Genomic DNA, 288,358 nt, shown 5'->3' on the forward strand with positions numbered 1-288,358 from the left:
TCTAATCTGGCCCTGCTGAGTTGTGCAGAGCAAGTGTAACGCCCAAGTCAGTCCTTCATCATGGAACACAGTATTCGGGTCCTCTCCTGCTCCTGTCCTTCTTTGCTAGTTTCTAGTCTTCTTACCATAAATGATTACAGCATAAATCTTGCCGAGCTGAAGTATTTCTAATGAGTGTATTTCCCACTGTAGTCAATGCAATAGAATTTCAGGAATAACAAAAGACTCATTCAACACGCCTTTATTGAGGCCACACTCTGAGACCCGGCATAGCCCTCCTGTTGGCATGTAAGATATGGAGGTCCCATCCCCAGGAGCTTATCTAGAAGGACTGTGGCCAAACTCCTAAAAAGAAGAGTGTGCAGGGGGCAGAAGTGCCAGGAGCCCTGAGGGTCCTTCCCCAGCAGAATCCAGGGTTGGGTGGGGCTGGGTGACACCCTGAAAGGAAGAGGACCCTGGGGATTACGGTCAAGGCATTTTAATGGAATGTTAGTGTACACCTGTGGGTTTCTAGGTGTTTCCTCCCTTGAGTACACTGAAGCATCAAGGGCATTAAGTAAGCTAAGTGTGTCTTCCTTTCTTGCTCCCTCATCTCTGATATTACCTGAGACAAACACTCAGTACCTTAGACTGTCAGTTGTTGGACACTGAAGAGAGTCAATCCTTCATTCATTCATGCAACATAAATGTGTGTGAAAGTGTTTTCTGAAAAAAATTGTATTGTGGCAAAATACACAAAACATAAAATTTACCATTTAACCATTTACAAATGTACAATTCAGTGACACTGAACACAGTCACAATTTTGTGTGCAACCGCATTCCCCTCCAACTCCAGAGCTTTTTACTCTCCCAAAGGGAAAGTGTCTACAAACCATATATTTAAAGGTGGTTCAATTAAGAGTACACGATCTGAAGTCTTGACTCAGCAACAAATCTACACATCCACACCTAGTGTCTATTAGGTAATAAAAACATTGGATGAGACCAGAACCCTGCCAGTGAGGACCTTGTAGCCTGGATGCTGGGCCCCCGTCCCACCACAAAGCAGAATGGAAAGATACAAAACATTCTTAGAGGTCTATATCTTGAAAGAATGCAAGCTTTCCTTATTCTACTAGCCCAGGGAAGTAGGAGATGCTCTAACCTGAGGTCTCAGCTTCTCCCAGTTACCAAGAAGTGTGGCTTTCTTTCTTATTTTGTTTTGTTTTGTTTTGGACTCTTGCACAGGGAGATAGATGATGATGTAATAACTGACATTTGTCTAGAGCCTTTCAGTTGACTAAACCCTTTTCCCAGAGTTCTCATTTGACCTTCACACTAGCAGACAGTAAGACAGAGAACACTACTTTACAGATGTGGAAGCTGGGGCTCAGAGCACCACGCAGTTCCAGGTTTTGCCTAAGGCCACACAACTTGTGTACAGGTTCTTATTCTGGGCAGGTCTTCAGGGGTTAGAGAAAACATTTGGGAGAGGCACAGCCTGGGTAAAGATGGCCCATTCCATACTAGGAAGGAAGAGAGCCAGGCAGGGAAGCATCTTTTATGCACAGAGGCATGGAGCCCAAGTCAAATTGAGTTGTTGAGCTGCCTGAGGGTAATGGATTGCTACTAGCAACAGCTGGGGAGGCTGCAGGGTGATGAGATGGAATGCTTTGATGGGCATCACACTGTCTGAAATGCAACTGAATCACAGCAGCTGGAATACTTCTCAGCACTGTTTTGAGTGCCAGAAGCAGCAGCTCATTTGAACCAGCAAGGCAACCCCATGGGTTGCAACAGACCACAGGGACCCAGTCACCCAGCTTCTGGGAAATGGGGCTCCAGTGGAGTGGCTCACCAAGTGGTGGGCCTTGTTCTTGAGAAATGATGCTCTGTTCTCAACTGCTCCTATAAGGCAAACACTGTTTGCCAGACACTGTGCCAAGCATGAGGCAGAGATTAATGCTTCTGCCCTCGGGAGCTCAGTCCAGCGCATTTCACTTATCAGAGCCCTGTGGGTAGTGTGTATAAATAAGCACAACACAGTATCATTACAGAATGGCCTGGGGGTGCCTATGGACTGGACGGTAAACCGCACCCTGACACTCTGTCCTTGACCTGGCGCTACACATGCTCAGTGAATTCTAGTTCCACAGTCATGTTACTCAAATTCATTATGAGGTTCCTTGAGCTCTACATGTTTCAATTCCAAGTTAAAAAAAATCCCATTCCTTCTGCCCATGTTCTTTGGGGATTTTTGCTGAGTAATGCAGTGTTTTTACGGGTAGTATTTACTTTTATAGGTCAGATGGATCCAGTCATAATTCATTATGATCGCACAGACCTCCATGGCCTGAAGAGTCCTCATTTGCTGGGAGTCTCCTACTGCTATGTCAACAGAGTGCAAGTACCACTTCTGAATCAGAGCCAAAGTGCTGATGAAGTTCCAGCCCTGAGAGAGGGTCAGTTCTTGGACTTGACTCAGTCCTACTCCAGGATGATAAATGACACAGCCTCACCAATGCTTCTCAGCTTCTACATTGATTTCAGGTCCTCTGCCAAGCACCATATGGTTTCCCAACCCCCATCATTTCCAGGAAGGTTCTTCCTAAGTAGGCCACTTCACTGAAACTGGCTCCACTGAATTGTGTGAAAGTTGGAGCTATGATGTTTGCTACTGTGGATAATTAACATAGTTATTAATAGAAACATTAATAAAGTTAGGAAGTGGGGAAGGTTTAGAAAGATCCTACATCCTGGCAACCCTACCCCTACCCCTCATCATCCCTACCCCTCACCCTGACACACACACACACACACACACACACACACACACACACCAGATAAGAAGGGAAGAAATAACTAATAAAGTAAAATCCTATAGATTTTTGACTAAACTTGGCTGGGCTTTGTGTAGCAAATTTCTTTTCCCCAAATAATGGGAGGAGAGGTGACAGTGCTCCTAAGCTCAGTCACCAAGAAGTTGCTTAAATCTTTGTTTCTTTATGCTTATGTACTGTGATTTCATTATTTTGAAGTAATTAAACACTTCTGATCTGTAGTTCCTCCCTTCCCACCCCCCATCCCTTCTGAGTGAAGCTTTATGGAATGTCTGGATTCCTGGCAGGAAAGAAAACACTGCCTGAGGATTTCTGGCCTCCCGTCACTTCCTCCAGGAGCTGGACACTTCCTTGGGCAGTACATCTCCAGCAGGACATGAAGGAGCTCAAGGTGGAGGGGACAGTTCTCAGATCTGAAAGACTTTTGAGTTTCATATCCCTCCTCCAATCCTGAAGTCAGGTAAGGCTGTAGGTAGGAGGTTTGAGGTTGGGTTAAGGAATGAGACAAGTTCTGGCTATGTTGTGTGAAGTATGAGGAAGGAAGCAACGACTGCCAAGCAGAACTTGATTTGTACACAGTGCAGGTGGCTACTAATGTGAGGTCTCTGAAATTTTAAGTGAGTTACTTAAATATGTTCAAAGACCTAAAGGAAACCATGTCTAAAGAACTAAAGGAAATCATGAGAACAAAATCCCACCAAATAGAGAGAATCAATAAAGATATACAAATTATAAAAAGGACCAAATAGAAAATCTGAAGTTGAAAAGTACAATGGAAAAAAAAATTCACTAGAGGGTCCCAATAGCATATTTCAGCAGGCAGAAGAAAGAACAGTGAACTTGAATATAGGGCAAGTGAGATTATGCAGTCTGAAGAACACAAAAAACAATGAAGAAAAGAAGGAACAAAACCTCTGAAACCTGTGGGACACCATCGAGAATGCCAACATATGCATTACAGGAGAAGGAAAGGAGAGGGAGAAAAGGGTATAAAGAATACTTAAGGAAATAATGACCCAAAACTCCCCAAATTTGATGGAAACCAACCAAGATGCTACACAAACTCCAAGTAGGATAAACTCAAAAAGACCTACAGCTAGACACATCAAAATCAAATTGTTGAAAGCCAAAAAAATAAGAATTTTGAAAGCAGCAAAACAAAAGCAATTCAACATACACAAAAGACCTTCAATAAGATTAACAGGAAATTTCTCATTAGAAACCATGGGGGCCAGAAACTAGGAATGGTATATTCAAAGTAGCAAAGGGGCAAAAACGCTGTCAACCAGAAGTTCAAAATCGGACAAAACTATCCTTCAAAACTGAAGGATAAATCAACATTTTCATGTAAACAAAACTGAGAGGGGTTTTTCCTATAAGAAATATTGGTGAAGTGAAAAGGCTCTACATAGTAACTTGAATCAACGTGAAGAAAAAAAGAGCACTAGTAAAAATAATTATGTAATTAAATACAGAAAATGGTATGAATGCATTTTCTGTTTATAACTCCTTTTAAAATCTGATTTAAAAGAGAACTGCATAAATCAATAGCAATAAATCTACGTTGATGGGAACAAAATGTATAAAGATATAATTTGTGACAATAACAACATATGAGAGGGGGGCATGGAACTATAGAGGAGCAAAGTTTTGTGTAATATTGAAATTAAGTTGGTATTAATCCAAACTAGATTGCTATAAATTGAGATATTAATGGTTACTTACAGGGCAGTCACCAAGAAAATAAGTTAAAATATATATAGTGAATGGAATGGTAATTAAAATAGTGCACTAGAAATTAATTATTTAACACAAGAGAAAGTAGTAATGGAGAAACAGAAGAACAAAGAATATAAAATATAGAAAAGAACTAGCAAAATGGTAGACACTAAATCTTACTTTACCCATTATATTAAATGTAAACATAGCAAACTCTCCAATTAAAGGGCAGAGATTGGAAGAATAGATTTAAAACATGATCAAGGGGCATCTGGGTGGCTCAGTTGGTTGAGCATCTCACTCTTCATTTTGGCCCAGGTCATGATCCCAGGATCATGGGATTGAGCCCTGTGTCTTTCTCTTTCCCTCTGCTTCTCTCTCTCACTCATGTGCTCTCTCTCTCTCTTTCTAAAATAAAAAACAAAAACAAAAAGCAATCCCCCCCAAAAAAACCACAATCCAACTACATGCTGTCTACAAGAGACTTAGTTTAGATTTAAAAGCATAAATAGGCAGAAAGTGAGAGCTGGTGTGGCTATACTGATATCAGACAAAATAGACTTTAAGACAAAAATTGTTACTAAAGGCAAGAAAGACACCTTATAATGATAAAGGGTCAATTCATAAAGAAGATGTAACAATTATAAACCTATATGAACCTAGAAATAGGTTGAAGCAAACTGTGTTAGGGGAAGGCAGTTCTGTCTTAAATCTTTGACCCCCATGACCATTATGAATTTATTTCCTTGAGATAAAGTTTTGCCTCCTTTAATTTTTTGTTAAAGTATATACATAGCCCTTAAACCACCAATTGCATTAATATCTTAGCTGAAATTGGTTCAAGCTCCTTTAGAGCATTGACTGCTAGTGACAGAGACAAAAGGTTGAGCTATTTTTGATTGAACATACAGTTATGGCCTGGAGTGGGCCCAGGGTGTGGAGAGTAGGGAAAAGGGGAGTCCAAGATTGGGTGGAAATGTTAAGAACAGAGGAAAAGTACAGGATGGGGAGAGGTGCAAGAAAGCTAGTGTATCACGGAGGATCAGAAAAGACTTCAGGGACTGTCAAGAAAGACAAATGCTAGACAAGCAGCAAAATAACTAGGGCTTTGGTTTGGTGCTGAAGTTCTTGGGGACAACTTGGGGCTGAGGGCAGCAGCAGATACCAGAAGGAGCACAAGGAGTCAGAACAGGGGAGAAAAATGTGGGGCCAAGGATTGTGATGAGCACAGGTCATTCTTAGGTAAACACCCTGGCACCAGGTCTGAGCTGCTGTCTGAGTCCTGGAGAACCACAGGGAGGGAAGCAGAATGGACTGTGGGCTGAAACCAGACCACAGACACTGGTAAGATATGGGTGTTTGGAAAGCCAGGAAACCCACAGGAACAAAAAAGATCAGGGCCAAGAGGCAATACTGAAAACAAGCTCATAAGCCAGGCAAATGAGCAGGGCAATTGGGTACTCAAATGAGGTAGTATTTGTGAAAGCCCTCACTTATGGGTACATGATTAGTGTTAGCTGGTTCTAAATCTGAAATTAGGGCAAGGCTAATGATGGCCTGGGCAGTGACTCAATGTTGACAACAATAATAGCCCGTACTTGTTAGTACCTATTATGTGCTGGGCACTGCGTTAAGTATTTCACATTCATTGCCTCGTTTAATACTTAAAATATCCATGGAAAGTAGACATTGAAACCTCCAACCTACAGCTAAACATGAAACCTGTTCAGGTGACTTGCTCAAGGCCATTTTAGCAATGAAAATAGGATGGAACCAGAGGTTTCCCCGACAGCACTCTGCCAGGCCCTGGGACAGGCTCACAGCCACCGGGGTGTCTTTGATCACCATGACAGCTTAAAAGGAATGGGGAAAGGGGGGATGCTCTGATCTGGGGACACAGAATTTCTCAGAGTCTCTCTGAGGTGCCATCATGCATAGTTGTCTCAAGTGGAGTTGGAAAAAGAAGCAGCAGGGGCCTAAAGACCTTTCCTACTCTCTTCTTTCTGCCTGGACCTTTGAGGATTTGTGGGGGTTTACCTGGTGGGTCAGCACTAGGATCACTCCACCCTGCTGTAACCCCTAGATGCACTTTTCTGAAGTGGACAAATGCAGCCCCAAACCAGGGACTAGGTATAGGGGATAAGAGCATGTGTGGGCTGGGCAACTCCAGGTATAGCCTGCCTGACCCATAAATTCCAGTTGCCATCTCTGCTTTTTTGTTTTCAGAAGCAGGAGAGTTGGTTTGCTTTCTTTATGGCTATCCCTACCCTCTTTCTGCACCCTCCCCATAACATATAATCACACAGCAACACACACCCACACAGATATCGGAGGGCTACTTCTGGGTGATCCCCTGCATCCCACTAATGAGACCATCACCAGTGCCCTCTCTTAGAGAAAGGAATTTCCTGTGAGTTCCCTTCAAATTTGGACTAGGGGCCAGAGCCCCTACTGTCATCATAAGCATTCTGAGCAGGAAGAGCCAGAAGTGTCGAATAGCCCACGCTTCATTTTACTGATGGGAAGGGGGCCCCGGCAGGGAGCTGACTTGCCCAAGACCATGGGGCACCTCCTGGTACTTAGTGCTGGCTTTTGTTCTATACCCTCCGTGGGCTCCCTGGTGCCTCCAAGCACTAAATGGGGGAAAGAAAAGCCTACGAAAAGGAGGCAGGCACTTGCCTGGTGACCCACAGGGCACTGATGCTTTTAGGAATCTGGGGTGGAGGCTACAGGGAACTCTGACCAGAGGATTCTCTTCTGCCTGGCTGGCTGTGCACAGTTGTCTTGAATCTTCTTGGGGGCCTGTGGACACTTTCTGCTCCTCTCTATTCTTACATGTTCTGATTGGGTGTGGGTACCACTCACTTCCCTGTGGGGCTGGGCCTGCAGCCCTAGAGCAGTAATATGCAGTGATCTTTATGATCTTTTCACCCAAGCTCCCCACCCAGGGCGAGAATGCCTTTACCAGCACCCTCCACCCCAGTGATGCTGGAGCACTGCTGGGGCTGGAAACTCACCACTACCCAGACAAAGGAACAATACATGGGCCCAGATCATTCCCCTCAATGTGAGTGCCCTGTGCTGGTAGAGTCACAGGGATACTGAAGCCTATAGCTATACTCTGCTTACTTCTTAAACACCAGCTATATGTCAACACCACGGCCTCACTTTCTTTTTTGTAATACAGTCCTCTGGAAAAATAAAATAAAATAAAATGAAGTCAGTAACTGTGGACCTGGTGCTGGGTCTCACTGCCTGCATGTCAATCTATCCCATTAATCATCATGTACAATTTTCCGAAGAGCTATTTTGAGAAACATTGGAAAATGGCTTTCACAGAGCTATGTATACCTTATTTATACTCCAGAAATGGTCGCTCTGTTTAGCAGCAGATGGGTTTTTCCCCCTAATTTTCTTTTCATCTCTTAGTGAAAGTTAAGTAGGAAGGAAGCCCTCTCCCTAATCATGGGCACACACTTAATACTTAAATCACCCGCAGTCCACCCTGGAGTCAGGGTCATGGGTGGGTGGTTGAGAGAAAAGGCTGTGGGTTTCTTGTAAGGCACTCTTCCCGAGACCCCAAGGGAACAAATACAGTAGACATGCTGGCTGCTTAGAGGCTGGTTTCTGCAGCCTGGCAAGAAGCAGGGCCCCTGGAGGTGGGGTGTGGAATAGAATGTGGGTGCCCTGGCTTGCTTTTCTCAACCTGTGTGGGCATCTCAAGGTCCACGAAGCATATGCCAAGAGCATCCCATTGATGTCCCAAGGAGCCAAGGGAAGACCAACCACCCTGGCCCTGCCCAAGTGCTTTATCTTTGGCCTACAGGAAGCAGCAAGTCTGCCCTGCACAGTTGCCATGGCAACCACAGTGCTGCAGCTCCAAAGGGCAAGGGGAGCAGAAGGGAGGTGGAGAAGGCATGTGGTGATTTTTCGGGAAAATCCCATCTGCTTCTTTTCCCCACAAATCCAAGCTGGGGGGAAAATGGGCATCTGGGGTCTAGAGAGAGAAGAGAGAGAAGATTTCAAAATGCTCCAAGAGCAGCTTTCCTGACTAGATGTGCTTCCCCTCCTGTTGGTGGAGGCAAGTCACTGACACAGACAAAGGTTTGGGCGGGTTATGGTGGAGGCATCCAAGTGGGAGCCTATGTGCAGGATTCAGGGTAGGTCCTAGGACCCCAGGCCTGGGTGGAACAGTCCTAGGAGGACTCCTATCAGCCACAGCACGATTTCTTTTTGGCAGAGCGGTCAACCTGTATGGTGTCCTCTCTTGCTGTATCTTCTTGTTTCTTGAGGATCCTGGGAGAGGGGAAGGTATAGTGTCAGTAGAGAAGAGCTGCTAGGCCATTGGGTTATATATAGGCCATCTGGATGATAAGGAGGGAACCCAACATCACCAGAGCATCAGAGTTTTCAAAGTCTCCCCCTGGGAAGTGCAGGTACATAACCATAATTTGTAAAGACAAAGTTTAACCAATATGGATCCTTCATGACACCTCCTCAAAGAAGCCTCCCCAGATTTTCCAGGTGATGTAAGTGCCCCTGACAGCATTTTGACCATTCCTCTGTAAAAACCCCATCACCCCATATCATAATGCACTGCTTCCTTCGTTGGCTCCCTGAGGTGAGAAAGCTGCTTGAAGGCAGAGACTATATACTTTGTCTCTGTGTCTCTGTAGCCTATCGTAGTACCTGGCACACAGTAGAGACTCAAAGAAGATACTTTTTGGTTATTAACTCTATAGAAGGTCTGTCCCATGTTGCCACAGTTGCAGATTAAATGTAGGAGGTGAAGAATTAAAAATAGTGGTAAGTATCTTATCCCTGCTTTATACTCTCAATGTGCTTTCACCTTAAGCATCCCTTTTGATTTTACAACAGTCTGAGTAGGCAGGGAGGGTATGATTGATGTTCCTATGCTGGGGGCAAATCTCAGAGAGGTAGACTTACTTTACCCCAGAATCAGTGGCAGAAAAAAGCCTAGAACTTTCCTTATGGTCTTCCGTAACTCCACAGTCTCTCCAATGCGTAGAAAATGTTATTCTGGGTTCTTAATTAATCAAATGAAAATATTTACAAAATTCCCCAGAATGAGCACTGGACCCAAAATGGGCACTATTAAGTATTTGTTGGATGGATGGATGGATGGATGGATGGATGCATTGGTGAATTAATGGATACATGTAGGGATGCATAAATGGATGTGTGAATGGGTGGATGGATGGGTGGATAGACTGGAGGAATAGGTGGATAGATGGATAGATGGATGGGTGGATGGATGAATAGGTAGATGGGTGGATAGGTGACTGGGTGTATGGATGGTTAGGTCGGTGGACAGATAGAATGAAATGAATGCCAAGATGGGTAAATGAGTGAATTTCCAAGTATTGAAAATGGGGCCCTGTATGGTTTTTTTTTTTTTTTTTTTTTTTTTTAATTTTGGTATAGGCGGAGGCTTATGAAACCAGTCTTTTGATGGAACTAACCCTTTGAGAGCTGTCACCTTAGATGCCTCTCGTTCCCCCAAATAGCCCCTCCTCTCCCTGGCTTCTCCTCACCCTCCCCCGTGCCCATATTATAACTGTTCTTGTTCCCTGCCGGCTGCCAGCTAATCCCTGCTAAGATATTAGCCAGTGTTCAGGGACCTATGATAAGACCTTTCCTGGAAGCATTTGCATTTAAAAAGAGGATCCCTGGGAAAAGGGCAGCTTTTAAGACCCAGAAGAAGAAGACTATGGGGGGTGGGGCAAGAGGCAAGGGGGCTTTCTTTTTTGTCCCTATTGTGTTTCAGAGGGCTGTCCCTGAATCCCATACAAAGCCCTAGGCCTCCAACCCCTTTACCCAGAAGGCTCGGCAGACAGAGGAATGGCCTCTCAGGGGTGAGTGCAGTGCTTCCCACCAGACTCTGTTTGCTGGGATATGCCTCCTTCCTTACCTGGCTAGATGAAGTAGGGACTCTTTGGTGTTGTGACCGGAATAGGCACTGCATTCATAGAAGATCAGATTGTTCTCCTAGAACCATAAAGCAGAGGGGACAAAAAGAGAGTACTGGGGGAGCTCGAGGGACCCATGGGAGGAGAACACCCCATCTGCATCGGCCCGCCTGCCTCACTTCCTCTCACAGTCCCCTTTAATTCCTCTCCCCATCCCTGCTCTCTTCAAGGTTGATTTCAGTCTCCTCAGGCTCCCTGCCTAATGCAAGTTCTGTAAGCATCTCCCAGGTGAGCTATAACAATTGTAAAACACCAAACAGTATGCTGCCTTAGTGCTTCACGCTTTCACAAATTGCTCTGAGGTATGTAGATGCCCATTTCCTTTTCACACCAGCCTGTGGTGCAGGCAGAGGAACAAAGGCCAGGATGCACCACATTCTCCACAATGCTCAGGCAGGGAAACCAAGGGCATAGTATAAAGGGCGGGTCAGTTCATTCAGTGACTTATTGAGTTAATGGCAGGCCTCCCAGCAGCTTGTTTTGCCCAGGACACCGGCATTCCGTGAACTTTGGGGCAGATGTCACTGAGGTACACCAGTAGGAATTCTCCTTCACACCAGTTAATTACTATTCCAGCTGCCTAGGCTGTCAGCATTCGTGTCACAGGACAGTTGTCGATCACTTCAGGATGCAGAGGCTGTGCTGCCTGCGTGGTGGGGGCTCTTGGCTAAGCCTCTTCATTATATCCATTTATCACTCCTGTTAATAGATTTCCTGCTTCCTTAGGACATTGCTATTGGCATGAAACTCTGGAGGCTGATGCCCTGTGGGGATGCAGGCACTGAATGAGGACACTTCTGTGGCTTGCAGATCAGGAGGCTCTAGACACTGGCCCCCAGTTCAGCTTTCCTGGTTCACACCCCAGAGGCCCAGATCCTACCCCTGTCCACACTTGTGCCACAGCCAGACTCTGGGTCAGTCTTTGGAAGAATGAAGACTTCCCAGTGGGAGGAGGGAGAGTACATAGGATCTAGAATTGGAAGGCATGATCCACCTTCCAGCTTCAAGTCTTGACTCCACCCCTGAGGACCTGTATGATCACTCGAATTAATCACTTAACTGCTCTGAGCCTCATTTGCTTGTATGTTCGTTTTTTAACTGACCAAAAAAAAAAAAAAAAAAAAAAAGAATAAAAAGGGAAAAAAAATGGGATGATAAAAATACAGGCCTGCAGTTCATTAATCAAACTCCTTGGATATAGATGTACTTTGGAATCCAGAGACTCTGAGTTTCACAAAAATAACAGATGTATATACTATATATTACCCTCAGTTGGTCTGGGATAGCACCCTATGATCAAATGTATTAATATTTCTTGAAACATAGGAAAATTCATCCAAGTGAGGTAAACAAAAAGACCATAAATGGCTTCATGTCAGTCCTGGTCATATTTTTCTGCCAGACAAAACACTAGAAACCTTTCTGTTTCAGTATTGTGAGCATTGTGGGTAAGGGACTGCAGACATGTGGCTACCCTCTGACCCTTCGCAGGAACACCTGCCAAACCCTTCCTGCTCCTTTTTTACTTGACTCTTACCATCTGTGCCCATTTTCCTGACCTCTGGGGTCACAAGTCCCTGTTTGTTTATTTATTTATTAGTATTTTTCAATGTTTATTTCTTTATTTTGAGAGAGAGTGAGAAAGCATGCGAGCAGGGGAGGGGCAGAGAGAGAGAGAGGGAGAGAGAGAACTCCAAGCAGGTTTCCCACTGTCAGTGCGGAGCCCAATGTGGGGCTCGAACTCACAACTGTGAGATAGATCATGACCTGAGCCGGAAACAAGAGTTGGATATTTAACTGACTGAGCCACCCAGGCACCCCTATTATTATTATTTTTTTTAGTTTGAGAGAAAGAGAGAGAAAGAGAAGGGGTGGAGGGAGAAAGAGAAAGAACCTCAAGCCAACTCCACGCTTAGCACAGAGCCCAACGTGGGGATTGATCCCATGACCTTGGGATAATGACCTGGCTGAAATCAAAAGTCAGATGCTTAACCAACTGAGCCACCCAGGTGTCCCATGAGTGCCTGTTTAGAGCAAGCACACTAAGAGATATGGAATCCTAGGGCTGGAAAGCACCCCCACCTTCTCAGACATACAGGTTCCTGAAAAGCACTCGGAGGCAGTAGAAACAGCCAAGGAGTGCCACTGTTTGTGCCTGATTTCCAACAAGCCTTATTGGCCCCCAGCGTGGGTAAGAGGGCTGATGCTTATTTTAATGGTAAAGTTTTGAGGGCATGCTCTGAGTTTATCTTGGGTTCACCGCTTTTGGACTCAATATTGATCAGAATGGATAAACTCGTGAACACAGCTGTTCAAAGAACAGTCTGTCTTACAGAGAGTGTTTCATCCCTGAAGGTGATCAAGTGGAAACACAGAGGAAGGCATTCAAAGATCAGATAGGGGATTTAAAGAAGTAACCTCCTACTATCTAAGAATCTATCATTCTGAGTTCCAGGGAAAAGTGTTTGGGAAAATTCCCCATAAGCTAGTCATTCCTAGCCAGCTCTATCTTGCACTGTGTGACTTTCTACAGAAAGTTCCACATGCACGGGCATCCACATGCCATTCCCACGATGCCAGGACACCCATCTTGCCCACTTGCTTCCTTCCCAGGGGGCTTCCAGGGAAGGCTCCCACCAAGGCTCTTGGGCACTTGCCTGACTGTCCTCGGGCCCGTACCCTGTCCAGAGAGATGGAAAGTTTGCTCTTTACCTTGGCAAGCTTCTCTCCAAGGCCTCGGGGAACTTCCCGCTCTTTCTCATTGTCAATTTTATTGCCCAGCAGAAGAACAGGAATGCGGTCTCCCACAGCTTCCTGCAAAACAGATAATCCCCCAACTGAGAGAAGCATCCAGAAGGAAAACCCAGAAGGGCAGGCTTAAAATGCTGGCAGTAAAGATACAATCTGGCTTGCGAATCCCCTGCTGCCACAGCAGGCCAGGCGATAAGAGTCATCCCAAAAGCTGAGAGCCTCAGTTTCTGAGGCTTCTGTGAGGTGTCTGAGGCCTCCCTTCCTCCCCACTCACCCTTGCCTGATGGGCCATGCAGGCTCCTCAGGTGTGCTGTGGGTAGCAGCATGAGGGGACAGAAGACATTCATGAACTATGTGTCCGTTTCTAGCACTTACGGTATCCCCGAAAACATTCCTAAGTGACCAGACTTCGTCTAAATGAACCAGAACGAACGAAAGGAATTAATGCAATGTGGTTTGGAGCATTTCTAGGGACTGTTTTGATTAGGCGTGGCATCTCCAGGGGCCTCATATTGGGCACATAAGCTCCCTGAGGCGTGGGGCCACAGTGCCTATAAAAGGATTGTTGTGCACCTACCTGGAGGTCACCACGGGGGGCAGTACAGATAGATCACTATTATTGGGTGCTCTAGCTCTGACCAAAGGCCCACATGGGGAAGAAGCATATGGCCACAGAAGCTGCACTTCTTGGGCCAGAAGTAACAGGTTTGTTCAAGGGGTCAACCTTCTTTACTCCTCCAGTGACTGTGGCATATCAGCCAAAGGCCTGCACCCTAGAGCCTCTGCACCCCAGGGCTTCCTCCCTTGTGAAATGCGTGTACCTTTTGTGCCCCTGAGGAGGGCAAGCCAAGGGCCCAGGACACACAGCTATTAAGTGAGTAAATATGGTAATATTCACATTTAAGCAGGCTGTGATTTTTACTTCATGAGATATTTAATTAGGGGCTTTTAATAATAATTTGGTAGGGGCGCCTGGGTGGCGCAGTCGGTTAAGCGTCCGACTTCAGCCAGGTCACGATCTCGCGGTCCATGAGTTCGAGCCCCGCGTCAGGCTCTGGGCTGATGGCTCAGAGCCTGGAGCCTGTTTCCGATTCTGTGTCTCCCTCTCTCTCTGCCCCTCCCCCGTTCATGCTCTGTCTCTCTCTGTCCCAAAAATAAATAAACGTTGAAAAAAAATTAAAAAAAAAATAATAATAATTTGGTAAACAATAGTTATTCATCACAGAGAAATGTTTTACGAAATAGAGAGGGTTAGGGGATAACACAAGCTAGTAATCACTTACAGTGTTGTCAATGACTCAGCTGCTTTATCTCACCATTTCAAAAAAATGTCCAAAGTCCACCCAATAGGTACATGTATTTTAAGTTTGAATGCAATTAAATTTGAAATTAAGCCTCAACGGTTCCTTAATCTACACATTCATTTTTATCACAGTTTGGTAGTGAAAAAAAATTCTCATTTCCTAAATGAGAACGTTAAGGCTCAGAGAATCCCAAAGAACATTCAGTAACAAAGTCACTGAGTTATGAGGACCCTTTAGTATATGGGTCCACAATTCTCTAATGTTTTTCTCTAAATTCTGATTTCCAATGAACTCTCTGCTATTTAGTGTCTTATTAACTAGAACTCTCCAAAAGTGGTATTTCCACTTATCCATGGTAAGATGGTAATTAATGTTGATAATGATGAGTCAAAGGCACTACATGATCTTTACAGTGTCTTCTGATCCATCAGAAATAGATTAAATTACGTGCACTGTAGTTGACGTGCTAAGTGGATTGCACCACATTTCAATTGTTTGCACATGAGAAACCACTAATGGCATGCAGACAATGCTGTGGCTCCCTATTACCAGAGTGCTGGGTAATGGGAATACCCCCATTTTCTGACTCTGTTGTGCCACAGAAACTTGTGTGAAGACTTTTTCACAGAAAAGGGAAAAAAGAGAAGGAAGCAGGGAAATGGGCCAAAAGGCTTGCTGTTTGGAGCACATGAGAGATATTTGTAGATTTATGTGTGAGGAATGACTAAGGCTTGTGGGATTTCTTGACATGGAAATGCTGAAAATATGAGCATCAGACTTGAAGTCCCAGGCAGAATTCGAACCCGGATTCTGGTATGCTGGAATGGGTGACGGCTTCAGTTTCATCACTTGCAAAGGGGATAGTGGGTACTGAATGACCAAGCATCAGGTAAGGGATAGTCACAAGCCCAACATTGGAGCCCCATGTACCACAAAGAGCAGGGCTGCCTCTGGGTGGGGAAGGGAAGCAGTCTTCTTTTTTAAAGCAATTCTTGGGTATAAAAATAAAACATCTTAGAAGGAGCTGATAAAAGCCAAGCCCCCAGCTGGAGCTGTGGCTTCTGTTCTTTGCATTGTTCCTCTCTTACACAAATACTCTGGACACCTCACTTCCCCTCTGTGGACCCTGGCCTGCCACTGATAAAGAATCAGGCCTATCTCCAAAGTCAAGGCAAAAACAAGTGAGAACACATGGAAGGCTGGAAGGTGTGCTATTCACCATGGGCAGCCAGCCATCATCACCCTGGCCCAAGACTAGTCTCTGACACAGGGCCATGGGGAGGGTGGGGCTTAGGGTGGGTGTCTCAGGGTCCTCTCTGACTTTAACGTCAAGTCTTGAGCTATCTGCCCAAACCTGACACCTTTCACATACCCAACCCGTTGTTCAGCCTGGATACTGCTTTGCACAAAGAGGCTCATCATTACCTATCAGATGAAGCAACACTTCCTTTTAAAAGTCGAAAGCACACCTCCTTTGGCAAACAAGTCTAAGCCCCACCTGATTTCTGTTGAAATTTCTATAGATGCTTGGTAGAACTCCATAGGCATGGCAGGTCAGAGGGAAGGAATTGAACATACTTAGTTGGGCATACAGTCTCTGTCTGTGTGGGACCTGTCAGAATCACCACTTTTCACAGAGTCTATTCTGTGAGCTATGAGATGGCCCCAAAAAGCTGGTTCCTATCCTCTGACACTGACACAGAAGCCTCTCCATACCTTCAACCATTTTAGTTGCCTTTCTTTGAACTTGAGCTTGTTGGAAGACAGACGTGCTAAAATTCAAAAGATTACCCACCTCTGACTTTAAATAACATGAGCTGTCAGCTTGGAGCAGAGGACTGGCATTCAGCTCAGAACGTGCAGCTGCTGGGTTTGGTTGGTTGGTTGTAGTGTGTGTGTGTGTGTGTGTGTGTGTGTGTGTGTGTTAATATCCATTTGCTGGGAGGCAAGAAAAAGCACTTAGCCAGGATAGTGCTGCTACTTCTCTGGAGCCAGAACAAAAAATTTCTCAGCACATTAAAGCATGTAGTTATGCTAAGAAAAAAATGACTGCAAAATTATATCTTGGGGGTTTCCATATTTATCCACCCCCTGGACTATGAGTCAAAACAAGATTTATTTGTGTAGTTCGTTTTAAACTGCCAGCACTTCAAGCTCAACTTGGAACAGGGGGAAAAAATCAAACTGCTATTTTTTGCTCTGTGCTGTACATTGTCACCAATGACCAAGATCACAGAACGAGAATTAGCTGGTGGTCCACAAAGTGAGAGGAGAGTGAGCCTGGCCCCTTTGAGCTAAAGGACTGTTCTGCTTTGGGGAGGAAGTGGGAAGGACTGAAAAAAGAAACGAACACCTATTTTTCAGAAGCAGATTTCAACCATGGGCCATGTGACGCTCTTGTCACATAATGCATAATGCAGCATAATGCAGTGGCAGAGCCCTAGATTCCAGTTCTGGCTGGGCGTCTGGCAAGCTGTGGGTACTTTTGGACAAGTCACTTCCTCTCTCTGGATCGCAGGACTTTTCATCTATAAAACAAGAAGCTGCATTAGATTAATCTCCAAGTTTTGTTTTGTTTTGTTTTGTTTTCGGAGACACTGATCGTGTTGGCTTAATGACTTCAGTCATTTTCCACTTCCTTGACTTATAGGCCTAACAACACAGGGCTATCAGAATGACAAAAGATCGAGACAAGAAATTCAACATACCCGGGGTGCAGACATTGGGGACCAACAAACTGGAATTGGACCAACGAACGGCCCGTTCAGGCTTGTACCAAATCCCATTTTCCCTATCTGATACAGGCCCCAAAGTCTCCAGATGTCCAGTCTGTTCCATGGTCTAACCATGGGACCCTTAGAGCCCAACCAGTTTCTTCTCTAGATTAGACTGGTTGAACCGGTCCCCCCAAGCAGAGATGAGAAGGAGGTAGGGGAGGGTTTGGAATACTATATTGGCAAGAATGGCTACCTGCTTTGGTTCGCTATCAGGTACATAGGAAATGTAAAATGGCACAACAACGGGCACAGTGTTAGGCCCCTTCTGCGGAAGGCCTGCAGGCAAGGTAAAGCTGCCTGGACTTGGGGGGTAAAAACTAGGGTCGGTGGGGTGGGAGAACAGCCATGGGGACAGGGCTCTCCCACCTCATAAAGCAGGGCATGCTTTCATTCTCTTTCAATCTCAAAGGATTTGGGTTCCCTCGGGGCTGGAAGGATCCTCTAGGGTCCTCTCATCTGCGCACACTCCTCCATCCTGGATCCCCCCTCCCTCCCCCAGAGGACCAAAATGCTGTAGCCTGTCAGTATGTGGGGCCCAGGAGGAGCCCTTCAGAGCCTCTGGTCCATTCTGTCATTAGGTGATTGGCCAGTTTCGTGGCCAGGAAGTGCCAAGCTGGGGTGGTGAGAACTTCCTTTTCAGGGAAGTCCATACCTCCCCCAAGCATCTGTTCCCACCCCACACAACCTCTTCCAACAGCGAGTCTTTGCCACGTGTAATCTGTGGCAATTTAAGTCCTCTCTTTTTACACTGCTTTTCAGGTTGCGGGAGGAAGGGGCACTGAGAACAGCTGGCCAGCATTCACTTAATAATAAGGCTTCGGAACCCAAAGCCTGTTATTAAAGCTCCCCCTCCACCCTCCCTTCTCTAGGCGAGGGAGTTGGCAAAGTGCTTGGAGCTCTGTGGAAAAATAAGGTACTCCACAAATATAAAGTTCTTATTATTTTCAGTTCCCTCTGATCAAATTAGGTGTCAGGTTTTAATCTGTCACCTGACACCCCTGATTGCTGGTTGCCAAGGCAGAGTGACTTAGCTTTTCAAGACTCTTGAGAATAATTGCATTCATGATCCCACTGTTCCACACCTTCAACACAGACTCCACCATCTGACACTTGTTCAGATGTTCACACCACGGCCCCCTGCACTTGTTCTCGAAATCCTGGGCCATCAGACTGGGTCCCCACACCGAGTCAGTCCCCCAGAGAGCCTCACGAGTGCAAGACATGTGGATGATGCTCAGCAAATTCTTGTTGAAGAAGCACGGACATCTTTGAAACTGATTTAGAACCTTGCTTCTCAGAGTGTGGTCCCTGGACTGGCAGCATTGGCTTCACCTGAGAACTCGTCAGAAATGCAGAATCTCAGGGGCTACCTAAGATTCTGAACCTGCTGAGTCAAATTCTGTATTTCCACAAGGTCCCCAGGAGATTCCTATGCATATAAGACTTTGAGAAGCACTTCCCAGGTTGGGGGAACCATGGAAGCTGAGAATCAGAATCACCTGGGGGAACTGTTGCTTTTTTTTTTTTTTTTTTTTCCTTTGTATTTCCAGGCTCTGAATCATTCTATTTGGGAGAGAAGGCTTGTGGCATCTGTTTTGCTTGAAAGCACTGACGGTGATCCTGATTATCCAGGTTTGGAATCATCATTTAGAGTTTACCTATACCTTCTGCTAAAATTTTTAAGAAGGAAAACTCAAGCTCTGAACTATACAGAAAAGCCCCATCCACACATAGATAATTCTGAGTTAACTGCATATGGAATTGCCCCTTTGGCGTGGCTTTCTGGGCCTACAGATGCACGAGGGCTTCCCTGGGTGCATGCTGATGCTTTTCAGCCCTACCCCACTCGGGAACATGCCTGGTTTTCCAGAGAATGATGGAACATTCTGGTGCTTGGCCTGGTTTTCCAGAGAATGACAGAACATTCTGGTGCTTGGCCTGGTTTTCTAGAGAATGATGGAACTTGTTCTTCTACCTGCCATGATGGCCCTCTGATATTCCTTCACCCCACCACCACCACCAAATTCAGCGTGACATGCCACCTCTCTGGCTAGATCCTGGGCTCTTGGTCCAAAACAAGGGCCTCAGAAACTACAGCCCCTGCTGACGGCAGACAGCATGTTTCTATAAGTTTGCTTCTATCCATCCCTATTGATCCCAGGCTATTTGAACAGCCTCTGCCTGCTTTAGTATATATCAAGATTTAGGGATGTCTGGGTGGCTCAGCCGTTGAGCATCTGACTCATGATTTTGGCTTAGGTCACGATCTCACTGTTCGTGGGATCGAGCCCCACATTGGGCTCTGTGCTGACCTCATGGAGTCTGCTTGGGGTTCTCTCTCTCTCTCTCTCTCTCTCTCTGCCCCTCCCCTGCTCATGTTGTCTCTCTCTTTCAAAATAAATAAACATTAAAAAAAAAACTTTTAAAAAGATTTAGATATTAGGAGACAAATTAGGGATTAAATGTCTGTGGCTGGGAAAAGAACGGGTGATGCAAAAGAAGGCATGGCCTCTATTTCTCCATTTGATAATGAGATGGCTATATTAGATCAGTGATTTTCAAAGGGAAATCCTCTTGTCTAACAAAATTGTACCTGGGCCTCCAATGTAGAAAACTGAATGAAGAGTGGCTCTGACCAACATGGGGGGTGAAGGACCCAGAACTGTGACCATGGCCCCTTTTCCTGCACTCCCCAGTTCCTGGGGTACATCATTATCTTCCCAGGGCTCCAAGGAAGAAAGGTGGAGAACCACTGGGTTAGGTAATCCCTAATGTTTCTCCTGGTGCTTAATTTCTGCAAGGAAGATAAATCTGTAGCTGTATCAAAAAAAAATCATGTCATAAATTCTAAAGTTTTAACAGGAATCACTTCCAGATTACCCATACAATTTATTTCCCTTATTAGCTTGGTGTAGAGCCATTCACTAAATTTCAAAACTTACATTTTTTCTACTGTAAGTTTTTTAAGCCCAATACTTTGAGAAATAATTTGTATTAAGCAAACCTCAGAGAAACCTTTGAATTTAGTTTCCATTCTTGTTCCTTATTTTTCCTGGAAATGAGAGGGATGTGGATTAACAGCAGAGAAAGGAATGGCCCAGCCAACCTAAACTAGAAGAGAAACAGATTTTGGTGGGAGGAATCACAGATCTTAGGGCCAAAAGGATGAAGAAATGAACAACTCCAGTATTCTGCCCGCGTAAGGATTCCGTATCCATTCATGCCTCCCACATGTGCTGAGCACTAGTTCTGGGGGGGCCCCATGCCAAGCACCAGTTACACAGTGACAAACATAGTGTCAGTTCTTAGGAGTGACCTTCACAGCAGTGTTACAGTGTGGTCAGGAGGTAAGGGCTATGGCAGGTTCTAGGGGCTTGACCAGGGATAAACCCCATGAGGACAGAAAACTTGTCTCTTATCTGCTGTTAGAATTCCCAGTGCCTGGCAGTGGTTTCAACAAATAAATGAACAAAGCATGGATCCCGCCAGTGGAAGGAGTTGGGACATCCTCTCTGACTGTTTGGTTAAATACTCAGCTGAGGCCCTGTAAAACACATATGTGGCTTGTCCACACTGACTTTGGCCTTGTGAAGGCTACATGTGAGGGGTAGAGGAAGAACATGCAGATGGTCAGAAAGTAAAAAGCACTTATAAGCGACTTATTGTTGGGGTGCCTGGGTGGCTCAGTTGGTTAAGTGTCTGACTTCAGCTCAGGTCATGATCTCATGGCTTGTGAGTTAGAGCCCCGATGGCCCCGCGTCGGGCTCTGTGCTGACAGCTCAGAGCCTGGAGTCTGCTTCAGATTCTGTGTCCCTCTCTCGCTCTGCCCCTCCCCTGCTCATGCTCTCTCTCTCTCTCTCTCAAGAATAAATAAACATTAAATTTTTTTTTTTTTAAAGTGACTTATTGCAAGTATAAATCAAGAGAGTAGAGTCCCACAGATAACCCAGAATTCACAGAAGAGTACTGTTGCCTGTGTGCCCTGCCCAGGGTAACTTTGGGGTGAGCCAGGGGCCCTCACATTGTGAAGGGATGTGACAGAGGCCCCAAAATACTGCATGGTGCTTCTCCTAGGCTAGGCACAGCTGGGCTCCCTGCAGCTGGTACAGTGCGGGGATGAAAAGGGGGAAGAACACGGTGGGACTCAGTTTAAATGTGGGTTTCTCAGGGAAACCTTCCTTGATGCGCCACTCTAAGCCCCTCCCCCAATCCTATGCCACTCGCTCATGGCGCTTACGGCAATTGCAGTGACACAGTTATTGATATAATTTGTATTTTTCAAGTCCCCGCCTCCATGAGGGCAGGGACTGTGTCTGTCTTGTTCATTTCTGAATCCCCAGTACCCAGTACTGGGCTGGATGAATGGCCATATGAACGCCAGAATTGTTTTGTTTCTGGAGAAGGTGTGTTCTGAATTGGGTTTTGGAAGAGCAGAGGGCCAGGCAGGAGATGGGCAGGGACAAAGGGGAGACAGGAGTCAGCATAAGCGCTCCTAGGAAGGTCACCAGCTCACCTCCACGCTGCTCAGCCACTGCCGGACCGACAGGAATGACTGTCTGGCTGTGAGATCATACATGACGATGACGCCATCGGCCTTCCTGAAGAACTGCTGGGTGATACAGCAATACCTGCCATCAAGGGGTCACAGGTCATGGGCTGCATGGCTCCCCCCCCTCCCCCCCCACTGCCTGGACCTTCAGCCCTTGTGATGGGCAATGCAGGAGGCAGGGTTTGATCGGGGACGCTCCTCACCTCTCCTGCCCGGCCGTGTCCCACAGCTGCAGGGCCACGTACGAGCCATCCACATGCACCATCTTCACCTGGTAATCGATGCCTGCAAGGTGGAATGAGCCTATCACTTCCAAATCAGAAAAAGATGCCCCCCCCCCCCACATAGCTGGAAGCACATGAGGCCAAGGGTGACAATCCTCCCCATGCAGTTCCTGGGAGGAGACGTGGGGGACTAGACAGGGAGGCATGGAACCTGAGATCTGGTCCTGTGTCTGCCACTGCAGGGTGGCTGTGGGGTACTGATCAAATCACTTAACTTCTCTGACTGTAGGTTCCTCACTGTAGTGTAATCCACATGCTCTTTGGGTATACTATAATAAGTATCAGATCACATATGTATAAAAGCAATACACCAAGGCAAAGACAATCATTATTTTTCATGAATTTACTATTGCAAAGATGGAAAAGGAGGAGAGTGTCCTCATATATCTTTCTTCTCCTCCTCCCTAAAATATTTCTCAAAGTTCCCCTAATAAAATCCAAATATCCCTGCAGGAATGGATCATACCTTCAGACTTCCATCACCCAGTCAAAGCTTTGTGGAGGAGTGGGGCAGGGGAAGAGGTGGTAGGCAGATTGGGGGTCAGAAGAGAAGAAAAGGGGTAAGGTAGGGAATCAAAAGCAGCTTTCACCCTTAAGATGGGTTTAGAGCTCCTAATTCCGTCCACTGGGCCACTCAAAATCATCTCTCTGAGGCCGGGACCCTACCCAAAGTCTTAGACCAGAGAGACAAGGTCAGAGACATGCATTCTGTACCCCTACAGTGGCCCTCAGAAATAAGGACCTTGATGCAGCTTCTTTGAGAACATACTCTTCTTTCCTACATCGTGTAAGAATGTTCCCAAATCAGGGCGCCTGGGTGGCTCAGGCTGTTGAGGGTCTGGCTCATGATTGAGCCCAATGTCAGGCTCCTTGCTGAGCATGAAGCCTGTTTATGATTCCCTCTATCTCCCCCTACCCCTCACCCTTTCTTGCTCTCTCTCTAAAAAAAAAGGGGGGTGCCTAGGTGGCTCAGTCGGTTGAGCGTCAGACTTTGGCTCAGGTCATGATCTCATGGTTTGTGGGTTTGAGCCCCACATCGGGCTCTGTGCTGACAGCTCAGAGACTAGAGCTTGCTTCAGATTCTTTGTCTCCCTCTCTCTCTGCCCCTCCCCCACTCTCACTTTGTCTCATTCTGTCTCTCAAAAATAAATAAATGTAAAAACAAATTAAATAAAAAAAAAGAATGTTCACAAATGCTTAACATTTTTAAAAACGTCTTTCCCCCTCATGGTATCAGATCAGGGAACCAGAGGGCATTCCCTGCCTCTTTGAAAAGGCCCAGCCTCTGAGGCCTTTAACATGGAGGGCTCAGCAAGGGACAGCAACAGAATCTTGGACGGAATGGGACAAAAAAGACAACAGAGAAGCAGTAAATAGAAAAGGTCATTCCAGCCAACGTCTACAGGCACAGGCTAGTGCTCTGGGGAGGGGCCCAGGAGTGGCGGGAAGGCGGGAGAGTCATCCACTCCTAGAATGGCAGACCTACAGGGACTCTACAGTCCCTGTGCTTCACAGGTGAGGGCCTGAGAAGGGAGTGCATTTGTGCATTTGAGAGAGAAAAAGAGTGGTTTGTCCCATGGGTAGAATGCTTGATATTTCTAGTTTTCTCATGCCATCTCTCAATCTTCACCACGCTCCTGTGTCTTCCACGTGAGGGTTATTATCCACACAATGCACGAGCACACGCCTGCATGCACATCTGTACACACATGCACATGCATACACACTCATGCACGGGCACACGCCTGCATGCAAATGCTCACGGGTAAGTGCATGTGTACTCCCCACCCCCACACCATTGAGGGATGAAGAAGCAGGTGTCCAGCAACGGTGTGCCTTGTCCAAGCTGGGTAGCAGCTACCGCCGAGTTGCAAGCCCAGTTCTGAGGCTCATTCTTCTTTTTGGAGCAGTGCCCTGTGCACAGGGACACCTGGCAGCCTCATTTCACCTAGAAAGTCCAGGGCCAAATGCTCTCATCAAAACGGATTATGACTAGCTGGGCTGAATTTGAAAGGGTGAGTTTTCTTCTTAGCTAAAAGTGGAAGGGCTTCCCCAGTCTGTGTTCCAGGGGATTGAAGGAGCTTCCTGCTTCCTGATAACTGCTCAAGAGAAAGCCAGCCATGGTCAACACACCTTCAGGGACTGATCTTAAAGTAGCCAGAGGGTCCGAAGCCCCCGAAGACAGATCCTTCTCCTGAATGGAAAGGCATGCAGGCGTTGGTGTGTGTGGGGGGGGAACAGGTGGTGCTGCTTGGGGCAGCTAGGTCTTGGCTGCTGTCATGGTTCTGCTTTACCATAATGGCTAAATTCTTTGCCAGAGGACAGGGAGCTTGTCTTGCAGGGAGCAAAGTGGACCACGGAGTGCTGGACAAAATGGGCTCTGTGCTATGCTGAGCTTGCTGAGGGTCCCTGCTGGGTACACAATGTACTTCTCTCTGCAACCTCAGACAAAGAGGCCAAGGAAACAGATAAACCCATGGGGAAGGCTGGGGGTGATGGCAGGAGACACAAGGTGTCACAGTCCAATAGTAGAAGAGGCAACGTACAATGATATGGGACCAGAAGGCCTGGAATAAACTGGTTTCTAAGACCACAACCAGTTCTAATATTTCAGGAGCAGAGGTAACCCTCTGTTCTATGTTCTAGTCTCAGTTCTGCCTCTGACGAGCTGTGTGACCTTGGTGGCATTACGTCATTTTGTGGGGTTTCACTCCTCATCTGCAAATGAGGTGTGATGGAGGGTATGGAGGGGTAGGTCAGACGTTCATAATATTTTTTTAAATGTTTATTAATTTTTGAGAGAGAGAGAGAGAGTGTGTGTGAGCAGGGGAAGGACAGAGAGAGAGGGAGACACAGAACCCAAAGCAGGTTCCAGGCTCTGAGCTGTCAGCACGGAGACCGACGCGGGGCTTAAACCCACGAACTGTGAGATCATGACCTGAGCCAAAGTTGGATGGTTAACCAACTGAGTCACCCAGGTGCCCCCAGATGTTCATAATCTTTAAATTCAGCTGTGACATTCAATGAACACATGGAAGTGACCCCCAACTTGCAACCTAACTGGTTTCTGAATGACAGCTGGACCTTAGGAATCCCTGTTCATTGTGAATTATGTCCAGTCTTGTCGTGGGATAGTATGGATTACAGCTGGGCTGATGGAGTCCAGGGAGGGTGACGTTAGCCCTTCTGGACAAGACAGGCCCCAGACATCATTTAGAGTAGGAGGGATATGGGAGTGGGGAGGGTCTTCAAGGTGTCATGGAGAAAAACTCTGGGGATTTCTCTGTAGAAATGCTGAGTAGGAAGGAAACCAGACTCTGGTGGCCAAGAAAAGGCAGAGTGCATTCTGTTGGGGAAAACTTCTAGAAGAAACACGCTGGGTTGTGGCCTGTGACTTAAAGCAGGGGTCTGTGAACCAATGTGGGGCAGTGGAAGGAGCACAGGACTCAGAGTCCTGGTTTCCATGGAGCTTTATCTTCTATTCATCAGTCTTGTCATTGACAAAGTGAGCTCCAACGTTCTACACAAGCCATCATTTGACATCTCCGGGACACCCACAGGGCTCAAGCACCTTCCCATGAAGAAAGCTGGTCCTAAGGTGGGGTGGGCAGGGTGCTCCCGGGCAGGGTGCTCCCAGTCACATTGCTGTGGTGTAGCACTTACATGGTGCACAAGCCACAAGTCGAGCACAGATCACGTTCGTATGATGTGGTAGGAGACCTGAAGTCCCCTTTGATGGTGGTGGTAAGACTGAAGGACCTGTAGAGCCCCTGTTAGTACTGTGCTGACTGTGATGGTGCTGCTGCCCTTAACAGGTGGCAGCCAGAGCCCCAGTCTAGGCTCCCTGCTTTGGCCATAGGCAGGACTCTGGGGCTTTCTGTCTCTTTAAAGGGAGCATCTTTCTGGTGGTTGGCATGACATCTGTTACTGACATGTGTACCAGAACAAGGCACATTATGTGGCAGGGAGACTAATTTCAGCTGCTGTTCCAGCATGTTCTGCGCAGTGTGATGAAGGGCATTCCTGATTTGGAATCTTTGATATTTTTCCCTTCCTAAATTGCAGGTGTTTCCATAATTGGCCTCCTGGGAAGTGCAGATTAGTCTGGTTTTTCCTTTTTTCAGAGGCTTCCAGCTCAGGGGCACAAGTTGGAAATGTAAACGGACCCTGATTCCCTGATTTCATCAACAGGAGAGGCAGACTGTGTGCATTGCCTAGGGGGATGCCTTTGAGGCCCAAGAGGCTGGCATCTGCCTCTTGCCTCCCATGAGTCTGTGCTGGAGCCCTGACCTGGGGTTCCTATCCCATGGAATGCTCCTGGAAAAGTGAGTCTTCCCTCCCACAGCCATTGCCTTCTGCAGCACACTGGGCTCACTCCCAGACTTGCCTCTCAAGGCCAGACTCTTCCAGGCTTGAGTCACAGGCTCTGCCCCTCTTCCTGTCAGGGTCCTGATTCTTCATCTGGGGACTCTCTCAGTCTTTGGGTGGAATGAGGCAGAAGGGAGGGGACAGGAGAATGTTCCAGATGTGATAACAGCATAGGAAAAGACCCAACCGTAAGAACAGGATGCCTGAAGTGTGTGGGAAGGGATCCACATGCAGGAAAAAGTTTGGAAGGAAAGGGAAGAACATGGAGTCTCCCCAGGCAGGGCCCTGGAGCAGGGAAAGTCTGTCTTATAGAGCCAGCTTGTCAGATAGCCAAAGGTCAAACATGGTCTGCACTGAGAACCAGGCTTGGAAGCCTTCCTGGATGACCTGGTTCAAATCCTCCAGGAGGAAAAACTTGAAGCCCCAAGGTGGGGCATGTCCTCCAGAGGTCACACGGCTGATCAGCCAGCGGCAGAGTTTGGATGAAGATCCAGGTCCTCTGGTGTCCCACTGAACTTTAACAGCCTCCCCTGCCTGTATCAATGTGTGCCCAACTCTCGTGGCAGGGAAGTGTCCTCACCACCCACTGGGTGCTGGGCACACACAACTCAATACTGTTAGGAGATACTGTGGGATGGACTAGAAGGGATATGCAGGGGGCCAATATCAGCACTAAACCAGCTGAGGGGATGTGGACAAGCGTCCTTAACCTCTCTGGGCCTCAGTTTCCTGATCTCTCCATTGGGCTGATAACAGGGGTTGTGTGAACACAGATTTGAAGAGATGAACATAAAAGCCCATGCTAACTATGCAGTTCACATCAATGTATTTTCAAATCCAGCTGACCGATCACTACAGTTAAATGGTACATAGTAGGTGCTTAAGGGATTTATGTTTTGCTTGAGTGATTCAAACAAAAGCTAAAAGGTCAGTACACCCTTGAGTCTTGTCACATATTCCAATGCAGTGAGCAAAGGCCTCCATGTGAATAAAATATTACTCAGGAGTGGGAACACATTAAGCCATGATCATCCATTAGTGGCTGAGCCTAATGATGAAACCCAGCTGTCACCCAGCAGGCCTGGGATGCAGAATGGGTAAAATGTGATGGTAAATGAAGCCACCCAATGCACTGTCCTCCACTCCACCCATCTACACACACACACACACACACACCACACACACACGCAGGAGGGCAGGGCAGGAAGCTGCTGGCCCCTGGGGGAGGTGGGGATACACACACACACACACACACACACACACACACCAGAGGGCAGGGCAGGAAGCTGCTGGCCCCTGGGGGATGGGGTGGGGATTGTGGTGTCAGGTGTGCACCTGAGGAAAAGCATGAACACTCAGGGCCCTGCTGAAAATGGAGAAAAAAAGATAAGAAATAGATGGGCTCAGAAATGAGGGAGCATGAGGCAAACTTCAGTTCCCCTGAGGCTGGACAGAGGAAGCCTTCTGTGGTTCCACTCCATGTGGAACAAGCTCAGCAGCTAGCACCGTGCAGGGTGAGGGAGGTGGACTTCACCTTGCCCCTTTAGCCTCACTGGGGAACAAGCGGACACGGGCCCCCCTACCCGCCAGGCCCCCATGGTCACTCCTGCTGGGCCCCCAGTCCCTTCCTGGGCCCCCTTCTCACACCGTCCCCTTCCCAGAGTGGGACCCGAGAACTCACCTACAGTGGCTGCCAGGCCTGGGGCAAACCGGTCCTCACAGAACCTCCTCAGGAAAGATGTCTTCCCCACGGCCGAGTTGCCCACTAACACAATTTTGAAGAGCCGGTCTGGGATGGAGGGAGAGACTTCCTCCTGTGGATGGCAGACAGTCTGGCCAACCGCCAGGATGGTCACCAGCCCCTCCTCCTGCTACGACCTGTCCCTACAGCGTCCAGGCGAAGGTGGGGACCTGCCCCTGGACCAGCATGAGGGAGGGCACTCCAGCTTTGGATGCACGTAGCTTTGGGCTCTGGGCACAGAGGCTCCTTCTAGCTTCAGTGGGAGGGAAGAGAGATACTCATTCAACCATGTGTTGTCTGCCTCCTGTGTTGCAGACCCCTGCGTTGTCCCTGAAGACACAGGGACAAGGAGGCAGGCCTGGTTTGCCGTGGAGGGAAGGAGACAGGCGTGTAAACAAAAAATTATAAAACAAGCTGCTGAGTGCTCTAGGAGCACAGAGGAAGAGTCAAGGATCCACAGGGGAGGACACTTTCAGCTGGGGTTTAAAGAGGAGGCAGAGATGCTCCATGCAGGGGAAGGACAGGTGGGATGTTTGCTGGGGGTGGGGGGAGATAGAAAAAAGGAAGCATGTCTATATCACAGGGGCAGAGACTGCCTGGGATGGGCTAGGGAGCCTTGATTTCTGCCCTATCATTGCAAGCCTGGACTGAATGGAGAACGCTCTTGCCTCCCTGCATATCACTCTTCTGTCCATCTCATCAGCTTCTGTTTAGGACCCCGTCTGCCCTGGGGAACAGTCTCCACTCAGTAGGTTGGGAAATCCACAATGCCAGGCCACTGGACAGAGCTTTCGAGAGCCAAACAGTCACTGTACTCCTTCTCCTGTGCCCAGCAGCAGTAGGGAGATAGACTGGGAGCCAGCCTGCTCTTTAGTCTGGGATGCTAGAGCCCAGTGGGGAATGGACTTGCTCCAGGACTGCCAGGAGCAGCAGAGTAAGGAGCCGCCTTCTGGCACAAAGTCCTCTCGGCTGCATGATCCTCCCTTCCGTTGAGCTGCTTGTGTGCTCGCCCAAATCCTGCCTCTGGGCCCAGCACCGCCTGCCCAAGCCAGGAGGCTCTTTTGAATCTATTTAGAAGCGGATTTGGGGGAATTAGCTCCTCTCATTGAGCAAATACTATAATGGAGTGACAGCAGATATTAGCAGAACTTGAGTCTCAGAGAAAAGCCATTAACAGCCTTTTGGGGAGAAATCAATTCCATGTAGTACTTAGGAGGGAATTCAAGGTCAATTACAGGAGTTTAAACTAAACCTTTAAAAAACCGCACACTCATAAACTATGCTCTCTGCCCTGTTTTCTTTATTCTTGTAATGCAGAAGGGCATCCAACCTGATGGTCTCTGCTCAGTCTCTCTGCCTCCAACTGTCATCTATTTGAGACTACAGCTCAGTGCAGCAGTCTGTGTATCCCTAGGCACAGCGACAGGTGGGGAATGTGAGGCCTAGGGCAAGAGAAGGAGGTTCTGGCTGCAGATGCTGTGCTGGCCCTGCTCCAAGAAGAGCACATTTTTTTGTAGGCCAAAGAAGGTCAACATACTGATGGTCCAGCTCTAGGCAGGACCCAGTTGACGGGTGCAGGGAACTCCTAGTCATGTTTACTCATGTAATCTGTGTCCCCTCTGGGGGGCAGTCTGCAGTGAGGCAACCAGACTGGGGTGCCAGGGCTAGAGAAAGACCTGTTCTCATTCTCCTTCCTAGCACTTTTTTTTTTTAAATAAGCTTTAGGAAACTAAAGGTAATACATGCTAATTTTTAAAATTAGGAAAAACAAGGGCACCTGGTGGCTCGGTTGGTTAAGCGGCCAACTTCGGCTCAGGTCATGATCTCATGGTTTGTGAGTTCGAGGCCTGCGTCGGGCTCTGTGCTGACAGCTCAGAGCCTGGAGCCTGCTTCAGATTCTGTGTCTCCCCCTCTCTCTGCCATTCCCCAACTTGTGCTCTGTCTCTCTCTCTCTCTCTCTTAAAAATAAACATTAAAAAAATAATAAAATAATAAAATTAAGAAAAACAGAAAAGTAGAGAAGAAAATAATTACTCATAATCTACCTTACCACCCAGAAGTGGTCACTATTTGTATTTGGATGCATTTCTTCCAGGCTTTTTTCCATATAGATGAATGAATATATGTTTTACTTAAAGAGATTTGAGATATTGGGGCGCCTGGGTGGCTCAGTCAGATAGGTGTCCGACTCTTGATTTTGGCTCAGGTCACAATCTCATAGTTTGTGGGTTTGAGCCCTGCATCGGGCTCTGCACTGACAGTGTGGAGCTTGCTTGGGATTCTCTCTCTCCCTCTCTCTCTCTCTCTCTGCCCCTCCCCCACTCGTTCTCTCCTGCTCTCTCAAAATAAACAAACTTAATAAAATAAAATAAAAAGATTTGAGATATTATATGCAATTTTATTCTACTTTCTCATATATTTTTAATTATAAATATTTTTCTGCATCACTAAAGTTTCTTGAAAATGTTATTTTTAGCAGTGCTACGTAATCTATTGAGTTAATACACTTGAATTTATGTTTCTCTCATTGGACATTTTTTCAAGTGTTTACAAATATACATAACCATTGTTGAGTTAAGTCTTTTTCTGAATCTGGTTATTTCCTTAGGAAAGATTGCTAGGACTAGAAGTGCCAGTTTGTAGGATGTGGAATTTTTAAGTTCTTGATTCCTGTTATCAAACCGCTTTCCAGAAAGGCTGTACCAATTTATTCCTTAGCAGCCTTGCATGGGACGGCCTGCCTCACAGCGCTCTTCTAAAGACCAGAGCCTCCACTGAAGCTGCTATTGCCTCCTCGTACAGCGTATTTCCCCATTGCTGTAGTTTCTGTCCTGGGCTAACTATTGGCACACCTGGGGCAGCCAGCACTGACAGGAGAGCACATGGTGAGAAGTCTGGGCGCATGTCCCCGTGGGGCTAGACCAGGCCCCACTCTTCTGGGCTTCTGTGTCCCTCTCTGCCACATGGGAGAAGCCATTTCTGATGCACCCCATCAGACAACTGTGGGGATCACATGGCCCAGCACACATGGATGCTTAGTTTTTCCCTTTATCTGGTCTCCTACTGACCTCTTAACACTTTTATATTGGGGGGTATATCTTGGGATATTTAAAAGCCCCTATGTGCCCCCTGCCTGCAAGTGTAGGTCTGTGATGAAGGGTACATGGAAGGGTGTGTAGGAAGGAGGAGCTCCTACCCACCACTGGTGCCATCCAGTTCTCAGTTTCCCCTGGCTTAGGGCCCTTCAGGGAAAGGGTATGTAGGCATGAGTGTTAAGCCAGGCGCAAGAATGACAATGATGCCGACAGGTCCCTGCAGTGGTCAGAAAGGTTTCCTGTCATACATGCTAACACAGCCATTTGAAAATGCTCCAGTGGTAAGGGCTCAGGTCTAAAGGGCTGCCCCAGTAGACAGGGGGGAGCCTCTTTCACATTGTCGCGGACATTTCTATAGCCTTTTAGAGGGTCAAGTGGGAGGTGAAAGGGCTTGAGGAGTCTATTCATGGGCCTGGATCACCAACAAGGTGAGGAACATCATCACCGTGAACCAGAGGAAGATGGTTAATATGGCCTACTTCCCCCACAGGATTTAGCAGGAATACCTGGTAGGGAGTGCAGGAGGGATGTGGGAACAGAGGGTCACCCCAAAGGGAGGCATGGGCAGGGCATTTGGGAATGAAAACATGATTAGCTGATCAGGAACTGAGAGAAAAATGATGGTACACAAACTTTGCAGAGCAATGATTGGCCCTGTTGGGAACAGTCACAGAATGTGAGAGAGGATGTGTAATTTCAAAAGTATGTGATAATTTTATACTAAGAGCCAAGCAGATTGTTTGTCTAAAGTAGCTACTCAGTAAATGCTTCTGAATCTGAATCAGAAATGAGAACATAGGGAGTGGGGAAAATAACAGAAGTTATAGAGTATTTACCAGGACTCCTGAGTCTCCCCAGTGACACTCAGTTCAGCAGGGCAAGCTGGTATCAGAAGGACACAAATATGATGATTCATAAAACTAGCTGCACCTGACTTCCCAAGCTGAACCTGACTTCTCACGCTGCTTTTGCGGCTCTTGGGCTCAAATGCAAATGACAGGTATAGAGGTGACAAGTGACATCTATGGACCAATACAGGATGTGCCCTTACCTTAGACAGGTCTTCTTTTCCAATAGGTTGCCCTCGAGGAGATGTAGGCATGCGTTCCAAAGGTCTGGCCTGTTGGCTTTGTCCTTCCACCCTCTGTTGGGAGACCTTTTCCTCTTCTGGGCATTTGCTCAGTGGCTGCTCAAAGCCACCATCCAGGAGCTGGGGCAAGGGGTCTTCTTCAATAGAGATGATTCTGCGGAATGCCCGGGTGAGCGGACCCCCAGGTCCTGGCTCCTCTTCTTGAAGGGGATATCCACTCAGGCCCAGGGAGCTTCTCCTTCTCGAGAAGCCAAATACATCTTCTTCCTCCTCTGACTGGCTATTTTCGGATAGGGAAGGAAGAGAAATGGGGAGAATAGCACAAAATATATCAATATGGAAACCAGAGAGATGTCTCATAGCTCTTTGACAAACAAGATGTCTTGAAAGCTCTGTGACAAACAAGTAACTGAAGAGCATCACGCCTTGGGGGCAGAGAGCTCCAGGAAAGGAAAAAACAAGACCCTGCATTCTTTGGCTCATTCACCCAACACACTTATGGAAGTGCTTAGTGAATATAAAAATGACAAAATGGTGGTGATGATGATGAAGGTGATGGTGATGATGAAGGTGGTAGTGATGATGATGATGAAGGTGGTGGTGAGGATGGTGGTGTTGAAGATGATGAAGGTGGTGTGATGATGATGAAGGTAGTGGTGATAATGATGAAAGTGGTGGTGATGATGGTGGTGATGAAGATGATGAAGGCATTGGTGATGATTATGATGATGTTGATGGTGTGATGATGAAGGTTGTGGTGATGATGATGATAAAGATGGTGGTGATGTTGATGATGATGGCAATCATGAAGGTGGTGGTGATGGTAGTGGTGATGAAGATGATGAAGGTGGTGGTGATGATGATTACCACCAGATATTTAGCTAATGACATAGTCACACACAGGTGGACATGTCCTCCTGGAATGCTCAGCGTAGTGGGGAGTGGAAGCAGTAATGGCACAACTAAATATACTTCGACAAGCTGTGGGAAGTGCTTAAAAGGTGGAGTGAGGGTGTGAGGAAAGGAGACAGGGGCACCTGGATGGCTTAGTCGGTGGAGCGTTTGACTTCGGCTCAGGTCATGATCTCATGGTTTGTGAGTTCAAGCCCCACATTGGGGTTCACTGCTATCCGTGGAAAGCCCACTTCAGATCCTCTGTCTCCCTCTCTTTGCCCTTCCCCAACTTGTGCTCTCTCAAAAATAAATAAAACATTTAAAAAAAGATCTGGAAATAAAGTATCCACAATTAACAATCAGGTGGCCTTGGCTGTGGTCCCATACCAGCCCTTACTGACTATGCCACTAGGTAAGACACTTCCACCCTTCCAAATCTCAGTTTCCTCAGCATAAAATGTGGCTCATCTCCCCTGCCTATCTCACAAATAAGACAATGCATAAAAGTAGACATGTTCACAAAACAGCCCTTGGCAATGTGAGTGAGGGGTACTGCTGCTCTGGGAGAAGCCCCCACCACAGGATGGACGTCCACTGGCTCCAAAGAAGCTGCTCACTTGGGGATGGGCTTGGGGTTGGAAGCAAGCCAGACAGGGCACCTCTACCTGCTTTTTCTACCTTTCTTTTTCTCTTTCAGTGTCCCTGGAAGTCAGAGTGAAGAGTAAGTGGCCTCAGAGGTCTACGTGCATATTTGCTCCCAGAAGCATCTGAACATCAAGAATAAGGAAAAGCAGCAGGAAGTGAAAGGAGGGAACTGGTCAACCAGATGTAGAATGAAAGCACAGGCTGTATTTTCAGAAGGTTTTGACAGCAAAGGCCTCACAGACCCTTCCTGGCACAGGAGCTCGGGTCTCTGTGAACAATTAAAGCTGGGAAGTGTTTTAAATGGAAGTTTGACAGGGAGAATTTTGAGTCCAAAACTGAAACACACATGCATGTCCACACACATGCACACAAATATGCAATGATTAGAAAAGAAAACAGAATATGAATGAGATAAGGAAGTGACAGGGCCAATGGAGAAAGAAGGCAGGGGGGAAGGTCACAGAGTATGCAGAACAGTGAAGCTCCCTTCATTTCCCCCCTGTCTTCAGCTTATAATATTTATTATTCCTAAGGACCAGTAATAGGAAGGAAAAAGGAAAAACTGCATGTATCATTGTCCCAAAGTTAAGTACAACTCCAAAAGATAAATTAAGAGAGAAGGCTTGCTCACAAAAATGATGACTTAATTTGGTTCCCTTGATATAAAATAAAGAACTTTATAGCAATTCAGGGACTTTTCCAGTTATTTATAAAATCATAGTTTTTAATAGAAGCTGACTGTCCTCTCTCCAACAAATTTCTTCTCTAGTCTATCAACCCTACTGACTGCTTACCCACTTTAAAACACAATTAGTATTCCCATTCACTTTCACTCTGCTTCCACCCAAGTATGTACCTGTGTGCACATGTGAGCAAGTGTGCGAATACACATGCAGCATATTTTTTAAAGGCCTTGCAGCCAGGAAAAAAAAATGGCCACCACAACAGCCTTAAAATGAAGCATTTTTTTGAAAAAAGCTTTTGATTTGGAAAATTCTCGAGCACTATTGACACTCTGTAATACCCTTGGCTTAGCACGACTGTGTTCATTTTTGGTTTTGTCACCAAAAGCTATGTACCAGCAGCAGAGAGCAGTGGCCTCTGCCAAAGTCTGTATTGGAACTGATGGCGCACAATTTGTTATTTACTTGATTGCCTGTTTCCTTTACTCAACCATAAGCTCCATGAGAGCAAAGATAGGGTCTATTTTGCTCACCACTGTATACTTCGCACATAGCATAATATCTTGCACATAGGAGGCACTCAATAATGGATTTTACGGCAGGACTCATGTTTAGCTTATTTTTGGATCTTCACAGAACTCAAAACAATGTCTGGTACAAAGTAAGCCATCGGTGAATGTTTGTTGAATGAATATATTCAATGCTGAGTTGGTGAAAGGCCAACTATTATTGCAGAAACTTGGATCGCCAACTGTATCCCTCTCTGAGCTATTTAGAAAAGGAATTCAGGATGACTGGGTCCAAGCCTTGACTGATGAGCTCATCAACATCTCCAGAGTCACTTCCCCTTTTTGTATTGTGTATTTCATACTTGCTGTCCTCAGGGTCTCCTGGATAAGCAAATCTATTCACTTTTTCCCTGGCTTTCATACTTAGGGGTCTGGTTGCCTCTACCTTTATGTGGCCTTTATGTGGATGGAGCAACATGTCAAAAAAGAAGAGAGGGCAGAGGACTGGCTTGCCTCTTTCAATGGGCAATGAGCCACCCCTTTGGGGACTCCAACTCAATAATGTGCTGTCTAACAACCACAAAAAATGTTATCTTTGAGGTAATTAAATATGAGTCATTGAAAGGAATCTGTCAAGCGCAGGCCCTATTCCTGCTTATAAAGGAGTTCAACTATTGGAGACTCCATACCACACTTTAATTTCCCTTCAGAGCCCAAATAGTCATGTCCTTGAAAAACCAAGTGCATTCAGCCTACTCAACAGAGAGCACAGTACCTACAGCCACGCTTCATCTCTCCTGCTCGACCCCTCTCGTCCTCTCTCTCTTTCCTCCACTGATCTATAGCGTCTCTTCAGTTCCTTTCTGTAGACACACACCAGGGTAGGGGAGCCCCAGAAGATGATGTCCTGTCCTAGGGACCTGCTCTGCATAGTCCTCCTCCCACTTGGATGTAGGGTAAGGAAGGAACATGTCCTCCAAGATTCAAGGGGAATGAGTGAAACTGATTCCAGGCTTCCTCACCCAGGGCCACTCCTTGAGAAACAACGGGCTCAGAGCCAGCTCTGGAGGAGTGCAAGACAAATGAACACATAATGAATGAAGAAATACAGGATAACTTACCTCCTAAGAATCCCTCTGCCATCCATGTATTTGCCTATCACAGAGCCAGATCTCTGTTTCCAGTTTGCCTTGGAAGCAGCTGTGTTTGCCTTGGCTGCCTTATCTTTCTGCAGAAACACAGAATGCCCTCAGATCCATGCCTGCTGATATGTCTCAATATTTGAGCAGAAAGGGCTCAACTTTCCCACCTCACAGGTCAGGCTCTAAACAAATTTCTGAAGGAAGACGCAATGTTCACATGCTCCCTGTTAACATTCACCCACTCTTTCCTTTTGTTATTGTCTCTTGCCAGGATCCCTCCATCTCCCACCCCAAAATCTAAGGGAATGAATCTATACACAGTTTAGAGCCTGGGGTCCACCTTGTTACCCTTCACAGGAGTACTAACAGTTTGCAAGATGACAATAAGAAGAGATAATGTGGAATGCATAGGAAAATATTTACGCGTGGAAATGTCTGTGCATCTTTAAATCACACTCATCTGTGTGCCTCTAACTCTTTACTTCCAAAGCCCCAGGAATGAGAAAGGGACTGGCCCAGAGGATCGATTAGCCCAGCGCCCTCGTGGGGGAGGGGAGGAGTCAGGGCTTGCAACCCTGTTGGCAATTCTCCCCAGCAAATGTCTTCCAGAACATGAGGGGGAGTTAGATCACAAGGAAGAATCACTCATCAACCATCCCCACGATTTCCAGTGATTCTTAATGAGAGAAGGAGGGGCTGCAGTGCTCCCAGGGTCCCTGAAGGTATGGCTATAATGATTCCAAATTAATCTTTAATTATTATTCAGCATGAACGTGATTTTATCCCTCTTTTTTCTATTCCCCGCTAGGGGTTGTTAATTCCATTCCCTTTTCAAAGCAAAATGAGTTTGGCAGGTGGAGGGACGTGAGGTCAAAGGATTAGGGGGACATTTGGTTGGAAGTTTCATAATAAATTCAGTGTTACTTCTAAAACAATTATAACCATTATCATCCTCAAACAAACATGTGTAGGCTTAAGCCTTGCTCGAATAGTACACAGAGGTAGGCGGTAGAGAAGTTTGCTGCCAGTCAGTGACAGAAAAGATACAGTGGTGTAACCAGGTTCCCCAGGGATTTGCAGTTATAAACCAGGTCGGACCTAATTCACTGCAAACCGGCTGCCTTGTGCTGACCACATTTAGGCCACTGTCCAGCTAAGGGCCCACAGCATATGACCCTCCTCTTTCCAAGAGGTTTTTTTTTTTTCCCTCAAAAGTATCTATAATATGGAAAAAAGGATAGGCATTCCCTTTCCTCATGTGATAGTTGGGGTCATGGTTCAAGGAAATTAATGACTTGCCCAGGGACATACGAGAAATTCATGGTGTGATAAATCCTGATCATTAGAACATTGCATCAATGAATTCTTCCCTCTTTTTCCTTCCCTTCAGAGCATCCAATGACTCCTATCTAAAGGGGAAGATGAGTAGGAGAACACGGAATCCTGGATTTTGTTTAATGTGGCTCAAAATGATGACCTGTAAATAAATATAGGATTCTGTGCTATTAGGGAAAGTGTGTACTGTAGAGCTCAGGTCTGGAGGGGCAGGGTCCCCACAGGATAAAAAATGGGTACTTAAAATCAGCTATGTTAATAGTCAAATGTACATTTTTAATTTGTTCCATGATTGTGGAAAAATGCAAATTTCATCAAATGATAAAAATTTTAATGAAGGAAAAAAAAAAAACTTGTGAGTGTTTTGGTTAAAAGTGATCATGACATTTCAACTGCACCGCCTCCTGGATGGAGCTACCATGTCCATGTCCAAGAAATCTGTGACCCTCCCAAGCATCGTAGTCTCTTCATGCCAAGAAGAAAGTGTGTTACTTCACGGAAAACTAACACACTGCTACTCAGAAGGCCCCCTCGAATTTTTTATTATTTTCAAAAAATCCATGCCATTTTCTGCTTCTACAGAAAGGGTGAGCCAGACTGCAAGGACATTCTTGGGCCTGTCCCAGCATGGTCTCTGGCGGCCAGGGGACCCAAACCCCGTCGGGAAAGGGAACACAGGGCAATTACCTGAAAACAGATGTCCCGTTCATCCCGAAGGTGCTTGTTCCTTTCCCTGCGAACAGAAAAGGGGAATCTATTCAGACATGGTATTTGCAGTCGAGAAATCCAAGAGCAGCCACTTTGCCAGTGAGAGGAGTGCAGAGAAAGGCTTTATGTGGAAGGCCCAGGGAGCGCGTGGAATCTCTTTCCTAAGGGGGGGGGGGTGATGGAGGGTAGTTTGTGTGTAAATCAGTTGGAGGCAGGGGTGGGGGGACATAGAATGACTGTGACACCCACCGCCCTTCAGGATCATGCACTGGTCTGTCCTGCCACTAGGGGGAGCCTCCCCCAGAGGGTGACCAGCAGTCCCAGCTGCACCTGTGAGCTTGCTATTGGGCGCGCTCTCTCTCTCAACCATTCATTTCATGCATGCATGCAGTACTCCCACAAATGTCCCCTGAGCACCCACTACATGCTAAGTGAAGTCCTAGCTCTCAAGGTTCACACAAATAGATAAAAGAAAAAGTTTCTGTCCTTGGGGAATTGGTGTTTTAGTGCAGGGTTCATTGCTCTCAAGAAAGATAAAGCAGGGACGTGGAATAAAGAGTACCAGGGGTGCAGTGGTATTTCAGGAGGCCGGTCAGGGAGGGGCATCTGTGCAGAGGCTTGCAGGAGCGGAGGGGCACTATGCCAGCAGTTGAGGGAAGAGCAGCACAGGCAGTGGAGACAGCAAAGGCTAAGCCTGGAGTCAGGCTCAAACAGGGGTGTGCAAGGAACACAGAGGAGGGCATCAGAGTGCTCAGAGGAGAGCCGCTAGGAAATGAAGTCAGAGGGGCACTCGGGTGGCTCAGTCTGTTGAGCGTCTGACTCTTAATCTCGGCTCAGGTCATGATCTCACAGTTTGTGGGTTCGAGCCCCACGTCAGGCTCTGTGCTGACAGTATGGAGCCTGCTTGAAATTCTCTCTCTCCCTCTCTCTCTCTGCCACTCCCCCCATGAAGATAAATAAATAAACATTTTTTTAAAAAAGCAAATGAGGTCAGAGAAAGGTGAGGGGACAAATGGAGACCTGCTCATTCATAGTCTCGTGGGCCATTGTAGGAACTTGGGATTTTACTCCAGATGAGATATGAAGCCGTGGGGGTTGGGGGAGCAGCAGAGGAGTGTCCTGATCTGACTCAAGTTTTCAAAGGAGCCCTATAGATGCTGTGCTAAGAATACATTGCTGGAGACAAGGGTGGCACCCTGAGAACTGGCCACTCTTTCAAGCAACATGGAGGTCCCTGGTTCCCCTTTCAGTGCAATTGAGGCAGAAGGAGCCTGACTGGAGGGTCAAGAATGTGAGGAAAGGAAGTGGAGATGGAATGCAAGTGTAAACAATTCTTTTGAAAGGTTTTGAAAGCCATTAAAGAAATGCAAAGTAGCTGGATGCGTAAGTGGTGACAGGAGCTACTGGGTAAGAAATGCTATAGGACATTGGTTGGTCTCCCCAAAAGAGAAACAACCAGCCATGGAGGAGAGACAATACCCGCTGGACCAGCCCTTGAGGAAGGTCTCATTCTAGTGCACATTTGGGAGAGCCAGGCACATGGGGCGTTCAGCCACCACGACAGAGAAGGCAGGAGGTAGGCATGGATGGGCACAGGGGACATGCTCATGTGATGGTTCTGCCTGTCTCCATGATAGTAGCAAAGCCTGAGAATGACAAAGGGAGAGTTTCCTTCCAGAAGGCCCCTCGCTCTATGCTGGCAGAGAGGTTAGCAGCCCTGCACCTGGGTGAGGACATGGGGGCCCCGGGAAGCCCCATCTCCATCAGGGAGTTCACTGTGGTGTTTCCTGCTTTGTGCAGTCATCTCCAGGCAGAAGCTTCGGCAGTCAAAGAGATGCTACACCCTCTAAATAAATGTCCACCTTAATTCACACTAATGCCCTGTCGTGATGGTCACTCATATATATATCATCTCACTCTCAAGAGAAGCCTGTGAGGCAGGCATGAGAAAACTAACATTCCATCTGGTTAAGTCAATTGCCCAAGGTCACACAAAGTAATAAGGGTAGTGCTGGGTCTTGACCCAGATCCGGCCCCAAAGTCCATGTTCCCAACTGAGTCCCCTGAAATTGTTTCCTTTTGCTGCTACTTGCCCCTAGGAGGGCAGTCCCTTCCTCACACTGTCATATCCCAGCCATTGCCATGATGGGGGCAGACCCCCATCCTCCCCCCCAACTTCCAACTTGATATCCCTTGCCTCGGCATTATCTCTGTCCTTAATTCCCATTTCCCCACTGCTGTCTGTCACTACCCGATGATTTCACTGTGGAGGAAAAATCTGTCATGGGGGCCTTCCTCGCTACGGATGGACTTTGACCTGCTGCAGAATCTAAGCTTGTATGCATGTGATAGCACAGAAAGACTTTGGGCATGTAATTCTGCACAAATGCCAGTCTCCATCAAAAAGACCCATGCGTTTGTAGAGATCTGCCTTGTCATTCTCCTCTGCTCATTCGCTTTGAATCTGTCCTTTTCTTCTAAGTACAACAGAAAAAAAAGGGGAAAAATCAAAATTTGTCCTTGTACACCCTGTTCTCTTCTTTTCACTAAAGCCTTCTAAGATTCAAGACCTGCTCTCAAATGGATTAGAACTTGGTCATGTCAGAACCCCCTTCCATCTCCCCAGCCTTTGCAGTCCTGTTTGAATCATGTATTGAGGGAAGTAAATCTGAAATGCATTCAGTTCTGAGCACTTTTCAATTTGGTAGCATCACAGATGCCAGACACGGTGACCTCACCTTGCTTTCAAATAAAACAAAACAAGTCAGAGTGTACCTGATTTAAGACAACTGGACTCTAAAAACCAGAACCTGGGGAGTCTGGGTGGCTCAGTCGGTTAAGCGGACGACTCTTGATTTTGGCTCAGGTCATGATCTCATGGTTTGTGAGTTCGAGCTCCACATTGGGCTCTGTGCGGACAGCGTGGAGCCTGCTTGGGATTCCTCTCTCTCTCTCTCTCTCTCTCTCTCTCTCCCTCCAGCACTCTATCTCTCTCAAAATAAATGAATAAGCTTAAACAAAAATAAAAAGCAGAACCCAAAGTGCTCGTGCCCCATCACCATTCCCAAGAGGTGTTTGGCAGACAGAAGGTACTGTAACTTGGAAACCTCACATGCAAAAGTGAAAATCCCATCTTTCCACACACAGGTTTTGTTTTGGGTTTGGTTTTGGCACATTCCAGACCAATGGGCTTTGAATTTACAGTAAGGTTTAGCAAGTGGAGGAAACTCCAAACTCCTTTGCTCTGTTTATGCTCTGTTTGTGACTCATTTGCTCATTCAACAGACATTAGGAGACTATGGCAGAATCAAGAGAATCAGCCAGATACAGATCTCAATTCTGACTCCCGAAGTGAGTGGCTGTGTCTCCTTTGGTAAATTGCTTCATTTCTCTGCTATCATTTTCCTTCTCTGTTAATTCCCCTATCAGGAACTGCCCTCCTTTCTTTAATTTTGTTGAAGATGAAAGGCATACCAGGGGCACCTTGGTGGCTCAGCTGGTTGAGCTACACCCTCGGCTTAGATCATGATCTCAAGTTCGTGGGTTTGAGCCCCACATGTGGAGCCTACTTGATTCTCTGTCTCCCTTTCTCTCTGCCTCTCCCGAGCTTGCGCTCTCTCTCCCTCAAAAATAAACATCAATTTTTTTTTAAAGAGAAAGGGATACTATATATCTTCCACTGGGTAGATGCTCAAGAAATTCAGTTCCGCTCCTACCTGAGCAAGTACCACATAAGGTGCTGTGGGAGATGCCACAAAGAATGAGGCAGAGCCTACCTGCACATGTACAAACTGGAGAGGGATGTGGGCGTGTGTGTGAATGGATCAAACATAATATGCTGGGGATCAGGGGAATGAGGGCACTCTCTCAGCAGCTGTGATCATCCAGAACGTAGGCAGGGAAGACTTTCAGCCTAGCTCTTCCAACCCAAGGAATGTGGGATATGCTCTCAGAACACATCTGGTGCTGACACACCTCAGGAGATCCAGCTGTTTCAGAAGCCCCGACTTCTCACGCTGCAGACTCTCCGTCACACGGTACACTTCCCTGAAGAAGAGGCCAACACAGACTTATGAGCTTCTATAGCAGGGATTTAAGCCACCACGGTGTGAGGGGCTGTGTTGTAGTTGGATGTCCAGGGCACCCAGGACCAGCAGGTAGCACCCCACCCTGGGGTCAGAGGGATATGCCTCCCCTGATGAGCACCTGCTGTGTACAGGTGGTTACAGCTATGATCTCACTTCATCATCACAGACTCCCGGTTTGGAAGGTGAGATTACCCCTCTTTTATAGACACAGACAGAGAACCAGTAACTCTCCCCATGTCCCATAGACAATCCACGGCTGAGTAGATTAGGACCCCCTACTCCCAAACCCATGAACAGGGCTTCATAATAATCACTTGCCCTTCCCAGGCTCCAGGTGACCCTGTCCTACCCAGAACCAATACTCTCCAGCCCAATCCTGCAAGTGAGAGCAGAACTTGTATTTTTCCTGTAGCTGGTTTCGTTTGTTTCCAGGAGCTACAGAAGAATCCTTTCCCCTTCCCCATCCTCCCCTATAAGTCTCCAATCTGTTCTTAGATCTCTGTAATTTCCTCTGTTGGTCATTCATTTCTTTAACTTAGGAGTTCTCATCTCTAGCCATAAAGCAGAGATCAAATGTATCAATTATAATCAGATACTTAGATCACAGTGTGAACACGTCAATCATGTCAATCACCCTTTGAGTAAGGGGAGGGAGGAGCTGAGAGGTAGTGGAGGTGTCTGGAGACCAACTCAGATGGTGAGGTAGGAACTGCCTGGTTTGTCTGCATCTCTAAATGCAACCCAGTGCCCAGCATGAAGGTGTCGTCAACAAAAAGCAGTAAGAAACAGGGGGCCCTGGGTGGCTCAGTTGGTTAAGCGTCCAACTCTTCGTTTCAGCTCAGGTCATGATCTCACAGTTCGTGGGTTCAAGCCCTACATCAGGCTCCATACTGACAGCTTGGAGCCTGGAGCCTGCTTGGGATTCTCTGTCTCCCTCTCTCTCTGCCCCTCCCTCGCTTGTGCACTCTTCATGCTCTCTTTCTTTCAAAATAAATACATAAAGAACAACAACAACAACAACAAACGAATAGCAGTAAGAAACAAAAGGAGAGAGGGCAGAGAGATGGGGGAGGAAAGAAGGAGGCAGGGATAGAGGAAGGAAGAGAGGAAGGGAGGGGTGAGTCGGGGAGGTATTCAACACCACCCGGGGAAGAAAGAAAAAAAAGGAAAGCAGAATTGGGTGACACTGGAAAATAAGCCTTGCTGAACTTCGCAACTTTGCCTCCATCCTTCCCTCTGGGCTCTGCACTGTGCTTTTAGAAATGTTTAAATCACCCCTAAGTTTACTGCAAAAGGCCCAAAGTTCCACATTTCCAAACCACAGCATAGTTGCTAGTGTAGGGAGCATCTTATAGTCTCACAAAATGCGTCCATTTCCATAAGCTGTCCAGACTACCCCGACTGTGCACACACCGGGCTGGGCGGGGACAGTCACCCCTCTGCCGCACCCTCAATGTCATTACTGAGCCGGCGAAAACAGCACCTGCTTGCTCGGTCCATAAGGCTTGAGCCCACCTCACAATAGATTCCTTAAAAGGTATCTGTGTGGTTCTTCCCCCTTTATGGAATAATTATAAAGTCAATTTACAACAATAACAGACCGAATCAAATTCTAAGTTCACCTCGGACAATCCTAATTAAGCAATAAAACTTCTCTAGCTCCTGCAGAGATGCCAATCCCTAACACTTTATTACCAATTATATTTAATTTCAACTTGAGGGAAAACAATGTATTTCCCATTATCCAAACCGGGTCCCCAAATCCCTGTCTAGGATTCTGCTGTGATGAGCAGTATGTGAGCACAGCTGTTTGCTGCTGCGGTGCCCTGTGAGCCACGATGGCTTTGTGGATCCTCTGTCCCAGCCCTGGGTTCTGATTCTCAACCAGGAGCAGACAACTCTACCCCTGCTAAGGGAAATCACTCCCTGGACACCTGACATCTGTGTTCTCACAGAACATTTGATTTAGGAGCGATTCCTAAGAAATAAGGCATTCCAGGTCTTTGCACTGTAGACACAACAGAGTTGACTGCTGGAGACACACACACACACACACACACACACACACACACACACATTACATATTGATGAAATATGTCTACCTATTTGTCTAATAAACATGCATCTATTTAGATACACACACATTGTCAGACTTTTTCTGTGTTCACAAAAAGGAAGGCATCTAACCTAGACATTCTAAAGGTCTGTACTTGGTACTATGTGGACTGAAAGAGAAAGAAATTACCATTTTTCATAGGAGTGACTGGTGACAGGTTTATGGCTGTCTTTAGGGAACTGCTGTTGGCTTTATTTTCTGGAGAGGGATGAGAGAGGGAGCATCTCCAAAATATATCGCCAAGTGAAAACACAGGCAAATGCAGAACAGTGTGTAAATGAAAAGTGTGTGTGTGTGCTTGTATATGCATAGAACACTCTGGAAGGATCCACAAGAAACCCTGAGGGGTGGCCTCTGGGTCTTTGCAGACCTCTTGCTGAGTATAGATCCTTTTGTGTCTCGTCATAAACTACCCACCCCAAATAAAAATTCATTAACAAAATAAACAGGTGCTACTTTCCAGCTGACCTTCATCTTTATGTTATCTCTCCTGCTTGATTGTTCTTTCTTTATCTTATTTTAAAATCAAGTTCTCCCTCCTTGAGCATCTTTGGAGAACAGAAAAATTAATTTTGCCCATTTAGAATTCTAGCTGATAAGTGACTAAGTCTTTTTATCTCCCAGTACCGTCCTCTCCTTTCCCAGCTGCTCTGGTGCAGCATCAGACAGCAAGACACTGTGAGTTGGGGGGGAAGCACATGATATGGGGAGAACTCGGCTCTGTCCCTGTTTTCTGGCACTAGCTAGCTGTGTGGCTTTGTGTCACTGCATCTCTCTGAGCCTCAAGTTCTTCATTTATAAAATGAAGAGGTGGATTAGAGCACTCATCTGCTATCAGTACTGCAGATCTGGGACTCTGTTCTACAGGGAACCAGCTAAGGCTCTCACTGCCCTCTCTCCTGACCTCCCCAGACAGGACACACTCTCCTGGGCTCCAGCATGCTTTCCAGCTGCATAAGGCATTGTGCGCTTTTCGAAAACAAGTCATGAAGTTCCTGAAATCATTTATCTCTTCCTCCTGACCCTCTTTTTCAGTTCCCAGCCTCCAGAGATTGTCTCTGGCTTGGTTAATTAAGATAAGACTTCAGAAAGATTTTAATCCTCATGCTGTGATTTGATACCCTGGCACTGGGTGCTTATTTCCATTTGCTGTTCTAATGCTGGTGCCTTCAGATGTTTGTTGTTTTAAAACTTGATTCAATTTTAAGAGCCTGAGTCCTTAATTCTGTTTGTAAAGTTAAATGCCTGTGCCTTGTTGGCCTGCTCTCAATGAGGAGGAACTGATTTTGCTCATTTACAATGAAATACACTGTCCTCCCCTGGTCACCCAAGAATTGGAGTGAAGGGGTTTGTCTTAAGTCAGCTGCTCAGAATACATTTTCTTTTTAACTGGAGAAATCTTGGGGCACCTGGGTGGCTCAGTCCATTAAGCATCTGACTTCGGCTCAGGTCATGATCTCACAGTTTGTGGGTTCGAGTCCCACGTTGGGCTCTGTGCTGACAGCTCAGAGCCTGGAGCCTGTTTCAGATTCTGTGTCTCCTCTCTCTGCCCCTACCCTGCTCATTCTCTGTCTCTGTCTCTGTCTCTCAAAAATAAATAAACATTAAAAAAAAATAAAATCAATCAATAAATAAAAAAACTAGAGAAGTTTTTTTAGGGTAAAACTCCACATGTAAACACATTTCCTTTCTTTCACCCTGGCAAATCAGTCCAAAACAGTACAGGACAGCACACACAGGACAGACAGCAGAACAATTTGATTTAGGCCAACGGACCCAAATTTTGCCATCATTCAGACGAAGTGAGGGCTTTCCCTTTTGAACAAGGACAGTTAACGTATGTAACACTCAGGCACTGGTAAGTAATACTGCCCTTTCCTCTGAAATCACGCTGTTTAAATACCTGGCACAGGACCAGGCACACGTTACCTTCTGCAGAATGAATGAAGGGGATGAAAAAATGCATGAATGAGTGATGAGTGAATGATGGCCAGTCCCATTCCTGAGTACATATTTTCTGGCCGGTTCATGATTCACTGTGTGGAGTCAGCAAGATGTGTCTAGCACGGAGTGTTGCGCTAGAGAGTTACTGAAAACCTCTGACTCTTAGCTTCCTCGTCCATAACTTAGAGTTGATAATAACAGTACCTGCCACATCAGGATGCTGTAAAGTTCATATGAAACAATGTCAAATTGTTGACATAGGTGAGATACGTTGAATGTACAACATGGTACCTGGGGCAGAGCCGTCTGCAATAAATTTTTGACAAATGAGTAAGTAAACAAATATAAATGTGTGAACAAATAAGTGGGATTCCTGTCCCTGGGCACGTCAAAGAGTGCATTTGTTCTCAGAACCTAACACTCCCAAGACGACTGCTGGCAGCTCCTCAGCCCCAGCCTGCAGACCCAGCTCTTGATTCTTCCTTACGTGTGCCTTCTGCCTAGCAGGCTGAGTCCACTGGCCGCACACCAACAGCAGGTCACTGGCAAACCAGGCCCTGGGAGATGTGGGGCTCACCACACTGTGTCCACACAGAGGGACACTGGTAGGAGAGAGTAGGCAGACTGCAGTGAAGATTCCAGGGTACTGTCATATACTCCATCAGATTAAATCTCAGAAGCCTACCTGCTTCACTCTCGTCCTGGGTCTCTAACCTATGACAGTCACGTGTGGTCTGTCCACACACTCAGCCTTTTCTCAGTGACCGCCCTGTTGTTGGGTGGATAACACATCTTTTGAATCACATGATACATTTCCCAAGAACAGGGTTGTAGATTTCCTGTCAATCCTAGATTCTGCTTGCTACAGTGCTGGTCTGCTTGATGGCCTCGGGATCCTAGAAGAGATTTCAGGGACCAAGGAGCCCCTGAGCCCCACGTTCTAGGCAAGGCGACAGGGTCTCCAAGTGAGGAGACGATGTCATGCTCACAGCAGAGGCAGGCAGGCAGCTGGACAGCAGGGACAGGAACCCACGAGGGCCAGACTCACATCTCCTTCTCCTGGTGGAGTTGGTGGGCCTCTTGCTGGAGGCTCTCCAGCTGTTTCCGGGCATCCTGCAGCTCCCGGGAGGTCCGCTCCAGCTCCCGGGCCAGCTCCTGGTTTGTGACTCTCAGCTTGGTGTTCTCAGCCTTGGTTTCATGCTCATCATTTTGCAGGGTGGTGCACTGGCCTTCCAGCTGGAAAGGAAGGTGGGGGAGCAGGAGGGAATGATGAACAACCCCCATCCCATCTGGCTCCGCCCCAGTCTCCCCTCACTTTCTCCACCTGTGGGCAGGAGCCCTCACTGCCAGCCCTCGCTGCCCTTGGGACTGGACAGGCTTTGTCCTGCTCCTTAAGTCACACAGATGCACTTTTGGAGGCAGTGAGGAATGGCCAGAGCACATCTCATCTCTCCCCTGTCTCCACAGGGCTACTGAACAGTCCAGAGGGAACAGCACCATTCACAAAGACTGCTGGGAAAGGGAGGTCAACAATCCATCTGTGTCCCCAATCCCGGTGACAATAATGATGCCATTAGCATCTCATCCATAGTCTTGAGAGCCAACCTAAATCCCTCTTGTCCTTTCAGCCAATTGTCCCCCTCGGCCCTGATGGACCTGGGAAGCAGCTAAGTGGCATTCTTCATAAAACTGTCCTTCCTAATTTTGAATTCTGACAGCAAATCTGTGTATCTCCTTTTCTTTGCTCCGCTAAATAAATCCATTCCTTTAATCTAGAGAAATGTTGTATGGTGGCCAGAAACCCTGGAAATTCTTAGGAAACAGCTAAAACAGGTCAGACCAAACACATACCTTTTTTTTTTCATGTCCCAAAAGGAACTAAAAAAACCTGCATTTGTATAACTACAGCGTTTCTTGGCTGGTGATTCTGCTTTGCAAAGCTTCTAACCCTCTCACCAGAGGAGGAATCAAACCAAGGCAAATATATCATAATAAATTTAGTTTTATAAATGTGGCCAGTGAGGGGAAGAGGAGGCAGCAACAAGGAATTTTGTGTGATTCTCAAGAGGCTCCTGTGTAATCAGGCAAGCATGCAGTAATTAAATCGAGTGGTAATCATTCGTTTGAGGGATAAGTCTAATTGGTAAGAACTTAATGCATAATATTGAGGGGGAGAAAGAGTAGAAGCAAGGGATAGCTGTGGAAGGGTAATGGGAAGGCAGCTGGCAGTTCCTCCAGTGGAAATTATCGTGTTGCAAGAGAAAGAAACCAAGGGGCGCATGGGTGACTCTTAGTTTCGGCTCAGGTCATGATCTCATGGTTTCATGAGTTCGAGCCCCACACTGGGCTCTGTGCTGACAGCTCAGAGCCTGCTTGGGATTCTCTCGATCCCTCTCTCTCTCTCTGCCCCTCCCCTGCTCAGACTGTCTCTGTCTCTCTCAAAAATAAACTTAAAAAAAAAAAAGAATTTATTAAAAAAAGAAAGAAAGAAACCAGAATGCATACATAGGTCAGGGAGCAGCAGGAGAGGGACAGTCTCTAGCCTCAGCATGGGGTAGCTTCAAGCATATTTTACTGTGTTGCTGAAAATAGCCCTCTCTATACAAATGGATGCGGTGTGTCTGGGTCTGTCCAGGGCTGGATTACTTCCAGAGCCAGACAAAACAAAACGGGAGGCCAAGTGACATCCTGGCCTTCTCTCCCCAACGAGCCCTCACCTTGGAGAGGAGTCTATGATTGTGAAGTTTGCCTAGGTAATCAATCTTTCTGAGGTCATTAGGCAGCCATGGTGGCTGGACACCACCCTACACGGTGTACTGCCCAGACCGCCTCGTGGGGGCTCAAGTGCATCAGAGGAACATCTGGTGTCTGCATCCATCCTGTGGGGTGATGGGCATAGCCACAAAAAAAAAAAAAGGCTAAGGAACCTCTTCCGGGCGCACAGGAAAACAGGGGATGGGCAAATTGATCTTTGAAGAGTCTCTTCCAGCTGGAGGCATCCATGGCCATCCCAGTGGGAAGACATCACTGCAGCCTCCCACAAAGCATTAGTGACTCCGTCCTTTGTACCTCAGCACCCCCCTCTCCTCTTACCCAGGACGCAGGAAACAAATTAATGTTTGGCATTCTGGCGGCTCCTGGGTGTAATTAGGTTGACAATGTCTTCAGATGCCTCGAGGGAGAATTCTTGGCAACTTTTCCCAACTAAACACCTGGCGCTGGAGAGGTAAAGGCTTTATCCTGAGATCACCTGTGGTTTCAAAATGCTATCTTTTGTACAGCTAAATGGTTCTCCTCCGATTAAAAACAGACAAACAAACAAACCAAAATCCTTGAGTGAATAGCAGGGAAAGTGGGCAAGAGCGGGGGGGGGGGGGGGGGGGGGGGGGGGGATGGAGAGAGGAACCAGGTGCTCCAAGGCCGTGGCAAAGGCGCACCTGCTGCTGCTTCTGGATGAGCTGCTCCAGCTCCTGCTCCTTGGATAACAGCTTGTGCTCCAGCTCCTGACTGCGGGCCTGAAACCTCTCCATATCCTGCCGAGCCGGAGAGAAGGACGCGTGAGGCCCCAGGGCACTTGGGATGGAGATTTGTCCCCCACCTTGCACCTGCTCAACAGCAGGGCCTCCCCATCCTTTTGGATTGTAGGGCCCTTCCCACAACATTCCAGGGCTTCGATGCCCTGCCTGGCTGGTCAGGGAGGCCCACTGGGACGGAGACAGAGCAAGTGCTCATAAGGGGTCATGCCAACTCCCCAACTCCCACCATGTGTGACCATGACCAATGACTGTGCACCGCTCCCCCAGAGAGAGACAGTGTTGGTTAGTGGTGGAGTACTGAACATAGAGAATCTCACACCTCCATCTCTTTATCTCTAAATTGGGGGGGGGGGTATCCTTCTAATGTGGATATTCTGTTCCACGTTGGGTACAGTCATTTGTTCCCTCACACTACCCCTTGCTCGGGAAACACGGGGCATTACTTCTTCCCCTTGAGGGTCTAGGTCCTCACCGTGTCCCACCATGATTGAGGTGTCCCAGCCTTGCTCTTGTGATAGCTCTGCCTCTGTGATCCACAGCCCCTCCCCTCCCGCCCTAGAACTGGTCTTCCCCACTCAGGAAGCTGCTGACGCAGTGAGAAAGGGCTTGGGGTGGGGTAAAGAGAAAACTGTATGGGCTGTCTGGACGCCTGACACTCTCACAGAGCCTGGTCTGGTACAAGGTCCCTCATCTGGGCGTCAGGAGACTGGGGCTCCAGCCCTGGTCTTACCTAGCTGACTTGACTTCATTCATCTATCATTGTTTCTTTGTTCACAGGACGGAAACAAAAATATGCAGGCCACCTACAGCTCTTCACTCCCCTGAAGGCAGAAATGAGGTGTGAAACTTGCAGGGAGAGAAGAAACCATTATAATGTGCACAGAGCTCATGACAGGAGCCCCTGGGGTTCCACCTGCCTTGGAGGACAGCCTGGAATGCTGGACACTAGAGGGGCTATGAGGCTGGGTGTGATGGTGGCACCAGGGGGTTGGGAGCACACAACCACTCTCAGGACACAGGCCTTTGGACACCTCCGTTCCAAGGCTCAGAATTATTTCCTGGACTCATCTTTTGTAGACACTACCTGGTCCTCAGCCTGTTCTCAGGTAGGTACATGGAGCTCAGGGACAGCCTGTGATCGCCCTCACATCAACCACAGGCAATGATAGGGGGAAGATCTGACCGGGAAGCTCCTGCTGTCAACACCTTCACCGGGGAACCTGCTTCGTTCAGCTTGGCTGTCACTCACAGAGTAGGTGCCCCATGAACAGTGCCGGGGAGGCGGGTAGCTCCACAAGTCCAGCACGGATGCTGCCATCCCCATGGTGGGCCTGCAGAGTGCCTTATAGCCCCGGCCAGCACAGAGCATCGAGGGGGGGCGTCTATTTTCCTTGAGCCGGAGTGTGCCAGTCATTAAGTATTTCCCTCGTGGTCAAACAGACTGCTACATGTAGAGCCAGAAGGCCCAGCCCTTCTCATGCTGTCATAAACTGTCACACCACTGTCCTCACGTTGTGACAAGGCAAAAGCCTGTGTCTGCAAAGCCAAGCACATTTTAACAGTTTCTGTGTTTGTGCAAAAGTGGAAAACCTAGGCACTGGGCCTGAAAGGCCTGGGGTACTAGAAGGGGAAGGAGGGAGTGGAATGGGGGGTGAAGGGTACAGTGGTGTGGTCATATACCCTTACATGATCCTAATGTGTCCTTGAAATTTTTCCTCCCACCTCTTCCCATTCCCAGTTCCCACACCTTGGCCCACCTTTTGCTTCTGGAAGCAGGCCTCTTTTTTTAGCTAGGACCTCTGACCTGTAGTCATGGCCCAGCAGTAGATCATTTGGGGTAAAGGGAGTGACTCTCCTACTGCAGGAAAAAAAAGGCTACTGTTCTCAGAAAACTATTTTAGGGTATGCTGGGTGACAAGTGTGTGAGTTCTGTCTGCCTTATACTCATCCAACTATGCTGAAGGGCAGGGGACAGGCAGACTGTTTTAAAGCTCTAAGAAGGAATGGGTACAGGGGGAGTCTGGAAATACAGACAAGCCTTCAGAGGGCTCTAGTTGGAGAATATGATGGGCTTTTTCTGGAAAGCATTCAGACTTCATCTCCTTTTGAATGGTATCTGTGATAATAAATAGATCCTCGGTGTAGATAATCCAAATCAGCATATAAATAAAAACTGGTTCAAACCAACCTGCATTAAGGAGGAAGGAAGGGTTGTGGCAATAGCCCAGGTTCTGTTCTGAGAGGCAGCACAAGACGTGGTCCCTCTGCTATATTCCCAGAAGTCCTATGTTGAAACTTAACCCCCAAGGTGATGATCCCATGGACGCACTTGCCCCCCCGCCCCGTGAGGATGCAGCGAGAGGGCCACAGCCAGAACCAGGGAGTGGGCTCTCACCAGAGCCTGACCACACTGGCCCCCTGATTTTGGATGTCCAGCCACCAGGACTGTGAGAAATAAATGTCTGTTGTTTATAAGCCACCCAGTTCATGGGATTGTTGTAACGGCAGCCTAAAGCTACCATTCAAGATCAATGACTTTTCTGTTGAGAACTCACCAAGTGGATAATGAAAAAATGGGTAAGAGAGAGTTTCCTGTAGCTTTGTTTTATAAATATGCTCCCAAAAGGACCCTGCTTAGTTTGGAAGAGGAGAGAATTTCACCAATTCTGACCTCCCAAGACAAACAGCAGGCTAGAGGCTGCTAGGAGGCTAGATGCCAGAGTTGGAACGAGGTATGTGAGCTCTACATTTTCTCCCATGGGGTCCGAGAAGGGTGGGATTTGACTTGTCTTGGTTATTAAGTTTTCTAGGTGTTTAAGGGAAAGGATGGGAAGCATAGGCTCTAATGATGGTCCCCCTAGAGGAGCTGCTGGGCATGGAGTAGAATGGACTGCATTTGGGTGGGCCTGCCTTCCAGGTCTGGGACCAGCCAGTATCAGACCTGGTCTCCAAGCTGCTGTAACTGGTAAGCACATGCACCTTCATCCTTTTGTCATTAGTTCATTCATTCATTGATTCAATAAGTATTTATTGAGTACCAACCGTGTTCCAAGCATGGCTGAGGGGCTGTGGATACAGTAACAAGTAAAGATAAAGATCCCTGCTCTCAGGGAGACTGGGTGGCTCAGTCAGTTAAGTATCTGACTCTTGGTTTCAGCTCAGGTCATGATCTCACGTTTGTGGGTTCGAGTTCCATGACGAGCTCTGCGGTAACGGTGCAAAGCCTGCCTGGGATTCTCTGTCTCCCTCTCTCTCTGCCCCTCCCCTGCTCATACACTCTCTCTCTCTCAAAATAAATAAATAAACTTTTTTTTTAAAGATCCCTGCTCTTGCAGTGCTTACATGATAGTAGGAGGAGACAGACCATAATCAACAAAAATAAACAAGGAAATTAAATGTCATGTCTGAAGGTGACAAATGTCTTGAAAAATATAAATAAAGCAGCAGAGAGACAGGGAATCCACAGTGCCACAGGTGGGGGCACTGCAATCTTAAACTGGGGGAGGTAGTCAGAGTAGGCGATATTTCCACCTGGTGCTCAGAGCCAAGCCATGGTGTGGACTCTTACTTTCAGGAGAAACTGCTCCTTCTCATGCTTGATTTGTTGTTCCATCTCCTCGTAGAGATGCTGGATTTCTTCATCATAAGCAGCAATTTTCCTGCAGAGGTGGCAGAAAGAGAGTCTGCGAAGGTCTACACCAAAATTCATTTATCCCCCAGAGTATTTATCCTCTGGAGCTTGGGCACCAGAATCCCAACAGGAGCTTGGGGCTGTGGGGACGACTGCGTAGGTCAGGTGGGACCAGTTCCTCAGGATTAGCTGACCATAGAGGCCCAGCAGGACCTCGTCCTCCTCCTAGATGAGGAAGCCATCAGTCCCAGATGACCCACACGTTCCTCAGTGAAGCTTCCTTGGCTCTATCTTCCTTAATTCTGCTTTATTTCAACAACAAGCCCCTTGGCCTCTGCTGAACGCACCTCCTTATTGTCCGCTGGTCCCTACACCTATAGACAGTATAAAGTTGTGTTGTGTGGGCTTCTTTCCTATTTGGGCTCCTGGTTTATCTCCTTCCCACTGTGGATGCTTTCTCTCTACCTGGCTCCATCAGCCCTGTCTAAAGTATACTGTCATAGGGTTCTCCTGAAATTGTGTGCTTAAGTCTATGTGATCCACATTTCTCATCAGATGACAAAAGATTCCATGACAATGACAATCATGGAAACCATGCCCCCTACAAAGGAAGTGGGGGCCACACTTGGCCAGTGCTCATGCCATCTCAGGCCCACGGCCCCAGGCAGACAGTATGAGAAGGGGCAGGCTGGTTAAAGGTGGGCAGTGATAATGAGACATCCCTCCTCCTCCCTGCCAGCATCTTCTCCCTACACTTGAAGAGCCCCACAGGACAGGAAGGAAAAACCTGGGTACTCTGCTCCTATATAGAGACCAAGACAAATATGGCTGTGGGAACAAATATGGCTATGGCTATAGGTCATCTCTGGTGTTGTTCCTCCTTCTCTCCCCAAATAGATCCTTCTTTGAATGCCTCCCCACCCCCAGCCCTCACCTCCAAATTCAAACAGGAAGGATCAGGTATTAGCATTTGAACTGAGATGGAAGTTATCACTCCAATGTATTCCCATTTCCAGGGCATTGAACAGTTACCCCTCTTCCCTGACCTGCAGCTAAGGGCTCTCTCTCTCTCTGAGTCCCTCCCATTCTTCTTCCTCACCTGTTAAGGGAAATCCAGGTTCAGGAGCAGGCTGATGTCTTGGCTCCCAAGGCTGTTTGAACACACACATACTGCAGATTTTGGCACTTGCCATTTTATTTTATTTTATTTTATTTTCAATATATGAAGTTTATTGTCAAATTGGTTTCCATACAACACCCAGTGCTCATCTCAAAAGGTGCCCTCCTCAATACCCATCACCCACCCTCTCCTCCCTCCCACCCCCATCAACCCTCAGTTTTAGACTTTAAATATCTTTTATATATATATATATATATATATATATATGAGATTTATTGACAAATTGGTTTCCATACAACACCCAGTGCTCATCCCAAAAGGTGCCCTCCTCAATACCCATCACCCACCCTCCCCTCCCCTCCCTCCCACCCCCCATCAACCCTCAGTTTGTTCTCAGTTTTTTTTTTTTTTTAATTTTTTTTTTCAACGTTTATTTATTTTTGGGACAGAGAGAGACAGAGCATGAACGGGGGAGGGGCACAGAGAGAGGGAGACACAGAATCGGAAACAGGCTCCAGGCTCTGAGCCATCAGCCCAGAGCCCGACGCGGGGCTCGAACTCACGGAACGCGAGATCGTGACCTGGCTGAAGTCGGACGCTTAACCGACTGCGCCACCCAGGCGCCCCTGTTCTCAGTTTTTAACAGTCTCTTATGCTTTGGCTCTCTCCCACTCTAACCTCTTTTTTTTTTTTTTTCCTTCCCCTCCCCCATGGGTTCCTGTTAAGTTTCTCAGGATCCACATAAGAGTGAAACCATACGGTATCTGTCTTTCTCAACCAACAAAACTAAAAGGCAACCAACGGAATGGGAAAAGATATTTGCAAATGACATATCGGACAAAGGGCTAGTATCTAAAATCTATAAAGAGCTCACCAAACTCCACACCCGAAAAACAAATAACCCAGTGAAGAAATGGGCAGAAAACATGAATAGACACTTCTCTAAAGAAGACATCCAGATGGCCAACAGGCACATGAAAAGATGTTCAGCATCGCTCCTTATCAGGGAAATACAAATCAAAAGGCACTTGCCATTTTAAACTGAAATGGTGATAAGCACTTTCTGTCCTTTACGCAAGTAAGGAGACTTTAATAATTGAGGAAATAGCTCCAGTTTTCAATTCTGAGAGGTACTAGGGAGATTTCTGAACAAAAGATTAAGGATGGGAATGTATATATTACACTGAGACCTTCGTTTCAACCCCTACCGTCTTATATCCACTTGGGACTCCAATCCAGTGCCAGCCTTCCCTGCTGCACCAAAAGATGTCCCTTCCTCACTTGCTACCTGCTGGGGTACCTTTAAACCACATGACTATGACTCAAAGGAGCCATTTTGACTGACATCCTTCTAGATCTGTAGAAACCATTAAACTGATCCAGACAAGGAACTGGTGTAAGTCTCCATGGCCAACGTCACTCATATCAGGCCAGAAGCCTCTAGGTTCCCTCTCCCGGCCATACCCCTAAGACCAGAAATCCTTTGAGTGAGTATGGCAATGGCCATACTTTTGCTGAGCACAAAAGGTGACAGCTCTCCAAGACTTCCATGAGCTGGAGCCTGTGTTTACCATCCTGGGTGTAGGAAATATCTTGCTGGCTAACAGTAAGAAATCCCTTCTTGGTAAATGACAGATGTTTTGGTTATGAGCTGGTTATGAGCTAACCCATAATAAATACAAAGAAATATAGAGGGGAATGAGGAGCAAAGGCACTGGCTGTTGAATAGGAACAGTTCAAGGACAGAAATGAATATTGGTTCAAGGGACTTTCAGAAAGAAAGTCTTCACTTGGTCCCTGCAATCATCTTCCTATGCTTGAAGAAATTCAGGTGCTAGATAACTTTAGACAGTGACTCCAACTACATAAATACTGAAGACCTAATAAAGTGAGATGGGAGAAATTTAAAAACTGATTTTCTCTGATAAAGTAATACTAATTACAGTCATCCATAGAAGCTGTTTACCATTGTGCTTAATAACCAATTCTACACTATCATTAGCTGCGTTACATTAACTTTGCTCTAAGTTTTATTTGATTAAATTAATAAACTGTTTTTCATGCCCACATGTCAGTTCACTCGTCATGAAGTAAGTAATTTTGCAGACTGCTAAAAAACAAATGGGGGGAAGGCAGAGGTAGCTGCTGAATGGTGCCTACTTCTAGCCCTCGTTGACAAAGGCTGGGTCCACTGCAGAGAAGCCCAGGGGTTCCAGGTGGGCCTCAATGCATCTAGGTCCAGCTCAACCAGACTTATCTGTGAAACCAACCCTCTGGAAATGCTTTAGAATACAGTTGGCATCCTAGGGGACCCGGGCCAGGCCCAAAGGCTTTCAGAAGATGAATCCCACAAAGACTGACTCATTTTTTTTTAATGTTTATTTATTTTGAGAGACAGAGAAAGAGAATGGGGGAGAGGCAGAAAGAGAGGGAGACAGAGGATCCAAAGTAGGCTCCGTGCTGATAGCAGAGAGCCCGATGCGGGGCTCGAACTCACAAACCGTGAGATCTCGACCTGACCTGAAGTTGGACGCTTTACAGACTGAGCCACCCAGGTGCCCCAAGAACTGACTGATTCATGACCAGCCTGGGTCAGACACACGAGCCCTAGGAATGGGGAGCATCATGGTGCTGTTCACATCATTCATAGCATTAAACCAGCTCAGGGCTCAGAAGACCTGCTCATATTCTCAGTGTGACCTTGAGCATTCTGACCTCGTTATGTCCCAGAGGAGCACCCGCCCGGAGTGCCTCATAGCACCGGCATGACAAACAAACAAGAGAGCTGGCGTGAAAAGCATTTGGAACTGCAAAGCCCTAAATAAATATAAGGGATTATTTATTATTGTAATTACTGTCATGGCTGTGGAGGGCAAGGGCCATTGCTCCCCAAGGGGGAGGAAGGTCTTAGTTTCAAGGATAAAAGTGCTGCTGGGTTTGGTAAAGGTGAGAAGCAATCAGGAAGATGAAGAGCGGAAAGCTTCGTCCATAAAAGCGCCTGTCAGATCAATCCATTAGAGACGCAGGCTGTGTGTGAGCAGGAGCCACTGAGCCCGAAGCCTGTGTCTGCGGAGAGCTCTGCAGTGGCCGTGAGAACAGTAACAGGGAGAGACACTCTAAAAAGGTCTGCACATGTGGCATGTGCTGTTCCAGCGGGCACACCATATTCCTCCACCAAAGGAAAGAGGCAACCAATTACGTCTGCTTATTATATACATCTATATTGCCACAATTTCTAAAACCACTCATATTGCCTGATGCACACCTACACTTTTTAGTCTTCTCTATGAGGATTTCCTCACCTATTCTAATCCTCACTGTCTCTTCTCTGAACTCTTAGAATATCAAATGTCTTTCAATGAACATTTGCTTTTAAAATCCTGAAAAACTGGGGTGCCTGTGTGGCTCAGTTGGTTAAGCATTTGACTTCAGCTCAGGTCATGATCTCACGGTTCGTGGGATTAAGCTCCACATCAGGCTCTGTGCTGACAGTGTGGAACCTGCTTGGGATTCTCTCTCTTCCTCTCTCTCTGCCCCTCCCCTGCTCATGCATGTTCTCTCTCTCTCAAAATAAATAAACATTAAAAAAAATAAATAAAATCCTCAAAAACTGTTTCACCTGGGTTTATGCTGTCTCAACTAGGTTAGGAACACTCAGACATTTTTCTCACCCACAGGGTCTGTGCTCAAAATGTGAATGCTGAAAATGTGTATAAAATCAAATTTAAGACTTGGGATACCTAACTCAGTAGCCCATGGAAGGACCATACTGGAGGAATACCAGATTCCAGAAGAACTGAAGAATTTCAGAATTGAAAGTTTCATCTGATCCAATCACCTATTTTCCCAGTGCTAAAATCCTTGCCACAATGTCCCCGCCATGTATTTACCCAAAGTAGGTTAAAACACCTCCAGCAATAGGGAACTTGGCTGGATCTCTAAACAGCTCTTTCATCTTTGGAATATTCTGACTCACAGAAATATATCTTTCTATGACCTTATCTCTCCTCTGCATAAAAACCCTTTATATATTTGAAAACAGCATTAAGACTTCAAGGGGTTGCTTGGGTTCATGCCATGCCTCTCCACTTTCTCCAACCACGTCTCACATGGACTTTCTTCTTCTTTTTTGTAAGTCCCTTCACCTTTCTCTTTACTTTTCTCTGAATGTGCCCTGATTTAGCTTCCTCAAGCCATGGAGCCCCAGACTGAATGCCCAGTGTATCAAGTCTGATTAGCAGAGTTTAGAGCTGGACTATACCTCTCTTGTTCTCGACACTGCATATCTATTCATGCAGCCTGAGATCACATTAACTTTTCTTGGCAGCCACATCACAGTTGACGAATGCTGAACCCATTCGTCAACTAAAACCTCTAAATCTTAAGTCTGTGTGATTGTTTTTCTTTTAAAGATGGTGCTACTGAATCATATCTCTTCCACCTTGTGTTTCTGTCACTGGCTTTTTAGACACCAGAACAAGAGCTCGGATGTAATTCTGTTAGATTCAGTCCATCTTTCCAGGCTGACATTATCTTAATAGATCCCAACTGGTCATCTAGTGTACTCAATGACCTTCCAAGCTTTGTTGATATTTAAAAATTTCAGTCATAATGTAAGCTAAATAATATGTTGGTTTTGACAATTTAATTCATCTGAGAGTTATTCAGAAGAGTGTTTCTAATATAAAAACTGCTGTTTTTATATTATAGTATTATAGTATTACAGTAAAATAATTGTATTATAGTAAAAATAATATACTAGTAAGGTATCTACTTTTTGGAACCTATTAACCTTTGCTTTGTAGCCAAAAACATGATCAATGTTTGCATAACTTCCATGAGGAGAATGTGTATTCTACTGTGAGGTGTACAGCTCTACATTTATCTCTTAAATTAAGCTTGCTGGTTGACAGTTTTAAATATTTGGGGCGCCTGGGTGGCGCAGTCGGTTGAGCGTCCGACTTCAGCCAGGTCATGATCTCGCGGTCCATGAGTTCGAGCCCCGCGTCAGGCTCTGGGCTGATGGCTCAGAGCCTGGAGCCTGTTTCCGATTCTGTGTCTCCCTCTCTCTCTGCCCCTCCCCCGTTCATGCTCTGTCTCTCTCTGTCCCAAAAATAAATAAACGCTGAAAAAAAAATTTAAATAAATATTTTACATACATATTGTACTTTTTGCCTAATGTATCAAATCCTAGATAAGTTTGTTAAAGTCCTCTAAAGTCTGTTTTTATCAAATTTTCTGTTTTTCTAAAAGTTTTTGCCTTATCTATTTTGCTGCTATGTTGTTTGATGCATAAAAGTTTATATCTGTTGTATCTTCTTTGTGGATGGAACTTTTTTTATTACTACAAAATATTCTTCCTTATCTCCCTTTGTTTTTGCCATTGGTAAAAATATTGAAAGAGACAAGGGCAGCAATCTGGAATAGAGCTCTCTGAGCTATTAATAACTTGTGGGCATAAATATCCAGTTTATCTTCTATTAGTCATCCTTAAAACACTCCCCAACAACCCAGTGTTTATTTAATTATCCCCTGTCTGCTATCTGTGCCTAGTCATTTTGAGCTATAGGGGGAGGAGGGACAGAGAATAGGGAGATGAAAGGAAAGGAAGAGAAAGAGACATGAAGTCTCAGTGAGACAGAGAAACAAATGTAGAAAGAAGGCAGCAAAGGAGTTATGAGCACCAGTATTTATTCTTGCTTTCTTGCTCTTTCTGTATAATGGCTGGATAGTGCCTCTAGCATATTCCAGTGTAGTCTAGGTTATAATCCCCCTGCTGACAGCTATGGTTGTCTCAGAATTCATTAGACCCAGAGTAAAAAGGCTGTGGTTCAAATCCTGATTTTGATATCTACAAGCTTTCTGGCCTTGGATAAGTCACATATCCTCAGTGGGCCTGAGGTTTTCTGTATCTGGAAAATCAGATGGTTAATACCTACTTTATAGAGAAGTTGTGAGGTTTAAATAAGATAATGCATGTGGAATTATTTAGCACAATAGGGAGCAGATAGTATGCATTTAATACATTCTAAGTAAATGAGTTCTCTGATTCTCCAGGGGTTTTTGACACCCTTTTGAGAGCTGCTGCTTTCTAATTCCTTCAAATTTCAGCCAAGGGGCAAGTAGAGACTGAAGGGGAATGATGCAGCAACAGGGGTGTGAGAGAATAGGGCAACATCAGGGAACAGAAGACTTGGGGAAGGACAAGACCTGAGGTGGCTCAGGAGAGAAGACAAAGCATGGAAGGAGGGAGACATCAACATTAAGTACTCGATAAGCCCTTTGTAAAGTAACACTCTAGGTAAAATAATTTAGACTTATGGAATGGGCTCTGTACACCAGGACTTTAGCATCTAAGAACACCAAGTCCAACGCTAACGTGGCATAGAGGAAAGGAACAGAAGAAAAAGCCACATACTGTGGAGTAGACCCCACCCTGCTATGCCTTCCTGGGCTCTGGCTGATAATAACTCTGTGACAAGAGAGCCCTTCCTGGAAGGAAGTGGAAAAAGCCCCTTACTCTAGTAGTGTGGAGGATGACAGAGTTCTCTGGGAATAAGTTAAGAGGGGCTGAGTCCAGAAAAGGGAGATTTTCAACTGTGAAGGGAAGAAGCAACAATTATATACTGAGGATACCATAGGGCATGATGGATATGAAAGAATGAGTCCTAGTGAAAGCCAGGATGAAAAGCCCAGGTCCAGCATAGTGGGCAGAATGCCACCCAGGGTGTCTAACTGTAGAAGATGCCCCTTGTCTAAAGGAGGCCCTTAAGCGTGTGTGTGCATATACACATGTGCGTGATATTGAAGATTCAGGGTGGGATGTGGGGGAAGGAAGTAGGGGTGGGGATTATAGTGATTCTCATGTAAGTACAAGGCTTAGGTTCAGAGAGACCTTTACAGATTATTTGCAGGGAATTGGAAGGCGAGATGTAGTTAGCAATTAACTTACCCTGCCAGGTTCCCACAGGGACTGTGAAAATTAATTAACCTTCACAAAGTGATTTGCACACTGAGAGTTAAGGTACCACACTGGAGGAAAGCATTAATACTCAGTACCACTGGGGTTCCAGCTAATGACACACGGGCCAAGGCCTTCCTACTATAGAATACTGCTGGTCAAAATATCTCTTTCCCGTTCCCTCGTTCCTTTTTGCCTGCACTTAGGAACAGAATCCCTTCAGATTTCAGAGGGTCTCAGAAAGTCATCTGGTTAACCTTCTAGATTCTAGGCAGGAGGTGCTGAAATCATTTCGGGAAAAAGGTAGCTTCTTCTTTCCCTAAAGGTGTAGTCTTGACCTTGGACAAATGGCATTTTTCTACACTTTCAATAAATTTCAGAAGCTTGAACTCAAGGCAGAACCTAGAAATGCCTTTGGCCTTGGAGACTAACCATTCTGATTTGACGTGTCTCCATGTGGGCGGGGCAGTGGTCTGATCAGTATGTCTCTTAGTTTGCACAATCTGGTGAAAGGCAGATGTGAAGAGAGGAAGAATCCCCCTCCTCATCATAGACTGAGTTTAACATGAAGAAAACGAGGGTCAAAGCAAGGAAGTAACCTGTCTGTGGGCATCTGGATAGTCCAGGTCTGAGTACAGGGGAGAAGCCAGGCCTTGAGTCCCAGTCTCCTGTTCCGTCCATGACACCACAGTGTCTTCCCAAGCATCCTGAGTGTCTACACTGGTAACTCCATACATTTGTGCTCAGGATCATCAACAATCCAAATCCCATCTGGAGTCTTTCGATTGTAGAGTGAGTGTGAACCAGAGTAGGTGCCCCACCAGGACTGGAGAAGGCCAAGATTACCAGAAGGGCCTGACCCTTTTTCCCATGTCTCCCACCCATCTCCCCCATGTGTACTGAGCACAGAGTGAAGATCCTGGGCCAGAAAATTCTCAAGGAGTCTGCTATTTGCCAGAGAAGAAAATGGAAGCACGTTCAGGCTCAGCCTACTTAGTGGCTGGGATGAGAAAGGTACATGAGGGATTCAGGCTCACCGCTGCCCCCTGCCACCTGCTTCAGGCAGCTGCAGTCTCCAGACAGCAAAGAGAATTCTTACTAGAAAAATCTTCAGAGTCTCTCTCAGTCTCTCTAACAGCCTCCCTCTCTCTGTCTCTGTGTCTGTCTCTGTGTCTGTTTGTCTGTCTCTGTCACGCACACGCACACACACACACACACACACACACACACACACGACTGGAGTGGAGCTGAATGACGGGAAAACATCAGAATTTGTACAAAATTCTGCAGGCTCTATAATCGCCAATTGGATTTTCAAGATGGATGGTTTCTCCCTAATTAGATTCTCCTGCCTTGTATAAACCAACTTTGCTGCTTTATCCCATCCTATAAAGCAACCCATTCTTGATTAGTCAGGTTTACAAATCATGCCCAGGGTGTACACAGAGCACAAACAGTCCTCACCTTTCAATCTGCTCTCAGATAAAAATGTGCTTCTGCCTCAGATAATAATATACCGATAAAAAACATGTGCCTGACTAAGCCATAGCATCATTACCTAGAGCCCTCACCAAAAACTTATCTTCACCTTAAGAAAGAGACTAAAATCCCAGACTGGAAGGACACCCTGGATCGTGCTTTTTGCAGACTGATACATTTTGGAAAAATGTAGAGGCTAGAGCAGCATTTTTTCAAAGTGCTGGGGCACCTGAGTGGCTCAGTCGGTTAAGTGTCTGACTCAGGCTTAGGTCATGATCTCACGGTTCGTGGGTTCAAGCCCCATGTCGGGCTCTGTGCTGAGAGCTCAGAGCCTGAAGCCTGTTTCAGATTCTATGTCTCCCTCTCTCTCTCTCTGCCCCTCCCTTGCTTGCACACGTGCTCTCTCTCTCTCTCTCTCTCTCTCAAAAATAAAATAAACACTAAAAAAAAAAAAAAATTTAAAGTGTGGTGTGTAGCCTGCGTGCATCAGAACCACTGGGATGTATGCTAAGATGAACATTCTTGGGCTCCCTCCCCAAGACATACTGATCTAAACCCTCTGGGGGAGAGACCTAAGAATCTACCTTTAACCAAGATCCTCTTGTAATTCTGAAGGAAGCTAACATTGGAGAACCATGCAGATAAAGTCCTTCACAGATGGAATGTAAGGGCCACACGCCATATATATGCTGCAGTATTTGCTGCCATATCTGGAGGCAAGGCCAAGGAAACAATGACCCCCTCTTCCCCCAGAGACTCTCATGTCCCTGAAGCTTCATATCATAGAATCCCAGTTCTCAGGCTTATGTCAGAGCAGCAGGTATCATAGCTGAGACTGTCAGGCTATGAGACACATTCCCTCCTGGTCTGAACACTGTCCCAGAACCCAGGGAAATCACTCTGGACAGAAAGTGCCTAGAGAATGGCTGGGCAGGGGATGCAACTTAAGGGCCCCCATGCCCTCAAGAAGCTGCATGAGGCCTGACTCAGTTGGATGAGAAAGACTGTACAGATGAGGAACTGATTCCAATGTGGCCCTGATGGGTGCTGATATGTTTGTCAAAGCCAAGTGTGGTCCACCAGTGATGTGAAATAGGCAGCCTGGGTGGCCTTCCAGGCTACTGAGCTGCAGACGACTGAGTACGCAGAGCACAGCCACAACCTGCCTTTGATCTAGAAAGCACTTTTCTACCAAGAGTTCAAAGCACTCTCCAGACACCACCTAATTCATCCTTACCCTCAGCCTCAGGATTAGATCCTGGTAAGGGGCCAATCAAGTCCATGCATCCAGCAGATTCCAACCCTGGTCAAAAGTCAGAATTCCTAAGGATACTTTTTAAATGCAGACTTTGAGCCCCCAACCCAGCCCAAATAAATCAGACTTTCCTGGGTGGGGCCCTAACTTCCACTAGTGATTCTGGCAAAAGGTCTGAATCTATTGCTGCCTCTAGACAGTATCGCTCTCCATCCCCTGGAAAGCTGAAGCTTCCCCCCCCCCCCCACCCAGGAAAAGGTGATTGGGAAGATGTTTTCCATGGCAAAGCACTTCATAATTCTGATAGTCAGAAGTTCTTCCGAAGCCTAAGCCATATTAATCACGCTAAATGTGAAGTTCTCTGAACTTCTGCGCAGTGGACCAAGGAGCGTGGCTCCATTCGTCTGGCCTCCACTTCCTAAGAGAGATGTGGAGGCTCCTGTAGGTTCTGAAGTTCAACAGGAGAACTGGGCTTTGGCCCCAGGTTTGTGCATTTGACCATGTCCCCACCTTGCCCCATGGGCCGTGGCTTCTTCCCAGTGAACACGCAACAGAGTCGAACATTGTATCAAAGATCTGACTCAAGCTCCACTCCAAGGGACAAGGGGTGAGAGACTGAGTGCTCCCAGACTTGCCTTTTCCCCCTATTCCCAATATACAGATTGTAAAAACAATCCAGGGCAGTGAGGTAAGGAGGGCCCCTGGTCTCCTGACACCAGCTCTCAGGAGCTTTCCCTAGGTGCTCAGGCCAGCTGCACAGCCCTCCCTCCCAGAAGCCAGAGCAGACCTGGTTCACTCACTGCAGCAGAACTGAATCCCTGAGGGACATGACTCAGCCTGGGGAGCTGGGACAGGACCCTCCCCCCGCCCCCACCAGTCAGTCCCATGTTCTCTGGGCTCCACAGGAGGGATAAACAAGGTGTGTGGTTTGGAAAAGGAGGAGGAAGCAAAAGCCTCTGCTGCCTATGTCAGCGCTGTCTAGCGTTTCAACGGTACGAATTCTCTGGTTGGCTTTGTTGCAGAATTTTTATGAGCATGAGCTCGACCTTATCAGTGCGATCACAAACTCCTCAAGATGAGGACTCTGTGTTCTATTTGCCTAACTCAGAGACTGGCACAGAGTAAGTGCTTGTTAAGGCGAGCTACGAGGACACCCTGTGTCCTGGGTGCCTAGCCTGGGGGGGGAGGGGACACACAGTGGCAATGACTTGAGCCATGTCTGGGACAGGCGTTCGTTGGCCTTGTGGAGTCAACATGTTATACCCCACACTGAAAAACCAGTTGCGGAGGAGACTGGGAGGGGTTCAGACCGTCCTCAGGATCCCCCCGACTCCAGCCTGAATCGGGCCATTCCGAGAGCTTCCATTCTCCCCCCTCACTGATGCCTGGACATGCCCCTCCCGCACACATCCCCAAACCTCCAAATTCATCTCCTCGATGATGTCTCAGAATCACTTAACCTCACCCTGGGCTATTCGTCAAGCCTCCCATTGAAATAGTCTATACGTTATCAGGATTTCCTGTTTGCTTCTTTGACAGCTGAGCTGCAAGAGCCCCTGTAGATCAGCTGCTTCAGTCACAACCCAGAAGCCCTGATGTGATCAACCTTTCTGGTTTCTTTAACAGAAGACAAGAGAATAAAAGAGGCTCTAATAGAGAATATCAGAGTACATCACATGCAGGAAGCATGAGCTCCATTTCAGGAAATGTTCAGTTACCCACACACAGAAGTGTATGCGAGTTGCAAAGTCAAATGCATTTCTTCTGGTGACTCACAATCACAAAAAGTGTAAAAAACACCACACCTATTTTCTCAGGTCACCAGGGAGGACACCGACACACAGAGAGATAAAGCAAGCTGCCCAAGGTCACACGTCTGGTCAGTGGCAGTGCCTGGGCAAGAGCTTGGGTTTCTCCTGAGCGATTTTAGTGCTCTGCTCACTACAGCCTGCGGTCTCTGGTTCTGCACCCAGAGAACACCCCTGAGGTGGGCTAGGGAGCTCCGGGGACCCCTAATCCTACCACAGCTCTCCAGCCAGGAGGGGGCTTCCATCGGCTGACCCAGGGCAGATGCACCTGGCAAGGATAATCCACTGGAACCTTTGGCTGAGCTAGTTTTGCACATGCAGCCAAGAGTGACCTTGGCTTTCATCTCAAGAACTCTTTAATAGTCATTAAATGAGGGCAAAAGCACTAAACGAGGTCACTTTAAGATGAATGTGAGGGCTAACCAGCTCTGAAACAAGTCAAGAGCGCTGGCCTCTCCCTGTGGGAGTGCAGGCCAGCAGAGAAGCATCCTACAGTGAAGATTCCAGGCCATGAGCTGGGTCGCTGCCTGCCCATTCAGGCTGTGACTCCTCTCACCTTCCTTAGAGAGAAGAGCACCCTCTTCTCTGGGAGGCACCACCTGACTTTTTCTGTGGCTCCTCAGGGTGAGCAACGCTGGGGTCAGAGGAAAGTGGGGTTGCAGGGAGAGTCAGAAACTAAAACAGCCCCTTATTTTACTGGTGAGAAAACCATAGCTCAGAGAGACCAAAAGATTTGAGCAAGGTCACAGAGCTAGCTGGTTGGAGAGCCACACATAACTTCAATCCAGAGCTCCTGATTCCCAGCTCCCCACTTCTCAGACCCACACACAAAGCATCTGGGTATCTTGTTACAATGCAGAATCAGTAGGGTTGGGGTGAGACCTGAGGTTCTGCATCCCAAAGAAAGTTCTAGGTGATGCCAATGCTACTGGCTGTATACCATGTTGTCTGGAAGGGTAAAGGGATCTTTAAACCTCACCACTGGTCATATCCAGGCTCAAACTCTTCACTTTAACCAGGCAAATCCTCTAATACTGACAAACATACTTATTTAAAATGGTAAGTATTATTATTTTAGCATCCTTTGACTACTTATTATGTGCCAGTATTTTATTATCATCCCTATCTTACACATAAGGAAGCTGAGACTCAGAGAGGTTAAGTAACTTAGCCTGAGTCACACAGCTATTAAGGAGCAAAGCCAAGATGCAAACTCAGATCTGCCTGAGTCACAACTTAATCAGCTAAAAACTATATAGAAGTATACTCTCAATCCTTCTTTTCTCTGAGCCTTGGGGCCTCTGCCCAGAATATTCATAACACTCCTCCAGCCAAACTGTGCTTTCCCCGGTATTATTTGGCCACAATTTTTTCATAACTCAGGCTCTTAAAGGTCCTTTTTTCCAGACCTGTGTATACCCGGTGGACCCCAACAAGTAATTTTTAGAGTTGATCTGGGGGTGACACAAGATGCGAAGGAGTTCAGGGCAATGTGTGGACAACTGATCTACACAGTAAGACACAGACATGTGGTGGTCTCTTTCTAAATCAGGGGCTTGCGTGCTTTCCCCAGGGCCATGTCAGTATAGACTCTGAAGCCCCAGCCCCAGGGCGTGGTGCTGGGCACCAGGAGCTTCGCAAGGAGGGGCCTGTGGTCTGCATTAGGACTGTTGAGGCTGCCCATGCCATAGGAGCGATTTTTGGGCAGGGACAAGAGCATGTGCAGTCACCCGGAGGACCACTTCAGTGCTGCCCAAACCCAGCCTGGTACTTCGGCCACACCTTCAGGATTAGGAACCATTCTTGGTTACACCAGGCTTCACAAAATGTGAGCTCACTGCTGTAACGTACACTTGATGAGTAGGGACAAGTGTGGTACCCCAATGGCATACCATTCTCACAGGTGGACGAGCATTTATGTGGCCCCACGGCTGTGGCACAAGGCTGACTCAGGTTGGCTTCAGGTTCATGCTGGGATGCTTTCTCCAAGCAAAGGGGGAGCACTAGAAACCACTAGTTACTGCAGAGGCCCTGGTGGCCAGGAGATGGCAGGAGAGATGTGAGGGTGTGATGCTCCCGACAGTGGTCAGGATGGTACTCAGTGGGACCAAGGGCAGGTCTAGAGCCGGGGGGGGGGGGGGGCAGGCTATGGAACCCTCCCTGTGCAGTCTCAGGGGCCAGGCTATCTCACCCTGAATGCTGGCCCTGCCACTTACAAGCTGCATGTCCTGGGGCCTGTCATTCACCTTTCAGTACCTCGATTTCCATATCTATAAAGTGTGAGTAACAGTGAATAGTCCAGGGGGCACCTGGGTGGCTCAGTCAGTTAAGCATCTGACTCTTGATTTCGGCTCAGGCCATGATGTCACAGTTTGTGGGATCGAGCCCTGCGTGGGGCTCTGTGCTGACAGCGAGGAGCCTGCTTAGAATTCTCTCTCTCCCTGTCTCTCTGCCCCTCCCCTGCTCTCTCAGTCTCCACCCCTCCCCCAGTCACTTATGCTCTCTCTCTCTCAAAATAAATAAATGCACTTGAAAAAAAATACAGTGAATGGTCCAAATGAGGTGGTGTGCATATTTAGAATAGTGCCTAGCATATGTTGAGGGCCTGATAAAAGTGAGCAAGGGCTTGACAGTATCTATATATCACGGCCGCCATAGGGCCCGGGCCCCACTCTGGCAGACAGTGACAAGGAGGCTTCATGGAATATGAGAAAGCGCACCTTCTGCTTCTGTTTGCCACACATAGGAACAGAGAATGGCTGAGGCTGGGTACTCACTTTTTCAGGGCGCACTCCAGTTCATTCTTCTCTTCATGAGCTTCCTGGAGCTGAGAGAAGGTCCTGGTCAGGAAGTCCTCGAAGTTGGACAGTAAGTGAGGCTCGTCCTTCTTCAGCTGCAGCCAGACTTGCTTGATATCACTTTCACTGCGACAGAAAGGGGGACACTGATGTCAGAGCATGCAAACACTGAGCTTCCCAGATGTGAAAGGGACAGCCAGAACACCGTTGTCATGATCATGACAGGAGTGGCTAGCATGTATTGAGTGCCTCCTGTATGCTAGGTACTCTATGTACATCGGCCTATTTGACCCTCACAGTAACCTACCAGGATGGTGCTCTACTACCCCCAGAAGAGGGTGAGGTGAGCTGTCTCAGATCACTCAGCTGCTGAATGACAGGGTCAAGAGTCAAACTCAGGCTGTCTGGCTTCTGTCCTCGCCTCCTTAACCGCACCCTTCACTGCTTCCACGCTCTGGTTTTCCCCAGGGGCTGGTGGTGCTGACTGTGCAAGGCCACGTGCTGGGAGCATCTCAGAATGTCAGGAAGAGGAGAGAGGACAGGAGCCTGGTGCATGTGAGGACAAACGCCATGGAGCTAAAGGAGAGAGCCTGTCGCCCCAGGAAGGATGGTCCTCACAGCTGAGAGGTAAAGACATGCCATCTGATGGATGGCAGAAAGCAATTGTCACTGCGGGGAATGGAGGAGAATATGCAGCACCCCACTGGGGCCTGGTGGCACCAGGAATGAGTGACAGGAGAAAGGAAGGGAAGGTGCAAATCTGCAGGATGTGTGTGCACACAGGGCAAGACAAGTAGAAAGTTGGCAGGGACACGGGCAGGCAGACAGACAAAGACACAGAGTGACATGTCCAGAGCCACTGCCACCCCCACTGCCCCTGGCTAAGAGGCACACAGGGCAGGTGTGCACTGGAGAGCAGGAGAGACTCACAGGGCCACACTGATCAGTGATGGGAGGACGGAGGCAGTGGCGCACCCCGCGGACCATGCTCTCCCTCTCTGGAGAAACAGCCGACCATCAAACTGAGCCAGAACAGCGGTCCGACCTGTAACCCATGAAATTCTAAAACCACCATGATCTGAGGGGAGCTACAACCAGGAACCCTCAGGATAAAGAATAAGATCCTTTGTTCTTGTGTAACAAGTGCTATATTTGAGAAGCTTGCCTGAGAAGTGACATTTGAAGGGTGCCTGGGTGGCTCAGTTAGTGAAGAATCTGACTTTGGCTCAGGTCATGATCTCGTGGCTCATGGGTTCAAGCCCTGCGTCAGGCTCTGTGCTGACAGCTTAGAGCCTGGAGCCGGCTATGGATTCTGTCTCCCTCTCTCTCTGCCCCTCCCCTGCTCACACTCTCTCTCTCAAAAATAAATAAACATTAAATTTTTTTAATGTTTAAAAAACAAGTGACATTTGACAGTACATGTTAGCCATGTGCCTGGGGCACAGATATGGCACAGCCAATCGGCTAGAGCCTCCAGTAAGATTTGCAGACCCACACGACCCTCTTCCAAAGCTCTTTGAACCACTTACTCATGGCCACATCACTCCCTTCCAGATTTCTGGAGAAGGGACAAATCTGTCAATTCTTGATGAAAAATAAGCCAAGGCCCTTAAACTGCCAAATCACTCAGCCAACTGGACAACTGCGAAAAGCTGGGAGTCCAGACGTCCAGCCTACTGCTTCTGCTCCTGGTGGAAGGGGCTAGGGGTGCAGGGCTACAAGAGACCCTGGGAGGTCAGCTGACCCATCTGCCTGCTTCCAGAACAACACACAAGCTATTCTGGAGCGTGAAATCTTGGAAGACCTCTGAAGTCTTCACAGCCTCCTCTGTTTCCTCATCTGGGGCCCCGTGGTCTTGACATCCCCCTCATGCAGCAACACGAGCCTTCTGCCTTTTGTTTAGCTTCCACGGGGATGGAAGGTGCTGGCCACCGTCTTCTACATATCAATGTCTGCGACCACTGTGGAAACCCTCCCTTGAGCCTTCCCAGGATGCCTCATGCTGGCTCAGTTCTGCATTGGCCTCTGACACGAGCCCTCGGGGTAACATTGGGTAGACTGGTTTGAGAGCCTGGCCAGGAAGGGGGCTTCCCCAGAAGGAATGGGTGGATGGAGAAGTGCCTCTCTTTCATGACGGTTCCTCAGCTCACGCACACCACCCTCCCCCCACCGCCAGGAAGAGGCTTCACAGGGTCACTGGCAGTCGTCGCTGTGCCTCTTACCCCTAGATGATCTGAGTCTGGTCTCTGTCTCATGCACTTCCCACCCACCTGCACACCCACGTGCCCCAGCCGACGCCCAGAAGATCTGCCCCTGATGCTGCCCCTGCTGCTGGGGTCAAACATACTTCCCCCCACCCCCCAAGCCTCTCACCAGGATCCCTCCTAGGCTTTTGCCAACCTTTCTCAACTCTGACACAGTCTATCAAATCATTTGCTCAAAGTTCCACAGAGCTGCAGATCTTTTTTCTGGCCTGTGTGTTGTGTGCAGACCCCTCCTTTCCTGCTTCCTCTTTATCATTCTCAATCCCAGTTCCTTCTCCTCCCAAGCCTGGGACACATCAGCTCCAATCATTAGGCCATTTTTACTCCTGGAACACATAGCCAACCCAGGACCGAGGGGACCCAGAAACGGAAAGGCAAAATGCAATGGGAAAAGGGAGAAGAAGGTTATTCCACGTTTTTCAGGCCACTGGTTTCCACCAGCTACATCACATTGTATTGTATTGTATTGTATTGTATTGTATTGTATTGTATTGTATTTTGTTTTATTTTATTTTATTTTAATTATTTTATCCTATTTTTATCTCATTTCATTTTTTTTTTTTTTTTAGGTTTATTTATTTGAGACAGAGCATGAGCAGGGGAGGGGCAGAGAGAGAGGGAGACAGAATCTGAAGCAGGCTCCAGGCTCTGAGCTGTCAGCACAGAGCCCAACATGGGGCTCATGAGATCATGACCTGAGCTGAAGTTGGCCGCCCAATCAACTGAGCTACCCAGGCGGGCCCACTGCATTTCATTTTAAATGTCAGGGCTTAGATAAATTTTGGGGGGAAAATGGGGGATTATGTTTTATTTGAAGTTCCAGCCATCTGAAATTTTCAGCCGAGCTATTGATTATCCAAGTAGTGGGCTGGTACAAATGGGTTCACTTCCTGCCTCAGTTTCCTGATGGTTAGGTTCGGCTCAGGGATACAGTGTGCAAATGCTTGCACGTAAGGTACCTTTGGCAGGAGCACAGCACCGTGGGGCTGGCTTCGATGCCCTGCAGCCCTTGAGACCCAGGGCTGGCTTTGGGGGAGGTGGAAATACTGGCAGGCTGGTGGTGCCCGGAAGCCTCAGCAAAACACACTGAGAAACCCTCCAGGCCCGGCACACCCCGTGCTGCACAGCACTCCTCATGGAACCAAGGACCATGCTGACGACGTAGGGTAGAAGTGAGGAGAGTGGGAGAAGAGGGGCCTAGGAGTGTTTCCCATGAGACAGTGTAAAAAAGCAGACACAGAGCCCCTGGTCCATGGCGCACAGACAGGGGTCTGCCAAGGGCAGGCGGTACGGAACAAGCCTCCTCGCTGGCAGCCCGGCACCTGGGGCCTGGCTGAGCGCTTAACAAACTTTAATGGTGCACAGGGCAGACGAAGGGGCTGCTCCTAGGCTGGGCTCCATTCCCCAAATCACTGTCGTCACTTACTCCTCGGAAACCTTCTGGGCTCCAAGTTTGTCCATCAGTGTTTGGAACTGAGTCTCCTCATCTTCATCCATGCCGCCCGCATGTTCTTCCCCTCTGGACTGATGATATACCTTCTCTTCCTGGAGCCGTTCAACCTGCTCGCCTGCATCTTCCTGACCTGGCTTATTCTGGCTGAAGAAGAAGTGGCCTATAGGATGCACAGCACAAGGATCTGAATTAGGCAATATGCACCCGGGAAGACCTTATCATTCTTAGTTGCCAGGAATCGTTTGGGGCTCCTCTGAGGGAAGAAAAAGGGAAACCCCCTCCAGCAAACATTCCTGGACACCAGCTCCTGGATTTGGGGTCTTCCTGTCTTCCATGAGATTCTGAGTGAGCTGCTACAACCTGGGAAAGGCAGAATGGATGACAGGACTGTGGCACCTTTGTGGCTCTCCGGCTTAGAGCTCATCTCTTCATTGGGTTCTTCTCTAAACAACAAGAGCCTCCCCTCCATCCACCTCCAGCAGGCTGACTGTGCTCCATATTACCATCTAGTCACTTCTCCCAGTGGCATCACTGAACTTCACATTTACAAGCAACATAACAGTTTTGGTGCACGTTCTCCATACTCATACTGCCTGTAATATACAGCAATCTGTTTTATGCTCCCAAGGCAGTTAGAAGCTCCTAGAGGTCAGGAAAGGCCTCAGATACTTCTAAACAAACTATATGGCACCTTATATGAGGCAGATGTGTGGTAAGACCTGCCTGCTGACCAGTACCTGCTCTGATAAGTATCTGACCAGTATCTTATCTGACGGTATTTCTGGTTTCTTTATCTTGTTCATGAATCTCTGTCCTCCTTCATCCTGGGTACTTTGAGAATGACTGGTCTATTCAAACCCTCTAGAAATTCCTCTGATAGCTGGTTCCCCTCACCCAGGAAGACTCAGCCAGACCCAGGCTGAAATGAGCCATGCAGCCATCCCACTTTATTGTGAACTGGTGTCACAGAAAGGAAAAGAGACAAGGAGAGGCTGGAAATCTCATCTCGGCTCCCGTCTTACGTCAAGCCTTCTGCCCAAGCTCCCTTGCATTCCCCTTGCCATTCTCAGGTGGGAGGGGACCTGGCAGAGACAGTGCAGTGGGCACTGAGAGAACAGTGGTGTGGACAGCTGGTGCGGACAACCAGAAAACAGGCCCAAATAATCTGGAGCCTGGAAACTTCAAGAGGACAGGGAAGCTTGTGCTACACAGACCCATGGGTGTGGTGTGGGAGGAGGCATGCACCTTACATAGCTTTATGTAGCTGGGGCCCCGGCATCCATCAGAACTTACTAAATCCAGTGGTGAATTCCTCTGGCGTCAGAAAGCCATTGCCATCAGCATCCAGGGCGTCAAACACATGCTCCAGTTCCTCCAGGCTGAGTGGTAACTCCTCATGGAGCCTCTGAAAACAATCCAGACGGCACTGGTTAACACTCGGATCGTCACAGAGGGCTGCCCTGGGAAGGCAGAGCTTTCTGCCAGAAATGTCCAGAGTGGGCCCTGGCCTACAAAAGACCCCATTACCATCCATCCTTCTCCTCCTTTGAATGTTACAACATTGACTATTTATTGGGTGCCTCCTAATGTGCTAGGCAATTTGCTAGGCGATCCATAAATAATAAATAATAAATAAATAAAATATTTATCAATATTTTTATAAACATGCATATTTGTACTGAATTCTCGTGGCAGCCCTCTAGGTGGGCATTATTATCTCCATTTTACAGGTTAAAGTTACCTGCCCAAAGGTCACCTAGCCAGTAAATAACAATGAGTAGTCAAATCTGGGGTCTGACTCCAAAACTGGCCCTCTTCACAGCCACAAAGGACCAGAACTGTACTGGACTGAATCCTGTGGGAGGATCACAGCCATGGCACATGGTGTTGTCAAGTTGAATGAGACTGTGAACATAAAGAACATGGCACAGTGCCTGGTCCAGAGAAAGCATCTGGTAAAAGGTAGTAGGAAGGGGGGGAGAGAGAGAGAGAGAGAGAGAGAATGAGAGTGATGGATCCACTGACCCACCAAGGCCCAGCAAGTGAATGGCAGAGCCAGGTTTCATGTCTAGTCCTTCCTGGTCTCCTCAGACCCCTGTCCTCTGCCCTGGTACCTCCTCTACTGAGATGCAGGTATGGGTCACACCCTCAGGAGCCTTCCTGATGGAGGCCACCCACGTCCCAGGGCCCCGGCACCACATTTGTAAGTTTTGGCGGACACACATTTTGGTCCTTCAGCTCTGCGGGGGAAGCTGGATAAGCCCCCTTCTTCTGAGTGACCCCCACCCATCACACCAGGCTGTGCCCCACTTCTGCCCCCTACTGGCTGCCAACCAAAAAGATGTTAACTGCCACTGGCTTAAGGTGTCATTCCCCCAGGAGCATTTGTGTTCTTTTTTTTAAAAAAAATTTTTTTTTTTCAACGTTTATTTATTTTTGGGACAGAGAGAGACAGAGCATGAACGGGGGAGGGGCAGAGAGAGAGGGAGACACAGAATCGGAAACAGGCTCCAGGCTCCGAGCCATCAGCCCAGAGCCTGACGCGGGGCTCGAACTCACGGACCGCGAGATCGTGACCTGGCTGAAGTCGGACGCTTAACCGACTGCGCCACCCAGGCGCCCCAAGGAGCATTTGTGTTCTAAGGGAGAATTGGACAAGATGGTATGCAAGGAAGTTACATATAAGCACTAAACCTGAGCCCTGGCCTGGCTAGGGTCACAGAGGATGGGAGGGCAGGGACCAGCCCAAGGGATGAGGAGCAAGTGGCTGAGCTCCTGATGCTTCCCTCTGGCCTTCTGCCTGATGTGCAGTGGCCCCAGGCCAAGGCTAATTTGCATAGTTGAAGCAAGCGTAGTCTTATACCCTAATAATCTAAGTCTCCAAACGAGGACTCCCCAAGGGAGTTCATTATAGCCCAGCTGCCCCTCCCCTTCCTCCCCGTTACCCAAGGGACAGGTGCACAAAATCGCCAGTATGCAAGTGACTGACAGCTGAAGACAATGAACACAGGGCTGTAGGAAGGAAGGTATATACCCCTCTGAACAATGAAAACGAGCCGGCAGGTGTGAAAGCCCATGACACAACTTTCGAGAACATTTGGCTTGATCCTATGGCAATCTTCTAGCTGATAAGCCATAAAGTTTAATTTGGCAGGTACTGCATTAAGGCAGACTGTGATGCATTACAAAGTGGAAAGACAGGATGATGTGGAAGCCATTTAGGAGAACTGAATTAAATATGAATGAGTTTTTTAGAAAGCAAGGGGAGTGAGCGTTTGTGCAGAGTCTAGAAGCGCATCTGCTCAGCACAGAGCAGAATCTCTGGCTTATCAACATCCATAAACCAGCTGTCTCAAAAGCCACAGTAAGAGTATGCGGGATGAGAAGTGAGTCAATTTTGCAAGCAGGAAGTTTTATTAGCCCCATTTGAAACCAAAGGCATCACACGGGAGGTAGGGTGAAAACCCTTGCAAGTCTGGCCCTCTCCTTGGGGTAATCCTTCCTCCTTCCCACCGTCACCATCAGCCTAGGATTGCTGGATCTGATCAGTGACGTGCCTCACATAGGACTGGAACTACAAATGGGCTGCAAGAGGTCTGCCGACATTGGTGGGACCCTCAATTTGCCTTTCACTGAAGCCACCCCCACACGTGGGTACCTTTTCTCTCGAGGACGTGAACTGGGAAAAGCTGTTGAATATACACCACCTTAGGCTCTATTCCTGAATCTAACACAAATTCCTCCATCACCTAATCTCAGCCTCTCTTGTCTACAACTCAGGCTGGTTTCCTCTTTCTGCTGTCCGTGAACCTGGAGAAAGTGATATTAGATCTTCCAAGTAGTTCTTGCTCCTCCTGTCCTGGCAAATTAGTACTGAGTGCTTCTTCAGCCTTCTCTGCACGCTGCACCATGCCAGATTCTTGACCCTCTCTTTGTTGGCCCTACTGGAAAAATTCTTTAGTCTCAATCACCATAATCACCTCTTATGTATCTTTGTTCTCAGGGCCTGCAGAGACATGTGAAACCAACTCATTCTGGTCTTGTTTCCTGGGCACCTGGTGCTGTCTACATTTTCAGCCAAGTGAGGTAAGCAGAGCAAAGAGGGACAGGATTATTCATTCCACTGATCAGAGAGCCTGCAAGGCTCTAGATTTGCTAAAGTCACAGCGGAGACCAGCGCTGGGATTAAAGAGCTGATATCTCATTTGGGGCTTCAGCTATAGTCAAAGCGTCCTCTGCTGTGTTCTTTCTAGAATTCCGTACTCAGCATTACCATGCCCTGCCTACCCACCTACCACCAAAAGTCTCTCTTGCCAGCAGCACCACATACTAGCCTTCCAGAGATCCTGTTTTTCACTTGTACTTCCATCTGGGAGGGCAGACGGGGGAGGGAGGAGGAATGGGGAGGAAGTCAGCTCACCCAATTCATGCTGCTGCTCTGTAAAACTCTGCAGCTCCTTCAAAGCCAGCCTCCCTCCACTGCCTTAAGTTAGCTCTGAACTCCTGTTTCATTCAGGCTCTGCAGCCCCTGGGGCAGGGCCAGGCTGTGCCTTCCCCTGAACACATTGCCTTCTTTTATCAGCTTGTAGTTATATACTGATAGACGCAATCAGTTGATGAATGTCTGCTCCTTCAGTGGACTAGGAGATCTGAGCCAGGGATTCTGTTTGTTTTTACTCACTATCGTGTTCTCAGGTAGCCCCACGCTGACCAACATGGAGTATTCAGATACTTGTTGAATGAATGAATGAATGAACAGCTAAGGGTGATGGCAGGAGATGCTGAACTCCTATCTAGGGAGCACTGGTCTGGACCTCTCATACTCCCAGTCCTGGCCAGCACTACTGCAGATTCTCAGCAAGGTCTTACAAACTGGACATTTTCCAAGACCAGGAATAGGAAGCAATTCTGCAGCAGCAGTGTAAAGGCCTGGGGCTCCCAAAACCATGGAAAAATGCCATCTTCTTCTACACTCTAGCCAGACCCCTCTACCTTCCTGGTCACCAGTCCAGTAACATGCCTCACACAGCTTAAAATGAATGGGTGCACAGCTTCAAACATGTCTGAGGAAAACTTATTAAAGAGAAAACCAGAAGAGATCCATCTTTATGGCCAGAATTAAAGTCTCCCTTCTTCTGGGGCTTCTACAGCATTCTGTTCAGACCTCTCTATTCCAGCACCAAAAACTCTCTTCCCTGTATCATAACTCAGCTACTCCAAACATCTTTATAAGGAGAATTCAAGGTCTGAGATGTGAGATTACCTTTATTCTGCTTTATGTTTTCACGTGCTTGTTTTAGGCTGAGTGTTTGGTATAGCCTAGGGTTTCTCAACCTTGGCACTACTGAAATCTTGGCATGGTTGATTCTTTGTTGGGTGACGAAGAGGGCACCATCCTGTGCCTTATAGGGTATGTAGCAGCATCCCCGACAATACCTAGTAGGTGCCAGTAACATCCCCCTGTCTAGTTTCCATCGAAAATGTTTCCAGACATCACCGAACGTCCTCTAAGAAGCAAAATTGCCCCACTCATGTAGACTGGACACACACAACAATAGCACCAGCTGGATATGAGTGGAAGGCCCCCTCTTTAGCAGGCATGCCTTTTCTTTGTCCCCGAGGAGGGACAGATGAGCACTTAAAGTCATAGTATGATGGTTTGGCTGGAAAATAGTACTGTGGCTCCTCAGAAAATTCAGAAACAGAACTACTATATGGTCTAGCAATTTTCCTTCTGCACATATACCCCGAAGAATTGAAGCAGGGACTCAGAGTATTTGCGCCCCCCTGTTCACAACAGCATCAGTCTCACACGAGGGTGTGAAGCAACCCAGGTGTCCGTCGATGAGCGAATGGATAAACAACCTGTAGTGCACAGGTACGATGAAATATTATCCAACCTTAAAAAGGCAGAAAATTCTGACACCTGTGACAACACGGATGAACCCTGAAGGCATTATGCCAAGTGAAACAAACCAGTCATAAAAGGATAGACACCTGTGATCCGCTGATAGGAGGAACTTAGAGTAGTGAAATTCAAGAAGACAGAAAGCAGAATGGTGGTTGCCAGGGACTGTGGGGAGGAGGAGTCCATGGAAGTTAGTGTTTAATGGGTACAGCGTTTCCATTTTGGAAGATGCAAACAGTTCTAAAGATGGCAGTGGGGATGGTTGCACAACGTGAAGGTACTCAATGCTGTTGAGCTGTACACGTACAAATGGTTAAGACAGTAAACTGTATGTTATGTGTATTTTGCCACAATTTTTAAAAATCACACTGTGGAGGACATATAGGGTACAAGCCCCCAACCCCTGCTCCCAACACACACACACACACACACACACACACACACACACACACACACAAAGTGTATTTATGGAGGGATTTCCAGGTCCCAGTCTCAGGGCCAAGAGCTCTACATGCATACGCACATTTAATTCTTCTCTAACCCTGGGAGGTACTATAAATAATTCACAGATGAGGAACTATCGCCTAGAGGGTTTAAGAGGCTCACACAAACTCACATGCTATTAAGTTGCAGATTCGGGGCTAAAACTCAGTGCAATTTGCTATAAAAATCTTAGAGAGTCCAAAGTTAACCTAAACCAGGAATCAGCTAACTTTTTCTGTAGAAGACTAGGAAATACATATTTCAGGCTGGGCAGGCCTTTTGGTCTTTGTCACAGCTACTCACTCCTGCCACAAACATGAAGGCTGCCATGGGCAAGTTGTAAATGAATGAGCACAGCTGTGTTCCAACAAAACTTTACTCACACAAATAGGCAATATTTGGTTTGCCAACTCTTAGATGATTCTTAACAGTGTGGCTAGTCTAGGAACTCTAGGCAGTGTTGGGAGGTAGGTACTTGGCATTGGTAGGTAATCATTTCACTTTGAAAAGTCAAGGAAGCAGGGGTTTTGAGGCTCTAGGTGTCTTCAGAGAGATCTTCTGCCCATACTGGCCCCCTCTCCCTCTCTGGGCTGAAGAAGTCCCTTCACACCCTTCCAGCCTGGCCTTCTCATGTCCCTCTGTCCCTATGAGGCAGGACTGACTTTCACTCGGGGTCCTCAGCCCCATGACTCTGCTTCTCTAGGGGCTGCACCAGACTCTGCCCTGCAAAGCAGTCTTCACCCCAATTCTGCCTGGAGCGATCCCCATGGAACCCAGAGAGTTTCCTCATAGAGGAGGGGGTGGGGTCTGAGGGGCCATGGGTGGAGCTGAGGTTTCTCAAACTGCTGCCTACAATATGTTCACACAGGTTGATTCCAACACCGGCTGTCCCCGCAGTAGAACGTCCACATATGGAGCCCCAGCATAGGACAGCTTGCACCCTTGCCCTCAGTGCAGCCTGCCTCTGGTTCCTCCAGGTTTCTCCAGGGACCCCAAAGGAAAAAACTCCTCCTGGACCCTGCTCCTTTCCTTCTGTGGTCCCTGCTCTCTCAGAGTGGGCTGGCTCCATACTGCTGGGGCTCAGACCCTGCAGCAGTCTCCTTCCCCACCCGTACCCCCCCACCCCTACCTCTTGGATGGACACAAAGTCTTTCTCACCCACTGAAAATAGTTTTTTGTCCATCAGGACCAAGAAGAATAAGAGCACCAAGGGAGGAGCTTAACTCTCTCTTTTTCCTAAAGGACAGTAAGCCCTGCATGGTCTTGTTCTGACTCTGCTTCTTTACCCACCTCTTCCAGCCCCTGGATCTGCTCTCCCTCGGGTCCATGGCCTCACCTTCCTTGACAATCAGTTCCTGTTGTTGTTATTGTTTTTTAAATATTTATTTGTTTATTTATTTTGAGAGAGCATGAGAGCACGTGGGGGAGGGGCAGAGAGAGAGAATTCCAAGCAGGCTCTGCACTGTCAGTACTGAGTCAGACACAGGGCCCGATCCCACAAACCGTGAGATCATGACCTGAGCAGAAATCAAGAGTTGGAGGCTTAACCGACTGAGCTGCCCGGGCACCCCTCAGTCCCTGCTTTAAAGGGCCTCTCCCGGTGGCTGAATTTTCGTGTGCATGCATAATCTGAGCTCTTCTTTCAGTTCCCATGAGGCCGGGCTGAGAACCAAAGGTGAGCAAGGTGGTAGTGGTCAGGTTCAAGGAGGTGACCACCAACCAAAGGGGTCACCTGGCAAAGCAGCTCCGTGAGGGAGTGACAAGGAACAGACAGATGTCTGTAGGTTCTGCCCAGGAGAGCCAAGGGGTACGTGGGGCTTCCACAGAGCATCCAGTGTTGATGATGTGTGGGTTGCTGTTCTCCACGTATCTCTTTTCCAGCCCATCTTCCCCCAGATAGGACCCGAGAAAGCAGCAAAGAGATAGCGCTTAAGTGGTGGGCCTTGTTCTTCCTTGATAGCACTTTCACAGCCTACAGAACTGAAAATTTCAAATGCTTCACTGTCCACAGGTACACAGAAGCTTTGGAAAACAAAGCAGAAATAAAGGCCATGATGTGTAAGTATCCACTAGGTAGGATGTCTGTTCCCTTTTCCTCTTGCCTCAGTCACAATCAAGGACTGAGCAGGAATGTAGCTGAGTTGGTACCTCTGCAACTTGATGGTTATGACTTCATTCCGGGTCAGATACAAATGATTTCTTACAACTTACACTTTGCAGCTTAAATTCACCATGACTCTTCCTCCCTTCAGTAAAGTGTGGGCCTCAGTGAAGGTTAATTGGGACACACACACAGAGAGAAAGTGCTGAATTGCACCACGCATATGGTCCAGAGCTGACCATCAGTACATGTCAAATTCCCTTTTCTTTCCTTCCAGAAGGGACGATCAAAAGTTAAGTATGCCATTAAAACCACCACCACCAACCACCACAGACCTGTGAAGAACAATAATGAAGTTCACAGACAGGGTTTCCTCAAAGCACACAGAGTCTGGCCTTCCATGGAGAGTAAGACTTGGGTTGAGTTTCAGTGACAGAAATGTACTGGGGAGCCAACTACTGACAACATAGATGGTCTGAGCTCTCTCGTGGGCTAAGCCTGTCCTGTCCTCCGGGTCTCTTCCCTCCATTCGTGCATCTATGGCATGGTGGAAGAGCTCTGGGAAAAGCCTGAAAACACCATCCTGTGGGGCCAGGGAAAGACCCACAGCCTTCACCTGGGTCACATGGCTCATCTCTTTGCAGCTCCCACATGTGAGCCCAGAAGGGGACTGAGCCCCATGAGGGTCTACATTCCACTGCCCAACTTCACTGTATTCTGAAAAGCCAAATTTAAAAAAGAAAGCTTAGGGGCGCCTGGGTGGCTCAGTTGGTTGACCGTCCAACTCTTGATTTTGGCTCAGGTCATGATCTCACAGTTCATGGGATTGAGCCCCGTGTTAGGCTCCATGCTGTCAGTGAGGATTCTCTCTCTCTCTCTCTCTCTCTCTCTCTGCCCCTCCCACATTCGTGCTCTCTCTCAAAAAATAAATAAATAAAATTAAAAAATAAAAAGAAGAAAACTTGACCATTGCAGGATTTTCTTGCAACAGCACGGCCATGCATCCCTCCCCAAGATGCTCTTGGCTGGAAAGAGCTGGAGAAGGGCTAAGTCCAGCTTGCTCTGGTGGAGCCTGCATCTTGTTTATGTCAGAGGACATCACGACTGCAACATAACGGACTTAAGACACTCAGAAGAAGCTTTTGACACGAATGCTGGAAAGGCACTAGACCAGGGGTGGGAAAACTATGCCCCAGGGTTATAAATCGGACCCCATCATCTGTTTTTTATGGCTAGTGAACTAAGAGTGGCTTTTACACTTTTATTATTTTTTATTCAAGGATAATTAGCATACCATGTTATATTAGTTTCGGGGGTGAGATATAATGTTAAATGGTTGAAAAAAATCAAAAGAAGACTATTTGGGGACACACAAAAATCATATAAAATTCAAATTTCAGTGTCCATAGAAGTTTCATTTGATCAGAGCCAAGCTCACCTGTGTACATATTGCCTATGTCAGCTCGTGCAGCAGCATGGCATTGAGTGGTTGTGATTGTGTACATGGCCCACAGAGCCTAAAATCCTTATGGTCTGGCCCTTTAAAGAAAGTTTGCTGAGCCCTGCACCAGGCAATGGGGTACACCGGGGTTCTGCAGTATGTCTCTTGGGACCCAGTTATGAGGGGTTGAGTGTGGTTGGGTTTCTGAAGGAGCTCCAGAAATGCCTTCCTCCCTGGTTGTTGCACTTGTCAATGTGTTCCTAAGGCACACACAGTACCTCGGCATAGCTCAAAGCTTTATTGTGAAGTAGCAAGCTGGTGCCTTCCCACTCTGTTTCAGAAGGTTCTCCACCATGTCTTACTCAAGTCCTGTATGTTGCTATCACCATTTTCCAAACCTGACAGTTACTGAGTCAGAGAGGGGAAACAATCTGTGAGTTTGACGGCAAGCAAAGTCCAGGAAAGGAATGAACCTAGGAGGTCTGGCTCCCAGTAGAGTTGAGGCTGACACCTCCTTCCAGGGCAGAGTAGATGGCACCTTTACTGCCCCCAGTGGGGCAGGCCCTAACCCAAGATGGAGAGAGCCATGCCATTTGGCATTCCAGGTGGGCTGGCCTCTTACCTGCATATCCCTCCTGGCGATGAACCCCTTGCCTTCTGTGTCACAGGTCTGAAAGAATTCCTGTGCCTTGCTCAGCATGGCCAGCTCTACCGGTGCCAGCTCCTGGGTCTCCTTACACTCCAGGTTGTCCAGGGGACTCGGGCAGGCCCCGCTTTCCTTTGGACCCTTTCCAGGTCTCTGGGGTCTAGAGACCATTCTCCTGTCAGGGGTAGCCATCCGGGTTTGTCAATTTCTTCAAGTCTTTGCAGAACCTGAACACAGAAGATGAGAGAGACAAGTGGGTGTGGTGTGGATGGAGTGAGGCTGAGAAAGAATGAGAGGGCATTAGAGGGCAGCCATAACTGCTCACCAGTGTGCCTGGCCTCTCTTACCAACCACCTCCTCATTAGCAGAACGGCAAGGGGAAATGTGCTGTGATTGCTAATAGATCAGCCAGCCCATTGAAAAAAGAAGAAGGGGGAAAAGAAAACAGACATTTCTAGAGTGAAAGAAGGTGGGTAGTGGAAGCCTGAAAATAATTTCTCCCCATTTAAACTAACAGCAACAAAACAGATCCTGATAGACAGACCAGCTACCATTTATTGAGTGTTCACTTGGAGGCAGGCACCATGTCTTGGTCTCTGTATACATTTTCTCATTTATTTCTCACATCCCTCTGAAATAGATATTAGCATCTTCATTTTATCAATGCTCAGAGAGGCTGAGTGACTTGACCAAGGCCACACAGCAAGTTAATGCAAAAACAGATATAAATCCAAGCTCATCAAACTTGTATTTGACCTTAATCCTACATTGTCCTGACTCTTCAGCATTTCGAAGGGTGGAGAACTCTCTTCTCTCAGATTCACTGTTTCCTATGCCCTTCACAATCAACAAGTTCTTGGTGAGCTCTTAGCTCATACTGCAGGCCTCTACGGGGCCTGAGAGCATGCAGCGGAAAGCTGATGGAGGAAAGTGTACTGTGTCCTCAAGGAGCTTCCTGCTCTACTGGATTTGCCAGGCCTAGTTTGGTCTCTGGCCAACATAAAATCACAAATTATATGTCCTGATCAGACATTTAAAGCCCCTTATGGATTTTTTTTTCAGAGGGTGCACTGTAATGTGATGCTATGGGAGAAGTTATGCAGAAACCAACTTCTAGTCTGGACTCTGTTGCTCCTTAAGTGACCTTGAATAAGTCAGTACCTGTCTGGGTCTCAGTTTCCTCATCTGTGTATTGAGAAGACCGGTCCTATTTTCTTTAAGGCCCCTTCTACCTCTGACAGTCTGTAAGTGTATGATATTTCAACATAATAAATTGTTACTAATAAAAAAAATGGGTCAATGTGATGAAAGGAAATAGTCATATCCTTGGAGTTTTCTACCTGAAAACTTTTTGGAAGTAAGCTAGGTCTAAATTTTTAAATATTTAAATGTTAAAATACAGATACACACTGTAATGCATTTTGGGGAAATGCAAAAAGTGAAGAAGGAAATATAGATCATATCTCCTACACCATTGTCAGAAAAAAAGGAGGAAAATCACACTATCACCAGGTGGGTTTGTCTGATTATCAGAGCCCAGGGGTCTGGCTCAGCTACACCATAACTCCAAAGTAATCTGTGATTTGGGTCAACATTTTCCACCTACCAGATGTGTCAAAAGCTGTGGACCCAGAGCTGGAAGACTACCTCTGGCCTCAGGAATGCACCATGTGGAACAGAGCCTGGACAAAGTAGAGGAGACTTGACATTCTTGCTCCACTTGGACTGGACAATGGGCTCCCACCTGATCCCTTTGACTAGCCCTTCACTCAGGAATCGGGTCTTTCTCTCCATTCCTACACAGTGTGAACTGGCTGTCACCTAATCATAGACAGACTTAACATTTCTATTCTGTCTTCCCCGGAGGGAACTAAAGGCCTTGGTTATAAGTCCCAAAAGAGTAGGGCTGTTTTTGCATGGCTTACGTGTATTGCCCAAAATATCTATCGCAACACTGAGCTTAGGAAGGGCTTTTGGATAATAGAAGTGGTAACATCTGAGCTTCTGTAAATGTACAGCATTAGCAGAGCAGTCTGTGTCTTCCTGTTGCCCAGCCAGGACTGTCTCGAGGTCTCTGCCATCCAGTAGCCCCTACCTTATTCCCACCTGCTGTTCCCAGAAGACTGGATGAATAATATCTGTTCTTCCTTGAGGCTTTTCTCTTGCCAGCCCCATAACATACTTCATCCTAATGGAACCCAATCCCTCTATTAGGTAAATTAGGATTCCCATCACACAGATGAGGTAACTAAGTTAGGGAAAGGTTAAACAACTTGGATCAAGGTCTAGTATAGTTAGAGACCAGATGTACTATACTATATTACCTTCCTAGCATGGCTCCAAGCTATGGACTTGCTCTTGATGGTCTACTTATCCCCAACAGATAATAACCTAAGTCACTTCCCAGAGGCATGTTCATCCTTTTAACATTTATCATTCATTCATTCATTCATTCATTCATTCTTATTTATCAACTACCCAATTAGCAGGCTCTGAGCTAACACTGAAAAATGCAAACATGAATAAGACATGGTCCCTGCTGTTAATGAATGAGTCTCAAATAGTGGGAATTCAGTCATGGTAACTGCTGGTAAGGAAAGGTATTTCAGGTTGGGTCCCTCCTCCATATCCCTCAAAACGGACGACATAGCAATCAACTACTTCTAACCACCTATGTGAGCTAAGTAAGCCCTTGAGCCACTCTGGCCTGGAAATTAGTAGAGATGCTCTCTCAGTTCTAGGCCTGACTTTCTCCGGCTCTCTGCCTTCCCTGACCCATGTCCCAGGTAATGCATGGCATGAGAGAACCAGTCCAATAGTTCTAAAGCAGCCAGCTATGAGCAACTAGCAGATAGGCACCATGTCTTATTTGATTTTAACCATAGTTCCTATCCCAGAATATGGTACACAGTAGGTGCATATTGATTGATTCTTAAATGAAGGAAGAACAATTTTTTTGCTGCATCCTTTGCAGGGAGGCCTAAAAACATTTGTGTTTCAATCAGATAGCTCTCTGTGTGGGATTTTTATCTCATAAAGAACAAATTCAGATTTCCGTTTCCAGAAAAGATGGAGTAACAGGGACTGGGTTTGCTTTCCCAGCTAAAATAATTTTTAAAAAATCCAAACAAAATATATTTTTGAAAATTCTTGGGGCACCTGGGTGGCTCAGTCGGTTGAGCGTCTGACTTCGGCTCAGGTCATGATCTCGCAGTCCGTGAGTTCGAGCCCCGCGTCGGGCTCTGTGCTGACAGCTCAGAGCCTGGAGCCTGTTTCGGATTCTGTGTCTCCCTTTCTCTCTGACCCTCCCCCGTTCATGCTCTGTCTCTCTCTGTCTCAAAAATAAATAAACATTTAAAAAAATTAAAAAAAAAAAAGAAAACTCTTTCTAAGACACTAGACATCAGTCAATGAAGGACAGTGATCCTTCAGCATGGCCAGGTTAGGGTGAGCTGAATGAGGCCCCTAAAGTGCAAAATTAAAGGAGGAATTTACTTTCAGGTACTAGCCCTGTAGTTGCACAACTCTGAAAGTGAGTGCCTGCTTTTTTGAAAAAAATTTTTAATGCTTATTTATTTTTGAGAGACAGAGAGACAGAGAGACAGAGTGCGAGCAGGGGAAGGGCAGAGAGAGGGAGGGAGACACAGAATCTGAAGCAGGCTCCAGACTCTGAGCTGTCAGTACAGAACCCGACGCGGGGCTCAAATCCACAGACTGTGAGATCATGACCTAAGACGAAGTCAGACGCTTAACCGACAGAGCCAGAGCCACCCAGGCGCCCCAAAAGTGAGTGTCTTCTTAAGGAAGAGGCGCCTAAGGTACAATATTCAAAGAGAAATCCATTCTGAAAACTGTGCATTAGAGAGTAATTACTTTCTAAATTTTGCACCCTAGGGACCTTACTCACCTCACTCTAGCCCACAGCCTGTTCCTGACAGAAACAAACAAAACGAGCCCTATTATTGCATAAAGAGTTTTTAGGCCATGACACAGGAAGGGGGAAATCCAGGCAGGGACTGGCAGAGTCTCCAAGTTGAGGAAACCCAACTGTATGCTGCCTATAAGAAGTATAAACTTTATGACACAAATAGGTTAAAAGTAAAAGGTTAGCAAAATATATACCATGTTAACACTACTCAAGAAAAAGCTGCATATTAATATTAGGCAAAGTTGATTCTACAAGGAAGAATATTAATGAGAATAAAGAAAGTAATTCATAGTGATAAAGAAGGAAATTCATCAATAAGATAGTAATAATCCTAAATACTTCTGTACCTAATAACAAGGCTTTAAAATGCATGAAGCAAAAACTGATACAACTGTAAGGAGAAATAGACAAATCCACAATCATATTCAAAGATTTTCATATCCCTCTATCAATAGTTAATAAAACAAGTAGACTGAAATCAGTAAAGATACAGAAAACACGAACAACACTGTCAACTATCTCGACCTAACTGACATTTATAGAATACTCAACAAAGGGTTAATATACTTTCTTTTCAAGTGCACATGGAATATGTGGTCCAAGATGGTCCATATCCTGGTCCATAAAATGAGTTTCAATAAATTTTAAAGGACTGAAGTCATAGAAAGTATGTACCCTAACCACAATGGAATTATACCAGAACCAATAACAGAAAGACCCCTGGAATACCCTTAAATATGTGAAAACTATATAACACACTTCTAAATAACTCATGGGTCAAAGAAGAAATGGAAAGGGAAATGAAAAAGTACTTTTAACTAAATGAAAATAAAAGCACAATATATCAAATTTGGTTGGATATTGCTAAAGTAGTACTCAGGGAAAAAATTATAACACTAGACACATATAATAGAAAAGAAGAAAGGTCTCAAATCAATGATATCAGCTTCTACCTTAAGAAACTAGAAAGAGAAGAGCAAATGAAACCCAAAGTAAGGAGAAAAACTAATAAGGGTCTGAGCAGAAATCAATTAACTAGAAAACAGAAAAACACTAGAAAAAATTTATAAAAATGAAGGCCGGTTCTTTAAGAAGATGAATAAAGAGAGAAGACACAAATGATAATATCAGAACTTTGAGAGGTGGCACATTACAAATTCTACAGACATTAAATGGCTAATAGGAGAATGCTATGAACAGTTTTATGCCAATAAATTTGACAATTTAGAGGGGATGGACAAACTCCTTGAAAATCACTAAATAACAAAGTTCACTCAAGAGGAAATAGATAAAATGAGTAACACTATTGAAGAAATTGAACTAATAGTGAAAACCTTTCCTGCAAGAAAACTCAAGGCCCAGGTGGCTGTATTGATGAATGCTACAAATATTTAAAGAAAAATTAATACCAATTCTATGCAAACTTTTCAGAACTCTGAAGAATGTGAAATACTCCCTAACATATTCTATGAGGCCGGGATTACCTTATGCCCAAACTAGACCAAGAAATTATAAGAAAATAAAAATACAGGCCAATATCCCCCAGGAACATAAATGCAAAAAAGTTTTTTTTTTTTTTCTGAGAGAGTGCATGGGGGAGGGACAGAGAGAAAGGGGGACAGACGATCCAAAGCAGGCTCCGCACTGACAGCAGCGAGCCTAATGTAGGTCTCGAACTCATGAACCAAACTGCAAGACCATGACTTGAGCTGAAGTCGGATGCTCAACCGACTGGGCCACCCAGGTGCCCCAGATGCAAAAATTCTTCAGGAAATTTTAGCAGATTCAATCCAATGCCATATATAAAAAGAATAAATACATCCTGACCAAGTGGAGTTCTAACTCAGGAATGAGAGAATGGCTTAACATTTGAAATGAACAATATATTCACCATGTTAACAAATTAAAAATGACAAACCATTATGATCATCTCAGTAGATGCAGAAAAAGCACTTGACAAAACCCAAAATCCACTCCTGATGAGAACTCTCAGAAAACCAGCAGTAGGGAGAAATTTGCCCAACCTGAAAAAGGGTATCCACAAAAGAACCAACAGGTAACATCATACTTAAATGGTAAAAAGCCAAATGTTTTCCCCTATGATCAAGAAACAAAAATGTCTATTTGTCTTGATGAGGTCCCAATAGTTCATTTTAGCTTTTATTTCCCTTGCCTTCAGAGACATGTCGAGCAAGAAATTGCTGCTTCTGCACTGCAAAGGAAACAGTCAACAAAACTAAAAGGCAACTGATGGAACAGGAGAAGATATTTGCAAATGACGTATCGGATAAAGGGTTAGTATCCAATCCAAGATCTATAAAGAACTTACCAAACTCAACACCTGAAAAACAAATAACCCAGTGAAGAAATGGGCAGAAGACATGAATAGACACTTTTCCAAAGAAGAAAGACATCCAGATGGCCAACAGACACATGAAAAGACGCTCAATAGCATTCATCATAAGGGAAATACAAATCAAAACCACATTGAGATACCACCTCACACCAGAGTGGCTAAAATTAACAACTCAGGAAACAGATGTTGACGAGGATGTGGAGAAATGGGAACCCTCTTGCACTGTTGGTGGGAATGCAAACTGGTGCAGCCACTCTGGAAAACAATGTGGAGGCTCCTCAAAAAATTAAAAATAGATCTACCCTATGACCCAGCAATAGCACTACTAGGAATTTATCCAGAGTTCAGGAGTGTTGATTCATAGGGGCACATGTACCCCAATGTTTATAGCAGGGCTATAAAGAATAGCCATATTATGGAAAGAGCCCAAATGTCCATCAACTGATGAATGGATAAAGAAGATGTGGCTTATATATACAATGAAATACTACTTGGCAATGAGAAAGAATGAAATCCTGCCATTTGCAACAACGATGAAATCTTGCCATTTGCAACAATGTGGATGGAACTGGAGGGTATTATGCTAAGTGAAATAAGTCAGTCAGAGAAAGATAGATATCATATTTTTCACTTATATGTGGAACTTGAGAAACTTAACAGAAGACCATGGGAGAAGGCAAGGGGAAAAACAGTTTCAAACAGAGAGGGAAGCAAACCATAAGAGACTCTTAAATTTTTTTTAATGTTTATTTATTTTTGAGAGAGAGAGAGAGTGAGCAGGGGAGGGGCAAAGAGAGAGGGAGACACAGAATTTGAAACAGGCTCTAGGCTCTCAGCTGTCAGTACAGAGCCTGATGCGGGGCTCAAACTCATAAACCATGAGATCATGACCTGAGCTGAAGTCAGACGCTTAACTGACTGAGCCACCCAGGTGCCCCCATAAGACACTCTTAAATACAGAGAACAAACTGAGGGTTGATGGTGGGGGTGGGGAGGAGGGGAATGGGTGATGGGCATTGAGAAGGGCACTTGTTGGGACGGCTGTTGTATGTGAGCGATGAATCATGGGAATCTATTCCCAAAACCAAGAGCACACTGTATACACTGTATGCTAACTAACTTGACAATAAATCACATATATAAAAAAGTGTTTAGTCAATTTAACATTGTGTTGGAGATTCTAGCCAGTTCAATGAAGCAAGAAAAGAAATAAAAAACATCCGGATCAGACATGAAAAGGTAAAATCATCTTTATTCCCAGGCAACATGATTATCTATGTAGAAAATCTGGTGAAATTCACAAAAAGCTACTAGAACAATAAGTGAGTTTGACAAGGTTAAAAGATATAAGTTTTCTCTAAAAAATCAATTGTATTTCTGTACAGCAGCAACAAAAACTTAAAATTGAAATAAAAATATAATTTACAATAGCATCAAAAATATGAAATAGGGAGATAGCTGGCAAAAATGTGTAAGACCTGTACACAGAAAGCTTCAAAATATTGATGAGAGAAATTAAAGAAGGCCAGAATAAATGGGTAGATATTCATGTTCATGGTTTGGAAGACTCAGTACTACTAGGATGTCATTTCTCCCTAAATTCATCAAAAGATTCATCTCAATCTCAATCAAACTCCCAGCAGGCTTTTTTTTTTTTTTTGTAGAAATTGACAAGCCAATCTAAAATTCATATTGAAATGCAAAGGACCTAGAATAGCCAAAACAACTTTGAAAAAGACAAACCACATTGGAAGACTAACACTATCTGATTTCAAAACATTATAAATTTATAGTAAAAAAGGCAGTATGCTATTGGCATGAAGATCAAAAATTAAAAATAAAAAAATAAAAAGATAAATGGAACAAAATAAAGAATAGAGAATCCAGAAATAGACCATATATATAACTGATTTTTTTACAAGAATGCAAAGGCAATGCAGTGAAGAAAGGATAATCTTTTCAGCAAATGGGACTGGAATAATTGGATAACCATTTGCAAAAAAAAGAATGTCAATGCATACCTTATACCACATACAAAAATTGACTCAAAATGGATCATAGACCTAACTGTAACGTCTAAAAATATAAAACTACAAGAAGAAAATGTCCTTGTGACTGTGGCTTAGTCAAAGATTCCTTAGGCACAATAGCAAAAGCATATTTTAAAAACTGATCCGTTGGACTCTATAAAAATTTAAAATTCCTGTTCTTTGAAAGACACCATTTAAGTACACATTGGGAAAAATATTTGCAAAGCCTGTATCTGATAGAGGGTTTTGATCCAGAATATATACAAAGTTCTCAGAACTCATGAATAAGAAAACAAACAACTCAATTTTTAAATGGGCAAAACATTTGAACAGCCACTTCATCAAATAAGATATATGGATATCACATAACTACATGAAAATGTTCAACATCATTAGTCATAAGGGAAATGCAATCTAAAGCCACACTGAAACACCACCAAACACCTATTAGAATGGCTAAAATAAAAAAAGATCGGCATACCAAGTATTGGCAAAGATGTGGACAATTGGATGGACCTCTCACACACTGCCGGTGGGAATGTAAAATGCTACAACCCCTTAGGAAAACATTTGGAGGTTTCTTTAAAAAGTCAAACAAACTTCTACCATACGGTCCTGACATCCCACTCCTAAATATTTACCCAAGGAAATAAAAGCATTCTTTCCACACAAAGACTTATACATGAACATTCATAGAAGCTTTATTTGTAGTAGCCCCAAACAGCACAAATATTCCTCAACAGGTACATGGGTGAGCAAACTGTCATATATGCATGCAATGGAATGCCACTCTGCATTAAAAGGAATCAACTATTGATTTAAGCAACGAAACAGATGAATCTTGAAATAATCATGTGAGCAAAAAAAAAAAAAAAAAAAAAAAAAAAGCCAGACAAAAGAGCACATAGTATTTGATGTCATTTATATAAAATTAGAAAAATGAAGACTAATCTATAGTGACAGAAAAGAGATAAGGGAGGGTGAAGAAGGGTGAGAAGGAGAGATTACAAATGGGCAAGAGGAGAGTTTTTGGGGGTGTGGATATGTCCACAGTCTTAATTGTGATCATTTCATGGATATATATAAATTATATATATAGATAGATAGATACAGATATGTATGTATGTATGTATATATGTATGAGTATATATGTGTATACATAGTTATATATGCATACACATATATACACATATAGTTACATACACATACATATGTATGTAGAAATATATATTAGAACTTACCAAATTGTACACTTTAAATATGTACAGTTTATTATATGTCAATAGCTAAATAGATCTATTAAAAAAGAGAGAGAGTGAGAGAGAGAGAGAGAGAGAGAATAGGCCCAGGCCAGAACCTTCTCCTATCTCCCGACTTGCAAATCTGACCCCACCTACTGTATTTATCCCCAGGAGCCTGATTCTTCCTTCTAAATTCAACTCTGGAAAGCAGGATACGGCATAAAATCAAGTAATTTCTCTGTGAAAATCCTCAGTCCCTTACCATAGAGAGCTCAGTGAACTCTGGCAGTAAGGAAATGCGGCAGACCGTTCCCCTACTGTGATGCCAGCCCCCTCTGGTTTGGCCTGTGATCTTCGAACAGCATCTGTGGGTTTTCCAAGGGAAATAGCAGACAAAACAACAGAAGTGTTTCTACTTTTCTTTCAGAAATAAAACAAAGCCCTGTGGCTGGCTGGGCTGTTTCACATTTGGGTGAAGCCCATGGTTGCTGTGGGCTCAGGGCCGAACACAACTTTCTGCCTCAAATATTTTTTAGATTAACACACAGCCATAAAAGGGAAAATTGTGGGGTATATTCCAGAGGGAAAGGGAAAATGCCACCACCATCACAAGGGGAGCCATGACACCACTTTTCGTCTTCCTTTCTCTATCAGGACCTGCAGACCACTCTTCTCCCTCCAGAGTGCTTCCTGAAAAGCCTTTACACACAGATGGAAATTATCTAGCCCTCAAACATTTCCAGGAACACTTCCCAGAATTCCACAGTAATTCCAGTAGCTTAGTAACTGCTATAATCAGAAAGGTCATAGATCAAACCTAAATCCCTCCTAGGGGCTCTAAGCTGAATACCCCCTTACTCAGGGCTCAGTGGAGATAGAGAGCAGCTGGTCCCCCACTCCCCAACACATACCACACCCGCTGTGCACTTGAAAGCAGCCACTAAATCACCCTGATCTCGCTTGAATCTCTCCTGCAGGCCGGGAAGTTGGGAAATCAAAAGCACAAAGGCATCTTCAGGATCTGTTCGCATCTCTTTAATTACCCAGGCTTCCCCAGAGGCATTGTCCGTATGCAGCAGCAGCTCAAAGTCTCAGACATTCACTGTGAGTGGGCAGTGTCAAAAGGAGGCAGAGGTAGGCAGGTCTTGTCAAACTGCAGAGGGCACAGGAGGGGTGCTGAGCAAAGGCTTTCAAACACAACTGCAATATGAGTGGATGGGATGTCATGAGGGAATGACACTGGTGGGCCCCCCGGGGAAGGAGCAAGTTAAGGAGGAATCAAGGCCTCAGATGGGAAGTGTTTTCTAGGACTTGACAAAGGCAAGTTTTCCAGTTCCTTCTTCATCCTATAAAAACAGTCTATATAGGTCTGTTCCGACTCTCAGTGTTGGGTATGCCTTCAGGGCCCAGGTATAAGTCCACCTCCTCCGAGAAGTCTTTCTGGCTGCCCAGTCTGGACTGCTTTGGCTGCTGTCCCTCTGAATTCTTACTGACTCTATCATGCTTTCAGCATTAGAATATACAGCTTGGTCTAGTTGCCTAGAGTTTCAAGCGTACATGATATGACTTACTTCGTCCTTGAAGGCAGAAGTGCCATCCCAATAAATCTTAGTGAGTATGAAATTAATATTTGAATATTTAAATAAACAAATGCCCTGCCAATTCCAAGTCTGGTACTTAGCATATGGCAGGTGCCTAAGAAATATGTGTTGGCTTCTTAACTGACCATCGACAGTGAGGGCTGAGAGTGGTAAATATTTGTGATTAATGAAAAAATAGATATTTGGTTTTTGCCCCTGGTTCCTGGCACAGAGCTCCTAAAATCCTTGGAATTTCTTAAATGAAAGGGGTGTCTCTTGCTATTCATGATGAACCCCTTTTGAGCACACCTGAGTTTATGGGGAAGAGCTGATTCTTGGTGGGCTTCTAGAAAGCTTCAGAATGGGGGCCTGTTGCCAGAGGAAACAACCAGGAGATTTGACGGTTGACCTTCAGGAAGGAGAGAGGGACTGATGCTTAGGTTTAATCACCAATGGCCAATGACTGAATCAATCATGTCTTGATAATGACACCTCCATGAAAAGCCCTAACCTACGGGGTTTGGGAGCTTCCAAACCTTGGTGAGTGCATGGAGGAGGTGAGAGGGCATGCAAGCACCATGCCACTCCCCTACACACACCTTTCCTTGCCCTTCACATCTCTTCCACTGACTGTTCCTGAGTTGTATCCTTTATAATAAACCAGTAAATATAAGTGAAGCACTTGCTTGAGTTCCGTGAGTCCTAGTGAATTATTGAATGTGAGGAGGGGTTGTGAGAAGCCCGGAATTTCCTGCGGGTCGGTCGGACATATGGGTGGCAACTGGGGACTTGAGACCGGGATCTGAAGGGGGGCAGTCTTACAGGAAGGAGCCCTCAACCACGGGTCTACGCTAACTCTGGGGAGTTAGCATCAGAATTGAATTGAATCATTTGTGTCGGAAATGGTGCTGAAAAAAAAAAAAAAGACACCACAATATCCGGCAACCAGTTCTCCAGGGTGAGGAGGGGGGATTTGTAGCATCTGCCTGTTCCTATAACGTCAGTATTCCTATCACGGCCCATTTCAAGCTTCCAACAATCAGCCCTCACTGAGAAAGGAATCATGAGGCTAATGTTTCTGCCCAGGGTGTCCTGATCTCTGCATCCCCAGGACTGTCTGCACAGGCGATGGTAGCTGATGCCTCCTATCGCTGTCCCCACATTATGACTTAAGGGGCACAGCCCATCTCAAATGCACCTTGGTACTTGGGGAAGACGTTCTGTAACCAAACCTCAGGGTTTCACGGGTGGCTGCCTGTTATTCATGCCCGCTCTCCTCCCCTCCTCTCCACGGCCTTGGGGCAGACCCTCTGGTGTGTTCAGGACGGTGAGACAGGTACATGCCTCCTTGCAGTGAGGAACAAAGATGCTGAGCTGCTTTGCAGGGCCCCTTTCACCACTCACTGCTCAGGATTAAAGTATTTAGCACAGGAACCAGACCAGTCTGGAAATGAGACTTTGCGTATGGAAAACGCAATTGTTACCTACTTTTTTGACACACGGTGCAGGGGGCTTTGGACCAATCCCTCCCCTCCTCTGACAGGCCTCTTACTGTGGTGGATAAGAACACACATTCCAACGCTGGCCCGCCCAAGTTACTAGCTCTATGGCCACAGACAGGTGTCCTAAGCTCTCCGTGCCCCACTTTCTCATCTGTAAAATATTAGCTACGGTTATTCTTACTATTATGGAATTCAAGTGGGCTTCATCCACCCAAGATAAAATTCTAACAGGGCAAACTAAGAAGCAAAAAAGCAACGAAACAAAGAAAATATTACATGAATAGATACAATCAAGAAACTCCTAAATCTACCCCTGGCTGCCACAGCTGGGTGGGACTTTGTGGTGTGATGTCACCCACCCCGGGCCACCAAGAAGGCCACATGCCTCCTCAGCCTAAATAAAGGGGCAGGTGTACGGGAGAGCGTTTGGGAGAGCAATCTTACCACTCTGCTGCCTGCTGTCGCTTATGCAACTGCTACATCCTGCCTCCTCTTCCCTCAAATTAGGTCCAATTTCCTTGTTCTCGCCTCAAGGGAGACAGGGAACAGCTGTCTCCTACCTCCATAAAATAACTCTTCCAGGTCTGGACAACTATTATTAAACATCCCCCTTCACACTTCTCTTGCTCTATTATAAGATACATTAAAGGTCCTGATAATGGTTTGAGGTCTCCGTGAGATGGTTGCTGTTCACCCCAATTCCTCTAATAATTAGTGGTTGTAAACCACTTTGAAGATAAAAGGCATTTTATAAGAGCTAAGTCCTATTATGATTAGCTTTCCAATATTTTCTTGCTGATGCTGATGAGCACATCAAAGCCAAACATTGCCACAGCGTGATATCTGGTGGTTAATTAGATGTAGTTCAAGGCGGCTGGTATATATTAAAGAAACTGCTGCAAAATTTAACAACATTAAAAAAGTGCCTGCTTTTCCCAACACAAACAAGCTCTTTTCAAAGGCTGTCAGCATCGATGCCTGCAAGACAAGTGCCCAGTGAGGACCAGGAGTTAATATATCCTCTGGGCCTGGAAAAGAAAGATACGGTAATGACATCTGGCTTTGTATAATGGCTTATTGATGTCAACATGATTCTAGGTACCCTGTCTCATTTCATTTTGTTTTGACAATCGTTCTGTGATATGAGCAAAAGCAAAATAAGACTGTCCCGCTTTGTAGGTGAGGAAGCTGCAAAGTGGGCTTCAGAGGCAGACATCAGTATGTACAGCTGGACACAGTTAAGACAGGAATTATCAAGGTGACACTACTGATGCCCCACCCACATCCCCTCGGATATTTGTGCACCCTCCCCCGCCCCCCACCAGCATCTACATGCCTTTGCTTCTAACTCCCTGCACCTGTGCCTCTTCGAAGGCCGGCCCTTGGGCTGCCGCAGTGGCTTTGTCCTTATAGACAGAGACAGAAGTGCCTGGGGCTTCCCAGTCACCGCTAAACAGCTGATAGCCAATGACTGGCTGGGGTGGAAGTGTGAAAGCCCAAGCGAGGACAAACTCTGAGTTGTACTTTACAGTTTGGAACACTTTTGTAGGACAAGGCTGAGGCTGGAGCTCCACCTGACACTCTGGCTATTTCCCCTACACCTGTCCTCCTTCCCTCTCCTTTACTGGGTTCTCCCAAGAGCATTTCCTTAATTCCATCCACTTGCACATGGATCCTCTCCCCTCAAGATCTCCTTCTGGGGAACCCATACTAAGACAACTCTCTCGACTCAGCATTAATGAGAACATTTTGCATGTTTCCTGTTAAATACATTCTCCCAGATCCCCTAATTCCAAACCTTCCTTTCCAGGTCTCTCCCCCAAAATATCTTCTTTTTTTTCTGTGTCCTTCCCTATGCCATCAAGTCTCTTTACTCTCAGAGCCCCTATTTTTCCTTGAATCATTATGTTCTAATTACTTCTAGAAAGGCTAATCTTGGGGTGCCTGCGTGGCTCAGTCAGTTAAGCATCCAACTCATGGTTTTGGCTCAGGTCATAGTCTCATGGTTCATGGGTTTAAGCCCCGCATTGGGCTGACAGTGTGAAGCCTGCTGGGGATTCTCTCTCTCTCTTTCTCTCTCTCTCTCTGTCTCTCTCTCTCTCTTTCTCTCTGCCCCTCCCCTGCTTCTGCTCTCACACTCTCTTTCTCTCTCTCTCTCTCAAAATAAATAAATAAACTAAAAAAAAAAAAAAGCTAAACTTTGAGCTCTCTTGGGCACATGGAAAGCACTGAACCAGGCAGATGGTGTGAGAGATACAAAGATGTACTTAAGACCATCCCTTTCTTCAATGAATTTACAATCTTGCAGGGGGACAAGATAAAATAAAGGAGGTAGAAGATAAGAGCTGCATGGGTGCACACAAGGAAAACTGCAGGAGCAAGCCACTGTCAGAATGGTCCCCCCAAAACCAGGCCACTGTCCACACCACTCCACGCCACTCAATTCTGGCTCTTCTATTTAATCGTAAATATTTAAGAAAATGGAGGTCAGCTCTGGCAGAAATAACCCAAATAAATGGATAACCAAAAAAAAAAGAACACCTTGCATTTAATTCTGGTTGCATTATTTTTTTAAATAGTACTTCTTCAGGAAACAGCTCCAGAGGGGTAAGTAGTTTGTCTTAGGAAAGCAGGTAATTAATGACACAGTGTGAATTCAATCCTAAACCAGACTCTTTGAAACCTCAGTTTCTCTAGCGGTAAAATGGGACCAATGGTTTGCACTTTACAGAATTGTTGTAAGAATTTTAAAAATAACATACACAATATATCAAAAATATCTGGTATGGTAAGCACTATGCAGTAGGTGGTAAGTATTATTATTCCCAGAGGTAATGTTATTGAGCCAAAGGGCATTTTGTACGCATATTTTAATGGCTTTTAATAGATACTACCCAAACAGACCAGTTAGCCAAGCCATGGCAGCATTGCCCGGGAACCTGACCATGCCTCCTTACTGCTTTCAGGATAACTCTTAAATACGCAGGACTGCCACCACCTCTTTACAGTTATCTTCTCCACATTATCTTCCCTCCAAATGATTTTCTATTCTCACATCTCTTTAATGCCTCAGCATCTCAAACATACCACTTACTTGCCTGGAATGCCCTTCTCCTTGTCTATGCTAAGTCCTACGAACACTTAAGAATTCCATTTAAGGGGCACTTTATTTGAGAAATCATCTTGACCTCAGCACAGTCTGACTTCTTCCTCTGGGCTTTCACAGTCTCCAGGACTTAACGTCTGCTGCAGGAATTATTCCTGGTAGAGATTGACTTGTCTGTGCTCCCCCATCCTTCTCTTATACTCTCTCTCTCTCTCTCTCCCTCCCCCCAACATATACACACACATACATACCACCTGCACATGCCTTGAGAGAATGGATCATATCCTATTTCCTGCACTTAGCAAAATGTCTGGCTCACTATCAAAGCCAAGTGAATGAACATATATAAATAACAACAACAAAAAAATTCCAAGCCCATGTTCTCTTTTCTGATTTAATCTGAAGCAGAAAAGAAAACCAAGAACCACTGTTTAATGCACCTTCTACAACAGCCACTCAAAGAGCTAAAGTCACACATTTTCTCCCAGGTCACAGTCCTGCAGGAATCACGATGAGTTTGGACAGCATAGTCCTATCATGAACTTTAGTGGCTGGTAGAAAATGAAAGGGGAGTAAGGACAACAATGAATCCACACTGCAGAGAGAAGCCTAATTGGCAACTTAGCTAACAGTTCCTAACCTTCCCTCATCAAACATCTAGTCTGACTTCCTTCTCAATGGAGAAGTCTTGTTCTGTCTCAAGCTCCTCCATCAAGAGGCTGGCAGGAACCACAGTGTCCTAAAAGGTTTTGTTTTTTTTTTTATTTTTTTTAACGTTTATTTATTTTTGAGACAGAGAGACACAGAGCATGAACGGGGGAGGGGCAGAGAGAGAGAGACACACAGAATCGGAAGCAGGCTCCAGGCTCTGAGCCATCAGCCCAGAGCCCGATGCGGGGCTCGAACTCACGAACCGCGAGATCGTGACCTGAGCTGAAGTCGGACACCCAACCAACTGAGCCACCCAGGTGCCCCTTGTGTCCTAAAAGGTTTTGACCAGGCATCAAAAAATCTGGTTCAGGGGGTGCCTGGGTGGCTCAGTCAGTTGAGCGTCCGACTTCAGCTCAGGTCACGATCTCACGGTCCGTGAGTTCGAGCCCCACATCGGGCTCTGGGCTGATGGCTCAGAGCCTGGAGCCTGCTTCCGATTCTGTGTCTCCCTCTCTCTCTGCCCCTCCCCCGTTCATGCTCTGTCTCTCTCTGTTTCAAAAATAAATAAACGTTAAAAAAAAAATCTGGTTCAGGTGCTGGCTTCACCACCTGTGACCTTGGGAAAATTGGTTCATTTCTCTGAAAAGGTAGGAATAACTGTTTCTCACCTGTCCCATCAGAGGAGTGTCAGATGAAACACTGGATGTGAAAGTGAATAGCAATGCTACATACAAACACAAATATATCCTTATCATTGCTATGGGAGAGGTCAGAGAGCAGAGAGAGGAAAGCAAAAGACTGTGGTCATGCTCTGCCAGGGAATTGGCTCTGTAAGTGACAAGTGACTGTGGAACAACAAATCACAGCAGCCAGCAAAGGTTCTAGGCTTTCTCGTTCCCATGTAAAAGAGCTATGTTAAAATGGCATGTAATGTCACCATGTAAAAGTGACAAACTTTCTCCTGCCGACACATTGTTGAAACAATGTTTACATTTGTAGTGGAACTACCACTAATGTAACTACCCTAATATAGTAGAACTGACCTCTGTCATCTAGTTTTTAAGAAACTGTGTACCCTATTCCTGATGAATATAGACACAAGCCAAATTTAACAGCACCATTAAAAGGATCATACACCATGATCAATTGGGATTCATCCTTAGGTTGCATGGATGGGTCAACATATGCAAATCAATGAATATGACACATCACATTAATAAAATGAATTATAAAATTATATGATCATCTCAATAGGTGTAGAAAAAGCATTTGACAAAATTCAACATCCATTCATGATAAAAACTCTAAAAAAAACTGGGCATAAAAAATGTACCTCAACTTAATAAAGACCATATATGAAAAATCCACAGCTAAAATCATACTGGTGAAGGGTTAAAAGCTTTTCCTCTAAAATCAGGAACAAGACAAGGATGCCCATTCTCACCATTCCTATTCAACACAGCACTAGAAGTTCTAGCCACAGCAATCAGGCAAGAAAAATAATTGGAAAGGAAGAAGTAAAATGATCTGTGTGTTGATAACATGGTTTTATATATAGAAAATTCTAAGGGGTTCACCAAAAAACTATTAGATCTGACCAATAAATTTAGTAAAGTTGCACAATATAAAATCAACATACAAAAATCAGTAGCATTTCTATACAATAACAACAAATTATCTTAAAAAGAAATAAAGAAAACAATCCCATTTACAATAGCATCAAAAAACAATAAAATACTTAGGAATAAATTTAACCAAAGGGGTGAAACATCTGTACACTAAAAACTATAAGACATTAATGAAAGAAACTAAAGAAGATACAAATAAATGGAAAGATATTCCATGTTCATGGATTAGAAGAATTAATATTGTTAAAATGTCCATACTACCCAAAGCAACTTAGAGATTCAATGCAATCGCTCTTAAGACTTCAAAGGCATTTTTTTTTAGCAGAAATAGAAAAAATAATCCTAAAATTAGTTTGGAACCACAAAAGACTCCAAATAGCCAAAGCATATCTGCAAAAGAGGAACAAAACAAGGTATCATGCTTCCTGCTTTCAAACCATACTACAAAGCTATAGTAATCAAAACAGTATGGTACTGTCATAAAAACAGAGGTAGAGACTAAACCCCCAACTAAACCCATACATATACAATTTGATAAGGGATTCAGGAATACTCAATGGAGAAAAGATAGTCTTTAATAAATGATGCTTTAAAAAACTGAATACTCATATGCAAAAAAAATGAAACTAGACCATATCTTATATCACTAACAAAAATTAACTCAAAATGGGGGCACCTGGGTGGCTCAGTCGGCTGAGTGACCGACTTCAGCTCAGGCCGTGATCTTGTGGTTCATGAGTTTGGGCCCCATGTCAGGCTCTGTGCTGACAGCTCAGAGCCTGGAGCCTGCTTCAGATTCTGTGTCTCTCTCTCTTTTTCCTCGCTCCTCTTCTCCCCTTCTCCTTCCCCACTCACATTTTGTCTGTTTCTCTCAAAAATAAATAAAGATTAAAAAATAATAAAAAATTTTAAAAAATAACTCAAAATGGTTAAAGACTTAAATGTAAGACCTGACACCATAAAACTCATAGAAAGAAATCATAGGGAAAAAGTTCTTTGATACTGGTCTTGACAATGATTTTTTAGAAATGACATCAAAAACATAAGCAATAAAAGCAAAAATAAACAAATGGAACTAGATCAAACTAAAAAGCTTTTGCACAGGAAAAGAAACCAACAACAAAATAAAAAGGCAACCTACAAAATGGAAGAAAATATTTGCAGACCACATATCTGATAAAGTGGTAATATTCAAAATATATAAGGGAATCATACAACTCAATAGCAAAATAGAAACAAAAACAAAAACAAAAAAAGCAAATAATCCAATTAAAAATGACCCAAGGATCTAAAAAAACATTTTTCCAAAGAAGACACTCATTTAAACAGACAGCAAGTACATGAAAATGTGCTCAATATCACTAATCATCAGGGAAATGCAAATCAAAACCACAATGAGATATCACCTCACACCTGTCAGAATTACTATTCTCAAAAAGATACTGGCTAACAAGCATTGGTGAGGGATGTAGAGAAAAAGGAACCCCGTGCACTGTTGGCGGGAATGTAAATTGGTGCAGCCACTGTGGGACACAGTATGGAGGTTTCTCAAAAAATTAAAAGGAGAGGGGCACCTAGGTGTCTCAGTTGGTTGAGCATCTGACTTCAACTCAGGTCATGATATCACAGTTCTTATGAGTTTGAGTCCTGCATCAGGCTCTGTGCTGATAGCTCGGAGCCTGGAGCCTACTTTGGATTCTGTGTCTCCCTCTCTCTCTACCCCTTCCCTAGTCTCTTTCTCTCTCTTTCTCTCTCTCTCTCTCTCTCTCTCTCTCTCTCTCTCTCAAAAATAAATAAACATTTAAAAAATTAAAAGTAGAACCACCATACAATCCAAGAATTCAATTTCTAGGTATATATCCAAAGGAAATAAAATCATTATCTCAAAGAGATACCTACATCCCCATGTTCATTGTAGCATTGTTTACAAAGCCAAAGCATGGAAACAACCTCAAGTATCTATCAATGGATGAATTAATGAAGAAAGTGTGTTACATTATATATATATGTATATATACATAAAATATTATATTATTCAGCCATGAAATGTAATATTACTCAGCCATAAAAAAGAAGAAATTCTGTCATTTGTGAACAACACAAATCTTGAGGACATTATGCTGAGTGAAATACATCAGACAGAAAAAGACAAATACTATACAATTTCATCTATAGGTGGAATCTAAAAAACCAGAATTCATAGACACAGAGAACAGACTGGTGATTTCCAGAAGTGGGGAACAGGACATGGAGGAAATGGGTGAAGGTGGTCATAAATCACAAACTTCTAGTTATAAGATAAATAAGTCTTAAGGATGTAACATACAGAGTGGTGACTATAGTGAGGAAGCAGATATGAAAGTTCTTATTACAAGAGAAAAATTATAACTATGTGCTGTGACAGATGTTAACAAAATGGTGCTAACCATTTGTCAATTATATATATGAAATCATTCTGTTATACACCTTAAACTTACACAATGTTATATGTTAATTAACCAGTTATATGTAAATTATGTTAATTATATGTTAATATGTTAATGTCATATGTTAATTAACCTATGTATCTCAATAAAGCTGGAAAAAAAGAAGAAAGAAACTGTCCTCAAGAAGGCTTGGGAGAGGGGCACCTGGGCGGCTCAGTCAGTTATGTCTGACTCTTGGTTTCAGCTCAGGTCATGATCTCACAGTTGGTGGAATCGAGTCCCACATAGGGTTCTGCGCTGACAGTGTGAAGCTTGCTTGGGATTCTCTGTCTCCCTTTCTCTCTACCCCTCTCCAGCTCATGTTCGCTTGCTCTGTCTCTCTCTCAAAATAAATAAAAATAAACTTAAAAAGGGGTGCCTGGGTGGCTCAGTCGGTTGAGCATCTGACTTTGGATCAGGTCATGATCTCGCCATCTGTGAGTTCGAGCCCCACGTCAGGCTCTGTGCTGACAGCTCAGAGCCTGGAGCTTGCTTTGGATTCTGTGTCTCCCTCTCTCTCTGCCTCTCCCCTGCTCATGCTCTGTCTCTCTCTCTCTGTCAAAAATAAATAAACATTAAAAAAATAATAATAAACTTAAAAAAATAAAAAAGAAGGCTTGGGAGAAAAGAAGTCTTGGGAGAAGACTCAGGTTCTGAAATCTAAGCACTTGCTAATGATCCTCATGAATACTAAAAACATCAGTGGCCCCAACACAGGCTGAAGACAGGGGTGAGGGAGGAATAGGTAACTCTTCCTGTCTGGCAGGCACTTATGCTACTTGTGATTTGAATCCCACCTAGGAAACACACACAGACAAATCACAATCACAACTCACTTTCCACTGGGGACCACAGTGGAAGGGGTTTTATGGTAATTTGGGGAAAAACAGAGGATCCATTCCTCACTTCCTCCCTCCCGGCAGGGCTGCAATGACCCAGGTGTAGTCCCATCCTCTTCCAGATTCTGGAGAGGAGGAGATGAAGTGGAAGTGCTTAGTGGCCTGAGTGCTTAGTGGCCTGAGTCTGGAGACTGTGTCCAGCCCAGTGAGGGCAGACCCTTGTGCCTGAGAAGGGCATAGCCTCAAGGCTAACTGGACGGCCCTCTCAAAGCCCCAGTTCCCAGCAGTGCTCTTGAAGCTCTTTGTGTCCAATCTGCAGAATGCATTGGCCACATGCTAAGTAGCACGGTCTGAGAGCAGGCTTGCAATCACTGGAGGTAGCAGTGGTGACTCAGAGGGGGTTGGGGTTATCCATCACACTGCTGCTAAGCCCAGTCCCCAACTATAGTTTGATCTGGCAGACCAGATGTGTCTTACCGGTGAACATGGCCTTCCATACAGCTCATATGCACAATTCAGCCAAAGCAAATGCTTCCTATTCCATATGAATACAGCACGGGGGTGTTCATGCCTTCATTTAATAAATATTTACTACATGCAGGCACTGTTTTAAGTGCCAAAAGGCAGCAATAAGCCAAATCTAGCAGGCTTTTGACCTTGTGGAATTTATATTCCAGTAGAGAGAGACGAACAATAGATACATAAATCCAGTAAGTACTTTGAGAGAGTAAAAAGTGCTGGAAGAAGACACCCTCCTCCCTAAGTCACCTTTCGGTACCCCTCACTGGCATCACTGCTGAGGACGCTAGAAGCAACCAGAGTGGGGAGGCTCCACTCTAGTGGAGAGGGAAACACAGAATCTGAAGCAGGCTCCAGGCTCCAAGATGTCAGCACAGAGCCCAACTCGGGGCTCGAACTCGGGAATGGCGAGATCATGACCTAGGCCGACATCGGCCGACTCAGCTTAACCGACTGAGCCACCCAGGCGCCCCTGGTCATACCTATTTTTTTTAAAAAAAATTACATAGGCTATACACGGAGACATCAACAGTGTTATTTCTAGACAGTAATCTTCTTTTTAAGTTTATGTAAAATTTTATTTATTTTGAGAGAGAGCACATGCATGAACACACAAGAGCATGCAGGGGAGGGGCAGAGAGAGAGGGAGAGAGAATCCCAAGCAGGCTCCTCACTGTCACTGCAGAGTCTGACTCACGGCTGCTTCTCATGAACCATGAGGTCATAACCTGAGCCGAAATCAAGAGTCAGATGCTTAACCAGCTGAGTCACCCAGGCGCCTCTCTGGATGGTAATCTTAAGAGGTGATTTTTTTTTCTCTCCTTGTGTATTTTCTAATATTTTTGCTATTACAATGTATTATTTGTGCAATAGTGGGGAAAAAAACAGTTTTTTAAATGAGAAGAAAAACTTAGCTAAATAAAATTAATAGAAGTATATTTGGATAAGTCGGCAGGGACCAGATCTCAGGATGGTGAATAGCATCTAACCCCACCACTTTGTGGTTTAGAAAGCAATTGTGCAAAATTATCACCCTCAATCCTCACAAGACTTTCTCAAGGTTACATAGGAAGTAAACCCCAGTGCAGGAAAATACCTGACCCTTAGGTCCCTGGCTTCTTGGCCAATATGTTTTTCATTATTCCACATGCCCTTCTGTAGCTGACCTCACTTCTCTTTATAGCTGAAGCCTTCAGAAAGCCTCTGAGCACCCCAGGTCCTAACTCCCCATCTCTCTGCCTTCATCACTCCCGCCCCCCACAGGGGCCACGCTGATTCATTCATATGTGAGTTTACTGAACTAACTAGTCCGAGTCCCTACCAGGTTCTGAGCATTGTACTAGGTGCTCAGGATAGAGCGGAGAACTAACCGCCCCCACCCCCACCGCCAGTGCAGGGGAGAGGCTTTAACTAATACATGAAAATATAATACATATATAACTGCACCAAAGTAAAAGTAAAGAGTGTTATGCAAATAATTAGCATCAGAGGGAGCTGTATGGAACTGAGGTACTACTTACTAGCCCTTTGCTCAGTATTGAGCAACACATTGTTGCTGAGTCTCCAAGGTAAGTCAGGCAGATACAGTTGGAGGTCAAAATTACAAGAGCCCAAATCTCAGAGAATGCATGTTCTGGATGGAGAGGTGGCAGGCAAAGCCAAATGAAAAGTTAATTAAGGACATTGTGCACACTTACAGTAATGAACCAACCCACTAAACCTTCTCTGCAGCAAGGTGGAGTTTACCAACCACATCACCAGAAATGTCACAAGTCAACATCAGACATGTCACAGGATGATTGTGGCCGGGAGAGGTCACTCACAGAAGTCTGGGAATGGGAAAGAAAGGAAAATGTGCAGCTAACCATACAGGAAAGGAGCTTCCATGTCTGAGTGACACAAGACTGCAGGACATTACCGGTTGGAGGGGGCGCACATGCAGGAAAGTCTTCTGTACATAAAGCAGGACTTAAATGGCCTTGGAGAGGGCATGGGATTTGGATGGTCTTCAAGGTAATCTCATTTAGCAAGACCACCAGGATGCCCCGGAACCTGAGGCACATTCGGGGACACTTTCTCTTCCAGATGCTGGTGGCTGGCTTCCTGGCCTCTCACCGGCCCAGGGACTGGAGCAGGGAGGCCTGGGGCCCTCGATCATGTCTGAAGGCTTCTAAGTGTCTCTCTAGCTGTGCTCTGAAGAGCCAGGAGTGCTGCTGGCCACCCAAGGCTGAACATAAAGACTGATTTCAGCACCAGGAAAGCCGGCAAATGAGAACACCTGGCTAATTAGCTCACCTGGGCATGGGGTTTACTGCAATATATCTGTAAGTGAAGTTCAAAAACTTCCAGGTGCTAGGAGCCAATGGGGACAGAATATGCAAGCCAGGTTCTGTTCTCCATTGCCATTTGCTATTACATCACGGCACCAGGGATCAAGGCTGTGGTGAGCCCCCTGGACACACTGGTGACTGCATGGTAACAGTATAGCAATAAATATTTAGTAATGGCAGCAAACTTTCACATGAAACTTAAGAGTTAGGAGACACTTTTTTTTACAAGTTAATATCTTATTTGTGGGGCACATGGGTGACTCAGTGGGTTGAGCATCCAACTCTTGATCTCAGCTCAAGAGGTCATGATCTCACAGTTCATGGGTTCAAGCCCTGCCTCGGGCTCTGCGCTGGCAGTGCAGAGCCTGCTTGAGATACTCTCTCTAAAATAAATAAATAAATAAATAAATAAATAAATAAATAAACAAACAAATAAATAACTTTTAAAAAAGCTAATATCTTATTTGTAACACACACGCGTGTGCGCATGTACACACACACTGCTACATGGTTTTCAAAGGTTGTGCTATCTTATTTGTAGTAAGAACATGCCTAGGCCCGGGAACGCCCACACATCTCACAGATGTCACCTCTCCATGTGACCCTGAGTCATCCTCAATGACACCTGCATCCCCAAGGCACTTTGACTTGGCAGTGTGGCCTGTGAGTGGAGCAGGAGAGCCTTAGACAAAGACTCCGGGGACCTGTGTTCATCCTGGATCTCATTCTCTGCTTTCTCTGAGTAACACAAGTCTGTGGCTTTAGGCAGCCCTGGGTTCAAGTCCCAGCTCTGTCCCTTACTACTCATGTGACCCTCAGCAAGGTATGTAACTTCTCTGAGCCGCTTTCCTCCTTTGTTAAACACGGGTGATAGGAGTACCTCTTGCAAAGTTGTCCAGAAGATACAAGACACAGAGCATGTGAAGTGGGTAGCACAGGGCTGGCCCATACTTAGTACTCATTAAGTACTGATTATGTTACTGTTGTTATCACAGAGACAGCACTGTGTCATTCTCTCGCCTGAATGCATGAACTAGGACAGAACTCCTGGGTAGACATTGTCCCTCTTGCTTCGTGAAATCAGCGTGCTGCAGCAGGGTGGACCCAGGTGCCCAGGGAGGCACCTTGGTTTGGGTAGGCACCTTCTCCCGCAGGCAGGCAGGCAACTGTGGTCACCGGGGCGGCTGGCGGAGTCTTGCTCCTGACCCCTACCACTACCCTGTCCAATAGAGTAGCTGCAAACCACGCGAGGCCATCAAGTGCTTGAAATGTGGCCAAATCTGACATGTGTTGTAAGAATAACGTAGTTCAGAAAAAAAGGAATGTCAAATATCTGATTAGCACATTTGTAGATTGCACTTGAAATGATATTTGGTGTGTATCAGGTTCAACAAAAAATTGGAATAAAACCAATTTCCCCTGTTTACTTTTTCTGAAGTGGCTACTAGAATATTGAAAAGCATTATGTATGGCTCCTGTTATGTGTCTACCGCATAGCACTGGCCTGGCAAGTAAGCTCCATGGAGGCCAAGGCTTTGTGGCTTTGGTCCACAGCTGGGTCCCCAGCACATGGAACGGGCCCTAAATGAATGAGTGAACCCATAAGTGTGTGAGGCCTGGGGGAGAGCTTTCAAGAGCTGGAGGCCATGCTTGAGAAGGTGGGGACAGTCCTGAGGCAGTCTGGGGGGGCAGTGTGGGCTTCATACAAGTGAGTAAACAGAGTCTGAAAACAGTATTAAAAACTTGTCCCCAAACAGCCAGATTCAACCCAAGGGCGTCTCAGACCTATGCTCTTTCTACTAAATCCCTTTACCTCCCACAGCAATATAGAGTTGCAGAAAGAAAAGTCGATTTTGGATTTTTTTAAAAAAAGCATACTCCCTCACGTTAGCGCTGATGCCCCAGCATTGGAAAAGTCACTTGGCCTCCTTGGGTGCTGGGCTCATGTCTTTTCTACTCTATAAACCACGAAATGGCATCGATTTCATTTCTTTTTCCCGGTGGGCATAGAGGAGAAATCCCAGCCCAGAAGGTAGCCTCCAAGGCTGAGCCCTAAATATTTTCCCACTCTCCTCTCCACTGTTTGACTCCCAAAAAGGCTCTCCCGCTGAGGTTTCCTCACATCGTCCAAATCAATAATTTGTTTGTTTAAGGGTTTGCTTTGATTTTGCTTAGTTTTAGATGCTTTTCATCAGAAGCCAAAACCTTGCAGACTTTTTCCTTGATCTTGTAATGAAATTCCCTTAGAGATATTTAATTCTAGATAGAGCTTCGGCTATGCCACAAATCTAAGACATCTAAATAATAAACATCCTGCCATCTTCAAATAAAAATCTCAGAAGGCAAAGGGGCTTGTCTCCCTTACATCTGCCTTTACTCTTCCGTTGCCAACTATACCAATGAATTCCCTACATTTTGTTTCGAAAAACGGAAGGTACTCAACCCACTAGCAGCCTCTCATGTTCACTCGGGATCCTGATGCTGTGTGAACATTTTCCGCTGCTTTTATGCCGGTGAAACCCTCTTATGTCTCTGCCTTGCTTGCTCTCCCCTGTGGCGCACTGAGCGAATTCCCCTCCTGACTTGGTCCCTGCCTCCCTATCCTCCCTACATGGAGCTTTCCGGAAAAGACCCTGTCTTATTTCCATTTCCAACCCTGGCTCCAAGGGCCTCTCGAATTTTAACCTAAGATAAGAGTTGCTAAGAGCCCAAACGGATTTCTTGGAGATTCCACCCACCTCTCCCCAGCCCGGGGTGAGACGCCAACACTATTTTTGATCAGAAAGGATAAAAAAAGATTTACCAGGCTCAACCGTGTCATTCTACAGCAAGAAAAGGGCCTCTGCCAGGCACCAGGGGCAGAACTGCCTTTTCAGTGCAACCTGACGCACGATGCTGGGCAAACTGAGTTACCCACCCATGTCTCAGCTACCTGTTGAACCGTTATGGATCTCTGTCCCCTTTCCCGCCACCCAGCAGACCAGGGCTTGAGGAATGCACACTAGTTTTAAACAAGCAGCAAGCACCAGGGCAGTAAATCTGTTTTTTCAAAAATAACAGTGTGCTGCATTCCAAAGCCCAACAAATTCACCTGGTGGATATCTTCAGCGGACATTTATGGAGGAAGCCCTTAGTGCAAGATGTTGTGTTCCGTAACAGGGATAAAAAGTGAGGAGCACATTATTCGTGCCCTCAAAAGCTCACAGTCTAATGGAGATGGATGTACGTGACAAACTTAAATGTAGGGCAGAATGAGGAAAAGTAGTAAGAAAAGTATGTTTGTGTGTGCACTAAAAAAGGGTGGGAAGAAATACACCCCAATGTTAATGGTGACTATCTCTGTTTATTGGATTTATGGGCCATTTTTTTTCTCTTCTTATACTATCTGCTATATTCTCAGATAGTTCTTTTTATGACAAACACACAGTGCTTCAGGACGCCTGGCTGGCTTAGTTGGTAGAGCATGTGACTCTTGATATCAGGGTCGTGAGTTCAAGCCTCACGTTGGTTGTGAAGCCTACTTAAAAATAATATGCTGCTTATGAATAAACAAATAAAGTATGTTTTTCAAGAAAAAAAACCAACACATTATGAAGGATAGCTATTTGGATGATAAATGAAGGCTTTGTGGAGACTAGGGTAAGGACATTGGCCCCGCAGGATAGGTAGAATTGGGTGGTGAGGTTGGGGGAGATGATCTCAGGCTGAGGAGAAGCATGAAATGGCCCCCAGGGCTGAAGCGATGGGGAGGACAATTTGGGAAAATGTGAGTAAGAGGACAGTAGTACAGGCACTCACCTAGAGTGGGAAGTGTAGCAGGGGGTCTGGAGGCCTCAAATGCTGTGCCAAGTAGACTCAGTTGCTTATTCTCTGTGTTTCTTTGGCCCTTTGTGTTTGTTGCTAATATACCACTCGTCATACCACATTACACATGGCTGTATTCCTGTCTATACCTTACTCAATTTTCAGGTCTCAGAGGTCAGGGATCGTGGCTCATTCATTCTGTAACCATAGCACTTAGCATAACAACTAGCCCATAACAGGAGTCTACAGATGCTCCTTGGATGAACTGAATTCTAAGAGGGTTATTCTTTATTTTGTCGGTAGTAAGGAGTCATCATGAGATTCAGAACCTAACATACTTCAGGCAGTTATTATGTACCAAGCACTATGCTAAGTGCAAAACTATATTGTCTTCATTGGTCCCACCTATAATCCTGTGTGCTACGTCCACCCTTGTTCACATACAAGGCTCAGAAAGGTTGAGTAACCTGCCTAAGGTCTTACAGCCAGTGGTCAGAGAAGCCAGGAGAGTCTGAAGACCGTGTGAAGGACAGGGTCAAACGGCAACATCACAGAAACAAGGAGACGACACCCGTTCGAGGCTGAAGGGACCTGAGGTAGCCCCGCTGCTCGGAAAAGGGAAGTGAGGAAAATAGAAGGCGGGGTGGGGGAGTCTGGAGGCAGTGCTGAGAACGGAGGGCTGACTGCTCCTGAGCTGCTAAGTGTCCCAAGCACATTTATTATTTCTGATGTCAACAGAGGGACAGACAGCACCCAATGGGACTTGCCCTGTCCTTGGAAGAGCTCCCACCCATCAGAACAGGGCTTGTGGAAAGAGCTCCTCCCCAGGCAGCCTTCTGACATTTTCCTGTCCACTGTATTTCTCTAAAAGTTCCCAGACTGGGGGGGTAGGGGCCCTTGTTGAGCGTCCAACTTCGGCTCAGGTCATGATCTCACGGACCGTGGGTTCAAGCCCCGCGTTGGGCTCTGCACTGGCAGTGTGGAGCCTGCTTGGGATTCTCTTTCCCCGACTCTCTCTCTCTCTGCCCCTTCCCCATTTGCTGTCTCTCTCTCTCTCTCTCTCTCTCTCTCTCTCTATTGAAATAAATAAATACACTTTAAAAAATGATAAAAAATAAAAAAATAAAAGTTCCCAGCCTGGGACATCTTCATGAACATATCAATAAGGCTGGCCTTGACATAGGTAAATCAATTTCCTCCGCCCAGATGAAAGCCAAGTGGGGAGTCAGGAACGGTGTCCAGTCCCACCTCCATCACTGACCCCCAGACCAGGATTCCTATTGTATATTCTCACAGACTTCAAGCATCTCTCCCCACTGTAATGGATCTCCTAGCATCTCTCCCCACTGTAATGGATAACTACGTGTCATCAGTTACCATCTCTTTCCCCTGCTGGACTGTGAGCCCCCCTGAGGCCAGGGCCTGTCCGTCTCAGCCCCAGCGGTCTGCCCAGCACTTCTCTAGAGTACTGAGCACGAGGCAGCTGCAGTGTCTGGTAGGTGGACCAATGGCTGGTTTCTGGGATGCCCTCTCTCTGGGTTGGGACTGTGTGAGAGAAGGCAGCCATGCCCCAGACTTCTCCTCACGGCAGGGATCCTCCAGCAGTGCTGGCCCTCTGGGGGCCACTGTTTCTCCTCACAGTTCACGTGGTCAGTTAGTGTAAGATTTATGCACCCCTCCGCCCACCCTGGGAAAATTCCTCAGATTCCCTTGCAAACAGGAGATGGTGAGCAAGGGAGCGTTCCTCTTTCAAACAGTGATGAAACTGTATGTTTGCACTCTGCACACCTCACTGCTCAACTTGGAAACATTTTTCCTGGTCCTCTGCCTCAGGAAGGGGCAGCTGAGTGCCCCTGTGAGACTTGACACCAGCAATGGTCCTTCATCCCTGCCCCCTAACTTTGGCCCCACATCTCACTTGAGGATGGCCCTTCTCCTTCACAATCCATAATGGGCAAGGATGGCCGCTCAGGTTCCTGGAGGCAGGGGGAGGCCGGGGAGGCCCTCTGGCAGGACATCCTGTCCAGAAGATCCCCAAATAACTCCTGAGGCTAACAGCTCCAATCCAACCTGCACCCAGCAGTTTGCAGCCTGTCCCTCAACATGAAAACAGTAGCCACTGACTTCACAGTGCCATAGGGTGGTGTCCACAGAAGGAAGTGACCTCCTTCCTTTTAAGACATTCATTCCCAGAAAACGAAATGAAGTTCTTCTGTCCTTCGCTTGTTTCTGGGACAGTGCGTAACGTTAACTCCCCAACACAGCTGACAGTTGAAGACTAAGAATAACCGTGGGCTGGTTGCTCCACTCTGATTCTTCTCTCTGCTTCCAGTCCGGTATCCTCCCCCTCCCTTCCCCTCTAGCTTGGCACTGCAGTCCCTGGATGGTCCTTGCCAGACAGTGTATGATTGCCTCTCCACCCTGAAGACAATTGTACTCAGGTGACCTCTCTGCCCCCACACTACTGGTCCTTCCTGAGTCGGCTGCTGAGAATGCATGAGAGATGCACACACAAGATCCAGCAATGTGATTAGCGAGGCTTGGTCCAGGGCACTCTCGCCCCCGCTCAGCTCCTATGTGCCAGCCACAAAAGTCCGGGAGGACACGGAGTTCACGAGCATTGTCAATGAATGATTTCCCTTGCTTACGCTTGCAGAAAGTAGGGCACGGATCTGTGTTCCATCGTGCGGTGCCCGTGAGATGCCTCTGCAAGACAACAGGCTGGTTAAGGAAGCACGGCTAGCATTACAAGTGGCTTGAGGTTGGCTGCTTTCCTCCCAGCGCAGTTGACTGAGGATGGTCCCTCTGGAGATCATCAGAAGTGATGTGACTGCACTTAGGGATCTGAGGTGGGATCAACGTCTAAGACCTAGGCAGATCCAGGCAATGATGGTAGTAATACTACCCACACTTCCAGGGCTGGGAAACAATGGCTTTGTAAGGGAAGCCCCCACTGTAGGGGGCACTTCTGGGGTGGGAAGAGCTGGAGAGTGGAATGGATTCAGTGAAAAATTACACGAATTCACAATAGACACTAGTGTTTAGGCATGTGATCTCAGGCCATACAGGCCTGTACCCTTAAAACATCACCCTGTCACTTCCTCCTCTGAACCCCTCAGTGGTTTCCACATTTGCCAAAGGAGGAGTGAACTCGCTTCCTGAGCTTCTGGGGCTCTTTGTGGTCCTAAGAGGTGCTGCATAGACAGTTCCCTGAAGTAGGACAACCAGCCTGGAGGGGAGGGTGTTTTTCTTAGGAAAAGGAATCATCTACATCCAAGGATTCTCTGGTGGGTTCTCTGAAGAATCCTTTCTGCTCTTCCTGCCACCCACCCTCCCTCCAGCCACTCCTTCTCACTCATGTTGCTGCCATATCTAAAACTCTCCTATGTCCCTTCCCTCCTACCAAACGTCATCCACCATTTAGGCAGGGGCTTTGTCTTCTAGGGCTGCCATAACAAATCATCAAAAGTTAGGTGTCTTGGGGCACCTGGGTGGTTCAGTCAGTTAAGCGTCTGACTCTTGATTTCGGCTCAGGGCATGATCTCACAGTTTCATGAGTTCAAGCCCCGCATCAGGTTCGTGCTCATAGTGCAGAGCCTGCTTGGGATTCTCCCTCTTTCTCTGCCCCTCCCCCACTCACACTCTGTCTGTCTCTCTCAAAATAAATAAACTTAAAAAAAATTAGGTGTCTAAAAACAATAGAAATGTATTCCCTCATGGTTCTGGAGGCCAAAGGTCTTTTTATTTTTTTTATTTTTTTTAATGTTTATTTATTTCTGAGAGAGACACAGACAGAATGTGAGTGGGTTGGGGCAGAGAGACACACAGAATCCGAAGCAGGCTCCAGGCTCTGAACTGTCAGCACAGAGCCCAACGTGGGGCTTGAACTCAGGAACTGTGAGATCATGACCTGAGCTGAAGTTGGAAGCTCAACCGACTGAGCCACCCAGGCGCCCCTGGAGGCCAGAGGTCTTAATCCTAGGTGTCCACAGGGCTGTGCCCCCTCTGAAGGTTCTAGGGGAGAAATCAGTCCTTCCTTCTTCCAGCTTCAATCTGTGCCTCTGTCCTCACATGGCTGTCCCTTCTCAGTGTCTGTTCTCTGCGTCTTCTATAAGGACACTTGTCGTCGAATGGAGGGCCCACGTGTACAACCCAACACCATCTTGTCGGGAGATCTGTGTCTTTTTTACATCTTCAAAGACCCTTCTTCTGATAGAGTCACATTCGTAGGTCTGGACGTGGACCTATATTTTCACCATTCATCTTACTGCAGGCAGTGATTCTCAGTCTTCATCTGGGAAGACTTAGATTCCAGATGCCAGGGCAGGGGGGCGGGGGGGTCTCAGTCCAGAGATTCAGTTTCAAATGACCCTGGGTGGGGTCAATGTGTGAAGTATGTGTGTGGGTTTTTGCTTTTCGTTTGTTTGGGTTTCCCAGTTTCTCAGGAACAACCTGGGAATAACGACCATTTCAAGTGTGGAGGACTCACGCATCTCATCCAAGCAGACACTACGAGGGATACTGACTTTCCTGACTGCTTTCTCCTCCAAGATCATTTCAATGTAGCCTCAGATCAGACTGCCATCTGCTGGTTTTTCAATGTTGCACAGGGGCGCCTGGGTGGCTCAGCCAGTTGAACGTCCAACTCTTGATTTTGGCTCAGGTCATGATCTCGTGGTTTGTGAGATCGAGCCCCAAGTTGGGCCCGTGCTGACAGCACGGAGCCTGCTTGGGATCCTCTCTCTCTCTCCCTCTCTCTGCTCCATCCCCCACTCGTGCTCTCTCTCTCTCTCTCTCAAAGTAAATAAACTTAAAAAAAATAATAAATGCTGGACAAATGTCAGAGACCTAGTGCTCCACCTTCTCCAATCCACGCCCCATTTTTATAACAAATATTTGCAACCACTCTCTTTACTCCCTGAAACGATACTCCCAGACAAGTGAGTCAACACACATGCATAATTTAGCTCTAATTGCAATATGCAGGAGAAAAAAAAGGAAAGCAATTTATATTAAAATAATAAATATTTCATTATGTAGGTGTTCATGCATGACTGCATGGGAACGCACTAATGAAGCAGTCAATGCTTACACCTGCTTACAATGAATACATCTACATGAGGAGTACGAGGGAATAAAAGACTAGGGGACGACAGAATTTTTAAAATGTTAGGATAAGGGGCGCCTGGGTGGCTCAGTCGGTTAAGCGGCCGACTTTGGCTCAGGTCATGATCTCGCGGTCCGTGAGTTTGAGCCCCGCGTCGGGCTCTGTGCTCACAGCTCAGAGCCTGGAGCCTGTTTCAGATTCTGTGTCTCCCTCTCTCTGCCCCTCCCCAGTTCATGCTCTGTCTCTCTCTGTCTCAAAAATAAATAAACGTTAAAAAAAAATTAAAAAAAAAATGTTAGGATAAGAAATAACAAACCCACTTACTGGTTTGGATCCGACAAGAGGAAGAAGGAAATAGTCTTAACAGAGGTAGGGATAACAAGTCAGGTGAAATTACTAATGTGAAAGCAGATACAACCAGGAAGGATGCTATTCTTGAGAATGAGTTAAACTTTATCTAGTGTCCTAATAATTTATTATGCTGACATGGCACAGGGCAGTGACAGAGTCATGGAAAACACTGTCTCCCATCTGGAAATCCCACCCACAGAGTGGAGGCATACATTCAGTCTTCAGCATTAAAAAAGCTGTGGAAGCAATAGCCTTTTCATTCAGGCAGTGGGAAGAGGAGGGCAGATTGGAAAATGTTGTTTGATAGATCTCAAAGGGAAATATCAAAGTAAGAGTGAAAAAGAAAGGCAACCCCAAAGTAAATCACCGTAATGTGATCCTATCGTTGTCCTACGATTATATAGACATATATTAGAATGGAAACTATTTTAAGCTTATTTATTTTGAGGGGGGAAGGGGCAGAGAGAGAGAATCCCAAGCAGGGCTTGAACTCACAAACTGTGAGTCAAATCAAGAGTCAATCAACCCAACCGACTGAGCCATCTGAGTGCCCCGAGAATAGAAACTATTTTAAAAGCAGGTTTTACAAAGGAGTTTATTGACATGGCAATATTTCATGTGCCTCCGCTAATTTAATGATATGTTGCCCTACATCTTCCTGTGTTAGGTGAAGTCCCAAATCTTCTGTTACAAATCTGTAAGTGGTTTCCTTGCTTTTGCAGTAACTACACATTGCACTAAAACCCTTTTCAGTTAAATATATGTTTGGAAATGCTCTAATCTAGACAGAATGCATAGAGTGGGGAAATTATCCAGTCATTTCAAGATTTTGTCTTTATTCCAGTCAGGCTTCTCTTCCCCAGAAACCATCTCCTAAATTACTGGGCTTTTGGCATAACGTCTCTGAAAACTTCTCAGTATTACATGTAGAAAAGTATGACTGCTTTGTATTTGTTTGGGGTTGAGTTTGACAGGGCAGGTGACGATTCTTCACTGATGGGGTAGCACCCTCAGCCCCCACACGGTAAATTGCAGGGCCCTCGTCAGGGGATGTAGCAACTCAAAGCCATCCTTACAGATTTACTAAATGCCTTCTGGGGCTTCCATCCTCAAAGCACTGTGGTCCCTGGGCTAGAAGCAGCATCTGGGAGTCTGTTGGAAATGCAGAATCTGAAGCCTTGAACTAGACCTATGGGTGGGAATGTGTGTTTTAACAAGTTCCCCAGGTGATTCAAAGGCACACTGAACGCCTGGGAAGCACTCCTCTGGGGGGCAGTGCTGACCCCATTAGAAATACTGACCAAACCCAACCTCACCGGTGTCTCCAATGAGCCCACCAAGGTCAAAGGTCGGTCACCTGTATTTTTTGCTCCTCTTCCTGTCACTGAGTTACTTGAGGACAAGACGGGTTTGGGATTCTTCTCTCGGATCTGCACGCAGCCACCAGCACAGAGACGCATACACAGCTGTGGCCCTAAAAAATCCCGTTGTCTGTATTCCCTCAGGGCTGAATCCTCCTTTTAACCAGAAAAAAACAAGTTCCATTACTCCTCCGTAGAAGCACAAGCAATAGATCCCCAGCACTCACTGGGACTGAGTTTCAACACCGGTGTTTTGTAAATTTCACTGCCAGCCTGCCTAAGACCAGTTTTTGAATGAAGAGCAACTGTCTCCCTCCCCACTCCCTCTGCCAGTAAGCTGCTGTGGTGGGCTTCACTCTCAGAGAAAGAAGAAATAAAAGCAACCCCCCCACCCCAGTTGTTCTATGATAACTACAGAGATGACAGATGCTGTTGCATGCAGACTCAGGCAGAAGATACATAAATAGCAACGTGAAAAAGCAGGGAAAGGAGCTTCCCTGTGACAAGAGGCTCCAGTGGGAGATCCTTTTGCTGAGGTGTGATTTAAAAGGTCAGATTCAGGGGTGCCTGGGTGGCTCAGTCAGTTAAGTATCCTAAGAGTCCAACTCTTGATTTCAGCTCAGGTCATGATCTCAGGGTTCGTGAGTTCGAGCCCCACACTGGGCTTTGTGCTGACATCACAGAGCCTGCTTGGGATTCTGTCTCCCTCTCTCTGCCCCTCCCCTGCTTGTGTTCTCTTTCTCTCTCAAAAATGGATAAACAAACTTTAAAAGGTCAGATTCATATGTGGAACTTGAGAAACTTAACAGATGAGCAGGGGGAAAGGGAAGGGGAAAAAATAGTTTCAAACAAAGAGGGAGGCAAACCATAAGAGACTCTTAAATACAGAGAACAAACTGAGGGTTGATGGGGGAGGAGGGGAAAATGGGTGATGGGCATGGAGGAGGGCACTTTTTGGGATGAGCACTGGGTGTTGTATGTAATCAATGAGTCACAGGAATCTACCCCCAAAGCCAAGAGCACACTGTATACACTGTTATGTTAGCTGAGTTGACAATAAATTATATTTTTTTAAAAAAAGTGTGTTAAAAAAAAAAAGGTCAGATTCAGTGACCTACGAACTCCTGGCCCATCCCCCCTATCCTATCTAGTGGAATGCTAACCCCCTGAGTGAGTGTCCCAGCTGGGGGTGAGGGGAGGCCAGCTGAGCCACCAGCAGAATGGCCAAGCATGAGAAAAGCTGAGCTGGGAGCAGCAAAGGGGAGAGGAGACTTCCTTCAACCCACCTTTCAACCCGAGCCCACAGCCTACAGAGCTGCAGTCACCATCAGCTTCATCCCCCACCTCCTGCTGTGGGCAGAAGGATGGCTCAATACCTTAGCCCACAGTCTCCACTTCCGGACCCTCACTTCCTTCCTTCATCAAGTAATGATAAAGACCCAAGGAACTGGAAACCACCCACCCTGTTCCCCCACTGCAGTGAATTCATTTCTTTGATCACATTCAGGCCCCAGCCCGACACATCATGGCATTCCAATACCACATTTCCCAGGTGGCACAGCAGCTTCCTGTTGACATGTCCTAACTGGGCTCCAAGGACCAGAGTGTGGCTCACCCCTCTTATCTCTCACATCTAGCACCATACCTCACATTCAGAAGTTGTATTGTAAATATTTGGGGACTGAAAGAGTAAAGGGGGCAATAGGGCCAATTACAGTGCGAAAGACCAAAAAGGCTGAGCCATCACCTTTGTTAGGAGAACAAAAACGCATTCTCATTATAAGCCTTCTTTGGGGCATGTCACCAACTGGCCCATTTTCAGAGCTGCTCTCTTACCTCTGTCATGACCATCATCACCATGCCACCACTAACAGCAAACTTAAAAGGTAAAAGGTATAACTGTAAATCACACTTTTTTTTAAGACCCTGGAGGCAGTGTAATATATTAGGTAAAGCATCAGGTTCTAGAGGCAGAGAAATTTGTAGGTTCAAATACTCCTTCTACAAAGCACAAGTCATGAATCTTTGTCAAATGATTTCACTCTGATACTGTTTCCTTGTCTATAAAATGCGAATGGGAATCCCACATCCTCATGGGGTTCTGGTGAGACAGTACATGTGACAGAATGAGCCTTTTGACTGTCATTTGACATTTTTATCCTTGGTCCTCAAGCAGCCACCCAGGCTGTGCTAAAACAAATAGTGAGTAGGGTTTCTTCCCCTCCACTCTGGGATAAAATGGCATGGACATAACAAGGCAAGGCTGCACACCCAGGTGCCTGGACAAGTAACACAGGAAAGCGCACTTGTCATGTGCAAATGAAACAGAATCACATCCACACAGAAATCTACCCTCTTCTTCTCTTCTTGAAAAAGACTCCCTTTGAGGGGGGTGCCTGGAGGGGTCAGTTTGTTGAGCCTCTGACTCTTGATTTTGGCTCAGGTCATGATCTCACGGTTCATGTGATCAAGCCCCACGTCAGGCTTCATGCTTAAGATTCTCTCTCTCCCTCTGCCCCTCCCTACCCTCCAAAAAAGAAAAAAAAGAAGAAGAAAAAGAAAAAGAAGATGACAAATTGGGGGGTGGGGATAAGGGTTGGGAAAATGTCCAAACCAGTGGTCAGCATATGGTTATTAGAACCCAGTGTTTCCAGTCCTCTTGACAATTCATAGACATTTCAGAATTTTTAAGGTACATTTAGGTACAATACAAAATGGCAATCTTACCCATTGCAGCATTACTTGTAATAAATGCCAAATGACTGAAAACAACCTGTGTCCATCAGCAGGGGATTGGTTGAATAAATTAGGGTACATCCCTACAATGAAGTACTATGCCCCTTTTAAAAAAATGATGGGAAAGCTCTAAACATACTAATAGAAAAAGAGCGCCAAGATAAGTGAAGGGAAAAAAAAACAAGGTTAAAAAGAAGTGTGTATAGTGAGAAAAAACAAGATGGAGACATAAGATATATTTGTAATGACTTTTTTTGCAAAATGAAACTCTAGAAGGATGTATAAAACTAATAAAAGGGGGGGCACCTGGATGGCTCACTCGGTTAGGAGTCTGACTCTTGATTTCAGCTCAGATCATGATCTCATGGTTTTGTGAGATCAAGTCCCACACCTGCTTGGGATTCTCTCTCTGTTAATATTCACCCCTAGCCTTTTGTGTGTTTCTATCTTGTCACCCTGAAAGAGCTCACTTAGTGTTCCAGGGTAAATTCCAATAAAGACATGGTGAAGCCCTAACCCCCAGGACCTCCAGTGGGAGCTGATTTCGAAACAGGGTCATTGCAGATGTCACTAGCTAAGATGAGGTCGTACTGGAATAGGGTAGGCCCCTAATCCAGTATGACTGGTGTATTTATAAGACAGTCACATGAAGATAGACACACAGGGAGAAAGCCATGTGACAACGAAGGTGGAGCGTGAATTATGTGGCTACGAGCCACAAAATGCTAATGATTGCAAACAAACGACCAGAAGCTGGGTAGAGGCATGGAAGGATTCCCTTACAGGTTAGGGAGGGAGCATGGCCTTGCCACACCTTGACACTGGGTTTCAATCCCCCAGAACTCTGATATAATAAGTTTCTGCTGTTTTAAGTCACCCTGTTGGTGGTACTTTGTTATGGCTGCCATAGGAAATAAATACACTCTGGCCAGCTCAAGTGACAGAGCCACCTGACACTGTTCCATCTCAGTAGGGGCTTGGTAGACACAAAGGGCAACTCTGTCCCAATGAATGAAAACTTTAGGACCTTGGCTGATCAAGTTTTATTGCATAGGTATGCAACAAAAACTCAGTTGGTCAATAATCACTGAGTACTGACCTTGTGAAGAACATAGGAAAAAGAAAATGTTCTCTATCTGCCCTCAGGGAGTTGACAATGTGATTGAAGATGTCAGACAGACACAAAAAATATAATACATATATATATATATAGAGAGAGAGAGAGACAGAGACAGAGAGAGAGAGACAGAGAGAGACAGAGACAGAGAGACAGAGAGAGAGAGGGAGACACACACACATGCACATTATATACATATATATACACACATACACATTATATACATATATAATACATATATGTAATATAACACAATACATTTCCTATCGGCCAAATAAGCATGATCTCACCCCCCAGTGGATGCCACAGAAGTCACTCTCAACTAAATCCCACTGGACTGCTGTCTGGCCTCAATCTTCCACTGTATTTCATTTTAGCTGCTCCTGACATGTGTGTCCGGAAGACCTGGGAAAGTGTTGGAATGTCAGGCTAGTAGACAATTTCTAGAAGCTGTCACCACTGCTCCTGGCCTAAAGCCCAAACCTCTTGCCCACTGCAGATGCCCACTGCTGTCCATGATCACTGTCTGCTACCCCTCAGTTTCTTATCAGCTCCCTTTTCCTGTTCAAAGAGGAAGACCATGAACAATAAGCCTATTCTACACTTATCTACAAATCTGATATGCAAGAAACACAAAATCCAGGTAGTCTGGGGGTCTGCTTCGGCAGGTCACCTAGAAGAGGTTTTAAGAGGGGCTATAGAAAATCAGAGACCCTTAGCAAAGATACTGTCGTCTGCATCATCACTCAGAACCTTTGCTTATTTGTCCCAACCCCCTGGCAGGTTCCCACTATACCTGCCTCTAGGAACCTCCGGTCCTTACCAGAAGGAAGCCTTGCATCCGCTTCCACGCCTGGGGTCGGGGAGGCAGCACACGGGACTGAGCTCTCCTGGAGCTCTCTCTGAAGCCCAGGCCTCCGGGTTGGGCTGCTCTGAGACGAACAGACGTGGCCGTGGGAGTGCCAGGTGGACACCCAGGCAGGGCTCATGAGGAAAAGTGGCAAGTAGCTGAGGCTCCACCCTTGACAAACAGCCTGATGACCTGACTTTGGCTCCAGGCCAGTCCCCTGAGGGGCAGCTGTGGTCAGGGTATGACCTGCAGGTCGAACAGACAGAGGAAAGGTCTCTTCACTTTGACTTTATGTAATTCATTATAGATTCTCAGAGTAGAAAAGGCCTTTGAAGTCACTTAATTTTTAGCCTGTTGCTTACCAAATGAACTTCCAGATGGGCTTTGAGTCTGGCTTTGAAGCAGACACCACTGCTTGCCTCAGCAAGATCCATCTCTCCCTTGCTCCTTTCCAACAGAACTCCAATTGTGCTACCACTCAGCATAGGCGACCTATGCCCAGCTCAGGGGCCCTATCCAGTCAGAACACATGCAGGCCCCTTGCCTGTGGGCAAGTTTGGGATGGGTATGTCACTCCCTCTGGTCACAGAAACATGAGAGGGGCCTCCTGAGGATGTTTCTGGAAATGTTTTCCTGGCTCTTAAAAAGAGAGATGCATCAACCTCTTCCTCTGCTGGATGTTGTCTTGTCCAGCCACACGGTGACCTTCTGCAACTACGTTGTGACCATAATGCATAAGCATAAGGGAAGAATGGAGAAAGAAAGAACCCAGGTCATTGATGATATCATTGAACCAAGCACAGGACTAATCAGCCCTGATGTCACTCCCCCACCCCCAGACTTCTCATTATACAAGTAATAAATACTCCTGTTGTTTATGTTCACTGAAATGGGTTTTGGAGTTTTGTTTTTACTGCCTACACCTAAGATGATCCTAAGTGATGTGCGTTCAGACATTCCTGGAACCACAGGACCATATTTCTGAAGCACAATCTCACCATACTGACTATAGCTTCCCAAACTTCCACATCATTCTCTTCCCACCTTTTCTTTTTTATTTATTTTTGAGAGAGAGAGAGAGTGCAAGCAGAGGAGGGGCAGAGAGAGAGGGAGACACAGAATCTGAAGCAGGCTCCAGGCTCTGAGCTGTCAGCACAGAGCCCGGCAGAGGGCTCAAACTCATGGACTACGAGATGAGGACCTGAGCTGAGGTCTACACTTAACCGACTGAGCCACCCAAGTACCCCATCTTCCCACCTTTTCTTGGTAGTCCATCATCTCCCCAGACTTGACACATTTGACCATCTTTTCAATACAGTAATCAATTCTACAGTATATGCCAATTGGGTCATTTAATTAATTAGACATTTTGAGTTCCCTATGATGTTTCAGACAGGGACTCAAAAATGAAGCCTTGAGGGGTACCTGGTGGGTGAGACCCACCCCTGGCAAGGAGGTTAAGTGCCATGTGGCAAGCACATGGTAGGATGTGCACACTGGGCATGGAAGACCTCGGGGTAGGCAGTGCTAGCAAAAGCACCGCGGAAAAGAAACTAATTCCTGAAGGAAGAGTAGAAGATGGTGAGCAGAAAGACCTTCACAACCAAGGACACGAATAATGATGAAAATATAATAAACAATGATGGCGGCGAACATTTCCTGAGCACTTACAGCAAACCAGGCACTGACTGTTTTTAGTGCTTTCTGAGTATTAACTCAGTTAGTCCTCCACCAAAGCCTATCAGGTAGCTCATATTATTAGCCTCATTTTATGGAAAAACAAAGTAAGGCGTGGAGAGGCTGATATAGGAAGTGAGTGGCAGAGGCAGGATTTCATTGCTGGCGCCAGTGCTCCCAGGCTCATACTCTTGACTCGTCTACATCAGTGATTCTCACGATGGTCACCAGAACAACAGCACCAGAAGCCCCTGGGAACCTGTTACAAATTCAGATCTTGGGCCTCATTTCAGACTTACGGAATCAGAACCTCTGGAGGTGAGATCCAGCATGCTGTGTTTAATAAGCCTTCTGTGTCATTCTAGAAGCCGCATAATGTCTGAGAACCCCTGATTGACACCATAAACACATGATGAGAAAGGATGGCATGTTCAGAATGTTCAGAGGAAGAGGGATGTTGGGAAGAGAAGCAAAGTCAGCAGGGAAAATGGGGTAAATCTGAAGAACCCTGCATATTAGCCTAAGGAGAATGGGCGTTATGGTATAGGCATTTTGAATGAAGGTGGGAGGTGAGGCAGAGAAGTGGCATGATTGAGCTTTGTTCTTTGGGGCAAGATCTCTGCACTGGTGTTAGGAATGAACCGTAGGGGAAACGGCCAGAAGGTGGAAGCCCAGGTAAGAGCAGGGGTTGCACTAAGCTGGTGGTAGTGCACAGAAACAGGGATGCAAGAGGAGAATGTAAGAGACAGGTTGTGATAATGGCTGGACATGGGATACAGTGTTGGCAGTTATCCAGGATGCCTCCACAGCTTCTAGCTTCAGAAGTTAGGTCGGTGGAGAAAGTGTTTAGCTAGACTGGAAATGCTGGAAGAGGAACAAGTTTGGCAGGGAAGATAATTAAGTACATTTAGGAAACATGAATACTGAGGTATCTGTGGCATATCGGGATGAAGGTATTTCAAAATACAATGAGAAAGAAGGATCTGGTACTCAGGGGTGGGGTCCAGGCTGGACACATAGGTTTGGGGTTCACCTGAATAAACGTGATACCTGAGGCCATGATAAAGTTAAGGCTGATCACAGATTGTGTAGGAAGGAAAAGAGTGAAGTTTGGATTCATGCAGGATGCTAACATTTAAGGGACTCTGGAGTAAGTGAGCAAAGGAGACTCAGAAGAAGAACTTAGAGAGGCAGAAGAAAACAAAGGAAAGAATGTTGTCTCAGAATCCAAGGACGAGAAAAGTTGGAGAATGTCTAAAGAAGCAGAGGGTTGACAATGGCTTCCAATAAGGAAGTGTCAAGTGTCAAGACTGAGAAGAAAGACTGGATTTAGCAATGGGGAGGTCACAGGTGAACTCAGAAAGAGCAGTCCCAGTGGAGGGATAGAGGCAGAAGCCAGATTCGTTCATAGACTTATTCTCTAGAGAAGCAATATCTACCATACTCCAGCCAGGCGTTGTACTTTATGTTGGAGATATAGTGACAAGCAGGACACACATGAATCCAACCCCCAGCAGGTGGTGAGGGAAGACACACAATGAACAGACATGACAAAAATAATGATGGAATCACAAGTGAGGGAAGTGGCTCTGATGAAGACATGAAGACATACAGAATGCTTGCTCTAGGGAGTGGAAAGCAACAGCACTAGCAGAGACAGAAGATGAGGGAAAGGAAGGGACGTTTAAGGTGAGTTTCCCAAGACGAACAGGAGTGAGCCAGGGAAGAGGATGGAAAGCGGGGACAAGGAGCAGCCCCTGCAAACACCCTCAAGGAGAAAGAGCTCTCATGTGTTCAGGAAATGGAAGGAAATGGAAGTGAAGAGAACAATTTTAACATGGCAGGGAGTGGCCAGGGATGTGGGATGAAGGGGCTCTGGGGGCCAGGTTAGGGATCTGGGACTTCATCCAAGCAGTTCTGGGAAATCACTGATATTGTAGTCTAAAAGTTTGGGACAGTCACAATCTGATTTGTTTTTTAAAAGATAACTTTGGCCAACTTGTGGGGAATGCAATGGGTAAGGGAAAGATGGAATGGGGAGTGGATGTACCGAAAGCAGGTGGGGGAATATTATAGTCCAGGTGAGAGATGGTAGTGTCCTGGACCAAGGTGGGAGATTCTAGAACTTCTTAGAAGGTGGGATCAGGAGGACTGAGGGATTGGATATGGTAAATAGGGAGAGGGGTTGAGGCCAGCTTGTGCTCTATGGTCCTCTCTACGTCCATTTTGGATACTCCCAGAGGATCACTAAGCTGGAGTAACATGTGTCCCTGAATTCCAAACAGAGACAAGACCAAGCCCCAGTGGCTCTCCATGACTCATAGCAGCAATTGGGAGACAAGTCTTACCCAGCCTCCTCTCCTCAGGGTGCCTCTAACCCCTCAGAGATAAAATGATCCCTCAGATAGGAGGTCTCTTGAAAACCTCCTCACCTTGTTTGCTTGTACTACTTCTGGGGTCATGTCCTTGGGGGGTGGGGCACAGAGCAGAACAAGCCTCCATCACTCTACCACTTGGGCTGGAAAGCCATGCTGGCTGGCTTCTCATTAAGGCACACACGCACTGTTCAGGGTGTTCATAAACTACATTCAGTACAGTGTGGACAATTCTAGGTCCCAGAGGCCAATCTCCATTGGGTTACTCTTCCCACTCATAATATGCCATTTTTTTTTTTTTTTTAGGTAGGCTTTGCACCCAGTGTGGAGCCCAACACAACACTTAAACTCACAACACTGAGATCAAGACCTGAGCTGAGATCATGAATTGGACGCTTAACTGGCTGAGCCACTCAGGTGCCCCAATTTTGTCAATTCTTTTTAACAGAATTTCTTTCTTCATATATACATAATTTATTGCCAGGTTAGCTAACATACAGAGTACACAGTGTGCTCTTGGCTTCAGGAGTAGATTCCCATGATTCATCACTTACATACAACACTCAGTACTCATCCCAACAAGTGCCCTCCTCAAATAAATATTCTAAACTTCTTTTTCTGGCATTATAGTAGGCTAAGTACTTTGACCACCCCCCCCCACCCCTGCACTAAAAACAACTGAAAAATCTTGTACAAAATACATTTTTTAAAAAAATATCTCTAAGAGCACGATGAGCTGGCAAGAGAAGAAGGAATTCACTGGTCAGGGACTTCTGCAGATAATGGAATATCTAGGTTCTGATTATAATAATGGCTATAATGTAATCAAAGAAATTAAAGACAAGCTTAAAATTATGTACAAGGAACAACAGCAACAAATTGCGAGAAATAATGAAGAATATATGGGGAAAATGGACCAAAGGGAATTTTTAGAAGTAAAAATAAATAACTAAAATCACAATCTGTGGACAGACTTAATAGCATATTAGATACAGTCTGAGAAAGAAGTAGTGAGCTAGAAGCTAGGTCAAAATAAACTAACCAAAATGCAACACAGAAAGACAAAGACTCAGAAAAATACGGAGAGAGCTTAAGAGACATGAAAACTAGAAACTAGCATGTGTCTTTGTGAAGCCCTAGCAAGGGAAGAGAGAGAGAAAGTATTTGGACAGATAATGGCTATAAAAGTGAAGAAAGATACCAATACACATATTCAAGAATGCCAATGAATCTCAAGAAGAATGAATAAAAGGAAACCCACAACTAGTTATATCTTAGTGAGACTACAGAACGTTAAAGACAAAAAGAGTATCTTAAAAGCAGCCAACGAGAAGAGACAAGTTACCTTTAAATGATTTTAAGTCAAAAGGTGGTGGTCAAATGCCCTCAACATGGTAGAAGAGAGTAACTGTCATCTGAGAATTCTATACCTAAAAAAACATTCTTTAAGAATAAGAGAAATTGGGGCACCTGGCTGGCTCAGTCAGTAGAGCATGTGACTCTTAATCTCAGGGTTGTGAGTTCGAGCCCCACATTGGGTGTAGAGATTACTTAAAGAATAAATAAATAAAGGGGCACCTGGGTGGCTCAGCCAGTTGAGCGTCCGACTTCAGCTTAGGTCATGATCTCATGGTTCATGGGTTCAAGCCCCGCATCCAGCTCTGTGCTGACTGCTCAGAGCCTGGAGCCTGCTTTGGATTCTGTGTCTCCCTCTCTCTCTCTGCCCCTCATCAGCTTGCTCCCTGTCTCTCTCTGTTTCTCTCAAAAATAAATAAACATTAAAAAAATAATAAAATAAACTAATAAAATAATTTTTTAAAAAAAGAATAAGAGAAATGAAGGCATTATCCAATAAACAAAATTCTAGTTTGCCACAAGCAGACCCTCATTAAAGAGTATTTTTTTTTTTTTTTGAGAGAGAGAGAGACAGAGCAAATGGGGGAGGGACAGAGAAAGAGGCAGACCGAGGATCTAAAGCAGGCTCTGCACTGACAACAAAGAACCTGATTTGGGGCTCAAACTCATGAACTTCGAGATCATGACCTGAGCCGAAGTTAGATGCCTAACCGACTGAGCCAGCCAGGTGCCCCTTAAAGGAAATTTTTAAAAGGTATATTTCTGACAGGAGGAAAGATTCTGATGGAAGATCTGAGATTAAAGAAGGAATGAGGAAGAAGGAAAACAAAAATGGATTTTCTCAGTCCACTGACAAAAGAGCGTAGATCTGGAGTCAGACATGTTGACACTAATCTCTTGCTGTCATTTCTTACTACCTGCGAGACTTGAATCTTCATCTTAAAAATTCATATAATAGGGGGGTGCCTGGGTAGCTCAGTCGGTTAAGCTTCTGACTTCACCTCAGGTCATTATCTCGCGGTTTTTGAGTTCGAGGCCCACGTTGGGCTCTGTGCTGACAGCTCAGACCCTGGAGCCTGCTTCCGATTCTGTGTCTCCCTTTCTCTCTGTTCCTCCCTTGCTCATGTCTGTCTCTCTCTCTCAAAAATAAATAAAGATTTAAAAAAATTAAATTCATATAATAGGGATACCTGGCTGGCTCAGTTGGTAGAGCATGCGACTCTTGATCTCAGGGTTGTAAGGTCAAGTCCTATGTTGGGTGTAAAGATTACTTAAAATAAAATGTTTTTTAAAAATTCATATGGGGCGCCTATGTGGCTTAGTCAGTTAAGCATCTGACTCTTGGTTTCAGCTCAAGTCATGATCTTGTGGGAACTGGAGCCTTGCATCGGGCTTCTTGCTGACCCTGCAGAGCCTGCTGAGATTCATATTCTCTCTGTCTCTCTCTGTCCCTCTCTCTCTCTCAAAATAAATAAATAAAATTTAAAAATTCACATAATAATACCACTTATTCAAGGCTGTTGTAAGGAATAAATGAGCAGACACATACAAATGCTCTCAACATAGCTTCTGCCTCCAGAAGATGTAAAATAAATCCTAATTTCCTATCTCTTCAAAATGTAATAAATAAACAAGGAAGGAAGACACTGTTAGCAACAGAGAATTACTGCCTCTGCTTCAGGTGGAAGATACAATTCTGGCACTTTGTCACAGCATATGAATCTGCACTACAGAGCTGATGCTTAGCAGCTGTTTCCTTGTTATCTTTTCAGTATCAAGCCCAAGATCTTCCAAACAAAATATGATATCTCTATTTTTAAAATACTGCATGTGCGCGCACACACGTTCCAGGGATATGTACACTTTGGATTTCCATTTAACTCACAATTGTAAGATAACCTACGTTCACAGTTTTAAGAGATCATAAAAAATGTGTTCGTCCATCCATAGGGCAAAATGGTTCAGTCCACCTGCTTCCCTGTCCCAGGGCTCTTCTGACAACCAGGAGACAGCAGGAGGCACACAGATGACCTCTCTGCTGCAGCTTCTGCACCCCTGTCCCCATGCTGAGACACTCTCCCTGACTCCATCCTGGACCTCACTCTGTTTCATAAGGACTACGAAAGAAGAGAAAAGGCAGCTAAGAAAAGTTAGCTTAGACCCTTTGAAGTTCTCTGCCTAATTTTCATTTGGCAACAATCTAGAAGGCAGCGGGGGGGGGGGGGGGGGGGATGGGGGGGGGGGGGGGAAAAAACCAGGGAGGGGATAGGGACACCTGGGTGGCTCAGCCAGTTGAGCATCTGACTTTGGCTCAGGTCAAGATCTTGTGGTTCTTGAGTTCGAGCCCTGTGCTGGGCTTGCTGCTGTAAATGCAGAACCTGCTCTAGATCCTCTGTCCCCCTCTCTCTCTGCCCTTCCCCTGTGCACATGCGCTCTATCTCAAAAATAAACATTAAGGAAAAAAAACAAACAAACAGGGAAGGGAAGGACAAATCCAGAACCAATCTTCCCTTGATTGTGTCAAGGAAACAACTAACACCAGTCCTGAAGTTCTAAGACCTGGGCTGGCATCCTTACTCTTCCATTTGTTCCCATGTGTCCTTAGTCAAGCCACTGAACCTCTCTGATTCTATTCTCCTCACCTGTAAATTGGAGGCAGTAATTATATCATATTTGGAGAGCATCTTACAATTTACTAAGTGTTTCCATAGGCATCATTTCATTTAACATGCACAGTGGAGCATACAACACCCAGCATTATAATCACCTCACTGCTCTGCTGTGAAGATTTAAAAGCGGATCATGGGACCGCTGTGCAAAGAGCAAAGAGCTTGGTCCGCAGGAAGGATCATCGTCAGCGTACTGGTCTTAGCCTGTTGGGAGTCGGGGATCTGTAGTCCAAACATGTGCATTTGAATTCTGATTCTACACTTATTACCCGGATGACCTTGAGCAGGTGGCTTGGCTTCCACCTTCCTCACCTCTAAGCTAAGGATGAGAGTAATAGTCCTGTCTCGTAACTCAGGTACATGGGAGGCACTCAGTGAATGAGTGAACTTGCATCTACACCAAGTGAAGTTGACAGGTGTCTGACCACACACACCTGCACTCGCGGCCAGGCACCATGCTCCATCCTTTCTTCTCCACAGCTACCTCTACTCTCTATACCCCTGGGCAAATATCTGTGAAGGAAGGGCAGGAGCTCCGGATATCAGGACGTACTGTGGATCGTTTCTTACAGACGACAAAGCCTCAGATTAACACCTCTATTTGTGGGGCATCTCCATGCTGTTGGGGATGAAATGGAACCCGGGCTCCCCGAGGCGCCAGTCAGCCTGGACCCTTCCCATTTCTGCCTGAGAGTCTTGCAAGCTAGGAGCTCTGGACTCTGGTCACTGGCCAAGCTCACCCTATTGGTAAATGGCACTGAGGCCTGAGCCGACTCCCCACGGACCTATTTTAAAGACCTACAAAGCAAATGGTCAATTTAGCCCAGCCTGGTGAATGGATGGGGACTACTTGGCTGCAAAAAAATATAAGCAGCCTCCATTTAAAAGGTTTTATCCTTATAAAGTGGTTTCCCATTGTTACTGCTTCATTCTACTGTTCACAACATGCCTAAGAGATGTGATGGGCATGGGGCCATCAGTGGGGTGGGTGGCTGAGGCCAATTACAGTGAGCAAGTGCCACAAACTTGCTGCCAAGTATAACTGCTCCACTTGAGCTTTCTGGTCTTACCCGACCGCCTGCTTCCACTCCTGGGGACCAGGTCCTAAGAGAACTGCATCCTAAGAGAACCCCATTAGGACTTCCATCAGACTGGCATTTGCATTCAGGGGGACATGAGGCATGACTCTGTCACTGAGCTTGTGTCTTAAGCTACAGAAGAAAACACGCTCAGGAGCATTAATTAGGCCCAATCAGCCTGGAGTTTATAGGCTAACGGCCCTGAGCAGTGCCGTGAACACATGTGTTCCCTGGGTGAGGACAAGACAGTCAGCCATGACCGTCACCGTGCTAGTTAACATCTCTTTCTAAAGTCCTCTGGGACAGCCCGGCCCTGACTTTGCAGCTGCAGACAGCACGGCATGGCTGTGTGGTGCGTGAACTAGTAAAGGACCCAGGCAGGTAGGGGCAGAAAGGATGGTTAAGGCTGTTGCCAGGCCTCGGGTGTGCCCCACAACTAGGCTGAAAAGAAATCAGGCAGCAGACATGGAAGAAGCCAATGGTGGGCTATTGTTAAAGGAGTTATCACCTGGGCTTCTCCTCTCTGTCTGTTTTGGGTAGCTTTCCTGGTGGATAACTTTGTACAAAGAGTGTGAGTCTCTGTGAGTGGCCCTGCCTGCTTCCACTCTACAGCCCTATAGAACCTTCTGCGTGGTTCTGAACACATCTCCATCCTAATGAAGCATGGTCCATATAACACAGGTTTGCACCCATGCAGAATCTAGAACCCTCCGAGTGTAGACACACATGTGCCCAGGCAGGACAGGCTGTGCTGAATTCTATACAACATCTCTGTCCACGTGAGAGAGGAAGGATCAGAGAGTTCTGGCTCCTAACATTTTTTAGAGGGTAAACTGGGTCAGTGATGGCCAGTAGGAGGAGGAGGTAACCCTTGAAAATATTGGTAGGGTTGGGGCGCCTGGGTGGTTCAGTCGGTTAAGCATCCGACTTCGGGTCAGATCATAATCTCATGGTTAATGAGCTCAAGGACCACATCAGGCTCTCTGCTGTCAGCACAGAGCCCGCTTCGGATCCTCTGTCCCCGTCTCTCTCTGCCCCTCCTCCACTCATGCTCAATCTTTCTTCTCTCTTTCTCTCTCTCTCAAAAATAAATTTAAAAACATTAAAAAATTATTGGCAGGGTTAAAGCATGTCTTGTGGGTTTAATTTCCATTCAGAAGGGCCCTTAGACACTGTCTATTAAAATGAACTGAAGGATTCTCATGGAACACTCCTCCCAGGACTTGATGTGGCCACCCATCTGCTGAATTCCACTATCACTGCAAGCCCAGCTCAGTTCTCACCTACACTGTTACGCCTTCTCTAAAGCCCATTTCCTTCCAGAGTACACACTCTGTCTTGCCCTCTTTGTAACAGTCACCTATGCTGTCAACACAAGTATTAGGGCCTTTGTTCTTTCTGCCAGCGCAACGTACTGCACACAGTAGGTGCTTAATCACTACCTGTTGATCCATTTTGTTTAAATTTTGGGGTTTTGTGGGGGGGGTGGGGGAGGCTGGCATTAATAATCACTAAAATCACATTCACTTAGCCCCTGAAGTATCCGAAAATTCAGATGTGGTAAGTGGTGTAATGTGATTGTTATTCAGAACAAATTAGAGCTCTTCATTCTATTTCTAACTCCAGCAAATAGGGCTTGCATGTTTAAAAAAATATTTTTAGTTTGCAATGTGTGATTGCATAATGGAGGCCTAGTAATTTTTTTTTTCATTAACATTCATTTCACTTAGCAGTTCCTTTTTGTGTCTTTGTTTCTGATTCAAGCAGCGGTCCAGTGTATTAAAATCACATTCCTTAAAAAATGCTAGAGCAGACTTTTCAATCGGTCTTCCCCATCCCTATATTTCTGACTGGCCTGTGCCTGGAGCACGTTACCTAGTGCCAAGTCAGAGGAATCTGCTCCCATGTTACAGGTGTGTTAACAGAGCTCTGTTATTCAGCAGACCTCACTCCCCAAGGGATTAGCCTTTGCAGGGAGCCTTTCTGATACAGAAGGATCGGCAGCAATGGGGGAGATGTCCTTGATGTAAGTATCTAATCTAGAATTAGATTTGCGAACTCAGACAAGTTATTTAACCACTCTGAGCCTCAGTCCCCTCATCTGTAAAATGGGGATGCTAAGTCCTAGATTAGAGACAGTGCCTGGCACATGGTAGGTACTCAATAAATTATCCTATGCAGGGAGCCCATGTCAAAGTCTGCTGGATACCTTGCTGTTTCTCCAGCTGACTTCATTCCTGGACTTAAGCCACATCTCCCAAAAACGAAACCCTGAGCCCCAAGCAAAGATGAACCCTAGAAATCTGAGTGTGGGGCAACACAGCAGGGGCCAGCAGAGTCCACAGAGAGGGTGATGAAAAGCAAGAAGAAAGGTGCCAGACAAAAACAGACACATAGACCAATGGAATAGATAGAGACCCCATAATTGGACCCACAAATGTACAGCCAACTAATGTTTGACAAAGCAGGAAAGAGTATCCAATGGAAAAAAGAGTCTCTTCAGCAAATTGTGCTGGGGGAACTGGACAGCAACATGCAGAAAGATGAAACTAGACCACTTTCTTACACCATACACAAAAATAAACTCAAAATGGATGAAGGACCTGAATGTGAGACAGGAAACCATCAAAACCCTAGAGGAGAAAGCAGGAAAAGACCTCTCTGACCTGAGTTGTAGCAATTTCTTACTTGACACATCCCCAAAGGCAAGGGAATTAAAAGCAAAAATGAACTATTGAATGGACTTCATCAAGATAAAAAGCTTCTGCACTGAAAAGGAAACAATCAACAAAACTAAAAGGCAACCGACGGAATGGGAAAAGATATTTGCAAATGACATAACAGATAAAGGGCTAGTATCCAAAATCCATAAAGAACTCACCAAACTCTACACCCAAAAAACAAATAATTCTATGAAGAAATGGGCAGAAGACATGAATAGATACTTTTCTAAAGAAGACATCCAGATGGCCAAAAGGCTCATGAAAAGATGCTCAACATCACTCCTCATCAAGGAAATACAAATCAAAACCACACTGAGATACCACCTCATGCCGGTCAGAGTGGCTAAAATGAACAAATCAGGAGACTATAGATGCTGGCAAGGATATGGAGAAATGGGAACCCTCTAGCACTGTTGGTGGGAATGCAAACTGGTGCAGCCACTCTGGAAAACTGTGGAGGTTCCTCAAAAAATTAAAAATAGATCTACCCTATGACCCAGCAATAGCACTGCTAGGAATTTACCCAAGGGATACAGGAGTGCTGATGCATAGGGGCACTTGTACCCCAATGTTTATAGCAGCACTTTGAACAATAGCCAAATTATGGAAAGAGCCTAAATGTCCATCAACTGATGAACAAAGAAGATGTGGTTTATAGATACAATGGAATACTACTTGGCAATGAGAAAGAATAAAATCATGCCATTTGCAGCAATGTGGATGGAACTGGAGGGTTTTATGCTAAATGGAAGAAGTCAGTCAGGGAAAGACAGATACATGTTTTCACTCATATGTGGATCTTGAGAAACTTACCAGAAGACCATGGCGGGGAGGGGAAAAAACTAGTTACAAACAGAGAGAAAAGAAGGCAAACCATAAGAGGCTCTTAAATACAGAGAACAAACTGAGGGTTGATGGGGGGTGGGGGAGAGGGGAAAGTGGGTGATGGCCATTGAGGAGGGCACTTGTTAGGATGAGCACTGAGTGTTGCATGTAAGCCAATTTGACAATCAATTATTTTTTACAAAATAATAAGTCATTTAGTACAGCAAAAAAAAAAAAAAAAAAAAAAAAAGGAGGAGGAGGAGAGGAGGAGGAGGAGGTGGAGGAGTGGGAGGAGGAGGAGAAAGGTGCCAAAGAGACACACACTGCAAAAGATAAAAATGCTGGAAAGAATGTCTGCTGAAGAAACAGGAAATACATTCTGGCACATTTGTAGTCAGGACAAACATGTTGTAGGGATAAATTACATGGCCTGAGTAAATGCAGAGTCAGGCTTCATCAGAACACCAAGAGGGGACAGAAAAGCACAACTGCTCGTGATTAAGAATAAGAACTGACATGGTGACCAAATCCCTATGGCCAAAGAGAATTCGCCATCTATCTCGCCGTGGGAGGGACCCATGCACGGTCAAAGCTAAACTCGCACTTTATAGTACGTGTGTAATTAGTTGAGAAGCTTAATTTAGCAGTTTGGTAAATTCCATTAGCAGTTTATCTATGGTGTGTAATTAAGCTATTTACAAGCAAACCCTTTTTGGCTAAAGCCTCCCGTGAGGAATCCTAATGGAAGATGGTTCATGGGACATATACCCAAAGTTTTGCAGATTCTAGAAACCTTCTGGAGTAGACGCTGTGCTTGATTCTATACAATGACATTCCCATCCAGACGAAGGAGGAAGGTCAGAGAGTCCAGAGTCAATCCCGGCCTCTGGCATTACCATGGCCTCAGGATGTTGCATCTCTGATGCAAGGAGTATTCCATTGTATCTATAAACCACGTCTTTTTTGTTCATCCTCATCTCGAAGGATGAATGATAGTAAATACCATAGCGGACCATTGGGAGAAATATATGAGGTGCTGTATAAAGTGCTCAGCACAGAACCCAGCCCAAAGGAGGGTAGTGTCACAGAAGCTCGTGTGGCAGAAGCAAAGAGTAAAAAAAAACAACACCCCAGCAAGTATCAAGGAACAGCAGCAAAAAGATTGCCCAAGTGGAGGGGGCATCTGATAGCTAGGCCACTGCGAGAAAGGAAGCTGAGACACAGCAAGACTGGGGAACTCTCTGGGGTCAGGGTTAATACCTCACCGTGTTAGTTGGGAAGATGAAGACACGTCTGGTGGTGGTCGTGGTGGCTACACAGCACAGTGAATGCTGTTTTTTTTTTTAAGTTTATTTACTTATTTTTAGTGAGACAGAGAGAGTGTGAGCAGGGGAGGGGCAGAGAGAGAGAGAGAGAGAGAGAGAGAGAATCCCAAGCAGGCTTCCCACAGAGCCCAATACGGGGCTCCAACTCACCAAACCGTGAGATCATGACCTGAGTGGAAATCAAGAGTTGGACGCTTAACTGACTGAGCCACCCAGGCGCCCCAACACTGTGAATGTTCTTAATGCCACTGAACTACACACTTAAAAATGGTTAAAATTGTAAATTTTATGTTCTGTATATTTTACTCCAATTAAAAAAAAGACCAAGTTACCAAAAAACAAAAAACAAAAAAAAAAAAAACAAAAAAACTCTAAAATAAAACAATATCCTAAAACTGAACTCTTAGCCCACTGAAGACATTAAAACAAAAGTAACAGAAAGGAGAATTAGGGTCACCTTCTCTCTGTGGGACTCAGGGAAGGCACTGTCCATGCACCCAGACACCACACTGAAGGCTACCACCTCTTTCGCATGAAGCTGATCCTTACCCAGGACATCTGTTTATTACTTTCGTAAAGGTTTATTTACTTTTGAGAGAGAGCAAAAGCAGGGGAGGGACAGAGAGAGAGGGGTCTGAAGTGGGTTCTGCTCTGACAGCAGAGAGCCCGATGTGGGGCTCGAACTCACAAATCGGGAGATCACGACCAGAGCCAAAGTCGAGCACTCAGCCCACTGAGCCACCCAGGTGCCCCCAGGACGTCTGTTTCATACAAGCTGCCAGAAGACTTGAAAACCCACAGCCACCACGGATCATGGCATCAGAGAAAGAGCTAAGATTCTTATGCAGAACAATTCGTCTTTTCTGACGGTATCTCCCCGATAGGAATTTCTGACCATAATTCAGATGAAATAGAAGGAAGCTTCCAAGGACCTCCACCCCTTCCCTTCCATGTTCTCTGGGGACAGTGGTGCTGCTGTCTTGTTCAGGTTATAAACAGAGTGGCTTTCACCCCCCCCCCCCCTCCTTCCCCACAGAAATATAAACCCTAGCTGGAGGCACATGTAGCCTCTCTGGCCAGGGTCTCTAACCCCCTTGGCCATGACCTCACTGGTGTCCGCAGCAAGGCATGCCAGCCTGGTGCCACCATTCCAGAGAGTAAAGGGCTGTCCTGTGCCTCAGGGCACTCCTGCTATAAATGCCCTGTGGCCTGGGCCTGGCCTCACTGGGGCCCAACAGCATTTCCCAGCTGTCATTACAAGCACAAGGGCAGCAATGTGGTGCGGAGTTCTGCTGGAAGCCGGACACAGTGACTCGGTGACACAGGCCTCTGTGGGGACCCTTCAGTCGGGAAGGCCCTCCTGCTGCTCACCAGCATGCCTTTGCCCACTGTGCTTCGTACCCTGTCACAGGCTCTACCTCCAACGCCTCCACTTTCCTCTGTGTCTTTCCAAGGTTGACCCGCTCTTCTGGGTTCAGCTCAAATCCCACTTGCTCTGTGAGGCCACAAGATATATACTTGACTCTGCTTGCTCTGAACCCCAACAGGACTGGCCATTTTTTTAGACTAACCCTCCAAGGGGACTGTGAATGCTGGCTGAAGGGACATGGCCTCTCTTCTTAAATCAGGTCGCCTGGGGGCCCTTAGCTGGCCAAGAGGAGCTCAGGAAGCACAGATGCTGATTAGGTGAGAGAAGTTGTCCCTGTCCTCTGGGGAAGCGGGGGCTAAGATGGGCATGCTGGCAAGGAGTGACAAGCCCTGGACGGTGGAGCTCAACAGCAAAAGACACCACGACCAAAGGGCTCCTGAAAGCCTTCACTGCGGTGCCCTTTCATATCCATTTGCTCACCCAAGGCAGACTGGCAGGTAATTATTCCCATTTCACTGAAGAGGGAAGAAACTCAGGCTGAGGACACATGGCTGGTCAGAGTCAGAGCCAGTCTGGTTCTGGTTCTGGGTTCAGCATTCAGAGGTGCAAGCTGAGGGATGGTTGAGGCATGGCCCTGGGGCCAGGTTGCAAGTTCAAATCCCAGATTGGCCTCTTTTTTTTTTTTTTTTTTTTTTTTAAGGTTAACTCTTATTTGAAAGATAGAGAACAAGTCGGGAAGGGGCAGAGAGAGAGAGGGAGACAGAATGCCAAACAGGTTCTGTGTTGTTAGCTCGGAGTCGGATGCGAGCTCGAACTGGGGAACTGTGAGATCATGACCTGAGCCGAAACTGGGAGTTGGACGCTTAACCAACTGAGCCACCCAGGTGCCCCCCAGATTGGCCTCTTATTGGCTATATGACTTCAGGCAAATTACTCTACTTCTCAGAGCCTTGGCTTCCTCGTCTGTAAAATGGGGGTTCAGTTCTGTGTTTACTCAGGGTGGGGCTGCTGGAAGTCCATCTTTCTCCCCTCCCACCCCATCGAGTACAGGTGTGGGGTTATGTGGATTCAATGTGGCAAAGCTCCATCCAAATACCTGGGCCAGCTGCATATCCTGGAGCTCAACACTGAGCAATCTCTAAAGTAAATAAAGTGAAAATAAACCCATCGCCCAGCTAATGGGAGATTGTCTTCTTGTCTGCACTGGCAACTGAGCCATTGTAGCCAGGCTCATACTTCCCTGGTGCTGCTGTGAGTTAGAAGGGGAGCTAAGCAAGTTGCCTGGCCAGAAAGGCAAATGCAGGCCCTGCGGGGGGGAGGCCACCCACACCATGGCCCCAGAGGATCTTGGCACACTCCAGCCTGGGTGCTAAGTTGTACCTTCTCACCTTCTCACCTTTCCTCCAAGCCCAGGAGGGCAGAGGATTGCACAGACCCAGGAGAGTGCTAGGAGCAAGGGCTGGGTGCTGAGCCAATCCAGCCACACTGCTGGAGCTCCCTTATAGAAGGAAGGTTCCTGGGGGCGCCTGGGTGGCTCAGTGGGTTAAGCGTCTGACTTCGGCTCAGGTCATGATCTCACGGTTCATGGGTTTGAGCCCCGCGTCAGGCTCTGTGCTGATAGCTCAGAGCCTGGAGCCTGCTTTGGATTCTGTGTCTCCCTCTCTCTCTGCTCCTTCCCCATTCATGCTCTGTCTTTGTCTCTCTCAAAAATGAATAAATTAAAAAAAAAGCAGAAGAAGAAGGAAGGTTCCTTCCCTCCCACAATTTCTCAGGCCCAGCCCCCAGGGCAGGGTAGCTCTGTTATGTGAATAAGGGGTCTTTAGCACAAGGTCAGTGGGGACAGAGGTTCTTGGAACCTGAACCACATGGGAAGCCTGTCTGCTCCCACCTTCCTGCATCTCCTAGAAATGCCCAGAGCATCACCCAGGGCCAGACTCTGCTCACTGCTAAGATGCTGCCCCCAGCAATGCCTCCCCGGACAGGCCCATCCAGGGTGTGTCAATAAGCAGGTCAGGGAAGAAAGAGCCCCACTGACATTTTGAGAAAGCCAGGGCTGGGAGCCAAAACAAACTGACAAAGGGAATGCCTGTCAGCATAAGAATCTGTCACAAAAGAAAATCCTATATTCCTCAAGTTGGGAGGGACCCCTGAATGTAACTTTGTCCATCAGACGGTGGCCCCCTTGAGTCACTCCTGGCAGTAGAGGGCCTTTAGGAACCCACTCCCAACACAGGCCCTCCAGAGGATCTTGTTACATCTAACCCAGACCAAACATCCTCAGGGACCCAGTCTGAAAGGCCAGAGTGGCTACAAACCAAGAATGAATCAGAACCTAGAGACCCGAGGCCAAGGCTGTCTAAACAAGGTGCAGCCTGTAAGGACAAGGCCCACAGCGTGCTTTCTCCTCTGTCACTACAGCTTTGACCACAGCTCGGCTTCCTATCCAGCTGATGTCATGCTAAGCTGACGGTTGAGAGCAGATATAAGAGGAAACAACTACCTAAAAGCTCACATGCTGAGTTCTGGAAGGGGACAGGGGAGTCCTCTCTATCTTAATGCTGGTGGTGGAGGGCCAGGGTCATGTGATGCTGCAGATCTAGGCTCTGGAACAGCCCAAATGCCTGCACTCAAATTCTGCCTCTACCATTTACTGGCTGCGTGACCGTGGGCACGATACTTTGCCTCTCTGTTCCTCAGTTACTTTTTCTATAAAAAAAAGTATGACAGCAGAGTGATGGGGTTGTTAGTGAAGCGTCAACCAGGAAGCATATGTGTTCCAGTTAATGTGTACTGGCTGTCATAAGGAAGACCAATTTGTCCAGGGTGTCCTGCATCATTATTAACACTCTCCTTTTCACTCTCATAAGTGAATGGATTGCACGATAAATTCTAAGGCTGACTAGCTCTTGTCTTTTCTTTTATGTCCATCTGGTTATCTCCCAGCTTTGTGCCGTCTCTAAGTACTGGGGAGCATGTTCCTGAAGTGTAGATCCCCAAACACAGCTCTGCCCATGCCACTGACTTGTCTGTGCCATGGACTTAGCTCTTCCTTCCTCCCTTTATCTCTTCACTGTGTCCCTCCCTCTCCTTCCTCTTCTCCCACAACCACCCTCTCCTTTCTGCTTCCCCCCATCAGTGCCTACGGGGGCTGGCAGTGGGCACAGGTACCTTCTGACTTGACTGACAGCTCTCACTGACCATGCACACTTGGATGGGACACCCTCTGGCTCTGACTAAGCTAAGCCTTAACCAAATGTCTCTTAAAGGAAAGGAAACAATTTGAGATGTCAAGGAAATTACTTGACCACTTGATGGATGAGTGGAAATAATGGGCCATTCTGTGTATGCGTGTGTTGTTTAAAGGAAATAAAGGCAATACGGGCTTAAAATGGTCCATTCAATGCCAGAACCTGTCTATAAAAACCTTCTCAGAGTCAAACACAGGGCAGTCCCCAACAAGTTCACTGTGTATAAGTGGATGGACATATGGACTCAGCAGGCTTTTCCAAATGCTTGGCGAGATTCACTACATCTTGGTGCTAATATACACATACACACGTGTGCACACACACATATACACATGTGCCTACACACACAGACACACATGCACACACACACATGCACGCACACGCACACACACCTAGTCCACAGCTGCAGCGCCAGCTGAGTCATGTGGCCAGACCACAGCAGGAACAGGCCCAGGGAGGAAGTGCAGCCCCAGTAATAAGCCCATTTCCTGACCTTCTTCCTTTGCTCTGGAAGGTTCTCTTTCTGTCTCTTTGTCTTTTGATTCTCTCTCTCAGTGCTTTGTGTTTACTCAAGGTAACAGCCATGCTTTTGTCCTGGTCCACGTGGCAAGAGCTCATAACAGCACTGACATGCAAGTAAGGAGTTTTCCTTTCTAGACCTGTGACCTTGGGCAAGTCACTTCACTCTGAACCTCAGTTTCCTCTTCTGTAAAACGAAGAGGCTGGGTGTGGCAAAAGGGTCCCTGAGGGCCTTCTGGATCTCAACCCTAGTGCTTCTCCACCCTCCTCCAGTCCCTCTCAGGGATCTTCCCGACCAGGGAGCAAGGGCCGGACACAGTGTGGGGGCAGGAGTGAGGGAGCCCCGCTGTTCCCCTCCGGGGCACACAGCCTCCCCTGCCCCCCAACTCCATGTGCTGCGCACACATTCGCGCACACCTGGCTGCCCCCGGGGGTACAGAGAGGAAACGCCGACTCCCGGGCTGCACCGCGCACAGCGGGGAAGGGGGAGCGCGCACCCCTCGACCCTTCAACCCTCCTCCACCGTACCTTGGGCTTCGCTGCCTTCCCTCTGACCCGCCCTTGCCGCGGGTTCAGTTCACAGCTGTCAGGTGGCCTCTTGCCAGGCGGGGCTGCTCCACTTTCTCCGCCCCGACCCGTACCGGCAGCACCAGCCCACGGCGCCAGAGAAGCGGCGGTGGCGTGCCTGGAGCCCCCCACCCCCACCCCCGCTGCCGGCGCCGCCGCCCCCTGGGCGCCCTCCAGGATCCGCCCTCGCCGCGCGGTGGGGTCTGGGCCGGCGGGAGGCGACCTCAGCCAGCCCGGGAGCCTGGGTGGTGAGGGCGGGGCTGCTGCTGACTTAGCCTGCCTGACTGGTCAGACTTCCCGGGCCCCTCTGCTCCAGTGCCCCTAGGCCCCTCGCCCAGGTTTCAGAATGTTTACAGACAGCCTGGTAGGGCGCTGCTTTTCTCTCATTTTGGATATGCACCCCTGAAAAACTCCAGGTCCACCCCAGGCCCACCCCTGCTGTTCAACCTGCCTGGATTTTGTCCTTCATGCTCTCCTGCCTCTTCTATACGGTGAACTGTGGGCATAGATGCCCACATAATAACATCCAATACATATGTATTAATAAAGCATTAAATAAATCTCCAGAGGCCTCCCAAGGTTCAGGCTGACGGATGACCCTCAGCCTGGATATAAAACCTTCCTGGGCAAACTGGCCACACGCTCATTTTCCAGCCTCAACCGGTCTGCCCAAGACACACACATGAACCCCGGCTCTAGGCACCCAGGCTGTTGCCAAACAGCAGCCTCTGGGAGTTCTTGCTTTGCCTGGAACACCCTTCCCCTTTCTTGTCTGAGTTTGGAACTCTTATTCATGCATCCAGGCCCCGCTGAAATGTCCCCTTCTCCTGGAATCCTTCCCCAGACACTGACCCTAGTAGAACACCCCTGAATCTTCTCTTTGGGTGCACCATTCTGGTGCTGCTCATACCAGCACCCCCTTTCTCCCTTTCCTCTGGTCCTACAACAGGGGTTTTGTTGTGTTGTGTTGCGTTTTGTTTTTATTTGGGAGGAGTGTTGAATGCCTCAACACTATGGTTTGGGAGTGAATGGGAAGTGAGGAAATAGAGGAGTGAAGAGGGGCCCCTCTCAGGGAGGCTGGCAGCAGAGGGAAGGAGATAGTGCACAGGGAGGGGGAGAGAAATGTAAAGGAGACAAAGTGTTTCTAGATCGAGGTCAAGAATCTGATGAAGAAAGAAGGAATGGGGAGAGCAGAAGGGTCAAAGGCCCTGGTTCCAGAAGAGACAGGAGGGCCTGGAGAGCACGGGTGGGGGTGGGGAAGCTCCTAAGAAGATAGCAGTGGGTAAGGGTGGGGAGTGAGGCCCAAGAGGAAGGTGGAGGGATGTCCTGGGTGACTCCCCAAGTTCTCTAGAACACAGGAAAATAGGTGATGGTTGGAGGGTCTGGGGTAAGCCAATGGGGTGGGTAGCATTTAGACACTTATGCTGTGAGTTGCTGCCTCCTTCGCTGGGGGAGTGGTGGGGGGACACCCAATAAGGGAGAGTAGCAAGTAGGCTTAGAGGGCACGGGACACTTCCAGGAGGTGTGCTTCCTGAGTCACCGTTAAGCTTCATGGCACCCTCCTCCTGTCATCTCTGTGTCTTCTTGCCTACACGCTGTTCTCAACTATAACTGAAGGCAGGTTGGTCTCTCTTGGTCCCCCCAGGAGAACAGTGGAAACATTCACTGTTCCAGTACAGGAATTCCCCTGCTGTCCCTTCTTCCTGATTATGAGTGGCTGTAATTATGGAGTTTCCAACAGGTGGAGGCTAGAAAAACAAACAGACCTTTCAATATTGACTCTCCAGGGCGGCGCCATGCAGAATGGCAGCATCTGCCCCACCTCCCAGGCCTATCCAGCAAAGTCCAACGCAAACAGTTGCTGAGGGGGCAGAGGGTTAGTGAGCTCGACTGGAGTAAGTGGACTCCAGGGAAGGTTGCCCAGTATCCACATCTGCCATCTTTCTCCTCTTTGAAAATGCTGGGCTTTGCAGAGGAAAGACATTTTCCATGAGGCTGCAGGGGCCAAGTCAGGCTCATGGCTGTTATTGAAGCATAAAGCCAGAAGTTAGGAAAAATGAGGTCTCCTTGAGGAAATTTATGAAAGGCATGTACTTCCCCTGCGGGGTTCACCAATCTGGAATCCTTCAGAAGCAGGTCAAGCAAGACATGAGCAATGGCTTTCTGCCCTCCCTCCTGCAGCAAGATGGGCTTCATCATTCAGATGGGGTTGTAGTTAGGGAACTGGAAGAAAACTAGAGTCACAGAGCCAATCCCATCTATCATAAAGAGGGTAAATGTGGTTCAGGGTGACTTGACCAATGGCAGTGGTGACATGACCACTCCTGGCTGTGAATGCAGGATGTCATCCCACCTCTACCCTCTTTAAGTGTGGCCTCTGATGCCACCCTGGGTAGGAGGTTGTACTTTTCTATCAGGCATTTCTGAATTTCACATTTATGGGGCAAGGAAAGAAAAGGCACCATATAGTCAAGCGTATTTCCTAAAGGACAGTAGAAACCGTATCATTACTTCTGAAAAAAAAAAAAAAAAAAAAAAAAAAAAAATTAGAGTCTACCATGAGTAATATGTTACCCAAAAAAGTACAGGAAAATTCAGGTAGAATTAGCTCCGTGGGGATGATTAAATTAATGTTTTATATCTACTATTTTGCTATTTATAAAATGTTTGAAAAAGGAAAGGATAGCTCTTCTGTCCTCGCGAGTTTGCTTTCTCGCGCATGCGCACACATTCATGCAAAACCACCTTACCCTGGGTACTAACGTCGTAAATAGGGCGATGAGAAACACAGGAAAGTTAAGCAGGGTTCTGGAAGCCAGGAAATGTTTGTAAGACGAGTTTGGTGGATGGAGCGCCCTTCTAAAAGCAGGGACAACAAAAGGAAGCTGCTGCCTCGTGCACGGTGGGAGGCTCCGGATTACCTCATTCGTCCACCATCTACAGCTTGTTAGGAACGTCGCCATTTTGGGAAGATGTTTTGTTTTGGTAAAGGAAAAAAAAATTGTTGGTGCTGTCAACCAATGCTAGATTTTAGATATCAAAAGTTATACTAGCTGACAATCTGGAATTTGAGAAAATAAAAGTCAAAGGACCTATTGAATAAATAGCAAGAAGAACAAAGCAGCAGAAACATTTGTGGATGCACATTGCAGGGGAGGCAGACTTCACCGATTTAGTCAAGGCAAGTTATTAAACACACACACAAAACAGCACTCAGGGGGGAGACTATAATATGTAGTTACTACAATATACTGTAGCTGGGGTGCAGGGGTACAAGAGCACCTGGTTCTAGGGGTTCAAAACAGATGAGGTTTGGCCACTTGCCATTGGAAAAAATTCAAAGAAATGGAAATGATGGGGCATCTGAGTGGTTCAGTTGGTTGAGCATCTGACTCTAGATTTCTAGATTTCGACTCAGATCATGATCCCAGGATTGTGGGATTGAGCCCCACATAAGGCTCCTTCTGAGCATGAAGCCTGCTTGAGATTCTCTCCCTCTCTCTCTCCCCCTCTGATGGGAGAAAGAGAAAAGACAAATAAGTGGAGGTGAGACAGGAAAATGATTTATTTCAGTGATACTAACCACAGGAAGACAGTGGACTAGTATCTCATAGATACTTTTGGGTTTATATAAGGAAAATGTGGGACAACGGTGGGTGGGTACATGCAGGCCGGCAATGAAGGTCAATCTGATTGTTGTCTTGGGGTCTTGCTGGCTCAGGGAAGTCCTTACTGCTTGAGGGGATAGTTTTGGTTCCCATCAGGGGATGGTTTGCTTGTACAGTCTTTTTGCCTGGGATAAGAAATAAGCTGAAAAGAACTTAATCAATTAGAAAGCTTGAGGTCAAAATGAGAGTAGTTGAAGTCCTTTTTTAATGCTATGTAAAATATGCAGTTTTCAACAAAGAAACTGTAACACAGGCAAAGCAACAAGAAAGTGTGACCCTATTCAGAAAAAAAAAAGTCAGTAGGGACCATGTGTCCCTAAGGTGTCAGCTCTGTCAGACTAAATCTTTAAAGCAACTGTTATAAATATGTTTTAGGAACTAAAAAACAAAACAAAACAAAACAAAAAACAAAAAACAAAACAAAATTACTCAAAAATTTAAAGAAAGTAGGACAACAGTTCAATGAATAGAAACAATCTTAATAAAAAGATAGAATTTATACAAATGAATCAATCCTGAAACAATGGATACCACAAAGCAGTGGAATGACATATTCCAAAGTGCTGGAAAATATCTGTCAACTGAAAATTCTATATCCAGCAAAACCATCCTTCATAAATGTAGGTGAGATAAAGATTGTCCCAGATAATGAAAGACGGAGACAGTGCTGTGCTAGCAGACACACCTTGTAATAATATGAAAGGAAACCCTTTAATCTGAGAGAAGGTGATAACAGATGATGCTTGAATCCACAGTAAGAATGAAGAGCTTCAGAAATGATAAACATGTGGGTAAATATAAAAGACCCTATAAGTATAATTTCTTAGTTCTCCTCCTAACTTGTTTAAAAAACATAAATTTTTTGGGGCGCCTGGGTGGCGCAGTCGGTTAAGCGTCCGACTTCAGCCAGGTCACGATCTCGCGGTCCGTGAGTTCGAGCCCCGCGTCGGGCTCTGGGCTGATGGCTCAGAGCCTGGAGCCTGTTTCCGATTCTGTGTCTCCCTCTCTCTCTGCCCCTCCCCCGTTCATGCTCTGTCTCTCTCTGTCCCAAAAATAAAATAAAACGTTGAAAAAAAAATTAAAAAAAAAATAATAATAAAAAACATAAATTTTACAAAGCAAAAATTTTTATGACGCTGTATTAACTATATAACATATGTAGAAATAGGTATGATAATAATGGAACAAAGGAGGGGAGAAAAGAAAATATACTGAAACTTCAGGGGAGCAAAATTTGTCACCCCAAAAATATGCCTCTCCAGCATAAGGATTATTTTAGGCTGATTATTTTTAAGAAACTGTAGATTCAGGAAAAGCTCTTTACCTCCCCCTCAACTGCCTAAATTTACATTGGAAAGGAGGCCTGTACTAGAAGAGAGCTATTATCAAAGATACATACCTTTTTACCTAAGAAGCTCATGTGTGTAACCGGACAACCTGTTTTCCAAACGTCTCCTCCCGCCTTGTGAATGATCTGCCTCTCCTTTGTATTTCCAGACCCCTAACGCCTTTCCTTAACTTAGGATGTTCTATAACTTAGCTGCCCATTGGGGCTCATATTTCTATGGGGCCACCATACGTGGAATAAAATGTGCTTCTTTTTCTTGTGTTAATCTGTCTTACATCAATGTAATAATTATACCAGCCAAAGAACCTGGAAGAGAAGAATGGAAATTTTTTCCACCCCTACATCTGGCAACTGTGAAAGGGATCTTCACTGGCTGGACACCACTGGTTCTGGGGCTGCTGCTGCTGCTGAGAGATCCTGGGGCCTCTGACAAAAGCTGGCAGAAGGTAAGAATTCTTACCATGTCAGTCTCCTGGATCCCTGTCTACAGGGTCTGATGGAGGGGAGAGTGGTGAGAGTCCTCTTCTTTTTGTAAAGTTAGATTGGTAGGAAAGAATATTTGTGTGAACTAGCTCCTTGGGGACAGTAACTCTGCTAACGATTTGTTATGGGGGCATCTGGGTGGCTCAGTTGGTTGAGCATCTGACTCTGGTTTTGGCTCAGGTCATGATTTTATGGTTCATGGGTTCAAGTCCCACATTGGACTCCACACTGATAGTGCAGAGCCTGCTTGGGATTCTCTCCCTCTCTCTCTGCACCTCCCCTGCTTTCTCTCTCTCTCTCTCTCAAAATAAATAAACTTTTCAAAAAGATTTGTTATGAGTACTTTATTTTGTATTGATCCCTTTTGTCCCAGAGATGGTCATTTTTTTCCTTTGTCTCTGTCTTTTGTGTCATTTGTCATAAGGAGGAAAACCATAGGTAGAAGACAGGCATAGGTCCTATAGCCTATTGTCCAGACCAGCCTTACAGACTGGTGAATTCATGGTTCTTCCAGACTGATGTCTGTTTAGACAAACTTTGCTGTGAGTGAACATGCAAATGAGGTAAAGGCTATTGCTAAGGCAATCTTGGAAGTGAAAGCGTGTGGTGGTCAAATCAGCACCTCAAAGCTGATAGAGCTCTGGCCACCTAACGCTATGTCTCTGAGCTAAGATAAGTTGGTCACAAAATGGGTTAGACTGACACTGGGTCGCCTGTCAACCTCAAGAAAATTTCTATGCAGCAAAGTAGACTGTAAAACAACACACAATCCCAGACCCAGCAGCACATCGCTCTCAGATATTAATTTGGTGCTAAGAAACCCAAGGCTTAACTAAAGCTGTTAATGTGAACAGTTTCCTCCGTGTGTGTGTGTGTGTGTGTGTGTGTGTGTGTGTGTGTGTGTGTTAAGTAGGCTTCACACCTAGCACAGAGCCCAACTCAGGGCTTGAACTCACAACCCTGAGATAAGACCTGAGCTGAGATCAAGAATCAGATGCTTAACTGATTCTTCCTCTCTCATCTTGCTCTATGTCTTGTGAGCTTGGTTTTATGACCAGTGAGTATATTCTCTCTTGTCTCCATCAACCAGAGGATGCACATACTGACGTGCACTTGCTGTCTTGTCTGACTCCCAACTCTTGGACAGTGGGGGATTTGTTATAATGGGTCCAGGCACATACAGGACTTTTGTTGTCTCAACCTCATTTCCACATTAGTCTCATGGGAAAAGGGAAACAGCACTTCACTAATTTGGTAAGACAGAAATGTGGGTTGCATCCCATTTGTGGCTAGATCTTTCTTACACTAACCCTGAGAGTGAAATTTGTGGAACTTTGTGGAAATGGGGAGGGCTGTATCTTTTGCACTCTCCTTGAAGGATGCCTCTTATGTTCATGGTAAAGCCATAGAAAAGCTTTTTGGTTTGAGTCCCTGTAAGATCCTACTCACTCACTGCCAGATGATGGATCCTTTGAATTGCCTATATTTCAAAGAAAAACAAATTTTTCAAGAGAACACTCATCCTAAACAATTGTCTCACTAGTACTGTTACAGAACCAGGCTGGACCGCTGGTGAAAAAACCAAGCAACACTTGGAGATCTTGGTGGATCAGAGATTTGTTTAACACCAGTGAGCTCAGAGGAGACCATTTCTCCAAAGACCCGAGCGTTGAATGCAAGTGGGAATTTATAGTTGTCAGCTTCCATATCTGTGGGGGTTTTCTCACGCTCAGCAAAGGAAGAAGAACTGGAGGAGGGGTCTCTAAGCTAGAGACCAGAGTTTGTTTTAGCCCCATCGGCCATCTTTGGCATATTTTATTCACTTCTCCAACAGTACCTGTGGAAAGATCAAGTTAAAACTGGACACAAAAGAGTATGAGGGCTAACCCTAGGAGCTTCCTTAATAAGACAGAAGAATAGAAACTGTACTTAAAATGAAAATTAAAATCCACATCTAACATGAATTTCCCTTCTCCTCATCCCCAGCTCCCTGTCCCTGATGCTCCAGAAGATATTTTGGGTCACTGGACCCTTTCTCTCAAATCTAGCCTATGACCTCATCAAATTCCCTTAGATCCCCCCCAATTCCTCCAGTTTTCCCAGAAAATCCTTTCAACACCCAGCTGCTTGGTTTGACTTCCCTTTCTTTGCAAGATTTATGAACAGCATAACTCCAGGCCTGGGGTATGCAGGTTACCCATATAAATATGAAAATCAAGAAAGTGATTTGGCAGAAGCACCTGAGATGGGCAGTAAGGCTCACTGTTCTGTCCCTTCTAACTCCTACTTTCTAGGACTCTGTAATCTGGTTCTGCAAGATCAGCCCTTCCTATGCAATGTCTTTGCAGATGTATATTGGACACCCCCCTATCTTGCAAAGAATTCATGTCCCCTAGACAGCAGCAGGTATTCTAAATTATAAAACCCTTTTACCTCCACTTTCGGAATAGCCTAACAAATTTAGACAAGGGTTGAAAAGATTAGTGGCCATTCACAATCCCACTCACTGAGACCCCAATTCGCTGTTAAGGGATGTTCTCTTAATGCATGATTACACTATAGTTATCAGACAAGCCAGATAGCCCCCTGGGGAATGCCCTCTCCCCAAAGGGTAACTAGAATTTCTCCCAGGCCTTCCTATAGATGATCAGGAAATGGATCAGCTGGAGGCTGATATTCAGGGACTGATAAAAGCAAATTAAATTCTTCCCCCCTACCCAAGGTGAATTGACCCAAGGTTGAATTGTGTACCCAGAAAGAATGAGAGCACTCGAAGTCCTTTGTTGAATGATTTACACAGATTTTTTCTAAAAATTTTTTTTTCAACGTTTATTTATTTTTGGGACAGAGAGAGACAGAGCATGAACGGGAGAGGGGCAGAGAGAGAGGGAGACACAGAATCAGAAACAGGCTCCAGGCTCTGAGCCATCAGCCCAGAGCCTGACACGGGGCTCGAACTCACGGACCGCGAGATCGTGACCTGGCTGAAGTCGGACGCTTAACCGACTGCGCCACCCAGGCGCCCCTTTTCTAAAAATTTTTAATGCTTATTTATTTTTGAGAGAGAGTGAGAGAGACAGAGAGTGCAAGCGGGGGAAGGACAGAAAGAGAGGGAGACACAAAATCTGAAGCAGGCTCCAAGCTCTGAGCTGTCAGCAGAGAGCCCGATGTGGGGCTTGAACTCATGAGCCATGAGATCATGACCTGAGCCCCTCATGGTTTAACCAACTGAGCCACCCAGGCACCCCTGATTTACGCAGATTTTTAGAAAGGCATTGTGGGGGCACCTGGGTGGCAGTCATTGAACGTCCAACTTCAGTTCAGGTCATGATCTCTTGGTTCCTGAGTTCTAGCGTGGACTCTGTGCTGACAGTGCAGAGCCTGGAGATTCAGATTCTGTGTCTCCTCCTCTCTCTGCCCTTCCTCGGCTTGCACCCTGTCACCATCTCTAAAAATGAATAAACATTAAAAAAATTAAAAAGGCATTCTGCATTAAAGAAGTTAATCCTGAAGTTTTAAAACACAGAAGTCTCTGATTTCCATCTTAGTTGGAAATCTCCCTGATATAAAGAAGCAAGTCTGGTTGGATAGGTGGGTTGTTCTGTTGATATTCAAGCTGCAGTTCAATTCTTTGAGGAGTTAGAAACAATTTACTGTCTTACAAATCTCTACAAAACCATAAATGTAACTCTAGAAGCAATGCAAACCTCACTTATCCTTACCAATCCCCAAGCCTCTCCTATTCATCTCAAAATGCTTGTTAGGTATTGTAGAAGATCATGTCACTACAAACAGAATTGTCCTGCCCTTAAGAAAAAGAAGGAAAATTTTTAAAAGTAATTACTCTAGACCCCTGATAATGGGCAAATATACCCCAAAATTCCTTAAAGAAAATGTGCCTTTGTGATGTAAATTTTCTACCTCCATCTTCTCTAAGTCTAAGAGCCATTCTTTGAAGTGAAAGCTTTAAGGGAGAAGTTTCTCAAGAGAAGGAGGGGAGAAAAGAAGGACTGATTTGAAAACTGGGCTAATGAAAAAATCTTAAATGTCTTCTCTACAAATATGAGTTAAAGGCTTTAGCTATCTGAGCAGGTGAATTTAATTTATTCCAACTGGCAAAACAAAATTTGGATTCAACTATTATTTTATAAACCAGTTAGTTTTGGATTATTGTACCGGACTCATGGCTAAAAATTTAAAACAATAGCTATAAGGTCTCTCTGTCTGTCTGTATGTAAGTTTACTGTAAGAAATAAGCCCACCAACCCAATCAAAGGAGGGACACAGAGACTCAGAACACAGTGAAGTGAGGCTTTCTTTAATCAACATTCTTGCAAGAGGGGGTGTCTGATTGAAAGGCATATTAAGGGGCAGTCACGGCCGACCATTTATCTCCTAGTGTGCAAGTCCCTCCCCTGGTTCCTCATTGGCTGAGTACTATAGAGGTTACAGCCTTACCGGAAGTTGCCTGTGCCAATGTAAGGCAAAAAGTTGTCTGATCGGAACAAATGTGCATCATTCCCTGAGGTGATGCAGAAACTTTCAGTCCCTCCTCCCTTTGTTTTTTGGCACATGCTCATTGCAAAGCCAGAGAAAATAAGCCCAAGAAACAAGAGAGGGGAAGAAGAACCAGGAAATGAAGTGTCTAAAGTTTTGGGACTCCATTGTGGTAGGGGGTTCACGCATATTTCCAATAGGTTGTAAACCTACTGTTAACTAGACAGCACATTTTATTTGGTATTTCTGAAACTGAATCATCTCCCTTACTTCTCACATTTCCATGTCTCTGGATGTACATATAGTAGACGAGTGACATTTTCCACCTCATTTCCACCTTGGATGGTATTGCCAAGTTAATTTATGAAAAAGCTCTATGTAATTGGCTTAAAATTAAGTGCTTATAAGTAGAGCAATCCTAAAGGTCTCAGAAATATAACAGAAACTGACCCAAAATTTTTTCAGGTTTGCATGATCTGGAAAAATATTCACTATTAAAGCCAGTTTAAATTCATTGGTTTAATTGAAACATACATGTCTTTAGATTTATCAACATTAACTATAACACAAGTAACTTTTATTCGACTTGGGTTTACTAGTCAAATTCATGTTATCTCTTATAAAATTTGTCAGCAAGAAAAATCATTTTGGATGACGGCTGACTTTGTCCAATGTGTCATGAAGTTTTTATAATTAGCATACACATAATTGTTGGGAGCAGTTATTTAGATGCAAACAGGATAAGAATTTATAGGTGAAATTTTTAGCAATAGTTACATTTTATGGTATGTGTACTTAAAAATAGCTTCCCAAATCTTTTTGGTAGCTTGAAACTTTAGAGTTATGTGAAGTTAAGTTAAATAATACAAAATTATTGAATATCTAGACCATTTTCAAATAAGGTAAAATAATAAAATATTAGTTACTGAGCATAGATTTATATACTTTTGGCTTCCTATTTCAAAGAAACTAAAGATATTTGGGACTATTTGTAAACATGCCCTGTGCCAGAGATTGTGTTATTATAAATGACACATGCAAAGAAAAAAAAGGGCACAGCCTTCTAAAAATTATGATATGAATTCATAAATCTGCCAACATAGAGAATGCCAGTGTAACAGTTGAGAAATAGAGATACAGGGAAAAGAAACTAATTTGGCTCAAAAGTGAAATATCAAATGGGAAAGGAGAGAATCAAGGACAAATCATATAGAAAGCTGGGAAGAGAGGAAGAGAGAGAGAATATGACCTTGTATGGTCAAGTTGGCTTAGATCGAATAAATGTATTATGATGGTTATAAAATTCAGTTTTAAAATCAGTGGTGTTCTTATATAAAACTAAAACTTGATTTTCTCTCATCTGCTAAAAGGACAAAGTTTCCTTGGACTATTGGTCTGCTCCTGATAAGAGATTATGAAAAGTTCCTCTTTACCTTTTAAGTATCTGCCTAGGAAGAAAAGAGTTTATGTTTTATCAAAATAATTTCTTGTGCTTCATGTTGTCTTAATCAGGTCTTTAGTACTCAAGAAAACAAAAACTTCTCAATATTAGAAGATCTAAGTTTTGCTCACAACTGTGTGACCTTCTGTGTTTGCCTTTGAAATTTTGTATTGTCGCTTTGGTTAAATAGATAACTAAGTATTGTTTCATAGTGATCTGTGATCCTTATTAATCAAAGATCTAAACCTTTTGATATTTGTGATAAACTTTATCAAATCAAATTCCAAATGAAGTTTTTTTGACCTTGAACCAACTGTGGAATTTCCCAGAGGATCCCTAGAACATCTTAAAAAGGTTTGTTCTCTCTCTTTATAAATAGGAAAATATTGCACTAATTAGGCTTCTTTAATATATTAAATTACATGAGAAACATTGTCAAATAAGAAGTAACAGTAAGTCTTCTTTATGTTGTATTTGTCTAGATATAAAACCATTCCAGAATTGTATGAAATGCCTAAAATTCTAGTATGTCCTAGTGTAATAGTACCACTTGTAATTCCAGTTATTATCTTACAATATGTATGTCACAGAAATAACCAAATTTCTTTATCAATAGTATTATAATGAACTCTCCTCAGATTTTTAGCTTTGGCCATTTGTAAGTCTTTTGTCATTTACAGTGATTGTTTTACTATGGTGCATTTGCAAAACCATACCCACAAAAGTGCTTCATCTTCAAGCGAATTCATGGAAAGGACTCTGACAAGCGCAGGTTTCTGATCATAAAACGGAATGGGTAAGAATTTTCCAGAACTAGTAGGAAAACTGGGTTCAAGCAGAACAAGAATTAATAACATGAGCTGAATAAACTGATGAAGATGATTATAATTTTTATGACTTTTTGTTTGAAACTGTCTTGTTTTTCCAGATTTAAGCAAAATTTTCTCTCTCTCTCTCTTTTTAAAGTTTGTTCATTTTGAGAGAGGGGGAAAGAGGAGAGAAAGAGAATCCCAAGCAGGTTCCATGCTGTCAGCACAGAGCCTCATGGGGGGCTTGATCCCATGAACTGCAAGTTCATGACCTGAGCCAAAACCAAGAGTCAGATGCTCAACCAACTGAGCCACCCAGATGCCCCAAGGAAAATTTTCTCTTAAGCTACCTATGTCTTAGAGCAACTTTGGTAAAGTGTAGTTTTGCAATCAAAGATGAAACAATCACATTTTCTCCCTACCTGATCCCTCCAGGATTTGGAAACTCTCAGTGAGTGAGTATTCTTATTTTCATGGCAATAGAGTTATGTGCAAAAGTTCAATAAGAATTGCTCTCCTTGGGGCGCCTGGGTGGCTCAGTCGGTTAAGCGTCTGACTTCGGCTCAGGTCATGATCTTGCGGTGCGTGAGTTCGAGCCCCACGTCGGGCTCTGTGCTGGCAGCTCAGAGCCTGGAGCCTGTTTTGGATTCTGTGTCTCCCTCTCTCTCTCTGACCCTCCCCCGTTCATCCTCTGTCTCTCTCTGTCTCAAAAGTAAATAAACGTTAAAAAAAATTAAAAAAAAAAAGAATCTGCTCTCCTTGTAACAGGACAAAATTGGAAACATCTGTTAGATTACCAAGGCTTTGACTGGAATGACATATTTGAGAGAGATGTGCATAGAATCAGATATGCCTGACAGCTTCAAGGAACACAGGCTGCCTTTTATGCAGCCAATAATGCCCCTTGGAAAAACAGGCTTGTACCTTGCTTACAGGATTCCTGACAGTCTAAATAGGTGAGTAAGGTAGGTCACTTCTTGGCAGATGAAGGAACCTCAGGATATCTTTGGGACCTCAAAGACAGGAATTTACCCAAATCTATGGTATTGTAGGCAAAGTCTGATGGTAAGCCTTTGGCTTGGCTTCCTAGCCTGGAGAGGCTTTTAAAAGTTCAGTCTGAGATTCCTTATGATAGTTCCAGTAAAGCAGATTTAAAAGAGTCTATGTGGTCAACTGCTATTCTTGCCACGCTTGTGTAAATAATCAGGCCAAGTTTTTTGAAAGTAGACCCCTGAAACCAATATTGCACTGTATGTTAACCAACTAAAATTCGTATATACGTAATTACACACACACACACACACACACACACACACACACATCTATATCTGTATCTCTCTATCTCTATCTCTATCTCTATCTCTATCTCTATATCTATATATCTGTAAAATGAAAGTGATTTTAGAGAGAAAAATTATGTTTCAGTAGCTCACCTTTGTGGCTATTAGATTTCATGATTGCCCATTGCCTTTGAGGTTTTATTTATCTGTAAACTGGACTAGATCCTGAATTCTTCTACTCTCCTCAAATATCGGGCTACAGATCTTTAAACTAATGTTTCCAATTTTTTCCCATCCTTTGACTTGGTCATTGAGAACTTTTCCCTGAAGCCCTGCAAACTGAAGCTAGACGAGTTGATATAAACTTCAGAAAAATTTCCACAATAGCTCATGTTGAGACAACCTTCATGCCCATTGCTGAATGGGCCACACAGAAAGCTGACCAGTACTATAGCAGGATTCTCTCTCAGATTCGTGACACCGAGGCTTTTTAATTTCCAGGAAGCAACTTTATTCGTGCCAGCACCGCTCAGTTGGGTTCATACCCGAAGAACTGAGAACCGAACATCATGTAGCAGGTTTTTTTAATACCTTTTCTATTTCTTTGTCTCCCATATATGGTAACACACACAAACATGTAGTCTGATTAAGTGGTCTCAGTTTACAAGGTCATGAGGGCTGTTGTCACATAGGTGCATAATCACGTTACCTTGAAGGTTGTTGGTTTTTTTCCTTTTCTCTATCTCTTTTTTTTTTTCTCTCCTTAGGGTGGTGACCCTACCACAGTATACCTGATGACATCATCAGAGACATTCAAACTGCAAACCAGGAAAATCAGTCAAATTGTCCCTGTCTGCCTTCATTCCATCTGAAGATGCTTCAAGCCTGGCATTTAGAAATATTCTTGACTGGCAACTTTCAAGACTCAGGCACTAGGTTTATAATTTGCTGCAACCATTAATCTTTGTTTTTCTTCTGTTTACCTGATTGCTTGCACAACAGAGGCCTAATTTGGGAGCCCACCTGCAGGACTGCTTCCCAAAATGAGACAACTCTTAAACTGAACTGATCTATTCCCAAGACTGAGTCTGGTTCAAAGAGATTTGGAGCAATCTGTCAACTTAATTTCTGGACTGTGAAACTTCTTATTTGAAGTTTCAAAGACAGTATTGCAGGGGAGCAGAATATGTCTCTTTGTCATCAGGATTATTTTAGGTTGATTACTTTCAAGAAACTTCAAATTAAGGAAAAGCTCTTTACCTCTCCCCACCCCTCAGTGGCCTAAATTTACATTATTTGCTCCTTATATGCTAGGAAAAGAGCTATTGCTAGAGATACCTTTTATACCTAAGAAATTTATCTTCACAACAGGACAATATTTACTTTTCAAACATCTCTCACTTTCCTGTGAATGGCCATCCTTCTCTTTCTATCCCCAGACTCCGGTACCTTTCCTTAGCTCAGGATGTTCTATAAGCCTTAATTACCTGGCTGCCCTTTGGGGCTCATATTTTTATGGGACTCCTATACATTCTGCTACTAATCCATCTTATATCACTTTAATTATTGGATCAGCTAAAGAACCTAGAAGGGAAAAAGAAAACATTTTTCTGCCCCTACGAAACAGTTTCTAGAATTAATTATTATTATTAATTAGAATTCTGAATTAGATTGTCATAAGTTGAAATGCATATTGTAATATTTAGAGCAAGCACTAAGAAAGTAACTTAAAAAGTACAGCAAAAAGGAAAAAAACCAGAAGAATTGAAATGACATACTAAAACTATTTATTCAACACAAACGAAAGAAAGGAGGAGAATAAGAATAAAAAGACAAAATAGAAAGCAAATAGCAAAATAGCAGGTGGAAGTCCAACCCTATCAGTAATTCACTAGATATAAATATGGTCTAGGGGCGCCTGGGTGGCTCGGTCGGTTGAGCGTCCGACTTCAGCTCAGGTCATGATCTCATGATTCGTGAGTTCAAGCCCTGCATTGGGCTCTGTGCTGACAGCTCAGAGCCTGGAGCCTGCTCACAATTCTGTGTCTCCCTCTCTCTGTCCCTCTCCCCCTCACGCTCTGTCTCTTTCTCTCAAAAATAAGTAAACGTTAAAAAAAATTTTAAATATATATAAATACGGTCTACTGTGATAGTGTGAGTTATAATAAGAAGTATAGACTTGGTCTCTGTCCATAGCTTTCAGCTCACAGGTCCCCAAACTCTTGGAATTTCCTAAGTGAGGAGAGCAATGGTGGTATCTTTCATTATAATATGTGGTCTTTTGTCCTCAGTTCCTGAAATTGTTTCCAAGCCACAAAAGTGAATTGGATGTCTTGTTATTCATAACAATCCCCTTTCCACCACCACTGAGTTTCTGTTAATGAGGTGACTTTTAGAAATCCCCTAAAGATGGAAAGGAGGAGCTGGTTGCCAGGGCAACCAACCATGATCAGAAAGTTAGAACTTTCAGTCCCAACCCATGATTGTCAGGATGGGGAGAGGGGCTGAAGGTTGAATCAATTATCAATGGCTCATGATTTAATCAACCATGCCTATGTAATGAAGCCTCCATAAAACCCAAAAAGGATGGGGTTTGGAGACCTTCCAGGTTGCTGAGCCAGAATGCTTCCACATGTCACCATGTCAGGCCCCAACCATGAGGACAGAAGCTCTTTTATGTGGGACCTCATTCTATGTATCACTTTATCTGGCTATTGATGCATATCCTTTAATATTCTTTGCAATAAACTGGAATCTAGTGAGTAAACTGGTTTCCTGAGTTCTGTCAGCCACTCTAGTAATCAAACCCAAGAAGGGGGTCAGGGGAACTTCTAATTGCCATCCAGCAAGTGGGAAGCACCAGACAACAACTTAGGCTTGCAGTTGAAGTCTGAAGCAGGAGGCAGGTTATAGGACTGAACCCTGGACCTGCGGAATCTGAAGTTGCTTGTCTCCAGATAATAGGTGTCAGAATTGAGTTGACTTGTAGAACATGCAGCTGGTATCCAAGAATTGCTTGGTGGTGTGAGGAAAAAAAAAAACACTCCACTCAAAAGACACAGATTGTCAGACTGAGTAGAAAAGAGCAAGACCAAATTCAATGCTGTCTCCAAGAAAAGCAGCTTAGATTCAGAGAAACAAGGAAGAAAAAAGAAAGAAAGAAAGAAACAAGGAGATTGAAAGTCAACTATGACATGTAAAAAGCTTGAATTCATCACTTCCATCCTTTCAACAAGATAAAAGCTCAACAAACCAAAGATAAATGACTTAGTTCTAAGACCCATCAGAAAACTGATGTCACAAGGCAAAGTGTCAGCCTAACATCTGGAGACACGGGTAAATACACTCACAGCCTCAATCACCTTACCTAAAGGAAAAGCCACTACAGCCATAAAATGGTAGGAATACTTAAATATTTTGATGAATTGCTGGAGGGTGAGTGTGGATTTGCTGGAAAGTGAGAAGCTCCTGGAGGTGCGGGCAGTTAGGAAAGCCCCCACACCTACATTGGCTTTACCTTTAGGAACCCCACCAAAGTCTCAAGGTGAGGATCCGACAAAAACTCCCTCATGTTTCCAGCAGAAGTGAGGGGGAAAGTAACCATTTTAATATATGCTTCACAACAAAAATCTGCTCTCCAAAGGGCCAACTTTATCAGAGCTTCATCTACCTGGGGGAAGCCAGCTCTAGCTCTGTATTGACTTCCTGTTTCACCTTAAGGAAATTTTTAAAAAGACAAAGAAAAACTTCCAAAGGTCATAGCCCAGAGACTCAGGCACACTAAAAGACTGAGATTTAACCATAAGATTACAGAAATCATCCCTCCTCAACACCTTACCAGCACATCAACAGGGCTCTGGTATAATAAAAGCAGAGTGCAATGGAAAGGGCTGAAAAACACAAGGACACAGGAGGTAACTGAAGCCTCTGGTAGCTGCAGCTACAGTAAACATTAAATACAGCCCAGCAACTAGCCAGATTGACATCAAATCTCACACTAGGGGTCCCTGGGTGTCTCAGTCAGTTAAGAGTGGGACTTCAGCTCAAGTCATGATCTCACGGTTCACAGGTTTGTACCTTGCATTGGGCTCTGTGCTGACAGCTGGGAGCCTGGAGCCTGCTTCTGATTCTGTGCCTCTGATTCTCTCTCTGCCCCTCGCCAGCTCAGGCTCTGTCTCTCTGTCTCTCTGTCTCTTTCTCAAATATAAATAAACATTTTTTTTATTAAAAAATAAAAAACCTCACACTAAAGGTTTATTTGCCTCAGTTGCTATTGCCTAATACATTATGTCCGCTTTCAACCAAAAACTTATAAGTCATGGTAAAAGGCAAGTGAAAACAATCTGAAGAGACAAAGCAAGCATCAAAACCAGACTGAAATATGGCACAGACTTTGAAATTCTGAGATATGGAATTTAAAATAACTATGATTAGGGGCGCCTGGGTGGCTCAGTCAGTTAAGCATCCTACTTCAGCTCAGGTCATGATCTCTCAGTTCATGAGTTCCAGCCCCATATTGGGCTCTGTGCTGACAGTTCAGAGCCTGGAGCCTGCTTGGGATTCTATGTCTCTCTCTCTCTGCTCCTCCCCCACTCACACTCTGTCTCTCTGTCTCTCTCTTTCTCTAAAAAATAAATAAACATTAAAATAACTATGATTAATATGTTAAGGGCTCTAATAAAAAAGTGGCAATGGGCAAGAACAGATAGAGAACATGAGCAGAGAAATAGAAATTCTAAGAAAGGATCACAAAGAATGTTAGAAATCAAATATACTGTACCACAAATGAGGACTGCCCTTGATGGGCTCACCAGTACACTGGACACAGCTGAAGAAAGAATCAATGAAAATGAAGATACATCAATAGAAACTGCCCAAACTGAAATGCAGAGAGAAAAAATGAAAACAACTGAAGAGAATACCTAATAACTGTGGGACAATTACAAAAGGTGTAACATATGTGTAGTGGGCATACAGAAGGAGAAGAAAGAAGGAAAGACGCAAAAGAAATTGCATAATAATGGGTGAGAACTTTCCAATATTAATGACGGACACCAAACTACAGGAAACTCAGAGAACACCAAACAGGATAAATACCAAAATATCTATATGTAGGCATCTAATATTTAAATTTCAGAAAACCAAAGGCAAGGGAGGTCTTCAAAGAAGTTAAGGGCAGGAGAGGGGAGGGACACTTTACCTACAGAGGAACAAGGATGGAAATTACATTGGACTTCTCCTCAGACACCATGCAAGCAAGAAAGTAGAGTAAAATATTTTAACCACTGAAAGAAAAAACCCACCAACATAGAATTCTATGTCCAACAAAATTTTCCTTCAAAAGTGAAGGAGAAATAAAGACTTTCTCAAGTGAGGGAATTTATCACCAGTAGGCCTTCCCTGCAGGAAATGTTTTAAAAGAAGCTCTTCAGATAGAAGGAAAATGATATAATTTAGAAACTTGGATCTATATAATCAAAAGAAGAACCTCAGAGAAGGAATCAGTGAAATACCAAATAAAATTTTAAAAAGTAATAAATAAAATTAAATCTTTTACTTCTCTTATTCTTAATTGATTTAATAGACAGCTAAAATAATAATAATAATAATAATAATAATAATAATAAAACAATATACAGGGTGAGTATAGCATTTGGCCAAGTGAATAACTACAATATTGTAAGGAACATGAGGGAGGAATTGAAAATTAAAAATATAGACCCATTTGAAAGTAGAGTTAGATTATTTGTGAATATATATTGTTAACTCTGGGGTAACCACTAAAATGTTTCAAAAAGAAGTGTAATTGATATTAAGATAGGAGAGAAATGGAATATTATAAAATTCTCTATAAGGGGCACCTAGGTGGCTCAGTCTGTGGAGTATGCAACTCTTGATCTCAGGATTGTGAGTTTGAGCCTCACGTTAGGTATAGAGATTTCTTAAAAATAAAATATTAAAAAAGATAAAATAATAAAAATTAAATTCTCAATAAAAACCAAGAGAAGGCATTAAAAGAGGAGAGGTTTTAAAAAAGAAAGAAAAAAGCAAGTGCAACAAATATAAGACAGTTATAAATGTGGTAAATATTAATCTAACTATACCAAAATCACTTAAAATATGAATGACATATACAGAAATTAAAAGACAAGAGATTATCACAACAGATAAAAACATAAGATCCAACTATATGTTCTCTATTAAGAAACTTATTTTAGGGGCGCCTGGGTGGCTCAGTCTGTTAAGAGTCTTGATCTCGGCTCAGGTTATGATTTCACTCTTTATTAGTTCGAGCCCTGTGTCGCGCTCTGGGCTGATAGTGCAGAGTCTGCTTGGAATTCTCTCTCCCTCTCTCTCTGCTTCTACCCCACTTGTGCTCTCTCTTACAATGAATAAACTGTAAAAAAGCTTAAACCCATTTTAAATGTGAAGGCACCGATAAGTTGAAGAAGTGAAATAACACTAATCAAAAGAAAGTTGTATTAGTCATGTTAATTTCATACAAAACACATTGTGGAACAAGATAAATGATCAGTGATAAAATAAAAAAGGGCATTACCTAGTGATAAAAGGGTTAATTTCCTAAGAGAACACAATGCTTAATATATATGCACCTAACAACAGGGTGTCAAAATACATGAAGCAAAAACTGATAGAACTGCAAAGACAAATAGACAAATATACTATTATAGTTGGAAACTTGAAACCTCTCTATCAGTAAATAATGGATTTAGTCAGCATAAAATCAATAAGGATATTGCTGAACTGAATAGCACAATTAGCACACAAATAGCACAACAATCAGCTGGATCTAATTGACATTTATATAATACTTCATCCAACAAGTGCAGAATACACATTCTTCTCAAACTCACATACAATATTCAGTAAGACAGACCACATTCTGAACCTTTAAACAAACCTTAACAAATTTAAAGTAGAAGTCATACAAAGTATGTTCCCACCACAATGAGATTAAACTAGAAATCAATACCAGAAAGACTGCTGGAAAAACCCAAAATATTTGGAGATTAACTAACACATTTCTAAATAATACATGGGTGAAATAAATCTCAAGAGAAATTTAAAAATATTTGGAACTAAATGAAAATGAAATACAACTTATCCAAATGTGTGGAATGCAGTAAAAGCAGTACTTATAGGGAAATTATAGCACTGAATGCATATAGTGGAAAAGAAGAAAGATGGAAAATCAGTAATCTAAGTTTCCACCTCAGGAAACTAGAAGAATAAGAAGAAATTAAATCTGAAGTAAAATCTTAATAAATGAAGATGAAATGTTCATGGATTGGAAGAGTTGATATTGTTAAGTTCTACCTAAATTGATTTATAGAAGCAACTTATTAAAATCTAGGGGCTCCCAGCTGGGTCAGTTGGTGGAGCATGTAACTCTTGATCTCAGGGTTGTGAGTTCAAGCCCCATGTTGGATATAGAGATTATTTAAAAGATAAATAAACAAATAAATAAATAAATAAAATTTTAAAAAGTTTAAGTCTTATCAGGCTTTTTGGCAAAAATGACAAGCTGATTCTCAATTTATAGAGAAATGCAAAAGACCTAGAGTACCAAGACAATTTTGTAAAAGAAGGAAAAAGTGAAAGAATTTACACTACGTGATTACAAAATTTACTAGAAATTTCAGTAATTGATGAAATGATGTATTGGCATCAAGATGGACATATAGATTATTGGACCAAAATTTGGAGTCCAGAAATAAAATGTTACTATGGTCAATTGATTTTCAACTAAAGTAACAAGGCAATTCACTGTAGATATGATAATCTTTGCAACAATAGGCTGGGATAGGGGATATCCATTTGCAATAACATGAATTTGGATCCTTCTCTCACATAATACAGAAATATTAATTCAAAATGTATCATAGCTCCAAGTGCAAGGGCTAAAACTATGAAACTTTTCAAAGAAAATGTAGAAGAAAAATCTTTAATAAACTTTATGAAAGTCTTCATGGCTCCAAAATAGAAGCCGTAAAAAAAAGGATGCATTGAACTTTATTACAATTAAAATATTTGTTCTTCAAGAAACCTCAACAAAGTAGAAAGACCAGCCACAGGCTGGGCTAAAATATTTATAAAACATATATCTGAGAGAGGACTTATAGCCAGAATATGAAAAAAAAAATTTATAACTCAACAAGAAGAAGACAAACAACCTGATTTAAAAACAGATAAAAGATTTGAATAAGCAAGGAAAATATACATGAGTAATAAACACGTGACAAGGTGATCTACATCATTAGTTATCTGTAAATGCAAATTAAAATCCAAATGTGAATCCACTACACACTCAGTGGACTGCTTTATTCAAGAGGACGGTATTGATAAGGGTATAAAAAAGTGGGAACCCTCATACATTCCTGGCAGAAATAAAAACAGTCCATCTGGTTTGAAAAACTGTTTGGTTATTTGGTTATTTCATTAAATTAAACATAAACTGGGGTGCCTGGCTGGCTCAGTCTGTGGAGCATGAAACTTTGATCTTGAGGTCAGAAGTTTGAGCCCCACATTGGGTATAGAGATTACTTAAAAATAAAATCTTTAAAAAAATAAATTAAACATAAACTTACCCAGCAATTTCACTCTAAGGAATCTATCCAAGGGAAATGAAGACATGTCCACACAAAGACTTATAAGTGGGTGTTCATGGCAGCATTGTTCACAATGGTCGCAAATTGGAAATAATTCAAATGTCTACCCACTGGTGAATGGTTAAACCCAATGTGGTATAGCCATACAATGGAACACTGTTCAGCAATAAAAAGGTATGAAATACTAGTACATGTAACAACATGGATGAACCTGAAAAAATATACTTAAACAACCCAGACTATATCTATTATATAATTTTATTTATATTAAATGCCCTGAAAGGGCAAATTATAGAGACAGAAAGCAGATTAGTGAATACTTGAGGCTGGATGTTGGAGTTAGTATTGACTGCATATAAACTTAATAGAATTTTAGGATAATAGCCATGTTTTAAAACTGGATTGTGATGATGGTTGCAAAACTCTATAAATTTATTAAAAATAATTAAATTGTGGGGCGCCTGGGTGGCTCAGTCGGTTAAGCGTCCGACTTCAGCTCAGGTCATGATCTCGCGGTCCGTGGGTTGGAGCCCCGCGTCGGGTTCTGGGTTGATGGCTCAGACGTGGAGCCCTGCTCTGATTCTGTGTCTCCCTCTCTCTCTGCCCCTCCCCCGTTCATGCTCTGTCTCTCTCTGTCTCAAAAATAAATAAACGTTACAAAAAGTTAAAAAAAATAATTAAATTGTATATTCACAATGAATGACTTAAGGTCTGTAATTTATACATCTACAACAAAAGGAAACCTGATGCTCAGTACCAATTTAGCAATAGACACACGACTTCTGGAAGATCGAAGCCCAGAGTGACAAGCCTCTTATGTGTGTAGATAATACCATCCTGCTGTGACACAAAATCTCTCTCCTCACCTGCCTCCCCTCCTGAAGGCACCATGACCCTAGCCAGAGCTGTTCCTGTTCAGGTCATGTCCTTCCCAGCTGTCCATTGTCCCCATGGATTCATATTCCACTGCCAGGATCTCTGGAACAGCGTGCCAAGTTTCCAGCCACCTGCTCAATATTTCGCAGCATCACAATATGTAGACACTTCTGATACCAGTAGGAGTCCCTGGGTATTACAAATCTAACAAAAATCAATTCTTGACCACTATCTTGGCCTTTGCAAAAAAGGAAAAAGTGAAATATATGTAATATACACATATTCTGGGTGATACCTTCTGCCCTACCAAGAATACAAGGTTCTAAAACATAGGTGATGTTTGTCCACCTGAAATGAGTGTGTGTGTGTGTTCCAGAAAACCTAGGTGAAAGATGTGGAGATGTCATACTTTAGTGTCTGAGCTGTGGAGTTTTACTTGAGTGATACATCTGTGAAGGAATAGAAGGTTGACATCATCACTTCCTCTGCCAACTTTGTTTGCTGGTTTTGTTTTCATTTTTTTGTTTTTGTTTCTTAAGGAAAGTATTTCATTGGGGCTGCAGCTGGCTGCCTCCAAAGAGAGATCAAACCAGCACATTTCCTGCTCTTGCCTTTCTCTTTTACTCTGGACCTAGCCACCAGCTGAGTTTTTCAGGGCCCCAAAATGTCTTAACTACTCATTTTATGTTTCTTGAACTACTCGTTTCTTGATTCTCATTCATGTCCCAAAAGATGTTTATTGAGCTCCTATTAGGTGCAAAGGACTATCTTAGATGTTAGGGGGGATACAGAGATAGCAGAGAATGACCTGCCATTGAGTAGTTTACAGTCTAATTAAAGCAGGAGGTAGATAAGCTATGTGCTCAAATAACTAAACTATTAGGTAACATGAGATAAAAACTGAGCTATTGGAGTTTTGAAGAAGGGGAGAGCATTTTAGCTGGAACAAATGGGGAAGTCTTTATGGAGAGAGTTATTGAAATCAGACATTAAGGCTGGATACAACTTTGAGCCGCAGAGCTGAAGGAATGGGGGAAATACAGGCTAGGGAGAAGGATATGTGCCTGGAAGAAGAGGTTTGTATAAATGGGAAAGTGCCATGTGTATTTGGGAAATTCACACAACGTGTAAATGGGAAAGCACACAATATCATTTGGTTAAAATGCAGAATATGCGCTGGGGAGCAGTGGGAAATTGAAACTCAGTGAAGATTTTGATTCATCTCCAGACAGGTAATGTTAGCTTTCTCATGACTCAAAGGCATTTAAACAATCACTCAGGCTGTACCTGGATAAGATCCGTAAGTTACTAGAGGAAAATATGGATGGTTGTACTGGATAACCGTTCTGTCCCATCCACGCTGAGACTGGAGAGTTTGGTGGTTTCTGGGAGGTCATGAGCAGAAAACGAATTGTTGCCTTTTGGTGCCCTATGTGGCTGGAACTGTGTCTGGCTCCTGAAGGAAAGATCTGGCCTCCCCAAGAGGTGCCAAGGGCATGATTTGCTCAGAAGTCAGTCTGCTCTGGAACTCAGAAAATGAGGATGGCCTTTGCACAGCGCATGGTCCCTGCGGGTGGGCACTCCCACCTAGTGTCTCAAATACCAGGCGGGCTGTCTCCACTGCTAGCACCACAGTAGACACACATGTGGTGTGCGCCATGCTGTTTTCAGGTCTGTCTGATCACTGTTTATTTCACTGTACACACAGAGTCTTGAGTAATACCCCGTGGAGGAACATGCCGCCCCAGGCGGAATGTCAGAAGACTTTGGGAAGTCTGACAACGCGGAAGACGTGATTCAGCTCTCACTCCGAGGGTTCTTCCGAGACTACATGGGTGGCTGGTGCAGTGGGTACAAAACACCCGCTGAGGCCAGGCATCCTGCATTGGAAGCAGAAGGGAAAAGGAGAGAAGGGGTTCATCTATCAGAAGGAATAGAGAGATGGAATAATAACTTGGACGGCCGACTTGTTAGGCTATTAGGCGGGAAGAAGGTGGGAGGCTAGTGTTGTCATTTAAAACAACAGAACACACATTTGCTAAAGGCAGTGACTTCTCCACAACTCCCACAGCAGCAGCTGGAACAACGCTGAAATGGAAAGTGATGAGGTTTGGTGCCGTCTATGAAGGTGGAAAATCAAACTGAGCTGATGTGGGGACAAGGGACAGCAGCACCAAACATGCGACCAGTATTCTGAAGATTTCTGCTGCTGCCATAGAAAACTGAGTTCAAATTCAGGGCGTTCAGTGGATTTAATTACCTACACTTTCCTGGGTTCTCTTCCTGATTCACGCATTTGATGAGCCATATTTAACTTGGACACCTTTTTCCTTAGCCAAACTAAATGACCTCTGAAGTCCTATCCACCTTTAAAACTGTCCATTTCTGGGGCGCCTGGGTGGCTCAGTCAGTTAAGTGACCTCTTGATTTCAGCTCAGGTCATGATCTCATGGTGCGTGGGATGCACCCCCCGTCAGGCTCTGTGCTGAGAGCACAGGGCCTGCCTGGGATTCTCTCTCTCCCTCATTCTCTATCCCTCCCCCACTCGTGCATGCATGTGTGCATGTGCTCTGTCTTGAAAATAAAGAAAGAAATAAACTTTAAAAAGATAAGTAAATAAAACTGTCCATTTCTTTTAGTAAATTTTGCTACCTGGGCTCAAAGTACATTAAGGATCTGAAAAAGTTAAGTTGTTCAGGAGATTTTAAATGTTTTGAACTCAAAACACTTTATATTTTTTAAATGGGAAAAAATAGCAGAATCTTGATCAGACAGTTAAGTGGGGATATTCACTTGCTGGCATTTTCTTTGATTGTATCACACACACACACACACACACACACACACACACACGATGCATTTTTAAAAGTAGAATAGGAGACACGGAATTGGGAAGTAGAAAAAAATCAGCCAATTCAAAAATATCTTAATACATGCCTAAATTGCACAAGTCTGGATTTCAAATGAAAATATGTATCTACAATCTAATTCTACTTGTAAAATTGTCTTGGAACCCTAGCCAATTTTACAGATCAAGTCATTGTTTTTCTTAATCCTCTCCAGCCTCGCAGCTCCTACACATGCCTGGTTCATTCTTGCTCCTCCTTCTGAATTTTGCATTACATCAATGGCATTATTATCCACCCAGAGCAGAAATATCTTTTACCCTTGGTCCCCACACCCACCCTTCTCTCAGTCACCAGGTCTCACTGATGCAATCTTCATGTACACTGACTGTAACCTCCTCTGGTTCCCATCCTGTCACTGATTTAGTTCAAGCCTTCATAATTGCTCATCTGAACTGTTGCCATGTCCCCCTACATCACCCATTGTCATTTATTCAAGACACACATTTTGCACCAGGCTCTTTTTTAGGTCCTGAGGACACAGTGATGAGTAAGAGAGAAGTCCCTAGTCTCGTGGAGCTTCTATTGTAGTGGGAGAGCCAGACAAGAAAGGCACTAAATAAGATCCACATATATATATATTGCTGAGAGAATAAGCAGAGCAATGTGAGTGTGAGAAGGAGACTGAGGGCAGAGGGGGGCTGACTCCAGAAGAGGAAATGGGGAGCTGAGGAGAAGAAGCCAGCCTTGCCCGGGGCATTCCAGAGTAAGTGCAAAGTGTTGGAGGGACTAAGGAACAGGGAGGCTGGAGTATAGTGAGCACAAGCTCATGACTCAGAGCAAGGCTGATCAGACCAAATAACAGAAAGCCCTTTGTCCTCAGACTGGAGCTGGGAAATTTTTTTTTCTAAGTGCATTAGGTACTGATGGATAGATTTTAAGCAGCGGTGGGGGGGGGGGGCGGGTAACATAATCTGACTTGTGTCTTTTGGAAATCCCTCTGATTAGTGTCCAGTCAATGGACTGGGTGGGGGTGGGGTGAAAGGAAGGTAGAGCAGGTAAGAAGCTGGTGTAACAGTACAGGGGTCACGGTGGCTTGGGTCAGAGTGATGGTGGGGAAAATGGAGAGAAGTGGATGAATCCCGATATACTTTGGCAATGGTGCAGACTTAATGGATCAGCATAGGACATTATGGAAAAAGAGTGTGTCTGATGGGATGTCCTCGGTAGCTAACCGGATGGGTGGTGGTGACATTTACCATGGTGGGAAAGATGATGGAAAGATTAGGTTCCAGACAACCAAGTGGAGGTGGAAGAGGCTTTTAGGTATTAGCTACTGTAGGTTGGAGACATGTCTGGGCTGTGACACAAAATTGACAGTCATCGCTCAGTAGGTCTTGTTTAAAGCAGCCGGATTAAGTGTAATCATCTGACACAGCAGTGGAACAGGGTATGACTAGAGAAGGAAAGGGGAGAAGAGAGAAAGCCCAGGACTGAGCCTTGACACCCTCCAGTGGCAGAGGCCAGGAAAAGAAGGGAGAGCCAGCAAAGGAGGCTCTAATCTTCACAGCCTAAATCTGTCCTACATGTTGAGGCCAGAGTAATCTCTCCAACAGTCAGATCTGATCCCGACTCCTCCCCTGCTTAAAACACATAAGGGGAACAATCCACCACCTTCTTCTATGGCACACAAGTCCCTTCACAATCTATTTTACTTATTTATTTATTTATTTATTTAGTGTGAGCATAGGGGAGAGTGGCAGAGGGAGTGAGAGAATCTTAGGCAGGCTCCATGCCCAGCACAGACCCAGAGACAGTGCTCTATCCCACAACCCTGGGATCATGACCTGAGACGAAATCAAGTGTCAGACGCTTAACCAACTGAACCTCCCAGGCGCCCCAGGTCATGACCTAACTTTCCAGGTTTATCTTCTCGCATCTAGCACTTGAAAATTGTGTTATGATTATCTGGATACATATCTATCTCCATTCTTGGATGTAACTTATGGGGAAGGACTTGCCATTATTAACTCTGCATTTTCAATGCCTGGCACATAGTAAGTGCTCAGTAACATTCGTTGAACAAAAGGAAGGGAGAGAGGGAGGGAGGGAGGGAGGGAGGATTATTCTCTGTGTGAGAACCTTCACAAAAAGAAGAGTGCAGGCCAATTAATGTCTGTGCCATCATCTTCCCTGGCATTTTTTGGAAACTATGAAATCTGAAACGGAATGAGAAGAGCGCCATCTAGAGGTAGAAAGATGCAGGAATTGACTCATTTCGAAGCTTTGCCACAGACATAAACCACTGACCAGGCAAAGCTGGAACTTAAGCCAAAGGCGCCTTTTTAAGACACCAATTGGGGAGCCTGGGTGGCACAGTCGGTTGAGCGTCCGACTTCAGCCAGGTCACGATTTCGCCGTCCGTGAGTTCGAGCCCCGCGTCAGGCTCTGGGCTGATGGCTCAGAGCCTGGAGCCTGTTTCCGATTCTGTGTCTCCCTCTCTCTCTGCCCCTCCCCCGTTCATGCTCTGTCTCTCTCTGTCCCAAAAATAAATAAACGTTGAAAAAAAATTTATAAAAAAAAAAAGACACCAATTAATAACAATATCTAAGAATCAGTTAACAATAAAAAGTGTATCTCAAATTCTTTATGGGAAAATCAGAATAAAACACCATCGAGCCTCCTGATCTCTGATCTTACAAGGTGTAAGTTGCTGTTCCTCTTTTACAACAGAGCTGCAAATATTTGTGACTTTGTACAATCGGACATTGAGAATTTAGTAGGAGATTCTAGATCCTTTCATACATCATATCATACCCTATCAGATCAGTGAGGAGATGATACCTCTCTGCCTGAGGAAATCAACTGCTCCCACGATGAGCCCACCTCGGGAGAAACATTCATGAGGAAGGACTGAGGCCCAAGTGGTGTTCACTAAAACACCTGCAGTAATGAGTGACTGGTGTCTCATCACACGTCTCTGAAGTTCCTAACAAACCCGCTGGGTAACAGCAGCAATCAGCAACTCTGCTGATCGACTGGAAGTTGTCAACCAGCAATTGCTATCTGTTATCATTTGAGTGGTTTTGCTTTACAATTTAACAATGGGTGGAGAGAACCCTGGCATGTGGACTGCAATTTACACACTGTGCCGTGTCCACGTGAATTATCGCCGCAGAGGATGTCTTGATGCTTCCGTTTTTATTTGAGTCCTATTGTTTTGGAAAACATACAGGTTTGGTTTGGATCCGCAGAATCGTATTTCATATGCTTATTTATAAAGGACCGATTTACACTGTGTTCCATGGCTCAGTTAAAACCACTCAATAGCACATGTAATAGAAAGAAAAGGAGTGGAAAGGCAGAATTCTTATCCTAGCTGTGTAAGCTCAGGCAAGTCCTATATTTTTTCATTTGAACACTGGATTTTTGAAATGTGAAATATGTGTGTGTTGGGAGGGGGTCACTGCATTCCCCTCTTAGATTGTTGGGAAGAACAAATGAAATAATGCATACAAAAGTGCTTTTTTTTTAATTATTTAGTTTTTCAAATATTTACTTTAGAGAGAGAGAGAAAGAGAGAGAACATGAGTAGGGGAAAGGCAGAGAGAGAAGACAGGATCCGAAGCAGGGTCCAGGACCCTGTCAGCACAGAGCCTGCAGAACACAGGGCTGGAATCCACGAACCACAAGATCATGACCTGAGCTGAAGTCAGATGCTTAACCAACTGAGCCACCCAGGTGCCCCTAATTTTTTTTTGTTTACTTATTTTTTTTAACGTTTATTTATTTGTGAGACAGAGAGAGACAGAGCATGAACGGGGGAGGGTCAGAGAGAGGGAGACACAGAATCTGAAACAGGCTCCAGGCTCTGAGCTGTCAGCACAGAGCCCGAAGCGGGGCTCGAACTCACGGACTGCGAGATCATGACCTGAGCCGAAGTCGGCCGCTTAACCGACTGAGCCACCCAGGCTCCCCTTGTTTACTTATTTTGAGGGGAGAGGGGCAGAAAAAGAGAATCCCAAACAGGCTCCACAGTGATAGCACAGAGCCCCACACAGAGCTCAAACTCACAAGCCATGATAATCGTGACCTGAGCCGAAACCAAGAGTCAGATGCTTAACCAACTGAGCCTCCCAGATGCCCTGGTGTTTTTCTAATTTTTGAGAACATTTTCCTGAGCTATAGTTTATACACAATGAAATGCACAGAACTTAAGTGTACAGTTCAATAAGTTTTGACAAATGTATACACCTGTGTAACTCACACTTCAATCAAAATACAGAACATTACCGCCACCCACACCCAAAAAAATTACATCAGGCCACTCCCCAGCCCCTGCTTCATATGCAACCACATCTCTGATTTTTTTCAGCATAGATGATTTTTCTTGCCTATTCTAGAACTTCAGATAATTCCAATAATACCTTATGCATTCTTGTGTACCTGGGTTCTTCCATTTGTCATGATATCTGTGAGATTTATCCATGTTGTTACATGTACCTGTAGTTTGTATCTTTTTATTCCTGAGTAATACTCCACTATTTATCCATTTTTCATTTTAAGAGTGCTGTTTGATGAATCTTGACAAATGTATATACCCTGTAACCACCTCCACAGGCAAGATAGAACATTTCCATTACCTCCCAAAGTTCCCTCATGCCCCTTTACCATCAATCTCTTCTCACATCCATGCCCCTAGGCACCACTGTTCTGTTTTTTATCACACTAGCCCTGCTTTTTCTAGAATTTCATATAAATGGTATCATACACTGTAGTCTTTAGTGTCTGCTTTTACTAACATAATGTTTCTGAATTCATTCACACAGTTGCGTGTATCAGTCAGTAGTCTTCCGATGAATGAATATTTCACCATTTGTTTATCTATTAACTAATTGTTTGGGATGTTTCCAGTGTAGGAGTATTACAAATAAAGCTGCTGGGAAAATTCACGTCCAAGTAAGTCTTTGTTGTCGACATGTATGTTCATTTCTGTTGGATACATGTGTCAGAGTGGGGGTGCCAAGGTTTTACAGAAATGTGAGAAACTACCAAACTGTTTTCCAAAGTGGTTGTATTGTTTCTGTATTCCCACCAGCAATGGATGAAAGCTCCAGTGGCCCCACATCCTTGTCCACACTTCATATTGCCAGGGTCTTTCATTTTGGCCATACCAGAGGTGTAATGGGTAACTGCATCTCACTGTGGCTTTAATCTACATTTCCCTAATGGCTAAGTGATGTTGAGAATTTTTTCATGTGCTTATTTTCTATTTACGTATTTTCTTTATATATCCTATTTTCTATGTATTTAAGTCTTTTGCATATTTAATTGAGTCATTTGGCTTCTTACCATTTAATTGTGAGAGGTTTTTTATTATTATTATTCTGGATACAAGTCCTTTCTCAGATACACGTTTTGCAAATATTTTTACCTAGACTGTGATTTACCTTTTTGTTTTCTTGACACTATTTTTTCAAGAGCAAATGTTTTACATTTTGATAAAGTTCAGTTCATAAGTATTTTTGGTTTGTATTTTGTGTCCTACTTATACCTACCTACTCAAGGGGACAATGTTTTTCTCTTATGGTTTCTTCTAAACTTTTAAAATTGTAGCTCTATGTTTAAGTTTATGATGTTGTGAGTTGTTTTTTTGTTTTCCTTTTTTTTTTTTTAAGGAACAGGAAGTTTGGCAAGAAAGTATTTTTTTTTTTCAGTGAGAATGAGAGAGGGCACAAGTGAGCAAGGGGCAGAGAAAGAGAGAGAGAGAGAGAGAATCCCAGAAGGAGAAGAGAGAGAGAAGGGGGGGGAGAGAGAGAGAGAGAGAGAGAGAGGCGGGGTTCACCCGATACAGGACTCCAACTCACAAACTGTGAGATCATGACGTGAGCTGAAGTCAGATGCTTAATGACTGAGCCACCCAAGCGCCCCATGAATTTTTTTTTATGTATGATGTGACATGAGTCAAATTTAATTTTTTCCCTTATGCTTAATTGTTCCAATACTATTGGATAGTCTTGTTCCAAAGACTATCACTGAATTGGCAACTTTGACAAAAAAAAATCATATATATATGTCTATTTCTAGATTTTCTTTTCTATATTTATTCTAAGATCATACTTGATTACTGTAGTTTTTAAAAAAAATTTAACTTTTATTTATTTCTGAGAGAGAGAGAGAGAGAGAGAGCATGAGCAGGGGAGGGGCAGAGAGAGAAGGAACACAGAATCCAAAGCAAGCTCCAGGCTCTGAGATGTCAGCAGAGAGCCTGATGCAGGGCTCGAACCCATAAGCTGTGAGATCATGACCTGAGCCGAAGTTGGATGCTTAACTGACCAATCCACCCAGGCACCCTTTCTGTAGTTTTTAATATGTCTTGAAATCAGGTAGTGCAAGCCCGTGCAAATTTTCTTCTTTTTCAAAATTGTCTTGACTCTTCTAAGACCTTTGAGTTTCCATATAAATTTAACAATCAGCTTGATATTGTGTTGAATCTATAGAACAATTTGAGGTCAACTGTCACCTTAATATTGAGTGAGTCTTCTGTCGATAAACATACCATTCTTAGTGTGAAGGTTTTGTACATACTTTTTAAATTTATTGTTAAGTATTTCTTGTTGTTTGACATTATTGTAAATAAGGCAATTATTCATTGCTAGTACATAGATATACAACTGATATGTTGTGTATCGTATTGTCTGTATTGTGCAATCTTGCTAAACTAACTAGTTCTATTCACCTTTTTCACTTTTTCGTAGATTTACCTTTTTTTTTTGTATATACAAGGTCATACCAACTGTAAATAAAGATTGTTTTATTTCTTCCTTTCCAATTTACTTCCCCCAATTCCTTTTCTTACTTTACTATAATGCCAAAGACTATATCTGTTGAGCAGAAGTGAAAAAAGCAGAGATCCCTATCTTCTTTCTAGTCTTAAGGAGGAAGCACACAGTTGTTCACTGATAAATATGAAGTTAGCTCTTGGCTTCTCATAGATTCCATTTATTAGTTTGAGGAAGTTCCAAGGTACTCCCAGTGTTCTGAGAGGTTTTTTGTTGTTTTTTTTTTTTTAACCATGAATGAGTTGTGAGTTTTCTCAAATACTTTCTCTGCCTCTGTTGAGTTGATTGTATGATTTTCCTTTTTGTCTATTAATATGATGAATCACATTGCTTGATTATTAATTTAGTATTTCATTCTTGAAACAAACTCCACTTTGCCATGTTGTTTATTCTTTCTTATATGTTGCTGGATTCAATTTGTCAACATTTTGTTAAGGATTTTTGCGTTTATGTTCATGAAGTCTATTGGTTTATAGTTGTCTATTAATAACATCTGGCTTCTTAATAATACTGAACCAATGAGTTAGGAAGCATTCCTTCTCTTCTGCTTTATGAAAGCATTTTTGTAGGACTGGTATTATTTCTTCTTTAATTATTTGATAGAATTCACCAGTGAGAGCATTTGTACCTGAAGTTGGTGGGAAGGTTTGAAATTACAGATTCAAAATTTTAGATAGATATATGACTTTCCCATTTATTTATTTCTTCTTCAGTGGGCTTTCTTAGTTTGTGTTTTTCAAGTTTTTAATTTCATTTAAGTTGTTGAATATATTGACATGCACATTTTCATAATATTTCCTGATTTTTCTTTTAATGTCTATAGAATCGGTAGTGATTCTGCCTTTTTCATTCCTGATACTGGTAATTTTTGTCCTTTCCTTTTATTATCAGGCTGGCTAGAAGTTTATCAATTTTGGTTTCTTTAAATAAAGCTGCTTTTGGTCTCATTGATTTCCTCTGTTGCTTTTCTGTATCATTTTTATCCTTCTGTCCTTATTATTTCCTTCCTTCTGATTACTTCAGGTTTAACCTGCTCTGCTTTTCATAGTTTTGTAAGGTGAAAGATAAGATTATTTTTTTATGTTAAAGAAGTTTTTATTTATTTATTTTTGAGAGAGAGAGAGAGAGAGCACGCGCATAAGCGGGGGAGGGGGAAAAAGAAAAAGGGAGACACAGAATCTGAAGCAGGCTCCAGGCTCCAAGCTGTCAGTGGGGCTCAAACCCACCAACTGTGAGATCATGACCTGAGCCAATATCAGATGCTTAACCAACTGAGCCACCCAGGTGCCACTGAAATATAAAATTATTAATTTTATGCTCAGTTGTTGCAGCATCCAACTCTTGATTTTATCTCAGGTCATGATCCCAGGGTTATAGGATCGAGCCCAGCATCAGGCTCCCCAGTGACCATGGAGCCTGCTTAAGATTCTCTCTCCCTCTGCTCTTCTCCCCAACTCATGTGCCCTCTCTCTCTAAAAAAAAAAAAAAAAGAAAGAAAAGAAAAAAAAAGATATCGTATGTTTTCACTTATATGTGGATCTTGAGAAACTTAACAGAAGACCATGGGGGAAGGGAGGGGGGAAAATAGTTACAAACAGATAGGGAGGGAGGCAAACCATAAGAGACTCTTAAATACAGAGAACAAACTGAGGGTTAATGGGGGGGTGTGGGGGGAGAGGGGAAAGTGGGTTGATGGGCATCGAGGAGGGCACTTGTTGGGATGAGCACTCAGTGTTGTATGTAAGCCAATTTGACAATAAATCACATTTAAAAAAATAATAAATGAAAAAATAAATAAATTCTGGTATTAACAACAACAAAAAAAGTAGAAATTGCTCCAGGATATACAATATCTATCTTCATATCACAATCTACCTTCACATAATATTTTACTTCCTCATCCACAGTGTAAAAAACATACACTATATTTCCACTTCCTCTTTTTTTTGTTTTTGTTGTCATGCATTTTACTAGTACATATTTTATTAATTCTACAATACAGTATTTTTATTTTTGCTTTAATTAGTCAATTATTTTTAGAGACTTAAAAATATGAGAAAAGATACCTTTTATATTTATCTACATATCCATCATCTTCAGCATTCTCCACTTCTTTCTATTGTTAGAAAATTTCATTTGCTATCCCTTGCCTTTTGCCTGAAGAATTTTATTTAAGACTTCTTTAAATGTAGGTCACTGATGATGGGTTCCCTTGGCTTATGATCAGATGAAAAAAGGGTTTATTTTGCCTTCATTTTTGAAAGATCTTTTCCCTGGCTATATAAATCAAGTTTGGCTTTTTCTTTTCTTTTCTTTCTTTCTTCCTTTCTTTCTTTCTTTCTTTTTTTTTAATCCTTTTGTCATTTTAAAGATGGTGTTGCACTGTCTTCTGACTTGAGCAATTTATAAGTGGTCTGCTGTCCACTGAGGCTTTTTACTTCTTGTTTTCCTGTTTTTTCTTTGTGTGTTTCAGTGCAGTTTCTCTTAGTATGCCTTCAATTTCACTCCTTTTTTTTTTTTTTTTTTTTTTTTTGCTTTTGTGATTTCTCAATCTCATTTACATCTCTCGAGGTTCTACTTGGGTCTTTTTTTTTTTTTAATTTTTTTTTTCAACGTTTATTTATTTTTGGGACAGAGAGAGACAGAGCATGAACGGGGGAGGGGCAGAGAGAGAGGGAGACACAGAATTGGAAACAGGCTCCAGGCTCTGAGCCATCAGTCCAGAGCCCGACGCGGGGCTCGAACTCCCGGACCGCGAGATCGTGACCTGGCTGAAGTCGGACGCTCAACCGACTGCGCCACCCAGGCGCCCCTACTTGGGTCTTTATTATATATTCCATTTTACTCTTCATTATGTTCATGTTTATCTTTACATATGTCAGCATATTTATAATAGTTTTTCAAGGTCCTAATCTTCTAATCCCATTATCTTTCTCATTTTTAAAATCTGTTTCTATTGATCTATTTTTCTTCTGGCTATGGGTCATATTGTCCTATCTCTATGGATGTCTGGTAATTTCTTATGGTATGACAAACATTGTGAATCTTACAATGTTGAGATCTGGATATTGTTGTAATCCTTTAAAGAATGCTGGATTTTTGTCCTAGAATATGATTAAATTACTAGAAGATATGTTTATTCCTTTAGAAGCTTGCTTTTAAGTTTGATGAAGTGGGTCCAGAGCAAACTTTAAAGGATTGCCCTTCTAAGAACTCTGCCCAAAGTCTTGTGTATTATAATCTCTCTCTGTTCTGGTTGCTGGAATGGGCACTATCTCCAGCTTTGTATGAACTCTAATTGCTTTGCCTATTCTTTCTGGTGATAATTTCCTCTGACTCATGAGGTTTTGGTCCGCCCAAAAGCAGATCATAAGCCGAAGACTTGAGGGGACCCTTCTGTAGTTGTCTGGAGCTTCTCTGCACCACAAATTCTAGCTGCCTTGGCTTCCCCAAACTCTGAGTTCTGATCAACTTAGTGAGACCACAGGACATCCTTTGGATTTCTTTGACCTACACTGCAGCTCATAAATGGCCTCCAGTTGGGAAACTGGGCAATCATAGGACTCAGCTAGTTTTGTTTTTCTTCTTCCAGATATCATGGTCCTGTATTCCTTGTTGTGCCAATGCCTTCTAATTCTTTCGGGCAGGAGGGCTGTTCCCAAAGCCATTGATCCTAAGTCTATTATATGGACATAAATTCTCATGATAGCTCTCTGAAATAGATACAATTATCCTTGCACTCATTTTACAGATGAAGAGACAAGGCATAAAGGAATTTTTAAATCTCATCCAAATTCATATATCTGGTAGAGGTTAGAGGTAGGATTTGAACCTAGGAAGACTGGCCCATGCTTTTAGGAGCTATACTATATTGCCCCTCAAGGAAGAATTAGGAATATAAAAATGTTTGAAGCATGCTTAGATATTTGAAAAAGGAGTAGGATGTAGCCCTGATTTCCAGTTTAAAGAAGAGAGTGAATGCAGAGCATTGGCTCTACATAGGAGGTATTTTCATACAGAATGGCTTGGGTCTTGACTCAATCAATGTGGACCAGGTGCAGCTGTAGGGGTAGATGTTCCATAAATACTAAGAGACACCACTGCTAGGCTAGGCAAGAGAGTGAAGTATACTTTCAATATAGAAGAATGCCCCTTGGACTGACCTTGGCAACATCGGCATTTCAAAGAGTGATGTGTTCAATTTGCCCAGCAAGGCTGAGAGTCAGCACTTTACAGGACAGACATGATTGTCTAGAGAGCAAATCAGAGAGGACACTTTGCAATTAGAGAAGATGCTATGGAAGCAGGAAAGTCAGGGTTCTATACAAAAAGAAGTAACTGCTGACAATATAGAATGGTTACTACCTCACGACTAAAGTAACAGACCTGATGCCTGACTTCCTCTCCTTCACATACAAAGACTGTCTCTATTCATCATCCCCAGACCCATTCCCTTCTGGCAGTGAATGGGGTCTTCACAGTTCATCAAGTGTGTGCCCCTGACTCTGCAAACATCAGTCTTACCCTCTCCAGAAATGCCAGGAGTCCAGGAGGTAAATGATATGCTGCATAGAAAATGTTTATCACCATTCATTTGAAAGTAATAACTAAGGAGGCTCCTTAAAAAGTGATCTATCCTGTAATGATTGATTTTTGGCTTTACTCGGTTTCTTACAAAATGAATTTCCTGGCTCTATTAACTCTGTACCAGGCATTTGTTCAGTTAAAAACCTCTCCGTGTTCTGCATCCTTTTTCCACAACAGGCTTCATAACACCTTGTCTTGCTTATCCAATACCTTGGCAGCAGACTGCATTTTACAGCTCTACTCCAAGAGATGCTTTCATGAAAACCTTCAGTTTTTTAAGAGCAAATGCATATCTGAGTCAATCTATCTTCCTTTTGCATGATGATGTTTTGGGCTTCTTTCCATCGTCAGGATAAGATGCACCTGTTATTAATTTAGTATCTTTCAGCTCCAAACTTCAGTTTCACCCCCTGTATCCTGCTTTGTACTACAGGAGCTGGTCTCTATGGGCTATATTCTCTTTGCCAGCTGGCTTAATGTTAGGCGTTGACAATAGTAGTGTGGGAGGGACAATGCAAGGCTGGATGAGAAAGGAAGGTCTTTTTCTTCTCCTTCTGGTCTTCTGTTTCTCGGTGTGGCAGGTCACAGATCAGACGCAGTATCCCAGTGGCATTCTGTTGCAGTGGCAGGCTGCCCTTTGCAGCTCAAGAGTGGGCATCCTCCACCCCTTCCCTCTCCCCATGCTGCAGGTGGCATGTTCCTGTCACAACGGAAACTCTTCCCGAGGTCAGGACCCAGCCTTGCAGGGCCCTTTTCTCAGAGTTTCTAAGTTTCTTCCTTGTTTTCTTTTCCCTGAGTCCTGGGTGAAATTCCTGCTTCCTCTAGTTACTGCCTCTCCAGCCCTGAGCCTTTGCTTGTACCTCTTAAAAGTTAACAACCTTCATAGAGTTAACAAGTCTTTATACTAAAATGTTTCCTGTTGGGATTTCTGCTGTGATTTCTGTCTTCTGCCTGGATCCTGATTAATACACCTGCTAAGGACTCATTGGTGTTTGACTTTTATTTTTGAAAGCTGACAAGAACAAAAACCCTCATTAGGGTGTGTGGGTGTGTGGGTCTGTGGGTCTGTGTGTGTGTGCGCGCATGTGCGTACGTGTGCACACGAGTGTTTGCATGTGGCGGTTTAGCACAGTGGTTGAAAGCACAGGACCTGTGGGGTGCCTGGGTGGTTCAGTCGGTTGAGCGTCCGACTTCAGCTCAGGTCACGATCTCACGGTCTGTGAGTTCAAGCCCCACGTCGGGCTCTGTGCCAACAGCTCAGAGCCTGGAGCCTGTTTTGGATTCTGTGTCTCCGTCTCTCTGACCCTCCCCCGTTCATGCTCTATCTCTCTTTGTCTCAAAAAAAATAAATAAATAAAGGTTAAAAAAAAAAAAAGCACAGGACCTGAAGCCAAATTGGCTTTGCCAATTCCTAGATGTGTGTTCTTGGGCAAATTGTCTTCTCATGCTTGTGTTCTCATCTGTACAATGGGGGATACACAGGGTTGCCAGATGAAATACAATATTCCCAGTTAAATTTGAATTTCAGATGAACAACAAATAATTTCTTAGTATAAGTATGTCCCAAATAGTGCATGGACATCCGTTCTGTATTTTTATTGGCGAAATCTGACAACCCTAATACCACATCATCAAAGGTCAAGTGAGGGATTATGTGTGAAGGATCTGGAACAAAGTTGGCAGATAACAATCACGCAGTTGTCATCCATTTGCTTGTTTGTTACAGTCCCAGCACCCCTTTTCAGGGATACTCTGCATGAATTGTAATGTTCTTGCTGCATTTATTATTCCCTTTAACTATTGTCCTCTTTAACCGTGTTGTCCACAGCCCGTCACCTCCCATCCTTCAAAGTGGCAAGGCCAGGCAGTATTTTGGGAAGGTGTAGCTACTGACTAGATCAGAGTGTGCCTGTGACCTCAGACAGCCCAGTCACAGGGTGGGCATCAGTCCACAAGGCAGCCTGTGGAAATGGTGCTGTCCACTAGTGTAGTAGGAATGAGCTAAGTCTGTCAGAATTTACACCGAAGAATGTAGAGGAGACGGATCAGTGAAGACCAAAGGGAAGAAGGACTGATATGCAAAGATGAGAAAATTTGTCACAAGGGAGACTTTGAAGCAGCGAGAAAGAGGATGGGTGTCTTGAAACTGCTGAAATCCTGATGTGTTTTCCAGTTCTAGTGTTCTCAGAAATTCTTACCATCAAACCCTGACCTTTTTTCTCTTGAGCTAGAAGTGAGTTTCTGTTCTTTGCAGACAACCCCCCCACACACACACGCTGTCTCTCTCTCTCTCACATACACAAGTACATGAACATCACTACTTCATTTATATATATATATATATATATATATATATATATATAAAATGTGTGTGTGTGAGAGAGAGAGAAAGAGAGAGAGAGAGAGAAAGAGAGAGAGAGAGAGAGAGAGACTATGTGTGAACAGGGAGAGGGGCAGTAAGAGAGAGAGTCTTAAGCAGGCTCCACGTTCAGCTTGGAGCCCAACATGGGGCTTGATCCCACGATGGTGAGATCATGACCTGAGTGGAAGTCAAGAGTCAGACACTCATCTGACTGAGCCACCCAGGCGCCTCTAACAAATTACATTTTGGGTGCTGTTAGGGAAGGTTGAGAAGCACCCATCTCCTTTCTTGAATACTAGAGTCTGGAGGATAGGGAGCCCAAGGTGGAGATAGGCGATGATATACTGCTCAGCAAATGTCAAAACTGAGATATGCATAAAATACAGTCAGCTGGGGCACCTGGGTGGCTCAGTTGGTTAAGCGTCTGACTTTGGCACAGGTCATGATCTCACTGTTTCCGAGTTCGAGCCCCACGTCGGGCTCTGTGATGACAGCTCAGTGCCTGGAGCCTGCTTCAGATTCTGTGTCTTCCTCTCATTCTCTGCCCCTCCACCACTCATGCTCTGTCTCTTTCTCTGTCTCTCTCAAAAATGAACATTAAAAAAAAAAACTATGGTCAACTAATATACTTGGTAGGAATATCAAGTTCATCAGCTGGTAAAGTTAATCCTTTCTGAAAAGATATAAAGCATTCTCATGCTAGAAAAATATGAGATGGGACAGATTTTTCTTTCTCTTCTAGGCATTGAACTACATTCAGCATTTGATGTAATGGGAGTATTCTGGGGATTTCAGTCATGGAAAGGTAGAGGAACACAAAACCAAAAGCTTCAGGCAGCAGAAGCAGCAAGGCATTTTAAGGGGCACCTGGGTAGCTCAGTTGATAGAACATCCGACTCTTGATCTCAGGGCTGAGTTCAAGTCCCCACGTTGGGTGGGGAGCCTACTTTTAAAAAAGAAGCAAGGCATTTTATACTTTAGGGCAGTATGAATACAGACATCATAGTCTTTAAAGTGTATATATGTATAATTACTTACAAAGTTTATGCATGAGTGCATATGTGCATGTATATACATGCATAAAAACTCATATATTGAAGACATACTGAAGCAAAGTGGATCTGTTACAGACATAATGCTTACATCACAGCTTTTCCCCAGTGGATCACAGAATCATGTTTTCTATGACATCTAAATGTTGGCAATTGATTTGCACAGTTCTTGGTCAGAGGCTTGGGATCACAAGACAGAGGGCGAAGGAGGACAGGGATGGGGGTCCTCGAAGTACCAGGAAGAGAAATACAGCAGAGACCAAAGTCGTACATGAGAAGTGTAGGGGGGTGCTCTGCACACACCTGCCAGGAAGGCCTAGGCCGTTCTAGGCTCCCCAGCCAGCACTCTCAGCACAGCGCCCTCTAGTGGAGCTCAGTGGCTTGTTTACAATATGGAGGAGAGCATTGCACGGTGAGCAGAGGCTGCTTCTCTTGTTTGAAGAACATGCAGGGCCTTTTTCCTCCCCAGGCCTCTAGCTCCTTCTTCATATGCAGGACTCCACGCGGGAATCCCTGACTCCGGAAAGTCAGTATTGTTATAAGAACCTCAAAGAAAGATATTTCATTCTCTGCTTGGTCCGTCATTCCAACTTCTCACAATTTGTCATTCTGATCTAGGGGTAGGGGTCCCCTGCCGGGATGATCACAGCTGAGCGGAGGGATGTGCTGCCGATCATTCCCAAGCATTCATTGAGCCACTGGGCACCAGGTGCTGTATTAGCTGTAGGGCACTTACTATATGCCAGGTGTGTCCCAAGCACTTAATATCAACTCATGTAACTGTCAGTCATGACAGCCCCGGGAAAAAGGGCCATTTTGCCAGTGACTCCTCAGAAGTGCGGAGGAGTCGCGAAGCCTGCTGGTGCCCCGGCAAGTCTGGAACCCAGGCTGCGTGGCTTCGTAGTCTATATTCCTAGTCACTATACCACGCCACCTTGCATACGAATGTATAACATAGAGAATTTGAAAGTTTACTGGGTGTGTCCCCAGAGTTACTTATTCTTCCACAATGGGGGCTCCAAGTTCCAGCTCAGGGCGCTCTGTTGCAAACCTGGACCAGTGCCATCGCAAGTAAACCTGTAGAATAGGCCAGTCTCCAGTCTACAATAACTGGACCATCTTCTTTGCATATGTAATAACAAAACTTCAATAGACAATTGCTTTATGGTGATTTATTCGATCCAAGAAAATTACGTGCAAATTAAACCACACTTTCCCAGGAAATTACACCATAGTTGCAGGCGTAGGGTGGGGAGAATTTATAACTTTCTTTAAAAGGAGTCTGGGAAGATCAATATGTGGCCGAACAGTAAGAACTTCACTGGGAGAACTTAGTGCACAAGGCCTTGTGGGCCGTGTGTGCTACTGGTTTCTGTATTTCTTACTTCTGATATGGCAGCTAAATACATCACAGTCTCGGAGCTCTGTGATGCAGTCTGATCAAAAGTTCCCCCTTGGATTAATGGTCCAAGATCAGAACAAAAGGCAACTGAAGGAGTGGAAAATAAACCAAACTGCCCTGTTGACAGAGATCCGACTTCCGGTGGTTCCCATGACAGAAGGGGAGGGTTGACAGGTAACTCTGCCAGTGGATGAAATGCTAGAGTCCTAAGGTTGCAAGGCAGTGACATACACTCAAATATTAGGGCCCTAAGCAACTCCATAGCTTCTGGTACCTGGAGACCCCTATCCCAGGAGACAACTGGGGCCTGCCTGCATTTTGCAGGTGCTAAGCAATAGCTGGTGTAAGGTCAGATAGGCTTATGGGGCAGGATTCCAGGATTGCTCTGGAATGTTGCAGGCATTTATAAGGTTCAATTTATATCTCCTTCACCCCAGAGAATGGGAGTTGCTATCCCATCACTGAAGACTAATGTCTTCGAGTGCTGTCTGTCTCTCTGTTTCTCTCTGTTTTTCCCTCTCTGCACCCACCTCTCTCTTTCTCAATGAAAGAGCTCATATGACCTTGTTTGAATACTGGGCTTTGGAGTCAGATGTGAGTCTACGTTCTTGTTAGCTATTTGACCTTGAACATGTCACAGTCTCTCTAAGCTTTAGCTTATTTGTAAATTAGGATGATTATGCCTAATCCACAGAGTTGTGAGATTGAATTGAAATAATGTGTACAATTGGAAGCAATTACTCTGTTATTAAGGAATTCAGATTCAGGTATGACTATTAGATCTGTGCTTCCAAAGAAAGGCAAAATGGTATAGTACCAACACAAGGAAACCCAGACTACTAAAATTTCTGACCTAGAAGAGATTTGGGAGATCGCTTGAGCTGAGAAGGGCACTGAAAGGAGGAAGAGGTAGAAAGGAAGGTAAAGAATTGAGGAATTGCAAAGGTAAATTTCATCTGAATTTAATTAATTACTCCAGAAATCCATCTTGAATATCTACTATGTTTGAGGTACCAGGCCAGACCTTCTTCTTGCCCTAAACATTGTTAGCATCTGGTAGAGGGGATAAGGAATAGACCCACCTCGGGATCAGTCTTATGAGACAAGTTCTAAGGACAAGTGCACATCTCCCTAGGGGGAAATCGATGAAGAGTGGCCTCTGTGTACACCTGCCCTAGTCCACCTGCCTGTCTTTCTTGTTAAAGATCCTCAAGGCAGATGATTTCACAGCTGCCCTTGGTTACCAATTCTGTGTCTTAAAACAGTAACAGGCAATTCTTCCTGGTGTCTAACTAAAACATCTTGCGCTGTAGTTTAAATCTGGTCTCTCTGGTCTGCTCTTGGAGACAATGGACAGCAGCTGGTCACCATCTTCTGCATAATAACCCTTCAGGGGATTGAGACTGTTGGTAAGTCCCTCTTGGGATCTAGATACGATTACCCATCATGGGTAGGCTGAGGAAACAGAATGCAGACATCATACTCCATTTTCATGGCATATGGGTTTCTGTGGGAATTTAGCAACCCTGAGGCCAGTGCAGTTGCCTTTGTGCACAGACAAGGTGTTGGGGTAGGCAGGTTTAAGATGGCCATGATCTTCTCCCAAGGGCAATAACCAGACTATGATGCATCCCGAAAAACACTTCATCACTGTTAAAACCTGTTTTAGAAGATAAGGGGAGTTTGCTCCCATTCAGAGTCAGTCACCTTCTTAGGGAGAAGCAGGTGGTAAAAGGAGGAGTAAAGAGAGAAACCTATATTATATTTTAACTTGATCTTAATTAAATTGATGTCATTAGGTTGTGTAAAAAAGACATGCATTTATTACTTGTGAAGTCCTCAGGAAATATGCCTTAAATGGTAGTAATTTTAAACTACAAAGTACTGAATATTGTTAGGGTAATAATGTCCATTGCTCAGGTAATACCTTCTGATCCAAGAAATCCTTTTCTACTTGCAAATATTAATGAATGGTAGCAGAATATGCTGCCCCAGAATATGCCACCTCAGAATATGCTGCCTAGGTGTTATTTTGAACTATAAGCACTCAAAAACAAAAACAAAAAAACCCAGCAAACACAAGGAGAGGAGTTTTCTGAACAACGCTATCTGCCTAAAGACAGATCCTCCAAAAGGAACTCAATTGTCACAAATCTCCTCCCTGGGAGTTTCGTCAACCACAGAAGACTGACTCTCATCACAGGAGAGGAGACTAGAAGTCAACACCACACCCAGACAAACTGTGTCACAAACTATTATACCTCCCATCTGTTCTTCCAAGGGCCCATTCATCTCCCCTAAAACCCATTTACTCTTCCCTAAGATGCCTACATCCCACCCCCTTTCCCCATTAAGATGGTATTTAAGCCTGAATTCCAAGCCGCCTCAGGGAGTCATTCTTTTTTCCCTGAGTTTCTCCCCTTTATACATGGGGTACACATGTTAATAAGCTGCTGTTTGTTTTCCTCTTGTTAGTCTGTCTTTCCTTACATGGGTCTCAGACAAGAATTCAGAAGGTAAGGGGAGAACTAATTTTCCTGCCCTACATTGACCATGAAGCTTCTTTGTATTTTATTCAGCTTCTCTCCCAGTAGTTCAACTATTTTACAGATATCAGATTTGAAGAGGTATTCAGAAGGTGGCACATCAAGCATTTCCCTGTCTACTGCTGTTCAGAAAAATGGTTCTGTCCTGTCCTTCAAGAACTCTATGAAAGGAAACTGGACTTTTGTTAAGCACACACAGTATTTACATGGTATGCAAATATATCATTCTTTTGCTATCATCAAAACGAAAATATCCATGAATGTGCATCTTGATTTGTCAGATTTCCACCTTCTTCTGTCTTGATTTTCTCTCCTAATTTCCATATTGTGCTGTCAGGGCTCCTCAATTCCCATCCAAGTTTCTTTGAGATGAAAATGTCTTTGTTCTAATCTACCTTCCTTCTGCTACAGCTGAATGTAATAGTTCCTTGTTTCAACTACATCTTGTCCTGACATTAGACTAACATGAGGAACTTCACATAAAGCAAATCCCATTTTGCAGACAGGGGAAGCAAGAGTCTTGGTTAAGTGTTTTGGTCAAAATCCTATATTGAGGCACAAACCGAATTCAGGGCTTTTGACTTACAAGCCATTGATGGGAATGCTGGATTATGAGGTTCTTTCTAAAAGGTGTAACACCAAATTTGGCTAGAGGGGTAAAGATCGAAGAAATGGATCTTTTAAGAAGCCCTTTGGTCTGCATGTATTTTCTACTAATGCATTGTTAGAGATTAATACACTGCTTAATGGGCTCTGTGCTGTCAGTGCAGAGCCCAAGGTGGGACTCAATCCCACAAGCCATGACCATGACCCAAGCTGAAATCAAGAGTCAGCTGCTTAACCGACTGAGCCACCCAGGTGCCCCATAATTCCCATTTCTATCACAGAGTAGCATATAGTGACTTGACCTTCCCTAATTCCTAGAATTAGATAATTTTCCTAAGGGCATATTTGGCAGGCACTCCCAAAATGTAACCCATCACTCACACACACACACACACACACACACACACACACACAGGGACACAGTTACTAATATTTCTCTTTTGTACAAATCATAGTCTGCCTTTTAAAATTATCTTCTTGCTTCACTATACATACCTCCTCAGAGATTTAGAATCTAGGGTTTTAAACATCAATGGGATATGGTACCTTCCATTTTAGTTCCATTTGTGGTAACTTTCTATCTTTATGATAAAGATATACAAAGAAATACAACATAAGGGATATAAATGCACCACAAGAGAGATATAAGCAATGTTTTAGAGAATTTAAAGAAAGAAAGAATCACTTCCAGTTGGGGTGGTCAAGAAAAGGCTTTATGGAGAAGGTACAATTTGAAAGATGGATTTTTAAGATGGGCAGGGAAAGGAAAGATGTTCTAGGTATAGGAACTGGGATTGAGAAACTATTTCACAACTACTAGGATGACTGTAATAAACAAAATGGACAATAACAAGTGTTGGTGAGAATGTGAAGAATTGGAACTTTTCATACATTGCTAGTGGGAATGCAAAATGGTGCAGCAACTTTGTAAAACAGTTTGGTAGCTTTTAAAAATGTTAAACACAGAGTTACCAAAAGACCTAGCAATCCCACTCTTAGGTATTAAGATAAGTTAAAGCATGTGTCCACACAAAAATGTGTATACAAATGTTCAAACAGCATTATTCATAATAGCTGAGACAACCTGAATGTCTATCAACAGACAAAAGAACTGTGATATCATCCAAAAAACAAAATATTGTACAGCAATAAAAAATGCAGTATATGTCAAAAAAATACACTGCTTAATCAAAAATCCCAGTAGTTCTGGGTTACTATGTCTCAAAACTTCAGTGCATTCCTGGATATTGACTGCAGGTCTCTATTCTTGCCCAATAGTATAATCACTTATACCTCCTTTGTGACAGATCAAGTTTTGGATGACAAAATTGTTGGGCAATGCAATTAGGACCAAACGTATTTCTTGAAGATGATAAAGTAGATTTATACCAATAAGATTAAGTTGAGCAGGGACACTCCCTTCCATCCTCTAGAGTGCCAGTGGAAGGACTTTTAAGAATTTGTTACACAGGGTTTAAGTCCAGAATTTCCCTTAACATATGCCATACACACTTTCCTATGCCATTAAATGTACTTCAGGAAGATCATTTTCACAGACATGATGTTATATCTTGTATATATCCTGTAATATATTTAACATTCCCCTATATTTGACCAGGTATATTGTTTCCAATTATTTAACCTTATAGATAATGTTACAATGATCATCCTTTCATATTCAAAATAATTTAACAGGGACAAATGCCAAGGCATTTATTTAGGCTCAAAGGCAATCATAAAATTAGAGTTTTTATTTGTCTGGTTTCCCAGCAATTTCTAGGGGAAAAAAAAGACCTAGGATGTTTTGGTTGCTCACAAGTGCAATATTTCCTAACAGCGTGACTAGTATGCTGTTCAGTATGGCAAACTCTGGCATCCTGTTCCACTGTAGTCTGTGCTAGGCACATGATATTTGAAACACTATGTCTGTTCCAGATACCACCCTTCATAAGCAGTGTGGACTGACATTTAGAGGAGTTCAGTAAAATCTGGTAGTATCAGATGAGTAAGGGCTGGAGGAAGTGAGAGGTTTAACCCTGAGGAAGAGAAGACCCAAGGTTATGAGATCACAGATTTCAAATACAGGCCAGAACATTCTAAAGGAGAATTAGTTGCCCCCATGACTGAAAGCTACAGGAGGCAGATTTCAGAAGATGTGGCCTAAAGCAGTTTAAAAAATAATAAATTAAAAGGAAAGCTAGTGACACCCTATGGGCTTTCCTAGATTGCCCCCTCCCCACTGAGGACAGTGAGGTTGGAAGCTCTGGGTAAAATCAGAGATGGCCCAAGTGTGAAACAGCTGGTTCCTCCTCTTGATACTCTCAGATGCTGGCATTCTCCAAGGTTCCGTCCTCGCCTCTGGCCATCTTCTACACTTACCTGAGATGAGGTTGTCCACTTCCAAGGCAAAACAACCACCTTATCCAAACGTGACTTTCCAACCTAGGTCTCCAGTCCTTGCCTTTCTCTTGAGCTCTATTACTATCTGGAGAAGAGCCTTTTATTTTTTATTTTAAAATTCATAAAACCATTTTATTTAACTTCATATGTTAATCAAATTTCTTTCAGTAAAACTAAATTACCTCCAGTGACAACCATAATTACTGAGAAAGAATAACTGCAGTTGCAATTGCTTAAATAAAGATCCTTAATTTTGGGGTAACTGAACATGTAATATGCCCTTTAAAAAAAAGTTTTTCCAACATAATTCCACTAACATTTTGTCCATGGTTCAAATTAGAAAATTAACTTATTTTACCTTAATATTCATATATTAAGTAAACAAAGCATGGCATATTTGTATAATGGACATTAAAATGTAAACATAAAAGCTGTATGTTCAAAGAATATTTGATGACTTGATAAAACGTCCATGAAATATTTCCAAATGGCAAAAACAGGGGCTATGAAATAGTATATGTACAGTGTATCATGTCGCTTTTGTGATATATACATATGTTTTCACAGCCTTAGAATACAATTTTGAAAAGACAGCTATTCAGATGTTCAGAAGAGGTAGCTTTGAACAGCAAGATGGCAGGAGATACGTGTTTATTTCTTTAAACTTTTGCCTTTCAAACTTTATACCATAAATGTCTATATTGCTTTTATTTCTTTATTTTTTAATATAATTTATTGTCAAGTTAGCTAACATACAGTGTATACACTGTGCTCTTAGCTTCAAGAGTAGATTTCCGTGATTCATTGCTTACATACAACCCCCAGTGCTCATCCCAACAAGTGCCCTCTTCAATGCCCATCACTCATTTTCCCCTCTCCCCTGCCCCCCCCAACATCCCTGTTTGTTCTCTGTATTTAAGAGTCTCTTATGGTTTGCCTCCCTCTCTGCTTTTAACTATTTCTTTTCCCTTCCCTTCTCTCATGGTTTTCTGTTAAGTTTCTCACATTCCACATATGAGTGAAAACATATATCTGTCTTTCTCTGAGTGACTTATTTCACTTAGCATAATACCCTCCAGTTCCATCCACATTGTTGCAAATGGCAGGATTTCATTCTTTTTCATTTCTGAGTAGTATTCCATTGTATAGATATACCACATCTTCTTTATCCATTCATCAGTTGATGGACATTGGGCTTGAAGAAGAGCCTTTTAAACTGTAATGTATCAAGATCAAGATGTATTTTCCTGTTTTCATTAATTAGTACTCTTGGTTGCAAATGTCAGAAATCCAACAGTAATGACCTTAGGCAAAAAGGGTAATTGATTGGCTCATGTTGACCAAACTGCAGGATAGGCAGGAATTAAACTAGCTTCATGGATGCCTGGAGCTAGAGACTGAAAGACCACCAGAACTCACTTCCCTTCTGGCTTTCATACCTGCTTCTCTCCATGTGTTAGTTTCCATTTTGCTCTACTAAACACCAATTTCTTCCACATATGATACATAACCACTGGCATGTCTACATTTGCAACTTCACAGATTCATCATCAGAAAAGAAAGATTCTTTCCCTTACTGCCAATTCAAAATGCAGAATTATCAAGGAAGGTCTCTGGGTCACATGCCCACACATTGACCAAACACTTGGAAAAGGGTGAACAGAACAAGACGGTATGATTGGACCAGCTTGCATGTGGCATCCACCCCCTAGAACAATCATTATAGCTAAGGAAATGGGGTTCTTAAGGAACCTAAAGCTCTCATTAGGTTCACGTATTCACACGGGCTAGGGGAGAGCAAGCAGGTCTGTTCTTCCCAGGAAATCAGCACAGTGTCAGGCAGACAAAACATTGATGCAATCACACAGTCTCCAGCAATGCTTCCCCCCCCTACCCATGACATCTCTACTCAGCCAGTCTTGCAAACTGTCCCTCAGCTTCTTAAAACCTTTGGTCAATTCCTCAAACAAAGCCCACACCCCTCAGCTGGGAAAGCAAATCCCTCCCCAACCTGTATTTTCAGCCCAATCTCCTTCCACTCCTGCCCTCTGCTTTCACCACAGCAACCACACAGCGCCACCACCCCCGCTTACTCTTCCTCAGACACACTCATTTGCCTGTGCTCATCTCTTTGCCTGCACTGGATTGGCCTTTCTCACTTTTGTCACCTGGTATTTCCCTCTGAGATTTAGGTATTGTATTGCCCCGCCCTTAGGTTAAGCCTTATTCTACTCTCCAGGCACATCTTGTATTTCCCATGACACATTAATTCATATCTCTGACAAGCACTTATTACATGGAATCATCATTTATTTGTTTACATATTTGTCTCCTCACTAGGCCAAGAGCCCTTGGAAAGCAAGTACTATACATTGTTCATCTTTGTTTTTTTAATGTTTATTTATTTTTGAGAGAGAGACAGAGCATCAGCAGGGGAGGGGCAGAGAGAGAGACACACACAGAATCTGAAGTAGGCTCCAGGCTCTGAGCTGTCAGCACAGAGACTGACACGGGCTCAAACTCACGAACTGTGAGACGATGACCTGAGCTGAAGTTGGACACTTAACCGACTAAGCCACCCAGGTGCCTCTACATTGCTCATCTTTGAAGTCAGTCCTAGCAAAGGACCTGGTATGTGGATGGCTATCAAATGGCACACAGTAGATGGTCAATAAATGTGGAATGACTAAAGCAACAATTAGCATTTTCTAATTTATAGAATTCATTTGGTAGTTTTATTAACTGAAACCACATATTACCAAAACTAAGAACCAGTTTTGGTAATGAGATGTAACTAAAGGATTATGAGTAGGTTCATTTGGTTTCATTATTTCCACCCAAAATACCGCATTCAAATTTGCCAAATGTTATTGCAATACCCACCACCCAGGCATACACTGAGTGTAGGTCATACATTTTTGAAGCCTTTTGACTGTCCTATTAGCCCAAACTGTATATAGATTTTACCTTCCCTGGGTTCCAGAGTATATACCGCACCACCGGCAGGTAAATGAACATTGTACCTGTGGAGGTACATGCTGAATAGTTCACATACCTGTTGTTTGGTTATGAATTCTCTCCCTAGATGAATAGATTTCAACGGCAAAGATCCCAAGCCCGTTGTGAGGTTTGTAACAAGTGAATTGTATTACTAAAACAGAGCCTTTATTTTTGAATGGTATCATTTTGGCTATGTCCTTAGAGTTTATTCAAGATCATTCTCATCCCATCCCTTTGCAATGTGCTTTCCCACAGAGGAGGTGAAGACATGAAGTTCAGCTAGCTGCTGTTGGTAACCATTTAGCACCCAGAGTTGTGTAGTTACAACTTATGCCTCATTGCCCCCAGACACATGGGGGCATTCTTCAAAATCTAGATTACCTGTGAGGGTGTTTCATGCCTGTGAATGTCATCTAACCTGTGTGACAGCAGGGGGAACAGCTGAAATAAACTAGATCTCATGGCCTCCCGTGGTATCATTCCTCTTATTAGAATACAATGGACTCTCCAAGGTCATCTGGCAAGAGGGTCAACTTTCTGTAAAACACCTCTGGCTATGCTACAGGGGCACCTGGGTGGCTCAGTCAGTTAAGCATCTGACTCTTGATTTTGGCTCAGGTCGGGAGCTCATGGTTCTGGAAATCGGGCCCCACATTGGGCTCTACACTGACAGTGTGGAGCCTGCTTGGGATTCTCTCTCTCCCTCTCTCTCCCCTTCCCCACTTGTGCATTCTCTTTCTCTAAATAAATAAATATATTAAAAAATTAAAGTACCCTCAGTCTTTGCTACTTTACCTTTATTTTAGTATATTTTGCTTATTGCTTAGTTTTCTTTCTACCTTCCATTTTCTGGTCCAATTCTGACTCCAAGCGGGAGAACAGTGAACATAAATTGCTTTGCAGAATTGATGTTTTTGTTGTTGGCAGCTTTGAGAGAGTGAAAGCTGTGTATCACAGAAGACAGGAGCTAGAAGGGGACTTCAGACCACTTCCTCATTTTATAGATGTGGGACCGAGGCCTAGGAGGAGGAAGTGACTAGCCAAGTTGATGGAAGAGCCAAGACTGGATTCAAGTCAATGATGGTAGGTTACTTAACTGCAGTCTATGATAATCTAAAATGAAGCCAAAGCATTAGGTTCTATTGTTGCTATTGTTGGGTATGAAGATGTACACAGCATTCTCAACAGCAGGTTCTCAGGCTGGCAGGGATATCCAAAGTCCTACTATCCTTACCCACAACGCTGCTTTGTTCCCAGCCCACTAGAGTTGTCTGGAATGGACAAGATACAGATCTGTCTGGAAGCCAGGGGACAGAAGCAGGGGAAGGAATCTAAATCATAGATATATTCTTATTTACATCGCTTGGACTTTCTGTGCCTTGCCTTTTCTTTCCTGCATTCCATGTTTCTTATGGTTTTGAGAGGTGAAGGACTGTGTTGAGCTCTGCAGCACTACAGAATGACTTCTCCCACACCTTTTGGCCCTTCCACCATTGCCTTACAGATACCCTCCTCTTGGAACAACTCAACTTGTAATAAAATTATATCTCACTGTTGAGCAACTAGCACATGCCAGTGCTAAGTGCTTTTCATACTCACAGTCTCAGGTAATTCTCCCAACATCACAGAAAGACAAAGAGGAAAGACAAGGAAACAGTAACTCTGAGTAACTCAGTAACTCTGAGACAGTTGCTCAAAGGAGACCAGCAACTTCTCCAAGGCTACAATGGCTATAAAGTAGCAAAGCTGGGTCTCTAACGTAGGATGATCTGACTCTAAAACCTATGTTTTTTCATTATAGCACATTGTTTTCCAAATACAAAATGCTAAACATATGACATATATTTTCAAAATGTTCATCTTAAAATAGACCTTTTTTTTAAAAGAAGGATATCAGTCAGTGCTAAGATCAGGCAAATATAGTCTCATTAAACAAAGTTATGCTAAAGGATCCCTGGACTGGTAAGCACAATGCCTGTGATTGGGGTCTATGCTGGCTCTGGCACTGAAACATGACCTCAGGGAATCCCTTTGTTCTGTCCTCCACAGTGGTGAATTATTATTACCTGACCCCCCACCCACCCAAGCACACTTGAATTGTATGCAATTATACCTTTAAAAAAATTGTAGTGCACCAAGTTCAACTCCTCAGAGTTTGAGAGAGGTATTTCAGAAATGTGTATTGGTGTGTCATAGATTCCAATTTTAAGCCAAGTTTATGGCCTCTCTTTTCTGGCACACATGAAGAGTAAAGAATATATGTATTGTTTTCTGAGGAGTTAGCTTTACAATTGTAAGAAACAGTATCTTGTCTGTTTGAAGGAGAATGGTGAAACTTTGGGGCTCCATAACTTGCAAATGATATAGAGCATACATACCCAGGAGATAGAGCCACAGGTACATAAAGAGCTGCAGGGTGAGGCCAGAAAGAAGTTAGAGAACAAGAGACTTTATTTTATTATTTCACTTTATTTTATTTTTATTTTATCATTTCATTTCATTTCATTTTATGCCTAAAGAGGTAAGGTTTGAAGAGTAACTATCTTTGTGTTTATGGACTCAGAAAGTACCCAATAATTATTTTCTGGACTATATAAAATTTCATATGAAAAAAGGAAATAAAATAAGATGAAACGATAGCATGTGAATGGTTGGAAGAACTTTCAAATAGGCAAGACTCTAAAATATTAGAAGAGGTCACTATTGAGAAAGGGCCCCCCTTTTCCTAGCAATTTCTACAAATGGGACAAAGGCATAACCAGGTGGACCTGAGCAGGGGCTGTCCCACCTGGTGGCAGAGGAAAGGAAGAGATGGTTTCTGGAGGGTTTCTTCACCCTGCTCTGTAAAACAGGGATAGGAACTCGTTGCCCAGATCTTGCTGCCAGTTCTGAAGGAAGGTGCTGCCATCTAGTGTATGTAGCTCTCATCGCAATGTCATCCACCTGCCTAGGAACCCTCAGTGACATAGTCTCTGTTCTCCAGCCACACAGTACAGGCCTGTGTTAATAGCAAAGCCATTCAGAAAACACAACCGCATTAAATTATTTGTTGAATGAGAATATTCTTTTGAGAAAAATATGAGTAGTCTTTCAGTACAGCACTGAGATTAAGAATCCAGAGTTTGCTTACGCCCTTCATGTGTTGTTGACTCTGTAGATGGGCTACAGGGAACATGCAGAAAACTTGTTCCGTGTGCCTTTAATGGGAGACGTGGATCCAAGTGGTGGAAGACACAGGGAGGGGGTTACAGGTCAAGGTAAGATTTTCTCATGCTTGGCCTTAAACTTTTAATATTGTCTCATGGGAGCGGGTGCTTACTGGTACTGTATCCGGACACAGGCCAGAGAACTTCTTTAATAGGAAAGCTGAAGGAGGCGTTTATACCATCAAAACCATCCAAATGACTGACTGAAGCAGACAGTCTTTAAATATTCTCTCATGTAGACTTGGAGCTCCTTGAAAGCAGGGTTTTTACCATGGTGCCCTATGCTTGTTGAATGAATGAATATATAACTTCCCCCAAAGGAATAAAACTAACCCAAACAAAACAGTTATTTAACAAGTTGAAAAGGAAAAAAAAGATCAGCCGCTGACATTTGGAAACTGGCCTGGTACTCGTGCTAAGTCATGTTATTTTCCTTTACAGCCTAAACTATCTTCCAGAATTCAAACCCCAGACAAGGTTATTGGAGTTGATGACAAAATGAGACAAAGCAAGGCTACTTCATAATTCTGTCCAAGCACATGCAAAAATTAGGTCACTGTGCCACCTGCAGAATACCAAACATCCTGTCTTTCAGCCAAAATGAGAAATTGCTACTGCTTTACAGATTATAGTTTATTCCCTGCCTAGTCTACCCAGCCAGACAGGTATGGTTTAGTGAGATACCCAATCAAAGATTCACCCTGCTGTCTGACAGGGTCCAATCTAGGGCAAAACCCCACTTCCTTAGATGCTTCCCCAAATTAACTAACCAAAGTTCAAATCCTATAATAAGTTCTAACACCCTCTCACTGGGACACTCCATGTTTCCTCATGGTCTGTGTTCCCCCTCACTACAACCCAACTTGTTTAACTACAGGACTGCTTCTGGTGGTCTTTGGGTGAAGGCCATTGACCAAGTAAATGCTAAGAAAGAAAAAAAAAGTATGCCCGTAACTCCAAGTGTAATGTGAAACCTGCAAGAATCCCAGATCTGGGAGGGTTGAATTAGCTACAGAACACTTCCTAAAAGAGGAAGGGTCTTATAGACCAATACCCACAAACATTTGCTGAAGCTGCCACGCATTATCAAAGCATTCCACAGGCATTATTATTATTATTGTTATTATTATTATCATCATCATCACATAAGGCAGGCATTACTGTTATCTCAATTTATAGATGAGGAAATTGAAACACAGAGAGATTGAGAAACCTCTCCAGGGTCAGATAGCTGGTAAGTGGTGGAGCCAGTGTTCAACCTGGTCACCTGACTCCTGGGCCCATGCGTCAGAGACATGGGACTCTGGAGGGAGAAGGGAGGTATGCAAGTGTGGGTTCTGGGGGGGAAGCAGCAAAGCATGAGCAAAGGCATGGGGGCAAGAATAAGCAAGCCTACCTAACAAGCATCTTGACTGTGCTAGCATGTTATATAAAGATCTACACCATCCCTGCTCTTGTCTCCACTGACCCTCAGTGGGGGTTCTGATTCCCCTGAGGCTACCCCCAGGGCCAGCTGCAGCTGGGCAATAATTCTGGCTCTTAAAGTGGCTTTGATTCTGTCACCTTAATGTTAATGATAAAAACGCTACAACCCGCCTTCTACCCATACCTTGCTCTTCTCATCTCCCGAAAGCCTGATGTGGCACCCACCACTGGGTGTTGCCGGAGGGACTAAAATCAATCCTTCACCTAATTAACACCCACTCATCTCTCAGGTCTCCACATTCAAATGTCACTTCTTAGGGAAGCCTTCTCTAATTCTCTAGGAGAGGTTAGGTCCCTTTGTGGCAGGCTTTCACAGTGGCCTGAAGCTCCCCTTCAGTTAAGCCCATCGCTCTTGTTACAGTTCAGCAAGCTCCCCTTCAGTTAAGCCCATCGCTCTTGTTACAGATCAGCGTATGCCCCCCCCCCCCGCTAGGCGTGGAGTTCCCCCAGAACAGAGGCAGGTGCACAACTTGTCAACCGCCTGGCACACCGCAGGACCTCTGAGTCGAAGAGGGGCTGACTGGCAGTAGAGGGTCAGGGAGAAGCTTCCCTTCCTACTCCATACTCTTTCTTCATAATGCATCACGATCCCTGCTGCTGGACTTTCTTGACCCAAACTCAAAAACCATCTTCAGTCAGGTCAGATGCTGCCTAGAGAAATCTAGCCACGCTCTGTCAGGCCCTTTTACTTTTAACAAGAGTCTTTCAGAAACTTCACCTTCTGAAAAGTGAACCTTCCCCTCTGCTGATTTATCCAAGGTCACGCTGAGTGAAACATCAAAGCTAGAAATAAAACTTGGATCAGCAACTCCCAAGATGGTGCTTGATCTCCTTCTTAAAGGAATAAAGAGGAGGAGCTGGGCTTGAACACTGATTCTCTAAGAGTGTTAATCAAAGGTGAACTTGTAATGCCTGCAGCTTCCACCTGTTATCCAGGAGACATTAAAGCAAAATGAGCCCTTCAGGAAAAGGCATTTTTTTAAAAAAGGAACACGGAAACACAAGAATTACAATCTGGACTTAGAATTAATATTGCAAAACTGATTTGAATAAAATCCTGGATTGTGATTCTCCTAAACTGGCTTGTCCACAGTGGAGTCAGCATACGCTGGAGTCGGTCAGAATCAGTTTCCTGTATAACCTCTTGGTAGAGGATACAGCAAGGCTAAAAAGCTGCAGGAAACATAAGTGTCCCTAGCATTGTTCTATGTTCCAATCTCATGAGAAGCCACTTGAAAATGAGTAAGATCAATGTTAAATTCGTAACTACATCGCCACACAGTGAGAAAGTTCACATAAAAGCCAAGTTCTCAGCCTGCAGTGCTGAAGAATGAAAGCCAAGCAATTAGAGCTGAGAAAATGGATTACATAATTTTACAGCAGGAGACTTAATTCCGTAACAGCAGGGAATTTACTGTCTCAGGGTTCGGAATAACCAAGACACCTTTTTACCTGGGATGGGTCAGGCGCGAGGCGCGGTTCAGCCTGGGAAGCGGGCAGAGGAAAGAGACTGCAAATGCTCTCTGCCACCTTCTAGCCTGCAGTCTCTGGAATGGGATAAGTGAGCCAGTCTGCAAAAAAGTAAAGCTGAATGGATGAACTCAGAACATCTTCCTGGATATGTAGGGCTCACTTCTGCACGTATTACTCACAAAACCCAGGCAGCCCCCAAATAATGGTGCTCTTCATGCTTCTTGGAAATGTTGATTTCTTCCACCAGTGCTGCCCCAAGCGATGTTATAAAATTATTCCTAGGAAACGAGGCAGGGCGGCTCGTTTCACCAAACCTCTTCCTGCATATAGTGCAAAGGGGTAAAAATAAGTACAATCCTTTTGCTCAAGTTCCTAATGAAAACTAATATTTGACAAGGCTTTGTTTGCTTTTCCTTTCCTGGCTATTTTCCATTCCCTTTTATTTTTCCTCTTTACAAGTACAGAATGTGTAATTTCATCTAGAAATAGACTCTTGGTTTTAAACAAAATACGTTTATCTAAAAGCAAACAGAATATCCTTCTCCAAGGAGAACGGACGGCGTGAGGCTATGGTGTAACCAGGGCCGCTGACAGACTGTTCCCAGTGTTATTCCTGGTGACCTGGGAGGTGACCCCACATCCCGGATGGCCTAGGAACAAAACTTGGAAAGATGTCACATTTCTACATCATCGAAGTTGCATTTTTATCACACTGAGCCTTGACAGTAGGCCAACATGTACACAGACTGCGACATGATTTTAGTGAACAGAAAACCTGATTTGTTTGCACAAGTAGCGTTGATCATTCCTCTAACATTAAGGCAGCTTTGGATAGCTCCCCCCTTTTTCTTTTTTCTTTTCCTTTCTTTTTTCTTTTTTCTCCTTTTCTTTTTTTTTTTTTTTTTTTTTTTTTTTTTTTTTGCCAACATAAGCTTGAAATGAAATGTCTAACTTGCTTCACAACTTACTGTGGACACACACACACTTCACAACTTACTGTGGTTGGAGATTAGGTGAATTGCAGGAGGCATGTGCCTCAGGTGAATGTAGACTCACCCTCCAGAATGGCTCCTCTGAGGCAGGGGAGCACCCTGAGAGTAAAGGACGCTGTCTGTAGGCACTTGGCCTTGACTGCTTTTGGAATTTTCAAAAGTAGAGTAAATGATTTTCCCAGATTATTTGATTAGCTATTGCTCATGATGACTTAAACCAAGAACAAGAGACTTGTCCCATCTGTAAGTGCGGTACATAAGGGTTAGAGGTAACAAACTTCTTGAGGGTCGAGTTTGAGCTACAAATGTAGGCTTAAATAATGCAAGGTGGAGATGAGACGCAGAAATCATAGAAACAAATATATGGCATACACAGACAACCGAGCCCTGCTACGGAAAGCTTTAATCACCACATGTAAAAACAATACATTCACATATCAAAAATGGCTCCAAATGCTTTATCATCACCGTAAAAGTCTAGAAATGAAAGTTGCACTAATTAAAAAAAAAAAGCCTTCCTGTTCATAACCACAAGATTTTGAAACTGTTTCTCATAAACACATTTTTTTTTTTTTTACCCTGAGACTGATGTCACCAAAGAGAAAAAGAAAAGTCGCGATCAGCTGGAATTTACTCAACATAGACTTTTAAAAGTCATTTATTCATTAATCTGGAATAGGTTCTCTTTACTCTCCCACACATACTACGTGAGGACAAGAGGAAAAGGTGGCAGATGGTTGTGTCCAGTCTGTTTATATACTAATTACGATTTCTCAACTCAATCTATCGATCAAAACAAACAGAATTTTAACATCAATTAATGCTACACTATCACACTGAAAAAATTTATCAAAATCAGCTCTTTCTTATAAAAGGAGAGTTGGACTACATTGTCAGACAAGAGGAAAAGAATCCTCTCTTACAATGTTGCAATGCACTTTACTTACTACATGTGAGCCAGCTAGGGAAGTTCAGAGTTCAGACAGACTGCCTTGCAAACCTCAAGTTAGGGCTCTCGGTCACACCTTCAGATAAGGTCTGCACAAGAAGAACCCCCAAATGCTACAACACTTATTCCTTTTGAGTGATGGGAAGGGCAATCGTGTTAAACTGAAAACAAGACATCCATGTTGAAGTGGGGGTCACCGTAGCATTTTGTGTGTGTGTAAATAACAAATACATGGAACAAAAAGATTTTCAAAATCGAATTCCTGATGTCTCTAGTTGTTTTCTGGTGAATGAGTCTAGAGCCTCTCACAAGGTTGTCTAGGGACTTTTCCTCCAATTATTTCCATAATAACCTCTGTGTGTTTCTAAAATGGGCTCTTCCTAAATACAGCATTTCATGGGAGCTGGCTGCTAGGGTGTGCAGCTGGGTCAGGAAGTCTTTGTTGCTGCTTGGTTTCAGAGTGTCGTACGTAACAGTTTCCTGTGTACTACTTACTCTGAATTGCCCAGTTACATGTACTCTGGGCTACAATAAATCTGGGGATTTATGGCAGTTAAAGAATTACCATGCCTAATCTTGCTCCATTCTCTTTATTTTTATTATTTCTAGGTATCTTCCCAATTCAAATGATTGAAACGAGGCACACAGGCCTGGGCACTTACTGGCTTTTTCCTGAGAAGTTAAGTTATGTTCACAACCTCTCAGCCAAAACTGAATGAGGATAATGGGAAGAGAATTCACTATTATACTGAGTTAGGAAACGGTTTTCTGGCCAGGCTTGATACAAGTGTATTCTTTTTTTCAGGAAGAACCATGGACAATCAAGGTTGGGAAACAGCAATCATCTGGCCGATTCCCCCATCTGATACCTGAACTCTGGCATGACATTTCTGCCAAGGTGTTGTCTAGTCTCTGTCAGAATATCTATAGGGGCGGGAAGCTGTTCCAACATTGCCTATTCTTCTTCAGAATAGAATAATAGCAAAATAGATGAAACAGGTACACAAAGTTGTATTAGGCATGATTATAAATTGTATCTAACTGTTCAAGAGCTCGCAGATTGTCATTCTGCTACTCAAAACAAAGGGATTTCACTTTGAAGGTGCAATAAACACTGTGTGCAGCAAGTCCTGCAACCAGAGTTCAAGAGCCCTGGTGGATGAATTGTGGGCTAACTGCCCTCTGCAGTTGTCAACGTGGGGACAAGAGAATGAGACGGCAGCCTGCCCTCCAGACGCAATCAGAAGCAGGACACTCTACCTTGACTTTCTCCCTCTGGCTGGTCTGGCAGCACTGTAAATAATGGCTTTATTTCTGAGTTCTCTCAAAGTACTCAGACTGCTTCAGGGTTTAAAATTCCCACTTCAGGGGGCGCCTGGGTGGCTCAGTCCGTTAAGTGTCCAACTTTGGCTCAGGTCATAACCTTGTGGTTCATGAGTTCAAGCCCCACGTCGGGCTCTGTGATGACAGCTCAGAGCCTGGAGCCTGCTTCAGATTCTGTGTCTCCCTCTATCTGCCCCTCCCCTGCTCATGCCCTCTTTCTTTCTTTCTTTCTCTCTCTCTCTCTCTCTCTCTCTCTCTCTCCCCCTTTCTCTCTCTCAAAGAATAAATAAACATTAAAAAAAATTAAAATTCCCACTTCAGAAGACCAACAAAGGCAACATATTGATTGGTGGGCAATACTCTCAGAATTCAACTTACAAAGGATCAATTCTTCTGAAGGGACACAGTTATGTCTGTTTTTTTTTTATTTTTTTCAACATATATATGAATAAATAGAACACACATGTAAACTTTACAGACTCTGAATGATCATGTTAATTGAGACCCAGCTGATTCAGTTTTGAGTGCTATCTTTTACCTCTGTGTTAAAATGGCAATGGTTATCAATCTTAACAGACAAGACTACAAGCAACGGACAAAAACAGAACAACAAAAAAACCAACCTTCAAGTCAGTATGCCTTTTTATATGGACGCCACTTTTTTCCATATCTGTTTCAAAAGTATCAGATAGTGAACATTTAGTGGCTAGATGACAGGAGAGCAAATCTTCCTGCAAAACAGACTAGAACTTCCTTGACCACTGAGATTTGGAAGTGAAATCAATAAAAATCTATCAAGTACTCAGGGTAGATCTGGTTGGCGTCAAACACCACAAAGATCTTTGGGTTCCAGGTATCATCCACACAGCTGTCGTATAAATTCACATAGCTCCCGTCTTTGGAAGGAGGCCGCATGTATTTGGAGTCTCCGTTTATGTAATCCCCAATTAGCACTCGAGCAAGAAACATAGATTTATACGTTCTGAACAGATGCCGCTGTTGCAGGCTGACGCCATGAATTTGGAATGTGTTTCCGTGCTTTATGTCATCTTTGCAGAAGCGACTGGAGTAAGCAGCATCTCTAGCAAAATAGGTTCCTTAAACAAAAAGGACCAGAAGAAGCCAAGATTACTCTGAAGAATATAGGAAACACAAGCAAAAACACTCTAATTGTTAGGGGAGCAGACACGTGGAATCGTATAACAAAAGGAGATGTGGAATGTCCTTGTCTGCAGATCTTTAAGGAAAGAACAGAAAGCACATGCTGTGGACCACCCCACAGATAGATTTGTTACACAGACCATTCCCCACCACCGACACCCTCACCCGCTCCCACCAAAACAGAGCTATCAGTCTTCTATATTCAAAAGAAAGCTTCTAGAGAAATCCAGTACGTAAGACACAGTCTGTTTCCGTGACTAAAAGTAAGGCAAGGCCTGAGTTTTACCTGCTTGAATCTCCCTCCCATTTCTATTTCCCTCTAGCACTTTCCTCAGCCCACTGCCCTTGGCCAGCATTCACCGAGCTCTGCAGAGCGCAGTGGGAACTACTGGTCTATGGAGATTATTTCAAAACCCAAGAAACCACATTTCTATGATATGGGGTAACAAATCAATAATATTTCTGGAGATAGTAACCACCCCACAACCACAAAGAGATCTCTGAAGAGTGCAACACTATTCACATCTGAGCACTCCCGAAGTACAATTTCACAGAGGTTCATCGCCTACATGTGAAAAGTCAATGAAGCATCAAATCTTCCCAAACGGCAGGCCTAGGAGACTGACATCACGAAGGGAATATTTACTCTAAAATATTTGGGAAACGAATCACAAAGTCTCAGGTTACCCAGTGCTGACAGGATTTATGGTAACGCTTTTCTAATCCTCTTACAGTCAGATCAATGGGATGACCTTTTCAGGAGTTACTTTAAAAATTAATTTACTCTTTAAAAATGTAGCATATCTTGATCCTAAGTGGTAGCCAGCTCTCTCACTGGAGATAAGGTACAAAGTAAGGGCCAGAAAAATAAACATTCACCCCTACTTTTTCTCCTCATTTCTCACCTTAATTTGCTTGAGTAGTAGGTATAAATTTGAGAGCCTGGACTTTCACAGTATTAGAAAAAAAGGTGAGGAGTTCCCCCATTACTCCTTATTGTTCATTAATATCCTTACCTATCATTTTCTAAAAAACAAAATGAACAGAAAATACTAGTACCTAGACCTGGGTACAGTGTGATCAATTTATTTTATAGTTCTTTATACATTGGACATAAAACGGTTTGGTATACAGTCATACCTGTATAGGATTTATACATGGAAATTAAATGTAATGCAAAAATCAGCCAATACAGACATGCTGTCCCATCTGAATGACTGGGACTTGGGGAGCTACTTAATCTGGTAGAGGTGTCAAAGTCTTACTTCTACCTTGTACATGCAGGAGGTGGCTTTTCCGTGGCTCAGAAACTCTGAGGGTGTGCCAGGAACCTAGTACAGTTTAACTTTTAACTTAATGACTATCAAACTCCTGAATTATAAAACAATCAATTATCTCTAAAGAGACGAGATTGTCTCCTAGGACACAAACTGGGCCTGGAATTCTGATAATTACCTTTCCCAAAGACAGCACCATGTATACCATTTATTCTCCAATCGAAGTTATGAATGCAAATTGCTTCCACAAATTCACTGCTGGTACCATGAAAGAGCATCTGTTCATTAATCTGAGGCACGCCTCGTTTTTTCTTGAGCTGAGCCTTTTTCCTAAGCACACAATACACATAGGCATAAAACACACAGAGAGATAGACCATAAGTGGCATTTATTAATTTTCAGAAGAGCCAAGTTCAATAACGAAGGGTAAAAAGAAAAGACTTCTTTAACATAAATCATAGGTGGTGAAAACAGCTCTGGAAAAGAAATAACCTCAAATGCTCTTGGACACATAATCATCTTACCAAAAATTATTAGTTAAAATTGAGACTTAAGGTTGAAAATTATACTCGAAACTATAGAGATATCCCAGATGATGCCCCATCATAGTCAAGGTAACTGAATGCCTAAGCCAGCCACGCTTTATAGATGCCTAAAAATGACACGATAAACAACAAAATAATATAAACTTCAGAGAGTCTTTAAACAGTGCATTCCTTGAGCAGGGACCATGCCTTAATGTTTTTATCTCCAGAGACTAGAAAATGTTGGTTGGATTGAACTGAATTTTGAATCGTAGGGCTGGAAGGAACATTAACCCATCCAGTTCAACACACTTCCCAGTGAACAAATCTCTTCCAACATATAAAAAGATATTCAGTGCAAGACTGATTGTAACAGTAAAAAACAAACAAACTAAAAACAGCCTAAAATTCTTTCATAGAAAAATGAATAATTATATATCCATACATTAAAGTTAAAATAAACCAGATCTACATGTACTAAATAGACAACTCTTGAAAAATAATGTTGAATGTAAAAGGAATGTTGCAGAAAGAGACAAATGACTCAATACTGTATATTGTATATGAACACATATAGGTAGTAAAAAATATAAAAACAAGGGCAAGAAGGTAGAACACCAGCCTCAGGAGGAAAGCAGAACAGGAAGGGGATGGGATAAACACTTCCACTGTATTTGTAATGTTTGTATCTTTAAAAAAGCCCAAACAATACATATGCACTCCTATGTTTATCGCAGCATTATTTATAATAACTAAGATATGGAAGCAGCCCAAGTGTCCATTGATAGGCAAATGGATAAAGAAGATGTGGTGTGTACACACACACACACACACACACACACACACACACACACACAGAGTGTAATATTAAGCAGCCATAAAAAAGAATGAGATCTTGCCATCTGCAACAACATGGATAGACCTAGAGGGTATTATGCTAAGTGAAATAAGTCAGACTGAGAAAGACAAATATCATATGATCTCACTCACATGTGGAATCTAAAACAAATGTATAAACAAAAAAAAACCCATAATCAGACCTATAAATACAGAGAACAAACTGATGGTTGCCAGAGGGCAGGGGGTTAGGGGGCCGGGCAAAACGGGTGAAGGGGAGAGGGAGACACAGGCCTCCAGTCATGGAATGAATAAGTCACAGGAATAAAAGACACAGAATAGGGAATATGGCCAATGATATTGTAATAGCCTTGTATGGTGACAGGTGGTAGCTATACTTGTGGTGAGCAGGGCATTGTGTACAGAGAAGTTGAATCGTCATGCTGTATGCCTAAAACTACTGTAACACCGTACATCAACTATACTCAAATAAAAATAAATAAATAAGAACAAATAAACATAAAACTAAACAGTCATGGAGATGAAAAGCACAGCACAGGGAGTAGAGTCAATGATATTGTGATAACACTACGGTGACCGATGGGAATACATGTATTTTGATGAGCAGCGAGTCACGTGTAGAATTGTTGAATCGCTATGTTGTACACCCGAAACTAATACAACACTGTGTGTCAACTAAACTTCAGTAATAAAAATAAATTTTAAAAATACACTAAAAAATGAAAAAGCCCATATACAAAAATGAAGAAAATATTTAAAAATGTAACAAATATCAAAATGTTAAATCTCATTGTCAGGTACAAGGGTGTCTGTGAACTAACTGCAGCGTTTCCATATTTCTATGAAATACTTCATAGAAAAGAGATCTTAAAAATTTAAAAATCCCCTCCCCTCATTATATCTCTGATAAATAGCTACTTAACATCTGCTTCAATTCATTCCAGTACACGCTTTGCACGACAGCACAACTCTCTGTGATCAGCTAGAATGGTTAGGAAGTACGTTGCCCGCAATACTAAACCAAAATCTGACTTCTTGTTAATGTCCACTGATTGGTCCCAGTAATTCTCTCCTGAACACAGAACAACTCCAATCACTTATATGTAACAACTCTGTGATTCTCCAAAATATAACCAATGAACACCAACCCAGGCTTTCTTCTAGAGGTTACACATCCATTCCCTCAACTATTCTCAGAGGGCACGGCTTCCAGGCCTTTTTCTATCCTGGACAGCCTTTAGTTGACAAGAGTCTGCTGGATACCTTCTAATTTATAAATGTTGGTAAGAAATAGAAAAAATCCAGATACCATCAGCCAGCACGGCTCTCCTGGTGTACCACCGAGTTCATTTTGCAGCAGAGGCGTGAATTTGTAGTCACTCAAAACACAATTCTGTACTCACTCAGAACCTCCAAGACTTTCTCAAACCGATCTCTTTTTGGCTTCCTATATTTGTACAACTGATTTATAAACCTAATGTAGTAGGTTCATTTCGATTAAACTTGATATAGTAATTTTTTTAAATACATAATTGATAAACAACATGCAGGTTAGTAACTATGTGGGGGAATGGTACTTGCATTTAAATGAGAGAAATGGTGGGGCACCTGGGTGGCTCAGTTGGCTGAGGGTCCAACTCTTGATTTTGGCTCAGGTCATGATCTCACAGTGAGTTCGAGCCCCACACAGTGCAGAGCCTACTTGGGATTCTCTCTGCCCCTCACCCTCTCATTCTCCCTCTCTCTCAAATTAAATAAACTTTTTAAAAGCAACAGAAATGGAAATGGTCTTTCTCAAGAGTCATTTGACAATATGTATCAAAACTTCAAGGGTGCCTGGGTGGCTCAGTCGGTTAAGTGTCCAACTCTTGATTTTGGCTCAGGTCATGATCTCATGGTTTCGTGAATTCAAGCCCAGCATTGGGCTCTGCACTGGCAGCATGGAGTCTGCTTGGGATTCTCTCCCTCTCTCTTTCTGCCCCTCCCCTATTCTTGCTGTCTCTGTCGTTCTCCAAATAAATAAGCAAAATTAAAAAAAAAAAAAACTTCAGGGGCGCCTGGGTGGCGCAGTCGGTTAAGCGTCCGACTTCAGCCAGGTCACGATCTCGCGGTCCGCGAGTTCGAGCCCCGCGTCGGGCTCTGGGCTGATGGCTCAGAGCCTGGAGCCTATTTCCGATTCTGTGTCTCCCTCTCTCTCTGCCCCTCCCCTGTTCATGCTCTGTCTCTCTCTGTCCCGAAAATAAATAAACGTTGAAAAAAAAAAAAATTTAAAAAAAAAAAAAAAAAACTTCAATGTATATGCTTTGATCTACTGGTGATGGTCTTTCAGATCATTAAGCATGGTGTTAGAAGGATGTGCATGAAACAAATATTTACTTCAGAAAAACCCAGCACGTTTTCACTACGAACAAATTTGCTGACTTTCTTTTTTAGACCTTTAGGTACTGACTTTTGTCTTTTTTCTTATGATACACATTTGTTGCTGTTCTAAGGAAAAAAATCTTAAAAAAAAAAAGATAATATAATTTGTTTTGACAAATTTGTTTCAATCTTCCAAAGTCTTTCTACTCATGATTCATTTACACAACAAATAAGCTACCTTTCTAGTTTTAAAGCTTTCACAAGCGTGATAAGCAAGCCTTCTACATTTCTATCCAAATTAACAATTGAAATGTTGAGGGTCTCAAGAAGAAAGCATGCATGCCACTCAAGTTACTCTCTGCCCAATACTTACAACTGGGTATTAGTTTTTCTCTTCGAACTACCACTGGCATACATCTATCTTGCCTCCAGCATAAGCACCTTTGTCAACCATATTGTAGAAATCAAGTTGTATTGTCTAAGGGGCTCAGCTGTCTACCACTATGGTAATCCTCTTAGCTGGGCATGGCACTAGTGAATTCGTACTCTTTTTCCCCAAGTAAATATTTGTTTAGTATACATCTTTCTAAGGTCAAGCTTTACCATCTGTAATGACTAGAATGCACTTCAAAATCAGGATATTCACTCATTAATTTCTTTTAGAAATTAAAATAATTTCTAATTTGAAAATTCACTTGAGTCTCTCTTAGTGTGAGCATTGAAAATCTGCTGAGTCACTGGATTGGATGTGGCAAATACCAGTTGAAGGCAGAGTGGGGGGGGGCAAAGCTTTGCATCCCCACAGCATAATTTATTCTAGTGCCAACTACTAAGGCACCCATGAAATGTGCAGCCTCACATACTATGGTCTTGAGGTTCCAGAAAGGTTCACATTGAACTCTAGGACCTCTTGGGCTGCAGCTAAACCTTTGGGAAACATCATAGGACTCAAGCTACACTAAGTTCTTCACAACCCTGCCCACCTATGCCCAACCCCACAGTCATTTCTGAACTTACAGAAAATACTGCAGCACCTACTTCTTGAAGGTATCTTACAATTACCCACCGTCTCAGGGACTAGGGTGCCAAAAGGGCTAAGTTGCCATGCGTCCTGAATCGCAACAGGAATATCTTCATGCTCCAGACTGAAGGAAGTTCGCCTAGGTTCAGACCAGTGGTTCTCCATCCTGGCTGCTGATTCTCCATCAGAATCACTTGCAGAACTTTTGAAAGGTAAAAGTGTCAGAACACAGAGGCTCTAATTTAGTAGACCCAGGATGGGTGATAGACATTGCCGCATGTTAAAGAGCTCTGCAGGTGATTTGGAGCACCGTTCCCCTAAATCCATATTCTTAGTGAGGTAGCAGCTTTCACTGCTCTCGTTTCCTTGATGCCGTATCCTGACCAACCATGGGTCAACCCAACCACCTTCACTCTCTGCTTTTACATATGGACTGCTGAAATAGATCACACAACATCCCCGTGGTCCCTACTCTAAATTCACATATTCCAACATCAGCTAAACTCTCAGCACTGATGGAAATGCTATGGTCCCCAAGTTAGTTCTTTCTCTCCCATTTTCCATAGTGGCCATTCCAAATCTCCCCTCTTCCCCTATCGCTCTCTCTTATCCACATTCCCTAACCCTTCATTCTCTGTAGGTGACCTCGTTTACTTCACCAAGGACACTCAAAGTTTCAGGAATTCCATAACCTAACCCCTCTCCTCATCCTCTACCTCCACTCATCTATAAACATGACTGGCCCACCCTTGTCTGGCTCCTTCTGTACATTCTAGTAAATTCTCTGAATTCCATGCCATCACACCTCTTTAGGAGCCTAAACGCATCAATTACTCTCCCCTTTCTCTTGTCCTTTAAACTCCCCCTCCCTGGGTTCTTTCCTATTGTAATTTATACATGCTCAGGTCCCTCCCATCTTTAAATTCAAAAATCTTAGCAGAACAAAACAAAGACACCTTTCTTAACTCCATGGTACCCATCTTCTCACATCCCTCCTCCTCTTCACTGCTAAGCTTCTTGGAAGAGCTGTCACATTTGGTGTATACACAATATAGCATCTACCAACATTGCTCTCATCAAGGGTACCAATGACCTTGTTGCAAAATTCCAAAGGACAAATTCAATATCATCTTGTTTGGCATCTCTTTTGTATGTGACCCTGAGGATGAGACCTACTTGCTTAAACCGCTCTCTCCCTTTGGTTTCTGTGACTCCACCGTATATTGTTTTTCTTCCACTTTCTGTGGTTGTTACTTCTCAGTTTCTTTCTTGAGTTTTCCTCTGTCCATCCCTTGCAGAGTTCAGCCCTTGGTCCTCTCCTTTTCTTAATCTACATACACTTCCTGGTCATCTTATCAATTCTACAGCTTCTACGACCTCACATTTCCTAACAACTCCAAAACTTTTATTTCTAGTCTACACCACTCTCCTGAGCTATGACACATGTACCAACTACTGCTTCCTGCCCATCCTCCCTGAAGACAAAGACCAAAATCTGTTTCTGCCCATATTCCGTTAGTCAACCAAAATGAGTCAGAAACTCTGGAGTTCTCATTCCCATCTCCTTACCCACACCACCAATATATTAAATCATGATTCTACATCCTTGATATCTCAAAACCGTCCTCTTCCTCCCAACACAGCACATACCACTTCGGTTCAAGCCACCCAATGTGGCTCAGTTTAATTACCGAAACAATTTCCTAAACTGGTCTCCCTGCTTCTGATTGTGACCCCTTTAAACCAGGGTTTCTCAACCTTGGCACTATTGCCATTTTGGGCTAAATAATTGTTGTGGGAGGCTGTCTTGTGCACTTTAGGATGTTTTGCACCCATGCCTTCTCCCCAGTAGATACCAGTATTAATTCCTCACCCCACCACATGACCATTAAAAGTCATCTTCAGTCATTGACAAATATCCCCTGATGGGCAAAATCACTCCTAACTGAGACCATTGCTTTAGACCCCTTCTCCACAGTACAGCCTGCTAAATTATTTTTCTAAAATGCAAATCATATTGATCATTCTCTTGCTTAAAATTCTATAATGGCTTTCCACAGTCCCGGGAAAAAAAATCCAAACCCCTCAGTTTGATTTATAAGGCCCTGCATGGCCTACTCCTTCAGACTCTCTGACCTCAACTCTGGGTCAGTTCAACTCTGGTAAGGCTACTGAAGAAAATCACACAACTATTCCAATGGCTCTACTGCAAACTCCTCCATGCTCAACCTCCTGACTACCTTTCTACCTTCTTCTCTAACCACTCATCTTAATTTTCATTTTTATTTTGTGATACAATTGTCTGGCTCCTTGTCTAAATTATGGTCCTGTATACTACTATATCCCATGTGTGCCTAGGAAAGTGCATGTCACAAAGTAGGTACTCTGATATATTTATTAGAAGAAAGGAGAGGGGCGCCTGGGTGGCTCAGTCAGTTGGGCGTTCAACTTCAGCTCAGGTCATGATCTCACAGCTCCTGAGTTCGAGTCCCGCATTGTGCTCTGTGCTGACAGCTCAGAGCCTGGAGCCTGCTTCAGATTCTGTGTCTCCCTCTCCCTCTGCTCCTCCCCTGCTCACCCTCTGTATCTCTCTCTCTCTCTCTCTCTCTCTCTCTCTCAAAAATAAGTAAACAACAACAAAAAAGGTTTTTTTGAAGAAGAAAGGAGAAAAGTAAAAAAAAAAAAGGACTGAGAGACATGGAAATGGATGTCTGACCGCCCATACGGTGAGTCAGAGGTTATGTGACAACAAGATTGACCAGGATTTTAGTTCTTAATGGAGATGTCAAAATAACAGGTTGTCCTTACTACGAGACCCAGTATTTTCTAATGTCATAGCAGGTGACAGGTTCATTTACCATCACAGATTTCTATAGGCCAACATTACATAAAATCATGAAGGGCGTGAACAGAGTGATACTTTTTCAGTGAAATTCCTAGTGTACAATGTTTAAACATGTGGATTCACTGGTACATTTTTACCACTATGATTAAATTGAGACAACTCTAGTTATGAGTTTAGTTATAACTGAACTCCACTTCAGAGGCCTGATTAAGAATAATGAATTAAGTTTTCATCAGACCATTTTAGAAAAACTCACTTTATTCACTGAGAGGATAAAATTTAAGGGGAGAGAGGCCTCCATCTTCCACAACAAAAGAATCATGTCAACAAGAACCCAATAAAAGTGAGAATAAACTGAGGGTAGATGGGGGGGGGGGCGGAAGGTGAGGGTGGGTGATGGGCATTGAGGAGGGCACCTGTTGGGATGAGCACTGGGTGTTGCATGGAAACAATTTGACAATAAATTTCACATTAAAAAAGAAAAAAAAGAACCCAACAAAACCTTCTACACTCAGTTAAACTCATTACTGTCATAAATAAAAGTTAGCTTGGTCCAAAGACTCAGGACTATAAAGAATACAAGCTGAGGGGCGCCTGAGTGGCGCAGTCGGTTAAGCGTCCGACTTCAGCCAGGTCACGATCTCGCGGTCCGTGAGTTCGAGCCCCGCGTCGGGCTCTGGGCTGATGGCTCAGAGCCTGGAGCCTGTTTCCGATTCTGTGTCTCCCTCTCTCTCTGCCCCTCCCCCGTTCATGCTCTGTCTCTCTCTGTCCCAAAAATAAATAAATGTTGAAAAAAAAAATTTTTTTTTTTAAATTAAAAAAAAAAAAAAAAGAATACAAGCTGAAACCCCTTATTTTACCATAAACTATTATGACAATAAAACCAGGAATATATTCAGGCCATATTAACTACTTATCAGGAGCATGAAAGAATTCCATGTATCATTACCAAACAAAAGTCAGCCTAATTTTCAAGTATATACGAATGAAATGAGTTAAGGTCTGTGATTTTCTTTGAAATACTTCAGCAACAACAATAGAAAACAAAAAAGGAAATGGATTATGTGTGGTTAAATATGTTAAGTCAGGATGATGGATACATTATATGATTCATTATATTCATTATATTAGATTCTATTATTTGAAATTTTCCTGAGCAAATATTAAATGCCTCCTTATATTTAAAACATTAAAAATCAACTATCATCATAAATTTAATTTAAATATTTAATAAAAACAAATAAAAATTTAATAAAAATATTTCCACTTATAAAGCACTTATTTTAAGTAGCATGTGCTATTAAAAAATACAGCACAACAGGGGCGCCTGGGTGGCGCAGTCGGTTAAGCGTCCGACTTCAGCCAGGTCACGATCTCGCGGTCCGTGAGTTCGAGCCCCATGTCAGGCTCTGGGCTGATGGCTCAGAGCCTGGAGCCTGTTTCCGATTCTGTGTCTCCCTCTCTCTCTGCCCCTCCCCCGTTCATGCTCTGTCTCTGTCCCAAAAATAAATAAACGTTGAAAAAATAAATAAAAAAAAATACAGCACAACAGGTTAATTTGGACAATACATTTAAGTTTTCTGTAATGGACTTTATTTTTAGATGAAGTGCATACTGAGCAATCCAATGGCTCATTTATACCCGAAATTAAGCAGTAGATCTACTACCTAAACTTTGGGCCTAACAAGACATTTGAAAGTATGTTCCACAATGTCCTTCAAAACAAAATAAGCAAATGACTAGAGGCAAGATAGTGTAATTGCTTTTTAAAAAAATTTCAGCAATGTTGGGGTGCCTGGGTGGCTCAGGTGGTTAAGCGTATGAATCTTGATTTAGGCTCAGGTCATCATGTAACGTTGGTGGGATCGAGCCCCGAGTCAGGCTGTATGCTGGGTGTGGAACCTGCTTGGGATTTTCTCTCCCTTTCCCTCAGCCTCTTCCCGACTGGCACACGCACCCTCCCTCTCTCTAAAAAATAAAAAATAAATAAATGAGTTCAACAATGTTTCCAGAGACTTCTAATTCCACAGACAGGTCTGTACCACCAAAGTAATGTCAACAAAACTAAAGAGCTCCCTAGATTCCCTTCTAATGCAGATTTCAGCCAAGACCGCACAGTTCTGCACCTGGCAAGGAGAGGGGGTCTTTGCCCTTGGGGGTAGTGTCACAGGGCTGGAAGTGAGCCTGACCTTCACCTCTAGGGCAGCTCTGTGTCACTCCCCGAGAGTGCTGAGGAGGAGCACTGACAGACAGGGTTGAGATACCACAAGAGAAACACACAGCGCATCTCCACAGGTGGTACAACACCTGAGGGGCAGTCCGGTTAGACATCTATGCTTTGCTATCTCTAAGACTACAAAGGTCTTAGAGGCCAAAGAGAGGGTTCAGATTGGACACCGTCTCACCTGCAGAAGAACTCCCACAAGTCCAGATTTTGAATTCTCTGAATTCTTTTAATTCTGTGGCGATCCATTGTTTTCCCAAAGAGACTAGCAACTTCATTATACTCATGTGTTTGATTGTGCAAAGGAATAAGCTGGAAAAAGAAGTTTGCATAGTTTTACTGGGGCCCTTTCCGCTCTTCCACAGTGGGGTTCATCAGCTCTGCTCTTACCTGATAGGGCACGTCAGTGTTCACGTTCTCCCAGTGCGGGGGCATGGGGATAGCCTCGTTTTCACATATATAACTTTACATAGCAAAAGACAAGACAAAATATTAGAAGCTATTAATAATCATTGTCAGTGCTTTAATTTCACCTTTTCTCCAAAGCTGAATTTTCACGTCTAGGGCATTGTGACAAACACAATGAACTGAAGCTCTCAGCTCTTTATTTTCAAATATTTACTGCATGTCTTCTGTGTGCTACTTTTTTAGGTGCGGAATTGAAAACTCTAGTGGAAAACATCCAGTCTTAAATAACATCAAAATTTCACAAACAGTTGTTTAATGCTGTCCTGTTTTTTTTTAATTGTCACAATTCCCTTAAAATATAAGGAAGATTTTAGATAAAGAAAAGGAATTTCCAAGAAGAAATGAAACTCTTGATTTAAAATCAAAACAGAACAAAACCCTCTAAAAGACTGATACTGCCTATCAAATAAAATCCAAACCTCTTGGCAATACATGCAATGTGCTTCAAGCTCTAACTCACACCTAAGCCATTCTCTGTTTACTGCCCTCTCTTCCCCATACACAGCCTGCATTAATTCACCCAGCGAAGCCAGCAAAACTTTGAAAAACCTGCCCACCAAGTTGAAGCCACTGGATGTAAACACAGAAAAAAAGTAAGTTGGAGGGCTTAATGGCAAAAGGTTGAAAAGGACATATTAATCCTCCTTGGGGACTGGAGGTTACTGGAAGAAAGTCATAAATTTCAAGCCTATCTTTAGCTTAATTTCTAAAGCTCATTTTAATTTTTGAAAAGATCCTACAATCATATGATTTGAAAATTAACACATATAAAGAAACAACAAATATAAAGAAACAGTGAAAATTAATCTGTCCAATTTTCTCTTGCCCCAACTCCAAGTAATCAGTTTTGGGTTTTTTTTTTTTTTTTTTTTAGTCTTTGGGGGTATTCTTCCAGACTTCTTTAGGTTCACACAAGCCAAATTTTTCCCCCACACATAAAATTTACGGGGTTTTTCTGCAGCCATCCCCCCCCCAACTTAATATGTTCTTAGAGATCTTTCTGCATCAATAGATAGAGAGTAACCTCATTCCCAGCCCCTACCACAGAACCTGGCTCATGCAATACCTACTGGTTGAACAAATGAGTGCAATCTATTTTACAGATGCAGAAAATTCCATGGTACCAACATACCATAATTTATGTAACAAGTCCCTTGTTGATGGTATTTAGCATGTCTCTGACTTTTTGCTACTGTTAAGAATGCTGCAAAACCACAAATTGTTTCTTCTGCCATCTTACCTGTCTACTTGTATATCTATAGGAGGACATCTGTGAGATGGAATTTCCGGGTCAAAGACTATTATTTAGATTCTGGCAGATACTGTCCAAATGCCCTCTCTGAAGGTTATGCTCATTAACATTACCACCAGAAATGTAGATAATCCCTACTTCCAACAACCTCTCCAAAAAGGCACATTATCAAACTTTTGAATTTTTGACAATCTGATAGTAAAAAAATGTCTGGTGTAATTTGTACTTCCCTGATTCTGAGTGAGGCCAGATGTTTCTAATGATTTGCTGGTCTTCTACCATTCAGAGATTCCTAGGAGTACTTTATATATTACAGAGATGAGCCCTTTATGATCATGAGTAACAATACTTCTCCCAGTTGTTGCTTGTTTTTTGTTTTTGTTGGTTTTTTTTTTTCTACTTTGCCTGGAGTACCTTTTAGCTATGTAAAAGGGTTTTTTTGTTTGTGTTGTTTTAATTTTTATGTAGACCATAGCCTTAATTAATTGTAATTTCCTGGCCAGTAGGAAATGTGAACTATTCACCTTGTGTAATACACACTTGATATATTCCTGCGTAAATAATTTCTGTATCAACACCCACTTACCAGCATCGCTCTACTGTGGCATACCTAACTGTTCTCCTCTGCTATTATCCTGCTTATTCTCATCCATTCTGGTTAATTCTCTCCCTCTCCTGTCTTTGCTCTATGATTTGTATCGTCTGTGACAGAACAAAGTGTTCGGCCCCATAGTGTTGTTGCTTCTCTCCTCCAAAGTATACCAGAAATAATAACGTACAATTACAATAACATTTTGTTATTATGTCCCATTTTTTCCCTAGATTACATACCCTTGGGAAGCTAAGAAATTCGTTTATTATATTCCTTGTGCCTAAGAATAAAGATATGATGTGGTGGGTAAGAAAATAATATCCTCCACATTCCACAGCAGTACCAGGGCATTTGTTATAGAAGTGCTTGAATAACTTTTAAATCGGGATGCTAAAATATAAGCCAAAAGCCTTAAGAAACAGACTGATAGAAACTTAAAGCATTTCTTTCCTTATTTGAATCCTTGTTTCAAAATATCTCCTTGGAAAGAGCAAAGGGGTATCCCTTCCAATTCACATGCTACCATTTTTTTTTCTGTTTTATTTTATGTTCTTTGAACAGCAATATTTACTTGAGGGACCATGACAGAAAGTAGGAGGTATGCTCTCGAAGATTTTCCCCTTCAATTTCATTCACAGGAATAACAAATACTTACTCTTTTCTGGCATCTACAGCTCTCTTTTAGGGCTGTGTACCGCCAGAGAAACCAAACAGGACAATGTGCGACCCAGAGCCAGGAGCAGAGGGCTGTGCTGCCGTCCCACTGAGCTCACACCTTCTTTAGGTCTCCTTTAGGTCACTCCCAGGAGTTGCCCAATGGGGCTCAGTGGAGGTAGAGAAAAAGGGGGCAAGTGCCTAGGAGTTATAAGTAGCCCATATAACTGGATGACTCTAGAGTATTTACAAGTTACTTCAAACCTACTTCAGCAAACTATTTTAAGGATTTATAGCAGAGACCATATGGCATTCTGTGACCATCCTAAAGACATGAAAAATGTAAATACAGAAGGGGAAATGAAGAGCATAACAGGAAAGGAAACAAGGGCAGACAACCATCATACTGTACTTCATCAACTAATGCAAAATTCAGCCATGAAAAGACCAACATGAAGATCGTTAAATAAGCTACCCAAACATTTTCAGTCTATTTGTGCCTCTGTCAAATACTCAAAAAGAGGAGGAAAGCCCACTCTCTCTATCCCTGTTCTCTTTACAATACCTGAAAGCACTGATAGAAAAGGGGGCTCTTTTTATTAAGCGCTGTTTTCCAGTGATGAGATTCATTTGCTTCATTTCTGTAGGCAAAGACAAAGATATTAGATAGGCGGTAGGGACAGATTGTGCTACAAATAGTCACGAAGATGTGTAGCCACAGCACATGGCGATCCAGAACCATGGCACTTGGGGAGGCGCTGGTGAGCACAGTGTATCAAGGACCCCTTGCCACACATCTATTCATGACATCCTAGGAGTGCTATTCAGGGAACATGGCTTCATCATTTCGGTCACACAAAGGATGCTAGGCTCAGACTGCTAAGTACACAGGGTCCGTACCTTTCTGTAGCACACTTAAGCTTAAGCTGATGCTACGGTGCAAGACTTAGGAAAATGAAGAGTATTAGAAAGAGAATAAAATTATAGTACCGAATCTTCTGGTCAGTTTATGAAATGGGAAATGTACTTTGATTGCTCCAAAAATTTTGGGAATGATAAAAAGATACACTACCACTATAAAACTGAAAGAATTCACAGAATTTCAAAAATTGGTACATTTCTGGCCTTCTCTACACCATATACCAAAACCAACAATAGAAAATCTAGCTAGACTAAATACGTGCTTCTTCAAGAGGTTCTGGTGAGGTAAGACTAATAACTAACTGGAAGTGTCATCTTCTTCTCTCTTCTGTGCCTTAGCTGTGGCACTGTTACCAGATCCATGTCTTCGTTCCCACAAAGTTTAGTGCTGAGGCTTACTTTGAGATCCCAGTCAGTGTATCTTATCTAATTGGCATCTTTCCATTCCAAAATAAAGAGCTTCGCCCATCCAGGCAAATGCTGTAAAATATAAAGTGTGCCCTGCCCTTTTCAGATTCCCCTAGGTTCTGCACACACACTGGCATCACCGCTGTGCAGGAAAAAGCAAGATCACCTCAGCACAGGAGGCAAAGGCTGCAGGGTCTTCTACTACCTCACTCTGAGTTTCCTCTTCACCATTTTTACCAAGAGCACCTGAGTCAGCTTATGGCAAAACAGTTGGAGCTAATTTTGCAAATAGTACATTCGAAATGCTGATGATACCTTTGATGGAGTATCATCATATAGAGGGGCTGGTGGAATTAAATTATTGAATGTGACTCCTATTCTTTGATAAAGACATTTTTTAACAAACTGTATGGTCTGAGAGAAAGCTCTCCCCAAAATACAGTTTATTAGCAAATATTCTTTCAGAAACGTATGGCTTGCTGAATTAAATGTGTTGATAAACTTCATCCTCTACATGAAGCCTGATGTGTGTGCATATCACTATGTCTTAGTATTGCTTCAAACTGGCACTTGTACACAAGATGTCTGAAAGGTCTAGCGAATACCTTCTGTCTACACTGCAGCAAAAAGACAAATGTCAGGGCCCTTGAAGGCAGCCTATTTAGCTAATGTCAAAAAAAAAAAGCAGTTATGGGTTAGTTGGGAAGAAGAATATAATGGTTTTAATTCTCAATAATAAAATAAAAACTTTGGGGGGACAATAATGATTAGAGATTTGGTTGCATCAATCTCTTACTGGACAAATCCCCTTCACCATTTCTGGGCCTTAGTTCATCCAAGGGAATTTTCTTGGGTGTCACTACCTTAGGTGTGCCCACACCACAACACAACACAACTCTGCCATAAAGACACTACTCATAGGCCAAAATGAACAAATCAGGAGACTATAGATGCTGGAGAGGATGTGGAGAAATGGGAACCCTCTTGCACTGTTGGTCGGAATGTAAACTGGGGCAGCCGCTCTGGAAAACAGTGTGGAAGTTCCTAAAAAAATTAAAAATAGAACTACCCTATGACCCAGCAATAGCACTGCTAGGAATCTACCCAAGGGATACAGGAGTGCTGATGCATAGGGGCACTTGTACTCCAATGATTATAGCAGCACTTTCAACAATAGCCAAATTATGGAAAGAGCCTAAATGTCCATCAACCGACAAATGGATAAAGAAGATGGGGTTTATATATACAATGGAACACCACTTGGCAATGAGAAAGAATGAAATCTGGCCATTTGTAGCAATGTAGATGGAAATGGAGAGTATTATGCTAAGTGAAATAAGTCAGGCAGAGAAAGACAGATACCATATGTTTTCACTCATATGTGGATCCTGAGAAACTTAACAGAAGACCAGGGGAAGGGGAAGGGGCAGGGGGGAAGTTACAGAGAGGGAAGGAGGCAAACCATAAGAGACTCTTAAATACTTGAGAACAAATTGAGGGTTGATGGGGGGTGGGGGAGAGGGGAAAGTGGGTGATGGGCATCGAGGAGGGCACCTTTTGGGATGAGTACTACGTGTTGTATGGAAACCAATTTGACAATAAAATATATATAAAGAACAACAACAACAACAAAAAGACACTACTCATAGAAACTAGGACGGAACATCTATATGACTGAACCACGTGGCAGCCAAAATATGCTTTATTAAGAAAGCCTTCCAGAGCACCTGGCTGGCTCAGTCAGTACAGCATGTGACTCCTGACATTGGAGTTGTATGTTTGAGCCCCACATTGGGTGGAGAGGTTAATTAAAAATAAAACCTTAAAAAACAAAAAGGCTCCCTTTCTAGGTCTTGTATGCCTCTATGCCACAAACAGCTGAAACCAACAGCTTGAAACTAAAAGAGTTGAATCCGACAGGTTTTTCATGGGATACCTAAAACCATGCCCATAGATCATGGATGAAATCCAAAGTAGAACTGATTTCCAGATTAGCTATCTGTTCTGTGAAAGAGCCAATGAAATCAGAAAATGGCAAAAGGCAACATCCATTAAAGAAATAGTTTTCTGGTAAAGACACTAAGAGATGGGTCGTTCAGCTGAACTTTGGTCTTAAAACTATCACCAGCTACCTATGACTTTGTTACTTGACCTCTCAGATAGATCCTTAAAACACAAAGATTCCCAGATATTTCAATGATGAACAAAACAACAGCTAAAAAGTGTTTTGTGTTCCTTAGAGGAAAACTGTTACATAAGCTCAAAAGATATGACAATCTCCATACATGTTAGTATTGATAAGCATACAAATATTCCTTTACAAAAGGTAATGTGCAAGATTTTAAATCTTGAATTTTTATAGAGAGATTTTTGTGTATGACAAAAAGGATTTATTTCACTGTGCACAAATATATTAACTAATTCTCATCTTCACAACTGTAGATTTTACTGTATCAATATGCTAAAAACACACAACTATTAGGGGAAAAAAACATACCTGCAAAGTCTATCTTGTAGCTGAATTTGGAAGTAGTAAAAGAAATGGCGCCACAAGGGTTTGTTTTGAAGCTTTTTTCGATATCTTCACTGCTAACTGTACACTGAATGTTGGTGTCCGGCTTTAAGACAAACCAGAGAGTGTCATTTACCAGCTGTTCATGTCAATGACTTGGCCACAGAGGCGGTTCTGTGGTCACAGAGACAGAGACTGGAGTGATGAGGGGAACTGACTGAGCGCCTGTTCTAGTTCCCACACACAGGGAGAATCACGGCTAAGCAAGCGTGTGCAAAACGGCGTAAGGACTTCCAGGGAAGAAACTCCAGCAACTGGTGAGAATCCCTCTCTCCAGACTGTTACAATTTCTACAAATGATTACAATAATTACAACTTCCTAACTGGCTCAACTTAAATCTTCTTTAGGTAGGCTTCTAAGTAAAGAAAGACCACCAAGCTTCTGGGTACTGGCTGAAATTCACTAGCCGTGACTCTGGACAGATTCTGTTAGCCTTTCTGAGTTTTGCTCTCTTTGACCATGAGACAGAGTGTTAACATCTGCTTCAGAGCTGCTGTGAGGCTAAAGTAGAAAATATACCTGCAACATCTAACATAATACCTGGTGGACACAAGGTGCTTACTATGGGCTTGCTCTCTTCCCCTCCTCCTCATTCACCAAATGGAACTTGGAGTTGTTCAGCCACACTGAGACTACGCAACTCAGTCACACTCGCCTCTGTACGCACAGTGAACTCGCACTGCTTCTTCTAAATACATGATTGAGGGGCGCCTGGGTGGCTCAGTCGGTTGGGCGTCCGACTTCGGTTCAAGTCATGATCTCACGGTCCGTGAGTTTGAGCCCCGCGTCGGGCTCTGTGCTGACAGCTCAGGGCCTAGAGCCTGCTTCAGGTTCTGTGTCTCCCTCTCTCTCTGCCCCTCCCCCACTCACGCTCTGTCTCTATCAAAAAAATGAATAAACGTTAAAAATAAATAAATAAATACATGATTGAGAAAACCTGGGGAAAGGAGAAGGAAAAGGACTAGAAGAATTTCTCATTTTTCTTTTAGTCAAGCTACCTGATTTCCTTAAGGTTTGATTTCCTTCCAGGTCTGCACTGCTACTTTGTGCGTCAGCAAAGTGATGCTGAGTGAAGGGGACGCCCTTGTGCTACATTCTGGAAAGGAGGTACCTGAAACATGTGCCACTTCCCGCACTCCGCCAAGTAAAACCAGCCCCACTGGGTGTCTGACGTGTCCATCTCATCCATCTCACTATTTGCCGTTCCGGGTAAAAATTCTTCTGCTTTGTGAAACATCTCCTGAAAAGCCAGAAAGGGGCAGAAGAAGAAATACACGTTTCTTAACAATCAATGTATTTTTTACACATCTTTTTTCTTCTTACAAAGAACTGTATTCCAAGTGTCCTTACCATGGTGACACTTCAAAAATACCATCCTCTGGGGTGCCTGGGTGGCTCAATCAGTTAAGTGTCCAACTCTTGATTTTGGCTCAGGTCATGATCTCATCATTTGTAAGACTGAGCCTCACATCAAGGCTCTGCACTGACAGCATGGAGCCTGTTTGGGATATTCTCTCTCTCTCTCTCTCTCTCTCTCTCTGTCCCTCCCCTGCTTGCACTCTTTTTCCCTCTCTCTCAAAATAAATAAATAAACTTAAAAAATAAAAATACCATTTTCCCTGGCATATTGACTCTGAAGACAAACATTTAAAAAGGCTGAATATCACTGCTTAACAAATAAAACAAATAATAATACACTTAAGTAAGATATATCAATGCGCCAATGATTTAAGATATTTCAATATCTATAAGCACTCCAGATTCTCAGTACAGAGCCAAGAAATTTCTGTCTTACCATATGTTCACATATTTGGTCAAAAGAATCCATGTATCACATTAGTTAAAACCAAATACACCTGAGTTTTGTTTTAAACATTCATTACTTCATTTAATGACATGGAAAGATGTTTGCAATCTATAGAGTTAAGTAAAAAGGAAGATTACAATACATAGAAATAGTATAATCCAATTTTAATAAAAAAATTCATCTATATTTACCCACATGAATGTATTTGGATGTACATGTATGTATGTGTATATATACACACACACATACAGGCACGCACACACACAGAAGAAAGTTTGGATGTATATACAATTTATCATAGTTTTTTTCTGAGTGTTAGGATAATTTGCAGTAACTCTTATCTAGCTCTTAAAATATGCCAAGCACTAAGTGCTGTACATATAATAGCTCATTTAGGACTCACAACAATCTTGTCAAATAGGTATTATTATCCCTAATTTATAAATGAGGAAACTGGAGCACAGAGAGGTCATACAAAAAGGAAGCCAGGATTCAAACCCAGGCAGTCTGGATCCAGGGCCTGTGCCTGTAACCACCATAATATACTGCTTTGTACTTCATCAATGATGACTTTATAATCATCACTATATCAAGTAACTCATGTACACATGATCTTTGAAAAGTTTTAAACGTTCTTGGGTAGAGACTAGGATGAAGAGAGGGTCACCAGAAAAAGGGCAATGAGGTTAGCCAAAGAAGACTAACTATCTGGAATGTGTCCTCAGGGTTTCTGAATAAATTTAAATTGCACAATTAATATATGAAAATATTCTCCTTGCAAAAAGTCAAAACATTCAAGATAAAGCTAAAAACGTTTTCGACCATCATCACTTCCATTTCTGATATCTTCTCTCCTTCCTTCCTCAGGGTTAACTAAGACTATCAACTTACTATGTGTGTTTCAGATGTGTGTGTGTGGCGGCGGGGGGGGGGGGCGGTTAACCATATACACACATACAAACATATAGTTATCGGTGATTTGTTAAAAATTGTATTTCCTACAGCTTTGATTTATTTTACAAAGAATATGTAACTACTTGAGTAATTTATAAAACATTTGTTTTAAATTTCATTACTTAAGATGGTCCACCCTGTATCCAGAAGCTGTGTAACCTAGGATAAGTTTCTAATTACCTCGTCTAGGCCACAGTTTCTGCTTCATAAAATGGAGATTAAAGGCTCCTTCCTCATTGGGCTCTTGTTAGAAATGAATGAGATAATGCAGTAAAGTACCAAGTAAAGTACCAAGTACAGTACCTGAGCTCAATGAAGGGGGCTTGTTATTTTTTATTCATGTTTGGAAACTTCTCCAAGGAATGCTTTATGATTATTTTCTGGATTTTTCCTTCATGTTTTAAAGTTGATTGGCTGCTAAGAAATGAAAAATAGAACACCCTAGGGTCAAGAGCTTCAGGTACAGGACCCACTATTTGCCTTCTACCTTTCAATCAGAAAATAAAGCCAATGGTTTAAAATTTAAGATCAATTGTTCATATTAACTATTCCAGCTCCTGCTCTTTCTTCTATTATTGTTCACATCATTTGTTCGTTCCACTGTGAGAAAGCAAGAATGACCTAAATTTATTTTTTCTTCTGAAAGTAACTCCCAAAATTTAGAAAGATGAGTTTAAAGGTAATAGTTAAGGTAAATATTTGGCTTAGGAGTTCTATCTTTTTTTTACTAGAAGAGGGAAATAAAAACAAGAAATGGGAAACAGAAAATACCCTTTACACAGTATACATGCATCACTTGTGCTTTGCTATGTCACACTGTCCCAAAGATCACACTTTAAGCCAGGCTACAAATGTAAGTACTTTACCAAAGTCCTTCCAGAATTTCCTGTCATAAACAGCTTTAGGTGGGACCTAGGACAGACTCATATTTATCCCTATTTTGGAGAGGGCATCACTATAGGCAGGTGCCACCGTAGTGAACATTTCTAAAGCACTTCAAATTCCACAAAATATTTTGTCTTTTACAACCCCATGTGCAGGAAAAGTCACTATCTTCCAATCAAATTTAGAGAAAAAATCAAGCAGGGAAAATGCAGTTATTTTGTCTAGAATCATAGTTAGTGGGGGGTGGGGGGGCTAGGGTGGTGGAGTAGCAGGAGGACCCTAGGCGTGCCTCACCCCTCGAACACAGCTAGACAAATATCAAATCATTCTGAACACCCAAGAAATCGATCTGAGGACAGAACAAACTGCACAACTAGGGGGAGAGAAGAGGCCACACTGTGGAGGGTAGGAGGTGCAGAGACATGGTTTGGGGGAGAGAAGGATCACAGGTGCTGCAGAGGGGAAGGAGCCATGGTCATGGAGAGACAGAGAGAGGGAGAGAAAGAAAGAAAGAAAGAAAGAAAGAAAGAAAGAAAGAAAGAAAGAAAAAGCAAGCAAGCACAGAGGGAATCATACAAGGAAAACACTTTCCCAAAGTCATTGACTGGGAAAACAAGAGGGGCTGATTATGGCGAGTTTTTATAACCAGTGGGGCTCAAAGACTGAAGTTTTCGAAGTCTGCACTGTGGCTGGTGTGGAGCCTGGTAGGCACTGTGGTGCTCTTGTGGGAAAGCAGGGCAGAGGCCCAGGAGCAGACAGTGTGATCTGAGGATCCCCTGGATGGACTGGGAGAAATGGTTCTCCCTTCTTGGAGCACATATGGGAGAGGTGGTGGTGCCTCTCAGGGGACAAAATAGCCAGCAGGTGCCATTGCACTGCCCCATTTATTAGCATAGGGCAGAGACACCTGCTGAGGGTGGCTAACCTGGGCACCAGCTTTTTGCTGTGCTTTACTCTAAACTCCAAGCTCCTGCACTTCAGTGCCACGGCCTTTCTGAGACAAACCAGCACCAGCCCAGTGAGACCCTTCTCCAGAGGACCAGTGCACGTCTGTGCCACACTGTCCCTAAAGTTTAGAGTTTTATAACTCAGTGGGCCTGCCTGGGATACAACACAGGTGCACTATACTGCTGTGTAGGCAGATAGCTGGGACATAGGGTGAAGGCAGGGATCTCAGGGACACTTGGAAAACAGAGAGACTGTTTGCTCTTCTGGGAGGGCTTCCCAGACAGCGGTGGTTGCAAACTCCCCTTTCCAGTGTGAATGAGAGGGCTGGTGCCATTTCCCTCCCCTGTCCCACAGCATAAACTAACTTCAGTAACAGCACAGTGCCAACAGTGGTGACCTAAACTGCTTACACCAAGCTCCACTCCTGTGCACTCTGCAGGTGCTTCTTTACTACGGCAAGTGTGCCTGAGAACCAGAGTAGTGGGCCCCTCCCCCAGAAGGCCAGCATAAAAACCCCCCACCCCACCAAGTCTACTGACCATAGTGTGCTGCAAAGCCCTAGCTTTAGTGGAAATAGGATCTGGTCTCTTTTAACAAGGAGACCAGAGCACACCCAGTTAAAATTTGCCACACTCTGGTCAAGGTCCAAACACTGCCTACTGTAGACAAGGAGAGCCTCTGCAGATGACTAGTCTGAAGGATAGAGTAGCTAAGACACAGAAGCAGAGTGCACACAGCACACACCAGAGAAACTCCCTGAAGCACAAGGACCTGGACACTATGTGACCTCTTCTTCAAAAAGCCTCAGGAACAGGAAACATAACAGGCTTCCCTAACATAGAGAAGAAGACATAGACCTAGACAAAATGCGAAGATAGAAGAACTCATCCCAAAAGAAAGAACAAGAAAAAGTCATGGTCAGGGATCTAATCGAAACAGATGTAAGTAATATGCCTGATTCAGAATTTAAAGCAACAATCATAAAGATACTAGCTGGGCTTGAGAAAAGCATGGAAGACACCAGGGAGTCGCTTACTGCAGAGATAAGACCTAAAAACTAGTCAGGCCAAAATAAAAATGCCAAGATGGAAAACTGGTAGGATGTAATGAACACAAGGATGGAAGAAGGAGGGGAATGGATAAGTAATGCAGAACGATAACATTATCAGGGTGTCTGGGTGGCTCAGTCAGTTGAATATCTGGCTCTTGATTTCAGCTAAGGTCATGATCCAAGGGTCATGGGATCAAGCCCCACATAGGGTTCCACACTGAGCGTGCAGCCTGTTTAAGATTCTCTCCCTGTCTCCTCTACCTCTTTCCCTGGCGTGTGCTCTCTGTCTCTCAAATAAAAGAAAAAAGAATTTAAAAACAAGATAAAATTATGGAAAATAATGAAGCAGAAAAGAAGAGGGAAAGAAATATATTGGATCATGAATGTAGACTCAGAGAACTCAGCAACTTCGTAAAGTATAACATTCATATCATAGGAGTCCCAGAAGAAAAGAGGGAAAGCGGGGTAGAAGGTTTATGTGAACAAATTACAGCTGAAAAATTCCCTCATCTAGGGAAGGAAATAGACATCCAACTCCAGGAGGCACAGAGAATTTGAATCTAAATCAACAAGAGCAGGCCAACACCAATACATATCGTAGCAAAATTTGCAAAATATAGAGATAGGGAAACATTTTAAAAGCAGCAAGGAAAAGAAATCCCTAGTTTACAAGAGAAGACAAACAAGGTTAGCAGCAGACCTCTCCACAGAAACTGGGCAGTCCAGAAGGGAGTGGCATGATATATTCAACATGCTAAATGGGAAAAATATGCAGCCAAGAATATTCTATCCAGCAAGGTTGTCATTCAGAAGAGAAGGAGAGATAAAGAGTTTCTCAAACAAAAACTAAAAGAGTTCATGACCACTAAATTAGCCCTCCAAGAAATATTGAAGGGGACTCTTTGAGTGGGAAAGAAACACCAAAAGCAAAAAAGTCTAGAACAAAAAACAAACAGAAAATCTCCAGAAACAATGACTTAACAAGTAAATCAATGGCACTATTCATAGCTATCAATAATCACTCTGAATGTAAATAGACTAAATGCAAAAGACACGGGGTGTCAGAACGGATTAAAAAAAAAAAACACAAGACCCATCGGGGTGCCTGGGTGGCTCAGTCAGTTAAGCGTCCAACTTCAGCACTTCAGCTCAGGCCACGATCTCATGGTTCATGAGTTCGAGCCTCACATGGGGCTCTGTGCTGACAGCTCAGAGTTGGAGCCTGCTTCAGATTCTATGTCTCCCTCTCTCTCTGCCCCTCTCTCATTCATCCTCTGTCTCTCCGTGTCTCTTAAAAATAAATAAACATTAAAAACAAAAACAAAAACAAGACCCATCTATATGCTGCCAACAAGAGACTCATTTTAGACCTAAAGACACCTCCAAATTGAAAGTGAAGGGATAGAGAATCATTTATCATGCTAAAGGACATTAAAGAAAGCCAGAGTAGCCATACTTCCATCAGACAAACAACATTTTTTTTTAAATGTTTATTTACTTATTTTGAAAGAGAATGAGTGTGAGCAGGGAAGGGGCACAGAGAGAGGGAGAGAGAGAATCCCAAGCAGGCCCTGTGCTACCAGAGCAGAGCCCAAGGCAGGGTTCAATCTCACGAACTGCAACATCATGACCTGAGCCAAAACCAAGAGTTGGATGCTTAACCAATTGAGCCACCCAGGCATCCAGGCAAACTAGATTTTAAACCAAAGACTTTAACGAGAAATGAAGAAGGGCAGTATATCATAATAAAGGGGTTTATCCAACAAGAAGATCTAACAATTGTAAATACTTATACCCCCACTTGAAAGCACCCAAATACATAAAACAATTAATAACAAACATAAAGGAACTCTGATAATAATACAGTAATAGCAGGGGACTCTGACACCCCACTCACAGCAATGGACACATAATCTAAGCAGAAAATCAACAAGGAAACAATAGTTTTGAATGACATACTGGACCAAATGGACTTAACAGATATATTCAGAACATTTCATCCTAAAGCAGCAGAATACACATTCTTTTTGAGTGCACATGGGACATTCTCCAGGATAGATCGCATACTGGGTCACAAATCAGCCCTCAATAAGTACAAAAAGATCGAGATCATACCATGCATATTTTCCAACAACAATGCTATGAAACTTGAAGTCAACCACAAGAAAAAATTTGGAAAGACCACAAATACATGGAAACTAAATAACATCCTACGAAAACAAACAAATGGGTTAATCAGAAAATTAAGTACAAAATTTAAAAAATACATGGAAACAAATGAAAATGAAAACATAACCATCCAGAACATTTGGGATGCAGCAAAAGTGGTCCTAAGAGGGAAGTATATAGCAATACACGTCTAACTCAATAAACAAGAAAAATCTCAAATACACAACCCAACCTTACATCTAAAGGAGCTAGAAAAAGAACAACAAATGTAGCCTAAAGCCAGCAGAAAAAGGGACATAGTAAAGATTAGAATAGGAATAAATGATAGAGACACAAACAAAAAAACCCAAGAAGAACAGATCAATGAAACCAGGAGCTGTTTCTTTGAAAGAAGTAATAAAATTGATAAACTTCTAGGCAGACTTATCAAAAAGAAAAGAGAAAGGACCCAAATAAATATAATCACAAATGAGAGAGGAGAGATCACAACTAACACCACAGATATACAAACAATTAAAGGAGAATATTGTGAAAAATTATATGCTAACAAACTGGGTAGAAGAAATGGATAAATTCCTAGAAACATATAAACTACCAAAATTGAAACAGGAAGAAATAGAATATTTGAACAACTAATAACCAGTAAAGAAATTGAATCTGTAATAAAAAATCTCCCAACCAACAACAGTCCAGGACCAGATGGCCTCCCAGGAGAATTCTACCAAACATTAAGTGATTAGTTAATACCTATTCTTCTCAAACTGTTCCAAAAAAGAGAAATGAAAGGAAAACTTCCAAACTCACTCTATGAGGCCAGCATTACATTGATTCCAAAACCAGACAAAGATCCCACTAGAAGAGAAAATTACTGGCCAATGTCCTTGATGAACATACATGCGAAAATTCTTAACAAAATACTAACAAATCGAATCCAACAGTACATTAAAAGAATCATTCACCAGGATCAAGTAACATTTATCCCTGGGCTGCAAGGAGGTTCAGTATTTGCAAATCAATCAACATGACACACCAAATTAATAAAGAAAGGCTAAGAACTGTGTGATCCTGTCAATAGATGCAGAAAAAGCATTTGACAAAGTACAGCATCCATCCTTGATAAAAACCTTCAACAAAGTAGGGATAGAGGGAACGTACCTCAACATCATAAAGTCCATATATGAATGACCCATAGCTAATATCATCCTCACTGGGGCAAAACTGAGAGCTTTTTCTCTACAGTCAGAAACAAGATAGGGATGTCTGCTCTCACCATTGTTATTCAACATAGTACTGGAAGTCCTAGCCTCAGAAATCAGACAATAAAAAGAAACAAAAGGTATCCAAATCAGCAAGGAAAAAGTTGAACTTTCACTATTTACAGATGACATAATACTCTATGTAGAAAACCTGAAAGACTCCAAAAAATTGCTAGAACTTGATATATGAAGTTGTATATGGTATCAGTAAAGTCTCAGGATACAACATCAAGGCACAGAAATCGGTTGCATCTCTATACACCAATAATTAAGCAGCAGAAAGAGAAATCAAGGAATCGATCCCATTTACAATTGCACCAAAAACCATAAGATACCTAGAAATAAACCTAACCAAATTGGTAAAGAGACCTGTACTCTGAAAACTATAGAATGCTTATGAAAGACACCGAAGAGGACACAAAGAAATGAAAAACATTCCATTCTCATGGGTTGGAAGAACAAATATTGTTAAAATTTCTATACTACCCAAAGCAATCTACACATTTAATGCAATACCTATCAAAATACCACCAGCATTTTTCACAGAGCTAAAACAAACAATCCTAAAATTTGTATGGAATCACAAAAGACCCCAAATAGCCAAAGCAATCTTGAAAAAGAAAAGTAAAGCTGGGGGCATCACAATTCTGGATTTCAAATTATCTTACAAAGTTATAGTGAGCAAAACAGTATGGTACTGGCACAAAAACAGACACATAGGACAATGGAACAGAATAGAAAACCCAGAAATGGGCCCCAACTATATGGTCAACTAATCTTCGACAAAGCAGGAAAGAATATCCAACGGAAAAAAGACAATCTTTTCAACAAATGGTGTGGGAAAACTGGACAGCTACATGCAGAAGAATTACACTGGACCACTTTCTTACACCATATACAAAAATAAATTCAAAATGGATGAAATACCTAAATGTGAGATAAGAAACCATCAAAATCCTAGAGGAGAACACAGGAAGCAATCTCTTTGACATTGGCTTTAGCAACTTCTTACTAGACACATCCCCTGAGGCAAGGGAAACAAAAGCAAACATGAACTATCAGGACTTCATCAAGATAAAAAGCTTCTGCATAGTGAAGGAAACAATCAATAAAATTAAAAGGCAACCTTCAGAATATTCTGCAAATGACATATCTGATAAAGGGTTAGTTTCCAAAATCTATAAAGAATTTATCAAACTCAGCACCCAGAAAACAAACAATCCAGTTAAGAAATAGGCAGAAGACATGAACAGGTATTTTTCCAAATAAGACATCCAGTGGCTAACAGACATATGAAAGTATCATCAGACTCAATATCACTCATCATCAAGGAAATACAAATCAAAACTACGGTGAGCTACCACCTCACACTCCTCAGAATGGCTAAATTTAACAACACGGGAAATAACAGATGTTGGTGAGGATGTGGAGAAAGGGGACCCCTCTTGCACTGTTGGTGGGAATGCAAACTGGTGTAGCCACCCTGGAAAACAGTATGGAGGTTCCTCAATAAGTTAAAAATAGAACTATCCTATGACCCAGCAATTGCACTACTAGGTATTTGCCCAAAGGATACTAATTTGAAGGGACAGACACACGCACCCCAATGTTTACAGAAGCATTTTCAATAATCGCCAAATTAATGGAAAGAGCCAAATGTCCATCGACTGATGAATGAGATGTGATGTGCATATAAATAAACAAACAAACATACATAGATACACACACACAATGGAATATTACTCAGTAATAAAAAAAAATGAAATCTTGCAATTTACAGCAACATGGATAGAGCCAGGGTGTATTATGCTAGGCAAAATAAGTCAGTCAGAGAAAGACAAATACCATACGATTTCACTTATATATGGAATTTAAGAAACAAAACAGATGATGATAGGGGAAAAAAAGAGAGAGAGTGGCAAACCATAAAACAGACCCTTAACAACAGAGAAACAAACTGAAGGAAGGTGAGTGGTGGATGGGTTAAATGGGTGATGGGTATTAAGGAGGGCATTTGTTGTGATAAGCCCTGGGTGTAAGTGATTAATCACTGAATTCTACTCCTAAAACTAATATTACACTATATGTTACCTAACTGGAATTTAAATAAAAACTTGAGGGAATTTAAATAAAAACCTAACCATTCTTAGGCTAAGCACCTGACTCTTGGTTTCTGCTCAGGTGACAATCTCACAGATTCATGAGTTTGAGCCCCATGTCCGGCTCTGCCCTAGCAGTAGGGAGCCTACTTGGGATTCTCTGCCTCTCCCTCTCTCTCTGCCCCTCCCCCACTCACGCTGCCTCTGTCTCTCTCAAAAAATAGACCTAAAAACAAAACAAAACCTTGAAACTAAAAAAAAAAACAAAAACAAAAACAAAAAACAAAGTAAAAAACAGAATCATAGAGTTAGCAGTACAAAGGAGATTAAAGAAACACCCAAGACGTCCTGAGCATCAGTTCTTCCCTAAACTGCCAACGCGGATGGCTTCATTTTCATATATGGACAGTTGCTCCTTCTCTCCTCTATTGTGAAAGCTTAATTTGGTTGCTTTACTTCTCAGACATTATGGCTTTTTCCCAAGAGTTAGTTCATAAGACTAAGTCTTATAGTTTTCTACAATAAGTTACTCCTCCAAAGGAAGGGCTATTCTGTATAACGAGGCTCAAAGAGTAAGCCAAGTTTAAATTAATAACTTTACAATACATTAACCATAGTAATAATGGACCTAGATTAGAACACATTTATAGGCAATAAGAGGAATGTGAGCAAGCTGTCTGTCGTGGAGTAGGCAATTAATAAATGCTAGCTGAACAAATTAGTTCAGCTACCGTGCCAATGTTCAGTTTTTAATTGGCAGGATTGATGCTTCTGGCACACCAGGCTATGAAGAAAAGAAGCTAGTATAAACCGAAAAAGCATTTTATAAATTTTCAAGTGCAGTGGGTATGCTGGTCAAATCTGTCTATAATGCTATCTATCCAAAGAGACTATATGGAACCTGGGAATAGTCAATCTGGGTCATCAAATAGAAAGGCTATGTGGAAAAGTAATTTAACATCAAAATCCCAGTCTATAGGAGAAAAATAATGCCATCTTCCAGACCAGTTAAAAGATTTCTGATAAGTTTATTACAGTGAATAAAATATTACAGTGAACAAAATGCTAACAAAATATTAGTATAAACACAGTATCTTCAGAAAAATCATATTTGGTAATGAAAACTTTCTTGTCTCTAAGACAAGAAATCTTCTTGTCTAAGAAGAAGATCCAAAGATCCAAAGCCTGCTATTAAAAGCTTAAAAACAAGGTGGAGCTTTTGGAATGACACAGTAAGGAGTTCAGTGGGCCTTCCCAGCAAAATTGCATTTTAGTTGGTGAGCATCATTTTAAAAACCAAAGCAAACAAACAAACAAAAACATGTAAAGTCTCTAAGGGCATATAGCAAATGGAGAAACATTTATTCAGAAAAAATCTACTAAATCTCAGAACAGGTGAGAGTGTGGCATTTGAGCCAAGATCTGTTCCATTACCCCATTCCTCCAGCACTCTGTTACAGAAGCTCTACCTCAGGTCTGTGCAGAGAAGAAGACAGGGGTTCCCTTTCCCTCCATATCCTAGTCTTGGGCTAGTTTCATCCTGGAAGGGGCAGGCTGTTGGTGTTTCTCATCCCCTTCAGCTTAGAGATTCTGGGCAGGCCATAGATGGGACGGACCTCCTGGTTCCTCCACCCAGTCCTAGCTCATGTGGTGGAAACTCTACTCCAGGCTCAGTAGATTAGAGATACTGAGCCCTGATTGCTACCACCCTAGTTTACTCATAAGGTGGAAGTTCCATGTCAGAAGGAGTAAGTCAAGAAGACCCGGGGCTACCAACACCCCTTCCACCCAAAGACCAGGTATCAATCACTATGGGAAAAGCCACTCCCACCCCAAGCCACAGGTATAGTGGCAACAGGGTTCTACTGAGGGGGAAAGACACACTGTAGGCACAAAGAGCTCCATGTCTCTGAGGGGACTGACTTTATTTGGAACAGAAAATAGAGAACCTCATGCCAAAGAGCGTTATTGAAAATAATGGAAATATCCAGGAAAAGCAATGAAGAGGCCCAAAGCTCCGATACAAGCCAAATGGTAGAGCATACGAAAGTTTAACATAGAGAAACAGGGATAACCAAGGAAAGCCCTCCTGGGATTACAGTTAACCATGAGAGTCAAGAAGGCTGTGTACAAGCACCAGGCTGTACCTACCCAGGAATGATCAGAGCAGGTCATGGGACAGACTTGAAAACATTTCCTAAGCTGCATATGGAGGGATCAACACAGAGTGGAAACCTCCACTGGCACAAGAGGCTTAAACACAACCTCTGACCAAACATCGAACAACTGTCCTTTTTCCACTTAATCCTTTTATTAAAAAACAATAAATCAGTATCTATGTTGGTGGGTCTATTTCTGGATTCTGATCTATTCTAATAATCATTTTCTCTATCTTACTGCTAATACTACAGTTTTGATGACTGCAGTTTCACAATGAATCTTTAAATCAGGTAGTGTTAGTGTTCCAAATCTGTTCTTTTTCAGAATTGCTTAGCTCTACTAGGTCCTTTCAATTTTGATTGGGATGGTGTAGTATGTGACCCATTTGGAGATAACTGCCATCTTAATAAAGTTGAGAATTTCAACCCATGAATGAGGCACATCTCTTTCTTTCTTTCTTTTTTAACATTTATGTATTTATTTTGAAAGAGAGAGCGTGAACAGGGGAGAGGCAGAGAGAGAGCAAGAGAACTCTGCAGGCTCTGCACTGTCAGCACAGAGCCCAAGGCGGGGCTCAATCTGACAAACTGTAAGATCCTGACCTGAACTGAAATCAAGAGTCTGATATTTAACAGACTGGGCCACCTGGGCGCCCTGAGGCATATCTATTGACTTGTTTTAGGTCTTCTTTACCTTTTTTTCAGCAATGTTTTATAGTTCTCAGTGTATAGGGTTTGCACATCATTTATGCAAGCTTCATGCCTAAGTATTCCACATTTTTTGTTATTGTAAATGGAATTGCATTTAAAATTTCAATTACTGATTGAATGCTGCTTATATATAGAGGTACATTATTTTTTGTACATGAATCCTGTACTCAGCATCCTTACTAAACCTTCTTATTACTTCTAGGTTTTTGGACATTCCATCAGATCTTCTATACAGGCATTTCTAGAGATAGAGAGATACAGATTGCCTTACTTTGTTTTAGCATATAGATGACTGCTATTTCTCATGCCTTCTTTTTCTTGCCTTATTGCAGTGATTATAACCTCCAGTGCATATTCAAGATGAATAAAGAATGGGCATCATTTGTCCCTGATCTAAGTGAGAAAGTATTCAGTCTTTCACTCTTAAGTTTGATATTAGACACAGGTTTTTGTAGATGCCCCTTATGTCAGGGGTTCCCACAATCACCCTCAGGCTCATAGGAGAAGGACTCACAGGACTCAGAAGTTGTTCTATTCATGGTTACAGTTTATTACAGTAAAAGTATACAGAGTCAAATAAGCAAAAGGGAAAAGTGCATGAAGTCCAGAGGAAAATGTATAAGCTTCCAAGTGTCCCCTCCCAATGGAGTCACATAGGACACACTTAATTCTCCCAGCAACCATATGTGAAAACAAGTACAAAGGGTTGCCAACCAGGGATGTTCACCTGAGCCTACATGTCCAGGGTTTTTACTAGGAGTTAGTCACGTAAGCATTTAGCACCTTATGTGACTGACCTCAGCTACGGACATTTCAGACCTCCAGAGAGAAAGCAAATGTTCACCATAAATCACACTGCCAGTATAAACTATCTAGATAAATTGGGATAGCATGGCTCAAGATCTCAGGCATGCAAATATACTCATCAGACAAACTATTTTAAGAGCCCAGGCTTTTCTTGAGAATGTACACAGTTTGAGCACCCCACGCCTGTTGAGTTAGCCCTTTTCTGCCCATCCGTTATCAGGTTGAGCAAGTTCTCTTCTACTCCCGGGTTAGAGTTTTTATCAGGGATACTGGATTTTGCCAAATGCTTTTTCTGAATACATTGAAATGATCATATGCTTTTTTTATTTTAGTTTGTTTATATGGTGAGTTACATTGATTGCTGTTCAAATATTAAACCAACCTTCCATTTTGAGGATAAATACCATTTTGTAATTATGCATCAACCTTCTTATATGTTAGACTCAATTTGCTAAAATTTTTCTTAAAATTTTTGTATCCGTGTTCATTAGCTGCTTATAATGTCTTTGGTTTTGGTATCAGGGTAATGCCAGCTTCATAGAATGAGTTGTGAAGTATAACCTTCTCTTCAATTTTCTGAAAGCTTGTGCAGAATTAGTACTGTTTCTTCCTTAAATATTTGTTAGAATTTACCAGAGAAACCATCTGGGCTTGGAGTTTTCTTTGTGGGTAGGCCTTTTCCATAAATTTGAACTCTTGAATAGATTTTAGGTTATTCATGTTATTTCTTCTTCAGTGAGCTCTGGTAGTTTGTGTCTTTAACATTAAATTGTTCATAACATTCCCTCACTACCCTTTAATGTTTGTAGAATATGTAGTGATGTCACCTCTCTTAATATTGATAATTTGTATTCTTTTTCTCCTGATCTGTCTGGCTAGAAGTTTATCAATTTTATTGATGCTCCTCAAAAAAAAAAAAAAAACAAAAAACAAAAACAACAACAACAAAAAAACCAGCTTCTGCATTCATTGATTTTTCTGTTTTCATTTCAGTGATTTCCACTCTAAATTTTATTTCCTTGCTCCAGCTTGAGTTTAATTTGCTCTTCTTTTTCTAGTTTCTTAAGGAGGAAGCTATGGTCATGGATTTGTGACATTTCTTTTCCAATATAGGCATCAATTTAGCTATAAATTTCCCTTTCAGTACTGTTGTAGCAGCTTATCACAAGTTTGATCTGTTACCTTCATACTTTCTACCTCTTTGACCGATAGGTTAACGTGCTATTTACTTACCAGACGCTTGTGGGTTTTACAGATCTTTCTTTTACTGAATTCTAATTTAATTCCATTTTGATCAGATAGCATACTTTATATGACTTGAATTCTTTTAAATGTACTGAGACTTATTTTACAGCCCAGAATGTGGTCTATCTTGTGAAATGTTCCCTGTATAGTTGAAAAAAAAAAAAGTGTATTCAGCTATTGTTGAGTGTAATGGTCTATAAATGTGAATTAGGTCAAGTTGGTTGACTGACGGTATTGTTCAAGTCTTCTATACCTTTGCTCATTTTTATCTACTTATTCTGGCAATTATTGAGAGAGGAGTAGTAAAGTCTCCAACGATAATGGGATTTGTCTATTTCTCCCTACAGTTCTATTAGTTTTGCTTCAGGTATTTTGGAGCTCTATTATCAGGTATATAAATGTTTAGGGTTGTTACTGATTAACTGACCTCTGTATCATAGGAAATGACGTTCTTTAATATCATCGTCTTTGAAACCCACTTTAATATACTACTCAAGCTTTCTCTTGACTGCTGTCAGCACCACAGATCTCTCTCCATTCAGTTTTATCCTACTTGCATCTTTATATTCAAAGTGTGTTTCTTGTAGACAGCTTAGAGTTGGGTCTCACTTTTTACTCTGATCTGACAATCTGTCCTCTAATTGAAGTGTTTACAGCATTTACTATGGTATGATTATTGATATTAGGTTTAAGTTTATCATCTCGCCATTTGCTTTTTACTTGTTCCTTTTGTTTTTTGTTCCCTTTTCATCTTTTTCTATCTTCTTTTGGATTCAGTACACTTTTAGGATTCCATTTTATCTCCACTGGTGGATTAACTAGAACTCTTTGCTATACACACCTTTTCATTTCCTCCTTTTCCATTCACTGTAAAATCCACTCTAATTTAGTTTCTCTAGCTTCTGGCCCAATACCTCCTGCCACCATCACAAACAAGCAAACAAACGTACTGGACTTGCGAGGATTTCCAATCCTAGCTTCATGTTGCTAAACCCTATGCTCTTTTATCAGTCCTCATCTTACTTGACCTCTCTGTAACATTCCACAGCTTACCCTCTGTCCTGAATTACTCTTTTCTTGATTTCCATGAAATCATACTTTCTAGATTGTCTTACATTTTTCACCACAAAATCTATCGCCTGCAACTTTTAGGTTCTGTGGGCTCACTCAGTCCTAGCCCCTTTTCTTGTCTTTCTCAGCAACTTCAAAACATGGTCAGTCCTCAAGAATCATGAAGTAGTTCACAGGCATTTTCAGAGGAAAAATTAAAGAAATTTGCTCATATACATTTTGTAAAGTTGAAATATATGAGTAACAGTGATTTTCTTTTAAAAATTTTTTTTTCAACATTTATTTATTTTTGGGACAGAGAGAGACAGAGCATGAACGGGGGAGGGGCAGAGAGAGAGGGAGACACAGAATCGGAAACAGGCTCCAGGCTCTGAGCCATCAGCCCAGAGCCTGACACGGGGCTCGAACTCCCGGACCAAGAGATCGTGACTTGGCTGAAGTCGGAGGCTTAACCGACTGCGCCACCCAGGCGCCCCATTCATGGATTTCTTTAAAGTTACCAACTTGCTATGTCAGTATGTTCAGTCTGTGCTGATCAGTGCGTATCAGCTAGTGTTCAGCAAATATGGTGGTGTAGAACCAAGTGAACTTTCACCTCATCTTCAAACAAAGCCTCAAATCAATTTACTTTGTTGACAGGGTAGAGAAGAGACCAAAACTAGAGGCATTCCTCAGCTAAAACAGTAAGGTCTTAATATTCCTAAGAAGCTGTTAGCCCAAATTTAATGCCCAATTTAATTGTGGGGGAAAAAAAAACCAGCTATTGACAAAATTTCTTTATTATAGGACTCTGCTGGAAGTCACATAATATCAATGGCACATGATATGAGAGAGCAATTATTATCACATGAGTGTTTCAGCATATATTTTGTTTTAAAACTGAACAAACTACTTGTGGAAAAACACAAATCGGTCCGTGTAGTATATGTACGCTGTAATGAGGTAGAAGTACTCAATAACTTTTTGTTCTGCTTATCAGTGAAAACTCACGGCACAAGGGAAGACAGTTTTCATTTAGACGATGATGCTTTTGTGAGCCATGACGTGGGCTGGAAAAGGTGCACCCCGCTCAAAACCGACAGAGCATGAGCTATACAAACAACAAGAAAAGGTGTTGCTGCATTACTAAAAGGCGTTTTAGACACATGGAACAATTAGAAGTCAACAATATGCCTCCTGATTGTAACTGAGTGTTGAAGGAAATAATGAAAATTGAGTGTCAGCAAATCTTGACAACTCAGTATGTGCTCTTGGCTGTGTGGAAAGAAATGGCAGTGTTTGCAAAATTACCCTTCCTACTCGAGTGTAAAGGGTGTCAAGGAAAAAAGCGCTGACAAGAGTTTCCACAGGGAGAGACGAGATAAAAATATTTCTTTGTGATGCTGATAATACTAATAGCCATTCCTGATTTCTAGAGGACTGCTTAGCTAAAATACACCCAGCAGCTTAACTAACCTGAACCATTACTTCAAGGCCAAAATATCTCAGTTTTTAATAAGGAGAATAAGATACCAGATTTGCTGGTCACGAAACTATGCTGCAAATGGTTGAATTGCTAAGGTGTGACTCCTTCCCAGAATTGGATGGCTTTCTTCACTCAGCAAAGTGAGAATGATTTTATGCTTGTGGATATATAAGGAACACATCCAAATGTTACAACAAAACACCAACAGATACTTTCTAGAGACTGAAGTACTCAAAGAATGACTAAGAATCCATTTGCTCCTATCTTCCAAACATTTAGGCTAGTTGAAACATTCACCCCTACAATTACTTAATCTTTTAAGTGTGTCAATTTGGCAACTGATGGAGCATTAGGAATAGTCTTCAGGGAAAAATCTCATACTTTCTCAGTCTGTGTTTGGTCTTGGCATCCCAAAACATCTGACAGAGCCAGCAAGTACCAGTTGCAAATCTTGACAATCTATAACTATAGCATGGAGTCTCCTAATTTAGTAGAAATACAGGGGGGACAATTCAGAGTGTCTGGATCTAACCTACATCTCAAGCTATCTGTCAACAAGACAGATATATACTTTGTAAGAGGCTGCAAAAATATCATCCTTTTCAATACTGAAAACAATTTTTTAAATACTACTTTCTTGTTTAAAATTGGTGATCTGCATGGGTGTTCAAAGTTTGAGAAACATTGTCCTAGGAGCCTCACTTACTCTCATGACTTTAAAAGCCATCTACATAGATTAAGTCCAAAATGCCATTTCTAGCTCAGTCTTCTTCTCTGAGTTCCGGACCCAACTACCCAATAGCCAATAGCCTCTTTGACTTTCCTGCTTGAGTGCTTCACAGGCACATTAAACCTAGAACAGGCCCAAAACCAAACTCTTGATCTCCACCATAACTTCCACTTTCCCAGTCTCCCCATCTCAGTGAAAAGTATCTCGTTCCTCCCAGCTGCCCATGCCAGAAATCTGTCACTCCTCATCCAAAGCGCAGCATGAACTGATCCACTTCTGTCTCTCTCTGTCCACTACCATCGATTTAGTCCAGATCACCTTCAACTTCACCCTGGACTACACTATAGATCCCCAAGTGGTCTTCCAACAGCCTTTCTGATGCCCCTCTGGATTAATTTTCGATCGTTGAGGGAACAAATTACCATAAACTCAGTGGCTTAAAACAACACAAATTTATTATCTCTCACACCTATGTTGAAGTCTGACATGGAACTCACTAGGCTAAAATCACCGTGGGCCTGATTCCCTTCTGGAGGCTGTAGGGAAAGCATCTGTTTCCTTGGCGTTTCCTGCTTTTAAAAGCTACCCACATTCCTTGCCTTGTGTCTCCCTTACTTCATCTCCAAAGCCAGCAATGTTGACTGTTCTTCCATAGTAACATCTCTCTCTGGCTTTTTTGTCTCCTTCTTCTGCTTTTAAGGATGCTTGTGATTGCACTGGGTCCACCTAGATAATCCAAGTAACCAATCTCCCAATCATAAGGTCAGCTGATTAGCAATCTTAATTCCCCTTTGCTATGCAATCTAACATACTCACAACTTCTAGGGATTAGGATGTAGGTATGTTTGGGAGGTCATTATTCTGCCTAACACCCTCCCTAATACATAACTCATGTTCCCCACAGCAGTCAGAATGGTCTTTTTTAAAACACAAATATGATAATGCCACTTCCTATATAAAATCCTTCAATGGCTTTGCACTCCTCTAAGGACAAAATTCAAAATTCTAAACATGCCTGGCTAGTTCCTGCCTACCTACTGGCCTCATCTCCTGGTTCACTGGGTTCCTGCCACACATGGCTTCTCTCTGCCTGAGGCACCAAGTTCCTTTCTGTCTCAGGGTCTCTGCTCACACTATTTCTGTTGTCTAAATAGCCCTCCTGGCCTCCCATCCAACCTTCACCTGGCTGACTCTTGCTCAATCCTTCAGATTGCTGTAAAAGTGACTTTCACAGAGTGGACTTACCCGGTCTCTCAATCTAATATTAGCTCCCTCTATGATACATTGTCATTGTTGTTGTTGTTGTTTTAAGTTTATTTATTTTTAAGAGAGAGAGAGAGAGAGAGAATGAGTCGGGGAGGGACAAGAGAGAGAGGGAGACACAGAATCCCAAGCAGATTCTGCACTGTCTGCACAAAGCCCATCTCTAGGCTTGATCTCAGGAACCGTGAGATCACAATCAGAGCCAATATCAAGAGCTGGACGCTTAACTGACTGAGCCACCCAGGCACCCTCACTGTTCTTTTTCTCTCAAAGCTTTTACTGGAGTTGCAGTTAAATGTTACTTGTGTGATTAATTATTGGCTTAATGCCTCCCTGCACTACACTGCAAGCCTATGAGGGCTGGGGCCTAGTCTGTTTTGTTCACCACTGTAAGTGCAGAGGCATAGAACTGACTGACTTATATTAAGTACTCAATAAATAGATGAGTGTTATCAGATACTATTTCAAAAACAGACCTAACTCTTAGGGGGTGAGTTGCATCAACCAAAGACCTCAACATTCTGCTTAAGAATTTTAGAACAGGTGGGTCATACTCAGCATTTCCCCTCACCCCATCCTTCAAACCTGTTGCAAATGTCTGCCTGTAGCCTGTATACCAAACTCTGAGACGCCAAAAAACATTCGACTCATTTCCTCGGCCATGTGCTGCATGTGCCGTGCCAACCTGAGGAGGCTGTATCATTTCCCTACTCGTGCTCAGGTGCTGCACCACTAGAAACAAGTTCTAAACACATGAGAGTCTGTGTCACAAAAAGTTCATGATTTTCTGCAACTCAGGAACCTTTCCTTATCTCAACTCCCTGTGACTTTCCTCACAGGTCCTTTTCTTTTCTTTTTTTTTTTTTTAATTTGCACTGTTTATTTATTTTTGAGAGAGACAGAACATGAGCGGGGGAGGTGCAGAGAGAGAGGGAGACACAGAATCTGAGGCAGGCTCCAGGCTGTCAGCTGTCAGCATAGAGTCCAATGCGGGACTCGAACTCATGAACTGTGAGATCATGACTTGAGCTGAAGTCAGCTGCTTAACCGATGAGTCACCCAGACACCACTCTTCTTTTTTTTCTTTTCTTTTTAAAATTTATTTATTTTTGCAAGAGAGAGAGAGAGAGCAAGCAGAGAGAGGCAAAGAGGGGAACAGAGCATCCAAAGCAGGCTCTGTGGTGACAGCAGACAGCCCAATGCAGGGCTTGAACCCACAAACTGTGAGATCATGACCTGAGACAAAGTCAGATACTTAACTGAGCCACCCAGTCGCCTCACACAGGTCCTTTTCTACCCGCTTGAAATCCCATATGTTAAGTCCGACTGGCAAGAGTATGTGTTCTGGAGCCAGAAAGTCCTAGATTTAAAACCTGTTTCCGTCCTTATTCCGAAAGTTCACCAAACTTTGAGACTTAGTATCATCACTAAAAAAGTGAGGATAATGATTTAATTCCTACCTCGCACGGGTATTAGATAAACTCAGTGTGCATATACTTTGTTTACCACCGCCTCAGCCACCAAACACTGGCACGTCACACTACTCTCTAAGCTTAACTCAATCCACTACTAGGACGATTACAAAGAATGCCAACATACAGATTATCAGTATATGAACCCATGACTGTCTGTTGATCTAGGAACACATCTTCATAGACACTATGTTCGCTATAGAACTTCCATTTCCAGGAACAAATCTTACCTCCATCGTCCCCCAGGCCTGAGGGACACTGTCTGACTCAGAAGAGATAATACACAGATGTTAGTCACCACCACCCACAACCCCTTCATCCTCATTCTCAAAATGCCCATACTGAGACTCTACTCATCAGGTATGCACTCTTCCCATTTCACTCCATTATCCAAACTGTACCTGTTGTTCTCTTTCACCTTGGTGGTCTATGGTCATTTTGCTCTCCTCACCTTCTCATAAGACCACTTCTATAACTTTGACACCTAGCTAAAATGTAACTTACGCTACTAAAGCCTCCTAGTCCCCTGTATGCTCTGGTATCACCTTCTCTCCCCCAAACCATATTGCAAGACCCCTAGGGGCAGACTCTGACTTGATCCATGTCTGTAATCCTCCTCCCTAGTGTCTAGAACGTTTTATATGTAGTAGATACTTAGTAAATATTTGTTGAGTGGGTGAAATAATGAATCAATGATTGGTTTCTCTGGTAGTCTGGTTCTGACCTATAGTTGATAGTTGGAACTATCAGAGAGACAACCAGTAGAGGTGTCCATGACCTGGCTCAGGAATAGGCTCAGGACTGAAAATGTACACTTGGCAGGCATATTCACTACAGTAATATCTGAAGCCTTAGAACTCACAAGGAAAAAAAAAAGATGTGCTAAGAGAAAACAAAAGTTAACAGTAAAACATTTCAGGGGTAGAAGAAGGCAGTGCAGTTAAGATTATTATTCAGAAATAAATCACAAAAAGGAAAAGAAATCCAAACGAGTATACAGTCCCAGGAGAATAAGAAAAGACTCCTGAGAAACACCCCTAGTGCATTAATGTTGCAGAAAGAAGAGGCTGGAGGCATAAAGGTCGCTTCTATATGTGTAGATTTGAAAATTCTTGGTGACCATTAGCCAGTAAGGTGTTAGGGGCAGAGGTGGGGCTGGCAGAGCAGAGGTATGAATAAGAATGACAAAAAGCCTAAGACTATTCTTTCAAGAAGTTTGACAGGAGAAGGAAAGATAAAAATCACAGTGCCAAGTGAGTCTGGTGGCAGCTGTGAACATAAAATAACAGAGAAAAACACGGTTCAGCAGGTAAAGCACTGCACCAACACACAAATGTTACCACTGCTACCACCTCATAAGACAGGACGTGTGTGATCTTGAGAAAATCATTTTCTCCTCCCTTAGCTAACTCATCATATCCTAACAGTATGAGTAATATGTGGAAAGGAATTATGGAAGAGTTTATCATTGAAAGTAAGGTCTTAATACTGTAATAAATGGGGTTGTAACCTCACAGATGTTTGCCATTTTTCAGTTTCCTTTCTCCGTGTGATGGAGGGAAACTGAAACTCCTTCATATGTAACAGTGATTACTTATTCCAACCCTGCAAAAGAGGAAGAAGACAATGACAAAGGGGCAGAGAAAGGCAATTCCTCTCTGCAGACTTTGCCCCTTTCTTAAACTGGGGGACATCAGTCAAGGGCTACCTCCCCCAGGTGGATGAAGAACTGCCAAGAGCTCATATCAGAACTGAGTGTGCCTGCTGCTTCTGTCAACCAGATCTGCCTTGGCAGGGACATTATGCTTACCTCAAGGTGCCTGGTCAGTGAAAAGCTTGAGTAGATAGCACTGACCTCATGACTGTCTTGAAAAATAAAATAAAATTTTGTACTGAGACAAAGTTTATTTATAACTCCTTGGTTATCTCGTAGTTTTCCCCCCTGAGGAAATGTTGCAAGCTCAGTGGTGATTTTCCACACTCAAACTATGTCACGGAGACTTTTCGCTTGGAAGGGGCAGCTGCTTTGGAGTATTACCATGGCCAGCATCAGTGTAACATTATCTCAAAGCCACTTGTGAGTAGAATACAGTATCATGCTGAAGGTGTATTTGCAGTAGGAGGCATATCTGTAGCTCATAGGTGGTCTATTAAGGCCATATATGCTACCAAACATATACAGGGAGAAAGGAGGCAGAAGACTTCAATTAAAGCAGTTCACAGTGGCCTTTCTTCACAAAGCAGAATTTATTATCTCATTCAATGGCAAGAAATGGTAAATAGGAATTTCAGTTTATAGTAAATTCAACTGTGTAATGCAAAAGTCTTCTGCATTTATCTTTAGGATACATTGTGGGTTGTTTTTTTTTTTTTTTTTTATTCCCAATGTGTTTGGCTTAGGGTAACATTAAAATTAATTTTCATTCCATGACCACAGCTGGACAAACCGTCCAGATGCCTCTTGTATTGATATAAGATAATAAATTACACGAGAAACACAAATACAGATGTTGATTGTATTTTCAAAAACTAAACTGTCCTCAGGGCGCCTGGGTGGCTCAGTCGGTTAAGCGTCCCACTTCGGATCAGGTCATGATCTCAGGGCTTATGAGTTTGAGCCCCGCGTCAGGCTCTGTGCTGACAGCTCAGAGCCTAGAGCCTCTTCAGATTCTGTGTCTTTCTTTCTCTCTCTGCCCCTCCCCCACTCACACTCTGTCTCTCAAAGATAAATAAACATTAAAAAATTAAAAATTAAAAAAACTAAACTGTCCTTATTGATGGGATTCATATGCTCATCGGAAGAAAACCAGTACTAGTAAAAAAACACAGAAGCATTAAGACATACTAAGGCGGCATGATAAAAGTCAAAGAAGAATGTGGGATTGTATGTGGAAGGTTCACCACTACTAACAAAAAAGTCAGTCTGCTCTACCAAAATCAAACAAAATCATTAGGGTGATGTCAGAAGAAACAAAGAAATGAGATAATGATATAGCAAACTAAATATATGAGACATTCACTAGTATCTTTATAATCCTTACAAACTTACAAATAAGCCAACAGCAGATGCTACTATATATGTGACGGAGGAGGCAGAGTGAACAGTAGGAACCAAGGACTCTCTCTAGCCCTAATCCAATCACCTTTATTAATTCAACAATTATTTACTGAGTGCCTGCTAAGTGCCAGGCTCTGTTCTCTAGTCTGAGGATACAAAAATCCTCACAAAACAGACAAAAATCTCTGCCCATCTAGAGCTTACCATATAGTGAAGAATTTGAGCAAGATATACTGCGGTTACTAGAAAGTTTGTACAGAGAAACCAAGACAAAAGGGACTGTTAATAAAAATTGAATACACACACACCAAATGTACACATATACATGCACACATATACATATAATGATATAAAATGAAGACGGTTGATGACAGTGAAAATGAATATAAAAGCAGAGAGCACATTCTCATAATCCTAAATTACTTTTGCTAAAATCAAATGCCAGCAATCACTTTTCTCTGATGAGGCCTGACACTGCACAATTATATGTACGAACAACAACAAAAATCTTAGATGATGACATGATGGGCTGGGATGTACAACCAACAAGTGCGGACCAAAAGACTAGTTGCTACTGGCCCAAAACTTAAAAAACATAACAGAATTAACTGATAAACTCTCCAACTCATCTGGCAATATATTCCAGAAATGGGAAAAAATAAGTGTTGATTACAGCAAAAGACTTGTTGCAAGTATGTAGACGGGGCTGTAAGTAAATTTGGGCAGTTATCTCAGCATAGGAGGTAGTTTCACACAGTTCAACAATTTGGCAAAATGTGATTCTGCCATTTCCACGGTCAACTCGTACGGTGTATATAGTGTACGTCTGCCATGTTACTAGGCGATTTCAACTCTAACAAGAGATTAATAGAATATTCGGCAAATAGATTCCACTCTTTGAGGGCAGCACATTAAATAAATGTATAAAAAGCAAAGCAGACAAAAATACGTGCAGACACAACAAGAGAGAGAGAGAGACAAGACTTGCAGTTGAAAAGTCCCGGGTCATCAGTTCTGGCCACTGAAAAAAAAAAAATCTAAGAACTTCCCCATCTAGAGGCTTAGAACATACACTCAGTCCCCCAAGTTTGAAATGACTGTCCACCAAGAAGGGAAAAGGAGTACTGATGGTTCCTCTTAGGCCCATTCAAGACACGGGGGGTCGAATCCCCCTCGCTTTGGACGGATGGGACTGGCAGGTACACCTGAGGCAAAGGAAGAGTAACAGGTCCAAAGCCCCGTAACTCCGATCAGGAAGCAAAACACAAAGTTTAAAAAGACAGTGAAGGGCGGAAGGCAGAGAAACCACAGCAAGTCAAATAAATAACTGTAACAGAAAGAAATAATGCGTTGGGGATCCCACGGAATCATCTCTACCGCTCAAAAGGCCGGAGACTGTAGAACCCACAGGGCCGGGATCTTCGGGGTCCCGGAACTCAACACCCAGCCTGAAGCGGGTGAGGGGGAGCAGTTCCCGGGAACCCCCTCCCTCCCCTCTCGCCTCAACCCCGCCCATTGGGTCCGCCCCGTCCCGCCCGGCTACTCACCGGATTCGCTTCCCACATAACGGTGGCGAAATCGAGCGGAGAGAGCCTGGGGGAAGGGGCTAGCCGCGGGACCGGGGTGTTGGGTTTTTTCCGAGGGTCCCCGGGAGCGAAGGGATGGAGAGGCAACCTTTATGTAGGCCTTCCTTCTACCCCGCCCTGTCACAAGCCAGCGTCTTCGGACCACCGACCCTCCCGACTTCCGCCCGAACCGGCCAACCAGCGCTGGCCCCGCCCCGCCTCCGGAAACTCGTCCCGCCCCAGCCGCTCCCTTCCGGGCCGGTGGGCGGATCGCGGTGGGCGGGGCTTGCGAGTAAGGGGCGTGTAAGGGAATTTAAAGGGCTTCTCCTCCAACCACCTTTCCGGTGCTGAGTCCCCACGGCAACATCTCCTCCCCGAATGATCCTCAAGCAGCGGATGGTTGTATTTCCAACGTTATTTATTGATCACTACGTAGTGAGTGTCGTGTCAGAGTGCCAAGAATCAGACAGGCCTGAGAATTAATCCCAGAGTGGCCAGTGGCTTTTGGGACAAACTTCAGTCTCTCAAGTTCCTCCTCTTCAGAATGGTGACAGTAATAGTACCCGCCTGAGGGTGTAGTGAGATCATTTAAAACACCAACCACAGTATTTGACATGCAGTAAGAGCTCCCAGACAGCTAGCTAGGCTCTGGCATGCTAGACTGACCCGTAGGCAGCCCATGCCCTCGCAGAGCTTAGAGTCTTGGGGAAGAAAGGAAAAGGTAATTTAGGTAAATAAAAAGGTACAGTATGGTTTATAGGTAGTATGGCAAGCACAGGGTTCTATGAGAGCCGCTTACCTAGGACGAGTGTCTACTTTCCTTCTTCCTGCCTACGGAGTTTAAGCTAAGACCTAAAGGATACACTATTGAACTTACCTGGATAAAGAACCCTAAGAGATGGGGAGAATCTTCTGGGCAAAGAAATAGAATCTACCCAGGAGAAAGGAAAAAGAAACCGTTTGTTTATATTATCCTTCCGGGCTTTTCTACATAGCTCTACACATTAAAAAAAAATTTTTTTTTTTTGATCAAGGAATACCTATAGATTTAGAACCTGGTTCTTTCACTTAATATCATATGGATAGCCTTCACTCCAATGCATTTAAGCCTATTTCATCATTTTGAAGGAGACCCATGGCATTCCGCGGTTTGTATGTATATCTTACACACACACATTTGAAGTAATTCATTGTGTTAAATATTTAAGTTGTTTTCAATTTTTGCTATTCTAAAAAGTGCAGCAATAAACATTCTTATACATTTGTCCACTTACCTCCTTGGATTAGTTCTTATAAATGGAATTGTTCAATAAGAGATTATAGAGATTATAATCTAAATAAGAGATTATAGAAATTTTGGTACATATTGCCAAATCACACTCAAGAATAGTGTCTAAATTTGAAATCTCTAATTTTTTTCTTATAAATGGATTCAGATCGATATCTTCACCTTATTTTTTCCACTTTACTTTTTACAAAATAGTTAACCAGTTGCCCCAATATCACCTATTGAATAACCCATTTTTTCCCCAATGCTTTGAAGTGGCACGTTAATTACAAACTAAATGTGTGGGAGGGAGGCATATCTGTTTCTGAACATTCTTGTCTATTTTATTATCTGTGTATTACCCTGCCATGTCACACTTATAATCGTTGTAGCTTTGTAACATATTTGCTGTTTCATAAAGCAAGTTCTCTCCTAATTACCTTCTTTTTCAAAATTTTCAAAATCGTGAGTTTTCCCATTCAGGAATACATCTCTTCATGTATTTAGTTATTTTATATTTTCAAATACATACATATTTTTTCACAAAGATTTGCACAATTTTTGTGAATTTTGTTCCAAGATACTTTATAATTTTTTTGGTGTCATTGCAAATGAGACATTTTTCATTACTGTAAGTTAGGGAAACTATTGATTTTTGTCTATTTAACATGTAACCCTACACACTGAAAATGTCTTATTAGTTCTAATAGTTTGTAAGCTGATCTCTCTGAATTTTTATGTCAACAATCATTTTACCTGCAAATAATGCAGTTTTTTCTCTTACTATTGCATTGGCCAAAACCTCAGAAAACTTTTGAGGAACACATGACAAGAGAATGAACATTCAGTCTACAATGCAGTAAAACAAGCATTTGTCTCTAGTTCGTTCTTGATATCCTTTAAATACACTGTCACCTTAGGGTGCCTAGCTGGCTCAGTCGGTAGAGCATGCAACTCTTGATCTTGGGGTTGTGTGTTTGAGCCCCACGTTGGGTGTAGAGATTACTTAAAAATAAAATCTTAAAATATACTGTCATCTCTCAATTTTTTTTTATTTGTTTTCAGAGTGCGAGTGGGGGAGGAACAGAGGGAGAGGGAGACACAGAATCTGAAGCAGGCTGCAGGCTCTGAGCTGTCAGTACAGAGCCTAACGTGGGGCTCAAACCCACGAACCGCAAGATCATGACCCCAGCTGACGTTGGATGCTCAACTGACTGAGCTACCCAGGCGCCCCTAAAAATACAGTCATCTTTAAAGAAACTTCCTTCTAATCCTCGTGTCCTACAAGGTTTTAGGTAGGAAAAGAGGTTAAATTTTATGAACTGTCTTTAAGCTCTATTACTATGTTCACTTTTTACTCTGACTTGTTAATATAACTGTACTAGATTTCCTAATGTCCAGCCCACCCTTACATACTTGAAATAAACACTCCCTTTAGTGCGTTCACTACTCTTTGAATACACTACTGGATTCCATTATTTAGGATTAAAATTTATTTATAATTAATGAAATTGGCCCATTGTTACTAGTGTTTTTTGTGTTCGTGTTCAACAATTTTTATTAAGTGAATACTATTTAGCTCTTTTTCAAAGATGGGGATTTTTATAAAGCAAGTTAGGACCATGTCCTCCACCCTTGTGGGACTGGGACTATACTTCATTTCCTTGAAGTCTTAGAGTTGCCAGTGGTGGTGATCAAAGAATGGAATGGAGAGAACACAACTGGTTTGAATATATATCAGCTTTTAAAATATAAACTGCTATATCTCAAAGCAATATGAAGGGAACATATTTCATAAATTGAAAATATCTGTGCAAAGTTTAGTATTAAACTTTTTTCCTATCATTCTTGATTTATGACCACTGAGAGAACAAGAGTGGGAAGGGACCTTAATGACCATTTAGTCCTGGGGTCGCAAACTGATAGCTAATGAGCTTTAGCACACACAGAGTATCTAAGTTTAGGGGGTTAGTTACTGCCATTTTAAAACTAGGAAATTTCACATTCAATACTGTGACTCTGGCTTCGCTTAGACTCGGTATTCTCATATGCCAACAACTGGCTAAAGTCTTGCTGATCCCGTCCCACTAGGAATGGCCTCTCAGCTTTACCTGAGTTACCAGGCCAATATCTCTCATCCTTAAATTACCTACTTGGGCCATCTAGGTATTTGAAATTGTACTAATAAGGCACCTCTTATTTGGCTAAGGAAATGCAATGGATCTGGGACTTTCTAAAATATCCTCATAGGAAACAACTTGACTATACTTTTCTATACCTCTCAAGGACGGGCCCCATCACTGGGGCCCAGCCTCTCAGTCTTTCAATAGATTACTCTCTGCATGTAATGCTTGAAATGTCTCCTGTCACACAAGGTCTGGCACTGGGAATGTTTCCCTCTACATTATGGCTCTGGGCAATGTGCCACGGCAGTAGAAACTATGCTTACTGCCCATGGTCACTGGCTTTCTCAGGAAGACCAAACAAACGGAAGACAGTTTACTTTATCTTACATGTTTTCTATATGTGTTCTGGGTGGAAGCGTCTAGAGCCATGCTAACCCCAGCCCAAGGATACTGAGTGCTCGCAGCCCCCCTTCCACCTGCTTGACTGTATTAGATCTTTGAATACCAGGAGAGGAGGGAGGAAATGCCTGAGGGGAAAGGAAAGAGGAGAAGAAAAGGAGCAGTGGAGACCTGTCAATGGAAAGCATGAAAATGATCAGAAAACCATTAGTTGAGTGGCAAGGGAAAGTGGTGAAAACCAAATGTCACATAAAGACAGTAGAGGGAGAAAAGAGAACCAGTAAGTGGTGAGATGCAAGATATAGCATCACTTATAATTTTAATGTAATTTTCATAATTGTTTTTATTTTTAAATCTTCATTTACAGCCAGAAATAGGGGAGTGCTCAAAATGCACATGGAAGACAGGCTGGATTTGACAGAAAGGAGGAGCCGGAGACCGGAAGAAGGCGCAAAAGGAACGCCGAGGGGCCACAAGAGGGTACCCGGAGTAAGGGAGAAAAAGCAGCATTTGTGCCCATCAGCCTTGAACATAAAGACCCAGCCTCAGCCTGAAAAAGAGCCAACAATGAGGCAGCCCCAGAATCAGCCCTGCTGTTGAAGTCTGACGCATTAACAACCCCGACAGGAATTAAGAGGTGAAACAAGCAGATGAAACATTTGCTGAAGCCGAGATAAGCATTCCTGGGAAGGAATTTTTCAAAAAATCAAAATGAATCCCGTAAATCTTCCTAATTAGGAAACATGACCAGAAATTAAATTCAACTGAAAAAAAAAATGAAGTGCTAAATAACTCCCCCACTAAATGGCAAGGCTCTATTGAAAATACCACTGATTATTAGTTTTAGCTGCTCAGGGAAATTATCTGGGCACAATGCTGGGCATCAACATGCAGCTCACAGCAGCAGTCAAAAGCAGCAGCTGAGATGTGTGGCCATCCTAATTAGAGGATGGAGATTCTGAAAAGGCTCTGGGGCTGTGACATTCCTGGCTGGGGCTTTCCTTCCAGGAATGCCACATTAGGGTTTTGGTCATCACATTGTCAAGAAGGACTTAATAGGACTGATCCGGAAAGGGACAACAGAAATGACTTAGAAAAGAGTGTGAGAAGCTTTGAGGTTAAAAGCAGAAAGCAGGAAAACACTTCCATAAGAAATAATTTTAAAAATTAGGAGACAGGGAGGCAAGCAAAAGCTTTGGGTGATGGAAAGAGTGGCCGGAGGGTGTCCTGCCTGCATTAGGTCATTCCAGGCATGTGGGGCTTTCTCTTGTTCCTAATGAGCACGTCCAGGAAGGTCAAGAAATTAGAACAAATTATCTGATATGAATCACTCTTCAGTTCTTCATTTGACAAATATTTACCAACTACCCTCCATGTTCTAGGCACTGTCTCTAGCTTTTTAGGATGGATCAGTGAACAAAATAGAGAAAAATCCCTGTCCTTGTGGAATTTACATGCTAGGGGGGCAGGCACAACATTGTGCAGTATGTTATAGGGTGATGAGGACTACAGAAAAAAAAAAAACAAGGTAAGGATATTGAGAGTAATCAGGATGGTCCTCATTGAGAAGGTAACATTTGAGGAAAAGTCTGGAAGAGGTAAGGGAGCAAGTGTGATGTATATTTGGGCAAAAAGTATTCCATACAGAGGGAACAGTTGGTGCAAATTTCCTAAGAGTGTGAGTGTGTCTGAGTGTGCGTGTTTGGAGAGCAGGGAGCAGATAAGTTGTGCAGATTGAACTGGGCCTGGTATAACAATTAGCAAATACACGGCACAAAGTATGTGTTTGACCCTGTTATAAGCTCTTTCTATATACCAACAAATATAATTCTCATAACAACCCTATAGAGTAAGTGCCCTTATTACCCCCTTTTACATGTAAGGGTAGTGAGGCTCAGAGAGATTAATTACCTTGGCCCAAGACCAAAGATTCAAACCTAGGTGGCTGGCTACGGAGCCTGTGCCCCTAATTACTACTCTATGCCAGTTTTCAATGTGGTTTCAACCCATCTACTTCTGACACCAGACCTGATTACCCAATTGCAATTGGAATTCAAGTACTCCCCCAAGATAAATTTATGTTCTTCTTTATAAAAAGGCAGTGTTACTTGTTGCCTTACTGCCTACATCCCTTTCCCTGACCCTTTGCACCCTTTGCCCACCAACTCGAGGACTGCTCTTTTCTGCAAGTTCACCGTGAAGTCCATTGCTTTCATCCAGCAAATCAAGTACGTGTCTACGGATAGAGCTTTGATTCAGTGTGGGAGGGGGAGTTGGTGAGCAATAGAGGGGGCTTCTGTAGATTAATAATGCCCTATAGATCACTAGGAGGCAGGACAGAGCATACACTGCATTTAAAAACTAGATATGTATTGTCTTTCCTTCCACTTTAAAAGGCACCGTGTGGAGGAGGTGTGTTTGTAATACACTGACCACTGGCTGTTCTCATGCTTTCTTCCCGTTCTCTCAAGATAGAGTGCCTTTATACTAAAAACCATTGAATTATGCACTTTAAATAAAGGAATTGTACAGTATGTGAATTACAGCTCAAAAAAAGCTGTTAAAACAATTCATTTTTTAAAAAAATATAAGATCTTTGCTTTCACATCCATGGTTTACCCTCCTCTGGCCTCCTTCACATAGCTTCAGGGAGTCCAGAACCATACTCAGAAAGATGTCCATCAGTCTTAAACCCCAAGCACTCCACCCAAAGTTACAACTTTGTTTTGACTTCCATGCTTACAGCATTATGCCAAGGAATAAATGACTTTCCCATTATACCTTCGGTACCAATTTTCCTTATTAGAAAACAATAATTCTAACATTTGTATGTTGAGACAAGCACATATCTATTATGCAATAGAAGGTAATATTCGCATACATGAGAAGGCAATATTCACATACTGTTAGAAGCAGCTTCTTGCTTGTGGCTGACTGTTTCCAGCTGAGGGTTAGGGGGCACGTGTTCCCTGCCTTTATGGGAGAGAAGCTTGAGATGACATGTGAAAGTCTAGAACAGTCAGGAGACTCAGAGGCTGATCCAAGCTCTGGTCCTAACTAGCTGGGTGATGTTGCACAAGTCACATCCCCTTTAGGGGCCTCAATTTCACATCTAAAAGATGAGATCATTGGACCAGGTGATCTCCAATGTTGCTGCCAGATCTCACAGTCCATGATTTGGTGTCATAATGAGACAGATCAGATGCTGGGCTAAGGTATATCAGCGCCATGATGCCCAGACATCCAGGAAGCAAAAGATAAACTCCCTGCCTTTGAGGAACTTTTAATCTATTGGAGGAAACTAAAAAGAGAATTACATGTAAGACTTGTAAAAGATATCAAGTAAATACACAAGCCATCCAAAGAATGCAAGGACAGGAATCAGCTAAGAATCAGTTCTCCTGTCCAGATCATTTTGCTTTGACTCACCTGTGCAACTAAAGAAACAAGGAGGCTCTTACTCTGTCAAACCGTGGGCCCTCTGAGACAGGTACCCCTGATACAAAGGCACTCCTTGTAGACCTTGTGGATGGATTCAAATCACAGAATAAGAAACTTTCAGAGGAGAAAATGAACCCTAGCAAACATGTAATCCAAATCCCTCCATCAACATTTAACATTTGTCGATGATGCTCTCTCATGTTTACATTCTTACTTGATAGGATCCTCTTAACATTATCCATGATCCTGAATAATTCTAAAACTGGAATAGGAATGCCTGTAATATCCTCCCCTTCAAAGTCCAGTGGGTGAAATGTGGAATGGCTTTAAGACAAGGCTGATCATTACCACAGAACTGAACAAGATTTGCCTGGGAATCACTTCTCAAAAACCACTGCCCTGAAGAAAGTTAAGTTCCTCCCCTCTATCGTAGGGCGCTTGTACATTTTCCTATGTCACGCTTTCATTTCGCATCCATTCCCACTCCCTGAGGCTATTCTAAGCATTTCTGCAGGTCTCCAGTCACATGCCTTTGCATGTCCTCACTTGCCATAACTTCTTAAAAACAAAAAAAGTGAAACTAAAAACAAATAGAAAGGAAAAAATCAGCGTGATCTCTACCATTCAATTCGTTCATTTTCATCTGTCCTGGGAGGATATCTTTCAGCCTGGGCTCTCCTGGGTGAATACTTACTCTGGGACTAGACTAAAAATCACTGTCTCTGGGAAGGATCTTGGGGAAGGCCTGCCTAGATGAGATGATGATACAAGCCTGTTAAATATTTGGCCCCTGAGGTATCTTCCACTCCAAATATTTTGGGATGCAGATAGGAATGGTGGTCCCTCAGATTGTCTGAAACAGGGTTTTTACTCCCTGACTGGAAATGTGCTCATTTCATCACTAGATGGCGCTGGCACACAGGCAAGAATGGCTGTGATTTAATTTAAAAAAAAAAAAAAAAAGCGAGCACAAACTTTCTAATAAGCCAGAGAATTCCTGTTTCTGGGTGGGCAAGATCAGCTTTTGTCAAGCACATTTAAGAATAGCTGTCTGGAGTAGCAATAATCTAATTGTGCTGCTTTACCCCAAATCAACCAAATGGTCAAGACCGAATGAAAGCAGTATAATGTGTATTTAGGAGTAAAGGCATTTATAAAAAACCACAGATCTCTTAACTATGTAGTGTCACAAAGAGATAGGTGGTCAGGAGGCTCAACTGTGCAGTATAATTAAAAGTGAGAAGTTTTACATTCTTGTTCTGATATGGATTGATATGGATGGACCTTTGCCAGTTAAATAATACTGATATAAATTCAGGTAGCTACAAATTCAATTAAGAATTAAAGTAGAAACGTTCCTATTTCCCAACAAATCATATTGTTTGAACATATTTGTATCTGTTTCAGGATTGGTTGATGGACCATTTGATAAGTTATTCACTATTGGAACCATAACCACTAACCAAATTCTGCTAAGATAACATCTAAGTGGAGTCTTAGAATTTTGGATTTGGAAAGGAGCTTACATGACCTCTGTCTTCCTCCCAGCTCCCACACTAACCTCTTCCACGTTAACAAGGGCTCACTCCATCTGTTTAAACTCTTATAGTAACGGCAAACTGGCCACTCTGAGAAACGGCCCAACGTATTTCCAGAGAATTCCAACAGAGAGTCCTTTAGGTTGAACCAAAGCATGGCTCTTTATAACTTCTACCCATAGATTTCCATTCTTCTTTTTAAAGGAATTCTGAGCTTTTTTTCATATGACTTGTTTTTAAATATGTGATGCTTTAGGGGCTCCTGGGTGGCTCAGTCAGTTAAGCACCTGTCTCTTGATTTTGGTTCAGGTCATGATCTCATGGTTTGTGAGTTCGAGCCCAAATCAGGCTCTGTGCTCATGCACAGGGCCTGCTTGGGAATCTCTCTCTCCCTCTCTCTCTGCCCCTCCCCTTCTCTCTCTCTTGCTCTGTCTCTCAAAATAAATAAAAACATGTAAAAAATTTAAAAAATATATGTGATGGTTTAGGACTTCTCAGCCCTTTCTTCAACCATGTTTTATATAACATGGTTTCTGAATTGATTTTGGTTGCCTTTTTCTGATTTATCTTAAAACGTGTTCTGATCACATAGCCAGCAGGACCATTAGCTGCCTTGGTTCAAACACTGTGTTTCTATGAAGAGGACCCACATTTGGTGAATTCTCTTCACCGTTTTCTTTTTGGAGCCTGTGGCCAACTCCTAGGTCACTCCCATGGATGTGGTAGGTCAGACCGGCCCAATCCTTGTATATGAAATTAATTTTTTAAGTTATAATGCATGTGTTCAGCTCTGAGATGTGGCACGGATTTCAGTTTCTGGCTGTGGTCTGTCAAAATTACATAGATTCATTTAATTCAGACTCCAATGCCAGACATAATGGGATTCAAAATTTTGTTCCTCTGCTCATGAACTGTGTCATCTTGGGCTAGTGACTTGATCTCTGAAAATGTCAGTTTCTTCATGTCTAAAATGGAGATCTAATATTACCACCTGCCTCAGAGAGTGGTACAATTTAAGTGTGATAATTTTGTGGAAAAATATTTAACACAGTTCATGCAATATAGCAAGTGTTCGCTAAGTGTTTGCTATTATTATTATTATTATTATTATTATTATCCAATCATCCTTCATATCAGCTATCCCTCCTTGTTCATGGCATATGAAAATCTGATAAGCATCTCCTGTAAGACACAGACAAAAATCCTTTCAGAGACGTGTAAAAGAGAGACCTCCGGGGCTCACCGCCGTGGCTTCCCTTCAGGCTGACATATGTACTAATCAGCAGTCTTTAGGTATAATTCTTACACCAGCCGTGGTTGTACCCATTGGCTATCAGCCAGGTCATGTCTCATCCACAAGGTGATTATGATAGATTTCGTCAGATGCCATGCTGAAAGCAAGTATGGTTTTGATGCCTCTTCTTTCTGCCAGTCTAATATCCCTATCCAAAAAGGAATAAATGAAGACATGTTTTGTTTTCTGAGATTTCGGGTTGGCTCTGAGTGATCTCTGCTTTTCTAAAGACTTACAAAGAGTCTACTTAATAATCTGTTCAGTTGATGGGTTAAAGTGGGGAAATTGTGGGTTATTTCCCCCTTCGTTTCTATTATTATAATAATGTTTGTGGAGTAAATAGCTTTTTAAAATTCTGTTCTAGAATTCTGCCAGGGATAATTGTCAAGCTGACTGGCTTATAGTTTTTATAATATGCCCCTTTCCCCCTTTTTGAGAATCGGGACAACTTTGTTCTTCTCTTGTCTGTTAACAGTTCTCCTATTCTCCATGCTTTTTCAAAGATTATTGACAATGGTTCTGGGAGTTCTTTGAGCAACCTGGGATGTGATTTGTCAAAGTCTGGAGATTTGAATTTATTAAGGGGGGTGAAAAGAACACCACACTAGTTTCTAGCTCTGGCTTTGCCCTTTACTAGCTGAGTGAGCGTGGGTACGTTTTGATTTTATTTCAGCTGAAACGTCCCCATCTGTGAAATACGGCATTGGGACCAGATGATGTTGAAGGGCCCTTCAAGGTCTGATGGTCTCTGTTCTATGTCTCAAGTAATCTAACATTTTCTTACTAGCTTTTTTCATTGATCTCGGCTTTCAGTTTCCTCTCAATAAAATTTATTCCACCCTTTTTTTTTTAAATTTGGAAGATACATTTTGGTTTAGAATCCAAATGTTGTAGTGTGGCACTCAGAGTCCAACATATCTGGCCCCAGCGTTTAATTCTGGCTGTGTCCCCTCCCCCCAGGTGCAAGCCTACTATCCATTCAGATGGACCATGCCGTCTTCCAGGTGCACAGGCCCGTCCATCCTTTTGCCAAGGCTACTTCCCTAAGGTGAAATGTGATATGTGATTCCCAGCCATCTCTTTCAATGGGGTTTCACCGGCCCTTTAAAGCCCAGTGCAGTTACCAATCCTCCTGGGCAGTGTTTCCTAACCACCCCCAGGCACAGTGCTCTCCTCTCTCCAAATCTCTGATGCATTCAGTGCAGTTGGTCTGCCACTTGATCACAATAATCCTTGTGGCGTTTGGGTGTGGGTGTTGAATTGTGTTGTTATTGATTTGTGTGTCCTGGGCCGCTCCCTTCTTCCCTCTTCCCCTCTTCCTGTTGAGCAGTGTCCAGGGGATACTCCAAAAAGTTTGGTGGGCTATTGAATGGATTCAAAGCCATTGACAGTTTTTCCTAATCAGAACATTTAGGTAATAATCTAATATGCAGAAATTTCTTTTTTATCTTAGGAGTCATAGGAAGTAAGCCCACATAGCTCAATACTAGAACACATTTCATTTTAAGGCAAGAAAAGGATTTTAGTACACAATTGATAACAAAGCCCAAACTAGCTCACTTTCCTCCCTATGCTATGAAATTTGAGAAAAGTTGTTGAATGGACAACTAATTGCTTCAGGATCAATTTGCATCATTGGTGCCCATCCTATTCTAATCCAACCCTTCTTCTATTGGCCAACAGCCTAACGCATTTATATTTCACCAAATAAATGGTATAGTTACATTTCTTAACAATGGAGAAACTACTGTTGTGTGTCCTACATAACATCAAGTGCATCCCAGGGAGAACTGGCTTCTCCCCTCAATGTTTGTGAAATAGTTCTTGATAGTAAATTATAAATTGTCATGAGTAATCTTAACAGAACACTTCAGAATCACACCACTGTCATAAAAATACAGCTGACCCTTGAACAGTTTGGGAGTTAGGGGCACCAACCTCCTGCACAAGAAAAAATCCATGTATGACTTTTGGCTCCTCCAAGCCTCAGCTACTCATCCCTTCCTGTGGACCGGAAGCCATACCCATAACACAGTCAATTTACACGTATTTTGTGTGTTATATGTTATATGTAATGTGTATATACACATATGTAATATGTCATATTACATGCATGTATTCTTACAAAAAAGTAAGCTAGAGAAAAGAAAATGTTAATGAAATCCTAAGAAAGAGAATACATTTACAATATTGTACTGGAAAAAAATCTACATGTATCTGGAGCTGTGCAGTTCAAACCCATGTTGTTCAAGGGTCAACTTGTCCTGTAGTTGTGGGCAAGCCTTGGAATGAGTTTGTGACAGAGGAAAAATAAATTCTTTCCAAAAATGAGCTGCTCCCAAAGCATGTCAGAAACAGAGCTGAGAAAAGAAGTCATTCTTATGTTCAACACACACTGAACATCCACTTATGTACCAGACCCTACTGGGGACATTGGCATTAGGCACAAGGAGATAATAGAAAGGATATCTAGATTTTGCTCATGAGGAGCTCACCTTCTTGGGGGAGAGAGCATTAAAGAAACAGATAAGGACTGTGTGGTAAGAAAAATGCTATGTCGGTGATTTGTGAATCCACTGGGGCCAGGGGCCTGGGTAGAATGTAGAAGGCAGCAAACATCTTTGTTCCTGTGTAGGACTCCCAACCTCCCGAAACCTCCCCACACACCTGAGAAGAAGCTAAGTTCTCTGGTAGTCACTACCCCTGCCATCTTCCAACACCAGGAACAGTTGGGAACTTGGAGGCTGAACCATGTACTATTATAGTGAGAGCTGCATACTAACAAGCCAGCCTGAGGCTTATAAAGCAGTGTTTGTACAGCTCACTCATTGCCCTAGTTGGGGGTGATAAGCACAAATTTCCCAGGCAAATACAAGTAAAGCCAGTGCTTAGTAAGCTCGTAATAAATGGGAGTGTTTATAACTGTTAAACATAATGATAACACTGGAACTCTTTACAGGAAAGCAAAAGTAAAAGTGTGTGAAGAAACAGCCCAGCCACATGCATTGCTGGACGCATCATCAGCCGTGGGAACATAAACTCCTGCTCGCCAGTAACAGTCATCCAGAAATTACACCACTGAAGCCACATCTCCTTCCCTTAAAGAGCACTGTCAAGAGCACTTGTCACTTCAAATCAAGGAAAGTACTTTCCCTGGCAAATCCCATCCCTGTGAAGCCAACCTTATCTCTCACATGCCTGAACCCCTGCCCCCCCCCCCCCCCCAGCCTTCACCGGGTTGCAAATTCCAAGCCGGCCCATTGCCTGGACCATGGCTTCCCCACATTTTCTCCTTTTCTCTTCCAGCTTGGTCTCAGATGACTGGGCAGGGCTCTTTCCCCCCACCCCCACCGTACCTCCCTAGAGAGGAGGATGAGATCACTTCTTCCTTCCACCTGAGGAAACGGAGGCCCACGGAGTTTTGCCACTTGTCTCAAGTCACACTTCTAGTAAGGGCCCCAGGGGACCCTGAACAGGAATTGTGACCTGGCCTGTTTTGCAAGCCTCTGAGCTGCCTGCACATCCTGCCCTTCACCAGCAGGGGGCTCCATTGCTGCCTTGTCTTACCTCTACCCACAGAGGTTCTCAGTATGGAGGAGGAAGGGGGGGGGGTGGTCCAAGCTCCCTGAGAATTGTAGCATCACTGGGGGAGGAGGAAAGGGGACCCGATGGATTTCCCAGAGGACTTCCTCCTACAAGGAAACCCCTCATCACCACAGCCGTGAAAGCGAGGCCGCCATGTGAAAAACTGTTGACCAAAAACCATGGGGGATTGCAGTGGTGTAAAAACACGTTCAGTGGAGCAGATTGGAAATGGGACTCTGGCTCTGCCATTTGCCAGCTCTTGGTCTTGGGCCCATGAATGTCCCCGAGGCTTCCTTTCCTCATCTATAAAATAGCTACAGTAAATACCTACCTCATCAATTTGTTCTGAAGATTCAATCTGGTGATGCGGGTCAAGCACGTGGCCCCGTGACTGCGGTTATTTCAAGTACTTGAAATCTGTTTTATTTCGAGAAAATGACTTGCCTTAGGTGGAGAGGTGATTTTTTTTAACTTCATTTTCTGCACTTTAATGTATTTATTAAGTAATGTGTAAATGGGGGCGCCCGGTGGCTCAGTCCCTTTCGCCTCCAACTTCAGCTCAGGTCATGATCTCACGGTTCGTGAGTTCGAACCCCACTCGGACTCTGTGCTGACCTCTGGGACCCTGGAGCCTGCTTGGGATTCTGTGTTTCCCTCTCACTCTTTGCCCCTCCCCCACTGGTGCTCTTTCTCAAAAATAAACATAAAAAAAGAAATGTTAATGGATTAATAAATAAATGCATGCATCTTTAAAATGTAAGAAAAACACGAGTTCTTTCCAAAGTAAAAATGTTCAGTGTGCTTTAGTCCTAAAGGCTTCATGAGACCTTCTGTAAAAATGTCAAAGAGCAAACTGGAGTAGAGGGGGCCTGAAGCTGTTTTATTCTACTGTGGCTGAAGTTTTTGGCTCTCAGTGTCAATAAAGGCCTCCACAAGACATAGCTAGGAGGAGGCTTTAGGACCCAAAGCACAATATTTGTCATTCTCCAAAAGTTGTAGGGTCCATCTCTGATGGCGCCATCCCCAAGAATAAACTCCTGGACTTCTCATGTGGAATAGGAGCCTGTTAGAAAAACCCCTAAAAGACACACATTTACAGCCAGACTTAGAGGCCTGTGGGAAAAGTAATTCAGAAAACGAACAAGGAAAGCAACAGAAGACTCGGTATCTACATGTTCTGCCTCCTATCATTTTCTCCAGGCCATGAAAGACAGATCCGGGGGATTTTAGGGCACAGCACATGTTGCTTTCCCATTTTGCTTGTTGTGTACAATCTTACCAGGAGGCTGTGTCCTTCCGCCTGCGCCGCAGAGTTTCTGGCTATGCTACCGGGACAGCCCAGCCAGAAACAGTCTGAGGACTGTGCAGGCACAACACTCCCTCCGGGGTTCTCTTGCCCTCTCCATGATTCCCTTTCCTCACGTCGTCCTGGATATCCCTCAAAGTGTTTTGCTTGGTTTTTAGAGACACTATATGGTTTCTTATAGAAGTTTCTTCATTTCATGGGAACATTGTTTCAATGTGTAAAACCTTACACCCACCTAGTGTCTCCATTTCTTTTTTTAATTACATCTTAAGCCCCTGAGACTGGGCATCTACCCAACTTCTTCCACTGTTCCCCTGAAAGCCAGTGACCTTCTTCTTCTCAAATCTGGTGACTTTCCTAAGCTACCTACCCTCCCTGCCCCCTTTCTCAGCCCTGGGGCCTCCCTGGGTTTGGTCACCCAGCTAAAGACTCCTTTCTGAAAATACTCTTCATTCCATCCTCTCTGGCATGCTTGGTTATCTTCACTCCCTTGAGCAAGAAAGTAGGTATGAACTCACAAACCAAGCAATGCCTTTTTTCTGTGTTTTCTGCCTTCCCACCCCAACACACACACACACATGCACACGCGCACACACACACACACACACACACACACACACACGTGCATGCACAGCTCCCTAAGTGTGGGTGTCCTGCAACACTTACTCCTTGGGCTATGTTCTTCCTTTTTTTGTCTTTCTCAGTGAACTCATCCCATCTCATGCTTTTTAGCCATCAGCTCAGATGGCAGTGCCCACAGTCTTCATCTCTAATTGTGACTTTCAGAGCTTCTGGGTTGGTGAACACATGGAGATTTCAAGAGAATGGAGTATCTCTATATAGAACAGAAGCTCCATACCCCTTCCCTACACCTTTCCCTATGCATCTCTTCCATCTGAATGGTCATCTGTATCCTTATCATACCTTTTAATGAACTGGTAAATGGAAATATTCTTGGAATAGGAAAAAGAAAACAACAACAGAGAAACTTTCTGCATGGCAAAAAAGGGTCACTTGGCCATCAAAGACCCAAATATTCTTTTTGCCTTTGGAGCAAGAGGACATTGAGAAGGTGGAACTGTCAGGATTAAAGAAGATTGTTCTGGCATTAGTTCCTAAAGGGTCCCTGGCCTTGGAAGATGAATCTCTGACCTTTATGATGGTGTGGGAGTTGAAGAGAACTGCAGTTATGAGTCTCTATGAGTGGCAGTGTCCAGGATAAATCAATAAACTTAAAAAAGAAAAAAAAGAAGCGTGACAAAGGAGAAATACCTATGGTCATGGCGCCTGAAGTAGACCAGCTAATTGTGACCCTCAAGTCTACTCTGTCTCATGACTTAGAGGATGCCTCCACTTGGTGTCTTCTCAGATTCAGTTAGTGGAGTTAAACACATCTATCCCTTACCAACCTCTTCATGAGTATTTCGGTCTGGCTTTCTAACTTCTCCCTGTCCTACACATTTTCAACTTGGTGGCGAGACCAGCTATAGCTACACATTTTTGTCACCCCATGTACCAACATATCTGTATTACAACTTTATTTTTCTCTTTTAAAATTTTTATCTTGGGGCGCCTGGGTGGCGCAGTCGGTTAAGCGTCCGACTTCAGCCAGGTCACGATCTCGCGGTCCGTGAGTTCGAGCCCCGCGTCGGGCTCTGGGCTGATGGCTCAGAGCCTGGAGCCTGTTTCCGGTTCTGTGTCTCCCTCTCTCTCTGCCCCTCCCCCATTCATGCTCTGTCTCTCTCTGTCCCAAAAATAAATAAACGTTGAAAAAAAATTTTTTTTATCTTACTTATTTTTGAGACAGAGAGAGAGAGAGAGAGAGAGAGAGAGAGAACACTTGTGCGTGTGAGTGAGGGAGGGGCAGAGAGAGAGAGAGAGAGAGAGAGAATCCCAAGCAGGCTCCGTGCTGTCAGCATGGAACCCAATGTGGGGCTTGATCTCACATCCCTGAGATCATGACCTGAGCCAAAATCAAGAGTCAGATACTTAACTAAGTCACCCAGACACCCCTGTATCTCACCTTTATACCACTGCTATGGATGAGCTGGCCCTGGTCCTTGCAAAGGCCACTTTCTCCATGCACACACCAGATCCCATCCTGCAAATTTACTTAGACATTTTCCTAGCAATTCTCCCCTCTGTTCTGGAGAATCACTTCTCTGCTCTCTACTGGATCTGTCCCATGAGCATTCAGACATGGCTCTATCTTAAACACACACACAGACACACACACACACACACACACACACACACACACACAGGAAACCTCCCTAACCCCACTTCCTCCTCCAGCTGCCATCCCGTTTCTCTTCTTTACACAGCAAAACTCCTTTCAGTAGTTGTTTATACTCATAGTCTCCAATCTTTCTTCTCCCATATTCTCTGTTGAACTCGGTCTCATTAGGATTTCACAGCATCCTACCCTCCCATGCCCTCCCACGCATGCCATCACTGCCAAGACCGTTCCTATGAAAATCACCAATAATTGCCTCACCATTGCAGTCTGCGGTCATCCCAAGTAATCACTGTGCCTGACCCCTTGGCAGCATTTGGCCGAGTTGATCACTCCATCCTTCTTTAATACACTCTCTTCACTTGGCTTCTGGGAAGCCACCCTCTTCGGATTTTCCTTTTTCCTTCCTGGATACAGCTTTCCAGGCTCCTTTGTTGATTCCACCTTATTCCCCACTTCTTACTGTTTGAATGTCCAGGACCCAGTCCCTAGACCTCTTTCTAATTACTCTCTCTCCCTGAGTAACCTCATCCAGTCCATGGTTTTAAATATTATCAATATGCCTATGATGCCTGCATTTGGAATTGCATGTACGTGTATCCAATTGCCCATTCACAATCTCTATTTGGATGTATAAGAGGCATCTGAAGGCATCCAAAACAACTCTGGTCTTGATACCAAAACTTGGTCTTCTCACAACCTTCTCCATCTTAGTCAATGGCATTCTTCTGGTTGCTGGGGCTTAAAATCTTAGAATCCAATCTCCTTCCTCCCCCCACCCCCTGCTCCCTCTCTCTTCTCTCATATTCTATGGTGATCCTTCTGCAAATCCTGTTCTCTTTACCTTCAACGTAATGTGCATAATACAACTGCAACCCACCACTTCCAAGGTACTTCCTTAGTCCAGTCACCATGTAATGGCCTCCTAACTCCCTGCTTGTGCCTGGTTGCCTACATGCTATTCTCAACAGAGCTCTCAGAGCAATCCCGTGTAGCCTGAGTTTGTCACTTCCCTGCCTCCCACGATGACCTGAACAAAGATCAAAGTGTCTACAGTGGTCTGCGAGTCCCTCCATGGTCTGAAGCCCTGTTGCCTGTTGTGCCCCGTTTCTAAATTCTCTCCCCCTTGCCTTCTCCACTCTACCTATGCTGGCCTCTTTTCTATCTCAAACATGCTGGGTGTGGCCCCACCTCTGGATCTGCCCTTGCTCTTTCCTCTACCCCAATACTCTTCTCCAAATATCTATATGATTTGCTTCCTTACTTCTTCAGGTTTGTATTCCAATTTCATCTCCTGCTGAAGATGTCCCACTTACTCTATTTAAATTGCCCTCTTCCAGTCTCAAAGCTCCCTAACTCCCTTACCCTGCTTGGATTTTTCCACAGCCTTATCACCAACTGTCATTATGTATATTTACTTGTTTTTCTTTTTCTTTTAATAGCCTACCTTTCCCTTTTAAAATGTAAGCTCCGTGATGGCAGGGATTTTTGTCTGTCTTGTTAACTTCTGAACCCTCATTGACTAAAATGTGGACACATAGTAAATATGTGTCAAGTACCTGAATGAGTGAATGGATTTCTCCCTTGAAGATGATTTTCAGGGGTGCCTCGGTGGCTAGTCAATTGAGTGTCTGACTCTTGATTTCAGCTCAGGTCATGATCCCAGGGTCATGGGATCAAGTCCTGTGCTGGGCATGGAGACTGCTTAAGTTTCTCTCTGCCCCCACCCCCACCCCCGCCGCTCCTCCTCCTCTCCCATGCTTGCTGTCTCTCTCCCTCTAAAATAATTTTTTTAAAGATGATTTTCAGATTTCCTCCTATATTCTCCATTTTAGCTACCAGCCCTAGTTTAGAACTTATTTTCTCAAGTCTATATTACTATAATATCCTATGCCCTGGTGTCCTTTAGTAACAGAACCAAGACTATTAAACAGGTTTCCTGATTCTCAGCCTAGGTTACCTCCACTGCCTGGTCATTCCAGCCTCTAAATATTTTTAATGTTCTGTTAGTAGTGCCCATCTATGATGGCATGCTTAGCCAGAAACTCATGGAGAACATAAGCTTTGATTATGCTTGAGAACCCTGTTTAAGCAGTCATAGGAACAAACTTTTGCCCCCATTCTTAGAGGTTCTAACGTCTTAAATTATATTCTTGTCAGACTTTGTGGTTAAAAAGCCACAGCACAGAAAGTGAGTACATTATTGGGAATGGAGGAGCTTGGACAAGCTGAGTAACATAAGTACATTCTTTTTGGAACCCCTGGAGTTTCTGGGAGCCCCTCTTCCAGGAGAATAACAAGGCTGAATTGAGTGTAAGAGACATATCTGTGATTTTCATAACCTTTGCTCCCTCCTTTTCCATGTGGCAGAAGGCTTTCTCTCTGAAACCAGGAAAAACAATGGAGCCACAGCATGGCCCTGGGCTTTGCAAACCCAAATACCTAGCAGGACCAAGTAGAGAATGTAAATGAGGAAAGAAGTACAGATCATGAAGACCTGGGGAGGGCATGATCTCCCTAAAGGGATCACCTGTCTTCAACTTGGCCAGTGGTTGGCGGGGGAAAAATGTGGGTCCACAAATTTTCAAAAGAAGCTGGAAATCTGGAATTTGATGATGGAAAATCTCCTAAATTCTAAATGTTGACAATATATTCAATTTTTTTTAAATGCCATATGGTTCACAAAACACATCTCTGGGCTAAATTGGTCCTGTGAGCTGCTTTCCCTACAACCTATCATGCAGGAAAAAGAGAATAAGCAGTAGGGTCATACAGATTGAGTTAGACTCTTGGCTCGATCTATTAGATCACAGACAATGTTATTTCAAGTTACTTAAACCAAGCTTCATGTTTTCCATCTCCAAATTCAGGACAGTGCTTACAGGAGTGATATACAAATTAAATGAAATAGTGTTGTTGGCACTCAATGTTAATTTCCCTTCTTTCTTATTCTCTGCCCTCTCCCCTCTTTCACATTGCACAATAAACTGGAAAGAACAGCTCCTCCACATTCTTATTTGAAGCAAGTTAAGCAACATTTTTTATCATTTGTCATACATTTTTCTAGGCAAATTGAACATGATGAGCCTAAAAGTCCACCAGTTGTTTACCAGACCTCATTTGCATCTGTGATAGGAAGCAAACCTGAAGAGGAACTTTTTGGTTGTTACTCTGTTTCGTTTTATTTTATTGTGTTTTATTTTTAAAGGACAGGAGGACAGAGGATGTATTAAAGAAACATTTTCCACCAAATTAAATCAAATTCAGAAAACACGATGTCCAGCCGCAAAGGGGACCCCGGCACAGCCAGAAGAGAAAACTCCACAGCACTCCTTAGGTTTTCAAAGAGTCTTTACAAAAGTGGGAGGGAGGGGCACAGAATCAGAGCAGAAAAGCAGAGTGTCACTTGCTTGTAGCCACCACGTTAGCAAGTCAGGGGCTCAGAAGGAGCTGAGACTTGCAAAAAGTGCTCAGGAACAGCAGACAGGGCTTTATGCAAATATGTTCTGCTCAGGAAGACTAGGGAAGGACAGGTCCAGTGCTTAGGGCAGAGGATGTAATGCTAGCAGGTGAGAGATACGAAGCAGAGTTACTCAACTCCTACTTAGCTTCCATCCTATCTCCAAGAAGGATCTTTAAGCTGGAAAGAGTATAAACATGGTGAAGAGGAAGTTGCAGCCCTAGGTGCGAAGCTCCTTAGAAAATAAATACCTGGCCTCTCTAAATAAGCTCAGGTCTCCAGGCCCTGACAAATTACATGCCTGGGGACTGAAAGAGCTTGTAGATTTAATCACAGAACCATTGTCAGTAATCTTTCAGGAATCTCTGGAGGGATGCCAAAGAAATGGCAACTGGATGGGCAACTGTCCTAGTTGTCAAAAGGGAGACTACGTAGGTTCGGGAAAGTTTGCACTGTTCAGTTTAATTTTGATCCCAGCAAACCCTAACCTGGGTTATTAAAGAGTGAGATTATAATCACATCAAAAAGGAAGTGGTATTCTCAAGAAGCCAGTACAAATTCATGCAGAATAAACCACATCATACTGACATCATTTCATATTTTTTACATTTTTTTTGAAAGGTTACCAAAACTCACCGGATTGTTCCAGAGGGAGCGAATCTTTCAGCAGGGCTTTTGACAAAGTTTCTCATGGTAAGATGAATAGATAAGGACCAGATGCTTTCCAGTTGAGTGAAGGTACAACCAGGCAAACCACGGCATCCAGAAAGCATTGCACGATTGAGCGAAGTCACCCAAGGAGAGGTAGATACAACAAGATGCCTCTGGTCCCTGTTTGGGACCGGTTCCGTTGAAAATCTTTCAGTGACATGCACTATATGCCAACATGTAAATATGGGCTGACACAAAATGAAATATAAATAATATGCTGCATGACAGAAACAGGATATGGTCTGCCTGAACAAGGAGCCAAAACAAACACAGTGGAATTTAATGGGGGGGGGGAGGGGAATGAAAGTTTTTCATTTTGATTTAAAGAAAACAACAACTCAGTTATTAAAACTGTTGACAATAGTTAATGTAAAGAAGTCTTGAGGACTTGAGCTCAAAAAGCTCAACATAAGCCAAAAGTTCTGACATGGCTACAAAAGACTAATGTTCATCAGGCAACAGAGAGGGAAGCATAGGGCGCCCCCCTGCCCCCCCCCCCAGTCATGAGCATGCCATTGGGCCACTTCCCTCAGGGTCTCAGGGTTTGCCCTAGGCACTGGGTTTCTCCTTCATATTAAGCTTTGTGGGACTTTGTCATTTTTTTTTTTAGTTATAAAATCAAAATATAATCATTAGAAACTTAGAAATATAGAGAGGTAAAAAAAGAACATGAAAGCAATCTAGTTCTCTCATCAGTTGAGGATCACTACTGATTTCATTTTGGTATGCATCCTTCAGATCTTTTTTAGTGTAAGAAGGAGGCAAAGGGGAGAAAGTTTTAAAAAGGGGAAAACGTACAGGCACCAGGGTGGCTCAGGCGGTTAAGTGTCCTACTGTTGATTTCGGCTCAAGTCATGATCTCATGGTTTGTGAGTTTGAGCCCCATGTCAGCCTCTGAGCTGACAGCATGGAGCCTGCTTGGGATTCTCTCTTTCCCTCTGCCCCTTCCCCCAGGATTTCATTCTCCCTCCCCCCACCCGGCCCCCACCTCTCTCTCTCTCTCTCCCAAAATAAATAAAACTGTGGCTTATGTAGTTTTATATGGTTTTAAAAAGTAACATCGTGTCCTGAATTATCTCCCCAACTCATTATATATCCTTTAAAAACACAGCTTTAATAGTTACACATTCTATTATCATATGGATATGCCTTAATCCGTTTACATTGACTCATTTAGGTTGTTTACATTGTTTACATTGACTCATTTAAGCTGTTTCTTTTTAGAGGTGTGGCAGGGAGGTGACACCAGATTTTAAAGGGGATACCGACAAAGCAGTGAGCAACTCTGGGTGGGCAGCAAATTAAGAGAAGGCTCTTGGAAACCTTGTCATGAGAGGGGCAGTTAGAAAATGAGAATGTTTGTCCCAGGGAAGGGCAGACTGAGAGAACCCTGAAAGTTGTCTTCAAATCCTTGAACAGCTGTCACAGGGGAGAGGGAGAGAATTAGTGCTGTGTTGCTCCAGAGGTTGAATGAAGAGAGTGGAAAGAGGTTGGGGGGAGTCTGATCACAGCTCCATCTATCACGATTCCTGCTGCCTACCAATGGCCACCATGGGAAATGCTCAAGCTGAGGCAGGATGGCCACCCGGGGCAGGAATTTGTGGACCGGATTCCTCCATGGCGTGGGAGGCAGAAATAATAACCTCAAAGATTTCTTCCAACTGGAAGGTTTGGTGTTGCTTTCTAAGTAACAAAACTGCCCTTCGGTGACCTTGCTTGCATGAAGAATTTATGGCAGGTAAGGAGGACAGAAGTCAATGTCATTAATTTTACTGCCAGGGTGAGCACTGTAGCTCAGAGATACAATATACATCTTTGTGCTCTGTATTGGTTCTCATCTAGATAGCAGTTTACAGTCAACAATGCGTTTTTCATATACACCTTGTAATTTCATTCTTGTAACAGCTTTGCGAAGTAGGTGTTATCATCCTCCCACATTTAAAAACGAGAAAATTGAGGCCTGAAGTGCTCAAGTGACACAGCCCAATCCTCCAGCTCCTGTTCCCTGGCACTTTCCACGATAAGATGTCACTCCTCTGGTGTGAGTCCCTGGGCAGTCTTTTATGGGCTCCCATAGGAGGGTCTTTTGTCCTTCACACCGTGTGTATTTCATAGCTAGGCTGCTAGATTTTAAAAACCCATTCGGGTAAGATTATATGTTATTTTTCTTTTTCCATGCCATCCTCCTGTTACTCAACGATGTCTCTAGAATGCAGATCCGACCATGTCAGCCCCCTGTTTAGATTTCTTTAGTTTCCCGTTGTCTCCCACAGTGACTCCTAACCCAGTTGGGAGGGGACATTTTGGAATCTTAGCAGGAAATGAAGCATGGTTCAAAGCATCAGACATTATTTGAAAAGAAAAATTAAAGCTCTTGGCTCATAAATACATTTCCTGCTTGGTAGTGATATATAGGCAATACTATAACCCTCAATCCTTTTGGGAGAGCATATTATTTTGAGAGTGCAGATGAGTGCATGGGATTTTAATTTTTATCAAAGGGAGCAATAAGGTTTTACTGCTGCTGTTTGAGAAACACTGATGAAATAATGCCACCTCTTTCACTGTATTTTTAAATACAGTCAGGCTTATGTCTGGGCTCTCTATCTTCTATTGGTCTAGGTTTCTATGTCAAAGCAATTCCATCTTTTTTTAAATTAATGTTTTAAAGTTTATTTTTGAGACAGTCAGAGAGAGTATGAGTGGGAGAGGGATAGAGAGAGAAAGGAAAGAGAGAGAGAGAATCCCAAGCAGGCTCCATGCTCCTCATTGAGCCTGATGCAGGGCTTGATCCCACAACTGTGAGACCATGACCCGAGCTGAAATCAAGAGTCGGACGCTTAACCCACTGAGACACCCAGGAACCCCAAAGCAATTCCAGCTTAATTATTGTGACTTGATAGGATGTTTTGACAGGACAAGCGCCTCTAATGTTTTTCCCTCCAAAATTGTCTTAGCTATTCTGGCCCTTTGTTCTTCCATATTAATTTTAGTATGAGCTTTTCAAGGTCTTTGAAAAAAAAAACCCTCATTTTAATTTTGGTTGTCACTGCACTGAAATCATGGATTTAAATTGAGGGGAAAAGCTGACAAGCTAATGATATTGAGTCCTTCCATCCATTTATTCAGGTGTGGCAGGGTATGCTGGTCACCTACTCATCAGCGACATGCCCTACCCCATGCCTTTCTTGTTGGTAGAGCAACAAGCCCCATGATGGAGGCTGCAGACAGGAGATGCTCTCCCAGCTCCCTTACTGGCAGGCATGACCTCAGGACGTCCTCCTGGGCAGTGGGGCATAAGGTGAAGATTTATGAGAAAGGTTTGATAATAATGGATATGTGAAGAGATACTTCTACGTCCTTCAGAACAGGGCTATGTGAGGAAGACTTTGCACACAGACTAGAGTTAGGACATCTAACCTGCAACCCTGAGAAGACAAATCTGAGGATAAAAGCCTTGCTGGAGAGGACACAGCATAAAGATGGAAAGAGCTTGAGTGTTTGATGACATCTTTGAGTGGCAGAATTAAACAACCCTGGACCTGCTTATGCTGGACTTCTTCTTATGCAAAATAATAAACATTCTCTGATTTAAGACATTTTTGGTTTGGTATCTGTTACTGGCATGTGAAAGCATCCTGATGAATGTAACAGGCATTTTTTTTTCCATTTCCTTCAGTATTATTTCCTAATTTTTGCCACAGACACTTCTTACATTTTTGTGAATAAAACATTTTAAAAATTATATTTCTTATTATCTGCTACTGATGATGAGGTAGGCTACTGATTTGTTTGTTGGTCTTATATCCAGCCTTCATGATCACTTTTATTAATTCCCAAAAGTTTGTCTAGAAAATCTCATACTATCATATCATCTGCAAGTAGGGACAGTTTTCCTTTTGCTTTTAAATTCTTGTGTCTATTACTTATTTTCTTTATCTTATTGTATTACTTAGGCTTTCAGTAAAGTATTGAGAAGGAGCAGTTACAGTAAGCAGTCCTGGCTCCTCTTGACTCTGATAGGAATCCTTATGAAGTTTTATATCTTAGGTCTCAGTGTGGCATGACTCCACGGGACTCCATCACATGACTCTGCCATGATGTGTGATTTTGTGATACATTTTTATAAATATTCCTCATTTGGTTAAGTTATTCCTTTTTGTATCAGTTTGCATTAGACTTGGCTGCAAGTAACACAAGTCTAAATAGCAGTGGATTAAACAAGATAGAGATGTATTTCTCACATTCAAGATGTCCAGAGGTAGTCCATTCAAATGGCACACAGCGAGCGCATCGCAGTCTGAGAGATTCTGGTTTCTACTTTCACATTCCACCATCTTCATGGGAAAGGTGGAAAAGCTTTTCCCAATAGGTGAAGAAAAAGCATTTAATAGAATTTATCACAGATATGGGGCGCCTGTGTAGCTCAGTCAATTAAGCATCTGACTTCAGCCAGGTCATGATCTCATGGTTTGTGAGTTCGAGCCCCGTGTCAGGCTCTGTGCTGACAGCTCAGAGCCTGGATCCTGCTTTGGATTCTGTGTCTTGCCCTCTCTCTGCTCTTCCCCTGCTCATGCTCTGTCTCTCCTTCAAAATTAAACAAACATTAAAAAAATAAAAAAAAAGAATTTGTCACAGACTTGTGATTTTTTTTTAAACCTTAACAAACTAGGACTAGAACATATGGCCAAGGTTGTTGACTTCATCCAGTATTTATTCTCCCCTTCTCCCATTGTAAAAATAAACTTCAACCTTTTCATCTGAATTTTCAAGTTTATTTGCATACATCTATCTATTTTCTCCCCATGGTTTGTTTACTCCATATCTTAATGTGGTATGCGTATGTTCTTTTTTTGTTCTTTTCTGTTGTGCTTCTCAATATTGTTTATTTATGCCTTTTTTTCTTGGGTAGCCTTGCTAAATATTTTTCTTTTATTCAAAAAATCCAATCTTACTCATTGATCTTTTGATACAGTTTGTTTTCTAATTTATTGATCTCTCTTTTAGCTTTATTATCTCCTTCCTTCTGGTGTTTCTAGGCTTTTTCTGAGTTGAATTGATCGTACATTCATGTAATTTTCATCTTTCTTTTTATAAATTAATTGTAGGTTCTAATTGTACCTTTTTTTTTTACATAGCCCTGATGAAAAGTTCAGAATCAGAATAAAGAATATCACACAAAACAATTCATGAAAATTAAATACAAATCCCTTAATGATTATGAAAAAAAAGGATATAGGCAATGGGTTTGAAGGGACTGAATATGTACCATTATGTAGCTCTATGTACAAAATTATACCTTTTAATTTCACTCTAGCTGCATCTTACATTTATATGTGACCCTTTCATTTTTATTTAGTTTAAAATATTTTGGACTTTCCACTGTGATTTCCTCTTGAACCCAAAAACTATTTAGGAGAGCATTTTTAAGCTCCCAAACATGTTTGTTCCTTTGTTTGTTTTTAACTTAAAAAAAAAAAAAAAACCCTGGGGGGATTCCTAGGGGGCTCAGTCAGTTAAACATCTGACTCTTGATCTCAGCTCAGGTCATGATCTCAGGGTTTGTGCGTTGAAGCTCCTCATTGGGCTCTGCTGATGGTGCAGAGCCTGTTTGGGGTTCTGTCTCTCCTTCTCTCTGCTCCTCCCCTGCTTGTGTTCTCTCTCTCTCTCTCTCTCTCTCTCTCTCTCTCTCTCTCTCTGTCTCAAAATAAATAAACTCAAGAAAATCAAAAAAACAAAAAACAAAAAAGAACAAAACACCTGGGCACCTGGGTGGCTCAGTCAGTTAAGTGGCCAGCTTCAGCTCAAGTCATAATCTTCTGTTTCGTGGATTTGACCCCTGCGTCGGACTCTGTGCTGACAGCTCAGAGCCTGGAGCCCGCTTTGGATTCTAGGTCTCCCTCTCTGCCCCCCGCCCCTGCTCTCATGTTCTGTCTCTCTCTCTCTCAAAAATAAATAAACATTAAAAAAAAAAAAAAAAAAACCTCCCCTCTGGCTTACAGGTGTCTAACTTAATCACACAGTGATCAGAAAATATGTATAATTCATTTGTAGGTAGTGTGAATTATTATTATCCTTCTTTTGTCTTTTTTAAATTTGCTTTTTCTTTTTCTATGTGCTTTTAGATTGATAGTTTTTACCACTACTTTTTCTTCTGCTTATGGTATGCATTTCTATCCTTTAAAATGTTATATTTATCCTTAAACAGTCAACAATAATATACTTTTTAAAAAAAATAACAAATCTCAAGGGCGCCTGGGTGACTCAGTCAGTTGAGCGTCCAACTTTGGCTCAGGTCATGATCTCACGGTTTGTGAGTTCAAACCCTGTGTCAGGCTCTGTGCTGACAGCTCAGAGCCTGGAGCCTGATTCAGATTCTGTGTCTCCCTCTATCTCTCTGCCTCTCGCCTGCTTGTGCTCTATCGCTCTTTCTCTCAAAAATAAATAAACATTAAAAAAATTTTTTAATTAACAAATCTAAACTTTTTCAATATTTTTAAACTTTTTTCAATATTTTTATTCTCGTTCTGGTAATACATAAAATTCATCTTCTTCTTCCTCTTCCATTTTATTATTCTCTTGAACTCTACTTTCACTGCTTTATAAATAAAAAGTATTACTTTTATTGTTGGTAATTCACTATATTTAGTAACATATTTAATTAATTTCTGTATACTTGATTATTTTTCCATTTTCTTGTCAAAATATAACTTATAATAAGTTCTGCTAGTGAGGATTAGTTGGTGGCAAGATTTTAGCCTTTTCATTTCTGAAATGTTTCTATTTTATACTGTATTTTTAAAATTTTATACTGCATTTTGACTCAGAGTTAGCTGAATATAAACTTCCCTTAGCACTTTGAAGATACGATTCCTATATTTCTTGGCTTCTATTGCTACGGGTGGAAAGTTGAAGGCACAACTTCAGTCTAATTGTTAATCTTTCACAAGTAATCTATTTTTTCTTCTCTGGTAACTTTAAAGATTTTTCTTTTATTGAATTCGTTACACAGTTTCACTGTGTTATAGATGTATCTTTATCCTGCTAGATACCCAAAGTGCACTTTTGATTTGAATTATCATGCTTTCCTTTAATTCTGGAAAATTCTGAGCTACTCTCTTTCAAAAAATGGCTTCTCCATCACTCCTTCAAGTTTTCCTTTTGCTGGTACTCAAATTAGAGATGTGTGTTGCAACCTCTCATTTAATCTTCCATTCCTTTAACTATTCTCTTTAAAATTTTATATTTCTTTCTTTTATTGTACTAAATCTGGGTGAATTTGTCAGCACTATCTTCTCATTTACTAATGATCTCTTAAACTGTGCCCAAAGGATTTATCCTGCCTATTCAGTTTCTTATTCCATTCAATAATATATTTTTAGGTTCCAAGATTTTCAGCAGATCATTTTTGCATACCTACATGTGGTGATTTGCAAAATGGCCTCAAATTCATCCCATTCCTACACGCATGTCCCTTTGCAATGTGACTTTGAGGTTCTCCTCATGAAAAAGTGGATTCTCTTTCTCCATCCTTGAATCTGGGTTTAGCTCCGTGACTCTCTTTGACCAGGGGACATTGGCAAATATAATTCAAACAAGGGCTTGAGAAGAGCTTGTACACTGGGGCTTGTCCTTTTTTCTGGCTGCAGGAAAATGCTGTCGCCGTGCGCAGAAGCCAGGACTGGCTTCCTAAAAGTTGAGAAAGCACAGTAAGCGGCCACCTAGCTGTCCCAGTGACTCCAGCTGAGGCCCCAAGTGTGCAAATAAGGCCATCCTGGACCAGGCAGCTCCAGCTAAGCCAGTTCAGATCAGAACTGCCTACTCAACACAAAACCGTAAGGTACAACACAGGTTTGATTTTTGAGTCACTGAGTTTTGGGGCGGTTTGTGACGTAACCAAAGGTTATTGATACTAAATCTACCTAGTTCAATTTCTCCCTGTTATCTGTCACAACTTTTGCTCGTTGTCAATGTATCTAATTTCTTTTTAATATCTTATTCTTTTTAATAACTCATCTTACGTGAGTTCTTGTCAAATTGCTTCATAAATTGTTTTTTCACTGGAGTTACAGATTGATTTTGTTGATTGTCTCATTTCTACATACATTCTGGAAAGTTTGCAGACTCATTTTGCATGAGAGGATTTCTGTTTTGTTTGTTTTGATCTCTCTTGCACCCAATTGAGAAGTTTTGTGGATGCTTTCACCCAGGACCCTGCACTCTCGGTCCTTCACCAGTTTATAGCGTTGTCGAGGGGCTCCTGACCCACAGTGACAATGAGAGTATTACAGAGTCCGTCGCAGAACCTGGATCAGTTCCTCGTTAGGAGGTTGGGTCTTAGATCTTCCTTCTCTGGCCCCAGATCTTCTGAGAGAGTCAGACCCTGTCTCCAGGGAGTTAGCCTGCTACTATCATCTTGTGCATAGAGGCTCAGTCCTGGTTGCCCCCAAAGGAGTTAGGCTTCTTCCTGCTGCTGTCTGATTTGGACTTGGAGCCCCACAAGCCCATGGCTCCATCCACTCTCACTGCTCTGCAGTGATCCAGAAAGATATTGTTTCCTCGTATTTGAGTTTGGCTACATCTTATTATGTTTGCTTCTCTTTTTACACCTGTCATTTATTGCTTTAGGCTTAGAGAGCAGGGAAATATAAAATTAAGGAAAGCCAAATTAACAGGATATCCATTTCAGACAAGTTTCTCCCTAAAAATTGAAACATAAACTCCTTAGGCTGCCTTTCAACATCTTTTGCAATTCAGGTCCACCCCACTTCCACTGCCGGGCGTCCCACACTCCATTGACATGGGGTTTCCTGCAGTTCCCTGAACATTCGTGCTCCTGTGCCCTTACACCTCTGTTCCTTCTGTCAGCATGGCCCTCCTGCCACACCTTTAACTTTAAGACCTTGATCAAAACTCATTTCAACTGGGAAGCTGGCTCCAGATCCTACAGGCTAAGCTATTTCTATTTCTTCTCTGCACAATGCACTCAATACATATAAACTGAATGAATGAATGGATGAATCATATGATAAGCAAGACTGAGTGAACACACAAGACGTGTGACTTACTGCCATATTGCTACCTCTGTGGTCAATTGTTGTTTATCTAAGTGTCTGCTCTGAGCGACTGTGTAAGTAGGGGGAAAGCAGTGGACACAGTTTTTCCATGAAGGTTGTCTTGTATCATGGCCATTAAGTTAATTCTGCATGAAGCCAGTTAAGATAGCCTAATATACTTTTGTAAAAGTGTGGCCTTTACAACTATTAAGGCAAGACGATTAGGGACAAACCGTCTCATTTCCTTCCTCAATTTCACAGCATTCTTTTAAAAAGAGAAGAGATGTTAGCATGAGGGCTGGGTTGGTTTTTTTTTTTTTTTTTCCATTTCGGGAATGTTAAAAATATGATGGAAAAAAGCTTAATTACTTCAAGGTCTAGTATGTTTAAATGCTTTAACATCTATAAAAGCCCAATTGTATCTTTCTGTTCATTATGATTCTATCTCAGGAGAAGGGTTACATTTTTTTGGTCCCTTTTTGACAAGGAGAAGATAATTTATCAAGGAAAATGGCACCAAATGGCATGTTTTTCGAGCAAAAATATTTACTTAATTGTCCAACTTTTCTGGACTCCTTCAGGATACTATTTCTTCCTCAGGAACAGAATGAAGGCTCTGTGACACGGAAAAAACAAAAACAGTTTCAGTCTGGGTGCGGGATACTTGTGCTTTCTTTTCCTCCAGCTCAGTTGCACGGCTATGGCAAAAACAGAAATTCAACTGAGTAGCATTTTTGTTCTAAAAACATCTAAAATTCATCTTGAATCTGTATCTCTTCTGGGGAGAGACACTAAATCCATTCTAACAATTAAGCAAACAAACAAAAACTCCCCTAAAACCACAGTCTCCTCTGGCACCTGTCTACGCCTGCTTCCTGCCTGCACCTCCGCCCCTGGAGCTTCTTTGGGAGCCACCTCCTTCTGCACGCGCCATCTCTCACCTGGCCCACTGTCACGGAGGGCTCACTCTGGGACACAGGGCTGAGTCACACCAAAGCTGCATGCGGGAACTGTGGGCAACAGAGCTGAGAACAAGAAGTGATTGTCCCATGTCACGTTACAACTTTATTCCTGATTCCACTAGTTGTCCCAGCTTCCTGAAAACTCCAGATGAAATTTATTCGAGATTTCATATCCCTGGTAATTCAGGGGGGGAAAAAAGCCTAAAATTTTTCTCCAAATCTTTATTTCCCAGCACATTCTTAATTCAGGCTCAAGGCTTTATTCATTCAATTTCACTTAACAAAAAGGCATTAACTACTTCCTCTGCTCTGTGCTGTATTTCCTATAGATATTGACTTTGAATCCATGGTAAGCCCTCAAAAAGGATTTAGAGTTTGGACAATTTAGAATTTTTTTAAAACATTTTATTTTTAAGTAGTCTCTACACCCAACACCGAGCTCAAACCCACCATCCCGAGATCAAGAGTCATGTTCCGCTGACTGAGCCAGCCAGGTGCCCCTAAACAATTTAGAATTCTGAATCAATTTCACCATCTACAAAAAGGATCCAAAGTTAATAAATTGTCTTTTCTACTTGTACAACCAACTATCTCACTGTACTTGAGCAATTATGGCATATCCCAGAGAAGGAGATAAGGGAGAGGGATGTGGGGAATTTTTTATTTACAGAAAAAGTATCTAGGGGTATCTTTTGGCTCATTGTCTTAATTTTTTATGCTAAGTATCCATATGAATTTTTGCAAAGGAGAACAAGATTCACGATAGAGGTAAGTCAAAACATTATACTTATCCAGGGATGCATGTCAATTATATCTCAATAGAACTGGAAAAAAATAAAAGAACAAAAATTAGAGAAAGAAGTACTGCTGAAGGAAAGGGTATCAGCCACAGTTCTTAGACATGTAATTGTGGTACCTTTAGTTTCATCTCACTTCAAGTCCTGTATATGAGCACCTGCTAGGTGCTAGGCACTGCGTTAATGTCGAGAGTAAGTTCTATTTCTGCCCAATAGAGATATAATGCAAGCTATACGTGTAATTTTAAAGTTGCTATAAGCCACGTTAAAACCATTACAAGGACATAGGTGAATGTGGTCTGGTCTGACCGACCTTCAGTCTCACCCTACCATTCCCACCCTCTGCCCCAGAACTTCAGCCTCCCAGGGCCACTAAGTTCCTCCTACAAGCCCGTCTGTTCCTCCTTGGGCCTTGCACTAGTTCCTGCCTCTGCCTGGTGGCTCCTCCCATGTTGTTGCCCCGAATTCTTGTCATCTGGTAGAGTAATGCAGTGATGGCTGATAGGAGCCTGGTGTCGATGCAGCCCTGGTCACGATGCAGGGGCGCTTGCACTTGATGAAGGAGGGAACACTACTTTCATCCAGTCATAAAGAATGGAATCCAAATGGTGGAACTTTGGACTCCATGACAACAGGCTTTCATCTGGGAATGTGTAGACTGTTTTCACTGAGGAACTTGAAGCTAACAGGGTGGGTGACACCATAAACCCATTCTACCCTCTATCCGCTAAGCCATGTACCCTGGCACAGAGCTGCCATCTTCTCGAAGGAAAGAATGGTTTTTCTAACTTCTACAAAGCCACTGTATTGGCCAGTGGCAGCTTTGTGCTGCAGGTGGAGGAGGAAAGAGCCCTCACCAGCCCCTCTTAAAATGTATCTTGCAAGTGGCTCCCTATGTTGTTCTATGTAGTCTGGCATACACATATTTGTGTATTTGTGATAATTCTTACATCTCAGCTATAAGATTCTCACGAGGAGAGACAGAAAAAGAACAGAAATATCAATCATTTCAGTAAATCTTATTTTGGGCCCAACATGAATCATCTGCCCTCAAGACTCTGGTTCCCTGGCATTCAGATGGAGTTTTCCATGACAGCAGGAGGCATGGGCTTCTGTCTCCTACTTTCTCAGAAAAGAGCCTTAACTAAGAATTAGGGGAGAGCAGAGTCACATCCAGATGTAAGGGGCCTTCTGGAGAAAAGTCTGAGACCATGGGTATTGGAGATCACTATTGTGGTGGTGTAAAACCTCCTTTACAATATCACCCTCACTCCAGAAATCCACACCATTCGTTTAAAAAAAAAAAATCCTGCTCACTGAATCTACATTAGAAAATTTCTAAAGAGATCCCTTAACCTTCTCCCTTCCTTTCTTCCTCCTTCCCATATGCCAATAATCAACCATTAACGAAATGTTCTTATGCCTACTATGTGCCAGTGGTGACAAAGGAAGACACAGCCAGTTTCTGGTCACATGGAGCTTAACACAAATTTGTTTCCAAGTTGGTTTCTCCAAACAGAACATTTTAGGTCTGAGGTGGTCTCTGGGAATTTGATGATGTTCACATCTCCAGAACCCCTGGTTCCCCCTTCATGTTCTGTGAGATTGAGATTGAGTTAGAAGTCACTGATTGTATGCTGAGGAGAAAAAAATTCCTCACCTGCACCCAAAGAAATGAAGCTGTGTCTTTCCTGTATACTCTTACCACCTGGCAAGTACATTCAGATTTTCCAAACACCAAATCAAAGACACTGACCTCCAGACAGGACCGCAGCTCCACGCTTATCAAACTTCCTCTTCTCCATGCCTCAGTTATTAAGCACACCATTTAGGTTTTCTTAACTCACTCTCTTCAAAGATGGCATGCTATCTGTTTAAATATATATGTTTCATGTTTGTTTACCATCATGTATGTGCTGAACATCTGTACTAATTTTGCAATGAGTTTCTGTAAACAACAAAAGTGATAAAACATCGTCCCTGCCATTTTTGAACTCATGGGCCAGTGGAGAAGACAGAAAGTAAAGCCATGGTAGGTCCTGTAGAAAGACAGCAAACCTAGCCACTAACTTTAACTGGTGAAGCTGGGAAGGCTTCATGGAGGAACTGATTTTTGAACTGAATCTTAGAGAGTGAGAGTGAGTTATCCAGGTAGAGAAACAAAGGGAAGACAACTCTAGGGAGGGGGAACAGAGTGTGCAAAGTGCCAAGGAAGGTGTATTCTATAGAGAGATGAACACTGTTCCCCCAGCACAGCTCGTTTCTATCTGAAAACCTGGGAGTTAAAGGGAGCAGCTATCTGTACCCCTCTGCCACACCCAACATTCAATCCTACGCACAGGTGTGGGATAGCCGCTATAGACACTCCACACAGAAAGGGGGAAAACAGGAGGCAAATAGGAGTGCAGGGTCTAAAGTAATTCTGTGGCAGGGCACATGTGGTCAGTCGTCTCATGAGAGATAAAGCCCTGGGAATTATTCTCTGTGGCTCTTGGCTCTGCCCTCTGTCACATTCTTCCTTTTCTGTAAAAGGTAGCCCATATTTGCTACTGAGTTTTCTCGGCCCTATAGAAGTTTGGAGATCCAAAGACTTTTTTTTTTTTTTTTTTTTTTTTTTTTGGTACTTTTCTTTCTCTCTTTTAGTCCAAACTGGTGATGTTTCTGTTTTTACAATTCTCTTTAAATCTTTGGGAGCCTCCTGTGAATCTTATTGTGGTTCATGCAATTAGGGGAAGGAAAAAGGCCACATTCACAAATCTTTTCATGATAAACCATTCTGTACCTCGGGCTTCTGCTGAGGCTGCCAAGGGTCCTTAAAAGTCTTGTGTTTTTGTTTGTTTTTGGTTTTGACCAAATAGTTTTCTTAGTTTAAATCTTTCCAAGGTCTTCACAAAGGACTTTATCACCACCATCTCAGTTTCATCTTTCCAACGTGTTATTCTGAGTATTCCCTGAATTGTATTTTTGTCTAGAAGCCATTCTTAGTTTAACGTTGCTTTTCAGCTCGAAGAGGCAGGGGATAGCCCAACAATGCAGATTCGCCTCCTTTATATTTAACTTTATTTCCCTTCTTGAGCTTATCCCTCTCCTGTCAGATTTTAATACAAGCAGCAGGAAGAAGCCAGGGGAACCTTGAATGGTGTCCGGAAATCTCCTCGGCCAGGCCACCCAGTTCATGAGGTACCTTTTCTATTTTCCACATCACTGCAGGCAAGAGTGTGGTTAACCTTTCTGCCACTGCAAAAGAGGGATCCTTTTCTCTCTAATTTCCGGTTACCTTTGCCTCATTTTTCCTTAATCTTTGATGCTTTCTGGAAGGATATCAGGCTTCTGCTAACAGTGTTTTGGAGATCTTCTGGATTTTTACCAGTACCCTCATCAAGGGCCTTCCAGCTTCTGTCCTCCACTCTCCCAAAGCCACTCTCATAGTTTCTATCTTTTTTTTTTTTTTAATTACAGCAGTGTTCCACTTCTCTCTCACCTTCTGCACCCCTACTTTGAGCCCCCTTGCCCATTTACACCTCCAGCCACTGCCCATCAAGCCTGCTTCTGGTCCCCTTCCATGCAGGGGAGGCAGACAGTTTTCTTCCAGAATGCCTGCCCCTTGGGGCAGTCCTGGGAAAGAATTCTCACATATCGGCCCAGAGATCAGTTCCTCTGAGGAGCTTCTCTTGGGAAAGGTCTGGAAGATGAGGTGAGTGAAAGACTTTATTTGATGTCATCCTTCAAAAACCAACCAACCAAGCAACCAAACCCTTTCCAGGGTACCAAATGTTTCATCTGGGGAAAAGTGTCATAATTATATGGGAAACATTTTAAATGTGCTACGGGCAAAACCCAGAAAGTGAATCTGTTTCTAACATTTTAGGAGAGAGAATGAAAAAATGTCAGATTAAATGTACATCAGGCTAATATGGGTTAGGAATGCTTTACTTTCATTTTTGAAGAGCACTGGCCATGGAAGGAGTGCGTGGCCGAGTGGGAAAGGCTGCTGGCCGAGGCCTCCTGCGAACATGGCTTAGTCTCTTAATTCCGCCAGCCCCAGTATTTCCATTTCTGAGGTGGAATTCTAATCACAGTTACCTCACAAGGTTGATGTCAGGAGTAGAAGACACATAATGTATGAGCAATACACATATGCATAAGCTAAGCAGAACATCTAGCAGATGTTTAGTAAACCACTCTGGACCCACCAGTGTGGAAAACCACAGGAACGACTCCTTGTCGTCTCTCTGAAGGCTGTGCTGGTCTTTCCTGAGGTGTTTAGAATCAGGAATGTAGGCTCCCGCTCCCTGGGAGGTGGGGGGTACAGGAAGGGAAGCTTCCCTCGTGCCCTTTTAGGAATTAGGTTCTCTCCCACACTATAACAAAATCTCAAATTTAGGACCATGGAATGTGAAATCTCCAGGGACCACATTAAATCTGTTCCCAACAGACTATGTCAGGGAAGAAACAAGACCAGTTTAATTTAATTTAATTTCTGCCTCAAATGCACCCTTGACCTCATCTCTCTGGGTCTGCCTCCTCTCTGGGCCCCAATCTCCCTCGTCGTGCTTCCCAGGAGAATCCTTCCACACTTCCCTCCAGCAGCCCTGGGCAGTAGGATGTCACTGCGGAGCCCCCTGGGAAGAGCAGGGAAGTGGAAAAAGGAGAGAATATGGAGGTGAGAATGAGATCTGAAGGAGAAGGAATGTTGGGGAATGGAGAGGAAAGTTTGAAATCGCTGGGAACATGCCTGGGGGAGGAAAGTAAAGGGGGGAGGCAGCAAAAGCAGAGACACGCAGAGGGTGTTAGACACACTTCGGGGTGAAGAGGGAGTTAATTACACTTGCTAGAATTCTGAAAGGTTTCCTCTCCTTGCCTCTCCCACACCTCCCTCTCTAGGTGATTCTACGTTTTTATTTTATTATTATTTTTAATGTTTTAAATGTTTATTTACTTCTGAGAGAGAGAGAGCATGAGCAGGGGAGGGGCAGAGGGAGAGAGAGACACAGAATCAGTAGCAGGCTCCAGGCTCTGAGCTGTCCCAATTCGGGACTCCAACCCACAAGCTGTGAGATCATGACCTGAGCTGAAGTCAGACACTTAACCGACTGAGCCACCCAGGCGCTCCTGATTCCACCTTTTTAGATAGTCTGCCTTCTTTGCTCCCTCTGGCATAGCTCAGACCAAGTGGCCTTTTGCTTCAGAGATGACAAGGCCTCCTAACCAGCCGGTCCTCACCCCACACCCTGCCCTCCAGTCTCCTCATCTCATAACCCAGTGATTTCCCTTTCACCTGATCTTGTTCCTGACCCACCCCACGCTTCAAGCACTTATGATGGCACCAGTTTGTCTCTGACGCTGGGAAGAGAGCAGCTTCAGGACAGAGACCTTACCTTATTAGCATCTAGAACAGCTTGTACGGTTTCTGGAAGGTAGCACAGGATGGGTTCCATCATGGTGACTGAGTGAAAAGATGGATGGATGAATACCCACCTGGTGGAGAAGAAGAGATAGTCTGGGGGCGCCTGGGTGGCGCAGTCGGTTAAGTGTCTGACTTCAGCCCGGTCACGATCTCGCGGTCCGTGAGTTCGAGCCCCGCGTCAGGCTCTGGGCTGATGGCTCAGAGCCTGGAGCCTGTTTCCGATTCTGTGTCTCCCTCTCTCTCTGCCCCTCCCCCGTTCATGCTCTGTCTCTCTCTGTCCCAAAAATAAATAAACGTTGAAAAAAAAAAAAAAAAGAGATAGTCTGGAGGATCCAGGGAAGGAAAGAGACTTGGTGAGGAAGAAGAGTATGAAAACTCAGTAAGTGTGTGGGTAAAAGGAACACATTTATTTTTGTTGGGGGTGATGAGTTCTGTTTTGGGAGACTGCCACATTCAAGCAGCACATTGAGTTCTTTCTGCTGTGACTGAAGGAAGAATAGGTATGGGAAGAGGATGGGTCCCAGACCCTATAAACAGCACCCTTCAGGAATCATCTGCCTCCCCATCCAAGGCTTCCCTCCCTGGGCCCACAGATGTGTAACTTCCTTCCCTTGATACTAACTCTGTCCCTGTCACTCCCTTCACCGCCCCCCCCCCCCCCCCCCCCGCCGCCAACCAGGGACAAGCTCCCCCAGACTTCTCTCTTGCTTCGTTGCCCCTGCTTTCTCCCTCCACTTCCACCCTGCCTTCTTTCACATGCTTGCCTCTCCTCGTCCCAGCTACCCTAGTTCATCCATTTTCTCATGTGCTAGGAGCTCCTGCTTGTCCAAACCTCCACCAAAGGCATGCTGCCTCCACTTTTCAGCTTCCTCACGCTACCAAGGATTCCCAAGTTCTGTTAAAACGATCAGAATATTTATGGACCATCATTTTTTAAAGCTTCTGAGGCACTAAATTGTACCTGCCCACGATACCACTTTGACTGAACTTTTCCAATGTTGCAAGGCAGGCCCTGTAGCTGAAGATTAATGTCTCTGCTGGTTGAGGGTCAGTTACTCCTGGGGTTTTACCAGTGTAGGCAGGGTGGAAAAGGAACAGAGAATCAGATCAAGGGACCCTGTTGCCCCTCCCAGGCTGCCTCCGATCCTCTCTCCTTTGGTGCAAACACTGTCCACAGAGCCAGAACACCACAGTTTATTTTTATCTGTTTATTTTGCAATTAACAAAGAGAAGGAGCCTCTTTTTGATGTGCTGGTTCAGGGGTTCAAAGCGTCTAGCTCCCTTGACCCCTTTACCAGCCTCCGACGTCGCAGTACGGCTGCCCAACTGGGAAAGATTTATACTTATTTTTATATAATGGAAAACTCATTGCTGGACATCGAGTTACTCACTTTGATTTGTTTTCTTTGGAAGAAGCGGCCGGCGGCCGCGGCAGCGCCCCAAGCTGGGTCATTAACATGGCAGCAACAGCAACAAAGACCTTTACAGCCGCTGCCTGTAAACCGTGGATAAAGTTCAAGCATTTATTCTGTTTGAGGCCTCCCAGTGTCTATAAAAGCCCAGCACGATTATATGATCAGTGTCAAGACCCACTTTCCCCTCTTTGTGCTCCGGGATGCATTTCCTTGCCCTGTCCCTCCGCGATGCCATGCAGCTGCTCTGGCTTTAATAGCAACCCAAGGCACACACTATTGGAGTGTTCCTTGGGCTTTGTTTTAAACATGGTTTTTGCTTGTGTTAACTACCGCCTGGCTCTCTGACACCCGTGAATGGGGCTATGCGGGGCTGTCAATCAACAACAATAATAATGCCATCTGGGTTTGAATAATACTAATGAGAAGAAGAAGAAGAGGGATACTGTGTATTAACATAGCACCTTTGTCCCAGAAGCTCAGAGGGCGTTCAGGATAATAATTCATTCATGCTCTGAGCACTGCTTGGCGGTAGATATTATGATCCCACCGCGGGGGACTGAGACACAGAGAGGGCAAGTGGCTGGCCCCAAGGTCACACAGTAAGTCAGAGATGGCATAAAACTTAGCGCTGCAAGTCTCCTAAAGCATCCACCCCGCGGGATCACACTGAACTCTAACTCTCTGTGCATCTGTTTTTAAAATCCAGACGTAAGGGGAGCCATAGGAACTTG

At 43.6% G+C, this 288,358-nt stretch overlaps 2 protein-coding genes and 1 long non-coding RNA gene across 13 annotated transcripts; 1 reads left to right on the forward strand and 2 right to left on the reverse strand.

Moving 5' to 3' along the window:
- Positions 1 to 5,011: 5,011 nt before the first annotated feature.
- Positions 5,012 to 142,818, reverse strand: CRACR2A (calcium release activated channel regulator 2A). Of its 7 annotated transcripts, none has more exons than XM_030321450.1 (19): positions 142,632 to 142,817; positions 122,912 to 123,184; positions 83,414 to 83,664; positions 74,152 to 74,263; positions 72,832 to 73,018; positions 69,121 to 69,267; positions 53,658 to 53,748; positions 49,991 to 50,086; positions 47,602 to 47,789; positions 42,381 to 42,452; positions 38,385 to 38,430; positions 36,342 to 36,448; positions 32,451 to 32,769; positions 28,245 to 28,395; positions 22,115 to 22,196; positions 21,876 to 21,990; positions 13,243 to 13,344; positions 10,473 to 10,549; positions 5,012 to 8,836 (listed from the first exon to the last, which is right to left on the reverse strand). In XM_030321450.1, the coding sequence occupies exons 3-19, from the start codon at positions 83,627 to 83,629 to the stop codon at positions 8,752 to 8,754; spliced, it is 2,193 nt and encodes a 730-aa protein (XP_030177310.1). In that variant the 5' UTR covers positions 83,630 to 83,664; positions 122,912 to 123,184; positions 142,632 to 142,817; the 3' UTR covers positions 5,012 to 8,751. The 7 variants fall into 7 exon arrangements, with proteins under 7 accessions (XP_030177310.1, XP_030177315.1, XP_030177317.1 ...); XM_030321455.1 differs by having other exon boundaries at positions 28,245 to 28,377; positions 142,632 to 142,815; XM_030321457.1 differs by lacking the exon at positions 49,991 to 50,086 and having other exon boundaries at positions 142,632 to 142,818.
- Positions 142,081 to 158,021, forward strand: LOC115518130. 3 transcript variants are annotated; one of them, XR_003970178.1, is made up of 5 exons: positions 142,081 to 142,220; positions 147,984 to 148,132; positions 154,788 to 154,903; positions 155,685 to 155,872; positions 156,964 to 158,021. It is a non-coding gene; the product is annotated as an uncharacterized LOC115518130 (long non-coding RNA). The 3 variants fall into 3 exon arrangements; XR_003970179.1 differs by lacking the exon at positions 154,788 to 154,903; XR_003970177.1 differs by lacking the exons at positions 154,788 to 154,903; positions 155,685 to 155,872.
- Positions 158,022 to 203,393: 45,372 nt separating this feature from the next.
- PARP11 (poly(ADP-ribose) polymerase family member 11) lies at positions 203,394 to 248,790 on the reverse strand. Of its 3 annotated transcripts, none has more exons than XM_030321464.1 (9): positions 248,610 to 248,790; positions 224,977 to 225,090; positions 223,024 to 223,152; positions 221,837 to 221,957; positions 218,576 to 218,651; positions 215,435 to 215,507; positions 215,226 to 215,356; positions 205,390 to 205,541; positions 203,394 to 203,870 (listed from the first exon to the last, which is right to left on the reverse strand). In XM_030321464.1, the coding sequence occupies exons 3-9, from the start codon at positions 223,147 to 223,149 to the stop codon at positions 203,554 to 203,556; spliced, it is 996 nt and encodes a 331-aa protein (XP_030177324.1). In that variant the 5' UTR covers positions 223,150 to 223,152; positions 224,977 to 225,090; positions 248,610 to 248,790; the 3' UTR covers positions 203,394 to 203,553. The 3 variants fall into 3 exon arrangements, with proteins under 3 accessions (XP_030177324.1, XP_030177322.1, XP_030177323.1); XM_030321462.1 differs by lacking the exon at positions 224,977 to 225,090 and adding an exon at positions 240,065 to 240,164; XM_030321463.1 differs by lacking the exon at positions 224,977 to 225,090.
- Positions 248,791 to 288,358: the final 39,568 nt, after the last annotated feature.

Source organism: Lynx canadensis, chromosome B4, assembly GCF_007474595.2.
Source record: "Lynx canadensis isolate LIC74 chromosome B4, mLynCan4.pri.v2, whole genome shotgun sequence".
NCBI lineage: Eukaryota > Metazoa > Chordata > Mammalia > Carnivora > Felidae > Lynx > Lynx canadensis.

Excerpts from the sequence above, each read along its gene's own strand:
- PARP11 (XM_030321462.1), bottom strand. The coding sequence starts at position 240,088 with ATGAAAACTGTCTTCCCTTGTGCC. Across the intron at positions 215,508-218,575 it reads TTTTCTATCAGTGCTTTCAG|TTATATATGTGAAAACGAGG; the intron begins GTATTGTAAAGA and ends TGCTATGTAAAG. Across the intron at positions 203,871-205,389 it reads TGGTGCTGTCTTTGGGAAAG|GAACCTATTTTGCTAGAGAT; the intron begins GTAATTATCAGA and ends TTTTTGTTTAAG.
- CRACR2A (XM_030321453.1), bottom strand. The coding sequence starts at position 83,629 with ATGGCTACCCCTGACAGGAGAATGGTCTCTAGACCCCAGAGACCTGGA. Across the intron at positions 53,749-69,120 it reads CTGGAGTGCGCCCTGAAAAA|GAAAATTGCTGCTTATGATG; the intron begins GTGAGTACCCAG and ends CCACCTCTGCAG. Across the intron at positions 28,396-32,450 it reads GAAAAGAAGACCTGTCTAAG|ACTGTCTGCCATCCACAGGA; the intron begins GTAAGGGCACAT and ends GCGGTTGGCCAG.